The sequence below is a fragment of the Rhinolophus ferrumequinum genome, chromosome 27 (assembly GCF_004115265.2).
Source record: "Rhinolophus ferrumequinum isolate MPI-CBG mRhiFer1 chromosome 27, mRhiFer1_v1.p, whole genome shotgun sequence".
Classification (NCBI taxonomy): Eukaryota; Metazoa; Chordata; class Mammalia; order Chiroptera; family Rhinolophidae; genus Rhinolophus; species Rhinolophus ferrumequinum.
The window spans coordinates 11725136-12013493 of NC_046310.1; the positions used below are offsets into that span (position 1 = coordinate 11725136).

The window sequence follows — 288358 nt, forward strand, 5'->3', positions numbered from 1 at the left end:
CACTGGGGAGATCATGGAATGCTAGCCAATCAATCTGGCAGTGACCTGATTGATCACCAAAGCTCAAGGGCTGGTATAGAGACCCCTCGTTCTCTTAACGTGAGCTTATCTGAAGCTCCGCCTATGTAAGAGGGGTTACATATGCAGAAGACGGTGGAGCTGTGAAAACAGAGGAAGTGACAACTGGGCAGGTCGATACTGAAGCTCTTTTTTTTTCCTTGCTCATTCTCTCTTCTTCACACTGAGAACAGAGAATATTTTTCCTTCCTCATCTCTCTTCCCCTCTATAAAAAATGTGTTTATTTCCAATTATGTGACATGGACAAGTTACCAGAGGTAAGAGGTAATTGAACCCGAGTTGAGGAAAAGAGGAAAAAAGACACATCCCAAGATGAGTTTCATTTATATAATGAAAATAAATTTTTACACAATCAACAGAAACACACCCAGTTTTTTGTGTTTTTTTTTTTTGCGAAAAATATTTTTAAATAAATTTTGTCTTTTTTTTTTTTTTACATTCTGATATACATATGTAACAAGGTTTATGGCACTGTAACCAGAATCAAATCCAAAAAATTAAAATAAAAATAAACAAAGGAAAAAGGTGGGAAGGAAAGTAACTGGTTTGTTTAATTCCTTTCTATCTCCAAGCTGGCAAATTTGCACTATTTGTCTATCATTCGGCTGCCAGCTCTAATTTGTTTGCACACTCAAAACACCGTATTATTGTACAAGAAGCCGGTGAAGGCATATGGTAGAATGGTCAGTACCTTGCTATTTTTAAAAAAATCTCTTAACCCCAGAGAGGGGAAAATAATATAATAATTCAGAGTATGAAACACACAAAATCAATAGTATCCTTTGTTTCTTTCAAGAATGTGGAGGGTTCTTAGACCACTGACGCTGCCCTGATCGTCTCTTTGCACCGGTGAGCTAGAACAGGGTTCGGTTTGGTAGGGTTTCTGTTTTCTATATGGACGGCCTCCGCACATCCCAGGTCTTCATGATTCAATGTCTTTACTACTTAGTTTTGGTTCTTTTTAATTGGTTTAAAGTGTAGTATCTTCGGTCTATGAACCTGCACAGACTATTTAATCACAAACGCTACAAATAGCTTCAAAGGAAAAGGGGAAGAAACAAGTTGTATTATATGTTTATTGTTGGCTTAAAAAAAAAAAAAAGACTTCTTTAGCCTCCCTGCTTTATCAGTTCTTAGGAAATAAATCTCAATGGGCATCAAAAGTTAAATTCTTCTCACACTTGTCAAAAATAAAAAGCTTTTAAATGAGTTTGTTTTCATTCACAAACTTTAACCCCACCAAAAAAAAAAAAAAAAAAAAGAAAAAGAAAAAGAATCCATTCTGCTTCCTCTTCGTCTCCCTAATGGAGAACAGTAATCCTTTCCATCCAGACTTGTCACACCACCGTTTCCACGCCCATCAGCTTTGGTGTAAGGATTCGCGGTGTCACTCCATTGTTTAGGTCTTCCTCAAACTCTAGCAACTGCCCCATGAAGTTGAGGTTTGGGGAAATAATTGGTCGTTTGCCTTTGACAAATTTATAAGCATCAGTCATGGTCATGCGAGTGTGCTTCATCAGGTAAGCGATGACGATGGTGGCAGAGCGGGACACCCCGGCCTGGCAGTGGATGAGAAGCCCCTTTCCACACTGGTGAGCTTCCTCTGGAAAAAGGGAGAAAGACAAGAGGTGAAGAGAAGGACTTGATCATGCCATATTTCGTACAGAAAGAATACACTTAAATGGTTTTAAACCCAAGAATAATTGACTAGTGAATGGTATATGTTTGTCACAACCTCCAGACTGGCTAAAAGCAATCTTTGCATGAATAAGAAGATACATTTCTACGAGTACACTTAAAGAGAAGACTAGGTGAAGGAATCCTTCATAATAACAGTTTACTTCACAGGTGATGGCCGCTGACTGAAGCTGGAGCCACAGCACAATTGGTCACCAAGTTATCGCTAAAGTCGACCCTTCTGATTAAGAATCTTAATTCCAATTGCAAGACTCTGGAATGTACCAAAACTAGAGTCATTAACAATGTCTCTCCTACCCGTGACAGAAAAAAACCCACAAAACCCAGTTCTTTCTTTCTACTGTAGAATTGCTCTGTGTAGGAAGGAACTGGTACTGAAGGGGTAAGAATTTCAGTCTTACTAAACTCTTACCCAGGTTAAAGGAACAAAACTCAACTAGAAAGTTACTGCGTTTAGCTTCTTACCAGAAAACCCTGTTGTTGCACAGTTAGCTAAAGACTTGTGGCGCCCAGGCAGAGTGTGTCACCTACATCTGACTGTTCAGCCCTCTCTGCAGTCACGTGTGCCGTTCCCACGTGGCCGTGATGCCAAAGACGGAGGCATTCTAGCAATGACTCAGAATCCAGAGCAACTGAAAGCGGAAATACTTTATATGTTTACAGATATATTAAAAGCTTGGGAGAGCAGCTTGTGGGCACTGCCTGAATGGATGGTTGAATGACGCTTCTAGACTAAAAGGCCTCTCTAAGAAACCATCTGTGAAGGAACACTGATCTAATGAAGAGGAGGGAAGAAGAGCAGGGTCAGGACAGTCATGATTTAACCTAAATTATTTCTATTGGCTAGCCACCATGGGCCAAGAAAAGAAACATCATACAAATTTCCATTTAAAAAATCTATAGATTACGCTGACTTCTCATAGGTAACAGTATTTTTTAAAAGTATGTTCCTTTTTCAATTTCTTCTCTTTAGCACACACAAGTTATCTACCAACCGCTGCACCAAGCCTGGAAAATCATGGTGGTAAGAAGACAAGCGGCAAAGCGCTAGATTTGCCCACTGGTTCCCCTACACACTAGATGAACAACCTTGCGTGGGTCACGTAACTCCCCTGAACCTAAATCCCCCAGTCTGAATAATACCAACTAACCAGGCTCAGGGAACATGGGAATAATATCACACGATTCAGAGATAAATAAACTGGCATTCTTAAACCCTAAAACTAGACTCTGCGCAGTTTGTATTAGGCTCTTAATAAATGTTATTATGCTTATAAAACCTGCTGTGTTTTCCCTAAAGCAAAGCTATAAGATTTTAGTTTATTCAATGATATAACAACAAAAATAAAATTGTGCCCGGACAGGTTGCAATGCTGAATTGTTTTCCAGGTTAAAAGCTGTTTGTTGTTTGTTGTGTTTTCCATCTAAAAAAGCTTGTAGCCCTGAATAACCTACAAGGAATGTGGGTACTCTGATTAAAATCTGCTTAGGACGAGCATGTCATATGCTACTCACTAAATGGAAAACAATTTCTTAACTTCCCCCAACTGGAATTAAGTCAGAAAAATTGCAGCCATAACATCATGTACCAATCCGGAAGTTCCTCATCTACTTGGTGACAAATACTTCTTCCTAGTGGCTCAAGGTTTGGTTCAGATATGATTAATAAAGGACGTAAGGTACGTTTGCATCCACAATTGTTGCCACGTGGGAACTAACAGAGCATTGTAAGCACTGCTCAAGTTATTGTAGAAATGCCTCTGGCCTTGGAGTTGAGGGCCCAGGGTGCTGGTCCCTTTTCTGACACTAAAATTCCTATGACCTTGGAGAAGTCAGTTTACTTTCCTGAGTTCAGGGACCACTCAGAATTTCCTTCCAGACTGAATAGTCCTGCATTGAAGGCACAATTAGCAAGGAAATTAGCTGGGCAAAGTGACCAGAGCAAACTCCACAGCAAATAGCAGTAGATTCAATGGCTGTTAGAACCAAGGCTGGTTTTCTTACAAAAGGGCACCAAACATGAGTTCAGTCTCCCTGGGACAGAGGCCAGTAACAACCTGCTGCAATGTTTAGGAAAAGTACTGGGTCACCCCTTTGTGGCAATAAAGGCTGGAGTCACTTGAAAAACATTGGTGAGTATTTGCTAGGTACCAGGTGTTCTCCAAAGGATAACTTGAGCCTTACAACAGTTTGAGGCAACATGTTAAAGTTAGGATTAGAGTTAGGCTGGCTATTGCTTCCTTCAGGAGATTAAATCCTGCTATTGCTAGAATGTTCCTCACTGGGAACTACTGGGGCTACACAACCTGATCTTTTCTACTTCAGTGAGTCTGGCGTCAACTGTCTAAGAAAATCTAGTACCATCTCTCTAACACTCACCTTCACTTTTGCGGCCCAATGTGTAAGAACTGAGACAAAGCAGGTAGAGGGTAAAACAAGTCACCACCCCAACGCCCTACCCCCGCCTCCACTCTTCTCTCTCTCCTCTGCACTGGTGTGAGGTGTAAAGATGTTCAGTACAGCACTGTGTTTGACTGAAAAAGATGCTTTAGAAGCAACCTTTCAGCAACGCCACCTTTGCCTCAACCTCATGTAAAAAGGCTACACCAACTGCAAATTCATTGAACTCACGTTTAGGGAGGTGGGGTGAGTTTGGGGTTGCTCTTCTAGTCACTATATTTTATTTCCTGCCAGGTGCCAAGGGGCACTGGTAGACCAGAAAGTTACAGCACCAGCTCTGGTCTCCAATTCCTCCCTCTCTATCCATTCTTTTACAGAAATGACATTCTAGAACATGTCACTGCCGACCCCTACCATTGTTTTCATTGAGAACTTAAGGAACGAGGATTTCTAGTTGAATGGATCCCAACCAAACGGAATCACTGCTGTTTGCTATCCATCCCGATGGCTCCAGTATGCTTGGTAGGTTATGGCTCCGGGAGAAGACTTGGGCTGCACCAGGCAGCAGAGCCTGAAAACTGCTCCGAGCAGCTTTGTGGGAAACCCAGACATTAATCTTGAACTTGATATCAAAGCAAAAGCCAGAGGGGAAAGGAAGGTGGATGAGGCGCATTTCCCATGGGAGGTAGTTACCAATGAACTCGAAAGCCTCTTCAAAGTACTGCCGGAGGTTCTGCTTGTTGCTGTCGGTGGCCGGCAGCCTCTTGTAGTTGAACAGGCCTTTCTCGTAATGGTAGAGGGGCAGGTGCGTGGTGACGTTGATGACGTAGCCGATGTTCAGCCGCTGCATGGTGTCCAGGTCCTGAGCATCTTGCTCGTTGCCAAGGAACAGGAAGGGCAAGATGGGCGTCAGCTCCGCGTTCTCGATGTCGGGGGTGGTGGGGATGGACTGAGGTAGCAAGCTCGAGGCCGCGGACGCGCCGCCCCCCACCTCCCGGCACTCTTGGAGCTGGAGGGAGTTGTCACAGAGGTTTTCATGGTTCTGCTTAAAACTGCTAAGTCCACCTGGAACAAAAACACAGCAGCAAAATGACGATCTCTAGAACTTCTGAGCTGGCAGCAAATGCCACTTTCCCCTTAGGAATAAGTGTGCGTCATTGCTGAGATATAGATAGATAGATAGACAGATAAATAGATAGATAGATAGATATCTCTCTATCTCCATATACTTTTTAGTAACATCACAGCCAAAATGAAAGTCAGTTTAGAGACCCAGGACAAGTTGCAGAGAGTATCCCTGCATGGGGTACTTGGGAAATGTGATCTTGAAGCAAACTGGGGCATGTTCTCCTGGAAAGAATTCCACGCAGCATCAGGCAATTTCATTAGCAGCAAATTTGATCTGCCTCAAAGAGCCATGTGCTCAGTGGCCTACATAGGACCTTGCGCCTTGGGAGACAGGGAAGGCACCTATCACCTGCCTCCTCAGGCAGAGAACTTCTGCCAGCATCTTGGCACTGCAGGCGTGTGTCTTGCACCCTTACTAAGCTCAGCGCACCCAGAATGACAACTTTGCAACCAACATAGCAGAGTGGCTACGAGCAGGGCTCTTGGAAGAAGCCGATTACTTTAGCTATAATCCCAGTTCTGCCCCTCCCTGGCTCTGTGACTTGTGGAAGTTAATTTCTCTCTCTGTGCCTCAGCTGCCCCATCTGTAAAATGAGGGTCATGGCTTCTACCTCTCAGTGTGGCTGGGAGTCTAGAAGGAACGAATACGTGTGCTGTACTTAGCACGTTGCCTGGCACACAGTATCACTCTGCAAGGATTTGCTATTCTTTATTAATATTATTTATACGATTGTCCACAGGTGGAAGCAGCAGAAAAATGCTTGGAAAAGACAAAAATATATCAATGTCTGACTTCCAGAAGGACACAATCTGAGAGCAGCCCAAATCTTTGCAGCTGCTTTCCAAGGCCTGTGCGGACATTAACCCATCAGGGAACCTCTAACATCCATGAAAACACACCTTTCAGCTTAGGGCTCTGCCTCTCAGTGTTATGGGTGTCATGTAACAAGCTTAAAACTGCACCAGTTTCCCCATTTTTAAAACGTCAACTTCCCCCTGAACCAGTGCCGTATCACTTACGGGAATATATCTTAAGGAAATCATCTAGCAAAAGATACTCAGCTAGATGCGTGAAAATGTTATTAAAACAGCATAATCTGTTTTATAGGAAAGGCCGTGTTTAAAAAAAAAATTAAGGAAAAACTTAATATAGTCACCCAATGGAATATTATATAGCCATTCAAAGTTGTGGAAAAATCTGAAAACAAAATGTTTCTGTTTCATGTTACATGAAAAGGCAAAAAAACATTCACCACACACGTGATGAAAAGGTGAGGGACCACGCAAAAAAGAACACTTGTTAGGAAATGCATAGATCGCAGTTTGTTTACATTTTTCCCTTAACATTTGTTAGCTGCATCACACACGTGGATAAGCCCACAGGATTATTATGAGGGTCAAATTATATAAAAGTAAGGGCTATGAAATCGGAGTTGACATTATTACCACCAAATTACCTCTAATTCTCATCCAACAGTAATAGATACACTTTTGCCTTTCCTTTGAAAACAGGGGGACGTTGGGGATCTATAAGCTGACCACGATGTTTACCCTCCCTTCACCGGTGCTTTACATCAGTCTCGATAGTTTCAGGAGATAAGGCAGGAAATGAAAGTGTGAACCGGACATGGTTGTGTTGAAATAAGGCTCGGAAGTCTATCTGTCCACCAGATTCTGAACTTCACATATGTCCTTCTCTATTTCAAATCTCATCTTTAGCAACCACAGCAGGAAGCTCCAGACTGTAACCTAGCCCGAGTGTCAGGGTCCTTCATAGCTGAAGTACACGGAGCTGGTGGTGTAAACCACGGAACTCATGTTAGAAGGTCCGGCAATGACCCCAGTAGTCAAAGGGTAATATTATTATCACTTCACTCGCCTGTACGCAACCTACCTTTGATTTCTGAAGAGAAAACTAAGAGCTATAAATTCATTTTAATTGATGTCTAGAATTAAACCCTAATAAAATATTATGAGTTTATTCTGCTATGATACCATGATAAAAAAAAAAAGTTTGAGTCCAAAGAGATCATTTTTAGATAGAAGAAATGGAAAACTTGAAAAACTTCACTAGTGAATATTTGGAAAAAAAAAACAAAACAAACTGAAATTACCCATTGTCACCATCGCACACGCCACAAAACAGACGCTGAAGAGTTATTTTAAAATCCGCTCAGCCTGCCCTCCACAAAATCCAAATAAACAGTTCCACACTGATTCTGTGATGGGAACCTAATTCACTTTTTTTTTTCCCCTTAAGAAAAAGGCAGTTGTTACATTTTTCCATATAAGACGAGAGGAAAGAACAACAAAACAAACACAAAAGAAGTTTCTAAGGGGAGGGGGGTGGAAGAAAAACAAACTAACTTCTCTCTGTTCTTATTTAGGGCACACAAGCTGTAATTTGTCTTAAAAGCAGCTAGTAAAAAAAAAAAAAATGCACGCCAGAAAACCCCCCACACAGAAAAAAGCAGCATACAGCTTTTTAAAATTCTGTCTCCACACCTCCTTTTCCAATGACATCAGCTGGGGGCTGCCCACCTGCCTAGTTGCCATAGCAGTTCCACAATGACATCAGTTGGCATGATATCAGCTCTTTGAGTGCAAACAATACAAGAAGAACTACTTTGTTTAAGGCCTTTGGTGCAACTGTGTTCTGGGGAGGGAATGATGTAATGCAAACAGGTGGCATGGGCCTTCCATTTGCCTAATGGGGGGGAAAAACCCATGGGAGAAGGGGGGAGAGAATTTGAGATGGCCGGACACAGAACGCTCCGAAGCACACGGGGTGATCACGTGCAAAATGATGTGTGCATGGTATGGTTAAGCCACGTGGGAACTCCGCTCGTAGCATATTTGGAGACGGAGTGGGTAGAAGAGGAAATATTGTAAGTCAAACATATTAACTGGACAAGAACATTCTCATTGAACAAACAGTCTCCTGTTCAACTGCCAGTCGGCTGGTCAACTTAGGCAAGAGTTGTCGTGAGGGTGAGGAACACCTATATACTGCACTAAAAACACTCTCTCTGGGGATGGTGCTTTTAAAGCAAAAGGGACCAGGAGAATCTCACAGCAGTGGCTTTTTAGAGAGCTGTTTGTAAGGAGATGGGCCTCCTTCTCTTAGGGAATGGAATTAGAAGCTTGGGAGGAGGGAAGGAAAGGAGGCAGGCGGATATCGTTTTCTCCTCCCACAGCTTTCCCCCTACCTGACCCCATCACACACCATTAGAGGTGAATTGACGGCTCAGTTAATGAGGACCTGTGATTATTTCGTATTTGTTATTACTATATAAGAACATTATAACACGGTGACCAACGTCTCAAGTGGAGGTTGTGTGGCATCAGGCTTAGGAGTAGGAGTGAGAGGCACACAGACCCAGGCTGTAATTGTGATTCTGCCTCATAAGAGCTATGAGATCTGGTGAAAATTAGTTCCCGTCATTAAGCCTCAGTTTACTGATCTGTAAAGTGGACATAACAGTGCCTACCCAGCGAGTGGTGGTACAGGAAGCGTATGTAAATACGTTGATATGTAACCAGGCGCCTGGTCAATGAGGGCATCGTACCCCAATGTCATCATAGTCATCCTCAGCTCCAGGTGATCTGTGCGGTTAACAGTGACTCTGAGGCCCGACTGCCTGGGTCTGAATCCCAAACACTAGCTATGAGACCTCTTGCTTCCTCAGTTTCCCCATTGTCATCTAGGGTGTCATGTGGGGTCTCTAGTCCCGCTCTCCCCACAAGAATGCAGGACATGGTGAGGCCAAAAAGGAACACCCACGGAGCCATAGACAGGGGAGTCATACCACTATATTCTCGCTGGCGGCTGGGTTGGAGACACAAGAAGCAGGACCCACACGATCTGCAACCTGCCATCCACTTCTCTGCGATCAACCTCACTAGCTAGCAGCAATCCGCCGACCGCTTTTCTGCCAACCCAACCCCTTGCTAACTGCAATCCGCCGTGCTAGCTGCACTCTGCTTGCTAGCTCAGCCACGGCAGTTATATCAGTGGCTAATAGCTAACCGATAACAGCTGATGGCCAACTAGTCACAGCTGACGGCCATCTACTCCCCGAGCCAGCACCTTTCCCCGTGAGGCCGAGAGCCTGGAAACTGCTCTGTGGGACTCTGTCCCCACACCCATATATAAAACAGGGATACTAGGAGTACCTACATCACGCTACTGTTTTGAGTATTAAGCTAGTGAATAAAGTACTTTGAAACAGTATCTAGCACATATTAAAGCACATTTTTTATGACACACTTTTTCATGATTTTTCATGTTAAAAATCTAAAGAAAATCTGCTTCACACAAAGACTCTAAATGGTGTCATCTAGGGTGTCAGGGGGGGTCTCTGGTCCCGCTCCCCACACAAGAACGCAGGACATGGTGAGGCCAAAAAGGAACACCCACGGAGCCATAAACAGAGGAGTCACACCACTATAGTCTCGCTGGTGGCTGGGTTGGAGACACAGGAAGCAGGAGCCACACGATCCGCAATCCGCTGTCCACTTCTCTCTGCCAACCCACCTCACTTGCTAACTGCAATCCGTGCTTGCTAGCTCAGCCACCGTCTTCTTGCTAGCCCCCATTTTTTGCTAGCGTAGCCACGGCAGTTATATTAGTGGCCCATGGTTCACTGGTTACAGCTGACGGCCAACTAGCCACAGCTGATGGCCATCCAATCACAGTCGATGGCCATTTACTACCTGAGCCAGCACCTTTCCACGTGAGGCCGAGAGCCTGGAAACTGCACTCCTGGCTCTGTCCCCACAATGGTAAGTGAGCCAATGTTCTAGAGTTTTTCCTCTTAAAATTTTATTTAAAAGGAACTAGGAACCAAAGTGTCTGAGCAGTTTTATCATAAAGAAAGCAACAGCTCCCCACCCTTCCTAAATAAATACATTGGACTTCATTTCGTTTGTTTTCACTTTCCCAATAAAGGCTGCATGTCTTTGGATTCCTGATTTTTCCAGAGGAGGATTGACTGTTTTAAATAAAATCGGTCTTCTCCCTTCAGTGCCTTCCCCTCCCATCCTCCATCTTGGTCCCCACCAGGCTGAGTGACGTTCCTTAGACACAGCGGCTAGTAGTTATCAGTGCACATATTTTCCAGGCAGGAGAAACAATGCCGCGGGCAACACCTTTCCAACCCTTATCTCAAAGCTAGGTTCTCTGCCAAAATGAGTATGGTCAGCTCGTGGATGCTGACTGGTAACAAAGAACACCCAGCACCCCAAAGGAAAATACATAGACCGACAAGTTGCCAATGTCTCCCACCAGGTTGGTTAGGTGACAGTCCCTCAGAAGCAGAGGATTCTCGTTTTAGGGGGAAACCTCTCTTTGTGGATGCTTTTTGTCTCCTGTTGCTGTTTGGCTACTTGCTGTCTTAGAAACAGAAGAGCCCTGTGTAACTGATTCGGAAGCAGTGCTCTGGGTGGCAGATTCATGAAACCATATCCAAATGCAGAATCTATAAGCAAGAGGTTTCCATATTCTAAAGATGGACAGCACTTTTACATGTAAGCATTTGGATTTCGTGCTAAGCTGGAAAGTGAGTATTTTCCAGAATTTTAAGGAAAACCCTCACTGAAGGTCAGCAAATGGAATTAACACCCAAAGAAAGGTGGAGGGCAACTAAAATTGAACTCTTCTAGAAGCATGCTGAAAGCATATTGATCACCTCTTTTCGTTGCCTAGTTTTTCTTCCTGGGTGACTAGTCTCTCAGGGTAAAATGGTACTGAGATGATAGTGGTTAAGAATACAGATTCTGGAGCCAGACCGCTTCCGTTTAAAATCCTGGCTCCCAGCACTAATGAGCTGTGTTGCTTCAGGCATGTTATTTAATATCTCTGAACTTCAGTCTCCACGTCTGTAATATGGAAATAGCAGTAGTATCTAACCCCACAGGTCGCTTAATATGGATAAAAGGCTACTACATGGATCAGGTATTATTACTACAAATGGGAAAGATATTGGTAGAAAATGGAGCCCTAATGGATACTATTTTTTGGGTCCTCCATGGAAACGAGTACATCAAAGCAGCCGGTCAAGATTCTATTCACACAAGGATCTTTGTGGAAGAAAAACAGCTTGATTAAATTGAAGCTGATGTCAGGCTTCCAGAGCTGAAACTCTCAAAGTGGGGGTCAGAGTCACTTCACACTATTCGGGGTAGAAAAATCATCCACTTTAACAGGAGAAATAGTTGCGATACCAGCGAGATCCACAAAGATTCCTTCTACCTCTTATTTTCCATAAACTGTCTTTATAGTCCATAGACACGATTGGATATTTTACAGCAGGAATGATTTCAAGTTCAATACTAGGTGGTGTCACCTAAATTGTCTTATGGTCCTGTCCCCAGGGACAATGTATTTCTTTCCTAAGGAGAGTGAAGAAAGGCTATATTGAAAAAAGTGAATGAGTCCAGTGACAATGCTGTGTCAGTAGGTGTCAAGTAAGAAACAAAAGGATAAAGAAACATTTTTGTGGCCTTGGGAAGAGAGAAACTTAGATGGCTGTGAGTTAAGCAGTTTTGCTGCGGGGGGACCATGATTCAGAAAGGAGAAGCCCTGTGATCACGTCATTTGACTGCTTATAAGTAAAATGACCAGTATGTGAAACGACAGAAGAAAAGAGGTAACATAATACTTAAAACTCGAAACAAACAAACAAATAAACAAAATACCCAAACTCAGTGTCTTGAATCCAACTGAACACACATTGATTATTGGGCAAATACTGTTAGGTATTCCAGGACTATTTCTCTGTGGGTACGTTAGTCCCTTGCCTCTTGGGCTTTATACCGTCTGATCTCTCTGGTAGGAGATATGTTATCTACAGATGTATTTTAATAGCCAACTCTAGAAGGCAGTTCATGAAACAAGGCAGCAGGTAAAGAGGTTTGCCTTGAATTTAGAATAATGGCTCTGCCACACGCCAGCTGTGTGACTTTGTGGAAGTTGTTGGGTCTTTCAGAACTAGCTATCCTTGACTACAAAATAGGGTACAGTAAGTCCTTACTTAACATCGTAGATAGGTTCTGAGACTTTAAGGGAAGCATTTATAATGAAAATAATTTCACCACAGGCTAATGGATATAAACAAGAGTTAAGTTCCCATGAATCTCATCAACCTTATCATGAAATGACGTGACCTAAATGACCACATTTATCTGAGGACCTGCTGTACTTCTCCTCAGTTCTGTGGTAATGATTCAAAGAGACTGTGTGAACCACTTGTCCTGGTATCTTTAAGAAAGCATACAACCCCTCTGGCTATTTGGATAATAATTGTTAATGGAGTAGCAAGGATTACAACAGCCCAGATGGTCTGACGCAAGAGAATTACTGTGGACTCGATGGTCAAAGTAGGTTTTGCTAGAGGTGAGACCTTGAAGGAGGACGGTACAGTTGGTTCAGAGAAGTGAGGAAAAGGAGACCATCTGCCAGAGCCAGTCCCAAGCAAAGAAAGGATGTTAAAGAAGTGGTCCCGGGGCATCCTACTTGCAGCCCTGCTCTTGTAAAGGTCGCATTCAGTGTTGTTAGGACCCAGTTTAGACTCCACAACGCAGGAAGAATTGGCACGTAGAATAGGGATAGGGTCTCTGGTTGGTGGTCTTCATTGGAGACTTCATTGTATTTATTATTTATGTCCTAAGATTTCAACAGAATTGAAGAGAAAACAAAAGACATCTAGGCTTATCAAATAACCGTAAATGCATCCCTGGCAAATTTTCTGGAAAGCTAGAGAGATAGAGAGATAGAGATGTAGAAATTTTAGAAATAAAGATATGGAAAAAATTATATATATATAATCTGTTAACAAAATTCAGTTGAATAAACATGAAGAGCTGATTGGTTTTATTAAGCAATTTGTGAATGGGGCAGCATCCCATCTAGCAACTAGAAAGGTTTGTACAAAACCCTCTGAGGGTTTGTACAAAATGGGAAGTTTTTATAGGCAGACAGGTGTGGCAGGTTAGTCATTAGCAAAAGAATAGAAGGATTATTTTTCGGCCAGGAAATCTATTTTTGGAGAGGAGGGAATGGCCTGGGTTTTATCATACAGATTACCTCACTAGTATTGATCAAAAAATTTTCAGACTGATTGGTTTAAATTCCACTCCTGGGAGAGGCCAAAATTGCAATTAGTTTAGTTATGAAGTTTTGGTTTGGTGATGTGGATTAGCAGAAAGTGCTTCCATTTTGGCCTGCTGGGTTTTATATATTTATAATATGTACTTAATGTGAAAACTACAGAGGGTGCCAAAAAAACATATACACATTTTAAGAAAGGAAAAAAAAAACTATTAAAATTGTAATACTCAATATATACCGATAACAAAAGATGAACACAAGTCACATTTGACTTCTGCAATGACAAGAGGTGCTCAAAATGGGTCCCATCAGCGTCCAGACACTTCTGGTGACGGTGAACTACTGCTTGAGCAACGTTGACCAAAGTGTCCACTTGTATACATTTTTTTAGCACCCCCAGTGTATATATATATGTGACTTTTCTATACCTCTCATTTCTCAATTAGTTGAAGTTTTCAAAATTTTTCTCAGGGTTACTCTATAAAACCCTAGTTTCAACACATATATGTACACACACAGCTTCACTCCACAACTAAATTGCACTTTTAGCAATTTATTTTCTCCTATTTTCCTTCCTATGTACATTCAAATTAATAGCTTTAACAGAACTTAGGTTCTTAGAGAACAGAGACAGACTTATTTAAATCCCTTTGTACACAGGACTTAACCATATGTCACAGGAAGACAGATGTTTTGTTACGTTTGATCCCAACAGGCACTGTAGGGAACAGATACTGAAATAGGTGAATAATCTCTTTTTGTAAATAATTTACAAAAATTAAAAGAGAAAGTTAAAGGATCTCCCTGGTGTCTGTTTTACCTCGTGACAACTCATAGGTAGAAATTACTTTAGTTCTTCTCACAAAACTTCCTTCCCATAACTAACAAAAGGTTACTCTTGTTCTCATGTTTGAAGTTAGTTAATCTAACGAAGTTGTATTTAGTAATAGTTTGAGAGAAAACAAGAAAATTCTTGAAAAGTTTATACCAGAATTTACTTGAGTTTTGAGTTAATAATACAGTCTTTTCATTGGATTTTCTGCTGGACAAAAATCATAATTTAGACCATTGAGGCTTACCCAGAATAGACATTGCCAGTCATTGTAATTCTGGTATCTTACTTATTTTTGTTTCCCTCAGATTATCTGTCATCCCTGCCACCCCAACAATTTGGAAGATTATAAAATCTAGCATTCTGGAAATAAGCTAATGCTTGGCTATAATACATACCAAGAACTAAAAACATTCACTTTTGCTGCTTCCTAATCTTTGAATAACTTGCAATGTGGTTTTAGCTACATTTTTTGGCTCTATACATTTCTACAACTATTTTCAATCATTAACTTGTTTGGAGGCTCTTATTTCTTATGTTTTAAAAATGTATTGCTTCCTTCTTTGATCGATAAAATCTCTGTAATGCCCTCAATAGAAATATTTTTTTTTAAATAAAAAACCTGTCTAAATATTTACCTCAAAAAAGTGAGCTGAGTCAGAAAGATCCAATGAATTAGGAACTGTGATATACAAAAATCGAAAAATGAAGCTTTTATTGTATGTCTTCCAAGAAAAGCTGACCCTGGCATGCTTTTGTCCAAGTTTAAAAGACTCTCCCTCTGCCCACACCACCCCACCCTCCCAGCTTAGAAATTGCCTTGGGTGTATCAAGTGCCCTCCCTACAGAATTGGTGCAGAAAAGGGCTAGGGATTAAATTTCCGCCTGCTGAAGTAGCTCAGTTGCACACACACAAAAAGGCAGCTTCTGGTTATGACCCCATGAAGGGAGGGGCACTTCTAATGCCCCCTTCCTACCACTCCTACATGAAAGCTTTAATAAGTAACCAGTGTTTAGGATACCACAAGTTCAATGTGTGTGTATTTGAATAACGCAGGCAGATTGTTTGAGAGGCTACTTCACAAGTATGTAAATACGGCCTGTTTCTTTAAATCTGTTACCTCATTTATTTACATTAGAACAGAAAGCACTGCCAGAAGCAACAGCTGATGACAGTCCTGTAATTTTCCACAAAGACAACAATTAAACAGCTTTGTGTTATTTTAATGAGTAGATGACTTTTGTGTGAGCAGGATTCCAACTGGAAGATCTCAGAGTTCCCATAGCAAGGAACCCCCTCAGGTTGTGCAGAAGTCACTGTGACTTTAAGAGCCCTCTTTGGCTCCTCTTCACTCCCTCCTTTTTTCTCCCTCCCTCTCTCATACACCCATCGGGAGTAGATGGGAAACAAACAAGAGAGGGGGAGATTCTACCTGGAATACATTTGATGCTTGAACTTCCAAAGAATCCACAGAATATCTTTTAAACTTATTTTTAAAGAGTAGAGGGTGGTTTGGGAAGAGTGTCAAGCCACGCCCTCCACCCACCCACCCACCCACACACACACACACACACACACACACACACACACAGTGAGGTCCATTAGGGCAGAGACTCCCATCTTTACATCCACCCTCCCCATTCTGTCTCAGAAAGGTTTCATTAGGAACCACCTAGAAAGCAGGGGTGTGGGCATAATTGTCTTCTCTGCCTGGACTGGCCAGAGCAGACGTTTCTGCTGGCTCAAGTTGTCCCCTGCACCTCCACCCTTCCCCACTCCGGGTTGGAAGGCCAGCCTGTGCCGTCTCATTTTCACCGAGAATTCATCTGCCTCGACATGAAGCTTCACTCTCACTAACAAAGATGCCAACGAAAGAGTGCAATTCATTGTTTTACATTCATGACAGGGCTTCAGGAGTCAATCAAATGAATGGCTTTCCAGTGAGAAGTGTGCCTATCAAAATACAGGTTGGGTAAGTGGAGGGCAAAGAGGGCTGACCGAAGGGCAGCCAAGTTCAAGCCCTGGGATCCCGCAAACTTGCAAGTTCAGATTCCCTTCTGGTTTCTCTAACCTTTCCCGCTTAAACTTTACCTCTGGTAGCACACACCAACCAGTTCCCAGGGAGAAAGGCACGTCATCAACGCTGAGCTCAAGCATCTGGGTTTTTGTAACAGACACACCAATACTGTAACATATTTTTCACTTTCAGAATCTCTTTAAGAACAAAGCCTCCCACACATTCCGGGTCTTGAGTGACATGCTGAAGATATCCTTCCCCTGTCCCCACTGATCAGGGTCCAGTGGGAGGAGATGGATGATACACATACAACCTACAAATCAGAAGGTAATAATTAATTAGGGTGGGCCATGAGGTGCCTTCCATTTCCTGGGTACTATGGGAGGGAACTAATTAGATTGGGGTTCAAGTAAGGCCTCTGAAGGGCGAGAAGGGATTGACTGGTTTGGGGATTAGAGGTGAGGGAGACCAGGAGACTAGCCCGGCAAAGAGAACCACCTTTTGGCAAAGGCAGGACATGCACGAGGACGGCAATAATTCAGAGGCCTAATGTGATGACACCCAATGAATGGGCAGAGAAGACAATGACCTGAGGAGGTCGCAGAAGTCTGCAGAGGGCCTCCTCGGCACATTACGCAGTTGGGATTTTATTCTAAATTCAGTCGGAAGCTCGGAAATGCTCAGGAGTCCATAAAAGGTGATCCACATATGTTTGAAAGGAAACAAGGTGTTAACTTACCAGTTGGTGTAATTTACCTATACTTCAAAGCCTGGGAAAAACTCGTACCCTTTCTCTCCCAGGTACCCTTTTTTTATACGTGCTATGGACGAAATGGTGTCCCCCAACAAAATTCCCAAGTTTAAGCCCTAACCTTCAATATAATGGTATTTGGAGACGGAGATTTTGAAAGACAATTAGGGTTAGACGAGGTCATGAAGGTGGGGCCCTCATGATGAGATTAGTGCCTCTATAAGAGACACCAGAGAGCTTGGTGTCTCTCTCTCTCTCCACTATGTAAGGACACAGCAAAAAGGTGGCCGTCTGCAAGCCAGGAAGAGAGACCTCCTCAGAACCTAACCACGCTGCCACCTTGGTCCCGGACTCCAGCCTCCAGAACTGTGAGAAATAAATGTCTGTTGTTGTTTAAGCCACCCAGTCTATGGTACTTCGTTATGGCAGCCCAAGCCGACTACTACAGTACCACTTTTAATTTTAATTCCCAGTATAGCTTCCTTTTTTAGAAATATAATTCTTACTTTCAAACAACCACCCCAAAACCCGTGGACTGCCTGAAAACCTGGCCCCTGGGAGCCAACCCAAGTTGGTACCGTAGCTTAAAGTCAAGTCAAGAACGGTCCAAGGTCAGGATGGGGATTCTGCCTAAAGGACCCACGTGCCCGAAACACACAAGACCATGGGGTCTTCCAGAACCTTAGTCCTACTAGCCAGCTGCGAACACAGATGCCCACTCCTTTCCCAAAGATACATAAGCCTTTATAGTCATACCTTTCTTGTGGATCAGCGTTGGCCCATGGCCTCCCTACAGCCTCTCTCTAGGCCAAAGAATATTTCAGCTGGACGCTTTCTGTATATTTGGGAGGCTACTCTATACCATGATAGACCTCTACCTTCTCTGCTCACAAAATAGCTCGATATCCATTAATCTATCAAGCTGGATTAAGGGAGGGGGGTGAAGTCCATGAGATCACATTGGAAGGCTGCAGAGGGAAGAATGTTGACAGGAGGAGAGTGCTATAAAACTCAAAGCTATATGTTTTCCCAAGAGCTTGACCAGATACTATGCATTATTGTTTAATTCTCTGAAGAGAGGGAAAACACTCTTTGCTTTTCACTGCAGAAGTTTAAATCATGAAGCATTGCTAAACAAACAAACAGAGAAAAGCCCAGAAAAGTTATTCATTAAACAGGCCCACTGTACAAAAGGACAACTGTTGATTTTTTATCAACAGTTTAGGGTCCCTCTCCCCTGAGGACCCACATTTATCTTAGACCCCAAATTAAACACATCACAACTTCACAGCAAAAGTATGTTTCCCAATGGGATTTCAGTAGAGTCCAATTAAATAAATCTCTACAAATACCAAGCGCAAGCCTCGAGGGAGAGCATATTTCTACTGTGAAACATTCCCAGTATAAATTACATTTACAAAAGGTCATCTGGAAACATCCATGACAAGAGGAGGGGAGTAAAGGCAGGGAGCAAGACAAGGTTACACAAGTGAATCCCGGAGGTTCCACTGCGACAGTCGTGTATGAAAGCGCCTCGCCAAAGACGCTGTGTGTATCTCAGCTTGCTTTGAATGAAACCCTCCATGTCCAAAATAACAGCTTTCGTGATGATGTGTTTTAATAAAACCTGGAGGTCAAAGGGCTGTGGCTTAGGGAATTCAGGAAGTGGTAGGAGAAAGGATCAAGTGTCAACACCAAAATTTGAATTGTTTTTACTGAGCCAATGTTTTCAGTTCACAAAACACATAGCAACAACTTCCTCAAGGCACTGAGTTGAATTCTATATTTGGCAAGAAGACTAAGCAAGCCTGAGCATCACCGATCAACTGCCAGAAAGAGCAGACGTGAGTTCTCCTTGCACAGGACTCACCGAGCCGGCCATGCCCAATAGTCTGGCCACCCCAGCAGCGCTGACCTTGAAAAGGTCAGCCTGAAACCAGATGAGGCCTCCGTGCCCTGAGAGATGGACAAGGCTCCATCACGTCAAAAGCTACAGTGTCCCTACCTAGTGGACCACCTTCTGAGATTGTGGGGGAAATCACCAAAAGGCCAGTACATATCTGAGGAGCTGGGCTGGGATTATATATCGTCGACATGAACTTGAGGCCAAGTGGAGGGCCAGCCACGTCATGGTCAGGTCAACTTGGACACACGGAATAAGGAGATGACCTGGGAGTCACCGCACATCTGACACCGTCCGACTTCCCGGCCACATCCCCTTGAAGCCATGCCTCACACCGCTCAGGGCGACAGACGTCCTGAGAGCAGGGACCCACAGTGAAGCCCTTCTCTCCACACTGAAGTGCTCCTAGGTTCTAGCTCTGTGACCTCTATTGTCACCTTCTCTCAAATCCGGAGTTTGGAGAACCTGGAAGTTTCTCCCAGTTCTAGCATTCCATAACAACCACACAGCTTTGACACACTGGACACCGAGAAACAATGGCAAGAATGAGCCCAGCTGTCCTAGGGTGCGTGAGGCCCGGCCGATCTGCTTCTCACGATAAGGCTGCTGCACTTGCTGTTCCCTCTTCCTGGGACGCTTTTCCCCTCCTTCTTGCCGTGGGTGATTCAGACTTCAGATCAAATAGGATTTCCTCAAAAAGGTCTTCTTTGACATTTATTTCACAGCTGCGCTGCCATAGCTCTCCTTCATTATAGCACGAAGTTTCAAAGTTTTATAGTTCGCAAAGTACTTCTTGCTCCCTGAAATTACTTGTTTATTTCTCCACGTGTTTATTGTTATTATTAAAATATGGACTCCAAGAATGCCGAGCTGTTGTTTTGTCTTACAGTGGGGTTCAGGCTGCCTTCACACTGTATAGCAGGATGACCTTGGCAATGTTACTTGACCTTTTTGTACCCTAGTTTCCTCATTTGTAAGACGAAGCTAGTGATAGTACAATAGAATTATTAGGAGAACTTGATGAGCCAAATACTGGCAGTTAGTCATAGAAATAGGAATTGAAAGTCTTCACTGGTTAGCACCTACAGCAATACAGTAAGTCCTTACTTCACATTACTGATAGGTTCTGCAACTTTAAATAAAAGGACGCATAATAAAAGCAGTTCTACCCCCGGCTAATTGATGTAAAAGACATTAAGTTCCCACCGTATCTCATCAACATTATGATGAAACGATGTTGAATAAAACGATACCCGAGGACCCACTGTACCCGGTTTGTATAGTAGCTGCTCATTAAATAGTTCTAGATTAAATGACCTTTGGAACGAGAGGAGAAAGGGCCAGTTAGTTGTAAAGCACCTATTATGTGCTGTTCAGCACAATGCTAGGGGTTTGGGAGATTAAAAATTACACAACACACACACACTCTCTCTCTCTCTCTCTCTCTCTCTCTCTCTCTCTCTCTCTCTCTGTCTGAAGATAAATCTAATAAGAGAAAGAAAGAAGGATGAAGGAATATTAGAGGAAACTCAGCAAAGGAAACACTGAAGACCAACCTGAAATGATGTCACCTGGTTGTGACTTGTACAAGACAGGGGCAGGGCCAGCCAGGTAAATTTAGCAGGAGGACAAAGAAATCTTATCAGTCCCCTGGCTGGGAAGGACGGCTGACAAGAACCATGAAGAGGCGTCCTGCAGGAGCGCCAGGCCTTCACTGTGCCAAAGAGCCATGCCCGGGGAGGGCTGGGATTCACAATTCACGACAATACGTGCTGATCTTTAACACTTCCTCCCATTTCCATGCCTCCTCTTGGACATTCTGTGTAAGTGATGAGATAGATGGTGGAGATAGATGGAAAGCAGCCGTGGGAGACTAAAGACCGCCTACCCGAGATGTCAGGGATCAGTGGGAGGGCCCCCAGTTCAATACAACACACAGTTGTTAAGCAGCAATATGGGCTGTACCATATGTACTAATATGGGGGGGGCACAGTACCGAGTGTTCAAAACTCAGCAAGATCTGGTTGGCCCTCTCTGAGCTAGCTGGCCCGCCCACGGGGACACGGAGACTTAACAGACCCATGAGATGATTCAGGCAGAGTGTCTTCACAGCCCCAGGGGCCATTTCTTCTGCCTCCTGTCGAAGGGATACAAGACTGAATCTAAACATCAGAATTCAGGGTTTCTCTGACCCCTCTCATTAACCATGCACCTTTGGGCAAGCTATGTAACCTTCAGGCCATTTTGAAGCATGGTCATATCATAAGAGCTTTCTTTTCAAACACAGGCGTTTCCTCGTCTCTAAAGAGGGTTGTTACAGCTCTAGCTCTGTAAAAAGGGGTAACGTTATGGCTGCTATTGCAAGAGGGACAAGGGGCCTCAAAGCCTGTGGTCCTCCGGAAGGTGAGATGGTCAGAAAAGCGCGCCAACTTTCTGTGCCTCTTCATTTGGTTCCGATGAACGCGCTCTGTCTCTCGGAGAAACTGGGACTGACACACCCACAGTTGCTGAGAGTGGCAGGGAGAGATGCCAAAGGGTTAACTGTCCCCAACCTTAAACCTGAACAACTTTGAAAAGCAAGCAGTATGAAAAGTGCCCTGGGCTGACCCACGTTAGATAGAAATTGAGTCCTCTTGGGCATTTCAAGAGACCTTTTTACAACGCTAGAACACTTTGTTTTCTTCCTGGTGTTCACTGGTAAATAAATCTTCCCTTGCAATGACTACAGAGTCTAAATTCAGTTTGTCTTTTCTTAGAAATATGCCTTCCAGGGTGGGCCCAAGATGTCCTGTAGGAAGCCACTTGCTAGGAGCTGGTGGCCTGAGAGGGCCTCACAGGACAAAGGAGCGTGAACAGAAGGGTAAGGGTTAGCATGACCACACGCAGGAGACAGTGCCTATTTCAACCAGGGTAGAAGCAACCAAACCAAAAAAGAAAAATAAAACACGTAGGATCATGGTTTAAAAATCCTAACAAACCCCCCCAAGAAAAGCCAACAATTGATTTTGAGCACACTGTTGATGAGACGTAATAGGATGACTCTAGACAATGCAAACTATTTTCAAAAACAAAACACTCCTTACTCCCACCCTCACCCTCCATCAGTTTCCTACAAGGAACTCAAACCCAACATCAATATTTAAGAATCTCTGGTAGCAAAGAGGTGCCAGGACTCGTGTCACCATCACTCCTTGGTGCTGTCTGGGAGAGGAAGGAATGGAGGGGACTCTGAGAGTTGCAGGCTGGAGGGTACCAGGCGTGGCGGTGTTGGAGCTTCCCTATCTCCAGGCTGAGCCCCGTGGTCAAAAGCAGTTTCTCAAGGACTGAGTCATTTTACAAGTTTCGAATGCACAACTGGCATTTGTCCCCCAGGACACGGGTTAGAGAGACAAGCAAGTTGAGCCACGGTACTTAGCTTTCCCAATTGCTGGGCCCCTACAGTATATATCAGGATGAAAAGCGGTCTATTCTTGTAACACTGCCCTACAATTGTGATGCTAGTGACACAGAGTCAGCACAGACGGCACACGTTCAGGGCACAGTCCTCACCTCATGCCAGCCCCAAGTCCAGGGTTCTCAACCCCCCCACCCTTCTGACAGGCTAAGAATCCTGGGATTGCCATGCCCCCTCAGTTTGGATAATTTACTAAAACGACTCACAGAACTCAGGAAAGCCCTATACTTAATATTACAATTTTCTTACACAGGATACAAAGCAGAACCGGCCAAAAGAAGAGACACATAGGTTGAGGTGTGGGAGGGTGCTGAACACAGAGCTTCCCTGCCCTACAGAACGATCACCCTACCAGCACGTCACTGTGTTCATTAATTAGGAAGCTGCACTGAGCTGGGTGTCCAGAGTTTTTACTGGGGTTTCATTACATCGCTGTGATTGATCGAATCATTGGTCATGTGACTGAACGCAATCTCCAGCCCCCTTTCTTCCTAGGAGGAGGTAGGGCTAACGCAAAGCCCCGGCGCTCTAATCACATTGTTGGTCTTTCTGACAAACCACTCCCATTCTGATCATCTCATTAGCATATACTCAGGGGTGATTAGAAGTGACCGCCCAGAAACCTAGGACAAAAGCCAGACAAATTCACTATTCTACAACAATTCTGTAGTGGTGACGAACGTGGGCTCCCGAGTCAGACAGCTCTGAGTTTGACTTTCTGCTGTGTGACTTTAGGCAATTTACCTAACCTCTCTGAGCCTCGGTTTCCTCATCTAAAATGTAGGATTAATAATACTCTTATTATTACACAGAGATCAGCACCATTCAATAGAAATGTAATGCTGGTTACTACTATGTAACAAAATTTTTTTTCATGTAACTGAATTTGAAGAAGTAAAATGAAACTAGTCAAGTTAACATTAATAGTATATTTTAGCTAACTCAGCGTGTCCAAAATAGCTTCATTTCAACATGGAATCAATAGTAAAACAATTCTTAATGAAATATGTTCCATTCTTTTTCTAATACGGTCCTTGAGATCCGGTGCATATGTCAGGCATGTGGCATATCTCTCAGTTTGGAGGAGCCCTGTTTCAAGTGGTCAGGAGCGCATGTCACCTGTGGCTACCATAGTGGGCAGATAGAGATAAGGACTGTCGTTATCCCCATGAAATGAGTCACTACTCAGCGCCATCTGCATCCCCATTTTACAAGTGTGAACTAAAGTGTGTGTGTGTGCATGGGCACACACATTTGGAAGCAGTGACCGTTGCCGACCATCGAAGGGGCCGTAAGCCACCCTGTGTCCGTGAGCTCCCACCGAACACCACATAGCCACTCTCCTCTCAGGAAAAGCAACACTTCAACTTGGAAGAGAGGCTCTCGGATGGACCATCTAGAGTACGCTCTTTTATTCCCATGCTCCCACATCTCCCCACGATACATTTTAGTACGGGCAAAACCAAATGACCATGGACAAGAACTATCAATGGAAAAGATGCCCTTAACGCACTGTGTAGCCAGATGGGGACATCTCAGTGACCTCTGAATGGCTGGAGAGTGGGGAGGACAACAAAGCACAGGGAGGAGCTTTGGCTTACTGAGTCACCAAGCAGCCCCTCCTGGCCCGCTCGGGCCACCATCCAGAGTCACTGCCCAGCCACCAGCTAAGTGTACCAAGCCAAGGACCCCACTCTTCATTCTTTGCAAAAAGCTCTGCATTGCAAATCTAGAAAAAAAGTCATGTCACTAGTAGGAGACTGATTTCAAGGTAATCGTTTAGGCAGCTTTGCAGCATCTGATTCTCAGGCCCTACAGCATTCTCGGTTTTCTAAAATAATGCTGATATTAATATGAAAAGTCTGTCTCTTTTAAGGGTGGCGTCCCCTATGTTCAGCTTCTCCCAACTTTTGTAGGGAGAGCTGTCCACACCCGATCATTCACTCAGTTTATTCCTTCTCACCGCAGTGGGGATGGGCTTCACGGTCACCCTCAAGGTAGGAAAGAAGAGGTCCCCCTAATAAGGGCAGACAGATGCATTTTTACATAATATGTAAGATTAATTATAATAAATTCAATCCAATTCACATACTTTATCAAGGAAGACAAGCTAATTATCTGTCGGAGAATTAGCACCTATTTAAAGGGCATTTTACCTCAATTTAGCAAAAAGAACTAATGGGAATTGTCTTTCCACTCTGATGGACTCTTGTGACTGCATTTGCTTAAGCACTCAGAAGATTCCTGCAGGGCCCTAGAACTCCGGGGTGTTAAAAAAGGGGAAGGGTGGGAGACACAAACCCAAATGACCCAGCATCTCGCAAAGTCTTACTCTTTCTGCTGTGAGTGTAACAATGTCCCTTTCAAAGTGTCTTCTCAACACCATAAAACAGGGAGTGACTCATACTTCTGAAACGATCCCTCACTTTCACAATTGCTTTCATCTTTTAATCATGCTGATCGATGCTCCCATACTTCCTCCCTCTGCCCCCCAACTAGAAACCCAAGATGGACAAACACAGACCGTAGAGACCATGTCCCGTACACACGATCAGAATTTGTGACAAGAGCTGCGATCGAGGATAAAGGCTTGCTTAAAGACCAATCCCTTCGACAGGTAGTGGGCTCTAGTGTTCTGAAGAGAAAAGCAGGAAAGAAGAAGTGAAGGGAAATTGAGGCAGAGGAGGAAACATAAACCCCAGGAGGGTAGCCTGAGCTTCCATTCCTCACTGGTGGGTAGAGAGGACTCTAACCAAGGGACTCGCTCAAGGGCTGTCTCTTCTAATATAAAAAATGGAGAAACGAGCTTAACTTCATTAATAGACAAACAATTAAGTCAAATGGGATCCATCCATAAAAGAAGACATGTTATAACAGTTAAAGGAAATCTGTGATGACTATACAGGAAGTAAAAGTATAGGCACTGTATAGCAAAAATGAATTTCAGTTTCTATCTGAGAAACTCTGCAGAATATGCACATATATGGGTAAAGAATGAAGAGACTACGTAAAAATGAAACTAGGCCAGTCAGGGGGATTCATATGTCATCTGGTTTTTTTCTTTCTAAAATTTTTTTAATATTCCAACAATGGGTATACAATTGAGTCTTTGCTGAGATACAATTTTATAAGATTTCCTTACATAGAAATAGTATATAATTTTCCAGTATGGCACTGATTCAGAAAAAAGTACTGATGTAGTTATCTATCCACCCCCTAGAAACACTGGGTTTTTCCACACCTTTAAACAAAACAATCTAACAAGAACTGAAGACTTCCTACTTATATTGCACCAGTGGAGATGTCAATTTATTTTCCTGAATCATATCCCTCATCTATCTCTGGCGTATAAGTACATAATGATAAATTATTATTGTAGATATTTGATGTTACCATCAGAGTAAATATTTAATAAATGTTAGCTATTATGTGCCTGGCATCGTTCAAAACACTTGGACCTATATTATCTAATTGAATCCACATTTAATCCCATGAGAAAAGTGTCACTACCCTCCCCATTTCATGGATAGGAACACTGAGGCACACCAAATTTAATTTGCTCAAGTTCATGCTTCTATCAGTGGCAAAGTCAGAATTCAAACTCAGCAGTCTGGTTCTAGAATCTGTGATGTTAACCTCTGTACTACATTCCCTTTGCTAGAAAAGATGTTAAGTTCCTAATAGGACGGCTGAGGACAAATACAAAACAGCAGACTGATTCATTGAGGAGTCACTTAATAAGCTCATTACAAAGGGAAAGTGAAAGGAAACATGAAGTGACCGGGCCAAACACCGAGACCCACAAGAAATGCTTATTGAAGAACAGCTCAGATACAAACCAAAGGGTCTGAGATTTAAAAAAAAAAATGACTGAACTGAGAGTTAGGAAACATGGAGCTGGGCCAGCTCTGCTACCAGCTTCTTAGATGCTCTTGGCTGAGTAATCAGTTTCCATATCCGTAAAATGGGACAGCTGACACAAATGCTCGATAATTCTGCCTAAATGAATGCTGCTCCGAGCACAGGTTTGCAAGGGTCTACTTTGCTATGCGTGAAGGGTATCAACTATGCTTTTTCCAGGGCCTGTCCCTGCCACACTCCCAGGGTAACTGAGCTGTATTCCCAAAGGGTATTTATTGATAACCTAACTGGAGATTCTTCCTTCACACACTTGAGGGAAAAAAAAAAAATCTATAGTTAATATTATTATCCACACTAATAGGACGGATAACGAATATAAAACATAAGCCTCCAGATACCTTTGGATAGCAGTCTTTGGGATGTAGTCATATACACCCATCCGATATTTCTTCTTACTCACTCTATCTCACTTTGTCCCTGTCTTTCTTCTCACTCATCTACCGCCCATTCTAGAACGTGAGTGAGTACAGTAATGTGTGCAGAGGAAGGCAGCTTTGCCCTCATATCCGCAGGCTGCTAGGAGGATGCATTCTAAGGTTCTCCACATTGAAAAACCCACAGAGCAGAAGCATTGCGGTGCTCTGCCCAGGCTCCACCATGCCCGAGCTGAGTGACTTTGGACAAGTGTGTGGATCTCTCTGAGTCTCGGTTGCTCCAGTGTAAACGGGAGTGTTAGCATGAGAGGCAGTGCTCTGAGTAGAGTCTGGTATAGAGTCAGCATTACCTAAATGTTAGAGATCATTATTGCCGTTTTCAAACGTTTCTTCACATTGGTACTCCTTAACAGCCTCTGTCATGACTAAAATTTGAAGGTTCCAGAAGCTGGGATATAATTCAGGGCAAGGTCACCGGCAAACCACCTCTTCTCTGAGGATACAGAGTAGGCCACTCTTCTGACCACTGAATTTTCAGTTGAGGACAAAGGGAGAGAGTGAGAAGTATGATAATTTCGAGCACCTCAGAGGTAAAGCACGGGGGCAGCAAGCATTAGGAATACAGCTCACTTGTAAAAAAAACAAAAAGCATGTGCCTAGCCTGGAAAGAACTTGGGCTTTGAGATCTTAAGAACTGAGTTTCAATTCCTGTTCTCCAACTCGCGGGTTAATAACAGGGAGAAAATATTGAAGCTGTTGCTCAGATTCGCATCTGTAAAACTGGGGATCTGAAACTTGTCTCAAGAAGCGAAGCTGGACGATGAAATAAGACACATATATGACAGCCCGATGCCTACCTAGTACATAGAAAACATTCCATAGCTATGAATGGGTTTTTTTTTTCCCAAGCTACCTGGAAAATAAGTTTCTAATTTCAAGGAAGAAGCTAGGTTGGTCAGAGCCGGAGTAGCTACACATGATGAAATGGGATTCTTCTGTCATATTAAAATATCATTTCATGAGAACCATAGACCATTTTTTATAAATTCTTATCATAAAAACGTGCTATTTTAATAAGACTAGAAATGCAAGAGCCAAGAAAATGTCCCCTATCACTTCAAGGAAGACTCGCTTACAAATCTGTCTGGTCTTATTATTTTAAGAGAGAAGCAGACACTCTGTGATAATGAATGACAATGACAATACACAGTCTTGAACACTGGAATCCAGGACTCAAGTCCAGTGACACTGGGAGATACTGTCACTGTGACCCTAAGAGTACCCTCTGAGCTCACACCATTCTGTTCCCTCTACTCCCCTGCCCTTCCTCCCTCCTCTCCCACTTTGTTTTTTCTTCTCTCTTCTCAGTAGCAACAGCTGGTCACATTTAGCCCAATGGTAGTGGACCACGGGGCCAGGATTCAAAGAATGTGGGATTATTTCCCCCATCGAATAAGTATCAAGTATTAAAGAACTGGATATAATGTTCTGACGCAGAGTGGTGACTGCCTTCTTAACCTGGGGACACTAAGATCAGCTGAGCTGATATCATAGCACGAGAGATTTCTGCTCCTCAAACGGAGGGCTGGGCCAACAGGGCCCCCCACCCCCATCAGACCCTTTCATCTACTACTTACTTCACTGAGAAATGGACAACAGATGCCTGCCAGGGGACCCAGCCAGGTGCTAAGACAAAGAAAACGAAACCCATTGTTGAAACGCTCAGGAAGAGGGTGGTTTTGTTTTATTTTCCATGAAATTCAAGTCTTAGGGGGTGAAAACATGATGAATAGGCCTTCATCACAAATAAAATTAAGGGCAATACAGATAATTTGATGAATCCGCAAACCCTTTCCTTCCTGTGAGTGTCTTTCACTCTGCCAGAGGCAGAGCGTCAGGTAACAGCCTTTATCTTACATGAAAGTACCAGACGGTACAGTTCATTTCTTTATCCAAAAGCACAGGTTCATGGTTCCTTTCGTTTAAGTTACATAAAATATGGGTCTTGCTGGGGTGAGGGAGTGGAATATACACATACACACACACACACATACACACTCACACACACACAGAGGGTGACAAAAAATGTATATACAGTTTAAGAAAGGGAAAAACTGTATTAAAATTACACTGATGGGAACCACCTCTTGTCATTGCAGAAGTCAAACAAACTTGTATCTTTTGTTATCGGTATATATACTGAGTATTAAAATTTTAATACAATTTTTTCCTTTCTTAAAATGTGTATACATTATTTTGGCACCCTGTATATATATTTCCCCCCAACTTTTAAGTAATAATAGATGATACAGACATAAGCTGCAAGAAGAAAAAAAAATGCTAAGATCTTCCTCTTGGCTTATGGATGAAACATCTAAAGAGGTAAAGACTTCACGATTAGAAAAGATACTACGGGAAAACTTGCAAATAAAATGTGTATTTTTAAATGTTTTACAGTACAATTCAAGCTGTGGTTTATACTCGTCGTTCTCTCTTCCCTCCAATTTTTCTGAATTAGTAAGTTTACACGATACAAATATAGAGTATACAGTATATGGAAACATAATCAATGAAAATTTGTCCAAGAGGGACCCACATGGTTTATGGGAAATAACCCAGCTTTGAAAAGACAGACTTGTGTTTTCATCCCAGCCAGGTCCCATAGAGTGAGCGGTTTTTAATTGTACTTGCCAATTTTTTTTTTCTAAGTAGGCCGAAATCTTGTTTTGGAAATATCATTTACAATGCTTGTTTGCTTAGCATGTCCTCTTTTCATAGATAGCATGAACGAAAAAAATAAACACAGGCCTTGTTCCTATGACACCCGAAATTAGGAAGGTCTAAATTACAAAGTTCCACTCTATCACAAAGATGAGGAGACCTGCCAGCCCTGAGCTCCTGAGGGAGACAGAGAACATAGATTTCCTTTTCTATTAAAAACCAACAAATACAAAAAGTCACTTCCTTTAGACTGTGGAAAGAAATTGTGTTGGCCCATGGAGATGTGCTTAGAAAAGGCCAGACTCTATCTTGCAAGGGGAAAAGAAAGGACAAAAAGGCCCAGTGCCACATAAATATGTACTTCCCAGAAGATGACCCTCTCCCTAAACCAGATTGTGGCAGAAGACGATGAAGAATACAAACAGGTACATGGTCTTCAAGGTGGGAAGGATCTGGAATACTGGCCTGGTCTGTATGTGCTCTCATGCCAGCATATGGTTATTATGATGGCAGCTTCCCCAGCCTGAAAGCTAGTGCAACACCTAGAAGGCGTCAATAATATTTGTTGAGCAAATGCATGAATCTCCTTTACCCACAAGGCTGTATGTCGGTGGAGACCAACCTACCAAAAAGTCCCTAGAAATCTGAACCACTCGATACAGGCGTGCATCCGGAAGTATGTTTTCTAGCTCTTCCTTAAACCATTAAATTCCCCAGAAGATGGGATGAAATCGACGTTACTATTTGTCCCATATTTCTAGGACTCGGATAAATATCAGGATCATGAGCTGCTGGCTTCAAAAGATCTTAAGGACTGAGGTCCTTAGAGTTGAAATCTGAAAACTCAACAAAAAAGGTATCAATACTCAAAACGATTGATTAACTATCTTGTTTTATATTTGCATGCTATAGATACTGCTATCATGAGATAATAATACACAAGCATGTCAATCTATTGATCGAGCAAGACGTATTTTAGCACTAAGGACCAAGGCTCCAAAATTAATTATGTATGTGACCTTGAACAAGTGACCAACTTCTCTAGACTCCATTTCCGCAGCTGCGTAATGAGAAGACCACACCCGATCAATGGCTCTCAAATTTGGCTGCACGTGAGAATCACCAGAGAACCTTTAAAACCCCTGATGCTCAGGCTGTACCCCAGACCAGAATATTTGGAGGTGGGACCTGAGAGCCAAAGGTTTCCAATCACCCCAACTTATGCCCATGGGCAGCCTGCAGTGAAAACTACTAGACGAGGGGACCGCGAAGCTTCCTTCCTGTTCTCAAAACTGGGATTCTAGAGTTTGAAAAATGTGAGATGACCTCCGGTGGGATGAGAATTTCTACCCACAGTGTGGAGTGTATCCTTAACCGCCTACTTGAATTAAATTGCCTCAGCACTGCAAATCAACATACTTTCATGTCCACACTGCTCCCCAACAGAGCTGGGGAAGGGACACCTGGCTGCTGACAGATAGATAGTACTGAGTCTAAAGAAGCAGGGTGGCTTCTGGTGAAAAGCTCACACCTAGTTTCTGAGTGTGTGTGCCACCAGGCTGTGTCCCTTCCCTGACCCTGCTGTTTCCAAGCTAATATCATTACCTACCACTGCCAGGAGAAAAGTTTCTTGAACTTGTCCTTGACAAGCCAGATGGTTAACTTCACTGATCTGCATTGGTAAGGCCAAGATCATACTCAAATGCTCCCATAGTACTGTGCTTAGAACAAGTTGTCATTCCCCTCCACCCCCTCAAACCCTCTCCCCACCACACACACACCCAGTGTCTAATGTAAGAGGTTTTGAAAGGGCATGGCGGTTGGGGAGCAGGGCCCAGGGGCCTGATTTATTGAGAGCTGTCTCTGTGCCAGGCACTTTATTTATGTCATCTCAGTTCATCCTGTGATATTGAAATTATTCCCAGTTTACAATAGGGGAAAAAAAAAACGATAACAAAAACTGAGGTTCTCAGAAATAACCTGGGATGCCTAAGGACACCCACAGTTGGACAGTGCAAAAGCCTAGATTTGAACCCAGTGTTAGTGAGCTAAAGTCGGCACAGAGGGAATGAGGAGTTAGATGGTGCAAGGGCAGAGATGGGGGAGACAGTGCACTTGTCTCTTCTCACTTACATTTTAATTAAGAAGGAGGATAGTGTATCCAAAAGCTCAGAGAGAGTACAGGCAACTATGAGCCAGTTCAGAGAAAAAGGTTAGGACTCACCTGAAGAAAGGAGCAGGCCTTTCAATGACTTCCCTCCTTTTTCCTCCACACAACTCAAAGCTTCGAGAACTTTGCAACATGAAGCACACAGTCCCCTCCTTCCACTTACCCTTTTATAGTCAGACTACAATCCCTCTTCCAAAAATAAATCAGCCTGATGAAAGGCCAGAAAAAGCAAAGCTTAATAGTTTTATACTTTCATTATTTAGTTGTGGGATAGATTTATCATCACATTTTTGCAAATTCCCCTACAAATAAATAATTCTAGGATAGGCCCAAATTACTCTGGCCTCTTGACCCAACATGTTTTTGTAATTACTTGGCACTCCAACTGTATGCTACTTAAATTAGGAACCAGTCACCAAGTTATTTTTAGGCCATAGTCTCTCTCTCTCTCTCTCTTTCTCTCTCTCTCTCTCTCTCTCTCTCTCTCTCTCTCTCTCTCTCTCTCTCTCTCTCTCTCTCTCCTCATACCTAGCTTTTTATTTGTACTCCTTTAGAAAAAGAACCAAAATTGTCTGTTTATTGGCATCATTGTTTCTGTTCAACCAATAGTAATAATATATTAAACTACATTTTTACGATGTACGAGAAAGTGTTTAGATACTTTGCAAACATTAATTCACTTAGCTTAGGAGAACTAACACTATGAGATAACTACTGTTATGTCCTCTTTTCATAAATGAGGAGACTGAGGAAGTAAGGGATTAAGCAATTTGCCCAGTAATGGGGATTGCGGTGGGGTGGGGGGAACCAAGACTAGAACTCACACTACAACTGCATCCCAAGTACTACCTGAATTTCCCCCCCCCCCATTTGCTCCAAGGCTAATGTTTGGATGTTAAACAGGGGCTCAGAATAACAACAGCAAGTTTGTGAATATAGATATGTCCCTATTTCACATTTCTTAAAAAAATCCTCATAACATTCCTGAGATACAAGAGGAAGACTTTTATCCCCCCCCCACAACACAGAGCAGAAACAGAGAGAACATTTTTGCAGGGTCTCTAGTCATCTCCTTTGTCATCAGACTCAATATTGCCTACAAGTGTTTACTTCAGAATCCTTGCTGACCGGGGCACAATGTGTGTAACCTACATTTGCAATCTTCTCCTGCTCATTTCAGGAGTTACGAGGGAAAGTTTTACACTATAAAAATCAAACCCCCTGTGTTATCAAATCTTCTCTATGCATCAGCCTCCTGAAGTAGTTCTCTCTTCTCACCCTGCCCTCCAATAAAAGCCTCTGGTACAGAGGCAGGGCTGTGGGACACACTTCAGTCTTTGTTTTGTGACAGCACAGGGCAAGTACAGGCATGGGCCCTGGTATACCCGTGCGGAAGAGGGCGCCACAGATCCCCCAGTTGTCTCCTGGAGCCCTCCGACTCAGAGGGACTGCCACTCCGCCACAGACCTGACAGCCGGTGAGTTACAGTGCTACGTTTGAAAAACTCTCAAAAATGGGCACATGACACTGAAGTATTTAGGTGTGAAAATGTTGTCCATACAATACTATAAAATATCCCCAGCCTTATCAATTTTCCAACATTAAGTTTAAATGTGAAACATATTTAAATGCATTAAAATGTTGTCTGTACTATAAAATATTTCAACCAAAAAGGAAAGAGAGAGCAACAAGGGAAACCATTAATAATTGTTTAATCTGGTGGTAGGCATATGGGTACTCATTATCCTCTTTTCTACTTTTCTGTTTGAAAATTTTCCCCATAAAATTGTTAAAGGCAAACACCGTCTTTAAGGAGGAGGCAGCAATAGCTTATCTTTCTTACACAGGTAAACGACAAATTATTTCCGTTCACCCAGCCTTGCTGAAAAGGAAGGGAGTCTCGTAAACATCAGAGTGAAGATGGTAGATGTCATTATAGAAAGCCCAGAATTGGTTAGCCTTATTATTTAGTGGGGTTAGAAATCATGTTAAAAAAATCAACTTTGGATAAAACAAATTCTAATTCTGTCAAAGATTTTGCAAATCCCTAAATGTTTATTCATTTCTCCAGGGGGAGCAGAAGCACAGGTCTGATGCCATTTTTCGCCCCCCTCAGGAGTTGAGAATAAAACATAGATTCAGACATCGGTCACAATAAGGAGGTGAGTGACTGTAAATTAGGGCAGCCACTTAATCTCAGGGGCTTCTCTGCCTCTGATCACTTTCTTCCCAACCTGACACAGCATGACTAAAATGGCAACTCAGCAGCCACTCTCCTTCACAGGCCAGCACCAAAAATGGAGAACATGGCATTGAAACAGGGGGACATGAAACTTGGATGGGGACGGTAGCAACCAGTGTTTACAAACATACACCAGAGAGTCAGGTGGGCCAGCCATAAATTACCCGAGATTGTACTGAAATCCCTAAAAGTACATTAATGAGGCCTTACAAGTTTCTCTCTTACATTCTCGATACCCCCACCTGCCGCTGCTCCCCACAAAAATCACTCATTCCAAAATGGTACCACTACCACTCTTGCTAAAATAAAATCTTACTTCACCAAGGGACGGGGTTACTAAAATAAAGCTCAGCAGAGAAGTCAGACCAGGATGGTCCAGAACCTGGGAGAAGCTGCTGGCTCTGCCTTCTGAGAGGCACACATCTCATCCTTCACCTCGGTGGTGCTATGGCATTAACCTTTGGTTTGCCCGCATCAAAGGGTAGTTGGGGGCATCCTAATATTGATCTCTTTCTCTTCTTTCCCATCTTGGTCCCAATTTTAGGCCGTTCCTCCAAAAGACACCAAAATAATAATGACGATAATAGTAAATGAAGTAGATTATAAGACCCTTTTGCTCCCGAACTACATATTTTCAACCAAATTCCCCAATATTTGAAGAAAAAGCCCCCAAAGCTACAAGTAATCCAACCTCTACTACCAGCGCGCCTTCCAGGTCAACCGCCGCTCGCTGTGTGTCACCAACCCGAAAATGACGAGCCCTCTCAGAGGCCGCCCAAGGCGCCCAGTGGTGAGGTCAGCAGCATGTCTGGCTCCGCCCCCTGGAGGCAACCTCACTCACTGACACTGAGGAGCAAGCCCAGACTGCCTGGACTCGCAGCTGCATCCAAAGGAGAGGGGGAGAGGAACCCCACTTTCCTCAGTAGCACCCAGGAGACTCATTTCTCAGTGGCTGACAAGCCACCACATACACAACAATGCCCACTGCCGAACAGAAGGTAGGATCTACAACTTCTCCTAATCACCCTCACGTTCAAGGTCAGGTCATCTTAATGCCTACCGTTTGATGCTTGTCTTCAGATCATACAGACACCAAAGGTCGGCTTTTTCTCAACAACATCTACTCTGCATGAGCAAACAGAGGACCATCAAGACCGTTGGCAATCCCTCCCCGCTCTTTGCTCCCCAAGATAAACCACTACAAATGAGAAATGTGTAGGTTATAGTTTCTCATGGGCAAAAGATGACACAAGCCAGGATCCTGGTGAGAAAACAACCAGCTGGGTAAACCAACTGGGAATCACTCAAAATCAACCAAACAAGAATATAAAGAAATAAAATACAGAGCTACAGAGAGGAAATCTGAACGTATCTGTAACCCCAAGAAAATCCACGAACGACAACTACAAAATGTCTGGACACTGCTGGAGCTCTCTGGATAGGACGCCCATGTTCTCCTTCCATCAGAGCCCACCAGCCCTAAGGAAAGTTGTGTATTTGTTGAAGTTGAGTTCAATAAGAACAAGTTCAAGGGCAGTGGAGGAGGGGTATGGGGGGTTATATTAAAGGAATTCAGAACCGTATTTCCAAGAATACTACTTAACAAAGGGCAGAATGTATCATTGGGAAGACGAGAAAGAGAATGAGAGAGCTGTCTCACAAAGACAAAAGAACAAACTTGCTCACCTCAAAGGCCTGTTGCAATTTAAATATACAAGGTATTCAAAGGCGCCCTTTGATCAACACACTTCAGGAGACTGGCTGGTGACGTGGCCCAGATGGTGTCGTTGGATCCAAACACAAGAGAAGAAAGAAGATGACTACCTCTCAGTTCCATCACCACGAGACAGAAGACACCAAAAAGGAAGAGTGGGGTGCAGTGTCCCAAGGGACAGTATCTGAGGGCAAAGAGGTGCAACTGGAATGGACACAGGATGATGGCTGCCCTACTAGGTTAGGCAACACTGTGTGGAAGGAGCTCAGAGAACAGTGGGTAATTCATTCCTCCTGCCAGGGTTTAGCAACCGTGACCTCAGAGTTATTCTGCACTGAGTGTACTGGGGCAAGGGACCCACCACTCCATCTCGGGAGGAGCCATGATGCCAGTGGTTGTCGGGGGAGGCCAGAGGAACAATGGGTTGGTGAATATTTCATAACAATGACTCTGTCCCCTTGGAGCTTTGGCAGAGGAACAGACGTTTGGGTGAACTTACACTTTCTGTGGGGACTTACAATGAGGATCTCTGCCCTTCTTGAAGGTCACTTTATAAACCACATAGAATCCAACCCGGGCAGAGGGGAGAGAAAAAGGAAGCATTTCCCACAAAAAGAATCGGCACCTGTAAGTTTACCTGTAGTTCACCATAGATGGTGCTTCCTCCGTTCCATGAACTTCGGTTAAGTCTGAGACACAATAACTTTCCAACTAGCCATGGATTGGAACAGAACTACCAGACCAGGCGTGCCTTGAGCTACCATCTGGTGTTACAAAAGCCCCTCTTTAGAAAGATGAGAAACGTCTGAGATGTGAAGTGACTTGCATAATGCAAATTAGAAGGTGAATCAGGACTAGGACCCAAATCTTCCAGCTTCCAGTTCCGTGTTGCTGGGCTCCTCTCACTAACCAAAATACTTAAGAAAGGGCATGGAAGGGCAGGCAAGAAGAAGGAAGTCTATTTTGATCTTTTGTAGCCAGGGTAAAGAGGATGCTGGTACTTCTAAGAGAAAATCCCAAGTGACCCCAGGCAACTCAGGAGTGTGCTTGGGAAGGGACAAGGGGCATTACCTTTCAACACCAGAGGTTCTTTGCCTTCTCTCTTCAGGGACTCGAGGACTACGTGAAGTGGCTGGGAGGGCATCACTCGGCTCGGCTCATTGGTATTCTCATCATAAACTATAATTTCTTTGGAAAAGATCCTCTTGAAAGAGTCCTTGCCTTCCCTACAGGAAATCAAGTCTAAGACAGTGATTTTGCCCTGCTGTAGTCTCCGCCGGCTGATCTTATCGGCACAATTGATGTGGACAGCTCCTTGGATGTGACTCTTGTTGTACTCCATGAAGGGCCTGCAGTCAATGATGACAGGGCCCTGGCTTGGCAGGTGACCCTTGCTGCATTTGGTCATCTTCTTTGCCAAGTCATTGGGGTAGATTATTTTGATGCTGGCTAGCTGCTTGGGGGTCCCTGCCACAGGGCTCCCCACCCCACCTGATGGACCTAAAGAGCCTGCATTCTCATTGTTGTTGACCATCTGGGTAGCAGGGCAGGTGGTAGAGGTTCCGATGGCGGTGGTGGCGGGGCCAGCGGCAATGGCTTGGGTTGGGGCCTGATTGTCCTTGTCGTAGGTTGCCACAGTGCAGCAGCTGGCACTGCTGCATCCACAATTCAGGGAGCGGGCAGAGCCGCTGGATGAGGGCATATACGTCAGATTCGCAGCCTTTAGGGACACAACGGTGGTGGCGATGACAGAAGGGTGGCTGTTACTGCCTGGAGCGGCAGAGCCAAGGTAGCTAGAGTCTAAACAAAGGTTGAGATCTTGAGGCCGGACGGGCCTTGACAGTGCCACTACTACCCTGTCGTCTAAAGGAGACGGAGGCATGAGGAGGCTGAAAACTGGCAATTCAAGAAGAACTCAAGACAGTCTGTAAAGAAGAGGAGGGGGAAAGAAAGAATCAAGTCACGTGACACAAAAGGCAGTCAAAGCCCATCCCTAGGAGAGGCCTTTTCATCCCTCTGAGCAGTCATCCTAAGTGCCCTCTGTCATGCCGCTCTTGAAGCCTGAAACCCGTTTTGACAGATTCAAAGAGGATGTCAACCAAAGGACCCTCCTCTAGTTGGTCGCTAAGTCTAAGGCGAAATGCATACTCTACGCAAATGGTGATGAACAACCTTTCTTGGACCTACATCAAATTTCAGCCTTAGAGAAAGTAAAAGCACAAAGAATTAGAAACCCTGAAGACAGAAAGACAGGCCCTTAAGAGGCATCTATTCTGAGCCTCATCTCCTGGGCAGAAATATACTGCGCCCATCTGAGAAGAACCCATTTGTCCACCCTTGCATACTTTCCATGTAAGTCCTTACCCACTGCAAAGGCAGAGGTATGACCAAGAGCCCTGGCATGGCTCACAGAAATATACAGCAGCTAAATATACATTCGGCGTGGACGTCAACTTTCTGCAAATCAGAAGGAAGGTAACCCCCTAAGTGAATCTCCTTAACTGGGAGCTATTCTTGCTTTCCATTCGACCGAGTCCTTTGAAAAGCACAACACAGTCATATTAAAACCTCCTGTGTTTCCTCTTAGCCTCTTATAAATTAATCTGCATTTCCCCTTTCATTACAAACTGGCACCCTACAAAGAAGCCTCAAGCTAAGAAGCCCGGTCTGGAAACCCCAGCCCTGGCACATCCATCACCCACCCTTTGCTCCCTCACTGCCCCCCACCTCACAGGCCCACTCCTGCCTTTAAGGAAAGGACCACTTTGACTCTCCTCCCTCCTTCATTTCCCCAGGGGCACAGACTATGCATCCTAGACCTTCTCTCAACGGGAGGCAGGCACTGTGCATAATATTACGGTCCCCATAGATATCACCCCTCTTCAAAAGGATGCATTCCATAAAGATGACTTCCCAAATAGCCCGTGCCTGTTAAAGGGGACAGTGAAGTGTTGCCCACTAGGTCTACCTCTTGTCTCATGAGAGGGCACCTGCAAAGGGACAGTTCCATCCTCTCTGTGGGCACAGGGGACTCTACAACCCAGCCCTGCTGGCTTCTCTCCTATCAGTCATGCACATAGAAAAGAAACCAAACCCCATGCAAGAGGCACTCACCTAAACGAACTTTAAGAGATGTCTGGGAAAATGTCATCTATCGTTCATCTACACACAACCGCCACCATTCTCTGACACAGAGTCCAAATGCCCCAGGCAGAATCCACACACGCAGGCACACACGGGCAAGCACCCATCACGTTCACAGATCCCCACCGACTCAGGTTTCTCTCACCCACCTTTGGATGGGAGCGAAGGATCCAATCCCTTCCCTGCCTTCCTCCCTTCCTCCTTTCTTCCCTCCCTTGCGTAGTATTTTTTGAAGAGCAAGTACTATTCCAGAAGCTGTAACTGTTTCCCAGCTGGACCAAGCGGGGAAAGTCTCTGCTGTTGTGTTACCTGGTAGGGTACGTCCCAGAATCAACAGTCCATTTCCTTGGAGAGGGATGCGTAAGCGTGTTCACGGAGACATAAGCTGGGACCCCCACCTCCACAGGAGTGCGCGACTCACACACAGGCGCGGAGTGTATAAAGAGATCTGCATCCCTGCAGCAGAGGGTCGGGCGTTTATATATTGCCCGTGAAACCATCCACACTGGCCCAGGAAGCCTCCCAGAGAAATATTCAGCTATCCCTTCTCCCTCCTAGTTGTCCTTCCACCTCTAGACAGAGGCTGGAAAGAAAATTAAGTGGTCAGAGAATGCTCCTTCCCCACTCCTGGGGCACTCAACATCTCCTTTCGCAACATAGCGCACCAACAAACCCCAGGCATTTAAAACTGTCGCAAAGCATCCCAACAAACCTCATTTTTTCTTCGCCCCAAATCCAAATAGACTGCAGAGAGAGAGAAAGAGAGAGAGTAAACGCACAGGGCAGCGGGAGCCAACAGCCGGAACCTTGTAACCTCACCTGCTGTGGCTCCCTGTGAGCATCCAAACACACACACACACACACACACACACACACACACACACACCCCTCCTTACACTCCTTGGCTCCCACGAGTAACCGCGGTGACTTCCACTTACTTCATAAATAAGTGTAGCCCTCCACCATCTGGCGCTCCGCTTCAGTGTGGATTCACACATTCAGCCCCCATTCACTTGGCTTCATTGATCTCCAGCAGTAACATAGTTACTTTCTCTTTTGCCACACTGTAAATGTAAGGTTCTGAGGGGGCGGGCCGGCTGCCGACCGACGGCGCACTCGACCAATAGGAATCCGGAGAAAGCTGACCGCTACCTCACAGCAGTCAGCGGCCAATGAGCGACAGGAGGAGGTGGAGCCGAGGGCGTGGCCTCGTCTCTTTAAGGAGGGTTGATCCAACGCTGCTTTGGGTCCTTGGTGTTATAACACGGGCGGTGATGTCATTGGCAACCAATCAAAAACTTAAAAGGGCCAGCCGGGGCCCGCGCGGAGCAGCTGCTCTCTATTTACATGTAAACCGAACCGGCAGGATGCACTTAACCCTTTCCGGGGCTGAATTGTCAATGGGCTGGACTCGCCGCTCCGGCTACAACTGGCTCTCCCCACTAGACGGGATCCCCCTGCACCCCCTCACCTGGGGACAGACCACACTCTATCTTTATTTTTCTTTCTTATTCGGGACGGATGATCGAAAGCGTCGGAGTAACTTTCTAAGGGCAAGAGACAACGAGAACAATTACAGTCCCCAACGGGAAAACCGGGTTCTCCGAGTGGCTAGAGGTGACTTGACAAACTCTAACCCAAGACGGACGGACGTCGCCGCCGAGACGCCTGCGGTGGGACCGACGTGAGCGCGCAGCCCGGGGCATCGCTTCTCCCGCCCGCGGTCCCGGGCAGCGCGCTGGGGGACTGGGGTCCGGCGCAGCTGGCGGGCGTGCCGGCCCACCCGCGACAGTGAGGCCCGCCCAGCTCGCAGCGGCCCGCGTTCTCCCGGCCGCCCCGCTCGTCTCCACGCCGCCGGGAAGCGTCGGCCGTCCGCCCGCCCGCAGATGTCGCTGCCCCTCCGGCTGCCCTACAGCTACCCCGAGCGGCGGTGGCGCGGCGCCCTCTGGCTCGCCTACTTCTGCGCCCCGGTCACACCACGCCCCCGCCTACCCCGTCTACTGGTCGGGGATCGACCCGAAGCAGGAGGGCGGCAGCGCGGAGGGCTGCTTGGAGGCGGCGGCCTGGGCTTAGGGCGGAAGCTGAGAGAGGAGCGCCTCCGGTTGCCACCCTCCTAGGCCTGGCGTCCCTGGGCTCGCTGTACGCTCCCCCGGCGGGACCACCGCCCGCCGGGCGCGCAAGGTCTCAACGCCATGCCGTCAACCCCGCGCGCCTTAGTCGTTGCCCGCCACCCCACAGGGCCCCTGGGGAGTCGAGGGCAGCCAGCCTTGCGCTTCTGGAACGGCCGCGGCTGGCGGAAAGGAACCTGAACTCAGTGTAAATTACTAGATTGAGTGTGGTTGGCGGAGCGTCGGGGAGGCGGTGCCGCCTTTCTGGATTCTCAAAGCGTTCGCGGACGGAGGGGTCACTGGGCTAGGCGCGCGACCCGCGGAGAAGAGTGGGGGCGAGGCAAGCAGTCGTCAGCCGCGTCTGGAAAATTTCAGGGAAACTGCGGGAAAGTTGTCTAGCGGGTAGGAACAGGAATGGAGATGCCCAGTATCTGCATACAAGAACCCTTAGAAAGTAGAGCTGTTTCCTTTTTCCTTCTCCAGGCTCAGAGAGGCAGGGGCGAAAGAGTGAAATGATTATAGTGGAGTAAGACATTGGAGCACGATAGAATATTTGGCTATGATTTTTCTCTTACCAGATTGAAGGTGTTTGGAGACATACTTCAGGCTCCAGGCTTAAGTCAGCTAAGTGGCAGCGACATACTCATGTAATGGCTTTAAGTGCAGATCCGAAATCAGACGATGTCAAACCACGGCCGGCTGGCCAGCCAGCTATACTCAATGAGCTGTTAAGAGAAATCCTCTTGGGTATCTCTGGGGGGGAGGAAATTATTTATACACACACTCATACATTCATAGTTTACCTTTCACACCAGTGTTTCAAATGGAAGTAAATACATATAGTCATCTTAAACAGGAAAGGATGGATTTTTTGTAGCCACCTCTCCACACACACACACACCAACACATACGCAGTGGCAAGGGCACACCATTTGGTCCTAACACCTTTGACAATCAGCAAGTCCTGGCTAGGAAGGTTGGCTTCTGGATACTTTCCATAGAAATCAGAATAGAACTTCCCAGAGGGTCTACCCTGAATCTATTTGGAGCTTTAATAGCTTGCCTTTCCCTCAACATAGATAATTATTGAAAAAAAAATGTTCACTAACTCAGGGTTGGAGAGTTGTGGATATAGGTCCTGATTCTGACTCTCATCTGTTGTATCCGTTCATCCACAGTCACTGTGTGTATTTATCTGTGAAATGGGAATACCCCAACTCAGAAAAAAAGCGGGGTGGGGGGTGAAGTGCTCAGGGGAAAAAAGATTGCTGCCAAAAGGCATTCAGTAAAAAAAGCATTATCTTTGCTTGGGGAAAGGGGGTGCCTCTAGTTAAAGGTATTTAAATCTATAAATTATAAATTCATTGCTACCACCTCGATATCTAAGGCCAAACAAAGTAGGGATTTATACAATTGCAGAAAAGTTAACACTCTTCCTTTGAGGTCCAGAAGGGGAAAGTAACTTCAAAAAGTGTAACGAAAAGTGTAACGAGATGATTATAGATTCAAAGTAGGGGATTATTGTAATTTAGTTGACTAAGAATCTAAGCCATGCAGGCTGAAAAATTGGGAAATGATGGCATCATTTCCTGATCATTTACCAAACCTGCAACATAGAATAAACATGTCATTGACATATACAAAGATGCAATTGTTTTCAAATTAAGCCATCGCTAAGTGTGTAGTTTACATTCAAAGTATAGAGTGGTAGAGAAAAAAATCAGATTACAGATAGATATTTTTTCAGTTACTACTCTTCTAAATTTCTTTTTACAATATGAGGTGATCTTTGTTGCTGTTTTTTGAGTCATAAATGTGAAAATACTATCTGAAGTACTGCCCTTAGGTTTAACTTTGTAATACTAGCCAGCCAATAGCTGTGAACTTGATCAATATACGGATACCTGACAAAGTCTTAATGTTCAATTTTAGTCCCTAAGAAACAGTGAAGCATCTTCACTGTATTTAAATGTTGTAACATGACTATCCTGAGCCATATCTTTGTTCCTCCAAACACCATAAGTAAAATATTGTTTCTTTCAGTACATTGTTGTCAATCTAAAAGGTGAAGTTAACTTAGGCTGACATATAAGATATGAATAATGTTGAACAAATGTATTCATCAAATGATTTCCTTTATGTGCATTCACATGGTAAAGTGTGGGGGATGATGGCAGAAGGTGGGGACTGGGTGAGAATCAGGTTTTCAAAATAATCCTCAAGGTCAAGGTGGGTTTATGGAGGTACTAGGATTAAGACAGAGAAAGGCTTAGAGAAAATATAGAAATAATAAATCCTAGGATAAAGGTGATATTAAATGAGCAAGAGGTAGGGAATGAAAAAGCGCGGTGGCAAGCAGTTGAGGTCATTGAGACCAACCTGGTGGCCAACCTGGTGACACGTCCTATGACACTTTCCAGGCCTAGAGAAAGGCTGAGGGAAAGGAACCCTGAAAGAGGATGGCCACTGCAGCGTTTGGTGGGGTGATGGAAACAAGAGTGGGCCCATCTACTTTCTTACTATGCATGACTTTGGACACAGCAGGCCTGCAGGTCTTTCCCTTTGAATTCATGGGCACGGTGCCCTTGTGACTTAGGAAGAAGCTCCGGGCCATTGAAGGTTCTACGTCTGTGTTTTCCAGTGTGGTAGCCCCTTGCCCCATGCGGTGAATGAACCCTGGAAATGTGGCAAATAGGAATTGAGTTATGCTCTTTGTTTAAAATCCACGCTGCGTTTTGAGACCGTCTTTAGAAAAGGTAAAAGAGCTCCATTGTTTTTATGTAGATTACATGTTGAATTGTTTGGATATGTTGGGGTAAATAAAATGTTAATAAGAGGAATTTTACCAGTTTCTTTGTACTTCTTAGAATATGGCTAGTAGGAAATTGGACTTGTATTGTCTACAAGTTTCTATTGGCCATGCTGTTCTAGAACCTGGAATTGCTCCTTTGATTTGAGGTCACGTTGGTGCCAAAGGCATCAGAACCACAGAATGTTAGGCCTGGAACGGACTTTAGAATTTATCTAGGCCAATGGTTTTCAAACTGTGTTAGGATGAGCCAGAGGGAGCAGGGACGCGAGTGCACGTGACTGCTGTGGGAGCCGCAGTGAGCTGGGGGAGCTCTGACATCACACCCCCACCCCCACCCCCATCCTTGATAGACATATATTAGGTTGGTGCAAAAGTAATTCTGGTTTTTGCAATTACTTTTAACCTTTTAAACCACAATTACTTTTGCACCAACCTAATATTTTTATTCCTGAGACTCCAAAGTCAGATGTCATTTGAAGAAAGGATTCTGGCTGGTTTCTTGTTCTGTTTTGTTCTGTTTTTCAATCCTGGCCCATCGTTTTACCTGTAAGTCCATTTGAGGTCCAGAGAATGGAGGCAGCATGGCCTACAGCCATGTAAAGATAAATAAGGCATCTAAAGGACCTCATTGTATCCAGGAGCGGTACAGCCTTCACCTACTAGGAGATGCTGGGAAGTTTTGATTAATTCCTGTTGGACGTGAAGTCAGTCCCGAGGGGGGTTAGGAATGCAGAGAGTGTGCGTTTGCCTTTTGTCTCGACATCCCTCCACAGTGCAGTCAGACACAGCCTCCTGGGGTTGAGGGACCGTGGGCTTTACTTACCTCTACAATTAAACACTGAACTGATTCGAAAGATCTGGCATTTGGAAAATATTAACAGGTAACACTTACAGAGTGTTTTGCTCTGTGCCAAACGCTGTTCTAAGTGATCCACACTCATATAAATCTTCACATCGAGGCTACAAATAGGCACTTGTATTAGCCTTAACTTACAGATGAGGAAACAGAAACACAGACAAGTAACCTCCCTCCCCCGCCCCCCTGCCCCAGGTCACACAGCCAGAAAGTAGCAGAGGTGACATTTGAACCCAGGCAGTCCTGTGCCAGAGCACCTGCTGTTAACTAGTATGTGTTACTTAATTCATTTTCTTTGTGGGTTTTCTAAACCTCTGTCATATCCCCCTCAGCCTGCAAACTGCCAGGATACTTTTAATTCCCTGATCGTAAGCATTCACCGCTGTTGCCTCTGCTTTCTCCTGAACGGCCCAGAGTCTATTATGTTTTCATGTGGTCTCACTCTCAATACTGCATCCTCCACGTTTGGGACTGGATCAAACCTCCACTTTGTTTCCAGAATTCTCCCAAATTCAGCTCAAAACTTTGTGGTTGCTTCGATGGCTGCTGCAAGCCGGAATGACAGGCTCAAGGCAGAGCCTATGACAAGTCTATTGCCATTAGGGATCTGGAGGATTAGGGACACTTGCAGCCCCTAATTCAATCCGCTTCTGAATTATAAATGCAGGTATTAATTATGTCTATCTCTGGGGAACCCCACTGTTTACACATAACCTTTGTCTGTTTTTTGACCATATTCCCCAATTTCTTTTTTACCCTAACATCTATGGAACTATCAACATCTTTCTCACTGTAATCCATCTCATTCTGAGCCATAATACACTCGTGTTTTTGCGTCTGTCAGCACTCTTTGCATTATGAGCGTCTTTCATGCTGAGGGAATTTTTCCTCTTCTCGTTCACTGAGTTCATCAGGACCGAGGTATCTTCCCTTTCCCTTTCAACATCTTCCCTTCGATGGCACTCAAGGCATCCATTTCCACGTGTTAATCTCCCTGACAAATGGCTGGGCCAGTGTTTATTGCCTAGCACGTGACTGACACCCATAAATGGCTTTTTAAATTTTTTCATCAAGGGCCTGTGCCTGGACATCGGGAAGGTCTTCATGTTTCTGGGGGCTGGGTGACATGCTTGGGAAGGAAATGCTGCTCCGATTCTGGGCAAGACAGGGAGCTGCGGCCGAGACGTCCTGTTTCTACTGTTCTGTGAAGGCGACTTACAGCCCCCAGATGTCCCACCAGGGGGAGTGTTCAGTGTTGCCCCCCCCGATTTGCATGGTGAATACAGCAGCCACTTTAGAACTATACTTTTAGCCTGCAAGGGCCAAGAATATACAGACGTGGTGGCTGAGTCCCTCTTTAGGTGAATTTAAGTGTCCACTGAGTGCTGAGTACTGAGTCCACAGTACTGCCCCTGAGACATTCCAGGCGCTCCAATGAATTCAAATCAGTACAGGGCAAGTCAATTCAAGATATTCAACAGGTAAGAGAAAACACCCGATTGAAAGTGAGGAAACTTTCAGGTCAAGTAGGAATCTTGGAGAAAGCATTACGGATGCCATAAACATCCAGCTCACAAAAATTTAGAGTTTAAAGACGATAAATAGATTGGGTCACAAAGTGGCTAAACGGAATGCCGGAGTTGAGTTTCATTCATCTGCCAATGTCTAGAAGCTGGGCCACACCAGGGGTGGGTGACGAAGCAACATGCCGCCTTTCTTTAGGAACACATGGAGATATATAATTCACAGGGAATTCACCTGAAGCCACTGTCCTGCTTCAGTTTGTAATTCCTATTCCCAGGAACTAGGAAAACGGATGCTACTTGATATACTGCCATGCTGAACTTTAAATCGGACTAATGCCAACTACCAGTCCAGTGAAGTGCTTTCTCTCTATTCTTTGTGGAACAAAAATGCCAATAGATTCTGGTTCCCTTTTCAACACACAGTCCCAATCCTCAAGTGCTACATAAGTTCTCCAGAATATAGACTAGAGAAATTAGAAACTTACCATTTTACTCATCAGGCCATCCAGCATGTTCTCCCGATGGTTGCTTCTTGCCTTTCTAGCATTTGTGACTACTTTCCCTACAAGTAAAACTTTTTCCTTCCCACTTCCCATCCTCCAATGATCAATCAAAATTATTTGTGGAAGAAGGAAGGATGAAAAAGAAAAGAAGAAGGAAGGCACACGGAAAACAAAGATGGCTGGGAATTTTTTGTTTTATTTATAATTTTTTTTTTTTGCTTGTATTTTTGACCACAGGTTTGGGAAGGGTATGTTTGGGCAGAAAGAGGGCTAGACGTGGACAGGAGAGAACATGTTGCAAATTCCAGACATTTTTGTTTTCTACATTTTGTAGTCTACAAGCTACGTATACTAGGACAGAATCGGGCCACAGAAAGGGCTTGTTGAACGCTTTGCAGCCCCCAAATGTGATAGCACCGAAGCTCAGTCTGGTTGCCCCCAGCGGACACTGGACTGGGCCACACTTCTGGGATGTCTGAGTCAGAGCTGCCCCTCAAAGAGATGTACCAAGGCTGACAACAACCGACTGGTCCTGTGCCAGGCCAGGGGGCCTCAAAGATGAAAGAAGACAATCCCTGCCCACTAGGAAAGTTGAACGAGAGGACATTGAGAGGTATTCAAGTGCATGTCCAGAGCCACTGGATTCAAACCTAGGAGTACCCCAAAGACAAGTTTCTCTGACCCCATAGTAGGAGGAGCTGATTGTGCCTGTCTTCTGGGAGCATACAGAGCTTTTCCTTTTGTGTGTTTAAGCAACTGTGATCTCTATCTGTGATGGTTAATTTTATGTGTCAATTTGACTGGGTCACGGTGCCCAGAGAGTGGTTCAAACATGACCCCGTGTGTTTCTGTGAGGGTTGTTTATTTGGATGAGACTGATGTTTACATGGATAGACTTTGTGTAAAGCAGACTGCCCTCCATGGTGTGGGTGGGCCTCGGCCAAACAGTTGAAGGCCTCAATCGAACAAAGACTGGTCTCCCCCAAGCGAGAAAGAATGCTACCAGCACATGACCTTCAGACTTCCACTGCTTTTCCAGCCTGCCAGCCCCTTCTGCAGATTATGGACTTGCCAACCTCCATAATCGCATGAGCCAATTCCTAAAAGAAATGTCTCTGTCTCTATATACATACATCACATTGGTTCTGTTTCTCTGGGGAGCCCTAATACATCTTTCTTTCCTTCTTGGACAGAGCAGAGCAAAGCCTAGGAGATGAGCATTGTGTCAAGTGTCAACACATCTCCACTTCTGTCCTGTGTCCCCAAAGACACACTGGATTGAGTGCATCTTCATCTCTGAGAGTCTCAATTTCCAAGTTTAAAACTACTCCAGCAGGGTGATGAGGATACACTTAATAAATCTTAGAAACAAAATTTTTTTTAATTGAAAAAAATCTACGATAGGATTATTGATCTAGAAGAAAAACACTCCCCTCCCGCCCCCTACACACACACCTACAATTTACTAGGAGAAAATAGCAAATTCCAATGAGGCTCTGGCTTTGAGATTCTAAAGCAATCTAGAGATTGGAAAGATAAAAATAAGCCAGCAATATGTTTCTGAGCCTCTGATTTGTGTCCATTCAGCCTGAAGGAAAAAAGAGATGAATATTTTTGCTTTCCCGCAAATGCATATTTAATCTTTATCTAAACATCCTGAATTTGGAGCCTGTCAGGCGCTTCCATAGTAAGTACAGATTGATTTCCCAATTTTCTATCGTGTATTAAGAAAGCCATTTTAAGTCCCAGAATTCATGTGGACCTCTTGTTGCCGTTATTTATTTCTTGTTACTTTTGCTTTTCCAAGTTAATTGACATACGGTTGAATTATTATAAGATCTCAGCATAAGGGCTTAAGGAGTGGATTTCTCAAAATGAAGAGGTCACAGTCCACAAAACCACACTGGAGACAAAAATGTACTCTATTTTTGCAGCTGCCTAATGTTTTCAGTTTCCCTGGCTCTTTACCAGGAATGTGTGAAGCGTTTGGCGGTGGATATACAACTCTGCTTCCTCCTCCTTGGTTTCTCGTAGACTGGAAGCCCCTGCCTGTTATCTAGACCAGAGCTTCTCCAACTCTAAGGACACAAAGATCAAGGGTATCCTGTTAAAAATGCTGGTTCTGATTCAGCAGGTCAGGGGTGAGATGAGATTCTACATTTCCTAACATGCTTTCCCGTGATTTTTTTTTTTTCATTTTATTCTTTTTTTTTTACTTTATTAATTTATTTTTAATTTATTGGGGTGACAATTGTTAGTAAAATTACATAGATTTCAGGTGTGCAATTCTGTATCACATCATCCATAAATCACACTGTGTGTTCACCACCCAGAGTCAGCTCCCCTTCCATCACCATACATTTGATCCCCCTCACCCTCATCCCCCACCCCCCAACCCCCTTACGCTCTGGTAACCACCAAATTACGTTCCCCAGATTAATTTTCAAACCCGTGGCCATCCTGTGGTCACCGACTGCCCTCCAATCCCCTCACCCTCCCTCCCACCCCCCACCCCTCCCGCCCATCTAGCAACCGTGATTTTGATGCAGCCGGTCCACAGACTGCACTTTGCATATCTCGATCTACACCATCCAGTACAGTAGCCACATGTGGCTGTTGGAGCACTTGAACTGTGGCTAGTCTGAATTCACATCTACTCTAAGGATAAAACATATACCAGATTTTGCAGAGTCAGTAAGAAAAAAAGGACGAAATATCTCATTAATTTCATATTACAGGAAGTCCTCAATGTCGTCCATAGGTTCTGCGACTCTAAGCAAAATGACATATAATGACACCCATTTTAACCGCAGGCTATTGATGTAAGCAAGAATCAAGTTCCTACAGCATCCCATGAATGTTATAACAAAACAACTTGAACAAAACGACCTGCTGTACTTCCACTCCAGACTCTCCCAAACTAACCTAAACCCACGCATCTCACAACGAGGTCCGTGGACCGGTGTGTGATCACTCACTGTTGCTGGTCTAAATCCAGAGAAGGAGTTTGTGTCGGAATGCAAGTAAACAACATTAGCAAGCACACTGTTCAGTTCAGCTGAATCTTTTTCCTCTCTTTGAAAGGACCAGAACATGCATTTACCTTCTGGCAGTACTTTCTTTCTCATCACAGCACATAGAGCAAGTACTTTGGGTAATGCTGCTACATACAGTCTCCCACGGACAGTTCAAGATCAGCACCCAGTAGACATCTCTCCCCTCCTAAACCTCCTAAACCTACTCCTGCTCCTCCACTGTCTTCCTCCGGGAGTTGGTGCCTCCCCCGACCAAGCATCCAAGCAAGAAACAAAGGGACAACTTAGTTGACTTGCTATTGAGCAGAGATGATGGAAGTGGGGTCATGAAATGCCGCCTGACTTGGTGTCAGTGCGTGGACGGGGCTAAGCCTGTAGACAGAGTCTCTGCAGAACTCCAGAGACAGAGATGGAGGCTGCGGGGGCTGGAAGGCAGGCGCGTGATGACTGACATGCTTCCACTGGCTGTGGCTTCTCTAGCTGATTCTGATACATTCTGAAAGCTCTGCTGGATGAGAGTCCTACCACCTGGGCACTTTGTCTATTACTCTTCCCTTCTAGCTTTCCCTGGTTTCTTCCTCTTCCAACTAGAACGTCAGTATCCTTCCAGCCTGTGACAACGCCATTACCATTTTGGCTTCTGCCTTTGATTCGGACCCCATTGACTTACCATCTCATGGTTGCCTTTGCGTTCCTTTAAGGTATGACTTGCGTTCCTTTAAGATATGACTTGCAAACTCTAACACAGTAATAAGACAGACCCAGTGCCACCAATCTCCCCTGGCTGTGTTGTCGCTTTATGCCAAAACAACGACAGGTAGGATGGAGTGGGGGGTGGGCGGGAATTAGCACAATCATTTGGAGCCAAAGAATAGATTATGGCTGGAAACTCCCGTCTTGATTTGGTTCAAGGGCCACAGCTATATTTGGCTGGCCCCTGGCTGACATAATTATTATTGCCAGAAAGTAATTTTAGTAAGAACTTAAAAGGAGGACATGGGTGATTAAAGCTCTAATAATAACATTTCTGAAAAGTCTGGGTTAATGAATCTGTAACTCTGATTCAAAGAAAAGAGGCTTCAGGTGTTTGGGGATTAGTACCTGGAACTGAGCTTGGAAAAAAAAATATTCTACTGGGGAGTCAAGTAGGGCAGGGATAGAACACACGCCCCTAAGAAATGTTGGGGAAATAGAGATGTAGCTCATTTTTGCATCAAAAGTTCCTCTAAAAATTTTGTGAGCAAAATAAAGTTTCTCAAAGCAGATAATGTTTTCAATTCGCTCACGGAGCCTCCCTTGTGATGCACAGGGCACTAGACCAGTTTCTTTGGAATATTCCCCATGGTGGAAGCAGGAATACTCTGAGCACTGGCTTAGGCAATCTGGCCCTTTGTAGCCAGCGTTGGCTTTGATTAGGTCAACCTGACGGGCTGATGCCCTACCAGCGGTTAAATATTTTGAATATCACCCTTGGATATAAGGCAAACTTCCTGTCCTGAGAGAGCTTTCAGTGTAGAGGGTGAGCTATGCCCACACATAACCATAGCACAAGGCTGTGTCATAATGATGGTTACAACTGTGTTTCACGGTGTCCTTTGCAAAATGCTTTCGTACACCTTATCGCATCGGGACTTCACGACAGCTCTGTGGTGTGTGTTCCTTTCCTCATTTTGCTGATAAGAAAGCGCGAAGGTCAAGGAGGGAAGTGGTCTCTCCCATTTCATAGAGCAAGAACCCGTCCTCACTGGACAGTGTCTGATTTTCCCTGCAGTGCTTCACCCACGGTTCCCGTGGCCTCCTTATTTAAAACAGAAGGGTCAAAAGCAAACAATTGTTTATTTCACGAATTAATTCTTGCTTTCTAAATACAGATTTTCATACCCAAGTCACCACATGACAATCAGCCTTGGAACCCTGCCATCTGATAGAAAGTTTAAAAAGCCCCCTTCTGGGAAACAAGGTGTTACAAAGCTCAGGTAATGTGTTTTGGGGAAGCATGGAGTTGCCTCCAGGTCCTCAGCAGGCAGTTATGTGTAAAACAAACAAACACATGCAAAACAAAACAAAGAAGCAAGGGCAATGAGACAGTTTATTGCAGAGAGAAGGGGAGAGAGAGAGAGAGAGAGAGAGAGAGAGAGAGAGAGAGAGAGAGAGGGAGAGAGAGAGAGAGAGAGCAAACAAACAAAAGTTTAATGATAAAAAGTGCCCAGTGATCTGGGGTCAGACTCCATTCCTGAAGAAGCCACAGCTGTCACCATAGCTCAGCACAGGAGGGGTTCCTCATACTGGCCCCGAGGAAAACAGGTGAGATGCTAGTGAGAGGAGCCTTGGTATCTGCAGAAACAAGCCTGGGTGTTCTGGACATTCACTCAGGCAGAGTACCTCGTTCTCCAAGGGGCCACACACACATGGGGCTGCCCTTAAAGCACCTCAAATCTCTGTGTACCTGGTCACGGCCAACATGGCCACAGGCCACGGGGGAAACACAAACTACGTCCCGAGGGAGTGATGCCGACGGCCTCTATGACCATTTGCCCAGTGTGCCCCATGCAGACCCAGACTCTCAGACCTGGGACCTTCCGGTTGGTTTGACGCCTTTTCTTCCGCATCGGACATGCACCTCAGCCACTTTCTGTCTGTACTAATCCCCTGCCATGCCTTCCTTCAGAGAACCTTACAGAAATACTAGGTCAGGATGGGAAGGGAACTTGGAAATTGTTGGATGCACCCTCTCTCTTCCCAGGAAAGGAACACGGAATTTACAAAAGTGAAATGACTTGTTCGAAGTCACAAGAAAGGGTAGTCACACAATCAACCTGAGAGGCCATAATTTCTGGTGGCTGTTACTCGACATGTGTGAAGGTCAATGTTTGGAATCCTTACTACCATCAAACGACCTGTGCAGGTAGTAACTCCACCAGGTATTCTAGTGTCTGTGGTGGAAATGAGGTCACCTTCTTAGGACCTACTCCCTGGAACACCCAGCTCTCTATATGAGGCGAGTTTCTGATTATTTAGGTTCCGTGTTGCAGGTACTCAGGGATCTCTCTCTGATGCATCTTTGAAAGGACTCCAAGATAAACTTTTTCTGTGAAGCAGAGAAGCCGGTTACAGTTAATATTTGCTGCCTAATTAGTTCTTTGGACAGCTCTAACGGTGCTTACCTTCAAGGCTGGCATATCCATATCGCCATTGTCATCTGGTGTGTTTTGCTCACCGATTGAGTCACGTTGCCACAAGAGATGCACGAATCAAACCTCCACAGGGCAGGGGTCTCGGTCTATGTTGTTCAGTCCTGGACGACTCGGGCCTGGGACACAGGGGTGCCCAACAAACATCTCAGGACTAAACACAAGTGATCCTTGAACAATATGGGTTTAAACTGCACGGACCCACTGATACATGGTTTTCTTCCCAATAAATATTGGAAATGTATTTTCTTTTCCTTTTGATTTTCTTAATAACATTTTCTTTGCTCCAGCTTACTTTATTGTAAGAAGACAGCATATAATACATATAAACAGACAAAATATGTGTTAATTGACTGCTTATGTTGTCAGTACAGCTTCCAGTCAACTGTAGGTTATCAGTAGTTATGTTTTCAGGGGAATCAAAAGTTGTACGTGGATTTTTGACTTCACGGGGTGGGGGGTCGGTGCCCCTAACCCCCACATTGCTCAAGGGTCAACTGTAAATGAATTAGTTGATTTTCACCAAGGGAACCCCTGGCGCTGGCTCACCTGTCACAGTATCCACCTTCACAGATGCTCCTCCTGCCTGAGACGCCCCCTGTGAGGAGTGTAGCTACACAGCTGCAAACCACCCCTCACCTGCTGCCCCGGACACTGAGCAGCCATCCATCAGCCCAGAGGGTCAGATCCCTGCTTCCTATATTCCACGGTGGCTCCTGGGAATATCTTCTAGGCCTCCCGGAGTTGTTTTCTTCTTACTGTGAGCCACCGGCTTAGGCCCACCCTAAAGGATGGGGGAGTTTTCTCCTTCCCTCATCTTGGAGAAGACAGCCCCCTCCTATGCTAAGGGGTCAGAGAGCCCCTTCCACCGTGGCTGGCCCTCCGGCCCCGCCCTGCCCAGGGAACCCAGTGGCTCTTCATGAGAAGGGGCGGTTTAGTTTCCCATGGCCCCCCCTCCCCTGGAAATGCTCCCCTCCCCAACGTGAAGGTCATCAGAGGCTACAGGATGCATCACAATCACTTGGGGACAGGGTGGCATAATAGTAGGGCATGGCCTTGGGAAATCAACCGACCTGAGGTCAGGTCTGGCAACTTCTACCTCCTGTGTAACCTTGGGCAACTGACTTAATTTCCTTACAACGCAGTGTTCTTATTTGTCAAATCGAGAAAATACCAGCACCTATCTCACAAGGTAGAACGCTAATTAAATAGGAAAAGTTGCTCAATGCCGGCAGTATATGATAAATGCTCAGTGATTTTTTTTTTTACATGTATGAGAGGAAAATAAATAAATGATTATTTATTTTCAGAGGATGGCAGTGCAAATTGGAGAGGTCAAGAGAGGGTCAGACACCCCATCTGAGAAGCCAAGAGGTTCTGGGGAAAGATTCGGATGAAGCTGGACTAGAGGAGAGGTAGGCATTGGAGGACAGAGAGCGTTTGAACAGCTTTGGATGGAGGGAGAATGAAGACTTGGAGAAAGAAGAGAAGATAATGAAAGAGCAAGAGGAAAGTACATTCTAAGCTTCTCAGCAAAGGGAACTTTGGGGAAGAGTTCGCGTGCGTTAAGCAACTTTCCTGACCAGCTTTCTTCATCCCTCAGCAAGGGTAGGGCCCCAGACTATGAGAACACACAGCCTTTCTTGTATTTGGTACTTTTATAATCTTCTACCATTGGGCCATAAACCCTGTGACAGTAGCAACTCTACCAGCTTTGCTTATTGGTGTACCCCAATGTCTGGCACGATCCCCACAAGACTGGATATCTGACTGCACAGAAAGCAGCGCAGTGTCTCTTCACAAAGGGTGAGTTTCAAATTCCTGACTTAAAAATGATTATTGAAGAGATTCAAGTCATTACCTCATTTCCTTGCTGCTCTTGTTTCGAGCACACCACCAACAAAAAATAAACGTTAAATGTTTCTTCTCCGTAACTTCATTTTGGGTGTTAGCGTCTTGTTTATTTCTTCACTCAACAAGGTGCCTGGCTGGGTGAGAGAAAACAGGGCCAACACAGACTGACCTGTTCCTCAAGTTTGAGTCACTCTTTTGTCTCAGAGGTGGTGTGCGTCTCATCAGGGGACTCCCTGGGCAGACAGAGGACAGGCTGAGTGGCCCAGCTTCTTGCCCCACCCCAACTGTGCTTCTGGGCCGTCTGCTGTGTTGCTGTACGCCAAGTTTCCAGCCTAATTCTGACCGTGGGGAGGAGGTACTGTACCCCAATGCAGCACCTGTGCTGCTCAGAACACGGCTCCAGGCATCACTCTCCAGCCCTCTCCCCACTGAGGCCACGTTCCTACGACCGGACTTTGGCCTCGGCCACTTATCTGAGTCCTTGCTGTGTGACGGCAGTTCTCTCCCAGCACCACACTTTGCTTTGCTCCTGACAATAATGACAAGAGTAATTAACAGCTCATAATTTTGAGCATTTACAGCATGTGAGCCACGGTGTTAAAGAAATCCTCCCCTTGCATAGCCTCGTTTGGTCTTCACCAGAATCCTGTGAGGTATTAGAATTATTTATTTCCATTTGACGGATTAGGACACTGAGGCTCAGGGAGGTTAAATAACTCACCCAAAGCCACGTGGCCTGGAAATGGCGAAGCCAGCCCTCAGCTCAGACAACTGGTCTCCCTGCTTCCTTTATTACTTCCCCTTTCTATCTAGGCCCCTTACAAAATTCTCCTTTGAAAGAGGAAAGTCTCAATCAGTCCCTCCCTGGCCAAAAATACTTCAGTGCCATCTCTCTGCTTTTTGAAGAAAACTGACTCTTTCCCGAGTCTACAAGGAAAGCTCTGTAAGCGTCCCCACCCACTGCGCAGCCTCCATCTAATCTTTTTTCTTCTCTCACTGAACTCCAGCCCCTCACCCTCCGTTCCTGGAAGTGGCTGACCTGCTTCCAGCCTTAGCATATTTGAGCATATCATTTTCCTCTCCCAGAAAGTTCTCCCAAGCTCTCTGCATCTCTGTTTCCTTTTCTGCCAGCCTGCAGGCCTGTCTTACAGATTTCAGACTTGAGAGCTTCCACAATCGTGAGTCCATTTCTTGAAATAAACCTCTTTCTCTCTCTGTCTCTCTCTCCCTCTCTGTTTCTTTGGAGATCCCTGGTTGATACAGGGTGTGTGAAAATCTCTATTATGATGGATTTGTCTATTTCTTCCTTTCGTTCCATCAGATTTTGCTTCATATGTCCTTAAGAACTCTGCTATAAATGACACTCACATTTAGATTGTTTCATCTTCCGGGTGATTTTCCCTTTTATTATGACACAATCTTCCCTTTATCACTAATATTTTATCTGAAGTTTACCGGATTATTAATATAGATACAGTTTTTTGCATACTGTTTGTATACTCGGCATTTAGGCAGCACGTAATTGGGGATAGCTTTTTCATTCAGTATGGCAGTTACTCCTTTTTAATTGGAGTGTTCAGTCCACTTACAGTGAATGAAATTATTGATATGGTTGGGTTTACTCTACCATCTTTCTATTTTCCATTTTTCTCTTCTGTCTGTTTTTGTTGTTCCTCAGTTTTTTTCTTTCTTTCCTTTTTTTTTTTTACTTATTTTGGGTTGAGTAATTTTACTATTCCATTTTTTTTCCTATATTAACTTCTTAGTTTATGTCTCAGCTTTTGTGTATTTGAAAAGGTATATCTGGATTTTATCCTCATTTTGGAAGGATATTTTTCTTTGAGACACAGAAATCTTTGTTGACAGGCTTTTTTCCCCCCCTTGGAGCACTTTAAAGGCATTGTTCCAGTGTCTTCTCCATTGTTTCTCATGAGAAGTAGTCTAAATTCTTAAATATATTCAAGTCAGTCCACTGTCCTGTTATTCTGTTATCTCTAATTTCCTGTTAAGGCCTTCAGGTAAATTTTTCATTTCAATTATTTTACTTTTCAGTTCTAGAATATCCATCTGGTTCTATTTTATAGTTTTTTTGGTTTTTTTCTGGGCTAATATTTTCTGTTTACTCATTAAGAGCCTACTTTCCTTTAATTCTTGGGTATGTGTTAAATAAATACTTTCAAGTATTTGTCTGCTACATCCAACATCTGGGTCATCCTGAGATCTGTTTCTATTCAGCTCTTCTTTTCTTGACCATAGATCACATATTTTTTTTTTTTTTGGTTTCTTTTTATGTTTAGTATTCTTTGACATTGTTATTTATATATTGTAGGGGTTCTGGATCCTGTTATCACTCTCTCAAGTATTGAGCTTTTTTCTAACAGGTGTTCATTCACTGGTTAATCACTTTGAACTTGTTTAGGCTTGTTTTGGATTGTTAGGGAGATCTATGGGAAGATCAAGATATTTTCCACACTTTATCTTGGTGGGTTTCCAACAACTATGCCTGTTACCCATGCAGACCTTGTCAAGGCTTGGTTTTAAGAGTTGTATGATAGTGTAAGATAGGGCACCGTCTTACCGTAGGGCACGTCCCTTACCTCCAAGATGTGGTTTTCCTGGTATCTCCGTTGGCTTTACACAGTGGTCCCTTCAGAGCGGGCTCCCTAGTGCATATACCATAGAAGACGGCAAAGATGGCTTTCTAAACCTTCCTAACAAGCCATTCTTCACTCCCTGCCCTTCTTTATCCAGGGAGAATACTGATCTGTATAACACACCCATGTAATATATAACCGAAAGTCACTTGGCAATATCAAACACCACAGAAGCAATTATTAATATCTCATCACCTTGATGGTGGATTTATAGCCTACATCCATCACGTGCAGCCTGGAAAGAATAGCACATGAATATGCATGCATATTGTATAACGCACACTTGTCGCATCTTCTGGAGGTGAAAATTTATATAGCAAGCTTGGGATGGAATTAATTATGGTTGACTTAAAAAAAAAATACTTCTCAACAGCAGCCCTGCTGGAAGTGCTCACCAGCCTTTGTCAGAAAAAGTTCTGCTGGCTCAGTTATTATTTTATCAATCATGTTTAAAAGGAGTGGTTTCCCATCGAGAGTTTGTTCCATGTCTGGCTTATCACTTAAATGGGAACAACACGAATTAGGAAATCTGCATTGATTACTCGAAAAGCTCAAAAGCTGGGGCTGATAAGTGGCCCCTGCTCTCTTCAGGAAGGGTGGGGCGGGGGGTCCCTGATGTAGGTTCAGACTCCCATGGCCAGTGGGGATGAGTCAAAGGGGATGACAGAGTGGAGTTGTGATCGTGTCCCATGCTTTTTGTTTCCCAGCTAGTGTGAAATAAAGACTTAGACTCAAAAACTCAGGGAAGAAAACAACTCAACTGCAGACTTTCCTCCCTATGGAAGATAGATACAGTGCCCCAAATATGAAGCAAGTCTGCTACGGGGTGCAAATTTCTAGAACAAAGTGAGAACCTCAAAATGTAGTTAATGACTTGATTTTAGAGCTGCAGAAACAGAATGCCAGCGAATTCCCACAGGGCGTGGACGTAAGCGTCCTTCTGACTGTAGTTATAATGCATTGTCTTGAGGAAGACCCTGCATGCACTTAGTGGGTCAAGTAGCACCGAGACAGCACTGAAGCCATGGCTGGGTCACAGGGGAGCTTTAATAGATTTGGGGGGTGGGGGAGCAGAGACAGGTAAGGCCTGGAGTATGTGGGGTAAGAGAAATAGTCATTATCTCTGACATCCTGGAGTGCTTTCCAGTTCGTGAAGCCCTTCTGTACACGTTAGCTCGTTTCCTCCTGGCTTCATCCCTGTGAAGAAGTTAGTATAATCATCTTGATATTAGAGATGAAGAAAATTAAGGCCCAGCAGGTGCACCAAGCGAGGCTGTCAGACATCTAAACATTGGCAGAAATGGAATTTGAATCCGATTTTTTTTTTCCTCTTTTTTTTTTTGCACCACATCCGACGATGTTCTTTTCAGGTTCCGAACTCAGTCGTCTTTTGTTCATCAAAAGCCTGCCAGCCCTGCAGCTAAGATCTGAGCCCACCGCAAACAATGAAGACCTGCTTTCCGGCAGTGCTGCGTGAACTTAATGCGATGGGTGCCATGTCCCTTGTATTCCTTTAGCAAATCCTATGTAAATGGAAATTTTGTTCAGGTTAAGGGGAGAGCATCTAGGATTCTTAAGCTTTCCAGTAACATCAGCACAATCTAGAGGGAGGAATGAATATAAACCAATCAAACAGTGAGAGCAGGCAGAAAGCGCTCTCCTCCCCTCTCATTTCCTGCTTTCCTTGGTAAACCTGTCTCTCCCTCCCACTGGGATACATATGGCCCCTTTGGGGGCACAGTGTCTTCATCTTTATGTACCTCCCTTCCTAAGGGGAGCGCACAGTCTGTTGTATGTTGCAGCCATGTAACAGACGTTTATTCAATAAATATTACGTTGTATACATAAGTTTATCACAACCCACTGGAAAGTTCCCGATCCTCTGGCTTTTTATCTCCTTCTGAAGAGGTCTTCTGAATCTTCTTTCATGTTTTGAAGACAGAAATTAATCTTGTACTTTTAAAACATATAGTCACGATTAAAGAGGCACAGAGTTAGGGCAACTCTGGTTTTTCCCTGTGACGCGAAAACAGCTGGCCAGTTCAGTTAGTTCAAAGAAAAAAATATTCACATACGTTGTTAGGTGCTTTCCACAAAGATTAACGTGCACCAAAAGATTTCACCAAGTTGGATGGTAGCAGGGGTTCCAAAATCTTCCATTATTCGCACCTAACAATTGGAAGGAGAGGAGGGAAAAGACATTTGAAGGCATGTGTTTTCTAAAAATCTCAGTATTTGATTCAGTTGTACAGGCTGGCATTTTGGAGCCAAGGGCTGTGTCTTTATGTGGCAAAGCTATCAGCTGGAAAGTAAACATTTCCAGCTGTGTCTGTGGTCTACAACCTCGCTTCCCAAAGTACAGCTGGTGGCAGCATCACCATTGCCATCACTTGGGAGCTTGTGAGAAGTGCAGGATCTCAGGCTACATCCCAGACCAGGTGGATCAGAATCTGCAGCGAGATGGCCGGATGATCTGAACGCACATTAATGCTTGGGAAGCACAGAACTTAATTTCTAGCTTGTCTGCATTTGGGAATATGGAGGTGCCTGATTTACCCCCACAACTTGGAACAGGCCAAGGTGGAGGACTTTCTCACCCCAGGACTAGGTCAGAGCAGCCAGAATTGGGTAGCACCCACTTTCGGCACCCTAAGGGTAGCCATGGCCAGAGGAGGTTATAACAGCCACTGCCCAGTGCCAGTTTTTTTGTTTTTTAGTAACAACTTATTGACATATAGTTTATGTGCCATACAATTCACCCTTGCGAAGTGTACAGTTCAATAGGTTTTTGTACATTCAGAGAGTTGTGCAACCACCAGCACAATCAATTTTAAGACAGGAAATCTGTACCCACTAGCAGATACCTCCGAATGCCCCCTCGCAGCACCCAGCCCTACGCAAATACTAATTTGCTTCCCTTCTCTATGAATTTGCATCTTCTGAACTTTCATACAAAGGGAATCATACCATATGTGACCTTTTGTGACTGGTTTCTTTCACTTAGCACCACGTTTTCAGAGTTTATGTAATTTGCAGCATGCGTCGGTACTTTCTTCCTTTTGATGGCCAAATACTATGAAATCCCCCGGATACATCGCATTTTGTTTATCCGCTCACCTGTTGATGGACACTTGGGTTATTGTCTGTTTTTCGCTGTTATAACTAAAGATGCAATGGACACTCATTGACAGGCTTTTGTGTGGACAGATGTTTTCACTAGAGCCATTTCTGACCCTTCAACGAAGCAGCTGATGCAGCTTCCAGTAAAAGAAAGGCAGGTAGGCAGGGCACCGGGGAAGAACGGTTGCCCGACTGAGGAAGAAACCCTGCTTCCAAACCCATCTCTACCACCTACTGCCTCTGAAACCTTCAGCAAACCACTGAACATCTCCGAACTGCATCTCCAAAATGGGCTTACATGTCAACCACATGACCCTTACAGGTTTTGTGTCTTGTGTGTGAATGCCAAATGAGGTAATGAACATGAAACCATTTTTAAATGCGACCCGCCCCACACACCTAAAGTAGTCTTTACAGTCTGACTGTCCTTATTGTATCAGTGTCCCCACGTGGTTGACAACCTTGACAGTGCCAGTAGCTAGGAAGCTAGTGACCTCGTCACTCGGAGCCTGGGGAGCAGAACCGTATGCTGGGCCTCTCGGGGGCCAAAAAGAAGCCCCCGGAAAGACGATGTGAGTTCACTGCGACTCTCTGAAGCTATGCGTGTTTAAGTTTTCCAGTCAATAGACAACTTTCTTAGGTAAAACAAACAAATGAAGAAACAAACAAACAAACAAAAACCCATCTTATCCACAATGGCTTACTATAGAAAAAGAGAAAAAATAGAATACAGAGAACTGTTTCACTCATTCATTATTTTTCAGCATTTATGATGTGCTCAGCAGCGAGCAATGTGCTTACAGAGGGCAGTGGAAGTGCAGGGGCACAGAGGTACTTGAAGTATTACGATGCTCTCAGGGAAAACCAGTGGGGCCACTTCAGCTTTCTTATTGACCATTGGAAACACAGCCTAGTTCTAGGAAGGAATGTACCCTGGGATTGGCCATCAGGAGCCTGCTTGGAAAGAGTGGTCCAGGAAAGACTACAATTCTTCGAAGAAGAAGGGGAAACAACAGAGGAAAAGAAGAGAAAAGATGGGGAGAGAGGAAAGAAGGTGAGAAATTATGGCCTCTTCCACCACTAAGGAAATGATGGAGCCCACATATAGCTCAGGGGTGTTTTGAGCTAAATATGAGAGCTGTGGGTTCCCCCAGTGCCCAATTTGGGTCCCAGGGGCAGAGTCTAACTTCATAGAAGGGAAGAGAGACAGTGGCTGTGTGGGTAGGCGGGGATTTACCTGCTTCCTGCTCAAGCCCCTTTGCTAAAGTGAAATGCTGTGGTTTTACTGGTTATACTTGTTAATATAATTCCTTGCCCTGACAGGATATGTGTGTGGTAACGGCACCATCTGAGTTAGTGAAATAGATACGCCAAGGTATAAGAGACTAAACACAGCAGGATGTTCATAAAACTCTTAATTGGGACCCTTAGGGCCACCAAGAGGAGGCACGGAGGTTATATAAGCAAATTACCACGTCAGGCTGAAACCAGACATACACACATTTTCATAATTCAAAAAATTCACCCACTCAGACCTCTCCCTGAAAAACTAGACCACCCTGAGGGGCCAGAGCCATCAGCAAACATCGTCCCTTTTTCCTGCACGGCCACCGCTTTCAGGCCTGTCACTCTCCTGCCCTGGGCAGCAGGGCAACTTGGCTGGCCAAAATTTTCTTTCCAGGCCTTTCAGTTGCTACCTCATTGTACTGATTTCTACAAGGGGTAAATTATCCTTTCATCGGAAGACTTCAGATCTCCTTCCCTGAATGATAACAGGGTAGGAGAACGTGCGAAATGAGGCTTCCATTCAAAGCCCAGTTCCAGCCGCTGGTGAGCAGTGGGGTCCCAGGCAAATGACGTTGCCCCCAGGAACCAGTCTCCCCACGTGTGCTGTGGGTTGCTAAGAGTATCCACCCCACAGAAGTGTTCTGAAGGGAGCAACTGCTTTCGTGTCTGGCACTTAGTAGGCATTCCAAGAAGACTAGCTCAGTCCCCCAGGAGACCATTTCCCTTGCAACCGAGCCTGAAGGAAGCCATGAAGCCCCAAATCCTTGCATGGGGAACGGATACTAACAGAGAGTTGTCACGTTCCAGTCCTCACTGCAGGGGTGGAGGAGCCAGTCCAACCTGACAGCACTCACCTGTTCTGTCTCCTCCCAAAGCTCACATCCCACAAAGAAGGCAGGTGCTGCTCTGCAGGGACCTTGGACATGCATGCCCTCCTACCAACATACACGGCTCCAACCAGAGCTCTCACCAGAGTGGCTGACTGTGGTAATGACCTAGTTCATTCGACAGCATGGGCTGGAAAGGACCTGGGTAATAAGACATCTAGAATGCAATAAATGTCCCACTCCGCATTTGTGACTGCTAGAAAGGTCCAGTGCAAATGATAGGCGGTTAATTTGATAGTAAGGAACCATCCATTGAGGAGACTGAAAGGGAACCCACGGCAGAGACCTTTGTGCTGAGAGCCAGGGTGGAGTGAGCCTGTGTACAGGATGTGTGCTGAAGGAGATGCTGAGGTATGTTTTAAAAAATCATTAAATGTGCACACCTGGGGTTGGAAGTCCTTATGGCTGCCCTGCAAGGGTTGGGGTCCCTCCCATCGTTTGGGATCCCAGATTGGTTCTTCTTCCCAGGGGCATGTGACACTCAGCGCTTAGGTGGGGCTGCTGCGCTGACCTCAAGCTCAAGGGGTGCAGGGACCAAGGGCAGCGTGCTAGGTGTGGCCAGGTGATTCTGGGCAGGTCTCTTGTCTCTTGTCACCTCCGTTGTCTCATCTGTTTGGTGATGTTGGTTATGCCAACTCATCTTGAGCTTTGGCTTGTGGCCTGAGGGTCAGAGGAGGTACTGGGGTTAAAAGGACTTTGCAAAGTTGAGATTGGGGTAGAAATGGATGGGGAGAACTTTGGAGACTAATTCCATGTGCTGTGGCACACAGAAAGGTACCCTGGGTGGCTGGTTCAGAGCTTCCTGACATACTCTCTGGGGACTTTGCTCATCCAGTTGAAAACCAAAGCTAGTTGTGGGCAGCCCTGTGCCTCCCCAGAAAACGAGGTAGAACCCATCACCCACCCAATAATGTCCTAGGCCACTTCCCAGCCTCTGAATTCTCCATTCTCCCCGCACAGACGCCCACTCTACTTCTAGGACAGATCCTGACTCAGCGTCAGCCCTGCCCAGTGGGCTCCACCTGGAAGCACGGCCCCTCTAAGTATTTCTGGATGAGCCAGGCCCAGAGATGAACACTGGGACCCTCCATGCTGAGACCTGTCACATCGCCTCCTTTGCAAGCTCCCTATGGTGACAAGTCTCCTCTGCGTGGCTTCATACTTTGTGCTTCAGTGTGAGGAAGCTGGCTTGTGGTGTGGGCTCCAGCCCCCAAGTTCCTGTTCTGATACCCATCTGCTATCCTCCGTCCTTCCCCCACCACTCCCATTCTTAGGGCCAACTGGTCTGGACTTCCAAAAAGCCCCTCCCCCAGCTATGGCAGCCATGCCATCCCCCAGCCATCCCCCAAGATGGTCCCCCCAATCCTCCCCTCCTTGACATTCATTTTCTTGGGCAGTTTTCTCCCACACTGAGTCAGGGGCCATCTATGTGCCCACAACAGAATGCAGCTGAAGTGACAGTGGGTGTGTGACTTCTGAGGCTGGGCCATACCAGGTATCACAGCCTCTGCCTTTCACTCTTGGAGCTACCATTCTGGGTAAGCCCCCTTGTCATAAGGACCCTCAAGCACCCTCAGTAGAGGCCCATGTAGAGAGGAACTGGAGCTTCTTGGAAGCAGACCCTACGAGGTCCGGTCAAGCCTTTATATGACTGTGGTCTGGCTGACATCTGATTATGACCTTGACTTCATGAGAGACCTCAAGCGGGAACTATCAGCCAAGCTGCTCCTGAATTCTTGATTCACAGGAACCATGAGAGATAGTAAGGAGTGATTTTGCTTTAAGCCACTGAATTTGGGGGCTACTTGTTACACAGCAGTAGATAACTAACGCAGCCCGTGTTTCAGTATTTCTGAGGGAGGGCTCCACTCACCCACTGAACCTCTGTGATTTCACGGACAGTCCACAACCCCGTCCTTTTCCCCATCCCAGCTATGTGCTAGTGATCACTGCTTTGCTGTTTCTATCCCATCCCTATTACTCTGTCTTGCTGTGAGTGAAAAAGCCAGCCTTTTCATCTGCGTTCTGAAATAAGACTGTAACTTATAACTAGGCAGGATCTCCACCGGCAGGTCCAAACCGGCACTAAGAGGATACTCATGAGGATGGAATTTTCGAGATACATACATACGTATATTCCACCCCGATAGCCTGGGTTTGCTCTAATTTTTAGTCCCTTTGCAGATTCGCTCTGTAGGTGTAATAGAAAGAGTAATACGTTTTGCAGATGCGCCCATTTTAAAGATGAGGGAACAGAGGCTTATGTGGGAGCCCCCTGGTTTATGTGAAGGCTCAGCCCCTTGGCTGACTGGTCTGCTCCTGGGTCTCGGTCCTGCCCGTGGCTCAGTTTCTGCTTCAAGGGCCACAGCCTGGTATTAAGCCACACGTGGCCTTTATGCCTCAATACACTTGACCCAGTTCACTTTGGGGAAACAGTGAAGTGAAACTGCGTGATGTCATCCGGCTGAGGCCCAGCTGCAGACTGCCCGTCCATCACGGTTGCATAGTCTCAGAGGGACAGTCACCTAACACCAACTGGAGCCCCTGGGGCCAGGAGGAGGGTCCAGGAGGCGGAGCCAGGGGGAAAGGCAAGCAAGGCAGAGGCCTCCCAACCAGAGCCAAGCCCCGAGTGTGGGCCCTGACACAGGCCCAGCAACAGCTGCCAAATTGGAATCAATAAACAGGATAAATCATCCCCTCAGCCATCTTGTGAAAGGGCTTCAGAAATGCAGTGTCATCATCAATTCCCTGGCTGGTGTTCTCACAGATCCAGTATAAAATGTCAACCTAAAGTGGAAGCTCCGAAGCCCCGAACGTTACAGAAAAATGGATTTTGTATCAAGACATTTTCTCACTTGGGCTCCTTCTCTCTCCTCCTGCCAAAATGCTCTCTTGAGCTGACACTAATCTATCGTTAAATAATAGCCAGGCAAGAAGCAAATGGAAACAGAGAAAGATCTGGAGACAGCCCAACATTGCAAAAAGATGGCACGTCATAGACAGGGAATGAAGATGACCATTTGCGGGGGACAGGAGTGAGCCCCGGAGGTATCTATGTGGGAGGTAGGGCCTGTCTCTCAGGGGAAGGCGCAGGAAAATGGTGGGGTGCACAGTGAGTAGTCACCCCACCTGCCCCCACCCCTGCCACTAGCATCCTCTCCAGAACCAGATTTCCTCTCTCCATTGGGTTTGAATGAGAAACTTGGGGTGTCAAGTGCAGCCATGCCCTGAAACCCCAAGAAGAATATATGGACAACACATTTCAGTTCAAAGTCAGAAGCTGCTCTGGGTGCATCTAGACCCCCAATATGGTTCTGAGCCTGAAGACTGTCCCACTCACAGAAAAGGAGCTTTGGGGATACCTTCTCCGGAGGGGCCGGCATTAGCTGAGATCCTGCAGCCTCGCCCAGGGGTCAAGCATGCTTTGGCCACACCGGTCACGGTTGATTTACTGGCATTTTTGGAAGGTCCACATCTTGTCCACAACAGAGGGCATGTGGGTTCTCTGGTCACCAACAACATAAGAAAAAATGATAAGAAGAGCAGCTAACACTTAATTGTGCAGACTCTATTCTCAGTATGATACCTCATTTGATGCTCACAACACATTTGTGATGGAAGAATTACTGCTATCCTCGTTGACACACATGGAAACGGAGGCTCAAAGCGTATAAGTAGCATGGCGAGTCAGCGGCACAGCTGGCGTTCAGCTCGGGTCCACATCTCCTACCATCTCACTGGATTTTCAGCAGCACAAGCTCACCAGTCATGTGGAACTCCATCCCAGGAAACCTTTGAGATGCCACACAGGCCACCCCTGTGTCCCACTGCTCCTCCCGGGCACAGCGTGAACGCACAATTGTCCCTGCAAAAGGAAGGAGCCGAGTCAGGTGGCCCCAAAGCCACTGAGGACCCCATGGCATGGTCCTATTTCTGAGTCGTTTTTTTATTTTCCCAGCACTGATTTTTCCCTTTCCTCATTCATTTTGGCCCTGGTACTGTGAAAGTGAACTAGCCTGCTTTCCAGACCCACTGTGGGTAAGTGACCCAGAAACCCAGGAGGCTAACGTGAAAATACAAATTTTACTAAAAGGCCGCCTGGGGATGGGCCTTCTAGCCAGGGAAAGGGCGGAGCTAAAGATGCTGATGGGTGTGGGCGTGGCTCCCGGCTCTGCCACTTCGCAGCCACATACTCTGGGTCAAATAATAGAAAATGACCTGGGCCTAGACTTCTGGTCTGTAAAATGGGGATTAACAAATACTCTTAGAGAGTTGTGGGGACACGATGAGACCACGTGCGCACAGCTCACAGCAGGGTACTGGCTTCACAATGGGTACTTGACAAGCAGCAGCAACTGTTAGGTGGTGAATGAAGAGGACTCTTGTGCTGTGAGGCTGCGTGCATTTCCCATCCATCTATTTCATTCGGAGACCTCGTTCGGTTGTGCCCCACCATGGACTCGCCTACTGCCCATTTTATGCTGAGGCCTACAGAAGTTCCAGCTGATTGACCTGAGAGGCTATCTCTCAGTGGATAACAGAGTGTAACCACGTTGCGGCAGACGAAATGCGGAACGCTGTTTTTTGCAACCCTGTGCTGGAGTGCATGTTTGTAACAATCCACCAGCCCTGAGCAGAGACGTTGACCCCTAGTAGGCAACCGCCTGGGGACACTGGGGAGGACAGCTAGCTTGTGATCTCCCGCCCCCAGTTCTCCCAGACCTCACATCTCTACACAGCTGGGGAGGGAAATTTTGACATGAGACTCCAAAGAGGCATCTGTGCTTTTCATAGCCCATATCCTGCTTCTCTCTAATTGGGCCTCTAGAAATGTTTTTCGCAGACAGAAGATTCTCTAAAATATGCTGAATAAATGAATGAATGAATGACCCAATCTAGGATGAGAAAATGGACTGAGGATAGCTAGATGCCAGCCTTTTTAAGTCCAGATGGCTTAACCGGTCATATTTTTCCCGGGCTGGACTGGAGCCACGATCTGACTCCACCTGCACATGCTGCAGAAAGCTATTCCCAGAGGAGAGAGGTGAACAGCACAGGGCAGGAATTGAGCCCAGGTAATTTGCCTTCCAGGGTACCTAGATCATCCAGGCTCCAAGCAGGAAAACAGAATCCACTCTAAAGATTTACAACAAAGGAAATGCAAGGAATTGCTCACACGGGTTTGAGGCAGGAGAGGCAGAAGGGGGAATCTGAGAGGGAAGTGGTTTTATTTAACATTAAAAACTCATAACTACCTGTGTGGCCCCACCTGAGCCACTTTGGAAGGCCTAGGAGGCCCTGGGCTTGACCTTCATTGGAGCGGCAATGGCAAGGCCGGCATGGCTTTCCCATGGCCTGGGGTGCCCTTAGTGGAGTAGGGGCTTCCTGGTGGAGGTGGTGGGCTTGCAGTGATCAGCAGCAAGGCTCAGGATTGCAGAGGCGTCATCGTGCACTTAGGAGCCCAGACCCAGAACAGAGCCATTGGACCCTAATGACTCCAATCTCCTCAGTAAGGAATAGTGTTATTCTAAAACCCCAACATACATGGGCCGTCCAAATCGAACCACTTGTAGGCCTTGTTCAGCCATGACAAAAAGGAATGAGCTGAAACCCCATCCAACCTTGACAACTTGCATCCTGCAAGGCAGATCACTGAGCAGAAACGAGTGGAGCTATTTTGATTAAAATTGACCAGAAAAAGCAGAAGCCAAGTTTCCATTTGCAAGCAAGCTTTGATAATCCAGTGAACTGAGTATTCAGAATGTTCTTCTACTTTGAGTGTTCTCATTCAGCACTGGGTCTGCCTCTGTGGTCAATCGCAGAAGTATTGCTTATGATGCAATATTGCTTTGTCTCAGAGAAAACCCCTGGGAAGAAAGCCACCCAGACTCTCCAGCCCGTCCTCTCTTCCAGCTTCAAGTGTGGGCAGCCTCACCTCCACATGGCAGCAAAGCCTAATGAGCTCACTAATAAAACCCCAGGTGTTTTATAGATTCACAGAGGACAGCAATTTAAATGCAAATAATATAAATATCTTTGTATGTTACAGATGAAAGTGATGGGAAGCAAATATGACAAGTAGGAGCAGAAACGATCTCAGAGAGCACAACGTGATTTGGGAAGGTCAGGAAATCCTTCCCTCTGACTTCTGCCAGACACCAACCAGGGTCAACGTAGCTATTGCGTCACGTGTTCTTGAGGCTCTGCTAAGTGGACCAAATAGCTTGATCATCTGTGCCAAAGTCTAGCAGCTGACCTAGCCTTCCTGGTATCTACCAGAAATCTCCTTTTCAATAATTGGGGTAGATTTTCTTGTTCCTCATTCAGTGCATGCGACAGCGTAGACAGCTATCTTGATTTCTGAACATCTGATCTATAAAACGGAACGAAGGCAGGGCTGATATTAGAAGTGATTCTTTTGCTCAAAATGTCTCCTTTAAATCCACAATGCTCTGTCCATGAAAGAGTGGCACTGGAGCTGGCAAAGTTATGGCAGATGGAAGTGTGTTTTCTGTCTCCTTAGCCATGACCTCTAATCTTTGATTCACCCTGCGGCTCCAGTGAAATGCTCGGGAGCTTGCTCAGTCTGTGTCCACAGGAGAAAACAAGAGCTACAGGCTGGGACTTACTGTACCCCAAACGTCTGGAGAGCTATTGAGGAAACCCATCAAACGCTGGTGTTTCAAAGCATTGTGGTGTTGCGCGCCCAGGCTTGTTGCCACATCTTCCTTTGGCAGAGTGAAACTTTGGGGAAAGTTATACTGTGTACGTAGCCCTAACTCAGAGTTTCCTTTTCATTCTTTGTGAAATGAAACATCATCAATTCCACTTGGAGACATCCACAGGCCAGGACCCTCATAAAAGAATTAACATGTGGGTCTGAGCTCTTCAGTTGTTTCTCTGGAATTTAGCAAAGTTGGGGCAGTAGGTAGATGTGCACTGTTCTCATGTACCAGTCTTGAGTTACCTCAAGCATCCATGAATTGGCATTGTGGTAGAATCTTTAATGCCCATCAACAATTCCTCTGATCACGTTGCTCCTCTCATCAAGGGATGGACTATTCCCCCTCCCTTTGAATCTGGCCTGGCCTTGACTTATCTGACCAATAAAATACGGTGAGAGGAACTCAGTTTCTGCTCTCTTGGAAACCATCCTCCATGCTCTTAGGAACTCATTCTGGACTACTGAAAGAAGAGAAGCCATGTGAGGGTGAATTGAAGCACGTCAGTTAAAGGCCTGCATAAACTCAAAACAGGTGGATGAGACCATCCTAAATGTTCCAGCCCCAGCCAAGTGCTCAGCTAAGTACAGCCACATGAGTGCCCCAGCCAGCACCACGTAGGGCAGAAGAACTGCCCAGCTGAGCCCAGCCAACCCACAGCCTCATGAGAGATCATTGCCATTAGAAGCCACTAAGGATGGGGTGGTTTTTATGCAGCCATAAATAGTTGGGGAGTTCAGATGCCCATAGATGTTTCACATGCAGGGTTGGCCTTAAGCACAGGTGAAGAAGGGCCCACAACACCTGAACTGAAGAATGCTCAGAAGACAAGAATTTTCTCCAAGTTTCTCCAAACCAGGTTGTCACTGTTCATAATATACCATCGTTAGGAGCTCATTCCCTTGGGCAAACCATTGTCTTTTCCCTTTTGTGTTCTTTTAAAATACAAACATAACCCACATGAATGTAGTGAGCAGAAAAGAATTCAAGGAGTCAAAATTGCTCAAGAGCGCGTTTGTCCTAGAGCTGTCATAATTGAAATGTAGACCACAGTTTGGTATATTACGTACGACACTTACTCTGATGCAAAGAGAGAAGGAAAAATATTTAAAAGGAAAAAGCTGGAAAAGAATAAAAAGAAAGGGGCCAATTGTTTCCTAGGGAATTCCTCACGTCTCTCACCTTCTTAACCAGAACCACGACAGCATGACACAGAGTTCCTATTAGGGAACATCTGACATCGTCATAGGAACCATGACATCGTTCCTATTAGGGACCCACATCTCAGTTTCTGAGAGTGGCAATGACAGGACTCATGGAGACCCCAGTGCTCAGCTATGATGATGTGCAGTCGATGAAACCAGATTGGTCAACTGATAGCCTGAGTGGATGGTAGAAGAGGAAAATGAGACCAGTGATTGACACGAACCATCATTTATCTTTAGCCAACTGCCAGGATGGGTTCTTTTGGAGCCCTAGGAATGGAACCCATCTGACCGTGCCCAAATAGTTTTAAAATCTATTTTTAGAGAAAAGTGGTCAAGGTAAAAAGTTCAGTCTTGAGAAAAAGATGGAATGCTCAATGGGGAAAAAAAAAAGTCATTTCTATAAAACGGCATTGCTATAAAAATGTCATTTCTCAAAAACCCCCATGGAACACGAGTCCTGCAAGCAGCTCCATCCTTAATAAGGGCTGACAGTCAGGAAAGTTTGGGAAAGGCTCTGGAATGCACAGAGTTACAGCGCACATCAGCATATCAAAGCTCTGAGCTGGTCAGACTCAGGAGCCCTGCTCAGCTTCATTAAACCCAGGGTTTCTTTCATGATGAACATTATTTTCCCATTACCTGTCAGGGCACATCCAGTGGAAAGAAGAAAAACAAATTCCTTTTATTTTGGAATGAAGTGTCACATTAAATGTCTGAGTCCCGAAAAGGATCCGTCTTAGACGATAATCCTCACGTCTGTCTGACTTTCTGCAAGATGTCCACTGGTGACCTGCCCCATCCATCCCCCTCCAGAGGTTGTTCAGGCAAGACCAGAACCCTAATAAAGAAGATTGTGTACGTGTAACAGGAACTCCCGTCGTTCCTATTAGGGACCCACATCTAGATAAATAAATGTCACACTGGGATTATTTCCTCCGTACACTGAATAGTCCTGAAGATAAGGAAACATTCTTCCCAACATAATAAGCCATCAAAATACATTTATAACAAATCCCAGGTACACCAGCGTTATCAAAGTTGCTGACAATGGGCTTTCTTCCCACCTGTCTCTTTCATTATGTTCCCAACAAAGGAGCTACGCGATTACTGCGGCCCTGGCCAAAGATAGCATTTCGGCCCTTGGAGCTCTGACAATTGTACTCAGCCCATTTAATTACTTCCAGCGCAGGCACACGCTTTATTAACAGCTAGGACCAGCAGGGGCTTCCTGGAGGTCAGAAAATGGTGGCTAATTGAGACTTATTTATAAGGCGCTGTGCACACACGAAGAGGACAGCGGCAGTGGTCATTTTCCTTCCTCTCATACGAGGCCTAGAAATCAGGACCCCCCTCCACACAAGCGCCTCCAAAAGTTGACACATCAACAAACTGACAACAAATTAGAAATTGTGGTGAAATGGGCTTTCTGTGTGAATTGTTTACATGTGGAGAACATTAAAAATTCCCCCGACCTAGATGTATAGCTTCCTTTTTCTCTCAACCCCATCCATTGCCTGGGCCAACTGCTGCCTTCCCTCCAACCCGACCCATCCCTCTATACCACTTAAACAACAAACAAAAAACAAACCAACCCTGACTTGTCCATGTGAGTGTTAACTGCTGTGAAAGCTTTGCCCACGGGTCTGCGTTGGTACAGAAGTCTGTATCTTTGGGCTCCATAATTGATCATTAACTCCTAACCTTCTTGCCAGGAGGCCCCACCAGGAGCTCAAAGCATAACCACCCTTGTGGGACTCCTATGCTGCTTTGTGGCTGTCCCACCTACTGAGACACACTCGTACACGGGGAAAACCCAAAGCACCTTTAAATACTAAAGGAAGCTCCAGCTGTAAACTTAGGGTTTAAAGCTTGGCCTTCAAAGTCTCTGGAAATACCCTGTGCCCCTCAGATAAACTGCAAGGGGACTCACTTCGGGAGCATGCATCTTGGGCCTTGAAGCTCTGTCCAGGCCACCTGGATGGTAGCTGAACAAATGTGACCAGAGGGGGTGGGGAAAAGAGGGCAGAGTTCAATCTAAGCTTGATTTCCTTGTGATTCAACGAAAGACGGTTTGTTTTAAAATAGGAGCTGAGCTCAGAAACATCATGGCCATTTAATCCAAACTTATTTTTTACGTTTAAATACCTTCCTTATGCAGTCATGTATTTCTCTCTTCGTGGTCAGTTACAGTGAGAGAAGATCTGATAGTTCAGAGATCTGGATAAACATGCAGACAAGGACAGAGCTCATCCAAATTTTATCTGATGACCTAATCAAAAGACCCAACGAGGGGGCCTCATGAGAAGAGAGCATCATACGCTCGTGGCTACAAACACTATTTTTCCTCAGTGATAGCCGTTCACCTACTTCAAGTCAGGCCAGGGAATCGGAGCAAAAGGATTTCTGGCAATTCCAGGAAGCCTTTCTCCCAATTAGTAGAGCAATGGAAGAACAAATGACGATGGGTACTTGCACATTGCCCCCTCGCAGAGGCAGAGGTGACCTGGGTTCCCCTCCTCACTCTTCGGCTCCCGTCATGCAGGGTCCCCCCCTCCACCTGACCTTCAGACTCACTCAGGCTAGAGCTGCCATGTCTCAGTTTACCCCGGGCCTCGTAGGGATCCCACAGCCGGGGAAAGATTGTGTGTGGAGGTTGGAAGAGTCTAGGGAGGAATAGGTAGGAAATAAGTCAGTTCATTCAACAATAACAAAAAATACAGGAACCCCTACCCTGTACAAGGCACTATCCTGGCTATTATGAGAGACAGCGATGTTTACAAGGTCACGGCTCTCTAGGACCTTACAGTCTATATGGAGTGGCTTCACACCAACAAGAGATAACTAAGGAACTACTAAGCCACACCACAGCCATAAATAATTGCGGCTGCATGATGAGGCAGCAGAACGAAAACACTTGTTCTGTGCAGACCTGGGTTTGGGGCCTGGGGTGGCCGTATCAGTGCTCTCTCGGTAGCAAGGTCCCCAACCTGAGCTCAGCCTCAGTTTCTTGTAAGATGAAATGGAGGGAGAAAAATGCCTTTTTCCCAGGATTTTGTTCACTATGCAGTGAGAAGCGCTACGTTGCTGCTTCCACTGTGTTGATGGGTTTAATTCTTTTTTGAGTCAATTCTTGGTCTATTCTTTCACTCTGTTTCCCGGTCAGGGAATAACATTCAGTAAATGTGTTCCTTTGGCCCTGGCGGGGGAGAGCTGCGTGTGAGAAAATAGCACAGTCTCTCCTCCTAGTTGGGGAAAGAGCTCTGAACACTGTCCTGCCACCTTCACATACACAGGGAAACACCTGTAAGTCTGTATAATTCTAGTTCAGAAACGTTCCTTGGACTCAGGTCGGCAAACTATGGCCCATGGGCCAAATCTAGCCCACAGCCGCTTTTGTCAATAAAGAGCTATTGGAATAGAGCCATGCTCATTTGCGAATTGTCTCTGCTTGCCTCTATTACTTTCTCTATTAATCATTTTATTGTGTTTTAATTATTTGTGCTCCCATTTTCCTATCCTGTAAGAGTGACTATTTCTTGACAGGAAGGGATCTGTGTCAATTTATTTTTATATTCCACAGGCAGGCCCGGAATATATTCAGGTACACAGAGGATGTTTATTTGACAAATCCACGAGCCCTACATGCCTGCCTCGATGGGTGTCTCTATTAGTAAGGCACATTTTCTCCCTGGATCACCCTCCCCATGTCCTCGCTCCCATTAGTGCTACCTGCCAAGAGTCCTTTATACGTGGGGCTTAAGATGAACACGGAAGTGGATTCAAGTGCTCCAAAGCCTGCCGCTTGCTGCCCCAGTTTACCAATGCTTGCCTGTAGTTCGGTCCACTGGCCTGAGACGCAGGATAATGGCAGACGCATTGTATTCTTTCTGACAGATTGTGAGCACTGGCCCCGGTGCCAGAAGAAGAAGGTCTAGCAATGACCGACAGGCGATACTGGAATGTCTCGGGGAGAAGTGATGCCCGGGGCTGTCTGGGAGTCGCAGGCAGGTGAGAATGCAGTGTGTGCACTTGGAAAGGTCAAGGCAGCTCTGCTGACAGGGGGTGACCTCCCAGCCACGTGGCTCAGGGCAGCTGTATGCAGCAGAGCCAGAGTCAAAAACAGGGGTTGAAAGGTGGGAACGCTTCATGTCCTCTCTGCAGCTGCTGGTGTGTGTGTGTGTGTGTGTGTGTGTGTGTGTGTGTGTGTGTGTGTGAGAGAGAGAGAGAGAGAGAGAGAGAGAGAGAGAGAGAGAGACTGTGTGTGAGTGTATCACTGTAGAAGGTCAGTGTGTGTTGGGGGGAGGGGTGATGGGCACACTCTTTGGGGACATTCTTTGGCTCAGTGTTCAGAAGCCATTTTATCCCAAATCTCAAGTCATATAGATCAAGCAGAAACAGCCTGCGATTCACTGAACTGAATCCTGGGTCAAGAGGAAGAGCAGTAAAGGGCAATTGGAAAAGGGAGAACTAAGGAGGGAACAGAGCAGTCACGGAAGAGAAATACAAAGAGAAGCAAAGGCATGGGATCCAGTGAGCAGGGCTGTGGGGCTGGCTCTGTGCCTCACCCAGGTCTCAGGCATTTCTCTCCACAGTCAGCTTCTGTCTCCTCCAAACACGGGGTCAGTGTCCCCACTGGCCAATCAGACATTTTGTGCCTTCTCCCTCCTCTGCTTTCCTCCCTCTCCTTCTCTCTTTTTCCATCCCTCCTCTTGGACCCCTTAGCCTCTCTCCTCCTTTCCTTTTTTTCGTTTCTCTGTTTTCCCTTCCCTTCCCTCCCCTTCCCTTCCCTTCCCTTTCCCACTGTTCTTGTCGCCCCATTTTCTATGTCTCCTTCCCAGTGTTAATCCACAAAGGATCTTGTGCCTTGGGGATTAAGCTCAGAAGCAGTGAGAAGAGGCCACTTTCTATTGTGGATCATCATGGAACCAGGACCTGCAACCGCCAGACCGGAATTCCTGCAAGCGGCAAAAGTCACCGAGCTTTCTTTGGGGAAGATGATACACACACACACACACACACACACACACACACACACATACACACACACACGCCAGCACATGCAGAAAGCACATAAAGCATGTCCATCAGTTCCAACCCTGTTTCGGACAACACACATTCGGCTCCTGGCTCAAGGGATCAATGTCAGGGTTTAGGGTATTTCGCATGATGCGTCTGCGGGGATTTTCCAATGACCACAACCAAATTCAGAAAAATCTGATGTCTTGTGAGTGGTAGACGAATAACCCCCATGTTGTGGGCTGACCGTGCTACATCCAGTTTTTATTGCACGTGATTACACTGTGGAGCGAGAAGGGGATGACGTGACTTGAGGCCCTACAGTAATAACAGACTAGGAAGGGACTTTTGCTGTAGAAGTGAATGGCTGCCCTCGCACGGATGATGCAAACGTATCCTCTACGGAATGAATCATTGCCAAACTCTGTCGATTCACCCTCAGTGATGGCTGACGTTATCCATCGCTTTGCTTCCTTTCCATGTCATTGCTAGTGACCTGGTTCAGCTCCTGTCACCTCAACGCCAGACTGTTCCCATAGTCTTCCAAAGAGTTCCCATTCCTCCAGACCCGGAGCTTTGCTTTCCAATCCGCGTTGCCTGCTAAGGGCAGACCGATGGCCACACAGAAAAATCTCATCACCTCATCCCTTCCCTCACCTACAGAGAGTAGCTCATTCTCTGCTGCTGGCGGTCCTGGCTCTTGACAGTCTGCCCTCAGCCCACCTTTTCAGACATAGTGCTCACGGCTCCCATACACGGATCCTCTATTCTGGACACAGAGGGGCATTGGTTATTCTGTGAATGTGACTCATGTTGAATTATGATTGTGACTTTTAAAATAAACTCCAGCTGTAGTGCTTGACACTCCTGCCTACCTAATCTTCCAAAGCCCACTCATCTATTACCTTACCACTGAAGTCTCTTTCTTATTAATACTTTGAAAATGATGTCACCCACCTCTGAATCCCTAGAGCACTCAGACAGGACTCCTCCTTGTAAGGCCACTAAATGTGTACACATTGGTCTCTAAGGCTGAACTCACAGCTCACTGAAGACAGGCTTAGTCTATATTGTATTCATATTTAACCCCCCACGGTATTTTTCATAGAGTAAACACTGAACAAATAAAGAACTTTATACATTGAACAAGTAAACACAGTTGCTTCTGGAATTCATAAGTCAAAGTGGATGACAAGAAAATAAAACACAACAACAGGAAAAATGTATAAATTACAAGATACAACCCAAATCGAACAGTCTATTCAGGGAATAAAATAGCACAAGGAAGCTATTAGAAGTTTACGGATGGACCCAAAAGGGGTGAAGAGACGGTGTTGGTGAAGCTTTGAGACCAAAGTGAGATTCTGATGATGTCAAAACAGAAAGGAAACTAACTTATTCTGTGCTGAATGCTGAGCTGGTTGCCAGTATTACAAACAACAAACTTGCCTAAGGTCACCCAACTTTACACGGCAGGGTCAGGGATCAAAGTCAGGCCTCCCAGGCTCTCAAGCCCATGTGATTTGCACAGCATCCCGGCAGGGGCACGGGTGGGGCGGGGGCACGGGTGGGGCGGGGGCACAGGTGGGGCGGGGGCACAGGTGGGGCAGGGGTGCTCAGACACTGCAGCTGGATGGAAGTTTGTGGGGAGACACAATGGCCAATGGGAGAGTCATGAGGCAGAGGGAACAACCACAAAGAAAGGCCAGGAAGCAGTGAGGAGTGGAGGGGGAAGCTTAGCCAGGAAGTCCTGTGTGTGGACGGGAGGGGCTGCACAGATTCCAACCGAGGAAGGCTAAGGGGTGACATTTAGTAGGTAGCAGCTGGCCCAGTGTGGCCTGTGGTACCATTTAGAGCAGAGGCTCTGAGAGAGCCGGGACCCTGGTGAGGCTGGAGAATCTCTTGCATCATGGGGCCCTGTGCTCAGTAAGAGAGGAGAGCAGAGGAGAAAGGCAAGAGGGGAGGGATGCAGACGGAGGCCCAGAAGAAGACGGCTGTCTGACAAGAGGCCTCTTCATCAGATGGGCAGGGCTTTGTGTGGGGCTGGCGGTGCATGTTTTGGGGGCATGAAGGGGGCAGTCCCAGAAGGTCTTCTGACTCACTGCTGCCCCTGTGGCAGTTCTATTAATCTCATAGTTGGTAGCAAGGAAGCAAAGAGTCAGTGTAGCATTTGGGAATCCTCTTTTGCTCAAAGTACCCATTTGACTAAGTCAGGTATCAAATGAATCCAGTCAGGGAACCCTGTCAGTTTTTTTAAACCAATAGAAATGCTGCCTGATGACTACCGGACACACTGACTTTCAATGTTGGCATTTCTCTGCCCACATTAAGGAGACTCTTGCTTCTGCCACTTCCACACCGGCCCAAAACTGTGGTCAGGGCTCCCAGAGACCAAACTGGAGTGGAGCCAAAGCAAGAGAATTCACTAATTCAGCACTTTGATCATGAATTCCCCCAACCATTGGCTGGACCAAAGGTCATTTCACCAGTCAGCTGTTTTAATGTTCTTTCCCAAACCCCAGCCAGTTTTACAAAGCTGAGAACCTCATCGTGTCCCATTACACTCACCGTGGAACACACCGAGGTAGAAACTTGCTTGGGCTCAATTATTCAAACAGAATAAGGCAAAACAAAATCAAAACTTGCTTGACTGAATTTGATTTTTTAATGGATTATTATTTTTTTTTTTAATTACATTGGTGGGGCTGTGAGAGAACGTGGGTCCACAACACATGCTAATTAGCCCCTGCTGGCAGAGGCTGGCAAGTGGCTGTTTGGGGAAGATGTCACCCAAAGAGAAGACAGCTTCTGAAACACACAGCTGCACAGGAAGACAAAGAGACACACCCTTAGATAAGAGCCTACATTTTTATGTTGTCACCTTCTATGAAGAGGCCAGAACAACGAACAGGATAGAAAGAGCTAGGGTAGAAACAAAAGAGAAACCAGACGTGAAGAACTGAGATTTATGTCATCCGGTCGGTCCAAAACCCTGAGATTTTATTGAAGTCCCTTTATGGAGGAAAGGCTGGTGGGAGGAGTGGGAAGGACATGGCACGCGTGTCCACAGCCTGGCATTTCACCCAGGCCTCAGCCTCTTGACAGCTCTGTGACCTCAGGCCAGCCGTGTACACTCTACACCTTGCCACTTCATCATCTGTAGAACAGGCTTAGAGTTGGTCATCTTGATGTTCCTTTCCACCACTAATATCCTAAGATGGTTGTCTATCCTCTCTTAAAATATTTTTTGTGACCTTCCCAGCTGGTCAGTTTCAGAATTTAGTGACACTTGCTTCTTTATATCTAATGGGCATCTCTCCTCCTGCACTTCAGACTGATTTCCTTAGTTTGGTCCTTGGGAGAGTCACTGAACAATAGACAAACCACCATGTGCTTAAAAAAATTAACTGTCTTTTTAAATTAAAGTAACACATGTTTATTGAATAAAGACTTAGAAAGATAGGAAAATGTAGAAAATAAAATAATAACTGCTTCTAATCCCACTCTGAGAGCTAATTACTGCTTCTTTCAAACCTTTTCTTTTTTAGCATGGGATCATAAGCCAAATATACTGTTGTACACTGATTTTTTTTTGGTAAATTTATTATCTCATGGGTGTTTTGTCATTACAAATATTTAAGCTCATAAATCATGTTAAAGATTGTGTAATAGTCTATTATATGAAAATATGATTGGACTTTGGTTGTTCTTTGTGATTCCAGCTGCTTTAAACTTTTATTTTTACCAAACTGATATAAACACATATATAAAAAGTTAAAGGGCAAATACAGAACTCTTCAGAGAAGACAGCAGACCCCTGCTCAGCCTTCCTTCCTTTAGAGCCCGACTCCCAGTGACAGATTTTTTCAATCTTTTGACTGTCTCTTTATGTTACTAGTTCTATGTTTCAAAACGAGGTGCTTCTCCACTCACTCTCAATTTATCAGTTTTTTTTTTCACCGAAGCCAGTGACTGTGCTGATGGCAGATGAGGATTTAGCACTCTTATCCCAATAGCTTTCACCATGTCCTCTCTCACAATTCTCCCATTAGAATAAAATGACAACTTCTGATCAAGTCAAGAGTCATCATGGAAATTATTCTGATCATAAAAAAATTCTTCTCTGCTGAGACAAGCAGCCATGCTATGATTAAACTTAATTTTTTGCACGTGCAATCTTTTTTTTAAATATGAGTAATAATTGAATATTTTTGTTTTACTTGTTTGCTCAATTTCTACGTATATGTCATGTTTTCTTCTCAACCTTTCCTGCAACTTCCCACATGGCTTAAATACATCAAATAACCTATGAGTTCCGTTTGTTTTTTTCTAACGATATCTTGCTTGGCGTCTTCTATTATCCTGTTCTAATTTTACGGATTGCTTTCCAGGTCAGAAGCACATCTTTTGCCCAAATAATTATCACTGCAATCATCCTGGGAATTCTCTTTGCCTCTCTTGTGTTTTGGGTCTCCTGTTTTTGTTTTGTTTGTTTTCATGCCTTTCTCTTTGGTGGTTTACTCCTTCATTAATATGACGCATATCCTCCAGCAACTTTCTGAGGAAAGATGCATGAAAGGTAGAATTCTGAGCCTTGGCACATGTGAGAATGTCTTTATTTTCCCATCACCATCACAATTGATGGATAGTTTGTCCGGGTGTAGCATTTTAGGTTGAAAATCCTTCACAAGTTTAAATACGTTGCTCCACTGTTTTCTAGCTTCTATTGTTTTCTTTTAGCTAGTCCAAATGCCATTCTAATTCCAGAATTTGCGTGTTACATTTGTTCCTTTCTCTGGAAGTCTTTGGAGTCTTCTTTTTATTGATGGTGTTTTAAAATTTCATAATGATCATCCTTGGACTGCTCTATCTATCTATATATCTATCTATCTATCTATCACCTATCTGTTTATCTATCCATTCATTTATTCATTCAGCTAGTCACTTGGTAGGCCTTTTCGTTATAGAAATTCATGTTCTTTAGCTCTGGAATTTTTAAAAAATGTATTATTTCTTTGATAGTTTATTCCCTTCTGTTTTAAAAATAATCTTTGCCAATTTGAACAATGAAACATAGATAGCGTCTATTTTAATTAGTTTGTTGATAACTAAGTTTGCAGTTTTAAAATTCACTACTGCTTTGTTATTACACAAATAATGTATGCATTTCTTCATCTTGTACACAATTTGAATATAGAAATACAATGAACACGCTGTGAAAGTCTTCCTCCCCTCTGCTTACATTCCTACTCCTTCCTAAGGTAACCGTAGCTAAGATTAAGCTGTACATCCTTTTAGTCACTGTTTTTTACATATACATAGACATACATTTGTATGCACATACATACATAGTCTATATATTTTTGAGGGAGTTACTAAAAATATATGAATGGAATCATACTACACTTATAATTTTGCAGTTGGCTTTTTTCACATATTAATGAATCCCGGATAATTTTCCATATCTGTATGTATACATTTCATGTTATATAGCACCACCCAGATTTAAGCGACCATATAGCTATTGAAATATTTCCATTTTTCTTTATGACGTTTAAACACTGCTTACATATTAAAAATATTAAATTTTTGAAATGACATTTTATCATGCGTGTCATATTATTTGATTGCATCTGTTATACAGCGCTTAAGCGGACTTGTGACTCTGGACTGTAAATCAAACTGGCCCTCCTCCAGCTGAGTGAGAGACAGGAGGAAACAGCAAAGTGCGAGGCAGAAAAAAAGACAAGTGGCTCCCAGGTTTACATGAAGCACAGACTTATCTTCAAGAGACTGTACTACGCCCTGGGGGTGTGTCTCTGCTCTATTGAGAAGAGGCTTGTCATACTCTTAACCCTGCTTTATTAGGGATTGGTGATTTCTAAATATTTGGCTAGTCTATGATATGTGCAGTTTCAGCCCCAGCAAAGAGGTCATAAATATAACCGTAATAAGGGTAATAACATTTGTGCAGCACTTTACAGTTACACAGCCCTTTCAAATGCATTAGCTCATTTGCTGTGCACAATGTTATTATGATAACAACCATGCAATTTGTCTTCAGGGCTCCCATCAGCCACGTATGTGTTAATGCTGAGTCTGGGATGGTGTGTGCCAACCTTCCAGTCAGGCAGACCTGGATTAACAAATCCCTCTTTGGTCACTGACTGCTCTGACTTTGGACTACCACGTGACCTGCCCTCGCTTCCGTTTTCTGAGTTAGCATTGCATACGATGTAGTACTGTTGTTTGATTAAATAGTATTACAGAAGTAAAGCTTCTCGCACAGGACTCACATATTTTAAGCATGCAATAACTTAGAGCTCTGTTTTCTCTCTTTCCCAACCCAATATCTGGAAAAACAAATAGACATATTTCTTTTACCCTCGTTGTTTTAGGGATGTGCTTCTGTAAGAGAAAGCTAATAATGCCTTAGAAACCTACGCTCATTTTACCAGGTCAGGTGGGGAGCAGGAGCAGAAGACAGAAGACAACAGGAAGTGACAGGAAGGTGGAAATGGGGGGATGGTGCTGGCTTGGTGGAACGTGAATGGGGCTTATTTGAGTACAGAGTACAGTGTGTTCAGGCAGTAAGGCTGCTGGGTATTAAAACTGACCATAGCCTCAAAGTGAGTGCCCATTAACTCATAAGATCTTCCAGATTGGTGAGCTCCAAATTTTAATGACAAGACACCTGTAATTAGGGGTTTGGGTGACACGGGTTCCAACACAGCCTCGTTTCGTAGCTGCCAGCTATAAACAGTCTCTGAATGCCTTTTCCCAGGAGGGACTGATTCACCAGAGATGACTCACTGAGGTAATTCGTATCAAAAGCCACACACTGCCCAGATTTTTCTCCTCTCCACCCTCTAACCCTGTTCTGCTGATACTTTCCTTTTCTGTCTTCTCTGCCCTTCCTTTAAAGTATTATGAGGCTTGACTCCATGGAGAAAAAAAGCAAAGAATAATTGAGGTATCGTGTGATGCAGTGTCATGTGGGGCTCTGGTCCCGCTCCCCCCTAAGAACACAGGACATGGTGAGGCCAAAAAGGAACACCCACGGAGCCATAGATAGGGGAGTCATACGACTATAGTCTCGCTGGCGGCTGGGTTGGAGACACAGGAAGCAGGAGCCACACTATTCGCAACCTGCCGTCCATTCTCTCAGTCAACCAACCTCACTTGCTAACTGCAATCCGCCCTTGCTAGCTCAGTCCCCATCTTCTTGCTAGCCCCCATTTGCTGCTAGCGTAGCCACGGCAGTTATATTAGTGGCCAGTGGCTCACTGGTTACAGCTGATGGCCAACTAGCCACAGCTGATGGCCATCCAATCACAGTTGATGGCCATTTGCTACCTGAGTCAGCACCTTTCCACGTGAGGCCGAGAGCCTGGAAACTGCACTCCTGGCTCTGTCCCCACATATCATCTCTGAAATAACCAGCCCTCAAATGTACAATGAGTGGAATGATTGGTAAGTTCTGGCCATCTTGGGAGCCAGCTTTGTTGTTGTGAGCTAGTCTTTAATATCATTTGATTGATGATGCTGTTTTATGATTATTTCCAGCTGGAGAATCAAGTGACAAGTTCAATTACGGTCTGGCTAAAAAGCCAAGGGAAAAGAAAAAAGGTCATTTTGGTTGGCTTTATTGGTCTTCAGTGAGAATGAGACAGGCCAAGTACGCACACCAGTGGTTTTTAATGATCTACTGATAAACTCAAACGACAGAATAATGATCCCATTTAGTACTTTAGATTCAAGGAAACAGATCTGGAATGTTAGCTAAGTTTTATTGATTTATATGATATGTAAGATGGCATTAAGTGCTCAATCTCTATTTGCTGTGGAAAAATTATCATAATCGAATCAAATTTCTTTCAAATAAGAGTTTTTTTTCTATCATTAGGTGATAAACAATGATTAAATGAGTTAATATGCTTCAGTGATTAGGGGTTTGGGTTTTTCTAAGGAAAATAACATGGTTGATGAAACCTCATTAAATAAACCCATTATCAATCTGTCATTCCACAGACTTTTAAAAAATCGCTCTATTGGTACAAGACTGTAAAATGTTGCTGAAGACAGTTCTAATTGTTGCTTGCGATTGTTGCATTCAAATAATGTTTTATTAACCTGATAAATTATATTATAAAAAAACTCAGTTAACAATACTTTCTAGATACTATTTAACACAGCAGGATTCCATTTACCTTGAAAATTGTATACAAACCTACTCACCTTTGCTTATCACTCACTTCCCTCTTCCTTTACTCTTTCCTATCTCACTAAGGTAAAGAACGTGAAAATTATTTGCTTGTAATATTAAAAAACAGTCACTTTCTACATTAATAGAGATCTTTGAAAACAAACCAAAGAGAAAGGAACGGGTGATTCATAATTCTTCCAATTCCATGTATTGTCTTTGCTTTAAATATGTGTGCCACTGTGTTTTGTCATAACAGGTAAGGAGCAAAATTCTTCAGATAAAGTTGGATTGGTTATGGTGAGGGTGGGGCTCAAAATATGGGACAGGGTGAGAGAGGATAGAAAATGTTTGCTGCCTTGAGATCAATGAATGAAGAATCTCGCTCCTCAATCCCCCACTTCACCACTTCTAGACACAGATTTTCATACTCTCGGTAAGAAAGAGATCAAGTGATTTTTTTTCCTACTGCAAATTAACCACTTATTCCGTGACTATCGTGCCAAAGATGATTATGTGTAGTTCATCGAAAGGCATGTGTGTTCTTTACGTCTTGGTTCTCGGCAGGGCTTTTCAATCTCATGTAATCTGGGTAATTTTTTTTTTTGTTTTTTGTATTTTTATTTGATAATTTACTCCTGTTTGTTCTCTGTTCTTGGAACTCCCATTAATTAAATTTTCCTTTTCTCTCCTATTTTTCTTTCTCTTCCATTTTCTGGTGTATTTATTAGCATCCTCTTTCAACTACTGCATTGAATATATAGGTTTTTTTCCTTTAAGAATGTTCTGATCTTCTCTCTACCATGTCCTTTTTAAAAACGGTATCTCTCTTTTCACAAATGCTGTATCTTCTCTTATCTCTCTGAGACTATTATCAGAACTTCTTGAATTTTATTCCTTTTGCTCATTTAATTCTTTTCCTCGCAGTTTCTTTCTTTCTTTTTCTGCCTTTTTGTTTTGGTGTCTGTTTTAATTCTATATCCTTCCTCAACATGTCTAGAAATTCCTGGTTCTCCATTCCTATTTAAGAACAGAGCACTAAAAACCAGGTGAGAACCATAAACAAATTTAAAAGGAAAATTCTAAACCACCACAGAAAATATTTGTTCTATAGGACAGAATAATGGTCAATGTTTATATATCTAAACAGCATGAGTAAATCAACAAGAAAAGATAATTATTTCAATGAAAATGGATATATGTCATGGACAACCAATTTGTAAAATATAATTAGCTAACAACATTTAAAATGCTTAATTAGTACTGAGATATAAATTCAAACAACAAGTGTCATTTTTAGCGCCAAATTGTCTTTTTTAAATTGTAATTCTAAATTTTGGCAAGGGTGGGTAAAGGTTACTCTCATATGTTGCTGGTAGGACTATAAATTAGTGAGTTTTTTCAGAGTAACATTACAGATATATACATATATATATATATATATATATATATATATATATATATATATATATAAGCTTTGAAGAAGAATTTACCCTTTAATCCAGCAATTCTACTTCTACTAATCTTAAGGCAATAGTCAAGTTTGCAAAGATCTATATTCAGTCCACTGTTGTTTATTATAGCGAAGATTGTACATAATACAAATGTCAAACATTAAGGGATTAACAGGATAAATTATGGTTATACCCATCCGAGGAATCCTATTTAGCTATAAGGAATAATGTTATTGCAATTTATTTATTGACAAGGAAAGAGGCTAATGATATGTTGTTAAGTCAAAAAGGTGTGACAGAAGAGAATATTGTGTAAAAATGAAGCGCCACTGAAAATGATGTTATTTGTGATACGTACGTACACAGAAAAAGGCTTGGAGAGACATAAGCCATGATTATTTATAGGTGATGGGAATCTAGGTGAGTTTTATATTCTTCTTTGTTTCTATATGTTTCCCAGATTATGTACAACGAACATGATACTCTGTGCATAATAAAACTATTTCTTTAGGCGAGGGAGAGAAAAAAGGATTTCGAAGCTCTGTGGGTGTCACGGCTGGGCGTTGCTTATTCTTGAGTCCGCGTCACCACAGTGTGATAAAATGGGGACCGAGTCATTTCATGGGAGAAACACACATATCAGTATCTGGGTCCCCGTGCTTCTTTCTACAAAGAACAATCTTCCAGCTTCTTTCCGGGAGAGTATAAGATCAGCAGCCAGGATTCTGGAAGCCAGGCGGCTCACCAGGATTAATGTTCACTTAATCGGCCCTGTTTCCAGCCTGGCATTTTCCTCCTACCCTCTACTGATCCTGGGTACTCCAGGCAAAACTTGCCGGCCAAATGTATCCAGAGAAAAGCCTCCAGTCTCTCCCGGGTGAATGAGGGTAAGTTGACTGGTAGTTGAGCAATTGGAAGAGGACGGGGATTCACACTGGTCTTACAGATTTTTAAACTATAATTCCCTGTTTTAAGCCCCTCGTTCCTCTAGTCCTCACAATACTTGCTGCCTCCAACCCCTATGCCTTTCCAGGGTCCTGCTCATCAAATCGACTTATTTCTTGTGCTTCCCTCCTCAACATTCTTTCTGAACGCTGATAAACTAGTTATTACTATCCCATCTGTTTTCAGACTTCAAAATTTTGTTGACATTTCTCATTTGGTGAGATCATCATTCCTGTTTTTACTTCTTGTTGATTTGTTTTCTTTCTATTCTCATTTTAATAAAATTTCCAAAGGAGCAGAGATAAATATTAGCATTCAATCCAGTACATTTAACAGGAAGTCCCGTGGATATGTATACATTTGTTCCTATTCACAAATAACACTGAGCACAGATGTCTCATCAAAGAAGCTTCCAGAGCTGGGCAAGGCGAGTTAATGCTAACTTGCTGATGAGGAGACATATGATGAGAAGTGGATTCATCTGACCTAGGTAGGAGCTGGGACGTGAGGATTCTTTCCCTGATTAGTCCATCCAAAGCCAGGAATATGCAAAAAGTAAGTGGCCAACACAATATACCAATTTCTCTACAATAAAATGTTGCGCTTTGATAGGAAGGAAACTACAGCTGTTCCATACAGATGGTTAAGTAGCTGACTGCTTTTTAACAGAATATAATGAAATATCTAAAGTGAATAGACACATCAAGAAATAGATGACTGAGCTAAGTTCCTACTTCCCATTTAAAAAATCCTTGAATTGTTAGCATTTATTAGATTTTTTTTTAAATAAAAAGTTCCTCCACCCCACTGACCCAAGTAGAGAATTTCCAATAGTCAATTCACTAAATACTGTGTCCCTAAATGCACTTGAACTTCCCTAAAATGGATTGATTTTTCAGGAATTATCTTTGTACCACATGTTTGAAAGTCTTCATTACGACATAGTTGAGGTCATGAGGACAGGTATCTACCTGTGTGTAGGTGTGTGTTTGTCTACATACATGTACGTACTTGCTTCTTACCACCATTTTATGTGTGTTCACTTAGCTCCATGTCTACAAAATTACAAACTTCTTAAGGGCAGAAATAGTGACTTAGTTTTCAAAATTCTTCAGTTTCTCCTGGCACCCAAGTCTCGGCTCAACATGTGGTAGGGATTCAATAAATATTTGCTGATTTACTGGTGGACTATGTTGTTGAAAAGGGATGTCTGAACCTCCAACAACATCAAGAGTACACGTGGATCTATGTGTCATAAACAAGTTGACAGAGGAAAATGTTGGTTAAGAATTGTCAGTTAAGTAAGTCAGTCACGAAAGGACAAACATTGTATAATTCTGCTTACATGAGGTAGAATGGTGTTCGCCAGAAGCTGGGAGACAGGGGGATGGAAATTCATGTTTAAGGGGTACAGAGATTCAGTTGGGGAAGATGAAATAATTCTGGAGATGAAGGACGATGATGGTTGCGTAACAATGGGAATTTTACTTACTGCCACAGGATTGTACACTTAAAAATAATTAAAATGGTGGATTTTGTTATGCATATTCTACCACAAGAAAATAAAAGAACTGTCAGTCACATCATCACTGCCTGGGGGCCTTCTAGGACCAGGAATGTCTGGAATCCTAGAAAGATGGCCTTGTTTATCAGGGTGATTTGAAGCTCATGAATCTGTATGTAGTTCACTGATTCTGCACTGGGGTCTGGTGAAAGGAAAATTCATAACTGAAGACAACACAATGGAAACTTATTTCTTGTACATTTCATAGAGACTGCTCTCTGTCAATGTCATTCCAGCATTTAACCCCCTTTGGGAAAATGAAGTTTCCATTGGATAATGCCAGGCTTTGAGAACGGCTCACTGCTTGAGCTTTCTGGTGAGTTCCATGGGGAGTAGGGAGAGGATGAGCCTGGGTCACCTTTGTACAAATGTGTCCAGGCTGGTTTGGCAGCCATGGGTGAGATATTAGGTGGGCAGTTGAAAGAAGCAGATATGGAGCCCCTGGTGTGAAGAAACCGGGGTTCCCATGGAATTCCGTCCCCCAAGTCTGCAGACCTTTCCTTCTTTCTGTCATGACTGTGGAACATCTCAGAGCAGTGAGAGCCAATCCAGGTACAACCTTAAGGTCACTCAGATATTTACTAAGTGAGTGGCAGAAGTTTGGAAGAGTGAGCAGTAGGAGACCTGCCTAATGCCCTGAGATCCTAGACGTCATCCCAACTTGGTTTTGGGAAGTCATCCCTGGAATGGTAGGACTTGCTCAAATATCATCTGGGAGGCCCCTGGAAGCTCTGCTCCTGGGAGCCTATACTGAGATGGAATGTTCCAGGCAGAGCATCACTGCCTGGGTTGCGTACCCAGCGTGACCTAAAGAGCAATCCAAATTGTGACCAAACATGGAGGCAGGAGTTTAACGTCAGGAACAACAATGCAAAGCTGGCTGGGGCGAGGTGCTGGAGGCCGAGGCTGTGAAATACGTGAAGATGTCAGAGGCCCACAACTGGGGCAGGGGAGGCTGGCGAGGGAGACGTGATGTTTTCAAGTGGCTGGGCAGGATCAGACACCAGGAACCAAAGCCAATGACAGAGCTGCCAAGCAACGCGTCGCGTGTGGCCACAGTGTCATAACACTGATGAAAAGGACGAAGTTCACTTTGTCAGTCAGGCCTATTATTTACGTGACACGAAACCTGTGCCTATGTAAAAAGTGCAAGTCATTCATTAAAATTGTCACTTTTCTTCCAGCTGTCCACAGAGAAGTAGCCTGAGAGAGCCCATGGTAAGAAGAGAGAAAAGGAAGTCGATTTTCCCTTTTTAAGATGACGTTTGTCACTATTTCTTCCTCTGGGTCTCATCTCGGTCCTCTCATCTTCAGTGCTTGGTTAACTAAAGGTCACTTCCTGGTTTCGCGTGGCCAGAGCTCCCACTGAACTTCACTCATCTAGGCGCCTCGCCTAACTGACTTTCCTTCAACATGGTCTCCTTGCCCGTGACTTGGTTGATTTCTTTGTGCTCAGAACATCCCCCGGGGCTTCTTCACCCCTCCCCTAACTTTCCGAGAGCCCAGGCATAAGACTCCCCCAAGCAGGCTCTTCCTTCCACAGGGAGGCTTCAAGAAAAGAACGTGTATGTGCAGATAATAAAGGAGATCTGTGAAATGTGTGCTTGGGGACTGAAAATTTAGCTATCTCACAGCTGAAGTTTCAAGGGCTCAAAGACCTCATCCTTCATAACCCTTTGTTGGAAGTCAGTTTGGAGCCAGAGAAAGGAAAAAATATATATATATGAAGAATATCTAATTTTGTTAATCTCATTTTCAAATTCAAATCTCAAATGTCCCCTGAGGCAGTGAATTGTTGAAGGCAACACAGTGATGAAAACTTAATAAAAGACCCAGAAAGATCATAGATCACGCTGGCCTGTCAGCTGTCATAGGTAAGGGAACAATAATGACATTATTCTAATATTTGGAATGTTCTTGGCGGTGTTTCATTCTCGGCAATGACAGTTACCCTGGCTTCAAACTTCATCACTGTCTGCCATGAGCTCATCCGTGGTTTCTGGTCATTTCTGCCTTAAATTTTCTTCCTTCTGCCTCTGTTTAAAGAATATGTTTAACCACAAAATCTATGCATGGTGATGTCTTTATGTCATCACTTTATGTCATGACTTTAGTCACTTCCCATCCCAGGCTCGCCTGTTTTTCAGCCTATTAACTCAGTCTCCTAAGTTATCTTTTTATAGCACTAGGATAGATCCTACAAATGCCATCCTCTAGTTTCCCCACTCCTGCAGGCTAGGTTAAAGTCCTTTGAATGGGATACAAAGACTCTACAATAGAAACTTTGATTCATTCACAGCCTCACCCCCTGTCACTGTGGACCTGCCCTTCTTTGTTCCCAAGTCCCCACCTCCACCATGGTTTTTGCTGCCGCCATCCCAAACATGTAAGACTCATTTACTTCTCAGTGCTTTTCCTGGAACGTCCTTTCTCTTAGATCACTTGGACTCCACAGCTTGCAAGTGTCCTCATCTGTGAAGACTCTTAGTCATGCCCGGATCATTGCTCTACTGTCCAGTGATATGGAGTCATATTGGAACTGTTTATGCATCTGGGATCTGTTCCTACTCCTATGACTTCACTCAAAGACACAAGAGACCTGGACCCTCTCACTTTTGCACACACTTTTCTTACACAGCTCTTGGCTCCATGTGCTCAATTAATGGTAAGCAAAGGAAAGAATGAATGAAGAAGGGAAGGAGACGGTCCATTCAAGAGGAGTGGATAAGTAGTGCACCAACTTTAACGGAGCAAAGGTTGGCTTGGCCCCAGGTAGGTACTCAGGTACTGGGGCAGCACCCTCTCTGTCCTTTGCCAGGGGCTGCCAGACGGCATATTTTGAGAAATTAGCTCATCTTTGCTTTCTTTTCTGGTTGATTTTCTATGCAAAGTTCATTTCCTTATTGTCTCATAAGAGGAAAGTTGACACGTACATGGAAGGAAGTACTTTATGTTCTACATCTAGGGTGACCTCAGTTCATTTTTAGTCGGGGGTAGTGATGTCCCTAAAAAAGACTGGGTAGTCTCCCCGAACTGTCCCCTACACACCCTTTCCAGAGATCCAGGAAGAGCAGGTGTTACTCTTCCCCAAAAGCCACTCTCTCAGAAAGTCACAAGAACAAACTTATCAGCCCTAGTCTCCTGCTGCTGGGAAGGTTAATTACCACAATTCTCTAGAAATCAATTTCAGAAAATGAATCCAAAATCTTCAAGAACTTCCATCCCCTTGATCCAACCATTTCACTCCAGTGATGGAAGAAAACGTATGGACAGACAGGTTCATCCCATAATCATTTATATTAGTAAACAATTTAAAAGGCAATGGGTTAATTATGGAACACACATTAGTCAGTAAAAATTATATCTTAGAAAAATATTTAACAACAGCCCCAAAGTGGCTACGTTAATGTGTTCATGAAAAATAAACAACACCTACCAAATTTTCTGTATTTACAGCTGCTAATATAAAAGAATTGGAGACTTTTTTTTGCTTTTGACACCAGGAATAGCCTCATCCTGAGCGGGGCAGAGAAGTCACTGCTCAGCTGATTGAAGCCTAAATCTTGCGGGGTTGCTCCAAGCTCTCCTGGCACCCCCTTCCTACCTGTCTGTCTCCACACAGGGACCCTATGACTCTCTGTGGTGTTTTCTGGGGTACCTACCCTTCTGCTGGCTCTTTAAAGAAGGCTGCCACCTGCTGCCACACTTCTGAGGTTCCTGAGAGATGAAACAGGGGGTGCTCGTAGCCCCAACCCCAGGTTGCATTCTTGCTCCCAGGAGCCAAGAGAGATCCTGCCTGCCCACTGGCTCCAACCTTGAACTGGGCCGACCCCCTTTGGCCCTGCTTTGCCTTCCAGCCTCAGGAACCCCTCACCCTCTTATTTCAGGAGCACTGAGCACACTCGATACCCTAGCACCTACCTCTGATCTTACCACCAAATGCCTCTCCAGGAGGAAAATAAAAAGAAGAGCACAAAAGGAGGAGACTAAAAAGAGTGACTCCCTCAGAATGTCCACCCTACATCCCAGGACCATTCCTTGGTGGCTCTTTCCATTTGTTTGGTGCTGCCAGAAGGCAAGGACGAAGGTGGGTCCACATGGTTCTCAAGATGCTTCCCTCTCCCTGCCACTCCCCTCCCCCATGAGAAACATCTGAGGTAAATGACTGCCGGTCCCCTAAATAGAGAAAGAGAGTGCACACAACGAAATACTGATGCCCTGACCCAACCTGTGTCCTGCCAATTTTGTTTTGAATTATTGAAAGAGGTCAAGGTCACAGGATAGTCTATTGTCTCTTTATTTTCGATTTCCCAAAGCGGCACAGCTTAGAAGTCATAGGGCTACACGGCCCAGAGCCAGAACATAGGTCTGTGTTCTCTGCTTTCTCTCACTTGTCCAGCATTTTGGCAAAAGCTTCAGGTTGTTTGTATATCACCCTCTTTTATGATCCTCTTCCCTCCTCGGGCAGCACTTCTTTGGGAAGTCACTCCGTGGAGAAAAAACACTTTATGTGGACTTTTCCGTGTGTTTTCTTGTCTGGCTCAGCTGTCCCCTCTGTACCCACTTTCTCCAGCGTGACAAACATTTTGTCACTAGTTTCTTTATCTGAAACACACCTGCTCCCACTGAGGTGACCTGTGCTACCAGGTAGACAGCATATTTCGGAAGTTAAGCTAATGACACCATGGCTTCCTTGGCAGTGGCTCCTGGGTTCCAGTTGCCTCCCTGGCCTCCTGCAGTGAGTAATGGTTATAATAAAATCGCGGAGCAAACTCTCCAGTCACTGTGAGGTTCCCAGGGAGCTGGAGCTGTCCAGCCAAGATGCAGCTTAAAAAGCTGATCCTTCTCGCCAATTATCAGTCAGGGTAAAAGCAGAGACAAAAGACGGAGAAAACCTACTCAGAGTGTTCTGGGGACACTCGAGGCAAAAATGCCAAGAGGAAAAGTCTTATGAAGTGGTCAAATCCTGAGAAAGTCTCAGTGTGTGCCAGGGAAGGTGCTGATGAGACCTTGGGGGTTGGGGGAAGGGGGGCATGGGGAAACTGAGGCTGGGGACTGAACTGAATGTTGTCTTATCTTTCCAGAATTGATCCCTCACAAGGTAAGCCCTAAACTTATCAGAGTGCAGCCTTATTTCTAGGCTGATGATCTTCTCCAGATGGAGCTATTACAATTAATTGCTGGGATTGCTTCTTAGTCAACAGTAGAGAAGGAATCGCGCTGGACTGACGTTACCTTTCGAAAATTAAGGAAAGCCTTTCCCGTGTGCCCCCACAAAGAAAGTGGTGGTGCCTATTTCTCAAGTGTGTGTGTCACAAAGTACGTTTTGGGGAATTACCATTTGAGTTCTAATGTCCCTTCTTCACACTTTCTTGCCAGATGATGCCCAACTCTGGAGACACAGAAGCTAGGTTGCATCTGTCAGCAGAACTCTCTTATCTGTGTGAAGAAGCAACGTGGTTCTGCCTGGATCTCATTGTCTGAGTGAATAATTTTTGAGCCCAGGTATCCTCAGAACTCCTCCCATTTCAATTATTTCTATTTCTAAACATTTATCCAGCTCTTACTACTGTAGGTCATTCTTTCTGTAGTTGTTATAAAAACATAAAAATAAATGTATGGTTCTCAGACTCAGGTAGCTTTAGAGAACTTGCCTTAAAAACAAAAACAACCTGATCCCCATTTTTCTCCCAGTTGTACTCATGGAGCGGCTGAAGAGAGATTTAAGAATATCCAACAGCTAGAAATTTCTCATGGAGACACTGATAGTATCATGTTCGTGGTTACTACTAATGCAAACAATAGCTTGACACTGTATGGCTCCACTTACTTGGTTTCACCAAATATTCTTCCATATGAAGTGCAATGTAGAGGCCCTCTTTGGGAAAATCAACTCTACTTCCTATGCCAAATATTTTTTTAATTACAATGCTAATTTTAACATGGTAGCCAATTTGGAAATCTTTAGGAAAAAAGGGGGCTTTCTTTATGTAACGTATGGCTGAAGACACATGTTGTAGGCTTAAAAGCCATAGGAAAAAATCAAATAGAAAAGAAGTGTTCATCTATAAAAAAGAAATCATTAACAAAATTAAAAGGCAATTGACAGAATGGGACATGATGGATAACATGTTTATATTCTTAATGTAGAAAGAGCATATGCAAGTAAATAATAAATATTCTAAGATGCCAATTGATAAATGGACAAAAGACATGAATAGACACATAAAAAAGTACTAACAGTAGTGAAACTTGCCACGTTTAAGCTCACTAGCAAAAAACAAAACAAAAAAAGATTTAAAGGAAAACACACTGTGTAATATATATAAAGATTATATGTCACAGAAAGAGTTCAGGGAAGTGGATTCTCTCATACACTGCAGGTGAGCATATAGACAGGTAAACCTTTCTGGAAAGCAATTTGGCAATAGTTATCAAGAGCTTTAAAAATGTTCCTGTCTTTTAACCTAACGATTTCACTCCCAGAAATAGATTCTAAATTCTAAATAGATTCTAAATAAAATGTTTTTCTAGAAACATTTGTATCTAGGGACAAAGAAATAGTATTAGACACACCTTAATAGCTGACAATAGAAGTAGTAAAGTGAGAGTATTAATATGTGGCCATGAAAACTATGTTTTCCATGACTTGCTAATGACCTGAAATTTCCACGATAAAAGTAAAATTAACAGAATTCAACATTTTATATACACTATGGATATACTTACAGTAAATATATATACACATATAGACATAAGCACATATGATAGGAAGAAGGTTTCCAAAGTTCATATGAGTTAGCTTCAGGTTGTGAGATTATAGATGATTACTGTTTTATATTTTTATGATTTTCAAGTTTTAAAACAATTACATCAATTCTACAATTACACATCAAATTAAAAATGTTTATTAATTCATTAATTCAACAATTAATGAATCAACAGCCTGTTAAAGTTCTGACTGACAAACACTAAGCTTTTACTATAAGCCTGGCAAAGAAGCACCCTTTGTAAAAATAAGTCTACTGAGCTCATGTACTGGTTCTCAATAAAAGTTACTTAAAAGTCTCACACTCAGAAAGAAATGGAATGAAATCAAATGTATTTCACATCGCACAATTGAACCATCCTCCGAACTGAAACCCACATATTTTTGTTTTCAGTCATCTTGCTCGATGTAGGAGTAAATGGAAGTCAGAAAGTTTGTAGAAATAGCTGATGCTGGTGGGATGTCAGGTGTAATGCTTCAGCAATTTCCATATTTGGGGAGGTGTCTCAAAACATTGAGTGCACGTTTTTCGTTTCCAGAGACTTGTTTGTCTCTTCCATAGTGAAGGTAACTGGTAATGAGCTTGTAGTTAAGAGCTGATTTGAAATGGAATTTTTATGGAGCCAAGTTTTTGGTTGCTTAAAGTTAATTGCTTTGTACCTAATTTAAGTCCCAGAGGGAGCAATTCTAATTTCCCCCGGCAAACTTTATCTTAAATGAGGCTGATCTATAATCCTATTACATGTGTCTGGGTGTCTATCAGGAAATACCATGGGATGCACTAAATTTCTAAAGGATACTGTGTGGTTTTAACACCCTCTAAGCACTTTACTTTTGGCAAGGAAGTGTGTCGTTTTCCTGGAGCCAGGTCAGTTGACTATACCAAATAAAAATTATGGGAAGATGGTGAGATTTGTATTAACTTGGCTTGCACAAACAATAAATCACAGTTGCCTAGCAACTCGCAATAAGTGTGATGCTGTAAAGGGAACGAATGAAATAGAGGAATTAATGAAACACTGCATTGAGAATAAAAGAGCAGCAGGGCCGTTGGAATCAGAAAGAATCCGGCTGTTGCCATCAGGCAGTCGTTCTCAAATTGTGGCCTGTGGACCAGCAGTATCAGCCTTGCCTACGAACTTTTTAGAAATGCAGATTCTTGAGTCCCACCCCAGATCTAGATTGAGAAACTCCAGAGGTAGAACTCAACAATCCCTGTTGTCACAAGTCCTCCCTCCCCGCTCACTGGATGCACACTGAAGTCTGAGAAGTGCTGCGCTAGAGTAATAGGATTTTGCTGAAACAGAGTCATGAGGTGAGTGTGGTCAGTTACAGGCAGACTCAGAAATGTGTCAGGCTTTGTGTGAGAAGTGGACACAGAGATGGGAGCCACTGGAAAGCGGGCCGCTCACAGAAGTTCACACAAAAGGGCTCAAATAGCCATTTCCCGTTTGGAGACGGAGTGGGATTGTAAATCAAGCCAAAGTAGCAATCAGGAGGTATAACGAGGATTATAGACAAAATCCTGGGACCAGGCACCAGCTCTCTGCCTGGTTTTCACCAGCATCTCTTGCCTGGAGGAGACACATTAACGTTAGTGGAGGTCTCTGACATGGGACGTAACCCATTGAAGATGGAGTCAAATGGGAACAACTCTTTCATTCATCTAATTTCACTTGTGAGACAATGCACCCAAAGCTAACAGAACTGAGCTCACAGGGTATAAATAGGTGAGCTATGCGTAAGGGAAACAAAGAGACCTTTCAGAGAAACTCGGTGATGCTCTTTGAAACCATTCCAATCTTGGTGGACAATGGGGGTTTCATTAGCGTGAATAGAATAGATCGTTAACAAAGCACTGGGTGCGTCTCTCAATGGATCTTATTCTAGAAATAGCAGCAGAGAGCTATTTGACAAAGGGAACCACGCCAAGGATACCAAATTATTTTATAGCCTCCAGAGTACATGAAGATGATAAAACATAACTGCATTTGTGTGCAACCAGTAAGTTTCTGGAGAACTTAGGTTTAGCCATGGATTCCAGCGATCAGGGTGGCTTCCCCAAATGACGTGAATATTATTTGTGTATCGATTAAATATGAAACAAGATTGGATCAGGGTTTGGTCTCTAGACCTAAGCTTGCGGGCAATCTCTCCTTCCTGGATGTCAACAGCTTATGGGTGGCAGGAGTGAATCAGAAGGAGACATTGCCCTAGGAATGATTCTCACGATTAGCATCTCCCTAGAGAGCTCATTAACAACACAGGTTTCTGAACCCCACCTCAAAGGTCTCGCGTGGGGCCTGAGCATTTGCATTTCTAGCAAGCTAGAATACGGAGGCCACTGGTTTACGGACCATATTTTGAGGACCAGCGGAAGAGAGAAAGCACTGAACAGCAGGGATGCATTTTTCAGATTAAACCGCAGGAAAGAGGCAGAAGAAAGAAACAATTCCCTGCATAAAGCTGAAACGGACTTCCACGGGCTGTGGGGTTCTGACATCCAGGAAGGAGAGATTTCCAGCAAGCGTTGGATGATTTTAGAAGATAACTTCTGGAAAGGTTGAAATGAGTCCGGCTTCCTAAGTCCTGCCTGAGTGACTTTAAAGTTCCCATTTCACCAGGAATCAAAAGGAGGCCCCTAAAGGTGACTGTCTTTGAGGATGTGTACCCCACCTGCTGTGCCCCTGCCCTGTGAGCTCAGCCAGGCGGGCTGCTTATTTCCAGGTTAGCCAGAGTCTGTGCTAATGGGTGGGCAAGTGTCCTCTGTTGAAATGCCTTTGAACAGTCTCTGCTGTGTGGCTGCCAGGGAAAGGGTGACCTGGACATTTTCCTTCTCCCGAGGACTCTATCTCATAGAGGCTACTTGTAACCCACACTGTGATTCTCTGAACCCCAGAGCGTCCATGTCACCACTTCCTCAAAACCATGGCCCATGTTCGGTCTCACTTTGATCTCAGGATGGAGCATGATGCACCGTGCTATGCTGGAGGAAAGCTTCCTCACAGAAAAAGATTGGAGAGCAAAGAAAAGCCCTAGCTTGTCAGGCTTTTGCTAGAACTTCGTTTTCTGTGTCTGCTTGTCGCTATGTCATTTTTCTCTGGGTCTACCACCATCAGCAGTTCCTTGCCTGCCCAGCGCCCAGGGACCCGTGAGGCAGCTTTGGCCTGTGCCGGGTGGAAGTTGGAAGGGGTGTAGTCAGCAGAGGTGGTCTGTTTCCCCAGTCTATCCATCCCACGGATTTACCTGCTGAAAGTGACACACACGAGGAAGACAGAAGACCAGCAGTTTAGAGGCAGTAGGACTGTTTCTATTGTTTACATGCCATTGGACCCCGCTAAATCATCTCCTCAGCCCACAGGGGAAGGTATCCCCACCAACACATCCACCATTTTGGGGAAGCGCTGGATCGGGATATCCAGGGTTACTTCATTGCCGTACACTTCCCTCCTGATAGAAGGAGGAATAACATGTTAACGGTGACATTGATGGGAGCTTGACAATCACTGGCTGTGTTAAAAAGTTCAAGGTCACTGCTCGTGCATGCTCCCCACCATCTCCTGATTTCTCTTGGACTAGTCTATGTTCCAGAACAATGGATCCATCCCTGTGGATCAGCCCTTTGGTGAGACTATTCCAACGCAAGGAAGCCAAAGTCTTCATCTTCTCTGTTTGGAACTGGGTGGATGAGTGAGCCTTGCAGGGCAGACCTGGCTGTCTAATTCTGAGTCGGAGGCAGGAGGCCCTGCTACGTGCTCTGTTCTACCTGTTAGAGAAAGTCCTGAACAGAACAATATTGGGATCCTCAGTTAGCAATAAGTGTGTTTCACCGGCCAGAATCCTCAAGAAGACAAAAGCTGGGTGTTAGGATCTAGGTACCAGCCCTCTCCATCACCCCCATTCCCAACAAGCTCTGAGATTGACACGTTGCCATATGTGCCTCTCTTGTGGCAGGAATCCTCAGGAACTGTGGAGGACTGCTGGCAGCAAGATAGAGGAGGCAGGAAAGGGACTGAGGCTTGGCGCTGGACCAGGGTGGGGCAGCCCCAGCGAATGAGACAGGTTCAGGGAAGGCACACAGGCGTAGAGTTCAGCCTTCCACACCCTTGTTCAGCTAAATAGTTGGCCCCAGGTGCTCCAAGTGGAGTGGTAAATAATGCCAAGGGGTGAGCAAGGCCCTGGGAATAGAGGGCAGGCAATTCTTGGAAGTCAGGGCAGGCTGCCAGCCTCTGGTAGGTTGGTCCACAGGCATCCAGGCCCCAGAACCGAGCGAAGATTCAGAACTAGATGTTTCCCTGACCCAACCTCCAATAAGGAAAGAGGTATGATCAAGAGCAAGACGAGAGACACTGGGATGGGAACCAAGGTCAGTAAGTTCAACACGCTGCCTCCCTGGGAGAAGCTGGAGTCTAGATGCTCTGCAATTACAGTGGGGCTGCTACTGGATGGGGGAGATGCCCCACAGGGAGAGGGAGGAAGCCCATCGGGGGGCACGAGGACTGACAAAGACTGAGGGCGGCTCAAGGAAGATAGGGAGCCCAGTGGTCAGCCGGTACAGCCTTCCTTGGGAGAAGGATTCAACACTGATGGGCAACTGCTGGGGCGGGGGGAGGGTAAGTACTGACCCTGTTTCAGTATTTCCTGTCTCGAGCCCACACTGGTCTGGGGACCGAGGCCTGAAGTTAGGGACATCTGTGAATCTGGTTCTAGGGAGCCTGCCGAGGGCAGCCGGACGGGAGGATGGACATTTTGTAATACGTACCATGAGGGCCTGGGGAGTGGCGAATCTGACCTGGGGACCCAGACAATCATCTTAATTTAGATCACTGCTTGCCCCACACAGATATGGAAGTGCCCCTTGCCAAAGCTTGCAGGCAGTAACACTGGCATTGGCACCCATGCCAGCAGCTGGCGTCACCGTGATGGGACAGCCTCCAGCTCCCTCCAAGATGCAGTTAGGGTGTCTGGCTTCATTCTTGGAAGAGTTTTGTTGGATGAGCTCAACTGGAACCATCTTGCTTTCCTGGGAAACTATTGTTCTCTTTGTCTGCTACGCCTCTGGGCAAAATCTTCAGGCCTCACTCGCTGCTATTTTCTGCCCCTCTAATAATAGCTCCATTGTTAGGCAGACATGACACAAATGTACACCTCATGATCCTGGGGATTTGGGGTCTCATTTTCTGTAAGTTCTGTCTTTCTTTTTTTCAATTGTTCTTTTGTTTGGTTTTCTTTGTTTGCCCTCAGTCGGGTAGAGACATAGACAAGCTGTGGGTGGAGACAATCAGCAAAATATTACTATGTCTTGAGTTGCTCTGGTGAGTTGCTTTCTCCATAATTTTCTGACCTGTCCCCACACACGCTGTTAGGAGTCCTTCGTGCAATGAAAACATCTTGACTGTGCAACACAAGTGAGCTTATTAAATTCTGTGGGTACCATTAGCAATCTTTCCTGACCATATGGGGTAACCTCTTTCTATGATCTCATTTTACTTGTTAATGGGTAGGGATCAGACATACCCACCCTCTTACCCTCCACTTAGATCATTTTTCATTTATAGTTTGTTTGGTTCATCTTCTTGAACCTCCACGCTGCCTCTGGTAAACTCCAGTCACCAGCCCCACCCAGCATCTTTATTTCTAACTAAGAAGGAAGCAGAAAGGCAAGAGAGTCCGCCACTGAGGAAAAGAAACCTGACAGTCTGGGAAGTAAGGAAGACCAGAGAAACATACTCTCAACCCTTATGGTGCAGCTCCCAGGAGTAACGGTTCCAAAAACCTGGAGCCCCAAACCCAGCGACCTGTTTCATGTTAGAGTCTTAACAGCGGAATCTTTAACTTAGAATGCATGCATTTCTTAGTCTGTCTCAACTTTTCTTCAAGGCCACGTTGACAGCCACCCACCACTGTTTCATGGACACCGTCTACGGGACACTGCTTCTCAGGCTTGTGGCCCAAGCATAGTTTCCCTTTGTGTCCCTCCTTTGGTTCCTAAGGCTGCTCCTTCAGCCATCATGCAGCCAGGAGGTACCACTCCAGACAGAGATGGACATGCAAATCTGTACCCTTCCTCTACTACGTGGTTCCCGCTCATCAAATATGTATCAACTTGATTTCCAACTCACGTTGTTCACAATGTCTCAATTTCCCCTTCTCAGCCAGAAAGTTCTCCTCTCTCCATTGCTGTCCATCCTCATCCTCTCTCTGGTTCAAGGTTCAAAACAAGTTCCCATTGTGCCATAAGGCTATTCTCCTCACTCTGGCTCTCACTGGAATCTCTTTTCATTATATTCCTCAGCACTTGTGACAGTGATTCATATCCTGCGTGTTCACATGCCTCACCTGGGGACTATTTCAAAAATATCAACCTTGACCAGACAGACCTGACGAGAGCTTCCGAGGGTGAGCTACAGGCATCTGCGGTTTTACAAAGCTTTACAGGTGATTCTAATGTACAGCTCGGGCTGAAAACCACAGGTAACACATAGATGACTGATTTGATTATTCACTCATAACTTGCTGTTGCTACTTATCTGTTTTATGAGTATATGCTTTGCAAACTCCTAGAGGGCAAGTGTGACTTTCCTAGTGTACTTAACCCAGTGTCATGTACAGAGCTGAGACTTTCCTATAAATATCTTGATATTTATTTATGTAAATAATAAAGTCACCTACGAGTTGATTTTACTATTTTCATAAATACTACATATTAACAAACATGTTTTACTGGGCCAGGCACTGGAGCTCTGAGGAGGAAAGTAATATTCTACTTTTTAGACTGGTGTCACTGGCTAACAGGTAAAAGTTGTTGAGAATGTTCTTTGCTATAATTCAGATGATTGACTGTGAGAGAGGATAATGCAACATGAAAGACGGCCCTGATTTTATGAAAGGTGAGAGGTTTTTGAGATTCTTGTGCCATCAACATTCCACATCTTCCCATGCTGTGCAACAAGCAAAGAGAGGTTGACAAAGCAAACGCACCTATATCTCCCTTCCAGATTACCCCCGAGATGGCCACTCAGTTGGAAGAATCATCGATGGCTTTCCTGCTAAAGGAAGATACGGAAGTGCATAGAGTCTATAAGTGAGAGCATGCATGTTTGCTGTGGCACTAACACGGGCTGCATCCGGGGGCCCATGGACTGGGTGTGGGCACAAGGTCAGGTCTGTAGCTCTGTGCAGGCTGCAGGCATCCCTTTGCTGCTTCCCTCTGCTCCCCGGGCGGCCCCAGGTAATGTTGGGCAGATCAGGAGAGTGTTCTCTTCGGTGCCCCACTCTGTCTTTCCCACCTTCTTCCTTTTCCCTGAGACATATGCTCTTTCCACCCCCAGGTACCGGGTATCCATAGAATCTCTTCTTTTACATTTAGCAAAACGTATTCTTAAAAATGGATCTTATAAATAAATTCATAGAAAGGTGTACTTTACTGATAAAGCATTTGTATCTTAACAAATGAATAAGGAAACTGACTTTTATTAGCTCTTCATTCCAGCTCTGCTATTAACAAATTAAACGGGGAAGGTGATTAGAAGGCCGGGGTCTCCTGCACCTCAGCACCCATGACTCATTGACAGATGCTTCCTCTTCTGTCTCCTCATAAGATGAGATATACCTGTTGTTTCCTAGAGGATCACACACTTAGTCTTGATTTCAGATGCCACTCTGTGGTGTGCTATCCTCTCTGGGTGTTTTTCGATAAATGCCCAGTTGATTTTGTTCACAACTCTTCCTAGAGGCACAAGGTTACATTCTAAACTGGCCCACTGGTTTCAACTATGAGCTCCGGGAGAGGTCAGTTTCCAGCGAGAGTGGCCATCCTGGCAAATGGTCCTTTGATCAAAATGCATCCTTCTGTATGCAATCCACATGCAATAATCGCTGCAATACCACTTTCTATATGTAATATCACCCTTCTATATGTAATGTACCAGTAATTTATATGCCCCAAGAGTCATAATAGCTCCTATCCCATAGAGTTATTTGAGAATTCAATGAAATAACACATGTAAAGAAGCTAGAACAGTGCCCAGCACACAGCAAGCGCTCCCCAAAGATCTGCTCTACCATGATCACTTTCCCTTTTCAACAGACGATTGATAGTCTGGTGTTTCTCAGGCTACCTCCACAAGTACTAACTCACCCAATTTCCTCCCGGTGTCCACCTCAAGCTGTTCCTTCTTCCTTCTTCAACCGAGTTTCCATTAATGGTGGTGGTAACAGTAGTCACAGAGTTAAGAATTAATAGTAAATTCTCTCATAGTGCATACTTAGCCATCACTAATTCTAATCACTTACTCAGCATCAATAAGCATGGAAGAGTTCCGGGGGGAAAAGCATTTCCCCTCTGCTCCAGCACCCTCTTCATTTCCTGTTACTTAGGATTCTGTGAGCTTCATCTAGAAATGTAGACCTGTGTTCTCTGCACTTTGCAGTCATTAGGAATCTAATCACCTTGTCCTTTCTTTTTTTAAATTAAAGTTTATTGGGGTTAGAAAAGTTACATAGGTTTCAGGTGTACAATTCTGTAATACATCATCTATGTATCACATGATGTGTTCACCACCCAGAGTCAGCTCTCCTTCCATCACCATATAAATAGTGCCATTTGCGACAACATGGAGGGAACTTGAGATTATTATGCTAAGCGAAATAAGTTGGACAGAAAAAGTCGAGAACCATATGATTTCATTGATATGTGGGATATAAAACTGAAAACAACAAAGGAAGAAGACAAACAAATAAAGAAACAAAAACTTATAGACACAGACAACAGTCTAGTGGTTAACAGAGGGTAAGGGGGGAGGAGGGTGGTAGATGAGGATAAAGGGGATCAAATATATGATGATGGAAAGAGAACTAATCACCTTTTCAAAGAGGCAGGGACCCCTGCTTTATTGATGCTGACCCAGTCTTGATGTTAAATAGAAAAGCTGGCAAAATTTAGCTTCTAATGTCATAAACACCTACTTAGGATGCTTTGTTAAAGAGAGAAAAAGACAGTGATTGTCTTTGAGATCCTAAAAGTAGGTAATTTATCACCACATAAACAGAGTTAAAGGGAAATTGACTTTGTAGCATAAGACAGCAGTGAAATATAAACCTGCAGACTGAGAAGAAAAGACTCGCAAGTTAAAATTGTGGGTTTGGAGAGGAGAAGGGTGTCCATGGAGTGAATTTAAAATAAATGTGTAATTATGGAAAGAGCTGAGAATCTCTCAAGGCACTTTAGGCTCCAGATATCTCATATCAGGTGACGCTGTTTACTTACGCTAGAAGAAAATCAAACAGGTTGATGGAAAGACCCTAAGTGTCTGAAATAGTCACCTGCCAAGAATGTACCTGATGTGTCCAAAACAGGACAGGCTTCTGAAATGGTGAGTCCACAAGACTTCAAGATCCAGGTAGGTTTTGCATTTTTTCTGCCTGTCTGGCTGGTCCTCGCTGGTGTTTTCCCACTACCAGTTCATTCGTTTTCTGGTTTTTCTCCTTGGCTGCGTTCTTCCTTGTAAGACTGTGCAATTAACAATTGTTGGGCTAGACTAGAGACATGCATGGCTGGCTGGCATGGGCTCCATTCTTTAATTTCAGGTTTGGGCACCCGCCATCTATTACATCTCCCTATCTTATTAATTATGGTGCAATCAATATAAATAAACTTCAGGGGCCCTCAGCTACAGGTAAACCACGCCAGCAGAAATCAATGAGGTGTTGAGAAACTCGATGTCACAGAACGCTGATACGCTGATTCTATTTTTCTGGCTGCCGGAGCCCTCCCACAGATGCTAGGACTTGGTTTAGAAATCCCCCTGCCTTTCCCAACTTAGTTCATGATGATCTCATACAAAAATTTGGACTTCTCCGAAGAGGTGCTGGAACAATGGGAACTATGGGGCTGCATTTTTCTTACGATTGGACTAAATCTGGACTGTGTCCCGTTTGACAGAGTCTGGTCGAGTCTCTCTCAAAGTCATCGTGGGACCACGGGCATCAGAATCATGTGCTTGTTAAAAATGTCCCTCTGGACCTACTACTCATTCAAACACTCACGTTAGGTTAACTGTTGGAGAGTTTAGTAAAGGGACTGTTTTCAAAAGGTAGCCAGAGTGAGGGGAACCAAAAATGCAGTGCCCTCTCCTGTAAGAACGCTGGGTCAGGTCCGAAGGGTCACGGAGAGTGATTATGGGAACCTGGAGTGGAGGGGTTGTATGGGGACGGCCACCAGACAGGATGTCTTTGGGAGTCTCCTGATAGAGGGACTCAGCCAGCCCTTGGTGGCCCCACAGGGAGGGCACCAGGGGAATAGACACCCCAGATTGTCTTTGTTCCTGACCGCTCTTCTCATGCCAGGATCCCCACTGGCGGAACCTACTGGAAAGCCAGAGGCAAGGGGCACACAGGTCAGCCCCCATGGTCACAAAGCAAGGTGGAGAAGGTGGTGAGGGGATCTGCAGGGACATAAGGAGACTGGCCAGGCCCTGGCTCAAGAACACGGAACCTCGAGACACATGGAACTAAACTTTTGCCCTGCCACTATCCAATCCAGGCCAGGCTCGGTTCATAAGAAAGTGAGAAGAAGGGGAAGAGAAGACAGGACGAAACCAAACATCCAATTATGGGAAACTCAGGAAAAGCCAGTGATCCAGAAAAAGGGCAGTCGGCAGTCAGAGGCATATGAGTGAGTCTGGACGCCACCTCCGTGGCGTTCTCCAAATGCCTCCTCACACTGCTCTGCAGGTGATACCTCCCTCCCTCGTACCTCTGTCCTCTACCTCCTTGTACCTGGCACTTCTCCCCAAGCTCCCCCATCTAGTGTGCTGCCTTTCGCTGCATGCGCTGGTAGTTTGGGACAGCACTTTGTGTGTTTCGACTCTTCCTCTCATATTCAGGATCACTACAAGTGATTTCCCACGTTGATGGGGACTTTTTCAATGATTCATTTGGCTGATTCAAAGAGTCCTGGGACGAGTCACTATCTAAGGTGTGACAGAGAATAAAGAGGTGCAGTACAAGTGAGAGCAGAGGTGGGCGGTTGAGGGATCCTTCGAAAAAGCTTGTTCAGCACTTTTCTAAAGACTTTATTGTGAACCTAGGTACAATTTAAGATGACCTAATTGCCTCAAGATCATGTCTCCAAATTAGGAATCACTGCCTGCTCTAAAAGTGGTCATTTATCTCATGGGTACTGTAGCCGTTAACGTAACAAAACCTATCCCAAATCCATCTTTATTTCAGTAAGAAAAATGCAGATTTTTTTTCTGTTTGGTGACATATCTTACCCTCCAACTATATTTTCTTTGGCTAGAAAGCCCCCTCATAGCTCTATTTGATGTACTTGGCTCTATTCCAGCGTCTTTCTTGTTGTACCAGAGTTTTATAAAGCCAGGAAGTACAACTCAAGTGGTGTAGTTTGAGTCTAGCTGAGAAGAATGAAGGAAAAGCATAAAATTCATTAACTTATCTTCTCTGCTTCTCACTGAAAATGAAATCTGAATTTTTTCCGTTCCCCACATCCATCCAACTGTACAAACATTTTACCAAAAACAATCAAATTCATAGGGGAGGAAGAACAAGCAATAATAGTTACCATTTACTGAGCACATACTATATGTCTGGCAATCTTCTAGATACTTACTCTGGATTATTTTATCTAATCCTCACAGCGACCTCATGGGGTGGGTGCTATGATTCTTCCCAGTTTTCAAGTGTGGCCGTTGAGGTACAGAGTAGTCACGTACCTTGTCTAGGGTCACACTGCTACTAAATTTCAGAGCCAAGGTTAAAAACCAAGGCAGTCAGCTTTCAAAGCCTATGCCCTGGACCACAAAGCCTCTTAATGTCTGGACATTACGAGTTCCTAGATTTATATTCATCCCTCTGTTTGCATTCCTTATTCATTTTACATCCATTGACATTCACAGAGCACCAGACCCTGGCCGAGCTGAATAAGACAGGTCTCCCTCAAGCAGAAGCATCATGAGTCTACAGAGCAGAAGAGAGTGATGTATTGTTGCAACACATACGAGAGACATCATCGGCGTGTGAATAAAGTGCCATGGAAAGACACCGAGGAAGTGAGTAAGTCTTGTTAGGGAAGTTGTGGAAGGCTTCATGGAGGACGTGACATTTAAGCCTGTCAAACAGCAGGCACTTAGTAGGTGTGGGGGATGGATGGATGGATGGAGGGATGGATGGCAATAAAAGTTCATCAGGCAGTAAAGAGGATGATAAACGAAGGAAACACTAGATGGTACGTCCTGTAAGGGAAGTGGTTATGTGCTGTTTACCCCTTTCTCCATTACTTTACATTTACTCTGAGCTTTACCAGAAGCGCTGAGAAATTCAAAATCTGTAACTCTAGGAGAAATGACCTGGTGACACTGAGTTTTCTGCCTGAAAACATCTACTGTATATCTTAACATGCTACAAGGCTATTTTGTACAAATATACTCCTTTTCCATTTCAGCTTCACTCCAGGGGGCCTCTGCTGGTTTTTGGGGGACTTCTAGAAAACAAGCTACTCTACGAAAGAGTAAAGCTGCTTTAAAAAATCAGCTTTATCAAGGTATAATTTATGCATAATGAAAACCAATCATTTGGGGTGTACAGTTCAGTGAGTTTTGGCATCTGTATACAGTTATGTAACCACCCCTACAATCAAGTTATAAAACAGTTCCTTTACCTCCAATTTTCCTCATGCTCAGTTGCAGTGACTCCCTGTTCCCTAACCCTGGCCTCTGGGATCGTCTGATTTTTCTGTCACCATAGTTTGGCCTCTGTAGAATTTTATATAGATGCAGCTGAACAGTAGCCATTCGGTCTAGCTTCTTTCATTTAGCAAAATGCTTCTGAGATTCATCTATTTTGCTGCACGAGTCACTCATTCATTCATTCCTTGTTATTGCTGAGTCGTGTTCCATTGTATGAATATGCCACAATCTGTCTCCATTAAAACAAGTGGATGGGCATTGGAGTTGTTTCTAGTTTGCAGCTATGATGAACAAAGATGCTAATAACATGCACAGTTTTATGTGCACATATATTTTTAATGAGATACCATTTTGTTACTAAATATTTTATTGTATCCCTTTTCTTTATTGTAAAGTCAGTTACCTCAGTCCTTATCTATTCTAATGGTTATTTGTATATGTTAATGTTATTAATTTTTTTATGTTAACCTTCTATTTTGCTGAATTCTTTTGAGTTGTTTTACCATTAATTTTCTAGGATTTGCCAGGTATACCGTTAAGTTTTCTGCAAGGAGAGATTATTTTATTTCTTCTTGGTGTAGTCACTGGCCTATGGTTTCTTTCTCTAGTCTAATTACATTACCTAGTGATTTGAAAAGGATGTTAAATGGCCGTAAAGGTGGTTGGCATTCTGACCTTGTTCCTGATCTTATCAATAGTAGGAATATCCCTAGGATTTCTCATTTATTAAAATGCTGGCTTTATGATTGAGGTATATGTCTTTTATCATTTTAAGGCGATATCCACCCATTCATATTTTCTCAAGAGTTTTAATTAGGAAAGGATGTTGAATTTTGTCAAAGAATTTTTAGCATCTCTAGAAACAATCATATGGAATTTTTTCCCTTAGACCTATGAATATAATGAATTATATTAATATAGTTTCTAATATTTAATACTTTGAATTTCTGGCATAAACCCCAGGTGTTCATGATGTATTATTTTCATTGTTTCCTTAATGTGGTTTTAGAGTCTGTTCACTAAAATTTTATTTCAGATTTTTTTCCACCAATATTCATATCATATTGTCTGGTCAGTAATTTTCTTTTTCTGTTTTATTTTTTGTGCTATTTTTATCAGGTTTAGGTATGTTATACTCGTTCGAAAAAATAATTTGGAAGTTTCCTTCTATTTCATATGCTCTGAAACAATGTGTGTGCCATATAAAACGTAGTTTTGAACAATGTAGTTATTTTTAACTCCAATGAGATTATTTCATGGTAAATTTTCACTGTGGGTCCTCAGGCATACCCATCTCCTCCACTGCTGTGCTCAAGAGGATTTTTTAGATTTTAATGTAACGATCAAAGCAAAGGATTTGGCCAACTAACATAACATTTAATTTTAGAGATGGGCTCTGAATACTAGAGATAATAGGTGTAACTCAAAAGATTATTTCTTCCTTCCCCATAACCTGAAGTTCAAACCTTTAGTTTTTTGATGCCAATGTTTGATGAGAAGCGGCTTACGTCTACCTGGTCCACTTAGCAGTTATATAATCTTCGCCTTTGGGCCTTTTACCAAGGATTGAATAAAATACCATTCCTGAGGAAACCTTTATGAACTGGGAAATACATGCAATGTCAGTTATTAGTAAAGCTTGTGTTGAGGAAACAGAGCACTGGTCTATATCGCTTTGAGTAAGTTACTTAACCTCTGTGAACTTCAGGGTTCCGCTTATTACAAAGAAATCGTAGGTTTTATGATTTAACACAAGTAAAGCAGTAGCACAGTGTCTGACACATAGTGAACCCTCAGTAAATAATTAACTATTGCTGTTGCTGTTGTTTTCTCTCTGTTCCCTGTTTCTGGGACTACCCAGGAAACCGCTCTGACGCGTGGGCTGGTTCCCAGCAGTACGTGCAGGTGGGAGCCAATGGCTGAGTGACACCAGGGGACTAACATTTCCTCATGCCTGTAATGGAATCAGCTTGTGGGGTGATGAACACTTCGATCCATGAGCAGATCCATGAAAAGAAAGGCAACACCGAGCAGCGCTAACATAACTCACTTTGGATGCAGACTGTAATGAACAGGCATTCTGTAGAGCTTGGAAATAAACTCTGAGCTCACTCATTGTGCCTCCCCTTGGGCTCAACGGAATCCGCCAGCCCTGCCTGTTCTTCCAGGAAGACACACACACACACACACACACACACACACACACACACACACACACACCTCCCTAGGCACACGGTCTCTCTCCTCTTTTCCCACCTGAGTTGCATAGATCCTGGGCTCCACGGCACCCGGAAGCCCCCCGTCCTGTAGCTGGGAGAGACCTAGGGCCTGAGGTTCACAGAGGTCCTGATACACGAAGAAAAGGCAGCTCATGAAGGAAGGAACGTGCTTCGGATGGGTTTTTAAATCGCATGCGAACTCCTTCAGAGGAAGGAAGGGTGGAGGGAGAAGCCAGGGATTCTGGAGGGAAGAGAAAAAAGAGAAAGTCTCCCACCAGGAGCTTTGAGCCCTTTTGCCCTCTTTCTCTTTGTCTGGTTCTAGCTGCAGAATGGAGCCGAAGATCTAGTTACTCGTACATAAGACACGACCCAAATGTGGAAACCTTGCCTTCATCATAAACCAGGTAAATACAGTAACAACAAAACACACTGATTAGAGGTTACAGGGGAATGCATTTTGAAAAACAAAGCAAATCAAGTTTATTTGAAAAATAGCTTTTTTATCACACTTGTTGGTGACATGTGGATTATTACACTGTATTTCGCTTACACTAGATCACAGTCTAGTCCGAGCCAGTGGCCCCAAGTCTGTGACCATCTCCACAGTGGAGCCTTTCCACATATACCCAGCCAGTCTTTGAATTCCAGCTCCTCTCTCTCGAAGGCACCCTAGGAGATGTTTTGGACTTTTCAGCACATACGATACTGAGAACCACCCGATGGAGCACGTAAGGGTTATCTGGTTGTTACGAGTTAGTTGCATCTCTGCAACTAGCTGCTGTGTGCCCTGACGGCAGAAATCCCTTTGCATTCTTGTCTCCTCTTCCTGCCTGTTATGACACAGGTTGAGCACCTAGGGTGTAATGTACGTAATGTATAACGTGCCCAGTGTATAGTGCACGTAGTGAGCAATACACCGAGTGTATCATGCGTCCAGTGTGTAACGCACAGTGTATAATGCATGTAGTATCCAACGTGAGCAGTGTGTAATGTACCTAGTGTATGTGTCTAATGTATAACACACATAGTTTTAGTGCACCCCATGTATAATGCATGTAATGCATGTCACGTGTTGTTTGTAATGCCTGTAGCGTGTAATACACAGAGTATGTAATACACCCAGCGTGCAATGCGACTAACGTTATATGACACAATTGTACAGACTGTGACGCACGCAGCCCCACCAAGCTTTTTTATCTTCCTCTGTCAGTACGCCAATTCCAGTAGGTAAAATAGTTTTTCTATCGGTTTTTTAAAACATTGCAGCCTACACCGGCAACTCACTTTCCTTTACTCTTTTTTAAGGGCAGTTCTTTAGGAAACTTCAGATACCCAAAAGAAAACCCCAGTACTTTTTACAATAGTTTGCACCCTCGCCTGCCAGCAGAGCACTATTTGGTAAAGGCAGTTTCTCTTCCACTGTGATCACTCAGAGAGGACAGGGACGCGATCCGGTTGTCCTCCTGGGTCACCCAGCCTGGGGTGGAGATTTGGCCCCTGTGGCTTTCATCCTGGCTGGCCATCCTCAGCCTGACCCTTTTGGGCACACACGGAGAACGCGGCTCCTTCTCCAAGACCATTCTTTAAAAGCTCCCCTCTGCCCTTTTGTCTCTCCGCTGTGTTGCCTGCCAGCAGTGATGTCTAACGTCTCCACTTGGCAGCCAGGGCCCGGGAGGTCATCTTTTCACTGCGCGCTGCTTCCTTCAGCATTTAGACTCTGGCTGTGACTCAGTATTTACGATCACATCAACCTGTGAGGAGCGCGGTGTCGAAGAATGAAGGCGGCTCTTGCTGGCACCAAGGTAAGTGTGGACATGTTCTTGGGGGGAGCACGGAGCTAGGGGCAGTGAGAACTGAGGTTGGTGGGTGGGGGTACCTGCCTGTCAAGTGCTCTCTTCAGCACCTGGCAGAACATCAAGTCCCACAAGGAGGAGAATGGCCCGTTGTGTTCAGTCTAGTCCGGGCTGTGGCTTGGAAGGGAAAAGGGGCAGTCTGCTTGCCGGCCAGGGCGTGTTAAGTCCCTATGCAGCCACCCATGGTGACTTCCATGCAGGAGGAAGAACCTGTCCCCTCGCTGGGGAAGAGGGCAAAAACCATACACACCACTGATCAATCTTGCTCCTACAGTGAGAAAAGTCCTTTCTGGTATGGAGGGGAAGATATACAGCAGGAGAGGCACAAACAACAGATGGAGTCCTTCAAAGTCCACAGGACGGTCTTCAAAAAATGTGTCACAGTTTCTAAGCACAGTGACATCACAAATTTCATTCACACTGTGACTCTGGTATGTACACACGAGATGACTCCATTTTGTCCATAACGGTTTCTTTCCTGAAGGCTCACGGACCAGGTGGAGGGGAGCTAACTCAGAGCTCTATGGACTTCAAACCTAGTCCTGTCCGAGCGTTTCAACAGCCTCGTTAGTGAATGTTTAGGTCACACACTGGCTCTCAGATGCCTCCGCCTTCTGCCTCTGTCTCTCAGATATGGTGTCTGACCAGCGACTCTTGCTACCTTATAGCAGAGACAAGGACGATGGGTCCTCCGGCTTTTCTGCTGCCTGGAGGACCTGACTGTTACCCAGCCTCTGCCATTGGTGCACACGTATGAGTCTAGGATCACCTGACGCCCTGGGGACTATTTTCAGGTCCTGACCATGACACATAGGAGCCAAGGGTGGACCAGCAAGCTGAGCTTTAAGACCTCGTGCTGTGGACCATGCAGTATGGCCAAGCTGACCCTGATGGGCTGCACCTGGGCCAGCATGACTCTGCCTGTGGTCAGGGTACCCAGAGGGAGCGGGCAAGAGCTCCTTCCCGCATGCTGGCTCTCTGTCCTCTCTCTCTCTCTCTCTCTCTCTCTCTCTCTCTCTCTCTCTCTCTCTCTCATTCTCTCTCTCCCTTTCTCTTTCCCTTCTTCTCTACCTCACTCTCTCTCTCTCTCTCCAGAGCCTGCTTTCTGGGCCTCACAAACTTAAACATCCTGGAGTACAAGTTTAAGCTCCAAAGAAGGTCAGGAGAACCCAGTGACAATGGGATCACCTAATCCACTGGTATTCCAGCACAATTTAAAGACCCCCTATTTTTATAATCATCATCATCACCATCATCTAACTTGGAAGCCCAGTATGCCAGACAGGTGACAGCAGAGATGGTGACAGCAGAGATGGTGAAAGCAGAGATGGCCTGTAGAGGCAGGTGGGGGGGGGCAAACCTGTCGGGGTAGGAACCCCAGGATTTCACAGATACTAGTCTATGAACACCACTGATCTTTTTCAAACCCGTGATCTCCTAGGTGGAGAAGCTGGGGCCTAATGTATGGAAGTAAGTCGTCAACGCAAGTTGCAAAAGGCAGAGACTTAAAACCATTCTCTGAACTTTTCTCTCCATTATTTAGTTTCCCCGAAACCTTAATCAGACTATAAGAACCATACACTGCTGAGGTTCAATGGCAAACCTACGTTTGATGCCCCAGAGGCAATGGCTTTCGTTTGGCAAGAAGCAATTCAACATCAGAAACAAATAGTTGAACGGTCACGCTTAACAGCAACAAAAGTGAAAAATTCGAACATGCTTCAATATGACTAGTCTTTCCTTAACGACTTCCTTATGTCTGGCCCCAGTGAGACATCCAATCAAGTTTCCTGGAAGTAGACAGTCATACTCAAGTCACAGAGACACAAGCAGACGTTACCTACCTAACACTCAGGTCTATTCTGATTAATATACTGCTGAGAAACGACTGAGTGAACTTCAGAATGCTAGCGGACTGTTCCACGTACTTGCTGAAGTAAAGTTTACTTGAGGTCTCCAGAGCAGGGGAGCAAATAAATGAGTTTTTTAAGGCAATGGTTAGAACACCCTTCAGCATGAACACACGTAGAAGTGAATTTCAAGGAGACACTGAAGATGAATGTGTCAGGCCCTTTCAGTCCTCTCTTCAAGCAGCTGGCATTTGACTCTTCAAACCCCAAACCACCGCCGGATGGGAGCAAGGGGGCTCCGAGAGCCCTTTACTGCACAGCCAATGACTTGTAAATATACCTTGTCACTACATGTGTTCAGGCAATTACTGGGCAATTAGACCTGCCAACTACCTAGCAATTAAAAGATGGAGTCTCATGTGGGCTGTCATTTAGGAAGCAGTGGCTGGTTTTCTCACTTCACTGTCACGACCACATCCTCCTGAGAAGACCAAAGGCTTTCAGGAACCATTCGATACGCGATCCATTTATACAGCAACTGAATTACAGAAGGCAGATAGCTCTAGTTCTGAGGGGGTTCAAAGCAGTTCTTCCTGGATGAAGGAGAAAACCATAACTGGCTGAGAAACCATGTCTGCAAATACGTGTGTTCAGGGTGTACATGTAGGGTGAACACTTACGTAACAAGTGTCTACCAGGTGCAAGGTCCATGAGGAAACTTGTACCAAACAGGCAGCCTTACACAAGATCTGTCAGGCTCTGGGCTCTGCGTGGAGCACTTTCTGTCTATCTTCTCATTTCATCTTCCCAGCTCGCCTGGAAGGGAGAGGCTGTTATCTTTATTTCACGGACAAGGCTTCTGAAGCTCCTCTATATCTCCGCTGCTGGTGGATGGCTGAGCTGCAGCAGTAACCCACACACCTTCTAACGGCACTTCCCATGTTTATTATCCCTTTTCTTTGTCTTGGGATAAAGGCAGATGGAACCGAATGGAGAGATGTAATTCTAGCTTTCCAAGAGATTGCTGAGCGTGAGATGACTTGAGAACAGTTTAAAAGTAGCCTGTGAGCCAGGGTGCAGGACTGCAACGTGGATTTAGGATGGCATGTCAAGAGTAGAAAAAGTTAAAGGCGTGTCCTGTATACGCACAGTTAATCTAGAAGGATGTCCTAAATGGATGTGATTTTTCATCCAGGGTCTAAAACATATGAATATTTTAACCTCATCTACCGCAAGTAATTATGTTTCCATAGTTGCATCAGCCTACCTCTGTGACTAATTGGACTGAGGGCTGGAAATGTGTTTTTCTTACCTTTGAAAATACAATATGCTAGAGATTACTGGCAGGTGTGATCTTGTTTTGACCGAAAACCAGCTGGTCAAGAAAAACCTCGGTTTGGGGAGTGATTTTAGGTGTTTGATAAATAGAGTCCCAATGTGCTTTCTTTTCCTTATTATTTCAGAGAATACTGCAAAGCTGGGAGGTAGTGTTATGAACAGTTATCAAGTTTTGCTAGTTTGAAGGCAAGCAGACTGGGCATAAATGGTAGAAATCTGGGTCAACCCGAACAACTGAAACGTGAACTCATTTTTGGCTTTAGAACAAGTGCTAAAAACAGGAGTTCAGTTTCTACTAATGTGAAGAACCGTCAAGAGGTTTGTTGGGTAAAAACTTGGTTGTCAATGTCAGGTACTAGAGTGGGTGATGGGAGTAGAGAAGAAGAAGGGATAAGGAAAGAGACCTGGTTTGTTTGTAACCAGTAGGATGGCTTTGTCACTCTATACTAGTCTCATTTATATAACTGAAATAATACAAGGTAATCGTATGTGAAATGTATGCAAAAGTACTTGGTCAGTTGCAGAAATCCTGTAGTCATAAGGTATTACTGATACCCTGGGTCCTTGCTATATTATTCAAGGTCAGTGAAATTCACATATTCTTATAGAAACTCAAATACGGTCTCACTTATTTATAATTACTAATAACTATAATCCAGCAATAGCATATTATTTAAAGTAACGGATTAGTGTTTATAATAAAAAATATTTTAAAATCCCTATCAAAATTCTAAGTGGTTATCACTGTTCTAGAAAATAACTGTTTTTCACAACTTAAAGATCCAACTCAAGCCTGAAAGCATGGTACTCAGAGTTGAAATCACGGCAGTGTAAATATGTTCAGATTTTCTTTATTTCTACATTTCCATCAGTTGAATAAAGGTATTAGCCTGACGTGGCTAGGTGGCATTGGTAAGTCGTTTAGCTATCTATTCCTGTGCTATTGGCAGCATACCTATATAATACCCTAATCAGAATGTCCTTTGCCTCCCTTGGAAAAGAATGACAAAAGATGAGGTCAGCTCTGTCATGACTGACCCTAGAGCGTCACAAACCAAAAAACGAGAAAAGCCCACGGTCCTGACATCTTCAAGGGTAGTGATGACATTTAACGATATATCTGTTCTCTTTATTTTCTTCCAACAAAGTTACGTTCGCGTTTCTGATGATAAGCCATGTTGCCATTGACGGTTAGAGAACGGGGAAGTTGTACTGACACCAACCTATTCTGTGTTGAGGCGTCAGTGTTGGTCCATCAACTGACTGCCGTCCGTCACTCTGTCCTGACTGCAGCCCCCATCCCTGCTGTTCTGTGAATCACATTCAATCCTAATGAAGCAGAGTCTGATCAATGCATCCTCAGTAGCCAGACAGTGAGGCCAGGGACGTGGCCTCCAACATGAGGTCCAGCCCTGCGGGATGGTACTCCAGAAGGAAGGCTGGATTCCGACTTCCTAACTACGATCAACCAGGTAGAAAAGTGACAAGAAGGCTACATAGGGTGAGAGCCAGGGGTTGCCCAAACATGGTTATCAGACTTTGCTGCAGCCTTAGGAAGACAGGAGAAAACCAACGGAGTCAAAATGCAAACCGACTGAAGGAAAGGTTATCCATTGCTGCTGGGGAAGCCTGGGGTTGTTGCATAGGGGAAGTTATTAAATCAAAGGTTACCTCAAATTTGAGGTAACCTTCTTGGGGATTTTGGAACAGAAAATTTGGGTAATTTGCTGTTGCTATTTTTTAAGTCTGAATTTTTGGTTGTTGTCATCACTGGTTTATTTTATAGCATAACTCATGTAGGAAATATCCAAGTTAAGAACAGAACTGAAAGCCCCAGCAGGAATGTGGAGAGAGGAAGACCTAGGAAAGCCAAGCGCCTACATGCTTCTGTCTAGCGAGTTCATGGCTCCAAGGACCCACTTCCCAAGCCCGGAGCCTTGCCACTGGAGGAGGGACCCTCCAAGCTCGGGGGGTTCCACAACTTTAGTAGAAGCTCTGGGTATTCATCTCTTTATGGATAAAGAGCAAGAAACTGCCAGCCTTATCTTGTGAACAGTTTTGTCCTGTGAATAAAAAATGTCACATATATGACAGGGACAGTCTCTTAGAGAATTGCTGCTGTACCAAGAATCCACCTTTCCTTCCTTCCCCAGCCCACCCAGTCAGGTATGCGACAGGCACACTGGTGAGATAGTGACTTCTTCCTGTCCTACCCTAGCCCTTCCGCTACTTCTATAATCACTTGTTTCCACTTCCTGAAACCCTTGCTTCCCTGTATCACACCTTCCTGTCGGAGGAGAAGCAATGGTAAAGGTAAAAATCTCGGTGGTAACAAAGGTCATTTATAGCTCTGAGTCTCCATGGAACCCATGGATTGATTTAATGGCATCCAGTGACTTTAAACTTTCAACCTTCTTGTGCCTGCCAGATTCCAGGTATCTCGCAATGTCTTGCTGAAGATTTGTTTTAGTTTGGGTCCCTCTTCACCTATGGAAGGAGATGCTGAGACAAAAAAAAAAAAAAAAAAAAAGTGGGGTGCAAGTAATTTATTTGGGAGAAGGTTGAAGGAAACACTGGTGGGAGAGTGATGTCAGATGGGGAAGAGAAGGCAGCCAATAAAAAGTTAGGAAGTAAGTTACCACGTTGGGCAACTAAAGTTTAATCCTGTTGGAGAACCTCAGGAGAATGCCAGGGAACAGGTGTTCCAGAGGACATGGCCAGAGGGGCAGGGGAGGTGGGGTACTGCCACACTAACTCCATCAGTAAGGACTGAGGACTTTAATTTCCTATTCTGGTCTGCTGCACAGGTGGGAAAAACAGCCTCTGGTGGCAGTTGGAAGGTGGCCCCTGTTTACTGAAGTGGGAAGGACAGGGGAAGTAGGTCAGGGCACTGACAGCTTCTGTCACACCGTGGAAAGTTCCTCACTGCTGCTACCCAGGCTGTTCTCTGCTCCACTGTCTGTCTGTGACATCTGCTTGAGTACCTCTCCGGTAAAATCATGGCTGACAGGAAAGGGCTCTTCCCCGCCAGGGTTACAGTTCAGGTAGAAAGATCCCCAAAGTGTTGCGACATCCTTAGAACACCTGTCGCCAGAAGCTAGAGGCACGATTCCTAGCCTGGGTTAACTGGGTTCAATCGGCATGGCACCCACCAGGGTCCCACACAAATTCATGTCTGTCTGCTGAAAACCCCCGAGGGCCCTGGACACAGAGGCCTCGAGGTGAGTTGTTGACTCACCCAGTGACACTCGAAAGTAAATTGGCATCTTCTACCCTTTTCTTTTCAAGGATCCAAATCTCAGTTTCACAGGCCTGGCCCTTGGTCTTAAAGCCCACAGAGCTGTGCACCTTGGAGTCCATCACACACTCTGCCAAGTGTCTGGAGATGGACTACTGTTCAGACCTCCATGGGTGCCACATCCCCTCACTGCCTTGGATCCCTTTCCCCCTGGGCTGTGGGCTCCTGCTTCTCATACATCTCTCCACGTACCAAGTGCAACCTTTGACCCGTGAGAATGGTCATTCAATTTTAGTTAAATGGACATGCCCAGAAAAGACAGAAGCATGAAAACCCAAGGTCCCACCCCAGAGCTCCACTCCTGCACTGTCTCTCTCAACACTACCATATTTTTGAGGAGACAAGGTGGCTTTGGAGCTTTTGTTTAAGACATGGAAAGAACAGAGGTCGGCCAAATGAGGCATGAGAGCAGAGAGTGGCACTGTAGTCTCTTCTTTGCAGAGAGAAGGCAGACACGAGGGGACATAGGAGCCTGGAACAGGTTTGTCACTCCACTGCGTCCCTGCACTTCAGAGGAGAACTTGGTGGGCCACCAGGGCGTGGGCATGTTGCTGCGTTTCTGAAGAACGATGGAGATAATAGCAGCAATGACCTGATGCTCAGGACCCAGGATTGGAAGCAAACGTGGATGTCACTGCACTCACCTGTTTCACTTTTCAGATGGACACATGGAGGCCACAGATGGACAGTAACATGCCTGAGGTTACACAGTAGTTGGTGGCAAACCACAGGTGGCTCCTGCTTTGGGGGATGCTTTCGGGTCGTCAGGCCTCCCCTTGAAGGGAAGACCCGTGAAAGGTCTGCATTGAGAGTCTCTTCATAATATCCTTCTGAGGAGCTTGAGTACAGCTCTGATGCCCCTCTAGCCTGGCTGTATTAGAAACATCCCAGAGATAGTGGACTGTATCTGGGACTAGTGAAGGTCAAAGTTGATCCTGTTCTTTTTCCCCCCATTTGTTTACCTACCCTACATTCAGGTGTTTGGGGGAGCATCTGTCTCTGCCTACTGCTGTAAAACATGCTGAGCCAATGCCCGACTAATCCCTGATACAATTAGGACATTCTCTCTATCTTTGGGAAATTTGATGGCTTCACAGTCAACAGCGGACCCAACATTCAGGAAGCAGGACAACGCAGGATGACTAAGTGCTGGGGACAGGTAGTCAGTGGTAGAGGAGCTCAGAGGTCGGTGACCTTCCAGGTGGCTGAAGTGGGTAAAGAGGGAGTGATGGGAAGGGTGACGGAGCCAGCCCAGAAAGCTTCTGCTCACACAGAGGCAGGGGGAAGAATGGGTTCTGTGCGATACCACGGGCACAGGGCAGGAGGAGGGCAAACCTCCAACCTCAGGTATCTACTGCTCCTATTTCCAGGTCAGACAAAGTCAGGGCTCCCAGGCAAGCCATGGGGTTGCAAGGAAGACGCTGCTTATCCCGACTCTGTTAACCAGTGGGGAAGAATTGGGCTGTGTCACTGCAAGTTAAGAAAGTAGCATATTAGGCAGAGTATTAATGAACACAAACTATAAAATGTAACACTCAGTTCCTCAAAGGATAATGTCAGAGAGTAGTTCTCAACTTGTATGGCACTGGGTTTAGAAACGTCATAAAGATTTTTAGAAAGATTTTTAGAATAGTGCTACAACTATTAAATGAGAAAATCTAGAACTTGACAATGAGTGGCAGGGGAGAATGGAGAAATTATAAACCTGCCGAATGTCTGAGTCAACACCATACTGGGAAAGAAATTGAAAACATCTGACTGAAAAATCCGTGGTTGCAGAGTATATTTTACCAGCTCTCGGTTAAGAAGGTAGAGTATAAAAATTTGAGAATCACTGCATTTGATGGTTCTGTCTTTTGCCAAACTCCCCCAGCCCGGAAAGGATTGCTTTTCTTACTAAAGTATTGGGGTTAGTGAAAAAAGGGCTATCCATAAATTAAACATAAAGATCAAGTAATAAAACGTAAAAACCACATAAAAAAAGATCTGGACAAAAAGTTTAAAAAAACATGAATTCTAATATATATATATATATATATATATATATATATATATATATGTATATATGTATTTCCAAATATGTAGTCATTTAGTTGATGGATAGAATTCTCATTTATTTCTTAGTATTGGGTATTTTCTAGAAGCAACTTTCATTATAACACGTATTCCTGTATATTCGCCCTACGTGATTCTCATCCCGGTAACACGTCTCCATTTTGAAACAGCAATCTAAGGTGTCAGTGGAAATGTTCTCTTGGAAAATGTGTGTTGTCTTTCACAGGACAGACATGATTAAGTGAACGGGCATGGAGAGGTTTGTGCAGGTGAGGCCTGGGAGAGAGGACCCGTGAACTCTCTCTTCTACTCTGGACTAATTGTCCCTCATGTCACCCCCTCCCAACTTCGCTCAGTTATTAGCCGTCCTTAAGAACACTTTACCAGCACAGAGAGGTGTTGGTTTGCAGTCCAGGCCATTAAACCCTAAAGCGTAGTAGAGACCGTGACATGTAGAGAGACATGAAAGACAGCAGGGTATTGCTTTCTTCTTTTCCTGGGTAAAATGTTAAGTGACAAATACGCAAACAGAAGGAGAGGACCTCTGGGGGGTAAACGCTGTGTAGCCATCTCAAGGGAGCTGACTTGTATTAGAATAAGGCAGAAGTAATATCCTATTGAAATAACTTTGGAAATTTTGAGATGAAAATACCAAAGGAGGAAATGATGGATATATCCATCATACAGGATCATACAACTCACCTTAGGACTCAAGTAATCCGCCTTAGTCCTCAAGACACACACACACACACACACACACACACACACACACACACACACACCCCTACACAGATGAGACTATGAAGGATCAGTGACATGAAGTGACTCGTCCCAACGCAGAATGAATCAGCAGCAAAGCCAAGGCTAGAACTTAGACTTCTGAATTTTTAATGCATTTCTTCACGGTGCTGCTTTTTGATTAGCTGGAATGAAGCCATCCAAACTTCAAAATGATTCAAACTATTTGAAATGCGACATTCTCTCCCCCATCACAGCCCCGGTCCCTGTCTCTGCCCCATCGAAACTGTCCTAAAGCGCAGACCTGCTCACCCCGTTTCCTGGTACAAAAACCTACAAAGAAATAAGCAGCTCCTTAATTTCAACCCAGAGAGGCTGCAAAACTCCACAGGCTGGTTCCTCACTCGCTCACCGCACTCTTTCCATGACTTTTCGTTCGGAGTGTCTTCCAGCCAAACAAGACCACCCGGTGCTACACTTCCTCCTCCACCCTCTGCACCTCTGCTCACCTTGTCCCCTCCCAGAAGACCCCACACCGGTCCTCCCTGTGAAAACCTCAGTCATTCTTTAGGGCCAGATCTCACCGAAGTCCCAGATGTCTGCCATTGCTCCTCTTCTGCCTTGCTTGTTTCTCTGCATCAGCTTTTGTCACTATCTACCTACCCCCTGCTCCTTTGTAAGTTCTTTAAGGAAAAAAAAAAAAAATCCCTCTATTACTCTTCTCTGCCATGGCAGAGTTTGTACAGTGCTAGACACATAGCAGGTGCTCAGTTGAAAAAAACTGTTGACAAAACAAATGTGTAGTTTAATTAACAACATAACGATTCCACCCTCGTCCACCCCAGAATCGGTGAACCCACATGCAAAGATTTCAAATACAGGATTTGGGTGAATAGATAAAATAATTATGCAATCATCCATTTTTTGACTACAAACTTCTTTGACATGATGTCTGCATAATCCTAGTCTCTCAGTAAAATCCTCAGTAACTGGAAATTTAAAATCAATTTTAAACTCAAAAGCAACCCACATTGTCTTCAGTAAAAAAACAAACAATCCCCTACTAAGTTCCCCAGTTATATACAGGGTTGCAGTTTGTTACCAGTCATTCATTTCAATGATGCCCCAGTGCTACAGAAATGTCCTCGTCCAGAACTTCTCAAATGGCATCAAATAGAGTATCTGCTTCTGAAATTTCCTAAATGTTTAGTATCGACACATGTGCTGTGACTATTACCAAAGAATAGTTTTTGAAAGAAAATACCAGGTAGGTAAGTGGCCTGTGGGGGGACAGAGGGGTGTGTGTCACACTGCCAACTTCAGATGTAGTTACGACGCTACCAAGTTCAGCGCTTGCGTATCTGGGGACGCAAAATGATGTATCCATTTTGCACTTAATAATAAATACAGATGGTGAATAATCATTCTCCCTTCCCATGCTGTACATTAGCACCCCCAAATCAGGGACTGGTCCCTTACATTGTACACGTTCAAGGAGGAAGGCAAGCCAGGTTCTTTCTCCTTCTTTCTCCTTCATGATTATCTTGCCACTCCCGATATCGAGGAACCTGACGCAGCCTCACACGTGTTCTCCCCTGGGTGCCCATATTCACAGACGCTCTAACAAAGTCTTGGGGCGTCATCTTTCGGTGTAGTACATTTAACTACACCGCCTCCTGAAGTATTCTGAATGTGAGGTACTCTTTGAAGCAGCCAAGACGAAAAAGAAAGAAAACAAACTCCCGAGCCCCAGCAAGACGAATTTATAATAGTGCACCGTCAGGTGTCTGGGGATAGTACATTAAATCAGGAGATATTCACTCCATCTTTCCCGAAGGCCTACTTTGAACATGGAACCTGGGGCTGAGATAGCCCCGGGGGGAGGGCTTGTGGCACAGGGGACTACTAGCAGTCTGTTGCTCCACGCCGTTGGATGCGAGGGGTGAGTAAATGAAGACTTGCCTTACCACTTCTGAAAGGCTGCCAAGGTCTGTGTCATCCCTGGAGTTCTAGATTTGTTGTTCTGTCTTGTTTAAATGAACACTCCCTCCACAGGGTTGTAATACCAGGGCTTCTTTCATGCACACTTTCCCCCCAAGTTGGGCAGGCCCGCTCTGCTGCATTAAATCAGTCGTGATCCAAGCTGAGTCTTGCTTAAAAGTGACTTCCAATTAGTATGTAGCAACATGGTCTAAGGGTTCCAAATAGATCAATTAAATAGCTGTGTTGTGCAGACCTCATTTCCCATGGGTCTCATCTTTTTGTCCTTCATGTGTTGGAAAAAAAGTATATATATACACTCCTCCGAACAAATATGAAATGATCTGATTAAAATATTGCTTTTGAATGCTATATCTGGGGTTTATGGAAATTTTTTTTAAAATTAGTTTCTGTCTGACAGTCATTATCCACCAGACTTTGAATCATAAAGCTCACCTTGTCACCCTGCCCTCTTCCTCCCAGGAGAATGTACAATCACAGGTTATTATGACCTAAGTGTGCATATATGTAGGATTAAAAAAAGGATTAAAAAAAGAGGCTCAATCCAGTGTTTAAGATCCTGACAGTACCACAGAATAGAAACAGCGAACATTTATGTATTACTCTGAATGTATTATATCTTTCTCCAAAATAGCTCAAAATATTTCTACAGTGGTTTTTTTATTTGTTATCAAAAGCAAAACACTAACACGTTGTGATGATTTAAATAAAACCCCTGCTTTAGGATTATTGGCATACATATTCTGATTTTAATTAATTGTCATCCTGTCTTTTCAGCATTATACTTAAGAATTACTACATAGGACAGAATAACAATGTATATACATATATATATATATATATATATATATATATATATATATATATATTTTTTTTTTTTTTTTTTTTTTTTAACTTTCGCTTCTTTCTTTCAGTTCTCCTTCATAGATGATACTTAACTTTCTTTGGGATAAATAACTACCTCTCTGAAACCCCAATCTTTTCCAAAAATTCTTTCACAGTTTGTCTCAGACCTAAGTGCACCTGGGCTATGATTGGTCACGCTCCCTCCGTGCTGTGGAAAAGGTGAATAGTCCTTGCGTCCCAGCAGGAAGAAACTCACATGGGGCTCTGCGACTGATTAAAGGCGGAAATGTACACGAAGTCCAGCCCATGCGCCCTGAGTCCCCCGAATCTGGCTCCAACTATGCAGTGAATTCTCTCCTCCCTGCAGTGAGTTCCTTTGCTACAATGTGCCAGTTTTCTTATCTGTAAAATGGGGGGATCCCACTCCTTCTCCAAGGGTTTGACTGGGCAATTGCTATAAGCTACCTAGATGAATAAAGATATTAACCTTTGCCAGTCCAGATCACTGCAGTTGTTTTTCTGAATCAGTTGGGGGAAAAAATCTTTTCATTTAGGCTATATTTCCATGAAGATTTTAAGTATTACGCATAGAGCTTCGAAATGTTAAAGGACCCAAATCTGTAATTTACCAGATTTCCTTGACATGTCTTCTATTATTTCTATACTTAAGTTCTGACCTCTTGGGGGTGACTTATTTCTATTGTCTTCTCATTTTTTGTGGTTTTCTTTTTAAACACTTAATTCATTTTTTCCAGTTCTAATTTATTTCTGTATGTCCGAAAAGGAAGGCCTGGGCTGATCTTTGTTTCTAAACGCTCATAGTTTTTACAGCACCATAAATGGAGTTTGGATAATGCCATGCTTCTCCATTGCATTCTGATGTCTCCTTATTAATTGCATATTTAATTCTTACATGTAAGAATCAGTCTTCTGAGAGAATGTTACTTCTTTCTCCTTTGAAAGCACACAGCATCATATCTTTTGTCTTTATTCTTTTCCTCTAAAGACCTGTCTTAGGCCACACTCTATGAGATGGTAATCTTTTCCAGGGCCTCTCTCCCTTCATTCTGATATTTAGGTGTTAACTCACAGTATGTTGTTTGAGTTGAATTCTGAGAGCATATACCAAACATACACACAAGGACAGAGAAAGGAAAAGGCAGATGCCGTCAAAATGCTTTAACTGGAAGCAGAGTCAAGGCTGCTGGTCAGGACCCTTGAATCCTGGTCCCCAGGAGTGTCTAGAGCACTGTGATGCTGGCTTGTGCAGAGGGCCGCCCTGAATGGGGACCCACGGAAACCTAACGCCAGGCCATCCCCCATTAGACTTGACTTGGTCGTCCAACCCTAGCTGTCCCCTGGGAATCAGAATAGCAGGATATTCGGCAGAAAGGCAGGAAGGAAATGGGCATACACTGATGCCCTCGGTGCCACGACAATCACTCTCTCCCCACACTCTGTGTAACTAGATTAGAGATCACGGAGAACCCACTAAAATTCATTCTGGAGCAACGGAGGTGTAGCGACAAGCTGCCGTCCACGTCTGGGACTGACCATCAGGTTTCCCATTCCTGGGGCAGTTTTCCTGAACCCTTACCTATTGTATCTCTTGGTAGGAGCTTTTCCTTCCATAAACTTATAAGCTGAGGCTATGTGCTCTCCCAGGAAGGATATTTGTCACCCTTTCTGGCAAGAGACACCTCAAGCCGTTAATAGTAGAACCAAAGTCCTTCAGCCTTTGTAAACTCTGCTATAAAATGATATTACACAGCCGTAATTCCCCTTTTAAGAAGGTTGCTTGATGTCCTAAGTCCCCCAAAAGCTAATCCCCACCAGGGTAGCTCAAGTAACATTTTGGTCCTTCTCAGTTTCGGAAGGGATGGCTGCAAATCTATGGCCTGCTCTCCAAGGTCACTTAGAGCGAGCCTGGGGCAAATAAATGTAGCACATCCTTGACCCCACTCCTCTGCCCTTGGAAGATGGGAAGTTATTGAATTGTCTGGAAAATACTTGCAAACAGTACACTGGAATTTGAAGAAAGTGAAATGTTTAGGAGAATGGGGTAGTGGGTCTGTGTTTGAATGCAGACTCTACTATATAACGTGCCTGGCGAGTTATTGAACCTCTCTGAGTCTTGGCCTCTGCACCTGTGAAACAGAGCAATAGCCACCTTACAGGGGTGTTGTGAAGCTTAGTCATCTGTGTGTGAAGGGCCTGGCCCATAGTAAGCTCTCAATGCGTTGTGACTATTATTAGGATTGGAGTAAGCAGGGTTTATTTAGAGGTTCTTGGATGCTATGGACAGAGATCAGTGAGGATGAGTATCGAGTTCTACTCCGTGTGTTCCTTGGGTCACAGCCAGAATGAGGACACGGGACTGTATGGGCCCAGGACTGATTGTTCCAGCATTGGCTCCTTCCTGATATTAGTATTGTGACTGAAGGTGAGCATCAGAAATGGTAGGTGAGCGGGGGTCTTACTGCTCACCCACCTGGCTTAGTCCGCCCTTCAGGGATTCTTCTCTAGGGTGCAAAGTTGGTGGTCAAGGCTGATTGTAATGTGACAAAGAAAAGCAAGCACATGTGGTCCCCACAGCTAGTGCCACCTGCCAGTCTCGTGGGCTGTTTCCCAGAGAAAAGCAAAGGGGCAGATCATATCTGCATACCCCAAGCCCTGGCACCCCCACAGAGGACTCCTCTGTTGGAGCCACGTTTGGCCACTTGGCCTTATCTTTATTAATAGAAATCTTGGTCATGCCAGCTGGGCAAAAAAGGAAAACCCTGGCCGAAGAGGGCATGTATTTTAAGATGACACAGTTTATATTTGGAGACTGGGATTATGCCCTTTGGGAGACAAGAAAGAAGAGGAAGCCAGATTAGAGCTGAGCACCTGGCCTGGGCAAATGTCATCTCCCAAAGTGGCCACGCTCGTCACATGTGCACACCACGGCTGAAGAAGGTAGGAAACCCAGAGCGTGCCCACATCCAGATGTCCCCACTGCCTGCGGTTCTGAGGAGACAGTCACCAAAGTCAGGGTTGGACCAGCAAGGGAAGGGGGACAGGCCATGATGCATATTCACAGGGCAAAATACTTCTCTGCTCATCCAGGAGTGATTTGGGACAATGCAACATAACCTAATGGACGTCAGGGGCTCGAGACAGGCACGCTTCACCTCTGAGGTACAGATTAGTATTCTCCCTTGAGGTGTTTCAAGGACTGACATCATCATTTGAAGCAGAACTGAAAGGGTGATGTGTTAATTTGGCATACAGTTATCACCTATCTATGGAATGGTACAATCTGTTCTTGGATAATTTCTGAATTAAAATTTTATTACCGCTTCCCCTAGAGTTGGGTAATCACCGTTGAAAACAACAGTGTTCACCCACATTTTTTTTCAGCTGCCTTCCGTTATTTATCTCACTTTATTCTAATATCCATGTAAAATGTGCTAAATAGCCTTTGATCCGTTAATACAAAAGTTAGTAATAGAATCATCGTAGAAAAATTTTTTTTAATCTAGAAAAATGGAAATAAAAATATAAAAAAATTCCTCTACCCATAGAAAACAACTGTTAATATTGCAGTGAATCTATTTCCATTATGTCTCCATGTGTTTTTTCAGTATTTGAAATACTATGTATAAAATGTTGTGCACTGGGTTTTTTCAGCTAATAGTATATTAGGTTGGTGCAAAGGTAATTGCGGTTTAAAAGGTTAAAAATAATTGCAAAAACTGCGATTACTTTTGCACCAACCTAATACCATAGGATTGACTGTGCAAAGAGTTTTTCTATGCAGAATTCTTTGCAAACAGAATTTTAAAACGTCAATGAGGGATGTACCGTAAAATCTTTAATAAATTCTCAACGTTTGGAATTTATTGATTTCTAAAATTTTCTGGCACATTGCTTCAGTGAACACTTCTGTGGATAAATCACGGTCTGGTGAAGAGTAGGAACTTGCTTTTACAAATGAGGATAGACAAGTACAGACATCTGGTCACCTCATCCACCAAGCCTCAGCCTGTGAGTGGAACAGCCATCACACCACAACTTTCCTTCATACCTAACTCATCAAGAGACAAAAAGAAAGAAGATTTCCGACCCAGCCCAAGGAATAAAACAATCAGAGAACTACAGACCCAAGTTTCTACCTGCCCTCATGTTCACATACCCGTAGACTCACACAATGAGATTAAAACTAAGAAAATCATTGTAGACCAGTGGTTACAAACCTGGCTGGCACAAGAGAATCACCTCAAGAGTTTATTAAACTAAATCAATAGGTCTAAGGCAGAACGTGAAAATCTGTATGAAACAACAGCAAAAAGAAAAAAAAAAAAGGAAAGGAAAGAAGTGGCTGGCCCTTCTGCTTTGAAGCAGACTTGTTGGCCTTGCTTTGAAGTGATTTGGTAACTTCCCTATGGTAACTGCCGACTTTTACGTTGAAGCGATGGTTGCCAAGTTGCTATTCGTGCACACCCCTGGGATGGTCAATATTGCAGGGCAATGTCACAAGGGCAGATGGGCCAGTGCGTCCCCCGTGGAGAGTGCTGGTTTTCTAGCCTCCTACCAAAAGGAAGAGCCAGCTGACGAATGGAACACACAGTGACCTGAGCTCAGGTTTGGGCACATGCTTTGTAGCTCCTGACCCCATGTAGAAGGTCCCAGATGACCACATGCCAGTGGCCTCTTTGGATGCCCATAGTAGCACCCACTTTGTGTCAGGGACATGGAAAAGGAGCTGGCCTTTTAACCCTGGCTTACATAGAAATAAGCTGGGAGAGTCTAGCTGGAGGCTGCAATAAATAGATGAGTATAGCTGGAGTTAAGCTCAGCAGCATCTCATTAGCATGTTTAGGTGCCCAAAAAACTACCCCAAACATGGCAACGGTGAAGAGATTAGTGCATCTGTTGGAAATGTTGGGCCAACCATAGCGTGTCGTTTGGGAGAGTCGTGTGAGGGTCAGCTTTATGCTCTGGGATCAGGTCACCTTTGAAAGATGACATCAGGTTGTTCTGGGCTTACGATCTCCTAATGACTTCCAGACTGCGTGTGCTCCATGTGCAGTCCAGAAGAGGAAGCGGCCAGATGCTGCTGCCTGAAGAACCCACCTGGGACTGACTCATCCAGCTGGATTTCCCTCCTTCTAACCTCATGGTTCATCATGAAAGCAGGTCAGGTCTGCCTCTGCGGGGTGCAGACAGCTGGCGGATGATTCAGGGAGCAGATCCCAGCTCATTCTCACTTCCCCCATGAGCTGGCCAGCTTGGGCCCTGAGATGGAATGATTGCCTTGCTTTGGGGTGGCCATGAAGGGAAACAGATGCAATCCCATCTTCCTCAGTGAGGCTCTGCTCAGTGCTCAACACATTGAAAGGTGAAATACCACCGAGCAAAGTGGGAGAGGCACTTATCTTGCCTGGAAATGCATCGCCATGGAACGTGAAGTCACCCAACACCAATGGCACCACTCCAGAGTGCGCCCGGGAAGCAGTGTCGAGAGGTGTAGTTCAACAGAAAAGGGGGCTTTCCCTTATTCAGCACACTGACGAAATGTCTCCAACACTATGTCCCCAAAAGAGCCTCTCTCCTTGGGTGACGGGGAAGGAACAATGGGAGCCAGAGAAGGAGAACGAGATGTGTCTTTGGGGACCAAGGCCAAGTTGGGGCAGGATCATTGAGAAACATGGTCACACTATTCCAGCCTGCCCCCCACTTCCTTCAAAACACAGCATGGTACCTAGCTGGCAACTCTGATGAAAAATTCTTTCCCCATTGGTTTCAACAGCAGATTTCCACTTAAACACAATGGGCATTAAGAGGCCCTGGGCTGACCATTCTGTTGGCAGGGTGAGTTTTCTCTTTATCCTCCTCTAGACATTGGACACTGTCTGTAGTTTCTGTCAAGCCCACCCCACAATCACGTCACAGGCCCTGGCGTTTGCTGTGTGTTTAGGGTCTGACCTGTTGTGTTTCTTGGACCTGGGTTTGGTTTTATCATACTTTCCTTGGATTCTAGGGCTATCCAAGTTGGTCTCTTCCTTCCTCTCTCTCTCTCTCTCTCTGTACCTTTGCCACCTCTAACTTCATTTTTGAATCTCCTTCGTCACTCTCCCTGCTCATTTTTTATGCCAGGGATTTGTCCTCTCTAGAATTCTGCTCTCCTTCCCCCTGTACTATCATGCTTTGGTGTCACAACCGTGCCCACCAACAGGCATGTTTTCACTCCGGAAGCCCATCATCTGCGACAAAATAGATATGATAACAACAAAGGTCAGAAATATATCTACATCTATGTATCATAGATATCAATACATAGATATATCTAGCTATATATGTTCTATCTATCTATCTATCTATCTATCTATCTATCTATCATCTATCTCTAGGCTATAGAAATATCTTGTAGCAACAAAATGCTCCCCTTGATATGAAACAGACTTGAGGGCCCTAGAGGCAGCAGCAAATATTTCGCACCCACACAACAATGCCAACGCCTGTCCTGGGCTGACACTCTGTCCCCCACTCTAGCTGACCTGGGCTCATCACTGCGGCAGGTCCTGGTCAGTGAGGCTGATGGAACATCTGTGAAGCTGACCAGAGGCCCCCGAGGGGGTCGTCTCCTCTGAGTCCAAGGAGATGCTTCATTCTTGCTATATTCAACATAAAATCTGAGAATTGTGTGAGATATTCGTAAGACAAGGGGTTGTTGACACAAAAAGGCAAAGCATGTACTAAAAGTGCCCTAAAACAACACACTGTGAGTTCCTTAAATATATACTCGTCTAAGCCCCGGTGGTTCTTCTGTTATTATTCCTGGGAATAGCTTGTCGCTGTGTACTCATGTGCTGGGTAACATAGGATCAAATCTTAACGTCTCTGTGCTTCTGCTTCTTCATGAAAACAGGAAGAAAACAGCAACTAACCCATAGGTGTCCTGCGATGACTGATTAAAACATAAGTCATAGCATAGGGACTGGCAGGTAATAAGCCATCATAGACTTTAGCTGTTTTTGTTATTGAAGACAATTGGATGTATTTATGGACCTTGCTATTACAACAATGGGGTATGAAGAGGCAAAGAAACAATGTCACACAAATGAGCTTTTGTCTCTATTTTGTGAATGGGGTGGGGGAGGGGTCTGCCGAATGCTAAGCAGAAACACTTCCTGACTGCACAACACGAGGGCACAGCATGTACCACGGGGATAATAACAGCAGAATAAGGACCTCTCCAAACCGGACAGATTTGAAATCGTTTCAGGAACTGAGGTTGCTTAGCCTAGAGTAAAAACAACCGGAAGGAAGACACAACCACTGTCCTCAAATATTGAAACGCTGACATGGGGAAGAACAGTTACATGTATTGTCGTTGTTGTTGTTTGGACACAGAGGGCAGTACCATGGCCAGCTGGGTGGGAGTTACAGGCAGATTTGGAGTCCATACAGAAAGAACTTTCTAAGCCTCAGAGTTCTGCAACGAGAAATGGTCACTTCATCAAGTATTCTCCACCAATGGGAGCGCTATGTGACCTTGAGCACGTAATGTCAAATCTCTGTGCCTCAAGTTTCCTGACCTGCCAAATGGGGATAATAGTACCTATTTTTGAGATAAGATGTGAAGACTGAATGAGTTAATACTGGGGGTGCCAAAAACAGCTATACACAGGACTTGTACGCATCACTTGTTATCAGTATATACTGAATATTACAATTTTAATGCATTTTTTTTTCCTTTCTTAAAATGTGTATACTTTTTTTTTGGCACCCTCTGTACGTGTACAGCATTTCAAGTAGTCCTGGAATATACTTAGTGTTCAGTAGACATTAGTCATTGTAGAGCTGCCCGTAAAGGTGGAGAGGGGCAGGTGTTATTGTCCCTGATATGAGAGAGAAGAAAATCAGATCAATTCTCCAGCAACCTGGCCTACTCGGAGACAACTGATCAATATGACATTGGGAATTACCTAAATTGTCACTTGGCATTCCATGCGTGTGTCTCACATCAGCAGCTGGACACACTAACTCTCAGTGCAGCTGACCCTTGAACAACATGGGTTTGAACTGAGTGGGTCCACTTCTACGTGGATTTTTTTCAATAAATACACACGGTACTATGAATGCATTTTCTCTTCCTCATGATTTTCCTAATAGAATTTACTTTTCCCTCGCTTACCTTGTTGTAAGAATACGGTATATAATACATATAACATACAAATACATATAATATACAAATATGTGTTGATCAACTCTTCATGTTTTTGGTAAGGCTTCGGGTCAGCAGTAGACCATGAGTAGTTCATTTTTTTTGGAGAGTCCAAAGTTATACATGATTTTTTGATTGCATGGTGGGCGGGGGTCAATACTCTTAACCCCTGCGTTGTTCAAGGGTCATCGGTGGTCTCAATTCTTGGATTCATAAACTGTATTGTATATATTTTTGGAGATCTCCACAATGCCCAGGCAAACAGCAAGTCTTCAATAAATACTTGTTGTCTAGACACATATAGCGGTACTGTCTCGTAGAAAGAGTATTGACTTTTCTGCTTTATAATTCCAAGTACCTCCACCTCCTTTTCTAGTCAGAATCAGTGCAAGCCACAGTCTAACTGAGTCCCGGAAAGAGTCATTTTACATTTTTTCCTAACTCAACAGTCACTGCAATTTAACTTGACTAAATAAAAACACAGGCTTAATGGGAACTTAGCTGCAAATGAAGAGCAAAGGATCCATAGAATTGACTGCTCTTTAAATACAGTTTAGTGCAGCACGCTAATGGCTCTTCTATGGAGATGCCATACGGGGTAGACATGAAATTGTGGTGCAAATAGCAAAACAAGCAAATAGTGTGTGGGCCTCCGAGTACTTGTTGTGATTATGCTATATGAGTAATCAGTAATATTTGAGGATATTAGTCATTATTGGCTGTGCGTACTTCCTCACCAGTCAATCCTAGAGCCAGGATAAACAAGCCCCAGGATGCCCTCCTTTTGTTTTTCGCATGTGCTCATACATAAGAGGTGGAGGAGAGTCATTCAATCCCTAGACATTTCGTATGGCTCACTTACATGTATTTGCTGTATTTGTTATCCAGAAATCTAGGGTGTTGATGGGGTCTGAAATTCAGTGTGGCCCAGTGCCCACAAGAGGGGCTAGGAGAAAATGACACATTTATATAACTATCAGACTTAATACACTGGGAGACAGTTTGTCTTTTTCCTTGGCAAAGACATAAAGATATGTATGGTCACATAGCACCTCTGATAGCTTGATGGGTTGAAAGGAAAGGAAAGAAACAGGAGCTGTTCCCCTAACACTACCCCCACCCCCACCCCTACCGTTTGCTTTGGAGCGTGCTTTGTTCATGTTTTCCTTTGACATTTTTGTATAGGTAATGAGGACCCCAGAGGAAGGGGTCTGCAGAGAAAGGAAGGCATGATCAGATTTGTTTTTCTAGAAAGTGAATGTTGGTAACACAGCGAAGATTGGGCTAGAAGGGAGGAAAAACTAATGAAGAGAAATGAGTTAGGAGTCTAATGAAATAATTACGTATAAGATGAAGAAGCCATAATGAAAAACTAGCAATAGTTGAAAGACCAAGTTCTAGATACAGCCTCAAGGCAGAAACAACAGGCTTTATTGGTCCACTGCTGTATTGGTTGAAAGAAAAAGAGGCCCTAAGATTGATTTCAGTGTTTAGAGGGCAGAGTAAATGGTGGCACCATTGACCAGGATTTGGGAATGGAGGAAGAGAATAGGCAATGAGTCATTCTGTTTTGGGCCTGCTGTGGTGGAGGTGTACGTGTGGCTCTTTAAATACAGGTTAGCTCAGCCAGATGACAGTCAATGAAGATGTTTGGAAATATGGGTCTTGCACGTAGGCCGCGTATCACGACTGGGATATACATTTGGGGACCCTCTAGGCACAATGTTGTAAAGACCTCACCGGTTCTCAACTTCCACGGAAGTTTCTAAACATCTATATATAATAGAGAAATATTTCACTTCCAAGTATAAGGTACCTTAGATCCTGGAGAAAGTGACATCATTTTGTCCTTTATCTTCACCATGTTTTATGAACTACAGTTTATAAAACTAAAGTTTAGGGGACGTTTCTTGAGTAGGCAGAATAATGGCTCCCAAAGATGTCCATATCCTAATTCTTAGAGGCTGTGAATATGTTACCTTACGTGGAAAAAGGGACTTTGCAGGTGTGATGGAGTTAAGGACCTCAAGGTGCCAAGAGTATACTGGGTTACCCAGGTGGGTCTCATCAAACCACCTAATGGCTCCTAATATCAGAGAACCTGTCTCAGTTGTGGTCAGAGCGAGCTATGACTATGGAAGAACAGTAGAAAGATTCGACATCGTTGGCTTTGAAGACAGAGGAAGGAGCCATGAGCCAAGGAATGTGAGTGACCTCTAGAAGATAGGAAAGACAAGGAAACGGACCCCCCCTAGAACCTCCAGAAAGGAATGCAGTCCTGCTGACAGCTTGATTTTAGCCAGTGCGTCCCATGTTGGGCTGCTAACTGTTAAATAATACAATTGTGTTGTTTTAAGCCACCAGTGTATGAATTTGTTACAGCCATGATAGCAAATAAATACATCCTCTCAGCTAAAAAGTTTTAGCACTTGCTGCTAAAGAGAAATAGCATCATCAATATTCATTAAACTCTTAACCATTGAATGATGTATGCCCTGTCTGAACTTGGTTTCCTCAAATGCAAAGTGAGCTGATGTTAATTCTGACCTGCTGGAGATGGGGTGAGAATGAGAAGAGAATGCATGTGTAAACGCCTCATATATTGTCACGTGTTGGTCAGGCACTAACTGCTGCAGTGGCATTTTCTTGACCTGGTCACTAGAGGTGTAAAGCTAAATTCCTTTATAGCAACGACTGTCCCATCTACTTGGAAGGCTGGACCACCATTGATGACGAAGGTCCTGGTTGTTCTTTGCCTAATGGCCATTTCTGACAAGAGTCACCGAAGTCCTGAGGGGGAGAAATCACAGTCACAGCCACGGGTGACTTCAATGAGGAGCTAATCCTTAAGTAGGCTTTGAATGAACTTCGAAGCTTGATCAGAAGTGGGGATGGTGAATAAAGACTCCAGGAGTCAGGCTGCACTGCAGAGACCAGGATAAGGAAGGGCTGGGGAATACTTTGGGGCGCTCAGAGATGACCCTGAATGATGTCCTAAGAACTCTGAAAATGACAGGAGCAGAAGGCAGGAAAAATTCTGCCTTCATTTCATGTGATTCCTCAGTTTTATGAATCTTCATGACCTAATCACCTCCCAACGGCCCCAGCTGCAAATACCATCACCTTGCGGGCATGAATTTTGGGGAACAAAAACATTCTGTCCATTACGCAGGCACTTCTTCCATTTCTCTGTAAACTTTTGGGGTGCAAAGACTCAATTTTGCTCATTAGAACTGGAGTTTTAAAACTCCAGTGGATTCTCTGACATGGCACAGAGTTTGGGAATCTGTCAGTAAGAAAGAGAAAAAAAATAAAGGCAAGATGGAAGGATATATGCAAAGTAGGAAGGCAGGCAGGAAAGATGTCTGTGGCAGCATTCCTGGAAGTGACAGGGAGCTGGAAAGTAGGGAGACCTATTAGGAGGTCCACCTGGAAGTGGGGTATAGGGCCATGGGGACTGGACCAGTTTCCTGGCAGGGGGAGTGGACAGAAAGCATAGGAAGTGTGAGAGACGAGAAAGAAAAAAAAGACCAGAATTTGGGGCCCAGAGTCAAGTGCTGTCAGCCCGTAAGCCCCAGAGTGGTGATCTTCAAGCACAGAAGAGCTCTGTCTGAAAATCATACCATGAACTCAGATTCCCCCATTCCCATGTGGTCTCTCCACTAGAACAACACATAGATTTTCCAAGCCATCAAAAGGTAATTAAAAACAGCAGAACCCATGCATTATTGCTTAGTGAGTCACTGTGTCCTTCATTACAATGAGTTTTTCACACATCTGGTCAATGTTTAGACACAATGCCTTTTGCATTTAGTTTTCTTTAGGATCGAGATAACAGTTTCATGTCAGCTTGAGTAGTAGTTTGGATCTGTTTGTTCTTGGACAATCAACCAAATTGCAGTGTCAGAGGAACACAGAGAGCGTTGCTTTCTGCTTCATTTATTGCCTGAAGGTACCCCCATCCTAGCCCACAGCCTTGGGGTGCACTCACAGAGCTCCATCCTGGCAGACAGCCCCGCCATGGCACCTCACTGTCAGCCCCAAACACCACACAAACCCAGGTCAGCTCCAGAGCCACGCGCTCACCCGCCCAGGTACTGGTGAGCTGAGGACCCCTCTGCTCAGCAGGAACCAGACTCCTGAGGCACCGCCCACCCTGCCCACCTGCCCCGAGTGCCGCCTCCTCCTTCTCCCGCAGGAAGACGCACACTGTCAACTCCCCGGAAGTGTGTCTTCAGAGGAAATCCACGTTCTCATTAGGAATTCGAGCACCTCTGCATTGTAACTGAAATACCAGATGACTCTGGAATGAACCTTTGATGAACAATCTTGAGTCTGACCCAGATCTTCTACAGGATGGACAAACAAGTAAGGGGCTTGAGGTCCCAAAATGGCCACTGCTGCCCTGTGGGCCACAGAGGGTAGGTTAACCTCTCAGCAATGACTCCACCAATGCGCCGTGGCAATGGGAAGACGAAGCTCATGACTTCGGAAACAGTGAATTTCCTCTCTCGCCTCTGGATGCACAGTCTCCCTCTCGTGACCCCTTTGCCCCCCTGGCACTCTCACGGCCCCTCTCCTGCAGCCCTTGTCATTTCTAGCTCAGTTTCCAGTTTGCTAGCTGGGGGACTCTGAGCAGGTTGCTTACTCTCTGATCAGAAGATGAGGAGAAAAGTATCAACCTACTGGATGACTGTAAGAAATAAATAATGTTTTCCCGAAGTGTCTAGTTAAGTCAGTACCTGGCAAGGACCAGGATTCAATAAATGCTATTTTTCCTCCGTTCTTGATGAGTGTGTAGCGCTATGGTGTCAAGCATGGACCATGACGCCAGACAGCCTAGGTTACAATCTGGCCCCGCCAAATTAGCTGTGTGACCCGAGGCATGTTTCTTAACTTCTCTTCACCTCAGCTTTCTCATCTGTTAAGTGGGGCTAAGACTCTATACCTATTCCAATAGGTTGTTGTAAGGATTAAAGAAATCACTATATGCAACATACGTCGAACAAAACTGAGCATATGCGTAACAAGCATTACAAACCTCTGCCACTATGATTATTATCTTCCTGGTGTAGGTACGATCTATTTATGGATTTCCGTGGAACCAATAGGACATTACTAATCCATGGTGGGTGCTCTATACTTCTCTGTGAATTGAGTGAATGGATGGATGGATGAATAAATGGAGTGACCTTTTTTAAAAACATTGGAGGTACTTAATAATGCATTTCATAAAATTGTCATTCAGACCAGAAATGTTTTATGGAGGGTTTTGTACATGCCAGGCGCTGTGCTAGGTTGCAGGAATACTGCGGCTCATAAAGCAGAAAAAGGTTCTGCTCCACGACTTGTGGTCCAGATCCAGAGGTCCTTATGATCCTCTAGGCCTGGTGTCTCGGTGAGTAAATGAGGACACTGAGGCCCAGAGAGGACATGGAATTTCTAAGAGGTGGTCACTTGTGGACATGTTGCATTTTTTAGGGTCCACATGTCAAGACCCCATTTCGTTAGTTGAAACTCTTTTGTTTCAAGGTCCTTCTTGGTAAGGGAAGCAATGTGACCTTGTGGAAAGAGCTTGGCTCTGGAGTTAGACAAAACCCAGCTGTTCTATGTGCCAGTTGTGTCACCGGGCTATGGACTTCCACCATCTTGGCTTCAGCTCTTCTGAACAATGGAATACTAGCTTATGCCTCACAGGTAAGAGTCCTCTCCTCTTTGTATGGCAGAGGTTGCAAAATGAGAACTGGGAGGCACACATGTCCCATAAACATCTTATTTTGTTTGTTTTTAAAGAAATTAGTTGCAGACATTTACCAATAGGGAAATTGTCTATAAAACCTAGATTTCTGGCTGCTTTTGACAAGTCAGAAGGTCTGGCAGCAACATTTAGCTGGAGTGAACAGGTGACCCTGTGGATGGGACATGAGCCTTACACTGTGGCACAGTCCCCACCCTTCTCCATTCATTGCTTATACCTGGCCTACTTCACTCATTGACTCACCTGTCTGACCTCTGTCAGCATGTAAGTTTCCAATGCCTGTTGTTTGGGTGAGGTCTTGACAGGGGAATATTATGGTAAACAATCAAGATGTTTTCCTTACTGTTTACTTTTCACTAGACTATTTGCTCCTTTCGTGGAGACACAGAGTGTGTCTTCACCAAACAGGTGCCTCTTTCCTTTTGGCTCCGTAAGAGATGTAGGAGGCCTAAGACGGTACAACGAAAATGGAGCTTGCATTTTTGCATTGTGCAACTACCCTCCTCACCTCTACTCCAGCACCGATTCAGAAAGAGGAGAAGAGGGAGATGTAAATAAAAGTACTACTAACCTGAGAAACCTGAGAAGTGGTGGACTGGTTGGGGCCTCGCGAAGAACGGCCATTCGGCAGAATACTTTATCTCCTTCTTTCCTGGGGTCAAGAAGAGAGAAAGACAGCATAAGTCTTATGTATAACTCAGCTCTCAGAGCCCCTTCATGTTAAATCAGTGGCCTGCAGGGCTGTAAGTGAGAAGGGCCTTTATGGACATCTGCATTAGAAAGCTGTGTGGTTCAAGTGAAAGAACCCTGGACAGGGGGCGGGAAACCTGGAGTTCTCATTCTGGTTCTTGATCTGTCACTGGTGGGTTGTGTCTTCTCCATAAGCCATGTAGCCCGAGTGAGGGTGTTTTCATCAATCTACTTTAGAAGGGGCTGTTATGAGCAACCAGTGACACAATTGACAATGATAGGTAGGTAGGTAAATAGGTAGATGACAGATAGATAGATGATTGATAGATAGATAGACAGACAGATAGATATAGATAGATGTCAGTTATAAACATAACGCACTCTGAATAGTATAAAAGAGAATTCAGATGTGTCGCTTGTATTGGACATATATTCTTCTATGAGGAGTACCATGCTGATGGGATAAGACTCGGCCCAGAATCTTGAAGTGAGGGAGACTGAATCGGGGTTCGTCACTGCAGTATCCTCAGAGAAGCTCGTGGTGGGGATGTACTGGGGCTGAATCGATTACCCAATATTTCCAGGTAGTACAACAGGACATAGGGGCTACTACGTGGGCAGTGAGGAGGTGGAAGTTGGCTGTGCCATGCAAGCAGTACCCCACCCCGCTAAGGACATCCCTGGGAAGAGCCTTGGCCCTTCAAAAGAACCCATCAGGAAGACACCCACTAAGTGGGAGGCAGGGCAATAGTTCCAAAATTTGACCCGTTACAAGGTGCAATGTTAATAGCCAAGAAATAATTTCTCAACAATTCATTAGTTGAGTCCACATAAGAAAACTGGAGGATAAAGGAGCTTGAAACTATCCATGTGAGGAACATGTAAATAATGAGGTGCGTCCTGAAAAGGGGAAGAAGTGGGAAAGACAGCTTGAGGCTGTCTTCAAACATGACTCATGTCAGATGGAAGAGCCACAGAGGGAGCCTGATGGCTAATGGCAGAAGTTCCAGGTCTACTGATTTTGTTCTCATCTATTTTTCTCACGTACCCAAACCGGAAGTGGAAGTGTAAGCTCAGAGCTGCACACTTGCATGAAATCCCAACGTTGTCATTAACTAGCCATGTGACCTCAGGCAATTCACTTTGCCTTTCTGAGTCTCATGTCTTTATTCCGTAAAAACAGAGATAAAAAGAATATTTATCAGAAAGGGCTATTATGAGGATGGAATGAGTCAGGGCAGCAAATGTCATCAGCGTAGGATCTGGCACATACCAAGCACTCAATAACTGTTACTGTTGTTGTTATTATTATTCAACAAGCACTTACTATGTGCCAGATGCTATACTAGGTCCTGTGATTATAAAGATCCATGGGGCACAGTCACTCCTCAAAGACTTTCCAATCTAAAAGTGGATCAATATTTGCAAAAATCATCCTGAGAGAAAAGTCTGCATCTGGCAAAGTATGAATTTCCCCTCAGCAGCTGTTCTTACACAACAACTGATCAACTATTTGGGATGATGGAGCAGAAGGGACTCAAGGTTCAGAAAGGCTCTTGGATTGGATGATCGTTAAGGTCCCCTCAACCCCCAAGAGTCTCTGATTCTAAATTTCTCCCTGGAGATAACGTTGACTCCCTACCTCCTAATCCAGAGCCAGATACTAGGGAGGGGTGGTGGAGGGCAGATGCAGCCTTGTTGAAAAGTTCAATTTCAAAGCCGGACAGGGGACGGGCTTGTACACCTGACCGTGCAGCAGTCCCTAGGTCTTGTCCTTCGGTCTCAGTCCCCAAGGCAGTGATGTCCCCATCCAGTAGGGGCCTGCCAGGACTCCTCTCACCCTGGTGAGCACATGAGAGTCCCGCCAGAGGCTAAATGGCCTTGACATTGTCTGCAATATTTTATACCTGCCACTCATTGAGGTTTGTTTACTCCGAAATTATGGGGAGGGTGACATGTTCTTGGAACAACATTTGATGAATGTGTTCCCTGAACCGTCACCCAACAAAAACCCACTTAGAAAAGAGAGTCTGAAACTCGGAATATGTGGACAATTATGGGCTGCGGTCTGGTTTGCACTTTTGCCTTTTTGTCTACAACCCATTCTTGGGAGCTGTGACCAACAGCATAACATTACCTTCAGGCTCACAAGAAAATTGCAAAAAACTACTTCTAATTCATCAACCTGGACATGCCCTCAACATGGAACCAGCACGTGCGCCACATTACACAGGAAAGAACAATCTTTCCTTTTGTCAGGTGTCAGAATATTTGGAAATACTTGAATGGGAATAAAAAATACATTCGCTATTTTGGCATTTAATTTGTAATTTGTACTAAACGTAATTTAATTTATAGTCAGTGTAGTTCATTTAATTTTGTATGTTGTATCCACAAAAGCTGACGTACTGCACCTCAGCTTTGGTATGCATAAAGACACAAATCTCACGGACAAAACCCATAATCCATACAAACTCAATCAAGTAATTTAGCATTTGTTTCAATACTGTCTTTCAGTGTTCATCATGTTTGGGGAAAGTTGGTTTTGACCCTGAACTAGACGAGAGGTGTCTGAAAGGCGGGAAGCATGTTTCGTTACTCCTGAGCCTCATTCCGTCTTCACCATAATAACAGCTGACAATTATCGACTACTTTCTATGTGCCAGGCAGTGGGCTGAAGCTTCACATACATATATTCACGTACTGAATTGAATTCTTACCACGAGTGATGAAACAGTTATCATTATATCCATTTCACAAAAGAAGAAACTTAAGCTCAGAGAAGGAAAACACATTGGCCCACGTTAGACTGCTAGTAAATTGCACAGCTGGGATCCAAACCCAGATCTGTGGGGTTCAAAACCTCATCCACCTACTCTGTGATGTTATCTCTAGCTCCTGCTGGACACAAAACGAGTTTTCTATAAATAATTGAAATGATGATTATTCAGGCAGTTTCACTGCAAGAAAGCCTACAGTGGCCCACTCCACTGTATCTGATTATTGAGCAGCTTACAACAGGCAAGAGGAATCCTTGCAATTTCATTTCTTGGCAGTCCAGGACTTAGAAAAAAAATTTTTTTTTTGTTATTATAATGTATAAAGTCTTCTCATTTAGGACAGTTTATAAGGTGACTAAAGTAAAATATATATACATACAGAGGGTGCTAAAAAAATGTATACACATTTTAAGATAGAAAAACTCTATTAAAATTGTAACACTTGATATATACCGACAACAAAAGATGAATAAAGTCACGTTTGACTTCTGCAATGACAAGAGGTGCTCAAAGTGGTTACCATCAGCATCCAGACACTTCTGATGACGGCGAACTACTGCTTGAGCAACGTTGACCAAAGTGTCTACTTGTATGTATTTTTTTTGGCACCCCTGGTACATTTACTCAAATAGAAATGCTCTATGCAGTGTTTGTTTAGAAAGGTCAAGATTCAAATGCAATGTGTTGGAATATGTTTGGGGTGAGGTGAGGTGGTGATGGTAAAAAAAAAATGTATTTACAGAATATCCTCCTTAAGTTATATGAATTCTGTTCTTCCTCTTTTTTTTTTCCCCCTTCAGAAAAGCAAACCAAATGATACCACGGATTGTTCTAGTCTGCCCTGAACTTTAAGGGCAAATTGTAAGCATACTTTGAATATATTGTAGTTGGTACTTATGAAATAGGGTCAAGTTCATGACACTCTCCTTCTCTAAATATGTTGCCTCATCCTCCTCTCCTACCAACTGAACAGAAAAGAAACTTGCTACTTTGTTTATATTTTGGATTCATATTTAGTTGACTAGATTTCAAATCTTGCAAGTAATACTTTTTAAATGATTTTTGAAGCCCCTTTTAAAAAGATCTCACCACTTTAAAAAGAAATTTTCAGGGAGAGGCAGGAAAAATCTAAAGTGTTCTTGGCCTCTAGGTTTTCTGGCGCTGGTTTCTGGCCCACTCCCAAGGTCTGTGGGGGTCCCCTATATTACAGCCCCTTTGCAGGGGGCAGTAGCCACATCTAGCACGATGTCATAAATGCCAAGAGTGAGGGGCATCTATGGGTTCCCCGTAACAAAGATAGTCAGGGAGGAAACAGGAGAAAGAAATTTTAGAAAAACAATCAAATTTTTAAAAAGCCCAAATCAAAAGAAATCAGAAAGGAAGTGGGAAGAAGGTAACAAAAGGTGCTGGTATCACCTGTCCTCTGAAAGGAAGACAAAATGTAGGAGAAATGGGGTCCCTGAGGGACTGAGTTTGAATGGGGGGACTCCTGAACCTCGCATGGACCTATCATGGCTGGGGATGTGAAAGGTGGTTGAGACTAAACCTTCTAGAGCTCATGCTATAGGAAGCGCTTGCATTTTTCCTGCCAATTTTAAAATGCCTCGGAATAGGTTCTTATCATAATAACACTGTAGAACTTAGAGATTTTATATGTAATATTCATACTTTTGACCACTGAAATACAAAGATCTATATACGCAGAACAGGTTTTGCTGTGGAAAGAATCTTAATTGAGGGTTTGAAGCTGATAGACAAAAATATTATTCATTCAGTCATCTACTCATTCATTTGAAAAATACTTATTGGCCCCGGGCTAGGTCCTCCTCTGTCAAGCACCGAGGTTCCATCTATGAACAAGACATAATCTGGGTACTGAAGGTGCTCACCTTCTAGAAAGGGAGAACCACCCATCAATGAGCTTGTCTTATGCAAACCAGTGAGATGTGACATAGGAGAAGTATAAAGTTCCAAAAACACACCTGGGAGGGGTAGCAAACCAGCCATGAGTGTCCCCTGGTGAGCGAGGTGCCATGTTTGATGCCAGCAACCCATCTCCAGGAAGCTTCGTCATTCTCTATGGCTAACAGGTACACAATGAAATAATTCAAAAAGTTGTGTGTGGGGGCTTATGGATGTAAAAAATGATCCTGAACGGAAAGAGTGCTAGTGATATGGCGGTATTTAAATATTTGGGGATTCTAGCAGTTCTCACTTTATGTCTTTATAAATGTCATGTGTTATATTAGCAACTATGAAGAAAGAATGAACACTGCAGGTCTGGTTGCTCAGTCAGTGCCTGTCTCTAAGGAAGCCTGGAACCAGACTGACCCTTGGGCAACTCCTGGGGTTGTTTATGTTACTGACTGATGAAGTTGTGTATGCCTGGACAAAGCGGGCATGCTGTACCAGCTGGTAAAGACTTGTCAGGGTCATTTACTGAGGGTCATGATGTGTCTGGTTCCACTGGGGTCCTGAGTTTTGCCTACCATGGCTCATGGCATAGGAGTATGTACGATGTGACCAGTACTTCATAAAAACTTCAGGCCCCGACACTGAAATGGATTTCCCTGGGCAAAGACATTCTACACGTGTCCCTGTAGTTTATTTCTAGAAAAAAGATGATAAACTGTGTGGCCACAGATAAAGACTCAGAAGCCTACACCTGACATGTCTGGACTCCACCCAACACATATCCTTTTCCTGCTACTTTTGCTGTGAAATCTTTGCTATAATAAAACTTAGCTATAAGTATAAGTGACTCCTGATAGCAAATCATCAAGCTTGAGTTGGTTGCAGGATGAGGAGACGGTAACCCCTAAAGATATACTGAGCAGCTAATGAACCAGAGAAGCACTGTGACAGTTAAGGTATGGTGAGGAAAGATGAAGGTATCAGGTATGGCATTTTGCTTTATTATTTTCATCTAGGATAAATGCAAAATTCTTTTATTTGTTTTAAATCAACTTCAACCTGCTCTAAACCCTCACTGGTCAAGGTAAGTGCAAAATCTAACCTCTATCATGACATGTTTTGAGGAGGCTTTTTTTTTCTTTCTTTTTTTTTTAAATCTCAGGGTCATATAAGAGTCTGGGGGGTCTAATCAGCCCAGCGTTCTGGGAAGGACCTTTGACATCTAGTCCACATGAATTACTGGTGGTCTGCTCATCATCCTTTGAAGGTAGACAGCTCCGCTGTCCTCTGCCAAACCAGGGCACTGGGATATCTGCTCAACTTACAGCCAACATCTCTAAGTAACCGAGCAACCACTCCCATCAGCAGCCTGCCCTCTCCTTAGGGTCTCTCCTGGAAGCCAGGAGGTCGGCTTTCCTACTTAGGGAACCTGCAGAATCTGCCTCCTCTCAAGAAAACCCCGCCCCACCACCCCTCTCCAGCAGATTCAATCCACCGCAACCCTGGGATCTCCTCTATTCTGGAACACTTACCTCCAACTTGTACAGTCTTTCACAAGGCTGCAGTCACAAAAGCCTCCTTCGAGATTGTCTTCTGGGGGTCTGGTAATGTCTGCGTTGAGCCCTGTAACACAATTGCCAATGATGACTTCAATAGAAAGCTTTGGGTACCGTCTTAGGATATAAATGGGGAGAACTTTAACCAGCAAGGACAACACAGAAATTAATCTTACTGCGAATTATCTTGCTACATTAGGAATACTCAGTCTCTACCTAATAGAGGCAATTGGTCTAGTAGATAAATGACTGTAGCACAAAGTAAAGTAATGCCAGTGTCAAAATAAAGGTGCATACAGACACACTACACAGTCTGGGGACAGAAGGGATTGGGGGACAAAGAAAGAGGGGCTGCTATGGTGCATCTCAATGGGTAGGCTGGACTTGGACCAACAGAGGCCACTCACTGTCACTGTCCAAACCCACCCAAGAACCCACAGTTCAAATCACAGCGCCAGAAACATAACAACCATCCACCAAAGTCCAAAGTTCATTTCCCCAAAACCAAGACCCAGACGTATATCTTTATAAAGAGGCAGCAAAGAAAGAATACTAATCAGTCGGGCGTTATCGTCGGCGAGGACACACTAAACGAAACGAGACTTGGACTGGCTGTAGAGGAGCCTTTTTTCCAATGCAAGCATCTTCCTTGGTATCAGTATCATTGGCTGTCTGCAGAGTCCGTGAAAACTGTTATTCAGCACTCTTCCTTGGAGATCTGTAGGACTGGCATGGAGAGACCTTATGGTAGTAGAGTGGAAAAGACATCAACCCTGGGGGTAGAGAAACCTAAGCTCTACTAGGTGGCCTTGGACAAATTAACCCCTCTGAGCCACAGGGGCTCTCACAGAATGGAGACCATTATATTTCTTTTTCGGGGTTGTTGTGAGGTTTAGAAATAATATCTGGCACATGCTGGGCACTAAATAAATGGCAGATAATAAAACTTCCTCTTGTAGGTGACACAGGTAACTTCTTGTTTGGGACCAGGGCACAGAGCTAAGTAATCTGCAGGCATCTCCTCCCGGCCCAGATTTGAACGCAGACTCCTACAGCCATCCTGAGCACAGTGATACAGTAAATTATCAGAAACGCCTCCTTACTCCTTACTGGCCATACACCCTTTAGAGACCCCCACTGTCACTGGTTGCTTCTCTGAATCTCCCTAGTCACGACCTCTAGCCTTGTTCCTCTCTACCCCACTATTGGAGTCTCATTTTTCTCTCAGGAATTATCCACTTAAGTAGGTGGCATAGGGCTAATTTGAATCACTCATCTGTGCCGATGTACTAATAAGTGTGAAGACCCTCCCAGATAGGTGAACATCAGACTAAACATGTGACTAAACATCCCAGATCATGAAAAAATCAAGCTCAGGGGAGCCTGTGCATCTTCTGCGTCCTGTGTTGGGCTGTCACTCCAAGCACCCCAAGCCCTGGACCTGAGCCGCTGAACAGACACTGAAGGGGAAACAGACAGAGAGAGGAAGACCCAGGTGACCACCCCAAATAATGGCCCTAATGAAATGGGGTGCCTGAGAGGGGACAGATGTCAATCTGGAAACAGGGAGAAGGAGAGACAGAAAGAGAGAAAGAAGGAGGAAGAGGAGCAGGAAAGAGGAAGAAAGAGAATATGAGAATTTAGGGGATTCACGAACACAGTGGAGACCCAAATGAATGACACGGAAGATGAAAAAGGACTTTCTAAAGCCCAGAGCAAATATCCAAACCTCACCATTACTAATGCAAAAGGCCTGAAACCAAATCCCCTTGGGGTGAGACTGTGCAAAGCGCTGTGCCAAGTCTACTGGGCAGCCCTTAAGAACTCTACCCTCTGTGGCCACGTCCCGGGGGAAGAGTTTTGGTCACCCAACTTCCTGACTCAGATTCTGATGGTGGCTTTTAGCCTTTACATCCTCCTCAGCTTGGAGATTCTTTCCACCCCTCTCTTCCCCAGGTGAGCAAGCTGCTGGGATTTCTGTGTCAGCCCCAGGAGCTGTGTTCAGGGGCTCAAGGAAATGTGTGGGAAGGGTCAAGTCATTCCCAGAGATCTCCACCAGGAGATTCCCAAGCAACATTTCTCCAGGAACTTTCTTCTCCAGGAATGCTCTTATCCTGTCAGCTTCAGTTGCCTGCCCACTGCCAAGTTCAACTGTTAATTCTACAAGACCCCCAGAGAGACCTCCAGTCGCCTCAAGGGGACGGTCAGGGCCGGGGTGTGTTGTGAACTGCCTTACTCATGGCAGGGGCCTGGCACACACAGGAGCCAGCTCCATTCCAGGATCACGTGACCCCAGCAGGGTTACTCACTTGGTTGCCCTCCAGCAGGGGCAGCTGGGGACACCTCCCTAGAGTGACTACGGCGTTTATCACTGAGTCGACTCCGCCCAAGCCTCCCTCTTCCTGAAAAGGGAATCTGAGGCCAGGCCTGGGGGTGGGAGTGTCGATTAGACCCATCTATGGCTGTGAGGGCACAGAAACTGCCCCCACCTGGGAAGCAAGAAGGAGGGAGTGAGTAAAGCTCAGGACAGTGGCTCATAAACTCGAAGGGAAACATGAGTTTCTCCCGGAAGCTCGTGTGACAGGTGGGGCTTTGTGTCCAGCACCCCAGGAAAGATCCTACTCAGCCACCTAATAATATTTTCATTTCAGATTTCCATTCATTCCCTCTGACTGATTGCGCTCCCACCTTCATTTTGTTTTTGTCAAGTCTAGGGCTTGTCAATTCCTTAACTCGGACTAGAGGAGGGACACAGCACGTTCTTAGGGTGGGCTCGGCCTGGCTTCCCGGTCAAGACCAGACTCTATCCCCTGTGCCTGAGCAGGTGATGCTTTGTCTCTCCACATTGTACAGTTGCACCCGTCTGGTCCTGTTCACTGATATTTCTCCCGATTATGAGCGCAGGGCGCCTCTTGCCACTGTGCCCCTAAGAGCACCAGCTTCCTCCTGTGGCTCTGAGTCCCCGTGGCACCTAGCACGTGGCAAATACTTCTTCTACACTTGTTGCTCGTTTGTTCTCCACCTTAAATACCCTGGAGAAAAGGATGTCACAACCTCACCGGTTGCCAAATCCAAGATCTCCACCAATTCAGAAAGAGCTTTTGATAGCAAACCTAAAGCCTTTGCTTCGCATATCATCTCTTCTTCCATTTTAGAAACATCTCTGGTTTAATTGGTGTATTTTCATCAGCTGGCCTCCTTGTTAACTCTGAGATGGTCTGACGTTATCGTCATTCCAGGAGGTTTACGATAAAAACAACTGTTGATGGTGCAGGGCTTATTCACGTACCAAGTGCTTTCACGAGTATTTGTACCTGGTTCCTCACACGCTGCGGCCGCGGTGAGTGCACGTCTCAGGTCTGCAATGGCAGAGAGCATGACGGGCCCAGAGGCTGCTCTGAAATCCAGGCGTGTTTTTGGTGTGGTCTGATGGCGCTTTCAGCCTCTCTGGGTTTCCCCCTAGTCTCTCTCAGGGGCACTGGCCCTAATAAATGTCCTTGCTCACGTTATCCTGCCTTCACATCTGCTTCTCAGAGGACCCACTCTCTCCAGCCTGGCTAGGGCGGCCCCTCCTCTGGGTGTTCAGAGCACCCTGGATCTCTCTCCATGAGAGGACTGACCATCCTGTATTGCGCTGCCTCTGCTCATCGCCCCTTTGGACCAGAATCACTGACCATAATCTAATGAGATTGGCCAGTGAAGTGCTGGGAGGAGTGAATCATTTCACTTGGGGTTTGGGAGTGAGCAGTGGAAAGTCAGAGGGCTTTACAGTCCAGGTCCATCCAGCTGGGTCTTGAAGGATGGATAGAATCCAGGTAAAGGGAACGTTGGCCAACATTCGATAAGGAGGCAAGATCATAAGAAAAATGGTGTCTTCTGGGGCCCGCTGAACATGTTGGTATGGCTGGAATGTACGTGTAGAGACACAGCAGCTGGATGGCAAATGCCAGGCTGGATACTTCTGACTTTATGCTGGAAATATGGTTCTCAAGCAATTTTTAAAAATCCGCCTTCACACTCTAGACACAGCGTCACCAAATACCTCTTTCCTGTTACACAGTGATTTTCAGGGTGGGTGAGGTGTCCTCTAAGAATCCCTCTGACCTGCACTGTCCAATACAATACTGTACACATAGGTGGCTATATAAATTTTAATCCAAAGTAACTTAGATTGATATCAAAATAAAAATTCAGTGCCTCAGTCATGCTATACGCATTTCAAGGGCTCTATTCAGAGTGGCTACCCAATATAGAACAGGTAAGGGGGGGGTTGAGCAGGTGGGGATGAGGAAAGTGAGGAAAGCTGGAGGTCAGACAGAAAAGGAGATTGTCACACAGCTGAGAGCGGAAGAGCAAGACATGAAGCCTAAATTTTGTCACTCTTGACCAGTTCTCTCCCCTGGACTTCTCTCTTTTCCCAATTTCTGGCAGCCAGTTAGCAAGAAGTCTCATTCATGGCAAGATCCTAGCTCAGCGATGCTGGCAGTGAAATGAATTGCAGAGTCTGGGACCTAAGCTAAGGTGACACAGGTTTGAATCCAGTGCTGCCACTTAGGTGAAGAGCTTGGTAAAGTTACTCCTCCTCTCTGTGCCTTAATTTCCTCATTGATTAATGGAGATGATGCGTTAATTTTCAAAATAAATAATTTGACAAACAAGTACTGAAAAGATTTAGGGACAAAAGCATTTAGAAAATAAGAAACATTTACAAAGATTTTTGTCATTTGCAAAAGGAGTTACACAAGTGAGTCTAAATTTTAGAACAGTGGTCCCCCCCCTTGGTTGTGCCTTAGAGTTTCTTGGGAAATTTTTGAAAATCTTGATGCCCTATCTACACCCCAGACCAATTAAATCAAGATCGCTGGGGGTAGGATGCACACATGAATGGTTTTTAAAACTCCCCATATGATTTCAATGTGTAACCATGATGGAGAACTACAGTTCTAGAAGGATGGCTCACCAAATTAAAGAATAATAATGATACATAGATATGTAAAGAAAAGACACAGATTACAGGTTGTCCGTTCATACTGAAGAAAGAGCAGTCTTCACAAATGACTAGCACATGTGCCAAGTTATGTAGCGACCAGCTCTTATGAAGGTCAGGATAAAGCTGTTTTGTAAGAAATTAGGAACCTACAGCAAGTGGCTTAAAATCTCATTTATTTGGGGGACGAGATGGGGACAGGGTGACCCTGATAGTAGTTGACGTTTGCTTTACTCCTGCCTGTAGGGGGTGACATGTCCACTTACAAAGCAGGACAAGAGGTCAATTTCACTTTTGTGTAAGGCAATATATACATATTTAGTGTCCGTTTGAATGTCAAACCCTCTCCCAGGAGGTGACCGGTGATATTGTAGATGTAATGCATATGCTTGTACAAATCACACACACACACACACATGCATACGTGCGCACGCACACGCATGGGTCTTTTACTAAGCACTTTACCGTGGACATCCTTTCATATCAAGCCATGAGATTTATCTCATTTTTAATAGATGTATGGTAGTTCATAGTTTCAGTATACAATGAATTATTTGGACATTCCCCGATTGGTAGTAAGGTTTTCCCTCACTTTTTCCTGTTTCAAATAACACTTCAACAAAGTCACTCTGATGTTTATCTTTAGCTTTTGCGCAAACACGGTTTTCTATGTTTTTTCAGTCCGAGAAGTGTGATTGTTAGACACTGAAAAAACTGCCCTCCGAAAAGGCTATAATAGTTTACATTTTCTCCCAATAATGCAAAGAAATGCCCATTTCCCCCACACCCTCCTCAATCCTGTTAAAAAAAAAAAAAAAAAAAAAACAGCTCCCTTAATGGATATTTAAAAAGTACTTTGCAGATGATTACATGCTGTGCAAATGCAAGGTATTATGACCAGTAACCTTTTCTGAAAGGCCCTACATCCAAGCAGCTGTCTAAGCCCTGAGGAGATAGTACCTTCCAGAGGGTTCTGCTATATGTCCTGTCATTTTTCTGGAAATAATATTTTTGGGCTTGGATCCTAATTTCTTAGGTCAAAGCATCAGTCTCCTGGGGTGACAGGGCTGTAAATAATGAGAGAAGCCCTCTGGCAGAGGCAGCCATCACTCCCCTCAGAGCTCTTCTGGCAAAGTAACTGCATAGCAACAGCACACAGACAGGGCCGCTGGGGCCACCCAAAATTGTAGTGATCCACCCTAGCGGTGAATGATTTGTCAGGGACTCTCCTATGCTGGGTTTTCAAAGTCTGTATTCCATCTCCTTTCCTTCTTTCAAGACTTTTCATTGTTACCGTTCTCTTGGGATGCTCAAATGGAGATCCCCACATCACGAACTCCCGTTTTTGGAAAAGCACAAGCCTAACCCGATGGACTAAAGAAGCGTCCTCCATTGACTTTGGCTCAAAAAGAAAGGGAATCTGACCCTAAGGTCCTTCCTGTTCCTCTGCTGTGGGAGCCACTCATCCCAACACCACCACCTACTGACGTCCTAATCCTCCTTCAAGGCACCATCTTTCAAATCTGTTCCTACTACCGTGTCTCCCCGAAACTAAGACCGAGCCGGACCATCAGCGCTAATGCGTCTTTTGGAGCAAAAATTAATGTAAGACCCGGTATTATATTATATTATATTATATTATATTATATTATATTATATTATATTATATTATATTATATTATACCCGGTCTTTATTATATTAAAATATTATATTACCTGACCATCCTATTATAGAGTTGATCACTCCCGCCTCTGTCTTCCACACGCTTCATTTACACCCCCAAGCTATTAGGCAGAGCCCAGTGATTTACTTGTTGGTACCTTTCCCCATCCCCATCTCCCAACTATGAATTCCTCAGGCTGGACCTGGGCCTGATTTATCTTTATATCTCTAGTCGGTAGTACCTGGCAAGTTTGTTGAATGATTTTTTTCCACCTCATTTTGAATCCCTGACTGGTTGGGACATAATAAAACAAATAACAACACTTGTGGGATGTATAACGTAAACACTCGTGCTCCTCAAATATTCCATGAGCTCCGCCATATTTCCCAGCCTCCCTTGCATTTATGGTGGGGTCATGTGACTAATTCTGCTTCATGGGCAAGACTGTGAGTGAAGGAATGCATCGCATGTGCTGCCTGAGGCAGTCAAAAGGGAGTGTGAGCTCCAGGCATGCTCGCTCTGCTGCCACTATGGCTGGAAGCAAATACTTCTGACATAGCAAAGCTGCAAGATGGGAGCAACTCAAATTCTCACTACTGTTGAATGGTGGCCCCCAAGGAAAGCAGACTGACCTGTATCAGACTATTATGAAAGTGAGAAAGGAGCCTTTGGAGTATGGAGATATATTACCACAGCACAACTTAGCTTCCCCTGACTAATACAGCCTGTGAGTTTACCAGTTGAAAATGTAGGTAGAAGATGATAGTATCCTGTGAATTTGATGACTTCAAATCGAAATCCATTTCTGAGAGAACACAACCATCCCTATTATATCTCTGGAGAAGACAAGGCCCAGGGAACTAAAGGGGTTGGCTTCTGGATATATGAGTGAGATTAGCACGAGAACGCAGACCTCCATTTCCTCTGAGCTATTTCTGGTTACTCTTCCTCGATGGAATTTCCCCTTCCCCAACATCTTGTCCGCTGAGGTTAGTATTCTAGGAATAAGACTGACCTCTATAGAAATGGGACAGACTTTGCATCACTAAAGCTCACTCCACTGAAAAAATATGTGATTGGAAGCAACATGGTGGTAAAAAGGTTAACACAGAATTTGAATTTTATTCCAGGCAGACAACCTGAGCCCTAAGGGAAAGACGGCAGCTGCCCTGTGGCCCAGATAATTCAATATCAGGGTGAGCAAGGACATCTCAGAACATTCTGTTCTCCTCCCCTGAGACCAATTAGAATCTGTAGGCATCTTTCTTGTTGACCAGGCTGACTTACTAACTGAAACAGAATTGTGATATTTTCATCAGCTTTCTCTTATCCCTCTCTGCCTTGCCAGCAAAGAGAAAGCTTGATGATCACAGGGCTCCAAGCATGTGAGGCCCAGGGAGCAGATCTACTCCCACCTTAAACCACGGTACCCCCATTACACACTGAGCAAGATCCCAAAAAGGACGGTGCCAGATTCAGAGTATGCTGATATCCCCACGTCTCAGTCTCAGTTTATCAGCTAAACAGAAGCTAAATACCAAGACACCACCTTCAAGATGTCTGATGAACAATACATCTGTCATTTAGCAGCTGCTGTTTCAATAAACTAGCTCCTGCCTTCATAATTAACCACAAGAACTGAATGTTTTCCCTTAAATTTGGGAATAAGCCAAACATGTCTGCTCTCTTCATCTCTACTCAACTTTGTGCTGGAGTTCCTAGCCGGCTTAACAAGGGAAAAAAATAAATAAAAGCATATACTTGAAAATAAAGAAGACAGTCTGATTGTATTGTATCTATATAGATAATCACAAAGAACGTATATATATATATATATATATATGATCAGTGATTTTCATCAAAGGTGCAAATAAATGATGTTTAAACAAATGATGCTGGAACAGTTGAAAATTCACATATGAAAGCAATAAAGCTTGAACTTTACCTCAATAATATACAAAAAAATAACTCAAAGTGGATCATAGATCTAAATATAAAGTTTAAGCTATAAAACTTCTAGAAGAAAATAAAGGAGAAAAATCTTTGTGTATTTGGATTAGTCAAAGATTTTTTTAAAAGAGGACATATAAGGCGTATACTATAAAACATTGATAAATTAACTATCAAAATCAAACACTTTTGCTTTTTAAAAACACTGCTAATAAACTGAAAAGGCAAGCCACAGACTGAGAAAATATTTGCAAGACACACATCTAATTTAAATCTGGTATTCAGAATATATAAAGAACTCTTGCAATTCTATAATAAAATGACACACATCCCAATTTAAAAAATTGGCAAAATATTTGAACAGACACTTCACCAAAAAAAAAAAAAAGAAGAAAACGCACAAATGGCAAAACACATGAAAAGATCCGCATCTTTTCCATCCAAAGATCTGCATTATTGTTTACTAAGGAAATGCAAATTAAATCTACAATGAGATATATTTTATCACTATATTCCCATTAGAAAGGCTAAACTTCAGTGTTGGTGAGGATGTTGAAAAACTGGATCTCTCTGTCTGGTGGGAATGCAAAATGGTACAGCCACTTTAGGAAATAACTTGCTTCTTACAAAAGAATTTGTTTCTACTAAAATACACATACCATATGACCCACAATTCTACTCCTAGACATTTATCCAAGAATAAGAAAATATATTGTCACAAAGAGATTCTTAAATGAATGTACACAGTGTCTTCATTTAAAATACCCAGCACTGTGAAGAATCCAAGTCTATCAAGTGGTGAATATTTGTATAAGCTGATATGTCCATACAATGGAATATTTCTTAGCATTAGAATGTAACAAGCTATGAATGGCTACAACAACATGGAGGGATCTTTAAAGAATTATGCTAAGTGAAAGAAGCCAAATACAAAAGATTACGTACTATATGATTCCATGTATGTGAAATTCTAAAGAAAGCAAAACTGTAGTGACAGGAAGAAAGTATTTCAGTGATTGCCAAGAATATGGGGAATTGTGTTGACTGCAGAGGGGCCCAACAGATCTCTGGGATGGCGGAAATGTTTGGGAAATGACGGAAATCGATTCTCATGGTGCTTATATAATTGTATACATTTGTTAAATCTTATTGAATCGTGTCCTGAAAATTGGTGAATTGTATGTAGATTATGCTGCAAAGCTGATTATGGATATACTGGGGGTGCCCAAAAAATGTATACGCATGACTTGTATTCACCTTTTATTATTGGTATATATTGAGTATTACAATTCTAATACAGTTTTTTCCTTTCTTAAAATGTGTATACATTTTTGGCACCCTGTGTGTGTGCGCGCGTGGGTGTGTGGGTGTGTAATTTAAAATGACCATATTCATTGTGAACTAGATTATAGAACCACACACAACTTGGTCCTCTCCATCTCACCAAGGAGATAAAATCCCTCGGTGAGAGACTTCGGATTCCAGTCTCTCCTTGCATCCCTAGAATTCTTCCTGCTGCCTCTCTGGGATGGCAAGAGGGTGAAAGGACAGTCCGTTTGCGGAAGACCCTACCCTTCCAAAAGAGGTCCTGTTTAATACAAGCTGGCATGAGTGCACAGATCTGCAGATAGACCTAAACCTTGTGCCCTTGAGCAAGAGCTTGGGAAGCACTGGTGCCAACTTAGTTTATCAAAATATTCTTCTGTTGAAAAACCAAGCCGTCAATCTTCTGGACTCTTGGCTGGTGAGGGAATCATTTTGGCTAAAGCACACCAGTGTTTGTACTGAAGCAAAAGCCCATGGGTGTCCTGATAAATATGGTGCAACAAAACTTGCATTGCAGGGTGGAAGGGCAAGGAAAGGGAACATTTTCTTCTGCCATGGATCTGTTTACTATGTAGCTGTTGAATCAAATAATAGTTAAGAATATAGTGCAGTATGTGCCTAGTACGTGAAAGGTGCTATGGGAAACACTAAGGAGAACGAGAAGGGAACAGACACTTGGTCTGTATAACATGTTATGCCTTCAAAGCACGTACATTTATTCACGTGTATTTTCATAAATTGGTAACTTCAATACATATACCAGAAAGCAAGCAAGGATGAAAATAAATGACTTAAGTGTCCAGCTGAACAAGTTAGAAAAAGAACCAAAAAAATATCCTGAAAGGAAACAGAAGAGAGGAATGAATAAAGATAAAAGCAGAAATTAATGAGTTAGGGAGAAATCAGAAAAACAGTAGAACCAACAAATAGATTGAAAAGCTGGATCTGGATCTTAGAAAAAATAAACCAAAAAACGAAAACTAGATAAATTGCTAGATGGCCTAATCAAGAAAAAAATTGGAGAGCTCAAACCATATAAAAGTGGTATACAGGAAATGATTACAGGAACTGAAGAGAATAAAAGAATCGCAAAAGGCTTTTTTGTTCAGTTCCATGTGAATAAATTTGAAATCTTCTAAATTCATTATAAAAATTGAACAAAACTGATAACAAAAACCAACAGCACACACAAAAAGATAACCATACACCAGTGATACTTATTATTTTAAATGCAAAAATCCTAAATAAAATATTAGCAAGAATAAAAAATTAGTGGCACAAGAAAGGATCACATACCATAACCAAGTGGGATTTATTCCAGGGTTAAACTATCCCAGGATAGTTTAATATTAGGAAATCGATTTTTTAAATTCATCGCAATCATAGATTTAAAGAGGAAAGGCAAATGATCATCTCAGATATTGAAAAGAAATTTGACATTACTAAATTATTGAACTGATAAAAGTCACTCAGGACAGAAATAGAAAAAGACGTATACTATAAATAACCGTGTGTGCAGATATCAGAAAAAAATGCATATATATAAACTGGGTTTATACCATTGTCTCCCCTGGTTCTCAAGCCTTCACATGTAGGCTGAATTTCACCCTTGGCTTTCCTAGGTCTCCAGCTTGCAGATGGCAGACTGTGAAATTTAGCCTCCAAAATTGCATAAGCCAATTCCTCATAATAAATATTTTAGAAACACAACCAGTAGGTTGTATATCCTTGTATTACCTACTGGTTTTGTTCCTATAGAGAACCCTAACTAATACAGATTTATAAAATAAGCCCAATAGCCAGCAACACCATGCTTAATGGGAAAACACTCCATGTATTCCCTCTCATGCCAGGAATAAAAGGGCTATCATTTCACCACTTCATCACTATTGTTTCACACTGTACCCAACGGGAGTAGACAAAAGAAGGGTAAAAAATGGAAAGATACAAGCAAAATGATCACTTTCTGCAGTTATAATTGTGTCTCTAGAAAACTCCTAGAGAATCAACTGAAAAGGCATTCTATAGATGAGAGAAGTCAGTGAAGTGATGGAGGATGAAATTAATATGTGTAAATCACTGACTTTCATATATTCAAACACCAACAAATTAGAGAAGACAATGGAAGATCCCATTTATACTAGCCACAAAAAGTGATTAACATTTCTAGAAATAATGCGCAAAGCTATAAAGCACTTAAAAACATTCTGTAATGACAAAAACAACGACTAAAACAAGTGACTATTCCAAACCATATTTTAAAGAAAACTCATCCTCAAAAACATATCAATTTTCCTAAGTCAATTTAAAATTTTAATGTAATTGTCCTTGCGCTGGTGGCGCTTTGGGGAACTAATCACTCTTATACTCTCATACACCGCTGGCAGGAGTTTAAATTAGTACAGTCTTATAGAAGGTAATTTGGTTAATGGTATCTATCCACATTGGAAGTAAACATATTCTCTGAATAATGACACCTATTCAATTTGTCTTACACATATACTCATTCAAAATGACAAGTGCAAAATCATTCATCCCACCATAGTTTGTAGAAGCAAAAGGCTAGAAATAGCCTTCCTGTCCATCGGAGGGTACACACCTATAATGGAACACAATGCAATTGTAAAATTCAATAAAAGGAAAAAAAATACATGAGAAAGTATTATGGATGTGGATAGGGAAGTAAGTAACTTCAAGATTAGTATTAAGACAGAAAATAAAGACAGAACAACTTGTAGAGTAAGTTACTATTTGTGTAAAAATGTGTGAGTCAGAGGAATAAATATTCATACTTCCCTGTATAGGCAAAGAAAACCCCTGGGCAGATACACAAAAAGAAATGAGTAATAGCTGCTGCTGCTTTGAGAACAGAAGTGGACACTGCCAAGGCTAGAAAACAGGAATGCAAGGGAAAATTTTAAGAATATATATTTTGGTAATTTGGATTTTTGATCTACGTGAGACCATTACAATTCAAAATACCAAAATCAAATTCTAATAGAGATAAAAATAAAATATAATAAATATAAATATAAAAAATCTAATAAAATATAATAAAATTAAAATAAAAATTTTAAAATAAAAACAATTCAAATAGGAGGAAAGGTTGATTAATTGAAGACTAAAACACTAGTAATTAATTAATAAGTGCTTACTATGTGCTATGATCTGTTTCAGGCATTTTTACATGTGCGAGATAGGCACTATTATTATCCTGATGTATAGAAGTGCTACCATTATCCTCATTTACAGATGAGGAAACTGAGGCAGAGAGAGATACATTACATGCCCAAAGTCACAACTGGGCAGCCTCCCATAGCCTGTTTGGCTATGCCACCTCCTGATAGATAACATGACGTCATATGGAGCAGTTAAACCACACAGCACCACCCCCGCTACCACCCCAAAACACGTGAGGTTCAATTTCTCACTTCACTTACTAGCTGTATAACTCTGAAAAAGTCACTCAGCATATAAAGATCCGGCTCCCTCGTTCGTAAAATCATAATGATTAAACCTGTCCTGTCTCTAAAACTTGCCATGAGCTCATATGTGTTTGTGTATGATGGGAAAGCATGTGGAAAGATCCAGAATTTAAATATCTGTTATAGAAATAGATTAGAAAAGACGCAAGAATCCATCTTCTGGAGGGTAGGAGGAAGAAAAAAAAAAAAACAGTTGAGAAGCAAATCTTGTATTTTCCCACTGACTTCCTTTGTGACTCTTAGGGAGAAGTTAATACTGGGAAAAGTTCCGGACTCTGGTTGGAAGGAATGACATTTAAGGAAAGAAATGATATATACTGCCAAAAAAAAAAAAAAAAAAGGTAACTTTCTAAGAAAACAGCAACAGTCATATCCAAAATAGTAACAACTTTAAAAATAGTGTGACACAGGAGGAGCCAGAAACTCCAGTTCACAGGGACAAGAGAACAGCTAGGAGCAGAAAGGTGCCCAAGCTGTGTGAGGAGCGCCATTTCTGGGAGTCCGTAGTGATCATTCAGAAATTGGTCACCTTGGGTGTCTGTTCAATGGATTTCTACTAAGTGGTAGCTCTGTGGCTCACGGGAAAGCAGGCAGCACAAGAAGAACATTCTCTTTGGGGATCTACAGAGGGACATCAGGCTGACTGCAGTCACTGCTGGGCCTCCACCCCACCTTCCCTCGGAGCCTAGATCTTGTCAGGCCTTAGGTCTTTGTGATGGGAGCATCTCCACCAAAAGAGAGTTGTTCAGAAGGAATGGATACAGCAGGGGGAGGACCTGACAATGCCGTGGCAGGAGCAGTGACTTCATTCTGTGTCGGACGGTTCATCACAGCATCACCTTGGGCTCTGGTTTCCTTTCCAGTCAGAGTTCACCTCGCTTCTCCTCTGCTTGAGTCTCCCTCTAACATCATTCTCTGCAGCCACTCGTGTTCTCTCTCCCTCTTTCCAAGCTTTTGGCTTCCTGGCTCAGCCCCTCTGAGGTCATTCTTTCTCTACACACCAGCTCTTTCCTGCCACCACCCAGCATATCCACATACAACCAACAGGCATGTCCTTCAGGTATCCCCACATACAGGTAAGAAAATAGAGACGCGATGAGATGAAGGAACATCCTTAGGGTTATAGAAGAGACTGGAGACAGGGAGGGGCTAAAATTCAGGTCTCGAGGCCTGAGCTCTTTATTCTTTGGGCTCGTCCCCATTCCTAAGACTTGTAGAAACTTACTGGTGACCTTACCTCCTTATTTCAGAGTTCTCAACAAAAATGGCAAAATCTCTTCTCAATCCTTTCCTCTTTATCCCCTATTACCAGGCTCACTCTCTCTCTCTCTCACACGCACACACACACACACACACACACACACAGAATCCCTTAACTTGATTTTGGGATGCAGAGATGGAGAGGGATGACATATATACACTTGACCCTTGAACAACGTGAATTTGAATTGCACAGATCCACTTATACACAGGCTTTTTTCAATAAATACGATAAATGTATTTTCTCTTCCTTATGATTTTCTTAATAACATTTTCTTTTCTCTAGCTTACTTTATTGTGAGAATACAGTATATAATACATAGAACACAAAACAGGTGTTATTCGACTATTTATGTTATCAGTAAGGCTTCTGGTCAACAGTAGGCTATTAGTAGTTAAGTTTGGGGGGAGTCAAAAGTTATGTACAAATTTTCAACTGCACGGGGGTCAGCACCCCTAACCCCCACCTTGTTCAAGGTCAACGGTATATGGCAGTGGATGCATCATATATGGCTCTCCATCTCCGCATGAGGCTGCAGGAGGAATACAAACACTTGCTGGTTAGGGTAATAATTGACGTTTTTGTGCCCTCTCCAAAACCTGGGTGTGAGCATCAATTTAGATAATGTCTACTAGGCCTGCTGAGCTAGTCAACAGTCAGCATGACACAGCACTGTTATTACTCAAATAAGGAGACCAGCGACAGTTTCCGCTTTATCAGCCGAGGAATTTCTAATCCTGGGCTGTCATCAGAAAAGGAGGAGAATGGAAGTCAAAAATCACTGTGATGTCTGCCTCCCTCTGATCATCCATACTGATGTCAAATTAGTAAGAATTAGGAAGATGGGTTTAGACAGCAGCTTCCGTGTTAAATTTATGAAAGTGATTGCCTCCATGGAGATTCGCAAGCCTCCAAGAGCAGGCTACAGTGAAGTGAGCTGTCCTGAACCCAACTAAATTATCAATTGCTGAATTTTCAGGAACAATTCACCTTTGGAGCCCAAGGTTATTACACGAATTTCCTATACAGCAGCTGGAGGAAATCACCCAAGCAAATGAGCAGGGCCCATGGAAAAAAAAAAAAAAAAAAAAAAAGCCCTGCAAAAGGACAGCTTAGTAAAATGCAGGCATTCAGTTGATCCTGGGGAGAAATTATTTTGCTCTGGCAAATGACATTTGTATCTAAACATCATATTTTCAAAGAGGATTGTGTTTTCAGCCTGGCACCACTGGGATAGGAAGACGGTGTACGGATTGTTCAACAATGTACCAAACGGATTCCTTTTATTAAAATCTCATTTCACTGGGATTGCTCCTTTGAGAGAGATACACAGAAGAATGCTGGGAAACCAGTGAACCAACACCACACAATTGTATCACGCATATTAAGTACTCCTGCTTACGCATTCACTACGCACATGGCCTGCGTGTAATGTGCGGCGAGAGCAAGGACGTCAGTAGCTCAGGACCTTGGGAGAGGCTTTTTTTTTTTTCTTTTCTTTTTCTTGCTTCCTCCCTTCCTGCTTTTTAAATGAAATAAGGGGAGAAAATCAAAGTTCTTGTGTCCTCGCGCCCTCTCCGCAATGCTGCCACTTCAAAAGTGTCTTTGTTTGATTCCTTTCATCACCAGAGCCCAGAGTGATCAATGGGAAATAACCGCGAGCCGCCGAGCACAGACTTTGATCATCACCGAGCTCCCTGTCCAGCCCCGGTCCCAGCACCAGGAATGTCTTAGGCATGAACTGGGCTCCTTTGGGACCGGCTCCGATTACCCTGGAAACAGGAAAACAGCTCCAGTTCAAAAATCAGACAATCTTAGGATTTTATTTTTAAGTATAAGATGAAAGGGAAAATAGTAACCCATTATGGTTGGATGGCCACATATCGTTTATCTAAAGATGGGTGGTTGTGGAGAAGAGAAGCCCGTCTGAGCACCAAGATTTCACACAATTCTGCCAAGGTTGAGTATAAATCAATGACCCTGAATTCCGATAGCTGATTAGACCTTCATTCTTTCATTCATTTCCATATGTTAAATGAACAGCTACTTGGTACTGTGTTCTGTGCCAGGTACTACTGGAGATTCAATGGAGAATCAGAAGGAGCTCCTTCCCACGAGGGGCTTGTAGGTCTATTACCAGAGAAGGACAATGTACAGGTCACTCTAATACCAGAGAGCCACCAGCAGAGACTAGCAAAGGTGAGCAAATGGGGACATGGGGGTTCAGGAGAGGGAGAAGTCCCCTCGGCCCGATGATTCGAGGAAGGCTTCTTGGAGAAGATGCTACTCGATCTGGGTCTGGAAGCATTAGTAGAATCGCACACGTGGAAGATGCTAAGAAGAAACAAAGAATTCAGGCAGAAGGAGTTACATATGCCAAGACCAAGTGAGGGAGCATGTGGACTGTGTCAGGAGTGGCATGCATACCTCGGGGGAAGCAGGGGTGCCCCGAGTAAAGTGGCAGATGAGCTGGATATCGGGAGGTTTCAAAGTGCCTGACAATTCCGTCAATTCTCATTCATGGTATTAAAAAAAAAAAAAAGACCTATGGGCAGTCCTTATCCAGAAGCTGTTCTGCTCTGTGTCACGTGACCGTGTTGTTACCCTGCCTGGAGGTGGCCTCTCTGTCTGGGCCCAGCCCCCGTCTGCATACCTGTCCCTCTGGTCTCTGTTCACCCATCACTTTAGCATGTGGTGGCATTTTCTGGCCTTGAAAGGACTGACACACCACCCAACCTGCTGCTCTTCGTCTATCCCTTTCAGTGTCTTTCTGTCCCAAATCTAAATTTGCACAATAAAGACCCGTTGGAGTAGACTGAGTGAGGTGCACGTTCCTAGTTCCATCATCATTTGTGACTGGAGAGGATCGCATCCTTCAGACAAATATGGCAGCCTGGATCCACCCCTTCGGCTGCTGCTATGACTACAGGTAATTCCTGGAGACACGTGGTAGCAGACATTTACCTCAACTAAGTATAATATGCTTTGTAAATATCACAAATGCCTCCCAATATGTAAGAACATAAGGAGGTGTGCAAGGCACTCTAGAAATAATTATCAACTATTAGAAGAGATGTGAAACTTTTGGTATTTACAAAGGCGACCTTCAGTGATATGGGAGATTACTCTGTGGAAAAAGCTTAAAACTCAACCCTGCTGAGTAAATGGGATGTCTCACCCTTTTGACGTGACACGACCTGCCTAAGGATCACCAGTACAATAACTGAAGTCATTTCTTTTTACCCTAGGATCCCCAATAGTGTGTTAACTAGGAAAACAGAATCTTTCTCTGCCTCATCCTACATGCATTTAAATCACTTACAGCATGCAGAACATATATTATGCAGCCACTTACATAAACTTATCAGGATTATTCACAGAATATATTTTCACCAGCCAAGGCCAGAGTTTTATTTTTATAGGGTATATAGTCTGATAAACAGTGACAGCGAAGAAAGGAATTTTACCAGGTAGTGGTTAAAAGGGGTGGTGGAGGTGGGGGAGCTGTAACTAAATACTTTTAAAACCTTTTTAGTGCTGGCCGTCTTTCCTTTATAATGCGACCACGGAGTCCTCTGTTCATATAAACAGCGTCTGATTATTTTAATGTACCAGTATTATTGGCTGCAAGTTCCTTTCCCTGGGCAAGAATACCCAGACCCAAATTGCCACTGCTACTTTCAGCTTACCATCCTTTTAATATAACTAGCTTGGCCCAGCAGTTAATTGATTAAGAAGATCTACTGAGTGTAACACACACACACACACACACACACACACACACACACACACACACACACAATGGCAGAGAGTCAAGCTTATCATGCCCGTGAAAGATATATTCCCAAATGTTATGGCCATAAGTTCACCTCTGTAATTGACTCCCCTAACAGCCCCAAACTTAAATATGATTCATGCTTTCCCATCAATAATTTGATGGGCTGTTAAGTTAGCCTTTGTGATTCTTGAGGTACTTTAGAGATGTTCTCTCTCCTTTGGTTATAATCTTGCACATGTCAGCTTTCCTAAAAGTGCCCTGCTTAGGCGCTGTAGGCATCCTGGGCTCAGCTAAGACGTCCTGCTTCTAGTTAAAGGGAAGAACTTGAAATTGTAGGGACACTGTTAGTACTGCCCACTGAATGCCAATAGCTGCAGTTTTCTACTAGTACATATGATAGAATTCATTGGCTATTGGAACCTCATCTGTTTCCACAATACTTGAAATGTTCACAATGTGTGTAAGTCAGGATAGTTAATAATAAGTCAGACCAGAAACGGAAGGAAACAGAGGAAGCAGCTGTATCTGAGAGGGGCTGATGTCTGCAAATAGTCACTGAATTTGACTCTGCCTTGCTTGGTGGCCAAGAGCAAAGAGCCATCAAGCTTTGTTACCAAGACAGTATGTTTTAAGGCTGCAGACCAATGACGCTCGAAACTGGTGGTCCCAAAGTCTACTGCTTGGGGCCAAAGACCAAGAGATTATCCTCTCTATTTAGAATACACGGACTTTATGGTGAATATGTCAATAGTCTTGAAATGTGTAATAAGATAATCAAATTATTACCTATTTTTTCATTCGGTCCAAGTTCTATAGAGTCCTGAATATGGATAATTCCCCACTCAGTTGACCACACAGATAGTTGGCCTCAATATAAAGTAAATGAATGAAGAGATGCAATATGTACACGTGTGAACTTGCTCAATCTCAGCAAGCTAGAACATAAAATAAGCACACTTTTCCAGGCTACACAGGTAATTCTAAGCGTCCCTCTGGGTCCCCAGGGTACTTCTGCACCAGTCTTCTCATTAAGTTGCCACACTGTACCTCCACCACCGAAGTCCCCTGTAGAACTGCCACTGCTCTGGCTACCATCTCTGCTCCCACAGAGGCTGTCCTCTTCCTTGCCACTCCATTTCAGTCATTGAACAAGTATTTCCCATAATGCTCTCCACAGCACAAAGCTGAGATGAGGTCGACTTTGTGTGAAAGGTTTTACTCATAGTTCAGGAATAAGGAAATGAAAATAGCCTGGCAAACTAATTTTTGCAAGGATTCGCATATCTCACTTTCCTCAGAGCCCACAGGCCCAGATCCTGCTTAGTCTTAACTTCCTTGGACATGCACGGAATTCCTCAAGGGCTGGGAGCTGGCTGTCGGAGCCTCTGTTCGCTCCCCTGAGACACCTGGAATCCTGTCCCTCCCTCAATATCTGCCTCCACGCAACATGCATGGTGGTGAACAGCCCTCGACTTCGACCCTGACTCCTACAGGGGACCCCCAGGAAGTGTGGCCTCATTCCCTGGACCCAGAAGGACAACCTTATCAGAATATGACATCACGACATCCGTACATTTCCCCAAATCTTAGTCATTCTGTCTGAGATAACCCCACCGTTAGCACAGAAAATTCCAGCAGGGAGAGCTGTGAGAAACTTCCCTGTGCTAGTGAGGGGTGGAGAGTGTGTTGGGAAGTCATTTCTGCAGTGTTCTGTGACAACACACATCTCCATCAGCAACTGCTCACCCCCAAACACCTATGACTCCATAGAACATGCAACGGCTTTCACAACAGAGTACGCTCAACTCACAGAGCCAAAAAGGATTTATGCTCCCCACATCCTCCCGAAAAAATTGTAGAACATGAGAAAAAAATAAACAGAGCTCTGGCCCAGTCATATATCACAATTTACATTTCCAAGCAAGATACCTGTTTTCTTAGTCTTCAGCTGTTTTATTCAGAAATTATAACACTTCTGAACTTTGCCTCAAAACTTGCTTACAAATTGGTAACTAAGTGGCACCTTCCAACTGGTCCTCTTAGGACAAAGGGACCGTCTTCCCTAAAGTACTACTGAAGTCTCTCATTTTAATTAGACAGCAAATAGATTGCAAGTTTAAATGGTAGGTTTTATAGTTCTTACCTATCATGGTTGTAAAATCGTTTGGGTTTGATTTTTAACCAGGATACTCATTAACTTATACATATACCCAGTAAGGGTTGATACTCCGTTTCTTATCAAATCTCTACTCTTTTATATCCATTCAGTTCTTGTAGAAAGCATCAGCTCTGTATTAGTTACTTTATTAATGGTATTATATCTTTATTAAATATGTTTCTTTAATATCTCTCCAATATTTAGTAATACCACCTCCAAACCTGAATTTTTATAGCAAAAAGATCCAGCCATGGAGAACAGGAAATTGTCAACCTCATGGTAGAGTTTATGGTGAATTTTTGAAAACCTGTATCTTGAATCTATAAACCTGGAAGTTTTCTGATTTCAGTTCCTCCTCCAAATGAAGTACACTCATTGCCTCATCGTAGACATAAAACCAGAGGAGACAAACCCATCTCCTTTCTACTCCACAAGGCTTTCCACTCCAAGTTCCTTCTGAATCACACTCGGAGGCCACTTCCAATAAGTGTGACATAAAGCAAACTTTGTCCACCTCACATCACCACACATTGAGACCAAGATTGCAGGAAGGAATTTTATCGTGGGCGCTTAGGAGCCACTGGAATGTAAAACTAAATATTCTGCTGCTTTTGAAAAAACTTCCAGGTAGAGGGCATGGCCTGACAGTAAATGCCTGTTTCCCAGACAGTGGCTTGTACGTGGAAGGGACAGAGCCAGCACGCCTGTATGCTTCGGGACTGCAAAAAAAAAAAAAAGCAGAGCTGTTCTTTTAAGGCAGGCTCCCCAAGAACTCAGAGAACCATTAGAGAGGTGGTAGTACATGGAGGTGAAGTGTGCAGGCTCTGGAACCAGCCAGAATCCTTCCCAGCTACACCACCTACTAAATACATGACCTTGAGCAAGATACTTAGTATCTTTCTGCCTCAGTTTCCTCATCTATGAGGATAGTTGTCCCCACCTCAGAGAACAAAATGAATAATACATGGGAAATGCTCACGATATTATCCGCACACACTAAGCACCCAATAAATGTTAGTTCATAACATGATTTACTTCTTCCTATAATTGCTATCTAGCTCCCACAGTTTTCAAGGACCTTGGCTCGAACCTTATCCTTTAAATTACACCTCACCACCGCCTCTTCTCCTCAGTCACCACTGGGAAAGAAAATGCCCCATTCCTTATTCACCTGGTTCATTCGGGGATCTAACAGGAAACCAGATACGGAGAGAATTTGAAAAGAAAAAGCCAGGCGAGGTATCTCTCATGAGTGGGAAAGTCATTCTCTCGCTGGTTTGCTCCGTTTGAGAAAAAAAAAAAAATGGACCTGAAACATTTTCTCTGAAAAATGAAGGGAGGGGGGAAGAATCTTATTGGTTATGTGGGGGTTTTGTTTCACTTGGTGAGGATCGAGATTCCTTTAACTGTGGCTTCTCTTCAAAGCAGGTGAATTGTGTGCATATGTGTGACCCAGAGCCCACTCGTGGCTAATAAATTGATCCACTAATAGTTTACCCAGAGAGCTTTCAATGACGAAAAGACTTTGGGCTATTTCTTTCTACCTAACACAACTCTGTCACTTACTTTTATTTGGGGTTCCTGGTGTGGTGCACACAGGGGAAGCAGAAGTGGGACCTGTCGAAGCTTACCTCTTTGCCATTGAACTACGGAGGAACTGAAAGCTAAATATGTCTATCAGCGTCACCAGATTAGAGACTATGTGAAAATCACCAGCAGCTTTACGAATGGCAGTGGAGCTCAAAATCATGATCGATGGCGGAGTGGTGGACGGGAGCCGGAAGGGAGTTTCCTGGGAACTCCGGGCCATTCCCCACATGGAAAGGGGAGCCCCGATCCCAGAGAAACAGAACAAACAAGGATGAATAGGAGCCATCGTGGCCCTGTCAGTCAGGCCACACACCTGGGGATGACAATATGATAAACCAGATGGCTGGACTGAAACGCAGCAGCTGGCTGTGGTGTACACACTCAGCCCCCTGGTGAGTACCATCGCAGGAAGTAGAGTGATAAAATGCAAGAAGGAGAAAGAGGGAAGCATCACAGATGCACATGTATTTTTAAATTTTCAATTTACTCTTTCAATCTCCCCATACTACAAGCCAGGCTCCATGAAGACGGGGCCTTTTCCTGTCTTATTTAATAATGACTTATTAAATAAGTGAAAAAATGAGGTAATGATTAAGCATCTCTCATGTGATAGCATGGAGGAGTGTTCCTACCCCCATGAGCTCCATACCCAGAAGAGGCAATAAGTTAAGCCCCAAACTACCACACAATGTATTCTGTTAGAATATAACTGTGAAACGATCCCCAAGGAAGGCGGGCTTTGGGCAAGTTAGGCGGTTTTAAGAAATGCGTCAGGCAGGGGTTGATGATTCATCCTAGGAGTGTAAGAAAAGTAGAAGTGAATCAGAAATAGAAGATGGGGAACTGAGGGAACAGCATATGCTAACATCCAGAAGCAAGAAGGGGCGGGAGGAACCCCCAGCACCTCTACATCACTTAGAAATAATGTAGGCTTTCAAATTAAAACAGACCTAGGTTGCAACCCTACCTCTGCTTCTTACTACCTGAGTACTCTTGGACAAATGACCCCAACAGTCTGATATTTGGTTTTCAACATTTATAATGCAGGGGAAATATTGCCAGTATTTCAGGTTCAGGCAAGGATTCCATGAGATTGTGCTTTCTGTGGAGGGCCTGGTGCACAGCCGACCTCGGGATTTGCTTTCTGCCATTACAGTGTAGGGGATGAGGGAGCCAAGAATCCAATCAGGACGGGGCAAGTCCAGAGCCTGAGCTCTTATCCACAGAAGCTCATGTGACTTGCTTTTTTATCCGCATGCAACATTGACACTGAAGTCATGTCTCTTTTCAGGTTAGGTGGTGACTTGTCAACACCTATGGCCCTCCAAGTCAAGTTTGTCTTACTTCAGCAAGACTTACTTCCTAAATCACCTGCTTCATCACACAGCCTGCTGGGGATTAGTGTTTGACATGAAAGGCTGGGAGCTGGCAAGCTCACCTCTGCTTTACAAAACCTGGACAATCCTGGAAGGCTCTAGTCATTCTACCAAATAGGAGGTCTCTGAAGACCCTCAGAAGTTTTCTGTGACTCTCCCTCCACCTGACTCAACCCAGATGAAAATGGGTGGGGTAGCGAGAGATGTTTTAGAGCAAACTATAAGAGACATAGGAAGACGGGACAAACGGAGTGGCCAACTTTAAGGGCATTTCATTCTCCAGAGATCATTGAGTATAAAATGAAAAAGAAACTATAAAGGCCTAGATACAAAAAAAATAGAATAAATCAAGAAACATACCAAATGCTTAGATGAGGCAGAGGATACAGAAAGAGACACCTGTCCTACCAGATAAGAAGCTGTGCTATAATAAAGCTATCCAATAATTGAAATGTATGGTTCTGGGGCAGAACTAGACTGACAGATCAATGGGACAGAAAATAGTCCCAAGAAAGATGGAAGCATATAGAAGAATTTAGCATAGTATTAAGCTGTCGTTTCAGATCAGTAGAGGAATGAAAAATTTTCCAATAAATGGTTTTGGGACAGCCAGCTAGCAGTTTGAATAAAATTTAATTTGGATCCTTACCATGTGTCTTATTCCAAAATAAATTCAGGATGGATTCAATATTGAAGTGTAAATCAAACACATAAAAACACTAGAAGAAAATTTAGGTGGTTATTTTTATAATTTTGATGTGAAGGATTTTCTAATCATCCCATCAAAATGAGAAACCATGAAGGATAAATTTGAACACATAAGAATTCAAAACATTTATCTGACGAAGCCCACTGTCACCCAACACTAAAAGAGAAAAAAATTAAAGCATATGGCACAGCCTCTTTTGACAGGTTACTGAGGAAAAGAAGATATTCATGCTTCTACATAATAAAGCGTGGTTTCCAGAACTCAAGACACACTTGCTGCGGTTACTCTGGGTCATGTGCATTTCTAGGCGCCCAGGACACAGCTAAGCAGGAGACCAGCTTCCTGCTCTCACGGAGCTTACGATCCAATGATGAGTGAGAGGGAGTTACCAATTCCCCGAAAATAAGACCTAACCCGAAAAGAAGCCCTACCATGATTTTTCAGGATGACATCCCCTGAACAGAAGCCCTAAATCGTCTTTTGGAGCACAACTAAATATGAGACTCGGTCTTGTTTTCAGGGAAACACGGTAGGAAAAAAGGCTTCAATGTCACGCGGGGGTGAGTACTATGGTGGAAATGAAGCAGAGTGCTACCTGAGAGAGTAGTGGGAGGCTATAAGGAGCAGGGGTCAGGGGAGGTCACTTTGAGGAAGTGATAGTTCACCTGAGGTCCAAAGGACCACAAGGAGCAGCTCAGCGGGAACTGGGGCACAGGCGTTCCCCGTGGGGGAAGCAGCCAGGGCAAGGCATGCAGTAGGAAGAAACTGGCCTGACTGAGAGAGAAAGCATGCTTGACGGAAGGGAGTGTGGTGCGGGAAGAGGCTCAAGCACCTGCACGCTGCAAACCGTACACAGCATTCTCAGCCATGGTGACCTTTTCTTCCGAATGTGAGGGAAGCCATTGGACCTTTTAAGTAATCAACTGACATCTGGCTCCCCGAAGAAAGAAGCTGCTGCTCTACTTGCTATGCGATTTCCACCAGAGCCTACCATAGCCACCGGCATGGAGCGAGGCTCCAGGTCTGTTCCCCCCAAAAGCAAATCACAACATAAGACAAATCCATTCAGAGCACAGCGGAGACGCCAGCACCCGGAAGATACCGTGTACAAAGAACCATAGGACTCGTACGTGAAATCTGAGGCGTACTCACTGTAAGCTCTGTTTTTCCACTCCTTTTTTTATTTTTGCTTTGCCAGCCCAGATCAGTTGAAAGCCAATTTTACATGTGCTTTCCATTTCAGAATCTGAGCTCCTTTTGAAAGCTCAGTGTTTCATAAGCACATAGATGGGCTTTCTTTGAAAAGAAATTGAAGTTGTCAGGGATATAAGAGAATTAACCAGAAGCTGAGTTTTCTTATTTCCTGGATTAACCATGTGCCTCTTGGAAAGGGCTGACATGTGAGTAGGAAGGAGATTGATGAAAACACAGACATGGGTATACGAGTATGTGTTTGTGTGTGCACATGTGGGTACAGTGGGGATGGGCAGATACGACACACACCACGGGTGACAGACACCTACAGGCAGTCCAAACTCAAATACAATTCCCCATGCACTGGCCGTGACTCCATCCCTTTCTCCTCTACTCAAGACAACAGTTCTGTGAATTAACAGAAATTAAAAGGGCAGTTGAGTGTGTTGTGTTGAAGATGCAATGGAAGAAATGATCCCACGCTACCATTTGCAAAACCCTTAATACCATGGCAGAATTCAATTTGAAATTCAAAAGGTGCGCAAAATTCAAAAGGTACCCCAGCAGGCATCACCCTAAAGAACAGGAAAACCTGAAATATACTGTGTGACGGGAAAACAAAATACTACAAACTCTAATTAAGAGGAACACAATCAGTAACTCAGCGAACAATAATTTGATAAATTAATCATTCGATGAATTGATTGTAGGTAAATAGATCTGCTCTGTTCAAGCGTGCACACTGTTATTTCAAATCCCGTCAGAAGCATTTACTGAGCCTTTTCTCTAGTACTGAGAGCTGAGAGAACACAAGGCCTTCTAAGACCTACTCTCTGCAATCAAAGGAGCACAGAGCACATTTCTTTCTAAATTTCTGGAACCCACAAAGGAAGTATTGCCACCAGAGCACGGACCCTGAGCAGCTCCTGCTCCAGGGGAGCTCAGACATTTGTTTTGCTTAAAGTGTAAAGAAACGCCATTTTGCTAAATTATGTTTTTATTTATGACATAATGATATCATGGCAAAGCTATTTTATTGTCACAGACGCTTGGAATACATAAAGAGAAGAGAGTGTTAGAAAAAAAATAACAAAAAACACATTTTTATTTTAACATCTTCATTTTTGTTAAATGAAACACTGGCTCTGGAAGCGTATTTTTTCCATATTATTTATACAACTTCTTTTCAAAGGAGCCCCCTCTGTTCCACTCCACCACATTCATCAGCAAATATTTCCTAAGAGTCTACCATGTGCCAGCTAAGCTAGGCCCAGTCAATGGTCCAGAGTTCCTCTTTCCTTGGGGATTGGTCAGCACTGAGACACATAATTACAAATGCAGGTATTGTTACGGCCGCGATGGATGTTCACCAACATCAGACAGGGTATGGGGAAGGGCTAGTGAGTGCTGTCCCCTGTTGTGAGATCTTTACCTCTCTTTCCCTCTCAAAGCAAAAAAGGGAAAGGAATCTTCAGTTAAACTTGACTGCCATGATTACGTTGATTCCCATGTAAGTGACTTAAACCACAGGAATAGTGCTAATGACTAGAAACACGAAGGAGTCTGAACCCGCGGGGGCCGATGTGTAATCCAGTAAACTCATAAGCATCAAAGTTCCATAATCAAACCTATTAAATAACCCATAAAGCATGAAGCAAGGGAGCAAAAGAGGAAGGCGCATATGCTTTACTACCAGGCCTGAATCTCTGAGTAAACACACAAACACATACACACACACAGAACGACAGACACAGAGACACACTCACACTCTCAATCAACATGCACAAACATTCACACCATACACTCAGACACACTTCTGTATATATGAAAGATCGGACAATTAAATTCTGCCTGGGTGCCCCAGGCATTCTAAAACCCCTTCTTACTTCTGCAGGGCCCGGTATGGTGAGGAGCTGATGGCAGAGTGTTTTGCCTCCTGATGTCTTTCCGAACAGCAGAGCCAGCCCTCCAGGGCTCACCATGGCCCTGAAATACTTATTCTGAGAAGGGAGGCAGATCCATGAGCTAACAGTCTTGAGATCACCATGATCAATACCAATTGCCCCCAGCCAAGGCTGTCTTTGCCGTGCTCCGGACATTTCGTGCTCAGTCAGCTGGCTCGCGCCCCAGAGTGATAACGTTATTGATTTTCATCCTGTCCTATTAAGGCCACCTCTCACCTCCCGAGGGGTAGTGATGGCCGTGCCCATGGTTTGCTCACCCCCAGACTCCTTAGTGGAAGAGACTATGAGATGACCTTCATAATTTCACACCCTCAGAGATTGCGCCCATAGCCTAAAACATGCACTTTCACACAAATCAGACTGCCTGATTTTCCTAAATGCCCTTTTCCATCCTTGCCTGTATGTTGGCTTTTTAAAAATGCAGATGAAAAATTCCCAGCCTCTTCCCTGTGCTCTGATGACACTGGGCTTCCACCACGTGCTGAAGGTAAGCAGCCTGGCCAGCTCTCTCCTCTGTGCAGTGGGGGACGTCAGGAAGACAATGGGCTTTAGAGTCAGACAGAGCTGGGTTCTAACCACCACTGCACCGCTGTCCAACGATCTGACCTTGGACAGGTTACCACACCCCTCTCTGGGCCTTCATTACCTCAACTTTGAGAAAGCAGATAATAATCCCTGCCCCATCTCCGTGCTGAGCTCTTTAAATGAGACCACGTGGAGGAAGGCCGAAACTTGGTGCCCAGTAAAGAGTAAGCATCTCTTCCTTCTCTTTCCTCCTGCTCTGCCATGAGAGACTGTGACCTCCCCCAGGCACGGTCAGGCCCTCCTCGTCCTGGGGTTTCCCTAGCACCACAAGTGGCAGGGGGAAGCCACAGTGAATGTTTGTGGAATTGAGGACAGAAAGGCGGCTACACTTTTATAGATGATGAAACTGCCTCTCGGAGAAATTAAGTAGCCTGTCCAAGCTCCTGCCGATGACAGAAACGAGTCTACTGTGTTCCAACATTTTGACACTTTGTCTAATCTTTCTCTAAGTCTCCGTGCCTCATGTGGGTTTCAAAATAATCTGAACACGACAGCCACGCAGACCTGGTGTGGTGGATGCTGTTGCACTTTCCTTCAGTTAACTCCGTTTAGTGTTGGCACGGGTTTCCACCATCGTCTGTTCCAAGCCCCTCTCCTTTCCCCCGCAGCTGCCCTCCTCAGCCTTCCAACAGAACAGTCCTTTTCATTTACCAAACAGCTGCTGCTCCGAAAGCAGGACGTGCTCAAACAACCCCAGCCCACCTCCAAGTCACGTGGGCCTGGGAGGCAGGACCTCTCTGCTTCCAGCTGCAGCTCAGCTTCTTTGCAAAGAGCACTCTCTGGAGCCAAAATGCTCCCCTGTGCTCCAGGTTTAGAGAGTAATCCTCTCCTCTAAGTTCTTGTTCTGAACCTCAGCCTGGGGGCCAGGCCTGGCTACCCAAGGGCAGGTCCAGCACTGCCAGCCTGGCGTCTGAATTTCTGTCTCCCACCTGCGTTCTCATTATTAGCTCCACTCACCTGCTGGGGTCCCTCGTGCTGCGCCATCTGCGTTAATGTTGACGTAAACTGCTCACTTAGCTAGTTTGTCCTCCCCTACTCATCACCTCTGCTGTCACCCAGGACGGTCCCTTCCCTCCTGCCCAGGTCAAGCCCACCTCCACCTGTGCGTTCTGCCTGCCAGCACACTGCAAGGACTTTCTTCCCCAAATACTACTTGGACTTACGGATTTACTTTTAGTTTATAAATCTCCTTCACCACATCAATTGCCCCTTCATCTTCATTTAGTAACAACGACATTTCTTTGTGGCCTCCTTGGATAGTACGTATTTGATAAATAAGCACTGCATCATCAAAGTGAAAAATACAGAAGAGAATAAAAAAAAACAAAAGTCCTCCCTCAAGCGCCACAAAATCCCACCAGCCTTCTTACAGATCATGGATACCAGCAATGCCACACTCATGAAACTGTTAAAGAACATTTTCTGTTTTTTCTCCAGACTTGTGAAGTCGCTTGCCATTGGCTGTGGCTAGACCAAGGATACACACACGGGTAAGAGCGCGTGTGGAACTGCTTAACGTGAGAAAGGCCAGGCAGTATGACCAGGGTCACTGGACTTTCTAATTCTGCTTCCCTTGGTTTACCCTCTCTTGGCACCGTAACATTTGGTGCTAATATTTCTTCTGTATTTTTGAAAGTGGCGTTCTGATAGTTAGATGCAGGATGCAAGAGGATACGGGGTTCCCCAGAGCAGGAACACACCCCAAGTTAGTTGAACAGCATCCTTGAGCACAGGACCTAAAGCACGACCTCATATGTATTTCAGCACATAGTTTAATTGGGAGCAACAGTCTTAGCGTCAACACGTCACCTGAACACTCCCCTTTATAAAATAGAAATGTTTTGATTAGAGAGGAAGTGGGACTAAGTCTTTCCAACCAGGGGAGAAACCCCCAACAAGAACAAGTCAGGGCCTGGCGGCAGAGCCGGGAGCAAACACCCCTGCCTGGCCCAGAGCAGACTTTGGCAGCTCTCACCCAGGCTTAAATTACTCATGTCTAAGAGCTCCCAATGTTCCCACCTGCCATGTTCTCTTTACACCCAGAGACGGTTTCAGTGGCTGGAGTCAGCCAGTTAGTGTAAGTTGCCTAATGAAACCAAAGGACCAAAAAGCCTCACCTCTTCATCAAATCCAAGGGCCTTTTGGTCCTCTGACCACCCATTTGGGCTCCTCTTGGCAGTTTGCTCAGGCTTACTATGGATTTGCACTGTCCAGATCCTGTACTTGGAATGACAGCAATTACACCAGGCCAGGCACTGTCCTAAGCACCTTTCATGCAGTAAAGTCACTTAATCCACACAAGGTCCTGTGATGTAGGAGCTAAGATCTGCCTCTTAAAGGGGAAGCGTGCGGCCAGGATGGTGGGACAGTTCACCCAGGCTCGCATAGCAGGTAGAGTCATGTTTCAACTCAGACAGTCTGACGCCGGCACCCACGTGCTTGACCAGTTATGCCAGACGGACTGTCAGAGGCCACAATCTGGGGAGCCATCTTGATTCTCCCGGCCACGTGTCTCCTTGCCTGTGGCAGGCACATACTAATGAATGAAGGGAACTTTTTACTCCTAAGTCAATTTGCTGACATACCAACTAGGACCATGGCACCCTCTGACGAAAAAACAGAGAATAGATGTCTGTGGCCTGAACCTGAAGTTTAAGCCATTTGAGATACCTCGTAATCTAGAAAGAATGCTCCTGAGAACAAAAACGAAGGAAAACAGCCTCCACCAAATCGGAGAACGTGCGATGACTATGTGAACGTCACAAAAGTCACATGTGGCGAGAATCAGTTAGGCGGTCTCCAGTCAACAGGTCCTCTCCCACTCAGATCCTGCCTCCCCTGTCTGTGTGGCGGCTTCTTACGGGAGGTTCCCAGGAAACGCATGGCAAATAAGGGGAAGGTCGTGATGCAGAGTCAAGTTGGTGTCCTTGGGATTTATAACCATCCTCCTCTTCCTGGTACAGAGAGGAGGAGGGCACCCGGACAAACGGAGACTTCCTGTGTGAATATACATTTCTCTTACAAAAGGGTAACTTCTGTTCTGTTGTTAGACTTCTCCTGGGTCCGCAGTTCCTCAAAATAATCAGCTCAAAATAATCACTGTGACAAAGAGGCATATTTCTGCTGGCATATTCCGCTATCCTTCCAAAACATTCCTTGTTCTTTAGTCTTACAGTTTAATAAGACCGCCTAAGGACATGTGGTACATCACGGTGTGTCTGTGTGTGTGTGTGTCTGTGTATGTGTGTGTGTGTGTGTGTGTGTGTGTGTGTGTGTTGATGAGGGGAGGTGTGGAATCCAACTTGCATACATTCATTTTTTCTAGGGTAATGCATCACATAATTAAATGAAAACAGAGTTTAGAAGTAAGTGATACCTATCCTGTTTTCAGTGGGATCAAACAATATAATAACGAATTAAGTAGACAGTGGCACAGAGTGACTCCAAAAGAGCAAACATAATGGCAACAGAATGAAAGCAAATGAGGCTCATTTAGCTTCCTTTTCTCAACAAAACTGGAGTAATCAAGCACAAAGGTAGTATTACCAGCAATCACACAAAAATAGGCAGATACACTGATGGGCCATTCATTGCCTCCCTGGAATTTTCCCTTGAACTCCCACAATACTGTACTTTTCTGATCTCAGCGTCTCTCCCTCTCTAACCTCCCTGCTGCTGAATCCTTTGTGACTTCGCTCTTCCCTCCTGGACCTATTTGTGGTTCTCCCTGAGCTCAGATTTCAGCCCTCTTCCTCCTTCCGCAGAGATGACATGGCACTTGGAACATCACGTCATGTAAAAGCCTAAAGCCTGGTGTCACCGCTGGCCAGCCGGGGGCCTGGCCAAGTTGTTTAATCCCAGAACCTCATTTGTCTCATCTTCAGAAATGGGGTAAAAATAACATCTTTTATAAAAATAACTTGACAAGGTTTTCATGATGATTAAACAGAGAGATTGCTTCTGAAATTCCTGCCTCTGTGAGTGTGATTCACAAAATAGAGCCGTAAGGATCAGTGTTCTATGACTTCATGTACAACGCGCTGATCATTTCAAATATCCTTTTGTGTCCTCCCCACTTCTCACTTTGCCACAGTAGTGTGTGAGAGATCTAATTGGCTTTATTGAATGATTCATGAATCGGGCAGCATCCTATCTAGTAAACAGAGACGTGTTCCGAGAAGTTGTACAAAATGGAAGTTTTGTACAGGCAGAAACTGGGCAGGACCAAAAAGTTAGTAGAAAAGAAAAGAAAGGATTGTTTCAGGCCAGGGCACCTTCTTTAGGGGAAAGGGCGGCAGCAGGGGTCTCATCAAGCAGATTATCTCACAAGTGTCAATCAGGAAATTCTGGACTGATTGGTTTAAGGTCCCCTTCCTGGGGAGGGGCAGACACAGCCATTAAATCTTGGTTGGTTGTCCTGGGGGGGTCACGACTCCATCTTGGGCCTGTTGTTTCCTTTTTTAACAGTACCTTATTTTTATTATTTTTATTGAGGTCAAATACATATACCATAAAACTTACCATCCTAACCATTTGTAGGGGTACAGTTTGGTAATCTTAAGTATACTCACGTTGTTGAACAACCAATGTCCAGCTCTCTTTTCATCTTGCAAAACTGAAACTCTATACTCAGTAAGCAAGCCCTCATCTCTCAGCTCCTCTCCCCGTAATCCCTACCAACCAGCATTCCATTCTCTGTTTCTATGCGTCTGACCACTCTAGGGACCTCATGTAAGTTGAATCATACTGTATTTGTCTTTTGTGACTGGCTTAGCTCACTTAGCATAATGTCCTCCAGGTTCATCCATGTTGTATCCTGTGTCATGATTCCTTCCTTTTTAAGGCTGAATAATATTCCACTGTGTGCATATACCACATGTTCTTTATCCATTCACCCATCGACGGGAATCTGAGTTGCTTCCAATTTTTATGACTTTGCTAAATTACATTTGTCAATGCCAGATGGTGAGTTGTGGTCCAACAACAGATCACAAAAGAAATCGAGGTAGGAAAGTTTATTACTCACAGGTCCTGAAGGAAGTACACAGCATGCCTCCAGGGGCCACATGGGGAGGTCAAGGCAGGGAGAGAGAGAGGGAGAGATAGGACCAGGGGTACGTGCCCTTATCGGAGTCTAGGTGGAGTGCTTTGGGGTTCCTAAGGCCGGATTGGTCAATGCAAATCAAAGAGAGTGGTTGTGGTGAGCTCTGTGCAGGTCTTATCTAAGGGGTGCACAGGGAAAAAGCCCTGGGAGGCACGGGAGACTTGATCACAGGACTGTTGGGAAATCATATCAGGAACTTACGTTGGCTTGTGACTCTGCGGGCTGCTATCTGGGGCATGTGCTGGCATGAGGGGGCTGGTGTCAGTGTAAGGTCCCTGCAGGCACTTGGCCAAACAAAATGGATGCTGAGGCAGCACGACCATGAAGTCGCTTAGCTAAACACTTCACACACCTCTTGTCTATCGTGAATAATGCTGCTATGAACATTGGTGTACAAATATCTCTTTGAAACCCTGTTTTCAAGTCTTTGGGGTAGATCCCCAGAAGTGGTAGTTTTGAATCATATGGTAATTCTGTTTTTAATTGTTTGAGGATCCTCCATACTGTTTTACAACGCGGCTGCCCATTTTACAGTAAACCAATAATTCATTCTGGACATCACAACTTGTAAAGTGACTCCCCTCTAAAGAGATATACTGAAGACGTTTATGATTATCTCCCTCTGGGAGGAAGAAGAAAAGAGAAAGCAAGTGTTACTCATGTCAGGAAAGGATTTTCCATAGAATTCTCTTGTGAGTATCTCCCCTTGGGAAAGAAAAAGAAGTCACAGGCATTATGTTCAGGGTTAGATACTGAGTATGATTTTCTAAAAGATGTGCAAAGAATCACAGGAGATTTTGTACTGGCCATCAAGACCCTAGGAGAAGTTTGTTTTGATATAGTTTGTATCTCGAATAAGATAAAGTGATTGAAACAATAGTTCTTACACCTATCCCTCATTCATCTGCTGATCACCGGGTAAATTAGGCAACTGTTGACCCCACTCTCCCATTGCCACAACCTACAAAGAGGTGGGTCCATCTAGAGTCAGCTCTGGATGGGTGCATGGGATGAGATACAATGCCCATTAGGTAAGGGGTGGCCCTGGTCACTGCTCTGGATGGCTTTATAGTCACACTGTTTGCATGAAGACCTTAACCAATCTACTCCTTTGACTTTCTTCCTGAATAAAGACCTTTGTAAGAGGGTCTAGGGCATTTATATTTTGATCCAGGTGGAGCTATAATCACAGTCTCTGCCTCTGACCATATCTACTGGAAAAACCCAGGAGAGCATTCCTTTCCTGAGATTTTCCGATGTGAAAAAGCGATGGGAGAATGATGGGTAAAGTAGAGGTAGTTCTATGGTTTTCTTTCCCTTTTGTGTGTGTAGAAAAGAATGCAAAGTGTAGGTAAAATATGTGAGTGGTTAGGGCAGGTTTGTGTGGTTCAGATCATAAAACATTCTGCAACACCCGCCAAGGTCCACACTTGCCCCCATATACAGGCTGATTTTCACTGTTCGCAACAAAGGTCCTTCTCTACTCCAGCTAAATCAGTTTTCTCTTTGTCCCTCAAACAAATGATAATACAGAGCATTTGACCACACTGCTTTCCATACCAGGGCGTCTGTTCCAGCCCTGCTTATCTCCCTTCTGTATCTTCAGGTCCCACATATCTTTCAATAAACAGTTTTTACTTCCCCCAAGAAAACTTCTTGGATTATTCCAGTCCATATACACCTCACTCTTTCCCAAAATTCCTCTCTATCCAGGACTATTCCATTCTTGTTTAACACAGCAGTATTTCATATTAATTAATTCATTAATTGACTGACATTTACTGGATGCCTGCCATTTTCAAATTATTCTCCTAAACCATCAGTTTATATGGGACTCAGGCGGGTAATTACACAAATAGGGATGACATAAAGTAGAAAGTGAACGTACACATATCAAAGAGTCATAAAGTTCTGTGGCCGTTTAGAAAAGAAGTCAATCAATTCTGACTGGAAGAATCAGAGAAGACTTTGTGGGGGCAACTCTGGCATTGGGACTTCAAGAATTTGATTTCTGAAAGGAAAAGAATAGGGAATTCTAGACATGGGAAGTTGTTCCTAGGGAAGTACCTCGCTGGTGGTACTTCACTGAAAGCTGCCTGAGGAGGTACCAGGGAAAGCTGCTGGCTGCTAAGTACTCCTGGCCCCCATGTGCAAGGGAAGGTGCTAGAAAACATGCCTGTGCTTCAGGAGCTAAGTGCTGGAGAAGCTCCTGGGCTGTAGAAAGTGGGTGCTAGAGAAAACATGAATGCTGAAGGAGGCTAAGGAAACTATCGCACTGAAAGCAGAAAGAGAAATCCCTGCATCATGTAGTTATCCGCCAATGCTTTCTACTGACAAAGCTTAAGGTCGTATCAGCCAACACAGGACAAATAGTTACAGGGTTCATCGCTAGCACAGAGCAGGGGATGAAAGATGCACTTGGTGCCACAATAACAAAATACCTGAGCTGCCCCGAAGTAGATGTGGTTTATGATTTCTGAGCTTTTCTATTTCATTTAATTGTATATTTTAAAAATATTTTCTTCTAGAGGCAATATAGTTTTAGTTTTAAAGTCTATATTGGAGAGTTTTAAGTGGAGACGTGACATGATCTGATTTACATTTTGAAAGGATTGCTCAACAAGTTATTTACATGCCGGAAGGAGCAAGGATAGAAACAGTGTGATCAGTTACGAGGCTACGGCTACCATCTAGATGAGAAATTTGTCAGCTGTAACAACAAATCTGGTGGGATCTGGAGAAGTGGTTGGGTTTTGTATATGTTGTAAAAGGTAAATTCCCCAACAGATAGGATGAGGGTGTGAGAGAAAGAGAAGGGTGAAGATGATGACAATTTTTTGGTCACTGCAACCGAATGGATGAAATTGTTCTCTTTACTGCACTGAGAAAGGTTGGTGGGAAGAGGAAGAGAGGAATCAAGAGTGAGATTCTGGACATAGTACGTCAGAGATGTTTATTAGACATCCAATTGGAAATATGAAGCAGGCAGTGGGAAAGAGTCTGGAATTAGGGATTAGATCCAGGCTAAAGCTAGACACGAGAATTCTCAGACTATCGATGGCAAATTAAAGCCATCAGATTGGAAGCTTTTACTTAGGGAGTGGGGACAGATAACAATGAGAAAAGGGACCAGCTCTGAGCTCTAGGACACTCCCAGGGATAAGACGGCAGAAGAAGAAAAGAAATCCAGTACAGGAGCCTAAAAACTGAGGAAGTAATAATAAGAAAGTCAAGAAGGGGTGATGTCTTAGAAGTGAAATACAGAGAGTGTCTCCAGAAGGAGAGACTGATCAATGGTGATACATGATGAAAGGTCAAGTGAGGTCACGACTGAGAATTGACCATTGGATTTGGTTAGGTGGATGTCAGAGCCGCCGTAACAAGAGCATTTCCAGGGGAATAATGAGGCACAGTATCTAACATGAAGGGGAAAAACAGGAACGGGATGGGAGATTGTCAGAAAGGGCAGATCTTAATACGATCAAAGAATAATTGTAGGGAACACGGGAGTGCCCGAGCTGTATGGACAGAATACCATCGGAGGCATTAGCTTCCAGAAGGAGTCATTCTGGGTCACGGCAGCTTTTACAGTGCGGCCGCAGGTTTGCTCGTCAGGCTTACGTGGAGCTGGAGGACTTGGGAGCTGAGGCAGTTACAACACTGTGCAGACCAGTCATGGATAGATTCTGCGCCCCGACATTGATGCTGCCCAGAGAAAGGCAGGAATTGTGGAGGAACAAGCACTAAACCCAGCAAAGTAAGACACGTTCTTAGCTGGACTAGGAGCGAAGTGTGAGGACCACTGTCTGCCACGAAGGCGACTACAATGGAGTACTTCCGAGCACCGAAAATACGCACCAGCCACTTTTCTGCCCCCATCATCAGGATGGAACATAGAAGGAACAAAACAGCTGCTTGGAATTTAGGGATTTACCAAAAAGAACAAATGCGTCCAGCAGTGTGGGCTGTGTCATGACACTCCTCAATGAGCGATGTGATTCATGGGTATGAATCACCCGTGACATCTGTCACACTGGTCTCAAAAGCTGGTGTGGATGCGCTTTTAGGGTCTTGTGGGTTGTAGGGGTATGTGTCTGTGTGTGTGTGTGGGGGGGTGTGTGTGTGTTTCCATGCATGCGTGCATGTGTTTTGTCATATGATTGTACATTAAGGAACTTGATACTTTTAATCTGAAATATTTGGAGAGGGAAAAAAAAATACCTAATAAGGCTGAATGCTTAGATTTGGCTTCTTTTCTGTCTTTGTAGAAAAGAGACATTGATAAAATCTGACTCCTGAGCCATCCTCTGGACATTAGTGATGCTTGCGGCAGTGTTTCACGTGGATGTGGGGCAAGAGCCTCACAATTTAAAACAAGAATAAAATATCCTTCATCCACTTTGCCTCGGGCATGCATTTCAGTTCCCTGGGCCGTGGATGCCTGTCACGGAGAAGCTCACAGAAGCAGCTGGGTCATCTGAGACCCCAGGAGATGTGACATCAAAGCCAGCCGCTCACGTAAAAATCACAGTACACAAGCCACTTTGGAGAGGCTGTGTGAACTGCTGGGGCGTTGGGATAGGACACGTCAGACTTTCAGTGTCACTTGAGCCACAGATCTGCCTTGAAAATTCAGGCTAAGTTTGCCTCCCCTGAGATTCTACGTCGTCCTTCGTAAATCTCTACGTGATCGAGAGGACTGGTATGATAAGTAAATGAGTGAACATAAGTGAAATCCTCCAACGCAGGGCTCGGTAAGTACTGGCTTCTTTCCCTCCTTTCCATCTTCTCTTTATCAGTAGGAGCAAAGCCTATTCCTTCTACCACAAAACCCCAAACACAGTGCGTTAGTAAATGCTCTGAAAATTGTAAACTACGTCATTGCATCATCCTAATCCAAAGCATCTAAACTGTCATGAGGCCCAGCTTGGGTTCAAGTCTCTGCTCCACGACTGACTGACGTGTGACTTTTGGCCACTGATGTCCATAGCCTTGGTTTCCCCTTTTGTACAATGGGAAAATGCCAGCCCCTATCTCCGATGGTTGTCACTGAAAAGTTTCAATGAAAGAACGCATAGGAAGTGCTCTGCACACTTCCTGTCATGGAGTTGGGAGCATTCCAAAGCTGTTAGCTTTTAAATTTGCCTTTGAATAACATTCACCATAATCCTAATTGTACCCAATAGCACAGGAGAGAGAGAGAGAGAGAGAGAGAGAGAGAGAGAGACCAAAACATTTCTGGGGGCCTTGCTCTTATCTTGGCAACAGAGCAGCTGTCCCAGTCCTTGATCCCATTCTAAGCACCCGTAGCCTCTGTGGTACCCACCACCAGCTCCCATCTGACCTGAAGGATGTTTAGACCCTGTACACAACACCAGCCCGGAGAGCGCAAGTAGCACCATCTCTGGGACAGTAAGGGGTGGGTAGGGAAGGAAGGAAGTCTCTGACAGATGTCACTCACACACACACACACACACACACACACACACACACACACATACACCCCAGCTCACCAACCTAGGGCAGAAGGCCCAGAAGCCATTCAAAGATGAAAACATTCTTTCTAACTTTGGCCCAGCCAATTTTAATGAAAATTTCTGTGTTCTGGACAATGGCACAGAAAGGTCTGGGTGCCTACAGAGCCCCCGGTGGCACCTTCAGACCAAGGCGGGAAGACAGAGCCCTGCGCGTGTCATGGAGAACCGCATCTGCAGGCGTTCAGCACCAGGGTGGCAGGTGTCACCCCTACGTCGCGGAGATTCTAGAGAAGTGTAATGTGAAGTGTCACGGGTCTTGTTTTTTGTTGTTGTTGTTGTTTGTGGCTTTTTTGGTGGGAGGGCTTCTAGTTGTGTTTTGTTTAAAGATAAAATAGTAGGTACGTATGTCTATGTTTGTGGGTGTGCGTGTGTGTTTGTGGGGCGTCGTAGTGAAAGATGGTGTCAAAATCACTTTGAAAAACAAACACAGCTAACTTTTCCTCTACCAGTTCCTCCAATGCCAAGATTCCGTCTTACTCATTCTGTTGTCAAGCCTAGACATACGATTTTTAATCAAAAGTCCCAGGTAATTCTGACACTCCTCTTTCACTGGCGGGAACCAGTAATAAAACATCAGTAAGGCAATATCTACTTACTCCCAGCTTGTTTCAAGTAGAAAGTTAAAGGAATCGAGACTCTTCCATGCAGGGCAGGACATTCCATCCACCCGGGGCATCCACGGGACCTCTTACTAGTTTTCTCCCAAAGCTTACTGGACACCTCTTGTTCTCTCCCCTTCTTTCCATGCCTGGTTTGAATCGTCACTCAGCTTTGTATTCTTTTCCTTTCTTCCCTTCTCAACGTCCTATTGGCCCCTGTGCCTTGCAGTGCCCATCAGTGTGACCATAAGGAAGTCTGCCTCTGCCACCAGCTGATTTTAGTGCCCTCCCCACCACATGCTCCTCTGAACCCCACGTTAGCCCCTTCACTGGATGCTCTTTAGCTGCCGGTGTTTCCTACAGGGAGGCAGGGAGAGGCTCACCTGAGCCTGCCGACTCCTTGCTGGTGACACACCGTCCTGCCTGGCAGCTCCCTGCCACCTTCCTGCCTCATCTGCTTGCTGGGGCCCCTGCTTCCCAAGGCACCACTGTGGAGAGTGGTGTTCCACAAACTTGAACTTCATCAGAATCCCCTGAAGGGCATGTTAGACCAGACTGCTGCCCCCCACTGCCACCCCGAGACTTGCTGATGTGTCAGTTTGGGTTGGAGTTCAAGAATTTGCTTTCCTAACCATTTCCCAGTTGATGCAAATGCTGCTGGCCCAGGGACCACAATTTTAGAACCACTGATAGAGAGAAAAAGAAAGGACAAACTGGGGGACTAAGTTCACTTGACTTGTGTTATGAATTTGGCCACTGACTGCGGAGGGACCCAGACAACTTACCTGCCCTCTGAGAGGCTCTGTTTTCTCAGCGGTAAAAATATGTTGGTGATAACCTCACAGAACTGTTTTAAGGGTTAAACAAGATAGTGTCTTCCTGGCTTTCTCTGTGAGAAGCCAACTTTATTAGATGGGATCAGGAAGACTGAATTCCCCTCGCTGGACTGTCCACCAAGGCCAAGGTCACATGGTGATTATGGCTGTGTGGCCTTGGCTCAGGTGGGTCGCCATTTAATGCACAGTCTCAGAACTACGCCTCCTTCCCCTGACACTTCAGCTCCCTACGAACCTACCGTCTATAAATAGAGAAGGTGGGCAACTTATTTTCATCTTCGTGGTCCTCAATCTCCCCTCCCTTACCCATGCTGCTCAATCTGGAATCTTGCAGCTAATTCTAAGGGGTACATTTTGTCCTCGGAAGGAATGTGCAGGGCTTGCATTCCGCGCTCAGAAGAGTGTGGTCTAATGGGTAGGACGTGGGAGTGGTAGGGTGAGCTTCTATTTAAAGCCTCCCTACTGACTCGGTGACACATCCTAGGGGAATGGCTTCACTTCCGGACCTTCAGTTTTCTCTTAAAGGGAGGAAAGCAAGCCCCTTCCTAGTAGGGTGCTTCTGAGGACAGAAAAGTTCGTGTTTCAGAAGAACTTGCAGGTAGGGAGGCACGTGATCACATCCAACATGGAATCTAGAGAAGCACATCCTTTCTCTACCTTCTCATAAGCATTACAGAATGCGTAGATCCAGCCAGTCAGGCAGGTCAAGACTCTATCCCGACCCATCTCAAGGCCTGCAGGAAATATCTGAGACAATGAGAATTTTGTAAGCACTCGTCCTGCGTCAGCATGCCCCCTCCTCCTTGCGGTGAGGAGCAACAGAATGGGGGAACAGGGAAGGTGAGACCACTGGGCCTGGCTCTGTCTGTCTCCACCTTGGGACCTTGGGCCAGAGCCTACCCCACTCCCAGTTTAAAACTTTGATGATCTCTGACACCCTTTCCCGATCTTCGACACCCCCAAGGTTCTGGAATTCTGAGCTATGAGGTCTTTTCCAGTGTGGCCAAGAATTCAAGGAAGCACCTAGAGAACACTGGAGGTTCCCAGTAAGAGACATCACGGCCTGTGCTCAGTCTTGTCCACCTTCCCCTGTATCATCCACTCACTAGTCGGTTGGGGTTTTCGGAGTCCTTACTTGTTCGGGCTAAGGGCTGAGCTAGAGCTGGGAATAAGGATACAACAAGGTCCTGCCTTCAAAGCGCCTACACCTGCAAGAGCGACACGTCCTGGAGAATGGCTGCACAAGAGCCAGTTAACCCCCCTGAGGGTTTGGAAAGGCTTTCAAAGGAGAGAGGGGAAGTAAAAGGAAACTGGCTAAGAAGCCATGGGAAAGGCACAGGGGTGAAGGGCTTATTGACTCATCTTGCCCGGTACCATTCTGGTTGCTTTACCTGCATTTATTCACCCTTTCATCAATCTTAAGATGCAGATTTCCCCCCTACAATTTAAAATTAAGCAAAGTTGGGCATCACACATATCCTCATGTTCCCAGAGCTAGTACATGTGAGGGCCAGTGCCAGAGACAACATGTGTTGGACTCTACAGCACTCCCTCCCAAAGACCTGACACTTGACCTGGATTTAACCTCACTAAGATTTCCCACAGCAGAGAAGGGGCAGCTCCCCAGGTGGAGGGAGCTAAATGAACCAAATCAAGTCTATCAGACTGGATTAGAGGCTACAACTTAAGGACGGACTCAGGCAGTGTCAGGAGATAAGGTGGGAAGGTGGAGGGTGCGGGGGGTGGAGAGAAACCTGGGATACTATGTACGTCACTCCAGGCAGTGAGGAGCCATGGAAATGGGGAACCACTTGGTCTGATTTTTTCCCTTGAAAGCTACTGCTCTGACAGCATTGTGAAGGATGGGTTGGAAAAGGGTGAGCTTTCCTGGCAGTGATGAAATGATTTTGGAGATGGGGGACAATAAGAGATGGAGGCAGTAGCCCAGAGGAGAGATGACAAAGGCTTGATGGCGCCAAGTTCTTGCTCCCCTGTCTACAACATTTTAATAACTAGAGGAAATCCAGAAAAGTCCATGGGGAGTATACTTAAAATCCTAAGAGTTGTCAGGAGACCTGCCCTACCCCTTTGGCCAAGATCCATGGCTGCCACGTAATAGGTATGAATTTAAACCAGAGGTTTGCAAATAAGTGCCTGGGAGGATGTTTCAGAAACAGACCTGGTCCCAAAGCTCCAAGGCCCATGAGGATTCTGATCTCCTTTGGGAGAGACCTAAGGAAGCTTGATTCGAATTTCTCTGGACTCTCCCAAATACACATCCTCTGAATAGAAGGAAGAGCTGTTCCTGCCCAACCAGGCCTCTAAAGCTGGCATTGTCGAGAAAAAGAGCAGGGTTCCCAGACACCGTCCGTGCTTGCCTGACACGGGAAGAGAACCAGGTGCCATACAGATTCCAGTCCTTTTGGACTATAAGGTCTGAGTCATGGGGCTCAAGAGAGTTTGGGTCACAGCCGTCCTCTGAGAAGTCGGGGCTTAAGTCCAGGCAGCCCAGTGGAGCCAGAGGAGAGCTGGAGGGTGATGGGAGGATGGCAGCAGAGAAGTGATTCCACTGAGCTCCCACATCATAGATAAACACGGGGCCATCCTGAGGCCCCAAGGCACCCAGACAGAGGCCACGACAACGTGGAGGAAAGGATATGCGTGCACCCACTTATAAGCAGCTGCACGGACTCGAAAAGTGATCGGAAAAGGACATTTCCGGTTCATTTTGAGAATCACTTGACTGCCATCATCGTTACCTCCATCAAAACATTCACTTCTCTCCTTCGACTCTCCTGGGAGTTGCCCTTCTTTCCCTCCCATTGAAGGGCCATACGGACCCTGCACAGCTCACTAAGAGTCAGAGGCCACGAATGAGTGCTGGTCCCATCTCTGCCACTTACTGGCTCTCTGACCTGGCACAATTTGCTTTGTCTCTTTATTACAAACACAAGGAAACCATGAAATAATGGGGTTGGAATTACAGACTGCCCGTTACGGTCCCGTCCACCGACAACAAACTCTCATTTGTTTCTTTCTCTCGGCCTCCCATTCCTCACTCCATTTATTTTCATCTTTTTCCCCCCTTTCTCTGTTTGCTCTTGCTTATAAAATCTAGCTGGTGTGACTAATGTGCATATGGTTATGAATACAGTTGTTTCTTTGTCATCTGTGATAATGAGACGGATCATGTGGATAACCCCAAACTGCAAACACTATTCATATATGTGACGGAGGAACATTCCAGTCTGACTAACAGTCTAATATTTGGTTTGGGCCGCACTCGCTGAGTATCCATTAGCCGGTCAGCAGGATCGGCACAGAGAAGGTAACTGGGGGAGCCTGGGGAAGGAAGCGCTTGAGGCTAGGATACAAATCTCTTCCATCAGTCAACGGCCTGTTTGTACATTAGACTTGGTTGGTTTGTGTGATTAACACCACAATGGCCTGTGTGGAATACATCATCCGTATACTGCATTGTGTGTTCACCACCCAGAGTCAGTTCCCCTTCCATCACCAAGTATTTAACCCCCTTTACCCGCTTCATCCTCCTTCCATTCCCCTTCTCCTCTGGTAACAACTAAACTGTCATCTGTGTCTATGAGTTTTTGCTTGTTTGTTTGTCTGGTGTGTTTGTTGCTTTCAGTTTTATATCCCACATATGAATGGAATCATATGGTTCTCAACTTTTTCTGTCTGACTTATTTTTGCATATTTATTTGTATTTGCTAGTTTTTTTTGTTTTTTTAATTTCACTTATAATTCATCTTGGCTTATTTTGCAAAGAGTATGAGATGAGGATTTTACTGGAGGTCACTCTTGAAACTGTTGACTAATCCATGCATTTGCGACGTTTCCCTTATCAGCAATTAGATTCCCACACATGCACTAAGTAGATGCTTTGATTCACCACACAGACACCCCTTCAGGGATAAAGGAGCGACTCCTCCAGCTGCAGGAAGATAGCCCTCAGCTGCCAGCCCTCACGGAGATCGCTTCAGCAGAATAAAACTGCCTTGCCCTGGGTCATATCTCCTTCCATAGACTGAATATTTGTGTCTCTCCCTAAATTCACATGTTGAAACTTAACCCCAAGGTGATGGTATTTGGAAGTGGGACCTTTGGGAGGCAGAGCCGTCATGAATCAGATTAGAGCCCTTATAAAAGAGATCCCCGAGAGCTCTCCTACCCCTTTTAACCTGTGAGGTCCTAAGGAGAAGCCGTCTTTGAACCAGGAAGCAGGTCCTCGTCAGACCCTGAGTCAGTCCATGATCTCAGACTTCCAGCCTCCAGAACTGTGACAAACAAATGTTTGTTGTTTAAGCCACTCAGTGTATGGTATTTTGCTATCGCAGCCCGAATGGACTAAGACATTCCCTTTCTGAAATTACATCAATTCAAAGAGATTTTCAGTTGTATTTCATTGAATTTCTCTGTATTTACTTATGTCATCTGCAAATAAAGATAATCTTGCTCTCTCATCAGATATTCATGCACCTTCTTTTCATTTTCTACTACATTGTGCTGGGCAGTATGTTTGTCCCAATGCGAAATAATAATGGCAGCTGTAGGAATTCTGGTCAGGTTCCCAATTTTAATTGGAATTGTCCCTAGTGCTTCACCATTAAGCATTATGCTGGCTGATATTTTATGATACTTACCGTGTTTCCCCGAAAATAAGACCTAGCCGGACCATCAGCTCTAATGCGTCTTTTGGAGCAAAAATTAATATAAGACCCGGTCATAATTTACTATAATATAAAACCGGGTCTATAATATAATATAATATAATATAATATAATATAATATAATATAATATAATATAATACTGGGTCTTATATTAATTTTTGCTCCAAAAGACGCATTAGAGCTGATGGTCCGGCTAGGTCTTATTTTCGGGGAAACACAGTAATCATCTATAGAAATACTATGTCCTTGGTTTTCTAAGAGTTTCTTTTTCATCTGTAAGAAATACGTTGCATTGTATCATATATTTTTACATCTGTTGAAGTTACCATATGTTTGTCCATTTTGAAATATTGCTATGATGTAATATATGAATAGAATTCCTAACATTAAACCATTCTTGAATTTTAGGATAGACTCGATTTCATTGTAGTGAGTGAGTTTGCACTGACTCTTTACAGAAATATGGATTGTCAGGGACATATTTATAATTGAGATCGGTAAAGGTTCTCAAATGTGAAAGAGCAGAAATGTCACCTGGGAAACAATTTAACAATGAGGATTACACAATCCAGAAAGAAGCCATGACAGAAAAGCAAGATAAATTTGATTATCGAATAATTTTAAGTCTCTAATAGAACAAAATGCTCCATAGCCAAAAGACAAATACAAATTGGTTAAAAATAGCAAATTGACCGATCAATTCCATGTTTTAGAAAGTGCTCAAGCAATCAATTACAAAAAGAAATCAAATTGGGATCAATGGATAAAAACAGGTAGTTTACAGGGAAAAAAATTATAAACAGACATTATAATTTGAAACAATGCCCAATCTCTTTGATAATTAAAAAATACACTTCAAAACCTGCAGTAGATATTATTTTAAGCCTATTAAAATAGTAAAACTGCAAACATCTGATGATGACATTCAGTCCTGGCAAGGATATGAGAAAATAGGAGAAGAGTTGGGCAATAGTTATCAAATTGAAAATCCATGTACATTAAATCCAGTAAGTCTGCTGCTAAGAATTTACCATATGGAGGTATTCACAAAAGACACGCAGAAAGAGAAAAACTAAGCCAAAACAACCAATATATTCACCAACAGAAGACTGATTGAATAAATTAAGACACATCCTTTTGATGGAATCGTATGCTGCCATTAAAAAAACAGATCTGTGTGTTCCGATATGGAAAATCCAGTAAAAATTATGATATGAAGAAAAGCAAATTGCACGGAAGAGTGTATATATTCTGGCCCCTCTTCTAGATATGATGAAAGATGGATAGAGAGATACTGGTATGTGCACCTCTTTCGTTTGTCCTACCAGAATGTTCCCTTAGGGGACGAGACTTGGATAAGATGGTGGAGAGGGAAAGGGATAAGGACACTTTTCATTGTGTACTCTCTGCATTATTTGAAATTTTCATGCTACTTCTATTAAAATGTAATATTAGCAAAGATTTCCTAAGAGTTTTCAATTTTGTTTTCTGCTATATACTTTTCTATATTAAATGGACAATAAGAAATTAAAACCATATTCCTGGATGTCATCCCTAAGTGGTGAGCAGTGAGCCCGAGGAATCTGAAACTTTTACAAATACTCCCAATACATTTAATGTAGGTCACTGAGACACACACTTGAAATCTCAGTTCTGCAGCTATGCTATTTTGTTTTACTCCATTAGCAAGGTTAGGTTAGCATAATAAATGATTTGTATAGCTGTCCATGATTTTCTACGGTCTCATAAAAGTTACATAGTATATCAGAATTATCAGTCTTGACAATTTAGGAAAAAATTAGAGTTTTGTGGAAATGAAACAAGAGTCTTGTGGTAATAATTCTCCAATACCTTCTTTATTTTCTTCCAAAGCTATTTTTCTGTTTAGTCTTCTATTTACATTTCTTTTTGAGTCACATTGAGTCAATTATATTTTCAGTCCTAATTATCCAGAGTTTCAAACTTATTGCAACAGAATTGTAACAATAATCTTTAATCATCTATAATAAAGCTCTAATAATTTTCTTCTCTACCATGTCTATTTTATAGCCTCTTTTTTATTTCCCAATTTTATGTATGAGTGCTCTCTCATTTTCCCTTTATTATCCTTAATTTTGTAAGTATTTTTAAAGAAGCTGAGCCTTTAATTTACAGGAATGAGAATTGAATAGGGTATATGACTCAAATATATTTATTGCTAATGATTTCAGAAAATATGCTATAGATTGGATTTAACAAACAACATCCCGTACAGCTTTCCATACTAGTGTAATATGATACCCTGTTAATATGAATCATTTCCAATATAAAATATATAATTATGCATTTAATCTTTCTGATGTTCTCTTCAAAATGTGGCTAATACCGTTTTGCATACATTTCAGGTAGTTGTATGTCCAATTTCAGATAGTTTACAGTCAATGTAATTTAGATTTCCTTTGGCCCAGGAATGCCTCATTAAAATTGCATTAACGTAATAAATAATTTAAATAATAAATATTTAACACAGATTAACATTAATATAAGGTATGGACCAACACCTTTGCTACTATGGGATGCTTTTAACCTATATCTTTACCTAGACTAGAGCGGGTAAATCAGGTTTATCTCCTGTGCCAATTCCAGCTGGTGGTGAGTGGTTGCCTAGAACACTATTTTAAAAGGGGAGCTGAAGTTTTATCCCTGTTTCTGACGTGGATGCAAAAGGGAAATTTGCAACAAATAAAGGTATATTTTCCAACATGAAAAAAAAAAAAAAAGAAGCTGAGCCTTGAACTTTTTAATCAATACTAATTATGCTGTTTCTGTTCTCTTATTCATTAATATCTGCTTTTATCTTTATTTCTTTTCCTCTATTTTCTATTTTACTTAAATTTGTTTTGCTGTTTTTGATGCATAAAACAGCCACTTTTATCATTTCCTTCTTAATCATGAAAGCATATAAAGTACTAAATTTAACTATGAATATAATCTTAGCCTCACATCACAATTTTCTAAATAACTTTTTTAGTATTATTTTATGGTCTGTAGGGATAATTTTATTTTTCCTTTAGCTCAGCAGTTATTTTTAAAATCTTAAAGAGATTAACATGTGGTTGATGTTTTTGTTTAAGTTTTAATTATTTACATCTGAGGAAAAGCCAAAGTTGTCAGAAAATGTAATTATGCTGTATCTGTAGTTTGAAATCTACTGAGGTTTTCTTTGTATTATTAAATTGTATGTTTTGTGAACATTTAAAATGTATATTCTATTTTAATAGATATGTATTAATTTGTTTTTGTTAAATAATATTTATCATTTAATCCTGTTAAATTATATTGTCTATCTATCTTTTTCTTGATTTTTCATTCCCTAATCTTTCAAAACTTGAGAGGGGCATAGTAAATTTTCCCAAAACAATTTTATTCCTGTTAATTTCAGTGTCCTCTCCATGTCCTTTTACTTTAGGTGTATTTTTTGTTTTCACCTCAACCTTGCAGTATTTAACTTATTAAAATACATTTTCTAACAACTGTGGTATTTTCTGACTCCTTTGGCTTTTCATGAGACACAAATAATTAAAACTTAAACAAAAACATTCACCCACATGCTAATTTCTTTAAATTGTCTTAAATAACTACTGCACTTGGCCTAACGTTAGCTACTTTGCTTTATTCTTATAGTCAGTCAGCAAATATTTATTTACCACTCATTCTGTTTCAATAACAGTGGACAGAGCCCATTTGATAGAATTCGGGCTAGTGAGATGTAGCAAAAGACTGCTAGAGTCACAGATTCTCCACTTTCCCCTTCCTCCTGGATGTAGTCAGCTGGCTTGGAGCCACAGCAGTCACTTTGTGATCAAAGGTTTTATTTACTAAAACAACACCAACGACTGTGTACCTCTGGAATTCTTGTTATAGGAGAAAGAGAAATCCCTATCTGGTTAGGCTACTGTTAGTTGGCTATTGCGTGCTTACAACCAAATACATTCCTAATTGATATATGTCCTTATATCTACTGCAAGTTTTTCAAAAACATATTTGAAACTATAATTTTTTAATTATGAAAGTAAGTACCCTGCAATAACTCTCTGTGTAGTAAAATAATTTGGAATACTTTTAATTCTTCTCATTTGTCAACCCTTGTAAGTAAACTTTGTGAAATCAAAATTTTATTTGGATTAAATTTTTACATTAAAGACTTGTCATGTTGCTTTTGCATTTAATTTTGTAATCATAATTATAACAAGTATTTAGAATTATTATTTTGTGCTCAATATTATCAGTTTATACTACAGTTCTTAGATGGCTGAATTTGTCCATTCTTGGGTAAAAAGCATTTGACTCATCTTTTGAGTAGCTGTCAGATGTCTTCAGAGATATTTTCCTAAAGGTTACAAAAGTGCTCTTTTTCTTTTAAATCCTTCCATAATTAAAATGCCTTTCTTTTGCCCTTAAGCATGAATACCATATAGACAACAACCCCTTTCTAACTGTAGAACTCTTGTGCTAAAATTGTTCACTAAAACTCTACATTTTTAAAACTGCCTTATGAAGTTTTTATGAAGAATTATGAAAAATAGTCTAAGGGCAGCACAATTATTTCTTTCCTTGTTAAACTATATTTTTTAGTTCTTAAAAAAAATGTTGTAAGAATGTGACAGTCTATCAGTAATTTACCCTGGAAGATGTTAAGACCCTTGGATCACGTGACTGTGATGATGGCGATGATGATGTTTTTAGCTCAGGAAAGTTTTGTTCTGTGTGTCTTTCTTTATTCCTTCTTTTGTTTTGGTCACTTTCTTCTGAATGTTGCTTGTCTGAAACTGGCTTCTGTTTTCTCTCTCATGTTTTAAAATCTATTTCTTCAGCATTCATAGAGAAGCATAGATTTTCCCCTACATCATTGACTTCAGTTTTTGCAGTATTTATTCTATTTCTTGTCTTCAAGGTATATTTTAATTCTGCTATTGCATTTTTAGGTTCCCAGAATTCTCTTCTCACCTCTGTCAGATTCTTTCTAATGATGTCTGCTGGCTGCCAAAGAGCCATTTTTATCTCATTTCCCAACTCTTGATTCACCAGCCCATGCTTTCTTGTAATTACTAAGAACACAAACAGAACATTATCTAGTTTATTGTTATTCTTTTCTCCCTACACATTTTCTCATATGGGATCGCCCTAGGACAATACAGACTTATGAGCTACCAGACTACTTTTCACCGGCTTAGTCATGTTATCTTTGTGTTTGATCATCCTTGAATAATAGAAGTTGAGTATTTCTTTTGCCACTGTGCATTTTTTAATGCGTCATTCTTTCCAGAGATCAGCAAATAGTTGACTGACAGCTTTAGCTTCTGGTTGTTGTAACTGGCATCAGAATTAGCATAGCTGCTTTGATGGAAAAGTCGAATAAGGTAAATTAGGTACAGGTTTCTGCTGCTATCCCACCAGAAACTCTGCCTTTCACCAAAATGGGAAACCTCATTTTTCATGGGCTGCAAATAACAGACCACAAAACAATTTTTCTTTCATTTGAAAGTGATTTAAAAGTTAAGCTAGTAAGCTGGATTACTGGTATATTATACTCAGCAAGCAATAGGGAAGTGATATAGGACAGTGCTTAGAAGTTTAGGTTTGGAGCCGACTTGGGTTTCTAACTCTTCCTCACAGTGTGACCTCAGAAGACCCACATGTGTGAGTCTTAGTTTTCTCATGTGTAAAACGGTGCTAATAATATCTATCTCAGAGGGCTATTGGGAAAATTAAGTAGTGCATCATGTTATTAAAGTGTTTTGGGCACTGTCAATACAGAAATACATAACAAGTATTCAACAAAGTGTAGCAACTATAATATTTTGCTAGTTGCACAATATTTTGTGAGACCCAATATTTCCCGTCATTTTTTTAAGTGAATCATTTGTACTAATTAATTTCAAGTACCTAGTAATCAAATTCCTAAATGAATACTATAGCACTTTTTAAAAACAATTAATTAGCTTTATTTAAATAAAAACGCATGACTGCAGGCCCACTGCCAGACACTGGTCAATTTGATCAAGACGACAAGAACGTGGAACAATTTCAAAAAATCTAGAATGTATTCAGCCAGGATACAATTCAATTTTGACTCAGTTTTACATACGGATAATATGTAGCTTAAGAGTTTCATGATAAGTCTGTCCAAAGACTAAGAAAGACTAAAATATCATCCAGAATTTCATTTCGTATTTTATCAGATGAAAATGTTTTTACTATTGATCATTTTTTTTTTACCAACTTCAGCTCACAGAAAGAATGTTTTCAGTTGGTTTGTCTTCAATATGGATTGTCTTCTGGGAGGGAGAAAAATGGAGAACCAGAGACCTGGGGGTGGGGGGAGGACGAAGAAGAAATTCAGAAAACACCGTTTCCTTTTATCTGAGTAGCCCTCAACAAGAACTTGATCCGAGATACAACCAAAGTTTGAATATGCTTCTTCACATAGAAAAAACAGGAATCATTTTACAGCCTGCTTTATAATTAAACTGATTCCTTTAAAATTTTGTGGGAAGTTTTTTATAATGAAAATCCCCATACATGGATTTTCCCGTCACTGAGCTCTGAATTACTGAACTCCAGTCCTATTTCCCTTCGGTTAAGCAGCCCCCAGAAACAGCGAGTGAGCCCCCCCGGTTCCCACAGACACAAGTGTCATCCTGAACCCAGGAGCTGCAGAAACAGTGAATCCGTGTTTTCACTTCTTTCTGCTCAAGGGAGCCACCTACTGTGTCACTTTTACACTGTCCACATCCAAGCTAGTTAAAAACAGGGCATTTGTCCGGAAGAATTATACTTTTAATAATTCAAAATTATTTTAATGCCTTTTTTTCATTCTCAGAATATAAACTATATCCATGACTTTAAGAAAGGGATTCTTTTTATCTGAAGTGCAACCATTCTCAAAGAGAAGTATTTGACTAGACATGCAAAATGCCAGAAGGCAATAGTAATTAAAACATCGAGCTAAGAGAAAGAAAGAAATCGCTTTCCAATGATGGTGTAAATTAACGACTGGGGAGAAAGAAGGAGATGAAGAATATCTAAAATGGGCCACATCCTTCCATTTCACCTTCTGCTGGGTCTATCTGTAAGGCCCCCCTGTGTAACATTTACCGTGATCTTTGGGAGACAATGTAGAGTACCTGAAGATCACCCTCTGGGCAGTCTGGAACCCCAGGTTGGAGGTTCATCTCAAACCACCCACTGCAAACCACGTGACTTTGTACAAATCCATTTATCACTGGACAGTTGAGGTTAAACTGAACCTCAGCTTAAACATTTAAAATGTGAAGGCAATAATTAAATCAGAGGCTTAGAACCATAGGCTTAAATAAATATGGCCAGGACACGGTATCTGAAAAGAGATACAATTCAGGTGGCCCCAGAGTACTCCTGAGGAACCCGAGGGCTCTGTGGGACTCATTTTGCAAACCAGTGGACCAAATGATTTCTGAGACATTCTCCAGCATTAATGTCCTAGATCCTAAATAAAATACGTTAAAAACAAACAAACAAAAAAACAGGGCCTATGTCTCCATCTATACACAATGTGTTCATGAGGTTCAGCACCGTGCAAGCTAATCCAAGTTGTGTCATTCTAACAGTGAGAAAAAGAAAATAACAACAAAGAAAAATTGGCTTTGCTTTAACTAACTCAGAGTCCAACAGAAGGTGGTTAGTATTTCTGGAGTTTTGCCAGCGCTCCATCCTCCCCTCTGAAGAACTGCACGTGCGGGACGTCGAGTCCCTTCTAAGGAATTGAAATGGAATGCACGAGAGGGCTTGCAAATATAAATGTTCTTTGACTTGAACTGTGCAGGATCAACTTGTACTACGAGACATTTCTGATGCTGGAGAGAAAATATGCTTAGTCTGAACCCTCTGGCCCCATAATAGGTTTGTCTTGTTTGTTGTTTTCTGAACTAATGTAAATTGAGTTGAGCAATGCACTCAAACCATACAGGACTTAAGAGTAAGAATGAGAAATAGATGCAGAGTTCAAGATGCAGCTTCATTCCTGTTTCATGAAGCCAGCAGAGCATATGAGCACTGTGTTCGTGTAGCAAGTGTGTCTATACCACACCTCATATTTCCTTTCCTAAATGTGGCTTCCCACCCTCCTTTCCTTCTCACTATTCATCTCCTGGGAAATGCAGGAAATTGTATACTAGTTAATGGCTGGTGATCATTAAGGAGCTTGAGACGTTTTATTGAAGCTTGGTCTTCAACCAATCAGGTTCTATTCCTTTGCTTTATTTAATCTTGACATATTGTTGTGTCTATATTTATACCTGACATACACAGTTTCCCTAACTATTCAGGGCTACTACCAACCCCTAGTAGATGCCTCTTTGATAACTAGACATAGTTCCTATATCAGTTATCTACTGTTGCATAACAAATCACTTAGCAGCTTAAACAATAAACATATATTATCCCAAAGTCTATGGGTCAGCAACTCGGAGGCTGGGTGATTATGGCTTAAGGTGTCTCCTGAAGTTTCAGTCAAGGTCTTGGTTAGGGGCTGCAGTCATCCGCAGGCTCGTCTGGGGCTAGAGGATCTGCTTACAAAATGCTCACTCTCATGGCTGTTGGCCAGAGGCCTAGATTCCTCACTGCTGTTGACAGGAAGTCTTAGTTCTTCACCATGTGAACCTTTTAATAGCACTGCTTCTGTGTCGTCACAGAATGGCAGCTGGTTTCCTCTACAGTGAGTGATCCAAGAGACCGAGATCAAGAAGGAGGACATAAGGCCTTTTATGGTCTGGTCTCAGAAGTCACACACCATTACTTCTAAAATAGTCTATTCATTAGAAATGAGTCACAGAAGCTGAACCCATGCCCACGGGGTGAGGGTAAGGGAGGGAATCCGTCTCCACCTGTTTAAGGAAGGAATATCAAGGAATGTGTGGACATATTTTAAAACCTCCAACCTCTCTTTAGGATAGCCCAGACTATGAAAATGGAAACTTTGAAACCAAATTACTGCAAGGGTAGCAACTCAAACGACAAAAGAACTCTCCGCAGGATTTGTTAGTTGGCAGTGACATACTGCACGCAAGTATTGGTTTACAGATTGTTAAGTACTTGACAACGGGAAGCAGACGGTCTTGAATCTAAATGTTAGGAACTAAAAGGAGCTACAGGTATCTCTTGTAAACTAACGGGGGGAATTATTTAATTCATAGAGCTTTTCAAGGAACACACCTGAAGTCTTCAGGAAATACACCTTAGAATTTTTCTGCTGTGACGATACAGGCAAGTCAAACCAAAGGTGTTAATGATAAATTAAGATGCTAATAAGATGGTAATGCTTCTAACAAAGCTAGTAATAAAGTTAAGGTGAAGAAATCAAAGTGAATGCATAAACGACTGCAGTAATCTCTTCTTTGAAATTATTTTCATGATTGTGCCAAATCTTACAATAACTCCTGGAAGAAAGGAAGTGGCAAACACAGTGCCATTTTTCTTGTGTGTGTTGGGGGTCGCAGGGGGAGAGCAGAGGTCCAGGTTAGCACACCAAAAAAAGTTAATTCTTGCCCAAAGTAGATAAATAAAAATCAGTCAAATAAGGTTTTTTTTGACATTGAGGCAAACAGTCTACTTGTTTGTGTTGTTTTGTTTTTTTTCATTTTCCAACTGGATGTTTCAGCAACACACAGATATAGCACCTCCTCTCATTCCCCCCACCCAAAATAAAAAAATTTTTTTAAGTTTTTTTGGCAGAGTCACAGATATTTACACTTAAGAGGCAAACTATTTTTAAGTTCCACTGATAACAAAAGAGAGATTTATGCACAAACTTCCCAAACAAATATTGTTCATTCTTAGCAAGTGACTGGGTAGGGTGGATTAAATAACACACTACAAAAGGTAAGGAGCCCTGGCTGACGTTCTCCATGCTTCTGGGCATTTTTGTGAGATGAGCACCCTTCATCAACCCCTGTGGAGCTGTCTAGCTAAGAGCTCTGGATTTCGGCAGTGAATGACACGTGTACCATCTGTACCTATTTGCCTCCAATTTCAAGTGCACCAGATGTGTTCCAGACACCAGTGTCTCTTTTGCCTTGGACAAGTTTTGCTTAACACCCATCAGCTGAGAGGAGGGCTGCAGTGTCTAGAGTTGTGTGATGGCAGAGATTTTTGTAAATGGAAGAGGCTCTTTCAGACAGTCGGTTCTCTGCTGTTATCTCATCTGGAAGCCTTTGGTCTGCCAAGTGGGGTCCACGACTAGAGACTGTTCGTAATGCAGAAATCTCAGGCACCACCGCAGACCTACAGAATCAGAATCCAGGCTTTTTAAGGTTACTCCGATGTGCATTAAGTTTGAGCAGCAATGCGTGGTAGAACGTCAACCATTTCAATCTCAAAAACACTTACATTCTGGATAAATGAGACAGCTTTACACAGGGGCTAGGCCATCAGCTATTTACCTCTTGTCTGATCACACTGAGAATCTCACCCGAGCCTCAGACTGCAGGAAAACATCCAGACTGCTGGATATAAATGTTCACATCTTGGGGCTCACCGCCACGTGCGTTGGGGACTTGGGCTGTCTGACCAGGCTACCACGACCAGCCGGGCCAGTGTTCCCACGGAGAACTCCTAGCAGAGGTTTACAAATAAAACCATTCAGGCAGAGTAACCCTGGCTGGAGGGAAAGGCACAAGACCACAACGTATATACCCGGTTTATGGAAAAGGAGATCCCGTTCAGACATGTTTAGCTCTGTTAGCTTTCCTGGGCTCCCCCAGCTTCCTATCTCTCCACTGACTTATACACAAACAGGATGACAAGGTAGAAACGAATGTACAAAGGGCCAGTACTTTGCTCCTGAAAGGGAGAGAAGGCATAGATGCTGCCACGCCCAAAACAAAAAGCTGTATTTAAAACTGAATCAGAGGCTGAGCTATATTATATGCTCACATCTGAAAAGAGCAAATACTCATAGACTCGACTATTCGAAAAGCCACTATAAGTACTTGTTAACAAGTAAAACATAATACAGATTTCAGAGACTTCTCAGTAGACCCCGAGGCTCTCACTGTCTTTTCAATAATTCATGACACCACGTGGCCTGAGAGGGTATCAGCACCCTCTCCATTTTGCAGGTCAGGAAGAGCGCCCCGAGCAGCTGTCACGTGACACAACTCTAACTACATCTGGGCTCTATGATTCCAACACAATGTGTTCTTTTCCGCTGTGCACACTGCTAGGCTGTGAAAAGTCCTCACCTTGAACGCTGAAGGACTGTTGGAGGCTTATACTTGCTAATCATAGGAGACTAGTCACCTCGTCCATGTGGAGAAACGGCGTAGCCCCCAGTCACTACTCAGAGGTGGCTTCCACTCTTGAGTAAATTACAAAGAGGCAACCCTGAGCTAACTGGAATGTAGCCACTACTCTCCCGAAAATCATCAAGAAACAAGGCCTAATGCAATGCGTCCTAGCTAAGCTGTCTTTTCCTCAGGTCTTTGGAGCTGGGTTTCACTATCCCAATGTCCTTTTTCATTCAGTTTTACAAGTGTGGCTCACAGGGTTGTGTGTATTTCTTTATAGCCAGTGGAGAGAACCCACCCAAACTCTAGTTTGCTTGAGATTCTCCCCAGCACAGCCTGCTTCGTTGCAGGAAATACAGGAAGGGCTGATGTCCACGGCCCTGCCAGAGCTGTCTCCACAACACCCTGGCCAAACGGAATTATGCAAAGTTTATGGAATAAGGCCCAGGTAAATTCTACACAGGGGTATTGTGTTCTCAGCTGTGCCAGGCACACTGCTAGACAGTGGGGATACCAAACTGAGTAGGGACATACACAAAAACTGCGTACGGTGAGTGGGGTGGTATAGCACATTGAAGTACCTGGATATTAGGCGGGGAAAGGATGAATGGCGATCAGCAAAGGTTACATTACGGGAGTAGGTAAATGGTTGAACTAAGCTTTGAAACATTAGTAACAGGCCAAGGTGGGGAAGGGTGTTCGATGCTCTATGCCAAGGCTGACAAATAGGGGCCATTCTGACACCACTGCCATCACTGTGCCCAGGGCAGATGCTATTAAATTGCCTTGGCCCTCTTTCCTCTTCACCCAAGACATGGTGTCAAAGTCCTCTCAGTGGTATTTCCGAGAGCACCCTCTGTCCATCCAAAATGGCACCCAAGGTCTCTGCCATCTGACCTTCACCCACATCATCGTCCTCAGGTAGGCTTGCCTTCAGCAAGCCAATCATATCGACTTAATTCAATACTATTCCAGGGCAGCTTAAATGGGCCAAAGTTTGGAGGAACACTTCTCTATGTTAAATGTCTCCTTCCAAGGGCAAGGAACTACACTCATGGGAAACGTCTAGTCCTTCTCTGTCCATTTTATTTATTCTGTCCCAGTGAAGGAGGACTAAATTATGTGATTGCTAAATTTTCAAAGAATAAACTAGACATGCACGCTCATCTCCTCCCATTTTCCTGTTGGGAGAAGGTGTCGCCTTCTCAGCGTCGCCACTCCATATGTTTGTTTTCCTGCACAAGTTTGTGTCTTGGTGAAACCTGCCCCATCCAGGCTGAATGCCAATCAATGGGGCCATTTGGCCTTTACCCTAACCTATACCCCTCAGGAAAATGAGAAAGGGAAATAAAGTTATATCTCAGAAGATTATACGTAATATAAAAATAAAAGTCACTGGAGAAAGAAGACAGAGCCCCTTTCTGCATTCTTTCTGCTGTCCTTTCACGCCAAAAAGCATCATGAAACTACAGAGGGTGCTAAAAAAATATATACACATTTTAAGAAAGGAAAAAACTGTATTAAAATTACCCGGATGGTAACCACTTTGAGTACCTCTCATAATTGCAGAAGTCAAACGTGACTTGTATTCATCTTTTGTTATCGGTACATATTGAGTATTACAATTTTAATACCGTTCTTTTCCTTTCTGAAAATGTGTATACATTTTTTAGGCACCCTCATTATTTGTTTACTCTAAAGAATGTTAGTGAAACTAGGAGTCAGTGTGAAAGAACTGAAATCATAAGGAGGAGGCTATCACTCAGTTCAGCGCTTTAGTGTTTGCAGCAGGAACAGAGATACCTTGAAGGTCAGTTTCGGCCTATGGCCAAGTCTAACCCTCTCGGCTGGGCACTTGTCCAGAAGTGTCCACCCACTCCCTTGGGACTGCTATACCTGGCACACAATCTCCCCCAGCTTCATCCATCAGAGTAAAAGTACGCAGACGGTTTTGGGAATGGCCCCCCATAAATCATGTGTCCTTGTGTTTGCACCTCTTCGCATGATGACTTTGTTACTCCTTCCATCAAGAGATGGAATCATTTCCTCCCCCTGTAAATCTGACTTTGTGACTTGCTTTGTGACCAACGCTGCCGAAGTGACACTGTATGACATTTGTGGATAAGACTTCTGAGGACTTGCACCTTCCATCGGCACCCTCTCAGAATTCCCACCGCCAAGATGGACGACTGCATGAGGAAAAACCACCTAGAAAGAGAGGGAAGCTGACGACCACTATCAAGGCTCTAGACAGGTGAGTGAGGCCATCCCAAACCCGTCAGGCCCAGTTAACCTGCTAGGTGATTACAGTCACATGAGTGATCCCAGGTAAGACTAGCAGAATAACCACCCAGCGGAGCTCAACAACCCAAAGAATCACGAGAAATCATAAATCATTGCTAAAAGCCATTGTATGGGGGAAGTTTGTGACATGCAAAGACTAACTGGCAGAAGGAGTGTGTTCCTTTGTGGATATAAAGGCTTCCTTTCTCCAGAATCTAAGTTCAATGATAATCAACATGAAAGTCCTATATCTTTGTCTGTAACCCCTTAAAAAGCGCCACAGGCTTCCACTTTTATTAGACAATGCTCTTCCTTCCCTCACTCCCTTAGGCTCCTTTACTGGGAACCTACTTAATTTTGCATCAAGAATTTTTAAGAAAAGGTACAGTTGACTAAACCCATTTCCTTTTTTTATTGTCCTCTTAATTAAAGGTATAGCCCCTCTCTCAGATTTACATTCCACCACCTAAAATATCTTCTTTTCTTCCGATAGTCTCCTAAGTAATTGAACTGCAACGGGGGAGGACACACATTTCTTGCAAGAAACCGTACATTTTTTTCTAGACAAATCCTTATCTTGCCAATGGCACAGCCTACTCTGGCTGTTCTTACCTAGGTACAGGGGCTAAAAACTGCTAATTAGAGATAGATCCCTCTCCAAGGGATTTATCTGACTCAGCTTTCAATTTGCAAATGGGGCTTGTGTGTTTAAACTTGGATTTGGATTTGGATGAGACTAAAACTTTCCTTTGCACTTTAATTTAAGGCTCTTCATCTTAAACCAGCCAGAATATTGTACTCCCTCTGATGGATGGGAACACACACACCAGAAAAATGACAAATTCTTTTCAAGTGTAGATAGAGGGTTTGAGTTGGTATATCCCAGCGAAAAGGAAATTGAAGATTCATAGTTTGCACTCTTCTCCTTCCTTGAGACTTAGTAGCACCAAACGCACATATTTTTTTGCTTTGCGGGGAGGTTTCATTGTTTGGGTTTCGGCGAATAACAGCTTGGTGGAATGTCAAAGAGTTAGTCACAAAACCTGTTCTTTGACCTATATAATGGCTAATAGTCCAGCTATGTTTTTATAGACTCGGGGAATTATTTTGGAAGTCTTATAAAGTGGTAATGAACTGGCTGTTTAAGGTGTGCATGTGCTCATTTAACCCTTAAAAGAATCAGGAGGTAGAGCTATTATGCTTATTTTGCAAGTGAGATACATGAGGAGAGAGAGGTTAAGAAATTAACCACATCATGCTGACACCCTCTGCTTGTTCTCAGTCCCTCAATGAGAAAACAGTGACAAGACAGAATCATCCACGAAAAGTTCTTTTACCATAAATACTTACTTATTAACTATGTTATTCTGAAATAAACTGTAAATCACTAGCCCTACATTGTATAAATCACAACTGAGTCATGGATCTTAGAATCTTAAAGTTTGGAGATCATCTAGTCCAATCCCTTCATTTTACATATAATGAGAATCAGGGGGAAAATGTGAATTGTTCAAGGTCACGTCAAGGTCACCAGGAAATCTGGTTTAGAACCAGTTGCAGTTTGCACATTAAGGCACATTGTGCATAGCAGTAAAGGTTGGGGGAGGGTATCCCTTGGAGAGGGTTGGCGTGTTCCCCATGAGGTTCACACTCAGAAGGGCATTCACCTGGCTAAATTCACCATCACCCAGGGCATGGCCCTGGCCTTTCAGACTCTGAAACTTATATTGACTTTTCAGCATAGGATAGAAGCTCTATCTCTACGGGGAGCAATCACATTAATCACACTCACAGATTGCAATAATATGAACCAGAGTGAAGATTCATTTACACAGAGGAACATCATCACCCCTCTGCCAAACACACGGTGTGACAGTTAAAATAGTGAAATACTTTCTGAAAGGCATAGCCACGCTCAGAGCAAGGCAAGCATATCCATGGACCAAAAGTAGAAGAGAAAAGCCCGGAGGTGCGTGGAAGAAGGAGCCACCTACAGCTCTGCGGGACCACAACCAGGAAGAGGCAGCTGGGAGTTCACGGCTTCCAGTGAAACAGTCTCCAACGTCAGCACCACAAGCACCTCGATAAATTTGGCCACAGAAAAATAAACTTATTTTTATAACTTGTTCTGTACCATTGATTTCAAACTGATCCACTTTCAAAAACTCTCGGCCTAATGAAAGAAAAAGAGGATATATTTACTGAGGTCCGAGAATGTGTGGGTGAGAAAAGTCGACCTCGTCGGCTCAATGCTTGAGCTCTACAAGTGAGCTCTTGGCGTGGTCTCTGAGCCAGATCCTCAGCAGCTCAGGCAAGTTTACGTCATCACGTAGATGAGACACACCCCGGGGGTCTGGAACCTAAGCAGCCAAGCTCTGGAGCTGGGCTTACAGATGGTCCCCCTAAGAGTGATGCTTAAAATTGTGACAGAGCCCGGGCCTCCCCGATGCTGTCCGATTCACCTGTGGCCACACACAGACAATGGCATCCAGGAAGCCATTGCGGAAATCATATCCAAAACTGGAACCAAAAGACCCTCCACTGTCGACGTCCAAGTTCACTTAGTGAGGCTGATAGATAAATAAACCCTTTTCACCCCTCTCTTGCTAGTAGCCATCCACATCAAAGAAGACAAAAAAACCACATCAGAAATTTGGTGCTGAGGGGTCAAAAATCAGAAACCGGTCTTTAAGGAACTCAAGTGGGTAATTTGAAGATGACGGTTGACTGGAGAAATATTATCACTTTCTGACATTTTAATTAAAACTTCTCTAGAGAAAATGTTGAGTTTCACGTTTCTCATTAGCAAAAGTCTGCTAACTCCCTGTATTGTATTATCAGCAATTTGAGGACAGGAATCAAATCTCCTCACTTACTTTAAACCCCGGAGGGAGTGCTGACATACAGGGTAGCTGGTCAATAAAAATTTCTTGAATGTTCTTCTTTCCTCCAAACTCAATTTGCATTGTGTGTACTTCAGCACCTGCTTTCCTCCTGGCCTCTCATCTCATCCTTCCTTGCCCATCTACTTCCTCCTTTCACTTCATGATGTCTCAGGCACCCTTCCGAGACCTGGCTGAATGTCAGGTCCAGCAGAAAGCCATCTTAGATTGGCTTGGCCACGCCCTCTACGGTCCCCTTCCCCAACATTTGGTATTCCTTCAGCCCTTCAGCATTTGGAGTGTTTATGGGTGGCTTTACACATCTCCTCAAATTGCCTTACGTATAATATCTGTTCCTTTCCAATTAAAGAGGGAGAGATGTCTGGAACTAGCTAGATATTTTATCATTTGCTCAACAAATATGCATTAAAAAGGAAACGCAGAAAGAAAAGAGCAAAGAGCATTAGAAAAATAGAGTAAGGAGTATTCTATGCTTAATACACACAAATACCTGTAGGTGCAGGGTCACAGCCAGATTAAATGAATGATTCCCCTTGGATCGTTCTCCTTCAATAGGATGCAGAGGGAAATGCAGGGAACTCAGAGAAACCACAAACCGCAGAAAAAGAAGTGTGTGCTGTTTGTTTCATCTTTCAATCCAGCTCCTAGATGGATACAGGGAGTTCACAAAGGTGACCACCTTCTAGATTTTTTTATATCTGACAAGCCACTTTTCCTGTAAAGAAGATCTACTTTGTTATCCCTCTGATATGCTTCTGGGAGTATACACTGAGTCAACAAGAGAGGTGGTGTTAAATGTCGGCGTCACAGTTGTGTCTTAGCTTGGGCTGCTCTAAGAAAATGCCATAGACTAGGTGGCTAAAACAACAGACGATTCTTATCATTCTGGGAGCTGGAAGTTCAAGATCAAGGTGCCAGCATATTTGGTTTTTGGTGAGGGCCTTCTTCCTAGCTTGCAGACAGCTGTCTTCTCACTATATCCTCATAGGATGCAGTGGGGGGCGGGGATTAGAGGAGAGAGAGAGAGAGAGAGAGAGAGAGAGAGAGAGAGAGAGAGAGAACGAGTACTCTGATCTATTTCTCTTCCTACAAGGACACTAATCCCACCATGGGGGCTCTACCTTCTTAACCTCACTGGAACCAAATTATCTCCCAAAGGTAATTACCTTTTAATTACCATCACAATGGGGATTAGAGCTTCAACATATGTTCCTTTTTTTTGGAGGGGTGGGGGTGGATACAGACATTCCACAGGCTCTTCTTCCCTCACTATGCTGGATTTTTCCTCAAACTGGACACTCCATGGAAGAGAGAATCTTCCTAAGAATTGTTCAATTCTTCCATTGAACCATTATTTATTGAAGACCTACTATGTACCAAGAACTCGTCTCGGTACTGAGGATATATTGATGTATATTCACAGCGTGACCCTTCCCTCCAGGAGCTTAAGTTTTGGTGGGAAAAGATAGGCAACAAGGGAGTAAACAAATGGGCAAGATCGTTTCACAATGATACATACGTACTATGAAGAGTAGTAGTGAAATCGGCCACTATTCAACCCACCATATGACTGTCCGCTCCCTTCGCTGAAGTCTTCGAATTGGCTCTCCAAGATAGTTTGCGCTCCAATAACTGCACTTTTGTAAGTAGCAGGAGGCTCTCATTTTTCATCTGCCATCCCCATCCTTTTCCTTACAGCTCACATTCGCTGCAGCCCTGGGTGAATGAAAGTACTTGACAACGCACCATTTCATTTAACCTTGACAACAGACCCGTGAGTTTAACATCATGAGTATAACAATTCTGTTGATGCAAAATCTGAGGCAGGGGATGGGTTTAGTAACGTGGAAAAGGTCCTCCAGCAAAAGAGAGTTGAAGCCGGGATAGGAATGCATATCCTCCGATTCCAGAGCCCCAAGCGAAGCTAATCTGTTATCATTTTCCCCATGGCAGTTAGTCCTACCAATAAAAGGACACACCAAACAGATGTCCTCTGTCTCCCCAGAGGACAGAAGGGTTTGTATTACAGCCAAGGGATACGAACTAGATACAGTAAAGAATATCCAGCCATGAAAGCTACAAATGTCCTAGAGAAGTTTAGGAAATCTCCCTTCTAGAGATTTAGAACAGAAGTCTGCAAACTCCTGCCCATGCGTGAAATCGAGCTCACGCGTGAATAGAACCTGTTTTCATAAATAAAGTTTCACTGGAACACAGCCATGCTCTTTAATTTGCATACTGTCTAAGGCTGCGTTCATACTACAAGGACAGGGGTGAGGAGCTGTGACAGAGACCAGATGGCCCACAAAGCTTGAACTATTGACTATCTGGTCCTTTATAGACAATATTACTGACCTTCGATCTAGAATATCAGGATGGACTTTGCTGCGTTGGCTTGAATATTGTTCTTTCCAAAACTAAGGCATGATCTAACCGAAACTTTGTCCCTTTCAACTCTAGGAAGTAAGATGTATGTTTCTGTGGTCAAAACAGGCCCCTTCCCAATTGGTGGGCTTCTCCCCCACACTTCTTCCAGCTGTCTCCCAGCTCTGATTTGGCTCTGTCATTACATTCTATTTAAAATGTGTCTAGCTGACAGAGTTTTCCCAAATTACCCTGCAGACTACCACTAGGCACAGCATAACTCTGGTGGGGGTTGGGAGAGTGGCAGGAATAAAATCCACCCACCTAAGAATTTAGGATGGCACTTCCATTGATGTCAGCTCTGCTTCAGTTGCCGTATATGATTGGGTATAAAAGGGATGACAGATTTCTGCTGCCCCATCATAATGGGGATTAACATTATCGCTCTGGTCTCTGTCATTACTAATAAGGATATGTCTTGTTTAATTTTACTTTGGGTAAAAGAAAAACTGGTTGTTAGGAACATACAGTGTTAGTTGCACTAGAAAAGAAAAATACTTTTTGATCAAACCAGAGAAGCAAAACATTTATGAATTCCTTTGGGAAAATACTACACACACACACACACACACACACACACATACACACACGACAAATATTTACTAACTGTAAAATATTGTCTATCCCTAAAAATTTCATGAGTATTTTTCCAATTAAGTTCAATGTAAAATGACATTTTTTCCCCTCTTGGACACCAACCCCGAGAAACTGGACTGTGAGCCTGCCTCTCTCGAGCTGTGTGATCTTGAACAAGTGACTGCATCTCTCTGAGCCCCCCTTCCTTCAGTGGCTGTCAGAATTGACACTTTTCCTACCCAAACAAGAGCCAGCATGACTGTGAGCGTTGGAAGGCCTCCATCCTACCAGCTGCCTCCCTCCGCTTGGTTTTAACACCACATCGCAACGTGGTGGAGTGGAAAAGACCTGAACTTGGGAGTCAGCCAGACTTAGGTCCAACCTTGAAAAGCACATTTTTATTTAGCGCATCGAGCTCACGCCGCTCTATGAGATGGCCGGCTCGCATGCATTACACAGGTCCTTCCCGCTGCCTAGCAGGTCCTTTATCTCTCCCTCTATACGCCTCTCATTTTCTATTCACCCCTCCACAATCAGGTCAGAAAACTAAAGTGTCTGGTCCCTCTCCTCGCCCTCAAAGAAGAGGTATGTGCTCGCCCAGCCACCAGAGAATGTGCACTGTTAAGTGTGTGTTTGTATGGACTCCCCTCGTAGCCAATGCCTGTCTTGAGGCCAAGTGCCATGCTTTAGGTGAAGCCCTGTGGGGCCCTCCCCATTAAAAGGACTCCCTGCTTCAAGTGTGTCTACTGCTCCATCTTACCAGGGCTCAAACCCAAAGTTCCACTCATGGCTTCAAGGTTTGCACAAGCTGACCTCTGCCAACTTTTGTCACCTCATTTCGGTCCATTTGTCTCCCCCTTGTTAGGTTCTCTGCACCAAGTTCCATCCCTTCATTTTTCTTATATTTATAGTTCTCTCTGCTGAGAAAGTTCTCTCCCCCTAGCACTCTAACTGGCCCGTTTGAGGTCTCAGCTTCAATCCATTCATTCACTTATTTAATAAATATTTTTTGAGCAGTATTCTAGGCACTAGACAAAATCCTTGCCACCTGGAGCCTTCATTCTAGTTGGGAGAAAGAAACAAATAAATCAGTAAATACAGACTGTGTCAGATGGTGATAAGTGCTAGGGAGGAAAACAAAAAAAGCTGAGAGAAGGTGTCATTTGATATGTGGAGGTCAGATCGGCCCCCCTGACAGGATACCGTGTCTCCCCGAAAATAAGACCTAGTCGGACCATCAGCTCTAATGCGTTTTTTGGAGCAAAAATTAATATAAGACCCGGTCTTATTCTACTATAAGACCGGTAATATACTACAGGGTCTTATTTTACTATAAGGCCAGGTATAATATAATATAATACCGGGTCTTATATTAATTTTTTGCTCCGAAAGACACATTAAAGCTGATGGTCCGGCTAGATCTTATTTTCAGGGAAACGTGGGATGCACAATATCTATGGTAAGAATTTTGTGAGCCACGGGAAGGGTTGGAGTTGATGACCTTACCCCAAATCTGTATTTGGTGGCAATTGGGTTTATCTAAGGAAAAAAACAAAATAGATAAGCAAGCCAGCAGAAAACACTGACGACCACGAAAGAGAACGAAGCCAACTGGATCATCAACAGAATCCAGCCTGTAACTTCAGCTTCCTTAGCACAGGCCCAAGGACAGGAGAAATGATGTTTTTGGATGACAAGGGTGAGAGATACACTTGATAACGACCACCTGCTGTTGATGTCAGGTCCACCTTAAGTAAGGAAGTAGAAGCCCTGGCAACGGGCACACACGTGGCTGTGTTTAGGGTGGGTAGTATGGGCGTGAGCATGCATACGTGTGTTCCAAACATGTGTGGGCAGGACACTTAATACAGTGCTTTCCTGTCCAGGAAAGCTCTACCCGCTCCAAAGCCCTGAATTATTAAAATCTTGACGTTTCTCACATCTGTTACGAGGCTCGTATCACAATTTCCTCAAGCTATTGGGTGCCACATTCTGTGCCTGCGGTTCCAGGCATGCAAACCGTCGCCAGGCCAGGAGATCATCTGTGACGGCCACAGCCAAAGCTCGGGGAGCAGGAATCTGAGACAAGCCGGCAGGCTGCAGAGCAGGGAGCTGGCGGCGCTGTGGGGTGGTCTCAACACTCAATATCCAAGCCTCTCACCTGAGTGCAGCCAGAACCCCTTGGAGAAAACCGGCCTGGAGAGCTTCAGCAGCTATAAAATCCCCTCACGGCCTATTTTCTGTTCTTGTCACTCAGACCACCGCCGTTTAGATGGAAACTGAGTTAGGTCCAAATAGGAGGAACCGAACTTCTGTTCAGGCTGAAACCTTGGCCCCGGGCTGCATAGCTTGAAATGGACCATGAACCACAGTTTGTTGCCTCAGCACCGAGAGAACTCAGCCCCCCTACACTTAGCCTCACCTTTCACAGTGTTATTTTGAGAGAGGTCATTACACCCCAGCTTAAACTAAAAATACATTTCCCAGGAATAGCAGAACGTCGTTTTCATTGTGCAGTGACACAAATGCTCGTGTACTCTGATTACATATGATGTTTCATGTATTTGATATCTGCAAAGGGAGGATTGCTAAACTTTGTTTCTCAAGCGGCGACGTGTCTGGCTTTGGGGGGCTCTTGGGCTCAGTCAGCTTTTTCTGGGCTGGAGTGGTTTCCACCAGCTGGTGCGTTGGTTTCATGTCATTTGGTGTCACACAGAGTCACCAATCCCACACCCTCCCCTCCCCATTATGCCAGAGTTCTGGGGTCTGACAAATCAGCAGCTGGATCTTTACCCGGCCCCGCTACCTCTGGGACCTTGGGCAGGTTACTAATCTTCCCGAGTCTGGTTCCTCAATGAAAACTGAGAAAAATAAATGTTCTGTGGATAAAATAATTTATGTACACAGGAGATGCCCAATAAATTATCACGTTCTTATTTTTTTTTTTTAATTTAACTTGCTCTTACACTGGTCAAACCAGGAGGGACATTTGTTGAGCACTAAGGCCACGGGAGATACGCGATGTGGCAATGTCAGAACCTGACAGAGTGCACGCAGGGCCACAAACGGGGCTGGCTCAGGGCCACGTGGAATTGGATTTGAGCGTCACATTGGACTTGAGGCACCAGCCTGGTCTCTGGGGCCACGAGCAAGGGAGCACTTTATCCTGGGAGAAGAAGGTCTCATGAACTCAAGCAGGTCCTTGCAGGATTTCTAGGACAGTAGTGCGCTCTCTAGTGGCCCACTTAGGGGTTAAGGACACAGGCCACCTAAGATGGAACCCAGCTCTGCCTCTTACTGTTACCAGTGCAACTTAGGACATGTTCCTTCAGAGTCTACAGCTCAGTTTGGCAGCTTTCCGATGAAGGTAGTACTAACACTTGCCCCGGAATGTGCTATAAGGATTAAATGAGATGGTTAACAGGAGGCACATGTCTTTAGCACATTGTCACAAAGTAATTGCTCAAGAAATGTTGGCTGTTAACAGGATTGTGAGAAGTCTGTTCCAGGAAGAGTGAACTGTTTGAGCAAAGAGAGGAATGTGCAGGGTAATGAAAGGAAAAACATATGTCCTAGTTTGACTGAATCATAGAGTGTATCATGAGAGGAAAGGCAGGCTCGCATGTCCCCTCTCTGAGTTAGTCTTTGCATTCACGTGTGACATGTTCTAGATTTTCACCAATACACATTCAATCTCTCCACTGAGTTCATAGGTTCTCTAATGACAGGAAGTTCCACGGGGACCACTCAGAATCCCCCCACAGCCTTCTCTTCCCAAGGGGTATCATTTTTCATTCCTGTTTTCAAAGTACTCTGGTTTCGTCCGGTTTTCAGGATCACCAGACAGTTCTTGACCTTGGGACGAACCCCACAGTTTCATGGTGACAACGGAATCACTCAGTCCGCTTCGGAGGAAACGTATGTTTGTAAAATTTCTGAGGAGAAGTCCGGAGGCCCCCAGCACTACTGTCCTCTCGGATTCCAATGTCCTGTGTAGAAGGGGGCTTGTGCACACTGGACCTGACAGCCATGCTGACAGCCACATTCTACACCACGGTGCTAAAGGCAGGACTGAGGGATGCCGAGTCAGGCAGGCCACAGCGACACGGGGACTCTGAAAGGGTCAGCACGTATTTAAAGAGAGATCACCGCGAGCAGTATTTGTAAGTGACCTGCCACTGAAAGGTGCTTACTGTTTCTGTCATCACCTGGGTTCTTTTCAGAGCACACACTGGTCTCCAATACCAGGAACCTTTTACAGGAAAATTCCTCTTTTTTCCCCCCCAGAGAGATTTTGACATATTTGCACAAAGACATGTAAGTCCCCATCTGATTGACTTTTGGAGGAAAACAATTATTTTGCACAGCACTGTGAATAAAGAGCAGGAAGAAGTAGGAAAAGGAGAAGGAAAGGAGACACACTTCCCTCCCTCGCCCCAGAGTCTGAGTATTGTCTCCTCGTGTATACCTCAGAAACCATGGCTGTTACTTTCAGATCCTATTTTTACTCGTTCTCCCAATATCTAGAACTACATAACCTGACCCCAAGCACAGCCAGCAATGCTCGCGGGTGTTGTTTGTCACTGGCAGGTCTCACCACGGTCTGCCCCTCGCACGCTGGTGTCCAGCCCCAGGGCTCTGCGCCCAGCCACTCACTGAGAGGGGACAGTGAACCAGGCCACAGGGAAAGGCTCTGTCCAAGCACCATGACACAAGCCTCCTTTCAGGCTCTTCCAGGGGATCAGGAGGCATTTGGGGATGGCTCAGGAGTATCTGAGAGTGGACGGAGATGGCCCCGAGTAGCAGCCGGGCAGTTGAAGAAGAGAATGCCCACCTGCCCCCCGGCTCCACCAGGAGCAGCCTGGCTGGACAGCTGATCCTTGCTAATCCCCCCCTGTCAAGCCAAACTGGGTGATTTTCATATATCTATGACTTGCGTGTTGTTCTTTACATCGTCTGCTTTATTTTCAAACCTGTCAACAGGCCTCTGAAAAGGTTGCACACATGAGCACAGGACTGGGCAGCTCCAGGAAGGGCGCAAGTGGCTGCAGGAGGGGCGGGGGGGGGGCGGTCAGAACGGCACCCACCGCAGATCTGGGAGACCGAGTCAGGAAACCCCGGGCTTCCATGTTGGGGGGTTTCTCTAATCAAAGCAAAATTGAGACATACGTTTTTATACCGTGACCCCTGCTGGCAAGGTTAGAAAGCTGGCTATAAATCTGAGATGGACCACACACTTACTGAGCTATATTTATCAAGTTTCTTAATAAAGCGAAAAGCTCAGAAGCCTTTGGGAGTACACTTTTTTTTTTTTTTTTTTTGACAGAGACAGAAGCCAGCAACAAGCAGTTTACTGTTATTGTCCAGTTGCCAAGTGGGTGATTCAGTTAAAATTGGAGCTGCCTCACACTTGTTTATAGGAACCCACAGAGTTGCTATTTGTAAAGGGGCCTGCTTGTCTGAGCTACGTGGAGGCTAAACTTTTCCTTTCTAAGATTGTCGCACGGTATCCAGCGGAAGGCTCAGCCCCATCACCGGGGTGACACTCGGTCACATTCTTGCCCCTCCTGACACCAGCACATGACAAGCACTGGACAGGCAGACTGAAGATGGCTGTTGCGTCCACTGTTTTCTCCCAAACCAACCAACTGATTCAGGCTAACGACTGAGTTCAAGATCATTAACATCAGAATATTAGAGTTCAAGGGGACCTTGGAGATTGCTTAGGACAACTTTCTCATTTTTAGTTGAGGGCACTGAGCACTAAGGAGTTGGTTGCAGGATGAGCTAGGACTCGAAGGCAGAATTACCGGGCTCGTACCCGTCGACGTCACACTCCGCAACAAGCTATCTGGCATTTTAAGATACAGACCGGCTTGGTGACTTCACATCCAACCAGATAAATTTGTAACACAGGATGGGAGAGGAGAGCCGGGGTGTCACCAGTGGTTAGAGCCGTATTCTGGGTCCTCGTATCGCCGGGGGTCCTTTTGAAGCTGGGAAGGAGCATCCAGCATTTCTTTCACCCATAAACCACGTGAATTCAAAGTCTCTGATGGGCCGCATAGGAACACTGCAGAAGTAGAATACCAGGATGGTCCAGAATAACATCCCGGGAAAGATCCCTTTCTGGTAAACTCTAGAGCACTCTTCAAATATTTCAGTGTAATAACAGGATGCTAAAGTGGAAGTTTTCATTGAATACCAAGATATAAATATCAGATATAAGAATATCAATAAGGCTCCTCTGTGACAATTTCACATTCCCATAACCCTCTCTCTGAAGCAGGCTGTGCTGTGAGTACCACCCAACCCCAAAGGATCTTAAGAGAAGTCTCAGAGAGTTTGCCATGTGTCCCACCACACACACACACACACACACACACACACACACACACCCTTGCAAAAGACCCAACTGTAACAGGGCCTTACTAGAGTTGGGGGAGAAGTCCAAAGTTTAAGTGAAATTGAAAGTTTTGGTTACCACACAGGACTGAACGTTTTTCCATGTTTCAATACAGTATGACATACATATACAAAAAGGACACCTGTCATAAGCCTGTAGCTCAATGAGCTGTCACAGAACACACCTGTGTCACAATCCCTAAGAAACAAAATGACCAGCTCCCCAGAGGTCTCCTCAGGCTCCCTTCCAGTCACTTCCCTCTGACCTTTCCTGCAAAGGTAACACTACAGCGATTTTCCAACAGCAGGGATTCAGTCAGCTGTCCTGAGGACACCTGGGATTTTGACCTGTCTGGAGCCTGAGTTTATAACCAAGGTTGTCACTCTCAAACTGATCTTGAAAATCTGACTTCGATTCTATTATCATGAGGCCAAGGAGAGTAGTTTTCATCATAAAAATAGACAAGAACCAAATTTTTATCTCCATGCTTGTTATAGGGAAAGAGGGGGGAAAAAAAAAAAAGATATTCGTCAGGCTTCTTCCCACCCACCCCCACCTGCCCTCCAGTTCCTCAAGGGAACACACACAAAATCTCATTCCAGAAGCTCTACTCCAGAAACCAGCCTGGGAGGAAGGGGTTTATTCAGGATGCACGTATGTCCTTGTTCGTAAGAAGGGGGCATACAGGCCATTACCGGATAACGTGGGCCTTAGAAATCTTCGGTCCCTGGATGGGCCTCTGGAAAGCAAACCAAGCCTTTTGGTGTTTTTTCCCACATTTTCATCCAGTCAGTTGTTTTCCTGAGAGACTAAGGAGTGTTAGGAAGTCAAGTCACTGCGGAAGGCCTTTGTTTGGGGGAATTTTCACCCAACATGTCATTTTCTAATTGGGGCTGTTTGCTGTGGTCCTTCTGCCGGACTGTCTGCTTTGAGTGAACGTTACAATTATAAACAGAGTAGCAGCGTTTCCACGGAAAACTCATCATGTGGCTTCCTTGACTCATCCTAACAAACTAAGGCCCCTTCAAAGTGAAGTGATTTTTTTTTCCCCTGAAAAAAGTCATACAGCGATGACCTTGTTGACATTGCTAAGTGACGAAATGCGCTTGTGACTCAATTTTTTTAAAGAAAATGATATGAAAAGGCAGGAGAAGCGTTCCTGTGAAGCCAAATGGTAGTGTCTGTCTGCTGTGAATATGCTTGCCTATTTTACTTTAAAACTGTCAGTACTGGATGGCCATACGGTCCTACCCAAAATTACCCAATGTTTTCTTCAAAGGCAACTGATTTTCATCTACATGTAATGTTACTGCTGGCCAGGCTGAGAAGAATGAAGAAGAAACTACTGTTTAAACACAGGAGAATGGAGTACCATGGGGAATGGAGGCACAAAGCGTCCCCAGACCTGGGCCACTCAAAGGATTCTAAACAACGACGACACTCTCCAAACAGAACTGGCAACGGAGACTCCGTGCGTGAGGGTTCGCTGTACAACTGTGAGCCGTTTGCATAAACCTCCTCGTAAATTACAATGTTTAGGAAAGGATAACGAATGAGCTGGGCTATTTTTAAGTTTATATATTATGCCAACTCAGCAGCAGCCCCAGCAATTGTTCAGACGTTAGACCAACAGCAATGTTTTGCTTTGGTTTTTTTGGTGGAGCAATTTTTTATCACTAACTGGTAAAAAGAAGCAGGTAGATTTTTCGTTGGTTTTAGTAGCGTTTCACATTTTCTACAAACAACGAATCCCCTTATTGCCTGACTGGAAGGTGGAAGGCTCCCACCGCTTGCTGAGCCCTGGGCATGCCACCCATGCCAAGTAAGGTTGGACTGGCACTTTCCTGGGCATGAAGAGTCAGAAAAACTCCATCGAGCCCAGTCCTTTCCTTGTCCAGCTGAGGAACCTGGGTCAGGTGGGGGGTGGAACCTTGGTGGGAGGAAATGAGAGCAAAGCCTTCTAGGCCTCTCTGAAGGGCCTATATGCTGGGGAGGCACGTGATGTCACAGCTTGGGGTGCAGCGTGTTCTGCTCATGTGGTCAGGGCACCCTCAAAAGGTCACCTGGACCAGGTCATAATAGAAAGAGGAGGCTGAGTGGGAGGCTATGGAGAAGTGGGCAGTACAGGTCCCACCTCAAGTCAGAACCACTGCTCAGATGGGACCAGGAGCTGTCATACAGGAATGCAGGCAAGGATGTCACATCTGCTGCCGTTCCCAGAAAAGCCAGGGAAAAAGGCCCGCCCCTACTTCTGGCATGAAATCTCACTTTTTACATTTTGACAACTAATTCAAATTATTTGAAGGAAAGCGAAAAAAGAAGGGACGGAGGGAGGAAATGAGGGAGGGAAGAAGAAAAACAGGGAGAGAGGGAGGGAAGGAGAGACGGAGATAAGAAATTAGGGCGAAGCGTAGAGAGAGAAGGAAAACCTCTAAGGACCACCATGTGTACACACTGGGCGGGACCTGGCACTGCCAGCTGCCGGCCTCCGTGCGGATGGTCAGCTACCAGGCAAACAGAGACTTAGTCCTCAGCACCATCAGAAAGCCCCAGCTCTGCCCTTGCTGCAAAGGCAGTTTAATTTCTCTTCACTTGTAGTGAAGTTCCCTTGGGTAGTGGAGAGGTGGAGACTCCGTAGTCCACCACTGCTAATATTTGAGCCCCTTCAGGCCAGTGCTGGGCTTTGGCTCCATGCTGGGGGAACAAGACGGATTCTCTTCCTGTCCAGGGAAAAGCTGGCGCTGACCCCTCTGCCAGTCTTGCCATTGGGGGCAGCACCCGACGATGGCGTCTCTCATCCTGATCTCACCATCAGCTGTAGGCGGAGCTAACAGGGAGGCACAGCCATGGAGCTAACAGGCCAAGTTCAAGGGGCCGCTCTGAGCTGCCAGGGGCAATTTCCCCTGTAACCTGTCAGGAACAGGCAAGCTGCATGAAGCTCAAGTAACATTTTCACCATATGCCATTTGGAAATAACCCTGTTCCCCAGGGAAAACCTTCAAAAGACTTTTCTTTGTAAACAGACCTGATGATAAAGACACACTAAACCTAGAGCCCAAAAGCTGTCAAGGGTTTTGCGTACGACCGATTTCGTCTTATCTCCTGGGCACTGTGGAGCTGAACGTAAGCTGCAGCTAAGTGCTAAATTTATTAGACATATGTCAGCATCTGTCTGTCACAAATGGGAGGGCCTCCCTGCCAATTGGGCCACTCTCTGGTTTAGGGAAAGACTGACAATTGTCTAGAATGTTGTCTGAGGATATTAACGAGGCCTGGGCTACCCAGGTTTTAATTGCTCTGCTTTTACTGAGTCAGAAGGAAAGTGCAGAAGCATGGATGTTGATCATTTGAAATTTGTTTTAAAAAAAACACAGAAAAGAAAAACACGTGAATAAACACCAAATTGTTTACAATAGTTATCTTCAAGTGGTGGAGAAAGGGTGACTTGTTTTTCTTTTTGTATACCTCTATTCTAAACATGATAATATTAGACAAATAGTATCTAAGATAAATACACAGGGTGCCAAAAAAACATATAGACATTTTAAGAAAGGAAAAAACTGTATTAAAATTATGCTGATGGTAACCGCTTTGAGCACCTCTTGGAATTGCAGAAGTCAAACGTGACTTGTATTCATCTTTTGTTATCAGTATATATTGAGTATTACAATTTTAATATAGTTTTTTCCTTTCTTAAAATGTGTATACATTTTTTTTTTTTGGCACCCTCTGTATTTATTACTTGGGCCCTAAGGAAAAAAATCAATCAATAAAAACTCTGGGGGAAAAAAATGAGCATACATGATGCATTAGTTTGCTAAAGTTGCTGTAACAAAGGACAACAAATTGGATGGCTTAAAGCAGCAGAAATTTATTTCTTGCAGTTCTGGAGGCCATAAGTTCGAAATCGAGGTGTTAGCAAGGTTGGTTCCTTCTGGAGACTGTGAGGGAGAATGTGCTCTGTGCCTCTCTCGGGGCTTCTGTGGTGGCTGGCAGTCCTTGGTAGCTTGTAAACACATCACTTCCATCTCTGCCCCCACCTTCACAGGCCTTCTCCCCATGCGTGTCTATGTGTCCACGTGGACTCTTTTCTTTTTAGTTTCAAGTGTACAAAGCAATGTCATAGTTAGACATTTAAACCCCTCATTAAGTGATAACCCCCCTGCCCCAAGCTACTACCCCTCTGACATCGTATACGGCTGTTACAATACCATTGATGATCTCCCCTATGTTGTACTCCATGTCCTGTGACTATATACACCTATACATTTAATTATAGTTGACATTCAATATTATTCCACTTCCGTTCCAGGTGTACAGCGCATTGGTCAGGCATCTACACAGTCTATGACGTGATCCCCCAGATAAGTCCAGTGCCCATCTGGCACCTTACATGATCTTTACAACATTGTTGATTATATTCCCCATACTGTATTAACTATCAATTTGTATTTCTTAATGCCTTCACCTTTTTCACCCTGACCCCACCACATTCCCATTTATCACGCTGATAGATCTAGTACCTATCTGGCACCATACCTACTTATTACAATATTGTCCCTTTCACCCGTCCTTAACTCCCTCCGATCTTAAAGAAGTCCCTCTAACAGTCCTTGTAATACTGGTTTGGTGGTGATGAAGTCCTTCAGCTTTTTCTTGTCTGGGAAGCTCCTTATCTGTCCTTCAATTCTAAATGACAGTCTTGCTGGGTAGAGCAATCTTGGTTGTATGTTGTTGCTTTTCATCACTTGGAATATGTCCTGCCACTGTCTTCTTGTCTGCAAAGTTTCTGTTGAGAAATCAGCTCCCTTGTAAGTAACTAATTGTTTTTCTCTTGCTGCTTTTAAGATTCTCTCTTTGTCTTTAACCTTTGGCATTTTAATTATCATGTGGCTTGGGGTTGGCTTCTTTGGGTTTATCTTGTTTGGGATACTCTGTGCTTCCTGGGCTTGTATGTGCCCAGGTTCACCAGGTTAGGGAAGTTTTCTGTCATTATTTCTTCAAATAGGTTTTCAATTCCTTGCTCTCTCTCTTCTCCTTCTGGTACCCCTATAGTGTGAATATTGGTACACTTGATATTGTCCTGGAGGCCCCTTAAACTCTCCTCAATGTTTTGGATTTTTTTTTTCTTTTTGCTGTTCTGGTTGAGTGTTTTCTGCTACCTTATCTTCTATATCACTGGTTGGATCCTCTGCTTCATCTAATATACTGTTGATTACCTGTAATATATTCTTCATATCCATTATTGTATCCTTTATTTCTAACTGGTTCTTTTTTATCATTTCCATCTCCATTTTTATGGATGAAAAGCCATGTTTTTATGAGATGATCAAGCAATCTTATAACCAGTGTTTGGAACTCTGTGTCTGATAGATTGCTTATCCCTGTTTTGCTTAATTCTTTTTCTGGAGCTTTGTTCTGTTCTTTCATTTAGGACATGTTTCTTTGTCTCCCCGTTTTGGCTGCCTCCCTGTGCTTGTTTCTATGCATTAGGTAGGGCTGTTATGTCTTCCAGTCTTAGTAGAGTGGTCTTATAGAGTAGGTGTGCTGTGGGTTTCAGTGGCACAGTCTTTTTGGTCACCCGAGCCACGTGCTCCAGGTGCGTCCCTTGTGTGGGTTGTGTGTGCCCTCCTCTCGTAGTTGAGGCTTGGTTGATAACTGCACATCAGTGGGAGGGACTGACCCTTGGGCTCACTGAGTGTGAGGACTGGCCTTGACTACAGTGGAAAAGTTGTTGTGCAGGGGCGGATCTACAGAGCAGCATCTGCCTCAGCCGGACTCTGGTCCCTGCCCAATCCACCCCTTGGGTGTGTCGTACTTGGAGATGGCTAGGTGATGCTCCAGCTTATTTTGAAGCTGGCCACTGGGTGCACCTGTCCCAGGACCACCTTGGAGGGAATCCGCTGTAGGTCTACTTCAGACACAGCCCATGCCCGACACAGGGCCACCTAGCAGGAGCCAGAGAGAAATCCGCAGATGTCTGCTGCCCATGCTGTGCTTGGAAGCGCCTTGAGAGGCCAAGCTGCAAACCAAGGCCAGCTGCCACTAGTGCCAGCTTAGGGATGCTCAGCCAGAGGTACAGGACATGCTCCAGCTAGATGCTGCTTGTCTGGGTTCCACAAACCTTTGAGAGACCCTAGGAAAGTGCAGCTTGAGCCAAGGCAAGCAGTCTGCATGAAAATGCCACTGAAAGCAGCCTGGGTGTGCCCAACAGTTGGGTGGGGCCAAGTCGCAAATCACCAGGGCAGGGAAAATGAACGACGGAGACTCCGAAATGGCAGCCACCTGTGTTCACATGCTAGGAAGGGCGAGGGTTCAACAAAGAAACAATGGCCACCCCCAAATTCCTACATCCAGGAGAAAGCTGCCTCTCTAGCCCCCAACCCAAGCCAGACAACTCAATTCCCCAGCCCTTGTCCCTGCCACCTTTCCAGCTGCGGCTCCAGTGCTGGAGCTCAGAGCAAGCGATTCCACTGCTGGGTAAGTCCGCATGCGGTCCCTTTAAGAGGAGCGCCTGTGAGTGCAGCTGCATTCAGTCAGTTAGTCACAGTCTCTGCTGGTTTTCACAGCCAGAAAATTATGGGGACTTCTCTCCCCGGTACTGGAACCCTGGGCTGGGGTGGAGCTGGGATCTCTCACTCTCACTCCTCTAGGGGATGGAGGGGACCCCCACAGCTGAAATTGCCCTCCTGATCTTTAATGGCCACACATGGGTGTGGGACCAGCCGGTGCCACGTCTCTGCCCTTCCTGCCAGTCTGGAGGGGGCTTCTTCTGCACGTCCTTCACTGACAGGCTTCAGTTCAGCTTGATTTTAGGCGATTCTCAATAACGGTTGTTTTGTAGATTAGTTGTAATTTTAATGTGGTCGTGAGAGAAGGTAAACACGGCGTTTACTTACTGTGCCATCTTGGTTGTCCCCACGTGGCCGTCTTATAAGGACACTGGTCATTGGGAGTGCAGGGCTCTCCATTCTCCCTAGTCACAGCTGCTAAGACCCTATTCCCCCATAAGGTCATAGTCTCAGGTTCTGGGGGGACGTGAGTTTGGGGGAGACACTTCTCAACCCAGTGTCCATGGCCATGAAGTGGGTGAACGCCCCTGAGAAGGTTCAGGCCATCAATGACCCAAGTCAGCCTTAATTCCTGAGATTTGGGCTTTGGCTGCCAGAACGACGTGGTCTGCCTCCAGCTCAGTCTCGGTTTGGGCCAAGGAGAGGGGCTGGAGCAGGAGTAAGAGGTGTGGACCCAACATGGTCCATCAGGACAATGCCTGGGACCTGTCAGACCCCTGGGTCACAGAGCCCTGAGACTCCCATATGTGTCAGCCCTGTCAGTGGAGGGCTGCGCCTCACGCAGATATAGATTATGCCTTTGCAAATGTGTGGACGCTATTAGGACTAGAAAAGTACAAATTCATTTCAAAGTATTACTATCATGACATATTTTCTCCATCAGTAGTTACTTAAAGAACTGTTGTCCTGTGTGACTGAACTATTTGATGATAAAAAGATTGCTTGTGCTCAAAATTTCTTGTGTGCTATATACTGAGGGTGCCAAAAAATGTATACAAGTGGACATTTTGGTCAACATTGCTCAAGCAGTAGTTTGCCGTAATCAGAAATGTCTGGACGCTGATGGTAACGTAACCACTTTGAGTACCTCTTGTAATTGCAGAAGTCAAATGTGACTTGTATTCATCTTCTGTTATCGGTATATATTGAGTATTACAATTTTAATACAGTTTTTTTACTTTCTGAAAATGTGTATACAGTTTTTGGCACCCTCTGTATACTACATATTTTCCTGGAACAGGCTGTCTGTGGGATGAGAGGCTTGGCCATCACGTCTTGTGTTAGGCCACAGGTACTATACACAATGCTTAATAATCATTTTTCTCATCATCTTCAAAACAATCCCATGAGGCAATCATCCCATTTATCAGATGGGGAAACTGAGGCTCAGAGACTAAACAATCACATAGCTAGGAAATGTGAGAGATGGGATTTGAACTTGGAGTTTTGCAAGTGCGTAGGACTCTTGCAATGATTTAACCAAAAGTTCTAAACCCCTGATATTACATACATGTATCTACGTGCTATGTTATGGATGAAAAGCCATGTTTTTCTTCAGTATCTGAAAGGCATTTACCATTGACCCAGTGCTCCATGCCCTTAGTTTATGGATGAAAACGTAAGCCCTGAAAAGTAAATCCACAATAGAACACTGGTAGAGTTGTGACTCTGGTCGCTTACTTTCCACTACAGGCTTTCAACAGCATTACTATGTTCAGGGAGAGTTTGGGACCTTTGTGAAAGGTTGGCCATACCTCCCTACCTGACACCGTCCAGTAAGAATCCAGATAAACCTGCCATCAGCTTGGGCCATGAGGGACATGGGAAAGCAGGCCTGCTTGACAGAAATGGGCAGAACCTTGCAGCCAAATGAGTCATTATATAAGCCATTAAGTCTAATTTCTCAGTCTCTTAATACTTGGGGAATTCTTCAAAGAGGTTAGAAAATTGGCAGTACCTCATTTGTCCCCATGGGCATTTTTATTAAATTATAAGCAGATGCATCTTCCTACATTAAAACCAGTACGAGAAAGTTGCTCTATGCTGCCTGGCTCTCTGTGCAAAACTCTCTGTCAATTATCTTGATCTGTATTGAATTGTCCCATGTTCATTTAGCATCACAGCTTCTAGGAAATATCAGGAAGAAAACGTAAGAGCCATTCCTACACCATCACCCAAAACATAAATCAATAGTCAAAGCAAATGGTCCTGCCCTCTAATACAGTTTATCCTGACCCTTCTCTACACTGCCAGAGATGAGCTTGCTTTTCTTCCTTGGTTTAATACAATTCCTGCAAATAAACCATCTTTGTAATTAAGTCAGGAGCTTAGGTCTTCATTCACACCTGTTAGCCGGGACCATTCCCAAATTCTCAGGGTGCTAAGGTCTCCCTAGGTCCTCTTTCCAGCACTGTCCTCTCAGCCAGGCTGACCTCTGAAATATGATGGCTTTTCCATGTGCAGATCACCACCCAGACTTAAAAACCCATGACAATAATGGTAACAACAACCACTCACATATCTTGTACTGAGCTATCTATCACGAAATGTGCAGAGCACTTCCATAAAAATCTCAGTTAATCCTAACAGTTTATGAGGCAGGCGATGGTATTTATTTTCATTTTACACAGGAGGAAACAGAAATTTAGAAACCCAGAGACCGTAAGCTCATAATAGCAGCAGCACTGGCATTTCAGCTGAATTTCAGAGGCCCATCTCCTTACCACCTTACCATTATCCAATTCAAGCAACACGAACTTCTAGCCTCGTAGTTTAACTCAGGTATGATCCTGGGCACATAAAACCCTGTTGGTAATGGGTTTTCTAACTGGAAGAACAAACAGATGTATTCTAAAGTACCAGGATATGTAAGAAGTTAACCAACCGCTTCAGGAGAATTTAGTTTGCTACAAGTCTACACGTAAAGGTCACCGCTTATTGAGCGTTTACTATGTGCCTAATAAAACCACTGTGCTAGGCAGTTTTGATTCATATTGTAGCTCCAGTCCTTTATTTCGAGGATGACTTCCTATTTCAGATGAAAGAAAACTGAAGCATAAACGGTTAAGTGACTTTCCCGAGGCCACATAACTAGTGATTGTGTCCACACTTTCCATACTGTCTCTCTGCCTCCTGTACAGCTCCTTGTTCCATTGTTCTCTAAATGTGACGTGAGCAGTCCTAACTGCCCACCAGCCTCCATCAGTGACACACGAGGCAGGGGTGTGTCCACACTCCCCAATTCCCACAGTGGCAGCCTGTGTGTATGGAGCCAAAGACGTGGATGTGGAAGGGCGTCTACACCAAGATGCTTCTCTCTGGGGTTGTGGCACCACACGCAGCCTCCTAGCCCACTCTGGGGCAAACCCGTCGTATTATAAATACAAATACTACGTGCACAAATGAGCCAACCTGTAGAAACCCAACTCTGTCAAGACCACATATGAAGAATATGGAACAAGGAGAAGAAGATGGACTGTGAAGTGCCAGCAACCCAGTGGTGTTCTGGGAAATGTTAAATAACCAGCTCTCTAAGTAGGGGGGAGGGAGACTCCGATTTGTAGCATTTGTCCATTTCCATGATATAAATACTCCCATCGTGGGTCATTTCAAAACATCAAGATGATGCCGCTGAACACCGAGTTGGTAAGAGATGACGATGATTTGCTCTCTGGAGCGGGTTCACCCAGCTCCAGCGCAGCACGGCCAGCAGACACTGTTCTAATCCCAGCTTGTAAGCTCCCTTTGTAAGAACTGGAACAAGCCACTTAGCCTTTCTGAGTATCAATGCCCACTTCTATAAAGTGGGGCAGATAATACCATTAGAAATGATGGCGTGACTAGTCGGCAATCAACAGAGAACAAGATCCTCTCCCCACGTTTTCGGGGAGCTGCATAGGAACACTTTATTGTAAGCACAACCTATGCCTCTAAACTCAGGAAGAATCTGATAAGGTGCAGTGTATCTTGTTGGCATCCTACCTACCCTACCTACCCTACCTGCCCTACTTTGTCCTGTCCTGTCCTGTCCTACCCCACCTACCCTACCGTGCCGTACCCTACCCCGCCCTACCATACCCTGCCCTATCTACCTACCCTACCCTGTCCTACCCTGTCCTGTCCTACCCTATCTAAGCTCAAAGCCACATCCCAGGAACTTCTCACCCACTGCCAGCCCCTTACAGGAGGGAGACTGAAGGGAAGAGAATAACTACAAGAGGTCTGCCCAGAACTGCCCTGGGGTAGCAAGACATAGGCTGGTCCAATGACACGAATACAAGAGAGAGGCAAGAGAAGTGCAAGGTACCCAGGCTTCCTCACTTGGCAAAAAGGTACCAGGCCCTCTTATCCTTCGTGTCATCTAGAAGGGGACACAAAGGAACACTTACCACACTTGGTAACTTTTAACCGTCAGTGGCTCATCTACTGGCACCAGGGCCAATCGGTCCTCAGCTCACTCAGATGAGCCCCTGGGAGAGGGGATATTCTGCTCTGCCTTTGCACATGTGGTGTGTGTTGCTGGGAAGATTAAATGACATTAAGGAAAGCACCAGGTGTAGGCCAAAGTCGTGCCGCCCAGTTTTATCGTCCAGCGTTTCTTCACCAAAGTGACTCTGAATGAATGCTAGCTATTCAAAAATAAAAAGGAAGAAAAGAAGTGAAAGCTACTAATCCCTATCACCGCCCACTACTCCACAGCCAAACCACCATCAAATCCTGAGGTTGATTCACTATCTTGAAGAATGTTTAAAGGCTGTGTTTACTACGCGCTCAGAAGATAGATAGTAAAAGGGCGTTGAGCTAGGGCGGTATAATTCAAACAAGCAGTTCCCTTCCCAAGTGGTCCCTTTTGAAGGGGAAAGCGCATTTCGATGTTTAAGTTCCTACAGGGCTGTATAAAAGTCAGTCACGTGACTTCATAGTGATGACTTTTATTTTTAAATAGGAGTCACATTAGTTCAAAATAAATGAACCATATTAAGTGACACACAAAGTTGAATTACATTCATTGTGTTGAGAAGCCAGTGGGGGAGCTGGATGTTTCTAACTCAGATTTTGTCTTTAACTTTATCCTCCCAGCACCTACGTACAGTTCCATAAGCCTTTGGTCTCCCTCTCATGACTTCAATGATGCAAATCTGCCCTGAAATCCATCAACTGGAAAGGAGTTTTCTGGATTTGCATGTGTTCAGCTCTAACTCACTGGGGACTGGAGAGCATCAAGACCCAGTTTTGTTAAGTGGAGTTGTGATGACAGAATGTACTGAAGAGCGGGTGTAGAATCTGACTGACCTCCTTCCATGTTTCCTACGAGTCTCGATTTTCTGTCCCTTTCATTTCTACCAAGTGTGACAAGGAGTGAAAAGACACTCTTCCTGCCTAAAATACATCCAAAATGTCTAGGCAAGAGACCTAAATAGAACATATCTCCCTTGGCACAAAGAACTAACGTCACAGCCAAAGGAAATGGGATTGTGGCCTGGCTAAGAAGGACTGAGAAAGTGGGGAGGGCCTGAGGAGGAGACCACCCTCCTGAGGTCTTAGGGTCTCTGGCAGGGATCCCTATGCTGTCTGACACGGGCCCATACTGAGGTCCCAGAGTCCAGCGAATTTTAGGAGTGCAAAGAATTCTAAGTGAATTGCATGGAATTAGCTAATCTACATAACTTTAAAAAGCCGGCCCCACCTTTTCTGGACTTCGGATCCTGTGTGTGTGCAGACACAAGGGAGGTAAAGCAGGGTGGGGTGAAGTCCACACAGCACAGAGGCAGATTTCCCATAGCCAGGCCAGGAAGCAAGATTCCTGGCCATCCGGTCACCCAGGCTCTGAGTCAAGTTTCTAAAGATGCACAGTCCAGTGTGGTAGTCGCTAGCCACACATGGCCATTTACATTTAAGCAAATTAAAAGGGAGTGAAATGAAATATTCAGTTTCTGTTTCACACCTGCACATGTCAGGAGCTCAAGAGCCACAGGAAGCTAGTGGCGACCATCTTGGAGAACACAGAGGTGGACACCTCCACCATCACACAAGTTCTACTGGCCAGCACTGGGCTAAAGTACAAAAATAGACATAAAAGTCCGGGAACCCTCTGATTCTTTATGGAATGCTATTCCCAGAATAAAACTCCTTGTTGAGTTTTCAAACAATCAATCAAAACAATTAAAGATAAACAGGACTTGTTCTTCCTCTGGTCAGCCTAGAAATGTTCCAGGAAACAAGGAAAATTGTCTTAATTTCTTTGACACATGCAATTTGCTTTTTTTATGGAAAAAGGTAAGGAAACCTACACGTCATATAACACTTGAGCATGCAACCCCACAAAATTTGGCCAGTAAATCCTCTCTTTATAAGTAATTCAAATCTGTACATAAACGAGCTTAAGGAGGCAAATTTTAAAAATCTAATTTCAACCACTCTAAAAGGACAATTAAGAAAAATACAAATGCTGTCCTAATTGTCACTGACATGAGTCTCTCTGGGGCCTTGTTCAGCTACCTAGGCCAGTTTGAGTTCAGCATGTACTCAAAGTAGTATTTTAGGATGGCTTCAGACACACGTGCGTGTAATGCACGTGTGCATATGTGTGTGCCTCCAAACTCTGCTTTTCACCAAGAGGCTGCTCTGTCTCCTTAATCAAACCTGATTTTCAGTGGGCATCATGTTACATTACTCATCCTATTTTCATTCTGCTTCTTCACCAGGGGACATCTACAGCCAGGACAGATTCTCCCTTCAAGGGTCTGTGGCGCAGGCCAGCCCTCCTTCTCCAGGGATTCCAGATGCTTCCTGAATCTCTGGCCTGGACTTCTGGCTGGAGTCAGAAACTATGTCTGTGACGGGAGGAACTCCAATGAGGGGGCTCTTGGTGCCAGTGCCACAGAAGGCTCGCCACACCACACCCTGTGTGAGGGCACAGTGCCATAGTCATGTGTGGTCAGCAGATGTTGTCAGCTCTGTCTTTCAGGCACCTGGATTGTACCGAGGGCCCTCTATGATTTGGTGGGACCATGAGACTACTTCCAACTAATGACCTGTGAAGAGGGAGGGGTGTCATGTGACCACTCTCAGCCAGAACATGTAATCGATGAAGTGAGACCCTGCAGAGGTCTCGTTTCCTCTGCCACAGAGGCCAGCGATATTTTGAATGGTGACTTTCCTTCAGCCTGGGTACTAGAAGAGAAGAAAACAGAGCAAAATGCCTAGCTCAACTGCAGTAGATGCATGAGTCAGAAATAAATCCTTGTCGCTTTAAGACACTGAGTGTTTGGGTTGTTACCACTGCACAGTCCAGCCCAAGCAGACTGACACATGAGATAAGTAAGAAGAAGGGTGGGAGGTGCAAAGGGAACCTGTGTCTAATCCAGCATTGTTGCAAAGGTGTCCCTGTTCAGCCAACAACAGGCATATCCATCGCTGAGCAAATGACACTAGGCCAGTCCACACAAGGCATACCCTTGTGCCTGCGGGGAGCTGCTCTTCTAGTGCAGAGGCAGAAGTCTAAAATAAACTCTGTCTTCATGGGATGACTCCTATGCTACCCTCACGAACAAATGTTATAGCCACTCAGAGCAGACCTCAGTAGTTCATCTTAGAAAACTCAGGCAAGGCTGCTATTACAGACTGGGTTCCCTGAGAAGTAGACTGTGTGGCAAAGGTCTACCTGCGGGAACTTCACTGGGCAGTGCTCTTGGGGTGACCACCTGAGGGGCAGTGGAAGGGCATCTGGTGAAACAAGTGGTTCTAGAAAAGAAGAGGGAGACAAGGAGCCATCTAATACGGAATCACAGCCCCAAGGGCAGGGCAAAAAGAAAGAACATGGATGTGGCAAACGATGAAGACAGTTCATGGAGGGTGAAGTCTGAACCAGTCCCTTGGATTCTGCCATAAGGATGTCATCCCAGAGGGCTTTCAGTAGGGTAGCGAATGGCATTACGAGTCAAGTGAGCAGCGAGGAAAGGTCCTTTGGGCTCCTGAAACATTTCCACATCGTGGCACACCTAGGAAACGTTCATTTTTGCACAGCACGTGGGGTACATAGAAAGGCGTGATGAACCCAGGACCCTCTGGCCACCTTGAGGGCTGATGCATCATTATCTTGGGGCTCCTGAAACCCTGCCTGGTACAACACCAGCATGCCAAAGCACACCAGGCGGAGAGCTCCATGCTGATCCATGCAGACCTGTCACATGCGATGAGCGGCAATGGAAGAAAGACCAAAAGGACCAGGGATGGAGGGGCAGCGGGCTGAACCAGGTGATGTTTGTTTTCACCGAGATTAAGGAGACTGTGTGTCTATGTGGCCAAAGAAGAAGCCAACAGAGAGTGCTTTCCCTCTATAAGTGCTTTTCCTTGGGAGAGCAAAGAAATAACTGAAAAAAACAGAACCTATCCAAATTGAAAAAAAGGACAAGGCCTTCCTTGGTGGACTGGACATCCTGAAGATGAAGTCTGGTGGCTATTTCTGTGAAACTGGACGCAAACATGAGAGAATTGATGATTTAGGGAGAAAAAAGCTTTAACGTGGGAATGAAAGAAGATCTGGTAATCACAGTACCTCATTGTGAGTGGGGAGTATTGGGAAGTTATACTTAAGGGACAGGTAGCAATCTGTTCACGAAGGACCTTGAAGACAGGGCTGAAATATCTGGATCCTGTGAGCAGAAGAGGAGACCCAGAAAAGTTGCAGGGAGGACTTGCGATGAAATAAGTATCTTAGTTCACGTTGCAAGAACAAAGTACCCTCAACTGGGTGGCTTAAACAGCAGCAATTTGCTTCTTACGGTTCTGGAGGCTGGAAGTCCAGAATCACGGTGCCAGCATGACTCTGGACTTCCTCTCCTGGCTGCAGACTGCTGACTTCTTGTAATTCCACAGGGCAGAAAGAGGGTAAGGGAGCTCCCTGGCATCCCTTTTATAAGGGCACTAATCCCATTCCTGAAGACTCCATCCTCATGACCTAATCACCCCCAAAATACTAACACATTGGGGGTCAGTTTTCAACATACGAATTGTGGGGGACACAAACATTTAGTCCACAGCATTAAGTCTGGTGTGAAGAGAGGATTCAAGGCAAAGCAAGATCGTCAAGCAGGAAGAGCAGTGATGAGGCTGCAATCATTCTCCAAGCGAGAAATGCGTGGCAGCAACGGACACGAATGGATTCAGAAGCTGTCTGACATAGAACAGCGAGCAGAGAGCACGTCGAACTGGGTCATGAACTCCACAAAGTAAACATACTGACCCAGACAGCATGCATACTATCTAAACGTAATGATATTCCAACAAAGGACAGACATTACGATCAAGGTTCGAATATAGTTACCAACAGATCTGAGAGACTTGGGTGAGACAAAGAAAGAAGGTCAGACCCTGTGGCTTACGGTGCAGTCGCTATTTCTTGCATCCAAACTAGTCCTTCCTTTTCATACCTACATGGAGCTTCTCGTTCTTTAAATGTGACTCTTACAATTGGTGCCTCTCCTATGCATTCTCTTTCATCACTAGAAGAAAGCATGTGCAACGTGGTTTGGGTTTGTTTCCTACCAAGGGATGTTTTCCCACCAGCAGTTACTTTATATTAAAAGGTGTGTGGGGGGGAGTGGGGGGTGGTGAGTAACGAAGTTAAAATCCCATTGGTTTTTCTTTAAAGCAACTGGAAGTAATCAATGTGCATTTGCAACCTGTTCTAAATGCTCTTGGAGAATCCTGTTTGGAAATGTCCTGCTGTGACCCCTGCAGTCCTCATAGAAGTGATTTTGGAGTGATGCCTAATAGGAACTTATGGCAGACCGAATGAGCAAATGAATAGGCAGTTCTCTGTGGCTCCTTTGAGTCAGCCAGCTGTGATCCTCAAGGAATAACCGAGCCCCCCAATTTCTAGGCTGCTCTGATCTTTCGATTTAAGTGGAAGCCGATTTGCAAGCTCAGCTCTGCAGGCTGTGACGGTGCTTGGCCCGGCTATTCAAGCTAATTCTGCATTGATCTTTAGACTAAAGCAAAGGCCAGGCTTTCTGTTGCCTTTTCTCTGTGGGATTGAGGAAACTTCAATCACAATACTTTGTCTCCTCTTCCAAGTTTTTAACAGAATTCCTTGATTAAGCGGCATGTTGCTCCCAGGGAGGAGAGGTATTTAAGCCACCTTGCAAGGTGGCAGGCATACCAGCTCACTTGGAGGTGTGAGAAGGCAGCCTGAGGAACAGCAGCTGCTGTCACTCCACAGAACCGCCAGCTATGCTCAGAAAGACAGAGCCCCTCTTCCAGCCAGCCTCCTTCCACCCTCTGAGACCAGCCAAGCATGTGTCCAGTGACCTGGAAGCTCGTGGCAGCCACATGAATGCTTGAAAATTAACCACCACCATTCCCAGCACAGAGAAGTCCCATAAAATATGTTTATTTCCTTGCCTTGCTGTTTCATGAAAGAAGGATTCAGCATCAAGAGCCGGCGTCTGTCCCCTACGAAATCCCGTTACCCAGAGCTCCTTATCACCTGGAGTCTGAGAGACCAGGTTCTAATGATACTCCAGCAGGTTAGCAAAAGCAGAACCTTGAACCAGGTCCTCTGTCAAAAGTCCATCATAATTGTTACCTGTGTCATCATTAGCAATGTCACCATCCAAAGGATTTTTATTCTTTTATTTCCATAGCTCTGGGGTTTTTCGTTTGTTCATTTGTTTTTGTTTGTTTGTTTAATGATTTCAGATCCCACCCCTTGTGATTTGGAGAGATACAATTTTTAAAAGCTCACACTGAACATGATACGAAGCCAGGTTCCGGAATTCTTCTTCTGTGCCAGGTAGGATATTTTTGTAAACGTCTTAAATTTTGCAAAGCATTTTCACATGTGGTGTCTCTTTGATCTGCACCAAAAACCTTGGAGATACGCAGAGCATGGAATACTAATCCCATTTTGCAGACAAGGGAATGGCGACTCAAGAGTTCCAACTCTTTGCCCAGATTCACAGAACCCCGAGAACTTGGATCTGTAGCCACGCCGGACTTTTTTCTGGGGTATCAGGCTGGACCGGACAGAAAGAGAGAGGGAGGGGTGCCCGCTCCTTCGGATAAATCTAGTTCTGCACCCTCGCTTCTGTACAGGTGTCAAGGTCCCTGGAACGTTCTCCGTCCCCTCCACCCCTCTGCTGCCTCCCAGAACCCACATTTACAGATGGCCTCGGGAGGAGAAAGACTCCAGTTGCTTCGTTGCCAGCCTCCTAATTCAACCTTCCCATTCTCCATTTCCAGGGGTCCTTTGCAATAAGATCTTTGGAGTCTTTTTATTGGTCTGCTCTAAGGCTTCTCTTTTCATCTTTTCTCTTTCATACTTTCTTAAAGGAGAAATTCACTAAGGTGTGAGTTCTGAGTCACCCGAAGGCCAGGAGAAAGAGGGAGTGGGTATGATCACAATCACACTGGTCACGGTACACACTGATACAACACACTGACACAACACACTCATCAGGTCACACTTCTACTCAGAGGGCCCCCCCCGCCGCCTCCATTGAGTTAGAGATTGGCTGTGGCGTGCCCAAGTGCCCATAGGAACACAGCCCCGTGCTACTGTTGAAAGGTAAAAACAATTATTTGGAAGCACAAATGAATTTCCTACATCTTTCTGAAGCCCTGTTGATTTATAACCATAAGGTAATTTGCTTTAGCTAACTTAATTCCTGTTCCATGTTCAATTCCCTTGCACCTTTCAACTAATGTTTTAATTCTCTTTGGTGCTCTCTGTGCCACAAAATCAAAGCAAAATTTTTCTTTCTTTCATTTGCCAAAGCCGAGCAAATTTGGAAGGGGGAAAAAATCACTAGTAAAGGACAAAGGATGTTAAAGAAAACGCATTGTTTCATTTCAGTGAATCAGAGCAGGGTACAAAGAAGCTTAATCATGATATTAAATCAAAGGAATGCAAATCACTTTATTCATATTCATAAACTGCCGATAACATGTGGGTTTTGAAAAGCTTGAGGTGGGAAAGCCTCTTGGAAGGAGAAGGAGGGACATACACTCCGGGAGCAAGTGCTTTCCCTCTATGGGTCCTTTTCCGCACACGGCAGCCATTCCACAAGCAAATCTCAGACCGGCTCTCCTCCTCTCGCGAGTCGAGCTCTAAGAGGTGATCTGAGTCACAAGCATCCAGCTGGAGCGGATGACCTGTCACTGCGACGACTGTCCCTGTATCCATCGTCTCTATGACCAAACTGGAGAGACTGTCACAGACACTCGCCACGGCTCAAAGATTTTCCTAACGCCAGTTAATATGAGATGAGCTGACCATCTCTGAATTAATAGCGATGACGATAAATCGTGTTTAATAGAACGTAATCCATTTCGAAAGGCTCCCGTAGACATCCTTGGCCACATGGGCCCCGCACAAGATCACCGGTGTGGGGACTCAGGCTGCAGGCTCGGGAGCCAAACTGCCTGTGCTCCAGCCCTGGCTCGTCCCTCCCCGCTCTGTGACATTAGGCTTTTTAACCTCTTTCTACTTCAGTTTTCTCACCTGTAAAATGGGACCTACCTCACTGCATTGTTTTTAACAGTTAAATAAGAAAATGCATGTAAAGCACAGTGCTAACTAAGATTGTATATACACAGTCGGTGCTTGTTATTGATAGTAGTTACATTCTAGAAAGTTGCCACAAAAAATGACTTAGAAATACTGAACCACTGCCCCCGGTAGGATCCTGCCTCTAATAACATTTTCATCAATCAATACATAACCATATTTTATCGGCGCTTCTGTTTAAAGACACCTTAATTTATATATATAGTTGATTGGCTAGCAGTGAACTCACGACCTCCAGACACAGCCTTCTTGCACTTAGGATCACTGAGGAGCCCTCCAACACTGCATCTGGGGGGCATTTTCACAGTAAAATCACCAACAGGAAGCACAAAAATGAGAAAAACGTGGCACTCCACAGATGGCAGAAAGGACACTTACGGTGTGGGAGCTGCAACATGCAGGCAGAGCAAAGCCTCGGTGGACCCTGTCTGGGAACGCAGACGTCAGGGGCTCAAATGTGTCATGCTCCGCGCGTGATCTGGAAGTGATCAAGAAAACACAGTGAGTGTCGATCGGGGGCCACAGATACCTTTTAGCGAACAGGCGATTTTACAAACCTGGACTCATACGTTAGGGGTGGAGACTGACTGCGTAATGATTAATCCCCCGACAATAAAGTCCTTACGATCAGCCCCAGTTTACCGATGAGAAATAAGTCCCATAAGGAGTTAGGTGGTAAAGCCCTGAGCTGCGCACAGCGGCAGGCAGCTTTCTCATTTCTCACCGCTGTCTACGTACATGGGACCCCCAGGGCTGATGCACAACCCTCTCTCTAGAAGTCACATCCTCTGACTATTTATTTCTGAGTGTTGTTTCTGCAAACCATAGAGCCTCAATATGTCGAAAAAGTTCAGCCGGTCGTTATCTAGGATGTTCTTTCCCACTCCAGCCCACCAAAGTGACCACACTTCCAGGCACCTGTGTCATAACACAGAACTGGTCTCTGCCCTTGGAATGAATAATCACAGTTTCTATGAGGCACGTGGTTCCCTTGGCATTCAAAAAAAAAAAATTAAAATTAACTGGTCAGAAAGAAAAAACATCCTTTTTACATCCTGGAAAGAAAAAGGACCATTTACCTAAAGCCTAAATACATCTCGCTCTTGGCTGAAGGAAAAGGTACGTAGTGCGATGATGAAATGTGCTCACGAGCCACACTGCATTGAAGTAGATACTATACACATATTATCTCATTTATTCCTCACACTAACCTTCTAAATGAAGTATTATTTTTAGTCCACGTAGAAGAAAACAGATGCACGGGGAGGTTAAGTGATTTGCTACAAGGGTAACAGAGCTATGAAGTGGCAGAGTCGGAATTTCATCAAAAATACATTCCACTCTAAAATCCTATTCTTTCTGAGCTATGGTGAAGCTGAAATTCCCTTGGACTCTATCTGATCGAGCACCAAACCTCCAGAAAAGCCCCTTCTCCTATCAGCATCCATCCCCTGCGTGAGTTTGGCCAAGTCCAGACCTCTCTACCTCATGCAGTGCTCTCCACTTTTCCTCCCTTCGCTGTGGCTCTTGCTCCAGTCAGGGGTGTGTGTGTGTGTGTGTGTGTGTGTGTACATTTTCTCTCCCCGACTAGACCATCAGCACCTAGAAGACAGGGTTTCTGTCTGCTTAACTTTGTAAGCTATGGAGGATGGTAGTATAACATGTCTCCCAATTATTTACTCCCTGCCCTTCACTCGAAGACGATGTTGTACTCCAACTATCACCATAGGCCTTGCAAAGCCCCCTGCAAGAAGGGGCAATGTATTTTCCCATCCAAATGATATGCTCTAGCAAACAGAATATAAGCAAACATGACATATGCCACGTCCAAGCAGAAGCTTTAAAAGGTACTGTGAATTTTTGCCAGCTCTCTTGCTCATTCCTTTTGCCAAAAGAATGGCAAATACGACATGCTCCTTTGACCTGGATCCTGGAATGTGCAGGAATATGGATACGGGCACAGCAACCAACCTGCTGATGCTTACCTGCAGCCCAGATGAGAAGTGAATGTTTGCTGTAAGCCACTGAGACCTGGGGGCTGTAATTTCACTAAAGCGGACCATTCAGTCACCCCCATAGCACCTGGCCCTGGGACTGTCACAAGGAAGAATTTCAAGAACTATGTGTTTCACAAAATGATTATAATCTGTGACAGCCATTTATGAAAGGTCCCTGCAAACCACTATCATTGCAACACTTTGGTAGTAGCCTAGAGAAGAGAACTGGAAGTGAGGTAAACCGTTCAGTCCACTGAAGTCCAGGTTAAGACAAAAGGTTCGAAGACTCAGGTTTCAAAACAAGTTGGCGGCAAAGTTAGGACTGCAATTTTGGTCAAGAACCAAAACTTCTATTACACTGTGTTATTTTCTGTTTCTGTTTTAGCAATTATTTGCATAGTCTCTCTTATCAAAAACAAATTGTTTTGGAAATATCCCTCATGTGACATTGTGTTTACATCTTTCATGTAACAGGAAGAGAAGGGAACAGTAACTAAGCGAGAATGGTAACACGAAGGTACCTATAAATATCAGGCCCCAGGCACCAGGGATTTGTGCAGTCAGATACTGTATAGCCTGCTTCACATTTCATTCCATAGAGATGGAATATGTGAGTGTGAAAGGAACTTCTATTTTGAAGGCAAATTTAGGAAGAAGAATGAACCTGTAATGGATAATATTAGCTATCAGGAACTATTCCTAAAAAAAGTAGAATTTAATCCTAAAAACCAGTGGATGGAGAGATGAAAGTGTACAGGAGTATCCACATCCAAAGGGTCAGAAACATTTGGCAATATTCAATTTTAAAAACACGTAGCTAACCCAATGGATCTCAAGAAAAATGCTTTCATCAAAAGATTATCTTCACACAGTGTGAGGACAGGAAGCCCAAGAGCTCTGACTGGAAAAGGGAAGCTGACTGGAGTTCCTTGGAGTTCAGACAGCGATTCAGAGGGGCCTCGGAGCTGCTTGAGGGAGGAAGGTTCTAGGTCCCAACCCCAGTCATCCAGAGTGACTCCATCTTTCTCTGCTCATATTCAACGGTTCAAAGTTCTTGAGAACCAGTTCCCTTACATGTCTCTACAGATATGGGCTTGCCAAGCTACCAGAAAATGTTGACACCAGTCCAGAAAGAAATCCAACTCAGACTCTCTGCTTAATAAACAATCTTGTAAATCAGATTAGTACAAATCCCTAAGTGAAATCCCTAAATCAGTATTTTACTAGTCATATCGGTCGATGACTAAGCCCACAAACTAACTTACAAACACAACTGCTCAAATAGAATGGACCCAAGAAATTAGTTAGCCCAGGGACTGGCCTATGCTGCTCCAGGACCACAGGACAAAGAACGATTGGTCAGGCCTGGCCTCTTTTCTGCACCACTTTCAACAAGCAAATACACTCACACACACACACATTTCTGCTTACATCTGTTTTAGTTGTTGGAGTTCTGAAGAAGGTTAATTTGAACAAAGGATTCCTTGGCCAGAACATATCTGAGAAAGCAGAGCCCAAGAGTGTTGAAAATTATCCAATTTCATACCAAGTAGATGAGAACCACAGCTAGAACCCAACACCAACCCAACCTGATGTCTCTCTATGACTGATGGTCAGAGACAGGGGAGAGAGAAGAGAGGAGAGAGACAGAGAGAGAGAGACCAAAGGTAAGCCAGTTTGCATATCCATATAATGTTTCTGGCCCTGGAATTATTTGGGTTTTGTTTACTCTTTTCAATTTCTGTTGAAGCTGGTCCTCGTAAGACCCTCCCAGGAAGGAAAAAACATGACAGCAAGTCAGTGAGTAAGCATGAAAAGCTCCATGCTGCACACAAACTTTTCATTTCAGAAGACTAACAAATCATGAGCTGGAAAACTACTTGTTCAAGTCAACATGGTTCCTGGGAAATGGAATATGATTTTTGTTGTGATTCAAATGCTCTGGTGTGGACCACAAATAAACGGCATCTCTAATAAGATACACAAAAGCCATGGGGAAACCTTGGCTTTTTTATCACCCAAAAAGAAAGTACGGGTGGGTCAAGAAGGATTTTTTCCATCCTACATATGTAGAAAATGAAAAGCCTGTGAAAATAGATAATATTTAAAAAGCAAAAAGAAATGCTTACCACTATTTTTAGTCTCCATTTTGATAACATATTTTAAAAGGTCAACTGTGATATGGAGTATGCATCATTTATGATGTGAAGGCAAAAAATGAAATTGGTCTGGGGAAAGAAGTAGTTCAAGATTGCTTTTTAAATTGGCGTGTTCAAATCTGCAAAGGGCAATCACATGCATTTGGGGGAGGGGAATTGTTGTTTCAAAACTGACAGTAAAAGGCACTTCTTTAAAGGAGCAGGATATGCAACTGAGAAATAAAATCAGTTAATGATATTTTTTGATACACAGAAAGATGAAAAGAAACAGTGACAAAATACTAATTGGTGAAAAAAATCAGAAGACATTTAACATGGCTTTGTCCAGAATAATTGTGAAGACAAATGTACTTTCCTTCCAGAAAGAATAGCAGGAATTATATATGGGGATGGAGTGTTAGATGGAGTACATGCAGATTACTTTAGAAACCTTTCCTTGAAAATAGGACCCAGAAGCAGGAAACCACATTAAACAATTGCAGCGCTCCAGGAATTACTGGAAGGTGGACATTATTGTCTCCACCATCTAGGTCAAGCACAGAAATTTTCAGCCTCTGCATAAGACCTCCATGTGTTCATTCTAATCCCAGCCTCCTTCCTGCACAAGGAACTAATTCTGATTTGCATGGTAATCACCTCCTTGTACTTCTTGATACACCCATGTGTATCTGTGCCCTAGGGCTGCCATAACAAATTACCATGAAGTGGGTACCTTAAAACAGCAGAAGTTTGTTCTATCACAGTGTGGAATCCAGAAGTCCAAAATCAAGATGTTGACAGAGTTGATGCCTTCTGAAGGATCCAAGGAGGAATCCACTCTAGGACTCTCTCCTCGCCTCTGGTGTCTGCTAGCAATCCTAGGCGTCCATTGGCTGTGTACACTCCCATCTCTGCCTCTGTCTTCACATGGCCTTTTCCTCTGTGTCTGTGAATCTAAAATCTGCCTCTCGTTTCTCTTATAAAGATACCAGTCATTGATTTGGGGTCCATCCTAAATCCAGGATGATCGCATCTTAAGATCTTTAACTTAATTACATTTGCAAAGATCCTATTTTCAAGTAATGTCATATCCACAGGTACTAGGGTGTGAGGACTTGAATATATATATTTTGGGGGGGATACTAGTCAACCACTACACTATGTGCATATCCCCAGTCTCAATCATTTAGTATGGACTATTTATTATTTTTAAATTGTTGCCTTTTAATCTACAGGACCCCTCCTTTCCTTTCTTTTCCTTACATTTATATATTGACGAACCAACGCCATTCAATCTGTAGTTTCCCACAATCTAGATGCAGCCAACTGCATACTCTGAAAAAGACCCTCTTCTTGACCAAGCTTTAGACAGGCTTCTCCAGGTCCTCTTTTCAACTACACCTCATCCTCAAGCTCTGTCTTTGGCCTGCCCAGTCCAGTTGCAGCAAGAACCCTGCGAGGTCAGTTTAGCTAGAATCCCCGCCACTTTGATGTCTCCTCTTAGTAATTTTCCATCCTCTGACCCCCACCCTGTTCTTTGGTTATAAATCCCCACTTGTCATTGTATTCAGAAATGGTCTCAGTTCCACATGCAAGTCTCTTTAATAGTTTCTGAATAAAACTGTTTTCACTGCTTTAACTAGTGTCCAGCTCTAGGTGTCTTTGATAACTTGAGTGACATTTCCTAAAATGGGAAGCTGGATTTAGACACTGGATCAAACTCAGGTTCAATTCATTTGACAAAAATAGAGGTGGTGGTATGTTCTTTTATCAGGAGGCCCATTATGTCTGGTGGTTTCTTTTTTCTTCTCGTATTAGCAGCCATGGCTACTCAATGACTACGTGTATGTTCCTCAATGGTGATATTCTAATTCTATCATTAATTATTTTCATTTATTAGTTGGAATGCTTCTATAATAAAACATTTCTTCTCACATACTATTTGGTTACCCAATGTTATATTTCATATAGGAAAAGAATGAAAAATGCTTCATCCTTCTCCTTGTCAGTTTTAAAGACAATATATATGTCCATTATCATCCTCTAAAAATGGCAAATTAATTTTTTATCATTATGAATTCATGGATTTAAACGTAACTGATGAGTTTTAATCAATCAAAATCATTATTCTTAATGAGGCTCCAATTTTCCCTTTTTGGCTAATGGAAGTCTCATAAAGTTGCCTGGTAAGAGTCTTTAATACAAATTTCATAGTCTTTAACAGCTTTCTGAGATATGGTGTGACAAGATGTTTTGGGCTCCTCTTGTACATTTCTTGCCCCAGAACTGGAATCAGAGATTTCCCCAAGAATCCCTGGTTTCTACTAAGGGAATATTTCAACTTCATAGTATTTCATTAAAGTGCTGATTGCTACTGGATTAGTTATTATTTCTTGGCTTTTTCAGTGGACAGAAATATATCGTTATATTTATATTTTTAGAGATAAGGTATTTCATGAGCCCATACTGATATTTCTAATATACCGGGAGTGCCAAAAAATGTATATACATGACTTGTATTCATCTTTTGTTATCTGGATATATTGAGCATTACAATTTTAATACAGATTTTCCTTTCTTAAAACCTGTATATATTTTAGGGCACCCTCTGTATATTCAAGTCTACAGGGTTTTTTCTGAACTCTTTCTGTATCACATCTGTGTCTTTCTTCCATATCAAGACTCCTGGTTTTCAAGGACATCACGAGTGATAGAAATAGAATAGCCCACAAGTACTTACGTGCTTCATCATATATTAAATACTCAATAATCTCAACAAAACAATTCAAATTCTAAAACAGTGAAAACATCTTTTGCATTTGTTTTCTCCAGTATTTCCCCATTTTATTTATATTTTACTATACCTACAGTATAGGAACATAGCCATTACACATTATACTCTATTTTTACTCTTGTTTAAGTCTAAGTTCTATAAGTAAATATATATATATATATATTTAAAGTTTACCACCAGCAATTACGTTAATACCTCTCTAATCATTTCAGTTGTCTGAAGTTGGTTCTCTAGCTGACTCCCCAGGAATGACAGACAAAAACATATCCCTTGAGTTCTTGCATGTTGAGAACTTTGTTTTTCCTATGCCCTTTGTACTCAAAATACGTTTTGGTTGATAGAAATTCTTTGGCTCATATGTTCTTTTTTTTTCATTTTATTAAATATATCACTCAATTTTCTTCTGGCAAAAGGTGTTGCTGTTGAAAATATGATAATCTAATTTTGTTTCTCATAAATCACTTTGTTTTTTTGTCAAAATGACCAAAGATTTTTAGTCCATCTATTAATAGCCTAAAATTTTTTGGTTTATTTGTTTTATTTGAACCTCAAGTAATTTTAGTAGAGCGTGTCTTGCTTTGTCATTCTGAGTTGATAGTCTCAGTTATTACGCAATTGCTTTTTCAATATATCTGTAAAGTTCAAAACTTTTTTTCTAATTTCAAGAGTCTTCACTTACAGTTTAATATTTGTTCTGTTCTCTTATTTTGATTTTCTTTTTCAAGGACTCTCATTATCTGTATGTTGGACCTTTTGCCTATCTTTAATATTTGTCATTTTCATAGAATCCTTTTTATCTCAGTAGCTATTTCTTTCTTATTTTAATTTTTTTTTCTCTTTTTCAGGTTCCATTTATTTTAAGGCATAATCTTTTGTGTTTCTTCTCTTGTGTTTCTCCCGTTTTAATCTTCATTTCTGAAATCACTAGTTTTTAATATTTTTTTTCTGAGATCTGTCAACACATTTCTGAATTCTCTAATTCTGATTTGTGGGGGGTTTTTTTCATGTCTTGTATCAGTTTCTTAATGCTTTTCAGCCGGGTTTGAAATAGTTAAGTTACAGTTAAGATCTGTTTTGTAAACATTTGTTTCAGCTATACTTTCATTGTATTTAAGGACATTCCTCCACTTTTGTCTCCTTTGGTTTATAATAACTTTGTATGAGCATTGATCTCGATCTTTTCCTGTTGTTCGCGATACTAGCTTCTTGAACTTTAAAAGGAGGCATGGTTCAAGGTTTCACAGAACTTCCTTTTCTGCTGTTTGGGGAAAATGTTAAACTATGACCCCTTGTTTTTTGAGACTTCCTTGCTCTCTCTGTTTCCCCCACCCACCTCAGCCACCTGCCCCATGTTAATCTGTACATTCTCTGTCAGTTGTTTCTACTGTCCCGGTCTTGGTATATTTTGACTTCCATGCCCAGCAGTTTCTCCTCCACACGAGGCACTGTCCTGAAACAGATGACACATTTCAAGCATCCACAGAGCTTAGATTGCACCACACCTCAGAGACCTGACAATGAGCCCACAGCAGTGGAATGACTAAAACTGTCCACATTTTATTTGCTGCCCTCCAATTGAACCCTATGCTTTCCAGTGAAGACCTGTTCGCTATTTTGGGTTCTTCTCTTCTCAGATTCACTAAATACTCCCTTTCTTTCCTTTGCTTCCTCCTGAACAGATATCGACCCCATGTAAATTTGGGGCTTTTTGCTGGTTTCTCTCTACCCAGCTGAATTTATACGTTCAAGAGTACACTCTGTTAGTTTTATCGTAAATGTTATACATGGGATTTCCAATGTGCTATCTATTTTCTTCGCCTGTGTTAAAATGGAAATTCAAGACTTACGCTGCTGCCTCCATCTTCCGAGAATGCCTCTGCCCCTGAATGTGTATTTTGATCTATGCAAAGAATCTAGGCCGTGACCACAAAGATTCAGGGAATGTAAATTTTGGTTCCAGATGATGTTTACCATCTCCTACACAGACAGCACTACATATGTAGGTTCAGGAGAGCAACCGTATGAGTTGTCTACTCTCTTATTCACACAAGACACAAAAACCCCCAATAGTCCCACCATCTTACAGAACAAAAGCTCAGCCTCTTAAAATTCAGAAAAGTCTATGGCCAATATCGGCACAGGTTTCGTAAATACAGACATGCATACATGCATATACATCTGAGCTCCTGACTGCTGGTCTACCTGCTAGAAGTCATCCACCAGAAAACATGAGAAAACAGCTCCTGATCATGAGAAAAACATGATCAGTTTGGTTCTGGTGCATGTTAACAGATACTTTTTTAACATTCTGAGTAGTGACAAAAGGAAATCAAGGCACTCAATGAAGTGGCAGCATCTCACCTAAATCTGAATGGGTTTTATTATTATGCTTTGCTATTAAAATGTTCAATCTGGTTCAGTCAGGAGAAACTATTATAGAATAGCAAACTCCAAGATTCATTTAAAAACTGCTACAACAAAGCAATAAGGTATCCCCACAAACCCTTAAGTAAAATTGATGTGGAGACAAACCACTGATAGTTCTAAAACCCTCAAAGTGTTAGCGCTTATGCAAGAGGAAGTGGAGGAACGGGAATGGGGCTTGATACAGCCCTGGAAACGGAACTCAAAAGCACCCACAGCACTCACTGGAAAGCAGAAAGTATGGAGAGCCAATCTGAGAACACCTGTCAAACTAGAAGTGATTTCTGCAGAATCTAATCCATTATGGAAGCTCTAGAACAAAAACAGCCAGTTTCTTTAATACTGACCACAAGAAAAAAAATGAGGAGGGAAAAAAAAATCTATGAAGTAAAAGACTTTTAAAAAGATACATCCACCACTGACAGAGTTGGAACCTTTTTGGAATCTAACTCAGATAAACAAACTAAAACAACTTAAAAGATGTCCAGTAAAGTAAACAACGAATGGATATGTAATTATATAAAAGAATGACTACTGATTTACTTATGGGTGGTACTAATATTGTGGTTAAGCTCTTTAAAATGACCATTTTCTAGAGATGCACACAAAGTATTCACGGATGAAATGATAAGGTGTTTAGGATTTACTTCAAAACCATCCTGTTGGTGGGGAACGGGTGGGAGTAGAAGTAAAGGAAGACCGTGCATGTAAGGATCAGTTTTTGTAGCTGGGTATATTGGCTACATTGTGGTATTCTGCCTACTTTTGCATATGTCTGAAATTTTCCATAATGAAAAAATATAAAGAAGAGATTGAATAGAGAACAATCTTTTAAAATAATACCCTATGATGAAGCCAGCAAAGTGCTATACAAATTGAGGGAGATAAAGGTCTTCAATGGAGTAGAAGATAAGACAGGTCCCAAAACAGGCAGCGCCCAGCAAGTCAGTCTCCCTTGAGATGTTAAGTAGTTTCTTGATGACCATTTTAGAGACTAAGCCTAAAAGGGAAAGAAAACTGGATGAAGACTATACTCAGGCAGGCACTTAATTAAATAGATTTGAGCAATGTGAGAGCCTATAGAGAGATTGACAGAGAAATAGAAAAGCACAGTCCGGGCAGTCTAATTGGACAGTGCTTTTTAAGAAAAAAATAAAGTCTGTGTTCATTAGCAACAAAGTTGGGCAGTTCAGACCAACCCTATTTATACTGAGGAACTCAATTCGAAAGAGCTATCAGAAAGCACTAGGAAAAATAAATGTAAGTTTTCTGTGGGTGAAGATGGAATGGGCAAAGAGGTAGGAGTGAACTCTGTGCATCCTTCATGAAGGAGCAAGAAGAAATAGCGTTAGACCTCAGACAGGAGCAGACGATCTCATTTGAGTCCTTTCCTTCCCTCTTTGTAAGTCTGGATCATAGTTTTCTGAGCCCAGCCTCCTACTCTTCTGCTTAACGCTGAGTTGGATCCAGGGTTCAGCGTGGGGATTTATGTTTAGCAAGTATGCTTTGTCAACTGTAAAGCTAGCACTTCCCATCAAGGAAAGGGACTGCAGTACCTGGCACACAATGGGTGATTAATAAATCTGAGCTCTGGGCCATTATACGAGAAAAGCAAACAGGAGGAGACAACGCCTGGCATCAAGATTTTCTCCTGTATTGCACTTCAAATGCGCTTCCCACACTGAAGAGTCAGCACTTTCTCTCAGCATTACAAGGCCAAGAAGAAATCTGGTTATAAATCGGCCTTTAGATTTGACTGGTTTTATTTATTACTGGTTTAAAACAGAAAAACTGTTCCCTATAGTTTTAATCTCAAAGCAAATTAAAATCCGAATTCCATCGTTTCCAAGCTCGATGACCTTGGGCAAATTGTCTTACATCTCTAACCTTTGGTCTCCACACCTAAATAAATGTATCCGTGATTTGAACTGTTGTGGGACTGAATTAAATAAAATTTTGTATAGAAAGTGTTTATTTTGATATAAAATAATTTTGGTATAAAATGTTTATATTAACAAAGACCATTAGAAAATGCTAGTAATTATCAGTAGTGTATCGTATCTAATAGAGCCGACACACAGAAAAAGGCAATGCCTTTTTTAATAACGGTGAAGATAAAATGACACAGGGAGGGTCAAACACTTAAAAATCATGAATTACAACTGATATTCTGTCAACTGATGTGGAGTTCATGCTTTTATTTACATTTCAAGTTAATAAGTATTAATTTTGATGTTTTAAGGACTGTTCTTCCTATCCGACTTTTTTTAATTACCAAGTTATTGATTTACTTGCATTGTTTGCTACCCAAATACTGTCAAAATAAAATTTTCACAAACCTCAAAAAAAAAAAAAAAAAGAAAGAAAGAAAGAAAGAAAGAAAGCACTTAGCCAGTCTTGGAGCAGAATAAATGGTTCCAATAGTAGTAATAAAATAGTAATAATAAAATAGCTACCACTGGTACTATTATTATTAAGAATCACGACGCGCAATTGCTCTGAGGTCTCCTGAGAGAGCGCACACTGTAGGTTGAGCACAGGAAATACACAGTATATGAGGCAGAAGCCTTATCATCAGTAACCCTGTTGGGACAATCTCTTAGAATGCTATAGCCTCCTCCCCTCCCACTCTTTCCCTCATCAGGATGGCCTTAGGTGGTCGTCTTAAAGAATAACGTGGACAGAATGGGACTAGAAATACTGCCTGAAATTCTATAGCCACTGAGAAATCATGAGGACCGTAGCAAATATCAGAAGCCACAGTTTGTAAATGTTTACAATGGACTTTCACGTACATTATTCACTTGACCATTTGTAACATGCCTCGACCCAGCGGTCGTCGCGTTTCATTGGGCCACAGTTTGAGAAGTACATCTTTAAGTGTTACACAGATAAGACCCTCTATATGTATAACCAGCAATGTAGACATATCTGCCTCCCCTTTCTCAGGTTTGAAATGGAGAAACAAGATACTGCTCACACACTTACCACTGAGGAGAACAGTTTGTTTCAATATTGAATATCACGTCCTTCTTAAGGTTTCACTGATTCTTCTATGAGATTTCATTTTTCTCTGTCACTTTTCTTATTACAGCCAAAAAAACACATGTCCACTCAGACTACGGTTCTCCCAGGCTAAACTCCATCCAGGCCTGCGCTGCCCTCATGTTTTTAGGTTTCCACCCACACGTCATGGAAAAATCAGGGCCAGCTTTCAGGTGAGACCCATAAAACCAAGACATTGCTGCAATGTCAGCCTCAGATTCCCAAACAATAGGGTCAGAGTTGGAGTGTGAAGAAAAGAGAGGTGGGTGCCCCTGGCTCTCCAGAGAACACAGCTCAATTGTGAGGAGGCTGAGGGAGAGGTCACGGCAGAGGACTTGGTTTCTCATGTCTGCAGGGCCCTGATGACCTGTATTGTCCCCTCGGCACAGCCTCCGCCAGTCTGCAGCCTCGTGTCTCCCACACCCATCTGGAGGGACCCTACAGAGGGAACAACTATAAAATAATGGATACCATGGAAATCCACTATGCTTGCTTCATTTGTTACTACAAAACAGAGTCGGACAAAAGATAGCTCCATTTATGCTTTCTCTTCCGATTAGTATTTTCTTTGTTGTCCTTGACAAGCAAACCAGCAGTGCTCAACAGAAAGCGTGTCCGAACAAATGTTCTTTTTCTGAAATCAACTTCTGATGCGTGCTCCTCACGCTGTTAAGTGCAGTGGCCTGAATGAGGCGTGTGGACCAGCCCTGCCACTTGCTTAGATCAGGGTTAGTTAAATCTGCATGGCACTCACTTCATCCCGGATTAAATCACCCACTCCCGCGGCACTGGATCCTCAGAAAGAAAGTTCTATTGGAGAGGACTGTGGAAGAAATCGCAACTGTCTGGCCTCTACTCCTGTGGCTGGCCAGCTCAGGTTTGTTTTCACATGCCAGGCTCTTCACACCCTGGAACCGCATTGCTTTATGCACAGACTTGATGCACAGGCCCTCGACCACAGGGGTGAGCTGTCAGACGTCGGGAGGTAGGAACGGATGCGTGTCTATGAACCCTTGGATTCTCCATCTCCCCCACCCAATCCATCTGTCCCCCACAACACCCCCCAGCACAGAGAAGATAATTCACGGTACTTGCCCTGGTCACAGCTGGGAGGCGAAAGCAGATTCCACAATCCTCTCTCACATGCCTTAGAGACATAACATAACTGGCAAACTATTTACCCCTTCTAGACAGACGAGGCTGTGGGTGAGGACAGCTGTCTTTTTATATGGAAGTGGGCACTTCATCATAACCCCCGCAGACCATGATGGACTAACAGGGTTGAGAGATGACTTTATACTGCAGACCAGATCCTGACCACAAGCAAATTCCTCGCCAGGAGAGCGAACGCCTCCTTCCCTACCCTTGCAACTTGAGAGCAAACCAAACCCCCAACAGCATAGGGACTTGCTACCAAGCCTGCTCACTTGCTAGCAGGAGATGGACCAGCTCTTACTGCAAACACCTTAGCTGTATGTAGTAGCCATTTTCTCTGAGACAGCCACTACTCACTCGGTGGGACCTTTCGTTTTCTCAAAATGAAATAAATCTGTTTTCACCATAATGAGGCTATTCCTGAATTTCATTTTCTCAAGTGTACAATTCTGAGGGTGTCAGGGAAGTTAATGGAAAATAGAGTTGTAATAATGTCATTTTAAAACAGTATATTAAAAAGGGAACATCTCCACGCGGAGGTCAGTAGAAGCTCTTTACGCGTCTTCAGTGCTTCGTGAAATACATCACACACACATTCTGCTCTGCTCACTACACTGACTGAGACCATGGCACCTAAAGGCACAGGGGGTAGCTCTAAATTGTTCATGGATTTCTGCTTCTACGAGTTGAAAAGCGAGCATGCCAAAACTCAGGTGTGTTTGCTCTCAGACCTGGTTATGATAGTTGTTCTTATTCCTTTAATCATGTAATTAATACCATATTAAGTGCGTTCCTATGAGTCAAAAAGGAAGGAATAGTGCTTCTATGAAAGTGACATTATGAGTTTTCATAGAATCGATACACATGAGGCTCTAAAGAAATGCTATCCAATCGAAATACGATGCAAACCACATACGGAATTTTACATTTTCTAGTAGTCACACTGCAAAAGTAAACAACCATTTTCATAGATTTTATTCAACCCAATCATTTTAATATATATTGCTTAACTCAATCATTTCACCTGTAATCATATAAAATTATTGCGATATTTTAAGTACTTTGTTGGTACTAGGTCTTGGAAATCTGATGTGCCTTTCCTACTTTAGCACATCTTACTTCTGATGAGTCACATTTCAAGTGTTCAGTAACCACCATGGCAAGTGACTGCTGTACTGGACAATGCACTTCAATTATTAATGACAACTATTATCGACTGGGGACATTTTTAAAAGATAGTTACTAAACTCAGATTGTGCTACCAGGGGAAGTTCTCCTTCCACATTGGAAAAAAATGAAATTGGAAAATTTACATTTTTTCATTACAGGCATGATTAATGCAAGAAAGAAAAGCAGGGACTCAAATCAGTAAAAACATATTCGAAGAAGAGCCCTTGGCTTGACATGCAAAAACCTGGCAAATGAATGTGGGGATTAAGTAAAATGGTTTATGATGTACATATAGCTTCGGGGTTTTTTTTTTTTTATGATTGTCTGTGTTAATCTGTTTTTTTAAAAAAAAAATATTTAAGACCTTTATTAACAGGTGCATGCAGTTTGCAGGTTTAAAACAAATCAAGCTGTAAACTTCTATTACAACTTAAAAACGAGGTTCTTAAAAAAATCTCAACTTGACCAGATATGAAACAATTTTGAAACCTTTAAAGATATATTGAGAAAAACCAGGCTTTAAACACACACACACACACACACACACACACACACACACACTTCACATTACCAAAAAGAGACATCTTCAGGTTAAAAAAAAAAAAAGAAAGTTAAAACCCCACAATGCATAGATAACACAGCAAGTCTAGCTACGCAAAAGGTAAGCACTTAAGGTCTTCAGCTCCACTCTCTTGTTCATTTTTCACTGGAGGAATTTCATGTCCATTTCTCCTTGTTGGATAACTAGGCTGGATGGCAGCAGAGGTGGTGAGCTGGTCTTTACTCAGCGCCACCCTGCGCACGGGATGGATGCGCTGTTTCTGTCTCTTTGCCGCCTTGTGGGTTTGGGTTTTCTGGGCGTCTGCACCAGTAATTGAAGTTGGGGTGGTACAAACACTCAGGCAGATGCGGACCTTGGGAGTCCTCTCCTTCATTTCCTTATCTTCTTCATGGCAGTCATTTCTAGGCTGTCTTCGAGGAGTTGAGCCCCTGCGGAACCTGGTCTGTAACCCCGACCACATTCTGTCTCACCATGTCCCTTGTCTTCTGCACCCTGGCTGTCAGCACCTCCATCCCTCCTTCCTGCACAGCAAGGCTGGAATACGTGCCACAGCAAGGTGGCACACACAGTATCTCCGCATGCAGAAAGGTGGCACAGGGGCCTGGGCACGGCTGGGTCTGGTCTTTGGGAGCCCTCTTCGATCCCTCATTCTTTTCCCCACTCTCGCACGTCTGGTCATTCTGCTGGTGGCCCAGTTCTGCTGGTGGTCAGTCTCTATGGAGGACCCCCGCGTTGTGGATAGCGTCTGTCTCTAAGGGTCACATCTGCTGTATATGTATTTCCTGCCTTGCCCTGGGACTCTACCAGGGCCGGTAACATTTGCTGCCTTCACACCCTTTTCTCCTTCAACACCAAACTCCACCTTCTCTCCACCACCTGCACTGAGAAGATACTTCCAGGATTATTCTCCTGTATGGCAGTCTGGTACACAAATGCATTTGCATTTGTGTCGTTCCTGTTGATGAAACCGTATCTATTCCTTACACCGAACCATTTTACTGCTCTTAAAATCGTTGTGTGGTGACGTTCTTGTCTTGCGGTGACTTTCTCGCTCCCATTGGCGGGTGCCACAGATGTGAGGCTGCCCTGGACCCCGCCCCGAGCTGCTGTCCACGGTGCCGGGCTGGTGTCTGCCCACTGCCAGGGTTGCAGTGATTGATGGTGAATGATAGTAATTAGGCCAGCAGTGGCAGTGGGTCCTCTCAGGGGTCTCTGGGGCCTGCTCCTACCTTTTTTCATTAAACAAAAATTCTGATAGAAATTGCACTGACATTTAAAGGGGCTTTTATGGTACTTGGGGTGCCTTCAAACTAATTAATTTCAATTGAATTCAACACACGTTGACTGAGCATTGCTTGTTTGTGATACTCTTTGTTGTTACTGACCCCGAGGATTACACGGGTTCGTAGGTGGCATGAGGCAAATAATAAAAATAATTGCTACAGAACAAATAATAAAAAGTCAAAAGGTGGAGATTGTGTTTGATGAGAGAATCAGAAAAATAGCCCATGGGAAAAAAAGGGCATTTCATATAAGCTATGAAGGATGAGTAGATTTTTATCACAAAGATAGAAGAAGGAAGGATGTTCAGAAGGAGAGATTACAGCCATTTTTCTGATAGGTAATTTTCTTCTCCATATCGTCAGTACCTACTGTCACATGACCAAGGAATCTATAAGTTCTCATGAAAAAGGTGCAGGGATTTTCATTGGTCCTACATTTAACAGGGCGAGAGGAGTGTGGCATCTAGTGTAGGAGGAAACCGTGGCTAAGGGTTATTTAGAGCACACCTGAGTGGTCAGGGGATTCTGGGGAAAGAGGCAAAGGCGGTTAGGCTGGATCTGCTAGGAAAGGTTCTTACAGGAAGTGGAAGTAAGAGTCTATAGACATTTGCCCCAGCAACTGTGTGTAAGTCAGATAAGAACAAGGAGAGGCTAAGAGAATCAGCATGGTCTGGAAGAGTCTTGGTGGGGGACAATGCTCCTAACGTAAAAGTTCACCACCGTTTGCTAATGCTGTAAGTCTGGGCTCATCACTTAGCCCTTCGAGCCTCAGTTTCCCTTCTTGCAGGAGTGCTACAGAGATGAAATGAGACAAGTGAGTGAAAGTCCTGAGCCAACTGTGAAACACTACCCGGACATTGCTCGGCGTTGCTGCTGTGGTCATTACCATTTGGAGGGTGCTGTGTTTATGCCTGGGTGAGATCATAAAATCCTGGAATAGAGCGGAGGCGGGTAAAACATTGACAAGACGAAACAAGCAAAAGACCCTGATGAGAAAATGCCAAAGTGTGTCACTAATTGGATTGGAGGAAGCTGGGGCCACAGAGCTCAGGATAAAAAAAAAAAAAAGTTTTCCATTCATGACAACAAAAGGAAACAAACTTCCATGTAGGAGTTTGCAGCCATCAAAACAGCAACCTCGGTCCCAATATTCCCCAACTTCCCACCAGAGATTAGAAGTTTTCTTTTTCTCCCCCTAAAATGAAGCTGAACTATGGGATGGAGATACATACGCATGTGACTTGGTGGGCTGAAAGTGATTGTCATTTATCACCTCCTACTTTCAAGGGCAGAAATGACAAATGGAACGCTGAGGCCACTAACACTGGGACAGATAAAATATGCTCTAAAAATTGATAGGATGCACACCCGCCATTCTCCTCATTGCCGGCCACCAATATATCAACTGTCACCAAGTGATAACAGCCCACAACCGCCAGTGGCTAGATATCGATTTCTTCTGTAGTCAGCAGTAGTTGAAGTACCGTACAGTACCCTTTAAAGCTTATGGCCAAATGCATTAAATATGTTTTTCTCAGAAAAAAAGTATTTTCATTTTCCAGGACAAGAGTGTTTTCATCCTTTAATTAGAAGTCACTGTTAAATAAAACTTTATTAAATTGCTTAAAAGGAGGTATAACTACCCCAATGTTACACATATACAAAAACATATCCAGATTGCTAGTAATCATGTGTCTTTGCTCAGTTCTCTATTATATGACTTGTCACGAGTAGGATAAGCTCCGGAGGGAGAATAGGTAAATCAATTACAAGATGGTAAAGATATTAAGAAACAAAGGATATTATAAGAAACAGAGGATATTATATCCTCTGTAAATCCAATTATATATACCTTTCAAGGTTATCTGTTGCTGTGAATTATGTTGTCCAACTTTCCTCCATTAGAATGGATAATGGACCATGAACTATATTTGGCAAGATCTATGGTCTAAGAGCAAGCCAGGCCCTAAGCAAAATTATGAAGTACCGTGTTTCCCCAGAAATAAGACCTAGCCAGACAATCAGCTCTAATGCATCTTTTGGAGCAAAAAGTAATATAAGACCTGGTCTTATTTCCTTATAAGACCAGGTCTTATATTATATTATATATAAGACCAGATCTTATATTAATAATAAAAATTATATTAATTTTTGCTCCAAAAGATGCATTAGAGCTGATTGTCCAGCTAGGTCTTATTTTCAGGGAAACACAGTAGGAAAAATTATATCTTTAATATCCTTAGAGTCTCTTTTGAACGTTTTCCTTACCTGGCTAACCAACCCTCCTTCTCTGTAGCCTCTTTCAGATCTCCTCTCTCCAGGGATACTCAACAATCAAGATCTTTCTCGTCTTCTCCTGCATTACCAACATGTATATACCCTGTATTCTTTTCCTTCAAAGACATGGTCTCTGTTCATGAATGTTAAACCAAAGAGAGTGTCCTTGGTGGTAATTTAAGGTCTTTGGCTAGCCAAAGAGATTTTCCATACTCTTCAAATCACATCCTCTAACATCACACTCAAGGTAAAGAAAAATATATGAAAGTTCCCGATGAACTTTCACAAACAGCTCCATAAATAAATAAATGCATTATTATTATTATTATTATTAATTATTATTATTATTATTATTATTATTTCTCTGCCTGCATAAAGGTCAGTGGTGTGTTTTGGAGCTGGGTCGTACTGGCTTACAAGGGCTGACCGTGCACAGCCACTCCTCCAACTCCACATTCAATGATATGTTGGTAGTTTGAAATCAACCATGGTGAGAGTATTTACACCATGGTAATTGGCACATGCTACATATCAGGGCTTCCTCCTGCAACTGCAGAGAACGAATTTACCAGCACATCCCTGCATAAGATAATCCTTAAGTAGGAACAGATGGTGTCTGAAACTTTCGATCTCATGGTCCATTCCGTTACTCCATTTTCCCGATTCGCTCTCTTCCCTTACCAGGACAACACAAAAGAATCTGGCGGCACACATACAGATTTCTCTGTATCAACTAGCTCCACCGGGTCTTTCCTGCTCATTGGTATACAGTAGCACCTACCCTGCCTGAGATATAGAATATCAAAATAAATGAGTTGATTAAATGAGCATACATTCCATCTCTACATATGTGCATGCATGAGTATATGCATACACACACACACACCTGAGTAAGTTAACAGAAGATGAATATTTATTTAAAAAAAAAAAACCAACCACAAAGGACAATTTTATTTTCTATGTTAGAATATTTACTTGGCGTATTGACGAAGGCCTAAAATTCCTGGAGAAGCAAGTGTTAACAACCGACAGGATAAGAAGCTATTTAGAATAAGTAATAAAAAGAAATAAAAACTAAATAAGAATAAAATAAAAAAACAAATTTAAAGAATATTAAAAAAAGAAACTAAATATTGTAGAACCGCATGTTATAATACTTTTATGTTTTAAGAAACTCTTAGCAAAAAGACTACTTTTTGAAATACAAGTTGTCCGAAAGAAATCTTTTGAAGTCCTCAATTTGTACCATTAAGCTTAGTGGGCAAAACCACCTAATCTTACCTTGTCCCCACTCCCAACTCCAGAATCACGACCTCTCTCGTTCCTTTTTCACATGCCATTCACTCTTCAGTTGGGCGCCAGTGAGAACACCCTGTGAAAGGTCACTGGTGACCTTCCAAATGTCAATCTCCAGGCCACTTCGCAGGCTTTTTAATCCCTCCGTGGCATTTGGCATGGTGTCCTCTCCCATTAGTCTCCTGCTGTTCACTTTCACCCGGCCTGCCAATGCAGAGCAGCGCCGCCCCCACCCCCACCCCACTCTGGGATTCCTCCGGGTCACTGCCTTCCCCGCAGTTCCTGGCTCTCACTTTCCCCTGCTCTTTGACTCTTGACCCCTGGGTGTTCTCTACACTGTGGTTGCCATTCCTCTACCTTGCTCATGGGATTGGCAGATGCCTGGCACGTAGAAGGCTCCTGTTTGATGTGCATTGCATAAATGAACACGTATTTCATAGCCATACATAGACCCAGGTGCACATGTACACACACACACACACACACACACACACACACACACACACACACACGTCAACACCCCCATTATGTTACACACCCAATTAGCACTCACCCAGGTGTGGACTTAACCCCTTGACTTACAGCACATCTGGTTCGCTTTACTGCAATGTCCCTCTTTGCCTCTAGGGGGCAAACTGTGCCTCCGTCCCAGCCTGATACTGAGAAAGCCCTTGATAACATTTTCCCCTCTCCTTAATGTTGGCCTCCACTCACCTGCTTTTACAGGCTTGGTGGTAGGCCTCGCCCTTCTGCCTGTCTTCAAAAGGCACTGTCTTTGGCCTCCTCTGGTGTCTCTTCCAGTGTGATCTCACGGAACCCCACAGTTCCGACTATCATCTCAACATACTTAACGATTCCCCAATGCAGATCCAGACACCTCATTAAATCTATTTGTGGACTCCACAAACACCAAATCGCAGTAAGTCCCACACCAAACTTTTTACCTTCGCCCTCAAATGCAGTTTACTTTCTGTGAAGGGCACCATCAGATCCTAATTGCCCCTGTGAGAACTCCTGGAGGCACCTGTGATTCCTCCCTCTCCCCAATTTCCATTCATTTCCTACATCCTGTCACTTCCCTGCATGACCTCCGCTGCTGCCATAGTTCAGGCGTTGGGAATTTCTCAGGTGAACCATCACAATGAAACGCTAACGGACCACCCAACACAGAGCCTTTCTTCCTTAGTTCACCCGCCATACTTCGTTAGACTTGTCTGTCTAAAGCCCCAATATGGTGATGTTGTCATTTCCCATTGCCATGTGTGACACAGCAAGGTTGCCAAGGTGATCAGCAGACTGTCTACCTAGGAAACTGGCTTATAATATAGACTTTTGAACCCCACTTCCCCCCAGAATCAAATCAGTGGGCCCCAGACATCTATGTATTCAGCCAGCTCCCCGGATAAGGCTTCAACTCAGTAAAATTTGAGAGCCCCTGGCCTACAGCCTCCTCTGTCGGACATTTCATTATCTGGCCCCTGCCCACATTTTTAATCTTATTTTCACCAGTCCCTTCACCCCGTACTCCCATCCCCATGTCTTTGTGCAAGCTGTTCCTTCTGCCTGGAATGTCCTCTGTCCTTTTGCTGCCAAAATTTAATAGGGCATAGCCCTAAATTCACTTCCTCTGTGGCATTTTCCATGGTGCCCCCTGGTTATAACCAATTCCTAGTCCCTCCGGACCTTTTATTACACTTTTATGAGAGGGTATCTCACCGCATTACAGTACTGTTTTAGTACCAATTTCCTTGCTAGGCCAAGGAGTTCTTAAGGCCAAAAACCAGGTTTTACTTATCTTTTTACCCCTCATTTCTGACACATAGTAAGTGCTCAATAAAATGATTTTTGTATGCATGAATTGATTAAAGAAATCTTGCCTTCTATCACCACAACACAAACACCAGACCGTGCAGACAGCAGCATTTAGAGTAACACTTCAATCTGACCATAACAGTGCTGACAACTTCCTGATGAATCTGCAAGTTATGCATTCCATCAACCAAGAAGACCCAAATTTCATTCCTGAAATCCAGAGGACATTACAGGGAGACGGAGCTCTCTAAATCACTCTTCCCAATTAAGGGCATAGACGCAGATTCAGCCAGTATGTGTCAATAGAACTAATCACAGAAAAACCAACAGCTAAGATCTAATTCTCAGACCAATGCATAACTAAAGCTCTGCTTTAAAAAGCTGAGTGGTAGAAACATGGCAGAGACACCAAAAAGACAAGGTTCTGGATGGGACATGCCATCTGTCATCTGTCTGACAGTTGATGGCATTGTTTGATAACCCCTGAGTCCATGGATTTGTGCTGTGGCCCTAGGATAGGAGTGGAGGGGACAAGAGAAGGAAGTCATATGGTCTCTCCTTTCTAAGAGCTTATAGTCTAGATAGAACCACCTAAATGTTGCACCTGGCAAAAATTGAAGAATGAAAACAAAGCAGCATGGTAGAAACTGCAGATCAACCTAATATGAAAAAACGTCCACAGTAGCTGAGGGAATACAGGGAAAAGAAAGAGATCAGATTTATTGTAATCACAGAATGTCAGCACTAGAAGGGACTAGGGGCCTACTGAATGCGGCACGCTCCGTTTTACAAATGAAAATGAAACACAGAGTGAAATGACTTTTCCAAAACCCACTCAAATAATTTCTTTAACCAGGAAAGCTCCCAGGTGAAAGTGAAATAAGTCTGGAAAAAAGACAGATGAGTTTTGCCTAGGGACATTTTGGAGGAGGGAAAAAAAACAGGTAGGTGGAGGAAAAGAAAGAGGCTTTTGAGAAAGGGTAAGATGCAAATAAGCACGTCATGGGAGACAAAAGCAAAACTTTCTGGGACAAAGAAAAGAGGAATGATGGGAAATTAGGATGAGATATAAAGTGGGAGGTAGGAACCAGCCTTTATGAATGGAAAGTCTTGGTCAGAAGAAGGACAAGGATTCAATGTGATCTCAATTGAATTACTGTGCTATGTACTGAACTCCTGTGCTGTCAGAATTTAACTGATCATAGATTGTTGGAGCTGGGAGCACCTTGGAGGATAACCAATGAACTCATTTTACAGAGTAATTAGCCCAGGCTAAGAAGAAGGCGGTGCACAGGTGTGGTCTTTGGAGACACACTGATCCTGAGTCCCAAACCAGCTCCACCATTGATCAGTCACGTGTCTTTGAGTCACCTACGGAAGTTCTCTGAGCCTACATTTCCTTTCCTGTAAGGTGGAGAAATATTCATTTGCCCTAAGGATTAGGTTATTGTGCATTGTCCCATGAAAGACACTAAGGGAATGCTTTGTCCTTCTAATTGACCAAGGTCACAGAGCTGATGGGTAGCAGCGCTGGAGCAGAAACCTACGTTCAGACTTGAAACCCAAAGCTCCACTCCTAAAGCAAGCTACCCCGTGGGGGGACTCCCCAGCCAGGCTTCTACCCAAAGTGGAAGAGGGTAGTTCTGGAATTGCCATAGAGACTATGGGAATTCACAACCAGAATTTCATTTACTCTTCTTCCTAGAGTTTGTCCCTAGTGGGCTTTCAGCCTTGATGAAGGAACAAACCCGTCCCAAAGAAACTGAAAATAATAAAGACAGCTTATCAGAGACACGTACTCCATGACAGTGTATCAGCTGGAGACAGAGGATAACAGTTTTTTGGGGGTGAGGGGGCAGGGGCAGCTAAATGCAAAACTATTTCCGCTCCATGATTTCCTAGGGATGATAATAATAACGGTCCAGATTACCAATAAAATTCCCATTTGAATATGCTTAATTATTTTTCCCAACTTGAGGAGTGGGAAGGAAACTGTTGAGAGCCCATCAGTCCTGGCCAGGCAGAGGAGCAAAGCAGACAGAGTCTCCTGAGCGGTAGGATAATTTGTAAAATGTATCAATATAACAGAAAGAGTGGGCTTTTATCAGGTACTTTTTGGGGAATGAGCTATATAAATGTGGGCACTTAAGTCCTGGACAGCATGTATGCACACTGAGATGGCAAAATAAAAATTTTCCTGTAATACGTACAACTAATGCTTTTGCCAATGACATGGGACAGTGCCATGTTTTTTCTTGTTTATTTTTTAATACTGAAGTCTGTTCAAATTTAGGAAGCATTTCCCACGTTCCTCTGGTGGGGTGGCATTCACAGTCCATCCATCTCAATGAAATGACTCAAGTGGAGACACAGGAAGACTTAGACCGCGCCACGTCACCAACCCAATCATTGGAGATAAAGCCAATCCAGGCATCTCAATGACTGAGAGCAGGGATTAAGACAGCCCGTGACATCGCCTAGTCTTGACTGGTGGCATCTGTGTGCCAGGTGGGGAAGGTTCTGGCCCTAACACCTGACCCGTACGCAGGAAAAGGCAACAAATGTTAACACAGTCAAGCAGTGGGATTGTGCTCAGTTCTCCAGATGCATGTTCACCACAGCTTCTTCCTGCAGTCAGATTTTCTGCCTCGATTGCGAGGTTGTTCTCTGATGGAAACGATTAATTTGCGGAGAGCTGGACCAGGAGGTGGGGCTGCGATTTGCTGTGTGCAGGTCACCCTTCCCCTCCCCATCTGCCTGCTTTGTTCATCCAGAGGATTCGCTGGTAGTCAGTGAGTGATAAGCAGCTGGAAGAGGAGAAGAAGGGCTTGATCCTGCTGTAATGGCAGGTGGCCTTAGTTACAGGCTGGTTCTGAGTCAAACGATGACATCACTGCTGCCGTAAGAGTGAAGGAAAGCACCACTTCCTCCCCCACCTCGAAACACACATGCCCAGAGTCCCACTGTGCTCAGCTTTGGTGATTTTTCCCTCACAAGGATGGAGGGCCATCCCCAACCCTTCTCTTCCACCCTCCCAAGCCCACATCTCCAAGCAGGAGGTGTGGAGTCCAGAGAGGAGCTCAGGCAGGGGATGGACGGCAGACCCACACTTTCCTTGCAAGAAGGGTAACAGCAGGAGGTGAACAAAGACAGCAATAGATCCAGAAAGGTGCCAGCACTGGGAGGCTGGAATCACCAGCTATAGCACTCGACAAAATGCCTGACTGTGTTTGGTAAGGGGTCCAGCCCTGCCGAAGGGGTACCCGCCTCCATCTCTCAGCAGGTCTTGCTGCTTAGGGTTCGGTGGGCCACAATTTGAAAACCACTTAGGTAGTTTGATCCTTCACTTTCCATACAAAAAACTGGGGCCCAGAAACATTGTAAGTCTTATGCCAGTGTCCTGCTTGTCACTGGCAGAACAGGGAATGGCACCAGGTACTCTGGTTCAATGTGCTGCTCCCCACAGACAACAAAATCCCAAATCCTATGGCTTCATGCCTAAGGGCATCATTCTCCCTCCTCAAAGTCCTTATCCCGGGTATCTCCTGGCTGTCCCTGGTCGCCACACTTTCCTTCTTCCAGCCCCAAAACTCTGCAAATACCTCCAGCCCACCGGCAATTACAGAGAACCACTGGGCCAAGGAACCAGGGCCAAGAAGAGCAGACGAGGTGAGGACAGTCAATTGGCATGAGGGTGGGTTTCAAAGCAAAGGGTCGAAGTCTCGGTTCTAATCAGAACATGGATGAAACATGGATCACAAAGTCAAGAACAGAAGAGATAACTTCAGTGGCTACAGGAAATTAGAGCTTAGAGGGAATCACTGCAATCGTGCAGTGATTTACCAAGCAACTTTTTAGAAGTCGAACTTTTCTTTCAAAGGTAATCTTCCTGGGAACCCCAATATATAGATGAGATAAAAGTGAAACTCTGGTTGGAGAGGAGCCTGCCCACTCATTTCCCCTTGTCCTCTTCCCTCCCTCCCTCCCAACATTCCTGTGCCATCCCCAGGGGACCAAAGGGCTCTGCAATGAACTGAAAACCTCTGCCACAGTGACAACAAGAAGTGCAATAATCAGGATAAGCTAGGCTATGCTGTGTAACAAATAGCACCAAAAATTTCAGTTTCAAAACACAATAAAGGTTTTTCTTCTCATCCACACAAAGTCTGCTGTGGGTCTGGGTAGCTCTCCAGGGCAGCTGCCCTCCATGTGGTGCCTCCATCTCATACATGTCTCCATGATGACCACAGTAGGAGACTCCTGTCCCTGCTCCTAAGTGCTTCAGTCCAGAAATGCCACATACCACTGCCTATTCCAGCTCGTGCAGGGGAGCTGAGAAACGTAGCCTTCCATGTGTCCAGGAAGGGGTGGAGAGCAGAAATACCGATGTACTGACGAGTTTGGGGATATTTACCACAATGAGTAAGGCTTATTAGACAAATAAGTCTTGCATTACACGTACTGAGTGCATGACAACCTGTAAAATGCCACTATACATATTTTCCAGATGAAAAGACCCGGTTTCAAAAAAAATAATCTGAGATTGACTGGAGATCACACAGTTAAGATTTTGTTAACGCTGTATATTCCAATTCCACACCTAGAACCCTGGTCACTACCATGGAGCTCCAGAGGAAAGGAAGAAAGGGCAATTGAGGGAGAAGTGAGCCGGATTGGTCAAATGAATGCGGACGCAAAAAGGAATTTTAAAAATCACCCCCAAGTTTTCTCACTCATAGGAAGGGATGAGAAGACAAAATGTGACCAAAGAGCAGGGCTGGGGGAGAGCAGGGGGAGAGTGAGCAGCGAGGGAGGGGAACTCAGTGTCCCCATCCTGCTCAGGCTACGGCATTCAGAACATTTTGCAGTGAGTCATATCCCACTTGAGATATCAGGTTGATGGATTTCAAAGCAGGGCTGGACTGAGGCGGAAAGTTCACAGTGAACAAGGAAATGTGTGCCATCGGTACCAGCGGTTTGTGTGCCTAGGGCACTATGCTTTTACTGCATCCTTTCATGGTTTCATTTGCATTCGGAGGCTCACTGGGCCTAGTGGCCCGGGCAGGAATGACGTGACCCTGGAGTCATGTCATACTTAGACTGTGAAAGATGCAGGGCACATCCTCGGCAACTCTACAGAGCAAGGAATCTGGTCCAGACAGGGTGGGCTTGGGGACACTCACCTGGCTGCAGGGTCCAGCAGCCAGGAGCGGGGATGCAGTGAGTATGTCCCCCTATTGCCAACCCTCATTCTCACAGCCCCAGACCTCTCCAGGAGGCCCGTTTCAAACCTTTGTTTTCTGGGCGTCAGGCAACAGTGAGCTCAGATCCTTTTATAATCGGAGTTCAAAGGAGTTGTCATCCTGAGGGAGGCAGGTAGGTGTAGCTACTGGACCAGGGGGACGAGTGTCAGGGCTGAGACAAAGTGGTCATCCCCCACGCTCCCTGACAGTGTCAGAGCCAAGTTCAGAGCAGGGCTCCGTCCCCAGCAGGGAACTGGAGGCAAAAAGTCATCAAGGTAGACACCTGGGTCTATAACCTGAGTTCACAGGGAGCAGAAGGAGAAGGGCCAGGTAGAGCGTACAGGTGAGCTGCCATCATGGTGCTTCCTGGACTCATCCTGCTGCTCTCCTTGCTGCTGTGCACAGGTAGGCTGGGGACAGAGCCAGGGGAAGCATCAGAGGGGGAGGGCAGCAGTGTCTCTGTCTGGAGAGGGCAGGAGCAGCGGGCAGGGCCAGCAGCCAGCGCCAGGACAGGGATCACTGAGACACGCCTTCAGGCTCTATCTGCCACGGTTCTCCGACTCCCGTGTCCAAGGGAGAGACAGCTCTGCTGGCCAGATCTGCAGTCTCCTTCGAACGTTCCCAGTGCCAGTTTCAAGGCCTCCGGCTCTGCTTCTGGAGCACAGCTCCACCACTTCATCCCCCCCAGGACACCTCTTCCCTTCCTGCTGCTGATTAAGTCTGATCGTTTTCCAACCTTGGCAACGGAGCTGCTGTGAGGATCGCTCTGAAGCGCTCCATCTGTCCTGGGCGTGTGGTGAGTAACAGGCTGGCGCTTCGGACAGTCTCATCACTCCCAACCTCAAGGACCTGCCTTTTCATTCAAATGTGGAGTGGAAATCCCCACTTCTCGCAGGGACATGGGGCCCCGGAGTCAAGGACAGACATGCAAGGCCAGGTAACACAGGAACAGGTGAGCGCCCTTTGCTTAAACCTGACGCCACTCTTCAGGAGCAAAATCTCTTCCCCCTTCAGGGGGCAAATCATAAGCAACGTGGGTCTCGATCCTGGACGCTCACGACACTCATCTCGTGTGGTTTTGTGAAAACCAGCGTCCGGGCCCCACACACCCCCAGACCAATTCAGTCAGAATGTCCGGGATTCAGGTCCATGCATTCCTGTTTTCTTTCGGTAATTCTCCAGATCATTTGAATGGATTTTTAAGTAATAATTTTGTCTACTGACAAATCAACTCTCCAATGCTTTCCGGAGGGTTTTCTGGGGGATTTTTATTCCACTGATTCCAGCCTGTACATTGCTTCCTCCCCTTCCCTTCATTGATTACTGTACCTTGCCATTACACAGCGCAATACACAGCACGTTCCTACACATATCTCACTCCCTCCGTTAAGCCAAGTGGTCCTCCATCACGCTTGGGAAGGCAAGGAATGGGTCTTATTCACTGATTTAGTTTCACCACCTTGCATATCTAGCATGAGACGGAAAGTCAGTGTCTATCGAACGATCCTGTAAGATATTTACCTTGTAACTTTACCATCACAATTTTATTATTTATTTTCACGATTTTACAGTTGAGAAAACTGAGGCCAAGAGAGGTGACATGTCCTTGCCAAGATCATAGAGCCAGTGAGCGAAAAGGCCAGGAGTAGAACCCAGGTCTTCTCAGTCTGGCATGATTTCCATAGTTCTCCCCTCTTCTTTCTCTCATCGATCTTTGACCAGGTCTGGCCAGGACCTTCCCTTAGTCTTAACACTGTCCCTCAGAGATATGAAGATGGCTGCGCTCTGGGCCACAGCTTCACTTTGTCCCAGCAAGTCTCTTCCCACGTTCTCCACGCTGCGCTCACAGCTACCTAAGCGAGCATCAGCTCTCGTCCAGTCACGCCCTCTAGTCCTATTTCTCTCAGTCACTACGTGAAGCACAAGACCAGAGGTCCCCTCTCATTCCTGGTCTCGATCCCCACAGGACCCTATACGTCACCAAACCTCACCCCAGCCCCCTCCCCTCCGTGACCCCCAAATCTTTCCACTAGGCCCTCTGGAACTCCTGGTCCCTCCTTAGCAAAATCTCCGACATACTGACATCTATTCCTGCCCTCAGAGAAACCCAGCCGTCCCCACTGGGGACACGAATCCCCACAGCCCTCTCTCCCACATCCCTTTGAACTTGGCTTCTGGACATGGGGCAGGTGTCCTTGTTCCCCACCGTTGCTTCAGGCAACAGTTCTCTCTCCTTCCTGAAAGTCTCAGCTGCTTTGAAGCTCAGGCATCGGGCCTGCTGTACTTCTCGTGGCTGGAGTCCTGTACAGCCGTGCTTCTCAAACTTGAACGTGCACACGAATCCCTGGGGAGCTTGTTAACGCTGGATTCTGCTTCGCTCCACGTGGGATAAGGACGGTGAGGTCAGACACCCTGCATTTCTAGCCAGGTCCCTGGTGGTGCTGCTGGTCCAGTAATGTACTTGCAGCAAAAATCTACAGGTCTCTCAACCCCCCTCCCTTTTTCTTGATAACTTTATTTTGAACACCAACCCTGCTCCTGTCTTCGTTCTTTTGTTATTTTAACGTGTATAGAAATGATCCTTCCAGAACCCTGGCCTCTCACTGCTTTGCTTGTTTCTTCTTTTAATTAGTTTATCTCCCACCTCATCCCACTTATCACCTACCTTGGTTACACCATAAACCTTGTCCTTAGCAGCATTTCCAGCTTCTCTGTGATCTTAATTTCATGTAGCCTACACTGAATGTATCCATCCGATCTCAGCAAACCCCTGCTTCCAACAGGGTTGGGACCCCGCTGAGAACTCTCGTCCTAGAGCAGCACCTACGTGTTTCCTGCCCCACAACCCCCACCACTCCACACCCACATGGGTTCCGTTCCTCCTTAACGTGTGGTTCTTGGGTTATAACCAGTCCGTTGGATCTCCCATCAATTCCACAGTGCTTCCCTCACCTGGCAAAGCCTCCAATCGTATTAATCCAACTCTCCGCTTCTTTTGCGTACTGCAAGCACGTGGTTAGTGAGCAATACAGGCCCACTGAGCGGTCTTGCTTTCGTTCATGACAACTAATCTCACTCTGGCTCGTGTGTGGTCCTACTCCATGTATTTCCCTAGTTTCCTAAAGGACTGTTTCATACCTTCTACTCTCCTCTCACGTCTGTCTCCTACCCGCTCTTCACAGTCAGCCGGTACCTTCGCTTTTTATTTCACTGAGACAACCGAAGCAATCAGCATAGAATTTCTGGAAATTTCCCCATCGTAGCAACTTGTCTACCTACACTGGTGCCCACATACGTCCTGTGCCTTTCCCCTTCTTGCTGCGCAGTACCTTTCCCCGAGTTCCTGGCAAGGCCCCCCTCCTGCACGTGTGTACTAGCACCTCATCTTTCTTGCCTACCCAAAGACATCATTCCAGAAACTTGCCCCCCTTGCTTCTGCAGCACCAATCTTTCCCTGTCTGCTCAGTAATTCCCAACAGTACACAAACATACTCTCTATCTCTAAAAACAAAACAAACTTCCTTTGACACCCACACGCCCTTCCACCTAACCACCCATTTTTCTGCTCCGTTTTAGCGCAAAACTCTTGAAAGCTTTATCTACAATCATCTCCACTTCTGCACCTCTCATTCTGAGGTTTTGCTTGTTTTACCAAAAGTATCTTGTAGATAGAGGACAGTGAAGATGACATATAAGTGCAGTGCAAAGAATAAATATGAAGCAAACACCGTTTGATATATCCACTTGCAAGTCTAACAGGCATAACGGATCTTGCGTGCCCAAAGCAAAACTCTTGACTTTTTAATTTTTTTTTGTAACACTTTCTTCTTAATTTTGAAAGTTATGAAAACATATGTACACTTGATTGTTATGAGGCACACAAAACAACTCTGGAGGCTGGCTTTCCTGGCTGTGGGACCCCCGGAAATATTCTCTTGCCTTTAGGTTCCTAATCTTTGTTGCCTGGCACTATCCTTTCACCCTCACAGATTTTAGAGTCTGGTGATATCATTCTCCCACATGAAAGCCTTCGTTGTCTCTCCATCACCTGCAGGAAAAAGCTCAGCTCCTTAGCGTGACATACTGGACTGCTATCCCATCCTCCACTGCTCACCCACACATACTCTACAGAACTCGACTTTAACCCCCAACTCTGATCCTCTTACTGTCTTGTCCATCTGGGGAAACAGTAATTCCAACCTTCCGGTTTGCTCCTATTAACAAGTCAGATGGAAAAAGACAAGAACCATACGATTTTACTCATACACGGGACATAAAACACAGCGACAAACAAAAAAAAAAACCTCACAGGCAATAGTGTGGTAGTTACCAGAGGGAAAGAGGGTGCGGGGTGGTAGAAGAGGGTAAAGGGGGTCAAATATATGGTGATGGAAGGAGACTAGACTTTGGGTGGTGAACACACAATGTGAGATATAGATGAAGTATGAGTATTATAGAAACGTACACTGGAAACCTAGGTAATTTTACTAACCATGTCACCCCAATACATTTAATTAAAGAAAAAAAAAAGAAAGCCTGAGTCATCAATTAAACTTTAAGTAAATTGCAAAGAAATTTTGACTCTGTGAAGCCACCGGGATATCGATTTAAGCTATTTAGAGATAATGACCATATCCTGGGAAGAAATGGATATTTTCACCCCAGCTAGTTCTCAGATGGAGTGACATGTAATACGTATTTGCACTGCATGCGTCACAGAGTCTTTGTGAATAAAAGCTGTGGAAAATGTAAAGTTCTACACCTATGGGAAAAGGTGTTATCAATACTTCACGGAATGCTAGGGTAGAATAGCAGTCTTTGAACGGAAAGACAGAGGTTGAAATGCCACTTGTGACATTGTCTAGAATGCTGTCTCGAAAGGTTGAGTGACCATCCTCGTCTGTAACTGGGTCAGTGTTATCTGGTCTACCACCCACCCCCAAGTCACGGCACACAGCATGCTAGCTAGCATTCGCTCTGTGAACTCACCACAGCTACCTGGCTCTCCAAGGAAGCTTGCAAGCCTACCAGCAAAGCAGTCTCCCCAGACTTCTTTGGGAGTATCACCTCACCCATCCCCCAACCCGGAAGGAACCCAGGTGGTGGGAGACACAGGACAGAACTTGGCTGTCACATCTGACTGAGCAAATGTGCAGAGAAGGACGCCCTGGGACAGCAATGCGGGGAGGGCCCAGACAGTGTTTTCTCTTTGTAAATCTCTGTTCTCCAAAGCTGTCAAGACAGCCCTCGGGAGAGTACAGGAAAAGTGACAGGAGACATGTGTAAGCAATGTGAAGTCACAGGAATTCCCTGAAGAAGCATTAGAGACAGCAGTAGCAATATGCAACCCTGTCAAACCCTCCTAGAAAATTTTGTACTTTTGCAAGCCTCTGAATTTATAGAAAGGGGAGTTGGGAGATTGGGGGAGCGGGGAGAGAGGAGGTGACGGCTGGACTGAGCAGAATTCTGTGTATGTAATAGTTCCACTGCCTTTCACTCTGTTTACAATGGATTGCTGCCTTGGAAGAGCTCTGAACTGGCCGTCCCCAAGAAGGCACCCCCTTCATCGATGCCAGGAGAGAAACGGCATCAAGATGGGGTGATCTTCAGCGTATGGAATGGGGACATGTGCCTAGTCACTCTGAAGTTCATGGGACAGAGACTCTTGAGGGTGATCAGCCTCTGCCCCAATTTCACTCCTTTATTACTTCAGCCCTCATGGGCCCCCCCTCACCCCCCCCACACACACACACCAACACCAACATATAGAGGAAAAGCAGGAGATCAGGGCTGAATATCAACCTCCTGTAAAGCTTGCTGACTCTGAGCAAACCCTTCGGCTGAATATAAGGAAGAACTTTCTACGAAGCTGAGCTTTCAAAGATGAATTTGTGTCTTTGGAAGGGACTGACTGTCCCAGCACAGGAAGTGTTGAAGACGGTCAGTCAGCCTCATGGTCTCTCGTCAATGAGGGATGTTCAAGAATTGGATAAGCAGTGGGACTGGGTGACCTTGAAGGCCGTTCTCCTTCCCCTTGGAGTAAATGAGCTCGTAGGAGGTTATCAGAGAGCCTCCTGAGTGTGGCATGCATTGGATATGGTGACTTCCCAAAAGAAGAGGACGGGAACTCTGACATCAAGGTCAGAACCTAACTGAGGAACCCAGGACCAGGATACACTCAGTGGGTCTGGGACATCAGACACAAAGGGACAGTGACGGGAAGAGAAGCCCAAATTTACAAAATAGGAAATTAAGGCTCGAAGAGGGAAAGTAATTTGCCTTAGGCCACGATGAAAGGCGTGAGAAGGCATCGTCTAAGAATTCCTGGTAAAGAAAAGAGAATTTGGTGGAAAAGATGGTATCAGACCCTTTGGGTCCATAGGGACTATTTATTACATCACACAACAATGCGGAAGTCTCTCTAAAACATACTAAGTGAAATAGAGCAAACACAAAAAGTTATATAATCTATGATTCCATTTATATGCATTTCTAGAAAAGGTGAAAACTGTAGTAACAGAAAGGAGATCAGTGATTTCTTGGGGCCAGACATGGGGAGAGGGATTAACTCCAAAGAGACCCAAAAGATCTTTTTAGAGTCAAGGAAATAGTGTATATATTCACTGTAGTGGCATTTACAAATTGGTATGCAATTCCAAAATGCATCAAATGGACACTTACCTGGGGGGATTTTACTGTATGTAAATGAAACATAATAACATAATAAACATAATGACACAAAAAACATAACCAAAAAAAAAAACTGGTTAAATCAACAGCAGATAGCAACCTTGATACTGAAGAAACTGGTGGGGACAGGCTGTCCCGGCCAGGACAACCGCTAAGGAGGAGCCAAATTCCTAAGCCTGGGTTATATGTCCTGCTGCTCCCACCCCAGTGCTGGAAATTACTTTCAACATGAACAACAAGAATAAAATACTTCAAATTCCAAATTGTGCCAAAGCAATGAATCTTTTGAGTTCTGGTGTAGTGTGTGTGTGTGTGTGTGTGTGTGTGTGTGAGAGAGAGAGAGAGAATTCTGGCTATTCTTCTTTTCTGAATGATCTGTAGGTGGGGATGGCTTCAACTCAGAAAACATGGGTAAATGCTGTTGTGCTTTATGTTCAAAGGAGTTTTTGATGGAAATGTTAGTTAGGTATCAACAAAAGACATTATCAAAAGGGATACATCACCTGGAGATGTTTGCTCATGCTGAGTAAACATTTGGTAGAAAGGATATTTTGAGAACTGGATCCTAGAACCAGCTCCACTACAGGCAATGGCAAGCAGAGAAGAGAGACTCTCCCATTCAGGATGAGTCAATGAGTCCAAAGTACATAAGGAAAACTAACTCTATGAAAGACCGTCAATACACTTAGCAATTGGAAAATAAAACTGTGCCCAATTAAACAGAAAATAATAAATCCCGAAAAAAATCTCAAAATAACTTTAGAATAAATATATTTGGGCAGAAAGGTATGACTCAAGGACAGATGAATATGAAAAAGAACCAATTTTAAATACTGAAATTGAAAACGACAGCCATTGGAATTAAGGTATGATGGAGGGCACACACTCTAGGTTGAATATAATCAAAGAGAGAATTAGTGAATCGAAAGGTAAGATTGAGGAATTCACCCAGCACATCACACACAGAGATAAAAGGGGGGAAATGTGTGTGGGGGGGTGGGGGCAGTGCGACTGAACTTAATAAGCATTGGTACTAGAATGAGAGTCTCCAAAATACACTTAATGTGATTAATATGATCAGATGGAACATAGCAGGAAAGGGGAGAAGCACTATTCAAAGAGATACAGGCTAAGAATTTTTTTTAAAGACGTAGCTGTCTGATTGAAAGAACATTTTATTCAACTATGATAGCAAGCATCCCAAAGTGCTGAGAGGAAATAACTGGAAACCCTGAATTCTATATCCAGCTACAATTATTTGAGATTTAAAGAGCAAAAATTAAAGGCATTGGCTTAATATTTGTAAAAATATTATCTCCAATATAATTTATTGTGTACTCACTCACCAACTAAGAAAACCACGAACATATGAACTAAATAAACAACAAATTCATTACGAGAGTTGCTGTGAGAGGGAGAAAAACTGGACAGAGGAGACTGGACTCACAGGCTACTTCAATATCGTATGTAATATTTTACTTGTCAGAAAACTAAAGCAAATAGGACCCCATGTTACCAAGGTAACATGGATTTTCATATTACTTTGAAGTCTTAATTTTTTTTTTTTTAATCACAAATCTTTTAGGGGAAAACACTAACGATCTAGAATAGTCTTGGAGAAAGCAGGAAAATTCTCACACAAGCTCCTCCGAGGCAGGGATCTTCCCTTCTTCACCTTTGCTCCCTCTGCATTTGAAGTGTTTATCACTCTGGAGATGCTCAATGAATGTTTAATAAATGAATAAAGACCTACCTAAACACCTAATGACACAGGAAAGGCAAATAGGTCTAAAAACCAGTGATTGGGCCTATTTCCAACACAATCATTTACTCATTCTTTCAACAAGCCTTCACAGTGACTAGAAGAGGTGCTGAGGATATACAGACAAAGGCAAGACCCCCCCATTCTTATTGAACCCACACTTAGCATGGGTTCCCACGTGGGTTGAGTGTCGATAAAAACATCCAAAGACAGTGATTCTACACTGAGTATTGAGGAGTCCGCCTCAGTAGCTACGTACTGTCACTTCCTTCCAGGAGGAGCTTTTCAAGCATATTCCTTTTTCTCTCTCAATTCTCAGTTCCCTTCTGATGCCCTCATAAAGCCAATGACCCTAGTAAAACTGCAAAAGAAAAAAAAAATGCAAGCAGGAAAGAACAGGGAAAGAGAAGCTGTCCAAATCAATAAGTTTTTCCCCTAGGAGCATCAAAATGCTTCCCCAAAATACTGCAAGGAAACTGCAGGCAAAGGAAAAATAGATTCCATATCTCGGTCTAAAAAATGTCACTCTGGAATCCGCTGCCTTTGGGAGATAAGGTCTGCATTGGTGAGGGACGGGAAATTGAAGACGGGAGGGAATTTTCCCAAATGGTAATAACACTTCTTCTCACGCTTTGCAGAGATTAGAACTTTTATCACTGTCTCACACACCTGAAAAATTGTATTAAGCTGTAGCCTTTTCTTAGGGCAGAAGGGACCCAAGTTGTTCCCCCTCTCTGGACGCTGTGAGATGATGAGCTCAACACGGACAGGAAATCCAAACCCCACCTGAACCAACGCTGTCCCACATGACGATGTGACACCTTCTCACCAGGGGCAGGACTGGATGAGGATGGACTTATGGAAACATCTAGTTTAGCGAATGGAATGAAGGAGTCACATCTGCCCCTCAAGACAGGTCCCTGGACAGAAGAGAAACAGGGGTCACCAAGTTAATGGCAACTGAAAACGGTCAGGAAGTTAGGACAAGAGCATGCAGTTACAGGAGGAAAGAACGAGCTCGAGAATCTTAGCAGGCAGGACACAGGAGCAGGTGGGAGTCCGAGATGGTGGCAATGAGTACAAAAGGCCAGGCCACGACTCTGGGAAGTAACAGTGATTCCGACACAGCCACTCACTGAAAGCTTCCCATAGACCAGATTTCAATTCATTTATACCTCAAAACCTCATAAGGAGCACTATTATAATTCTTGTTTTACAGACGAGAAAAGTGAATCAGAGAGATTAAGCAGCTGGTAAGGAGGATGATTGTGATGCAAACTCTGATCCCGAGCACTACAGGCCTGGCTCACAGCCATTCTCAGCTCCAGGCCCCACCCCCGTCCATCTACCACCACCACCAGACAAGAAGCATCCATGCTCACGCCCCAACCAGAGATCGTCCCATGGGTGATCCGCCGGAATCTGCAGGTTCTACCTGACAACACAGCAACGCCCTCCAGGGCAGGAACAACGTCTGAGTGTTTTCTATTTCCCTAGCTGGCCTGCTGGCAAGGAGGGATCCATCTGCCGTTTCAAGTGCACCCACAGCCCCCGTGCTGGTGGGGAGACAGGTAAGGAAGTCTAGCCACAGAGCTACCCGCTGGCCCAGGCGATGGCGGGAAGCTACACTGCCTGTTATCCAGTCTCCTGCCTGATTGAATTCCTATAAATCAGAGCTCTTGTTTAGTGCTGAAACAAATTAGGCAGGCTTTAACTACCCGTGAAGAACAATTAGGCATCCCAGAGCAGCATCGAGGTTCCAGATCTGACTAGAAATAGAGGCTGCCATCTGTCTCTATGATTAGCAGTTTTCCAAGCAAGTAACAACCAAACCATTGCCAGGGTTCACTCAATACACAGAAGGCACACCTACTAAGTGTGGCTCATGGTGCCAGGTAAGGGGGATACAAAGGACAGGAATGGTTCTTTCTGCCAGAGTTCATTCTATCTGGAATGAGAAGGGCATGGACAACAAGGGACCGTGACAATGCCAACTGGATTTGTACAGTCTCTGAATTAGTCCAGAGCAGGAGAGGTTAGCACAGCGGGTGGAGTGGGGGTCGTCAGGAGTCTCCCTGGGAAAAATGAGATTTGGAATGGGCTTTTAAGGATGAGCAGAGTAGAGTAAGGCGAGTAGAGAGGGAAGAAGAGGCAGTGTGGATTGGGGGAGCCATGTGACCTAAGGCACACACAGTGGGGCTACAGAGAGCAGCTTGGAAAGCTGGAAGAATGGCTGGAGCCCAAACATGGCAGCCTTGATTGTCCGTCTGAAGAATTAGGACAGAGAGATATGTGTCAGCTAAGACCAAACGAGGGCCAGATAAGTCCAAACACTGTTACCATCTGCATTTTTACAAACATTTCTGTCCCTGCATTGATAATGCGACAACATTTCCCCGGAACTACATGGTTTCAGAGACCTATTAAGAGTTCTTGGTTCTCCAGGGACTAAAAACTACACCTTCACAGTCCAAGGTAACCAAGCGCCTTTCTTAAGGGTTTTGTGAGAGACATCAGACACTGTGTAAAGCTTCCAGGGCAAAGGTACGTTTCTAGAAATAGGCTGGTATAAGCATCTCTTTGGACAAAATGGAACAGAGAAGAAAATGCTAAGAAAGGAGCAGGAAAAAAAAAATTCTGTAAGAAGGAAAACTATTTTAAAAATTCAAATTGCATATGAAAATATATCTACTTCTGAAGACAAAAAAAAAAAAAAAAAGTATGACCACCATTGTATAAAGATTGAAATAGCCCAGGAGTGAAGGTACCGCAAGTGTCAAGAGATTAACATTGAAGAATGTGTAGGAAAATGTTATTAGTTTCCTGTGACTTCCGTAATAAATTACCACACACTCGGTAGCCTAAAACAACAGAAATTTATTCTCTCTCAGTTTTAGAGGCCAGAAATGCAAGATGAAGGTATTATCAGGGCGACCTCCCTCTGAAGGCTCTGGAGGAGAATCTTTTCTTGTCTCTTCCAACTTCTGGTGGCCCCAGGCATTCCTTGGCTCTGGCTGCAGAACTCCAATCTCTACCTCCATCTTCACCCAGCCTGAGTCTGTGTCTTCTCTTCTGTATCTTATATGAACATCTGTCATTGGATTTAGGACCCACCGAGAAAATCCAGGACACTCTCATCTCGAGATCCTGGACTGAATCACATTTGCAAAGACCCTGTTTCCAAATAAGGTCACCTTCACAAATTCCAGGGGTTAAGACATGAGCATATCTTTCTGGGGGACAACCATTCAACTCCCCACAGAAAAGATACCAGTTCCTCCGTACTGTACATGACTTTATTTCTATCTATGGATGAGATATTAATGGCAAACACAATATTTCATTGCTGGCAGTCTCCTTGGAGCCATGGCGCCTCCTGAAGTCCCTGAGTAATATGTCGAAGGTGGTTACCCTTCTAGCTCATAGAAACTGGTGACACTTTGTTGCACTCCTGACGTTCAGGGGCATCATGGGAATAGCTATTCCACCGTAAGCTTGGCTCAAAGGTTTACAACCAGAATTGTCAGCGTCTAGCCCCACTTTACAACATCTTCTCCAGGGCTCTTCCATTTCATACACTCTTCCCCCATCCCAACCCCCACCCCATAATAAACCATCAGAGTCATGATCCGAAAGGGCAGAAAGTGGACAGGTTTGTAGTTCCTGCCAGGGGTTCTAGCTCATGCTGATATCCTCAAAAGGTCATTTTTAAATGTTCATCACCTGCTGTGGCCTCCAGTTGACAGAGCAGTGCTGGTGGGGCGTCAGAAACAGCACCCGAGAAGCTTGTTTAAAAATGCAGATTATCCAGTCTTCCGGAGATCTTCATTACAACGTGGAATGGAGCCCATGATTTTGTGTTTTTAATAAGCTCCCTAGGTGATTCCGATGGGTGCAATGAGGTTGAAAGGTTCTGGCAGTATACAGATGTTTCTGTCATTTATATGTCAGAGTTATGTAAATCCTGTGAAACAAACAAGGCGAGGTCTCATGGGCCTCCAGACGCCATGAAATCTGATCCCCTGCTCCCTCTCTCATCTGTTCCTACCAAACTCCCCCCTGCTTGACACATCATAGCCACACTGGCCTCTTGTTGTCTCCAAGCACTTCCTCCGAGACCCTTCATCTTTGCTCTTCCCCCTGCCTGGGACAATCTGCCCTAGGCATGTCTTAGAAGACATCTGCATGTCTTACTTCCTCACCTGTTTCAGATCTCCATTCCTATGTCACCTTATAAGGGACCCCTTCTCTCACTACCCCATATGCCAAAAGGCACACACACAAATGCATACTCATCACTCCCTAGCCAATACCCTGCTTTATTCTTCAGAGCAATAATTAGTACCTGTCAGTTTACATGTGCATTTCATTATTTTTGTCTCACAAGAACGTAATTTCCCTGAGATCAAGGACATTGTTTGTTAGCTTGCTTTTCATTACTATTTTTCTGCTTGTCTCGGTGTCTAGAACACTCCCTAGAAAGTACTGTGTATTCAATAAGTATGTGATGGATTAATGAACAGAAGAAAGCATCTCTGTCACAAAGACTCAAGAAGAAGCCCAACTTTTGAAATTATCTTCATAAATTTAGATAAGAAGAGAAAATGTCTTAGAAAGCTTCTACCTTAAGAAAGGGGAGGGAGGGAAGATGACAAGTAATCCTCTGTTTATTTAAAGGAGTAGGGTCATCCAATTCTGGTTGGGTTGTTACACCCTCATCAGCAGAGTGAAACTGAAGGAACTCAGCTCTGAGATTTTGGAATCCCTTAGCCCATCCCTGGGGAAGTTGCTGCTCGCGGAAGAAGGGCCAGAATGAGAACAAGAGAAGTGGAAAAAACAAATGTGTTCATCCTCCCAAACAGTCCTATCTGCCTTCCTGAATCACCCAGTAATAAATAAAGTCTTCAAAGTCCTAAAATAATAATAATAGTAACTGCTAACCTAGATGCATATACACAGAAAATTGATCTTTGAAGAATTAGCACAAAATTAAGCCATTTCAGCAGAGAAAAACTGAGATAATTTATAATCAGTAGACCATTGCTAAAATAAAAGCTAAAGGATATATTTCAGATAGAAGGAAAACTAGGTGAAAGCTATGTGATACAAGAAGGAACAGTTAATAAAAATACTGGTAAATAAGTGGGAAATCTAAACAAGCATCAACTATATGAAGCAAAATAATAATGTCTAACTTGAAGAATTAACCAAATAGGGGCAGCACTGAAATAGTGAGCTAACAAAGCAAGTATGTAGATAGGAAGTGATCATGAAAATGTCTTATTTATCACAAGGGAAGTAAAGATATTAAGTTTAGACTTTGTTAAATATGCATGTTAAAATAGCTAGCATAACAATTAAAATAACAGGACACATAGCTTCTACACTAGAAAACAGGCAAATCAGAATGAAAAAAATTCAAATTGATCTAAAGACAAATTTCTAAAGATAAGCAAGAAGGAAGACTGAAGGTGAGGGACAGAGAAAGTAAGATAAATAGAAAGCACATAATTAAAATCAGGCATACAAATCCATACATGCCAGTACTACTTTAATTGTAAAGGGACTAAATTCTCAAAAGAAATACTGTTAGATTGTATAAAAGATAAAAACAACTCAGCTACATGCTCTTTATGAGACCCACCAAAAACACAAGGACAGAAAATTTGAAAGTAAAGGATAGAAAAAGATATTTTAGGATTATTGTAACCTAAAGAAAGTTGGGGAACTATTGTCTTTAAGACATAAAGTGTCATCAGTAGTAAAGTAGGTAACTTCAAAATGGATTAAAAAACAAGTTCTGTTCATAAAAAAGATATAACAATACTCCTTCCCTTCCCCAAAACAGGCTACTCCCAAAAAAAGATCGCAAGACTAAGGATTATTGAATTTACCCAAAATTAACTGAAATAATTATTTGGGTTTATGTTGGCAAAGACTATATTACTTTTTAAACAAATTGACTGCTTGACTGATTTCATCAGAAATTTTTATGTAATCTCACTATAAACAGAAAATGCTCTTGTGGTGCATAAAATAAGCTTGACCTAAGCTTCCTCCACTAACTTCTATCTTTGAGAAGTCAAAAACTGCTTTAAGACCAAAAATAATTTTCTATTCCAGCTACTGAGTAGTTGTGATACAACAGAATTAGCATTTGTCTTCAGTCAGACAAAAAAAAAATACATTGTGTAGATCTGAAATGTTATTAACAATTCTATGGATTTTTATAAGCATATTTGAGAGAAACAGACCCCATCAAATTCACCACTTCCCAAGAGAACAATTAGATCCAGAGATATCAATACAGTACAGTTTTCTTTTGTATCGTGTTTTATACGCACTGCATCAAGAGAGAGTCTTACCATATTAAAATTTCCAAAATAGATGACGGAGTGTGGTACAAATGACCAAAACCCACTGGTGTGATGGAAAGACATTTTATGATAACTAAATTAAACCACTCAATCATGAGGCTGATAATAAAGACAGAAAGGCAGAGGCACAAGACAAAAGGATGATCAAAAGTCTCCCAGTCTGGTGAGATTTGAAATGAGAAGCAGCTCTGGCTGGAGAAGGTTTCAGAGGAGCAGGCTGATTTAGCAGTGTTCCAAGAGCTTCCAAAGGATCTCCAACACTCACGCACAGCCGAATTGCCACAACAGCGTGGATGTGTGGAGTAGGCTTACTTAACAGTGAGATTCCTTAGACATATAACTAAACATGATTTCACTTTTACAGCTTGCTGAGACTTGTTTTTAAACAATTCACCAATCAGAAAATAAATAAATAAATAAATAAAACAATAAATCAAACTTTGGCTAACCACAGCATCTATACTTTATTTCAGAAAATATTATCATTTGAAATCATAGTAAATAGTATTGATGGTACCTCTGAAAATTTAGATCTTTGGGTCAACTTTCAATTCCTGCAAATGCAAACCATTCCACAGCTACGGATTCGCCAAACGTGAAAGTTGCAAAATTCTCTTGTGTTTACCCTGATCCTCACCTGGATGGTTCCTCCCAGGCAACCAAGAGCCAATCCCTTTTTAAATAGGCTTTTCCTACTGATAAATATTACCTTGAATATTTTGGTAGTATATTAGAATTCTTAAACTCTCACTAATGGGAGCATCTTCCTTGGGTCTACCACAAATTTTTTAACTCTCTCTACATAATCATCGAAAGCCTAGGTCTGCCAATCTCTAGCCATGAGTCAGTCCTTGGGCAACTTCCCCATGCCTCAATTTCCTCAGCTGTAAAAGAAAAGGGTAATAATAGCACCACAACTCCAGGGTGAGAACTGAAAGAGATCATCCACTAAAATGTCACCATCGTCATCAGCCATCACCATCATCACCACCTCCTCACTGCAGAAAGGGGGCCCAAATGGTACCATCCCTCTGCCTCAGGCCCTCACTGCCTCACATCTCACTGAGGTTCCTTCGGTCTTTCCTTCTGCAAACAGAATCACAACACCTTCTCCCAAATGTTTTCAAATATCTCAGCTTCTCCACTTCTTGAGTGGTGTGTGTTTGTTGCACATGTGTCTTAGAGATAATAAATAACAATACGGGCTTATTCTTATCATCTAGGCAGAAACAAGTTTGCACTTTCCCTAACGTTTTATTTCAGGGCCATCCTTGATCTATAATTCTAACTGAGTCATAAATAAAACATTTATTTAGGTTACACCTCGTGTTAGATGATTTCAGATAATTTCCTGAAAATCTACATGTAAATTATTTACTTTCCAAATAGTAGTCATATTTTAAATATGCCAAGAGTGGTGGTATTTAATGTACCTTAGGGTGAATTATTTTACAAGGCAAAGCATTCATCTTCAATATGGTCATTCATTCCCTAATCTGTCTGTTTTATGACTGCATTTTTATTCATCATGTTTGTTTAAAGCATGACCTCTCTGTAGATTTTATCAGTTATTTGTATTATTATACCCAGCGGGTAAAGCATATCAATAAAGCATATTAACTTTTAAATCTTTACCTTAATGCGCTCTCTCCCTACAGCTATGTTAGATGTCTGTGCCTCCATCTTTGACCAGTAGGGTTACTAGAAAGACAATTAAGTACATCACCAATTCAGATACTAAACCTACAATAGAAATCAATTGAACAGATGATTCAAAACGTTTAAGCTATGTCTCTGTTGACAAAAGCCAAATTTTCCGAGACTTCTAGTTCAGTCTTTAAAAACACATTTTTTGGGTGAGAGCCCGTAGTGTAATTGTGTTTAAGAGAATGATGATTATGCTATTTCCATCTATTTTGCATAAATTTGAATAATACTTCCAAGTGACCCTAACCTCACATATGCAACAATTAGTGCAATTAATTAGTACAAATGTATTCCAACCCCATATTCTGGGCGTGACACAGAATGTAAATGTGTAAAACGGTATGAAATCAGCCAGTTTACTTCCCAGATAATATCCCACAAAGACATATGATGGGAGACAGTCATCTCTTCCTGGACACTGAAGTATCAAAATAAATATCTGGAACTCAAGGGAAGACTACTGTGACCGGGGGGGTTGAGAACTGGAGGGCATGCCGAATGCAGCATCAGATCAGGGGTACATGCGTTTGGGGTCAGGGGAGAAAGAATTGCTGGCTTAAGTCATGGCGAGGGGATGGTTCAGAGCGGGTGTGGAAGCCAGTATTTCCACAAGCTCCAAAACGAAGCCCTTTGCAAGCACTGGGCAGGTCCAGGGCCCCCCTCAAGCCTCACAGCACCACCTCTGAGATAAGCACCATGTCTCCATTGCACAGGGGAGGAAACTGAGGCTCAGAAAGGTTAGTTTGCCCACTGCTATGCCCCTTTACCTCACCACTATGTATCCCAAGGGCAACAGCTCCAACTCCAGCTGTGGCACGTGCAGGGGAGATGAACCGCCCCGCTGAGGGGCGAGGGACTGGAAAGTTCCTTCATGTGTCCCCTCTTTTCTGTGTCTTCATCTGTTCTTTTCCAGAGGAGCAGACTCTGCAAGGGCAGAGACCTTGGGTTGTCACACTTGTCACTGTGGTCCCATCCCAGGCTAGTGCCCTGCACACGTGAGCTTAAAGAATGAGTGATGATGTGTGTGCCGGTGATGGTCCATGATGGAGACGAGGGGCTTAACTAAGTGTTGGTCGGGGGAGATTTCAGCTCTTGGAAATGTCTGAGGAAGAGGCAGCAGCCTGAGGTAGATGTAACTGAATACTGAGGACCGGTCCAATGCCACCGCATCCCGAGAAGCTAGAGCTCCAGACAGTGATGGGGCTGGAGCTGGTCATTGTGACGCTGGGGTCACAGTAACCTGACAAGATGGCATGGCGATGCTGTGACTCGGGTAAGCTTGTAGGAAGCTGGTATCTATCGTGTCACTCCCTGTTTCCCTGTGGTGGGACTTTCCCTGACACCTAAGTACGTGTAAATTCCACATTCTTAATTCCTGGTCTTCTCAAACTTCACAGTGTGAGATAACTGAGGCGCTAGACCTAAAGGCTATAGTGATGTGCAATTTCAAATGGTTTTCCGTTTCTTCTTTTGGTCTCTTTGTGGAGCTGGGGGTAAAAGTGAAAACAAGAAGACTTGTTAGGACTCTGACTCGACAGCAGCTAATCATGGATCTCACTGGTGAGCAAGTTCACCGGGCACGTGTTTGCCTGTCGATGCAGCCATGCCTGGTTCATGGGGTTTCATCCGTCTGGAATGCTTTTACCCCCTTTCTTCATCTGATAGCTCATCAACTGGTCCACACACAGTCTCTGCTCCTCCACGACCTCCCTTTCTGGGCCAGGTGGCCTCCCCTGTGTTCTGGCAGCATCCTTGGCCATCTTCAGCCATAGCCTGACTCATACAGCATCACCATCTTTCCTTGCCTGTCTCCTCTACTCATCAGTGAGATGCTAGAAGCAGTACAGCGCCTTACTTGTCTCTGTCTCCACAGGTGCCAGCCCAGTACCTCCATATAATTACACTCAGTAATGCTGAACTGACCTGAGCAAGGAAAGTATTGATGGAACGACTAACTGTAAGCCTGAGAAAGTGTGGCATGATTCATGCAATCAGAGAGACAGCAAATAACACTGTCTGCTCCTTCTCTTCCCCAAAACAAACCACTCCCAAATCAAAGTTTCCAGACTAAGGATTTGCCTTCCTTCTCAGCAGGCAAATCCCATCACATGTCTTCAGTGAACCAGCTGGATACAATGGAGAGTTTTGAAAAGACCAAAGGGGTGGAAAATGGATTGTAGAGACAGAGAGGAAACTGCAAAGCTGACAGAGATCGTTTGGTCCGCAGAGGAAAAGTCTAAAAGGAGATCTGGATATATGCAGAAATCTGTAGCATGCTGGTTGGTACTAAAAGTTCCCCAGAGGAGAAGCCATAAGACATGAACGCTTTTAAAGTGGGAAAGTAGGTAGGAAACTAACGTCTTCGGATTGGGTTGCTCAACTTAGCAAATAAGAACACAGGGTGCTCGGTTAAATTTGAATGTCAAATTCACAAGATATAATTTAATGTAAGTACGTCCCATAGGGAAAAACTAGGCGTCCTGTATTTTATCTGGCAACCTTATTTGGGGGAGAACTTCTGGGACTGAAGCATTTATCCAGAGTAACTTAATACCAGGGTTTCACCATCAATTCCAGGTTTCTTGTGGAAAAGGATACTAAGCACATCTCTCTGCATCCAAAATGGAAGTATGAACAAAAAGAAATGGGATCAAATCAAAGTCTGAAAGAGTCCATTTGGGCACTTATTAAACACCTACTATGTCCTAGCACCTTTACAAAAATCATCTCCAATACCCACAAAAAATTTGCAATGTACAAACTGCTACATCATTTAATGGCAAGGCAACCAGTGCTCAAAAAAATCAAGTGATCTGCCAAGGACTCCACAGCCAATAGGTGACAGAGGCAGGACTCACGGCAAATCTGTGTGACTTCCCTTTCCTCCTTTCCTGCTATACACACTCTGGCTAACCTTATGCATTCCCCTGGCTTCAAATTAGTTCCTCTACGTTGATAATTCCCTATCTGTATTTCTTGGCCTTCTTCTCTCCTGAACTCCATCCAGACCTATGTGGCCAACTACCTACTAGATATCTCCCTTCAGCAGCCACCTTACATTCAGCAGGTCAAAACCAGAACATTCCATGGTCCCTCCACAGGCTCATTTCTCTTCCTGTAACTGTATGTCAATCAATAATCCCCCATGTTATTCTTTTCAGCTTGGAGAATCTTTCCACATTTATCCCTGCCCCTCCCATTACTGTTCCATTAGTTAAGATCTTGGAAGCTTTATCAGACTCTGTCTTCCTCTTTGGACGGCTGTCCATCATCTGTGTTCCCACACAGACTGGACATACCTCTATCACAGCTCGTACACCCTGCATTGCCACTGAGGGATGTTTGTCTGTCTCAACCATGAGACAGAAAGCACCTTGAGATTGAGGACAATATTGTGTGTTTCTCTGTAACTCCAGGGTTTAGCAGAGTGCCTGGTTCAGAGTCATTGCTCATCAATCATTTTTTTTAATGATAGAAAGATGATTGATAGAGAGCAGATAGATAGATAGATAGATAGATAGATAGATAGATAGATAGATAGATAGATAGATAGATAGATAGAAAGAAGAGTGAACTTTTCATCAGTAGCATTTCTTCACACACATCTGATTTTGTCTCCCATCCCAGTGGAGTAGGACGTAGCATTAGGAAGCACCCTCACGCTGTATGGCGCAGACACTCAGTTCTTTTCCTGGCATGTTTGCACATGTGACTCTGGGAAAAATAAAACCCAACATGTGGTGCAGATGTGTGTCTATACATATGTGTGTGTGTGTGTGTGTGTGTGTGTGTGTGTGTGTGTGTGTGTGTGGTGATGTTGGAATGGAAGTGAACAGAGGAAACTTAGGGAGGTGGACGTTAAAAGCAGATTGTAAAATTGTTGCTAAGGGAAAATGTTAACCAGCTAAGCAAATTGCTTTCTCAGATCAAAATGCACCGTAGAATCCATTTGCTTGGCACCTTTGTTACTGGGCCTCTCCTTCTAGTTGGCTAGTCCACGTGCTAGCACTTTCCACCTCAAAAGGTCACACCTGACTCTGGGTGGTGAACACACAATGTGATGTGTAGATGACGTATTACAGAATCGTACACCTGAAACCTATGTAACTTTACTAACCATTGTCACCCCGATAAACTTTAATTTAAAAAAAAAAGGTCACACCAATATCCTCCCTTATGCAGACTCCATCTACTGGGTGTTCTGCCAGAAACATAGGCATCACTGAAGAAAAAAAAGAAAAGGATCAAAAAGAGAGAGGCAATGAGCTTTGAGTTTCACTTAGACTGTATGCCTTGTTTTCTTTGGATCCACTATCTAACTTCTTTAGGCTCGGGCTCAGACTCTAATTAATGCCTATACTCACAGATAATGTAAATAAGACATTAGAAAATCAGATTGGATCCATGTGCTGGAACTAGAAATCCCCAATATAACAGAACCGTGGCTTCCAAACATATTTTTACTAACACACACATACACACACACACACACTCACACACACACAGAAACGGTTTCACAAAACAGTACAGGGTGTCTCAAATATTCAATTGCAGTTTTACTCTGTGATAATTTCAGAAGAGTAAGTGCTACAAACTTAGAACAGCATTATTTGAATGTTCATTTAAATGTATTCAACATTTATTTAGTTTTGTGAACTTTGAAAGATACATTTTTAATTTTTTTCAATGTCTAGGAGCTTCAATCAGAGGTACTGAAATGAAAACTTAAAATTAAAAATGCATTTTTGAGAATACATCTAAAACCTGAAATAAGACTTTTGGGACCTTCTATATACTTTCAATACTCTTGTATTCTCTGATGCTTTTTGGTCTATTCAATTATATTCTCCTGTGTTTTATTTAATTCTGTGCCATTGTATTACACTTGTCTTTTTGAAATGCTGATCTCACCCCTGTAAATTAATTTCATGACCCACTAATGAAAACCATGAGTCTAGAAGACAGGAGCGCTGTGCCTGGGTGAAGAAAAAAATCAGTCCTTTCTCGGTTCACAAGCTCAGTTATCAGGGCTCGGGGGAGATGCAGATCCATTCGTTTTCCAGGTAACCTGGAGAGTGGAAACCATTACAGCAACGGTGGGATGAAGTGTGGAGGGGGCTCCTTGGTGAAGAAAACAATCCTTCACTACCCAGCGGTGCTGACAGCCCCACGGCTGTGCGTGTCACTGCGGAAGCCATCATTTTAACAAGGTCTGAAGGCAATGGATTCTTGGGATGTAATGATTCTCTGACATAATGGAACATTTTCTGCACCCAGGGAACATCTGAAAATATTTTACTTGTTAACAGTGACTCTTGTCCCCTGCCAGCGCTCTCCGCTCCCCATTTCCCATCCTTGTAACAGGATAATGGTCTTAATGAAAAACCAAACCCAGAGTGGAAATGACAGGCTTTTAGACAGCAGTCACCGAGTTGAGAAGCGTAGGACAAAGAAATAAAATCACATCCTCTGTGACGTAGTCTCAGGCTAAAGATGCCTGGCTCTGATCACTGCAGTTATGCCAACTATCCCAGCATATGATATTTAAGGCTATAAATATCCCACTTGTACTCGGCTATTTCCAACTTTTATTTTCTTAGCTCCGGTCACATGTGCTTTACTTCTCACTTACATTAAATTACACCTATGTCAAGAGCTCTCTCTACTGCCTCTTGTGTGTTTCACTGTATTTTAGAGTGTTTTCAGCTGCAAGTAAGCAGATGATAACTAATAAATGTTGACACATTAAGAACATTGTTATGATCTGAAATAAGAGAGACAATGTTCCCAGGAGCCATTAACTCACTGGCACAATGAGCTCATCAAGGATCCAGGTGTTTCCCTTCGTCTGCTCCACCATCCTCAGCACAGAGCCTTCATCCTCAGTCTTTGCCTCATGGGCTCAAGATGGCTGCCAACGACCACTGCTCCATCCATCCCATCCTCACCCTGGCACCATTCTGAGTCAAAAGACAGGGAGGAGATTTTCTCCTCACACTACCTGTTCTCAGAAGCTCCCCATCAGTCATCTGCTCAGGAGCCACTGGCCAACATTAGGTTCCATGCATACACACCCATCGTAAGGGAAGCTGGGCAAAGTGAGCCCTGGCATTTTCAATTCCTACAAGGGAGGCAGTCGCTACCAGTAAAGGAGACATACAGCACCTAGTGTTCTCCGCTCAGGATTGCCCCCTGCATTTCTGAACTCACTCCTCTGCGATTGCTCTCTAAGAGACAGTAAAACACAGATTGGGTTTCAACACTATGTAAATCGGTTAGCTTAGCTTTATCAAAGGGAAATCCACTTCTCTGCCCAGAGAGAAGCCACCTCACATAATGCGAATTACTGTTCATAGTGATGCTGGATGGGACTATGCAGAAGGATCGCTATAAAGCTATTCCCCAAGCAGTAAAGCCAATTATACAACAGCTCCCTGGTGCTGGGTCAGGAGGGCAACAACTGTTTTTCAGCTAATAATGCAGATGTCCCCACTTCTGTGACTGTCTTTATTTCACACGTGAGGACACTGGCAGGACAGAAATGTCTCTAGACCCCTGATACCACATCTCCAATCTATCCTGCATCTGAGAACCAGAATAACTTTTCATAAAGAGCATTTTCATCATGAGATCCAATCAGCAAAGATGTATTGGAAACTCACTATGCAAACAGCTCAGTGGTAGGTGGGAAGGAGTAGAAAGCATCTTTAAATGGTATGTACGTGTGCACGCATGTGTACACACTTGCACACTAAACTTCTACCTCACTGTTTGCTCATATCTTTGAATTTAGATTCAGAATCTGATTTGATGAAATTACCCGTTTTTGTCTATTACCCATTGTCAGTCTACGTGTGTTGGCCTTGTATCTTAGGATAGGAGCCATCCGTATTTCTAGCTTTATACCCCTGTCACCCAGCCCAACACTGGCAGATAACAGGTGCTTAAATATATAAATGAGTAAGTTCCTTGAAGACACAGCACTTTATTGGTGTCTATTCTGCACTAGAAATAAAGTTTAAAAAGATAAATGGATAAGAGGAAGCTCTTACCTTCTTGGAGGCAATCCCAAAAAAGGACCGTTGACCCTTGAACAACATGGGTTTGAACTGCCTGGGTTACTTGTACACAGATTTTTTTCAATTGACCTGCTCAGATCAATTGACTGGCTCTGGTCAGTTGACCACCGAGTTCAAACCCACATTGTTCATGGGTCAACTGACAGTTGGAATCAATTTTCAACGATATCGGCAGTTGGTACCACTCACCCCGACATTGTTCAAGGGTCAACTGTATTTCCAAAACAAGTTTTAGGCAACTATTTCAAAAAGTTCAACTTTTGTCCACGTTTTGCAAACCTCAACAAGCCCACTGATAAAATTTCTAATTGCCCTTGGACCTAGGAATGTCCAGAATAGTGTTCAAAACAAATAGTTAATATTACCTTCACAGAGGACCTACCTTTTGTCAAGTAAGATTATCAGTCAAGGTCCAAAGGGAAAACGGCAAATGAGGGAGCATTTCTATCTTCTAGGAGCTCTGTGTGGAGGACCACAGCCAGGCTTGCCACGGGCAGTGGGAAAGGGGACAGGAAATGGGATGGAATCTGGGGGTGGGGGACAACGTAGTAGGTAGATCTTTGCACGATTTGTGGTACAAACGGCATCCAGCCCGTAGCTCTAGGCTCCTCTGATCCGGCAGAGTCCTCACCCCACGCAGGATGCATTGACCACCTGACATCAGGCTGCACCAGAAGGAACCAAGGAGATGCTGAAATGACATGCCTTCCTCATGGTATCAGCACATGGTGTGTACATCATTGGCACTAGCTGCTTGCCGATCTGGCAATCAAGTGAAATGAAAGCCACTCTGCATTGAGTCTGAGTCATGCAATGCAGCCCAGCTGTTACATCTGAGGTTGCTCAAAGAAACGTGTGTGCATACACACACAGACACACGGAGTCCTCAGATCGCTTCCGTTTTCTAAGACGTGTTCTGTCAGGGCCCCAAAGACCAAGTGTGAAAATCACTCTCTGCTAATCAAAGGTCCCTACAGACCTAAAGTTTGCCTACAGTTGCCCCCTGAGAACTGAAAACCACCTCTGAGTTCAGTGTTTGAGGAATTAATATGCCAGCCCCCACCACAGAGCTGAGAGAGCAAAGAAAGCACTCTGGTCTATCCTGACTTTTTCCATTAACACTGCCTTCCTAACGGGCCAGCTGGCACTCTAAGACAATCAGAGATGTATATATTAAGAATGAGAAGAAGCACATCATTAGTCACTTACACTAAGAGTGTAAAAATGGCCTGCCCCAAATGTTTCTGCTGCCACAAATATTGGAAACAGAAGAAAAGACCAAGTTTTCATCCTCTAGTCAAATACACTGCCCAGCGTGTGTGTGTGTGTGTGTGTGTGAGAGAGAGAGAGAGAGAGAGAGAGAATCATGTGTATCCAGATAAATAGATGGTAGATATATATAAATAGATGACTGATACATAGTTGATAGATGATTGATAGATAGATAGATAGATAGATAGATAGATAGATAGATAGATAGATAGATGCTACATAGAAAAAGAATCCTCCCAAAATAGAAATACAATTCTCTTAAAGATATTGTTTTCCTAACCTAATTGTCCTGCACCGGCTACATATACATTTTAAAATCTTTCAAATTCTCTTCAGAGACCCTCCTAACAGCTGTCATCCTCTGTGATCCTTCAGCCTGTAACTGATTTTAAACTTCTGGGGTCTTTCCATTTATGTCAATCTTCTCTTTAGGCTACTGAGCTGTGACAATGGTCTCTATGTTCTGAGATCGGTGATAAGACAATTGGTGTCAACACTGCTATTCAATTGAGATCAAAAAAAATTTGTCTGTATCCGCTATGACGTCAGCACTGTGCTGGTTGCTGTGTTGGGGGGAGATGGGGAAGGGGGAGGGTTGGATGAGTACTTTCTAGGACTATCAGATACGGTTCCTCCAGTTTGAACACGGAGTTAGTGGGAAGAACTCCGAGTTGGTCCGAAGGCCAATTCTAACCCAACTATCAGTGAATGACAGATCTCTGCCGCTTCTTCCTCAGGATGGGCAGCAGCCATGTCCCTAGGATGTATGAACTCCTCTAAGAGTGTTTGTCAAAGTACGCTCTCCAGACCACCTGCATTAAAATGTCTTAGGGAGCATGCGGAAGGCTGATTCTCAGGCCCTGTCTCAAACCGACTAGATTAGAATCTCTGGAGTATGACACCTGAGAATATAAATTCTATCAAGTTTTCTAGAGGAGCTTTTTTGCACACGATAGTTTGTGAGTCACATCACTAGGGGTTTAAGAGAAAGACTCCTCTTCATTCATGCACCTCTCCTCTTCCCCAGAAAGAGACGGAAACTAGTGTCAGCTCCAGTGTTTTTCGCTCTGCGTCTGCCACTTGCAGATTCTCCACTTGCAGATTCATTCTTCACCAGGTCCAGAGCCTACTGGGAGCAAAGCCAACTCACAAACATCATCTTGGAATTTAGTCTCATGCCCCAGACCTACACATTGGGGGCCTAACGCTGACGGCTGAGTTCTCTGTCCCAAGTCAAGCTGTCTAGTATGTGCAGCACTGGGCGGTGAGTCCTTGGGGTCCGCGACGCCTGTGGGTCTGGCCTTCCCTGCCCACTGCATTGGCCCAGCCCAGGAAAGTGGTTTGCCTCCCCTCACCCCGCCCTGGCCCAGGCTTCCTCTACTCTGCTATCTAACATTCAACATAAACACTATCACTGGGGCTCTGTCCTGCATTCAAGCCGTTTGTTCCACAAAGATTTCTTGCATGCCACTGTGTGTCACATACTTTGCGAAGCACTGGGGCGCAAATGTGAATACGATCGTGGCTTCCCTCAATCTTCTATCACCAAACAATTGCAATATGATATCCTCATTGAGAGAAAACTGGAGAATGGAATGTTGATACCAAGAAGAAAATGTTCTCTGCTTAGAAGAGCCCAAGAAAACCTCCAGGTTACTTGAATTGGGTCCTTGAGAACAGTTTGTCAGATGAACAAAGCAGAGAATGCTCCAGGCATAAGGATTCCATGAGAGCCAGGGAAGAGCGTGACACAATCAAGGGTCTGCGAGTCTGGCCCGGCTGGATGGCTGGACTTTGAGCTGGGAGCATGGGAAGGACACTCCTTACCCTTTCTTTCCGGATGCTTCCTTAGCCTGAATGCTGCTGGGCCTGCATGCACCTCCATGCATAGTATGGGCAGAACTCCCCTCACTGGCCAGCCCCCTCTCCAATTCCAATGACATTGCTTCTCTTCAACTAAACCAGATTTCCAGAAGTACCCTCTGGACCCTACAGGATGAAGGAAGGGAAATTACTTCAGTACCTGGGTGTTATGAGCTGAAGAGTGTCCCCCAAATTCATATAAAATATGAAAATATAAAAGCTTTTGGGATGGGTCACTGAGAACGTGAGCTGAAAGCCAGACTAACAGGACATTGGGCTCTCGTGACTAGGGCAGAGCTCTACATTATCTTAACACGCAGAAGGCAATAGAAAGACCAGCTCTTCTAGGGTTTGTGAGAACGTGAAGTTCAAACCACAGGATGGACGCTCAGAG

The 288358-nt window shown here is 43.9% G+C and overlaps 1 protein-coding gene, 2 long non-coding RNA genes and 1 pseudogene across 4 annotated transcripts; all 4 read right to left on the bottom strand.

The window, feature by feature from the left end:
- Positions 1-394: 394 nt before the first annotated feature.
- Positions 395-43598, bottom strand: DUSP10 (dual specificity phosphatase 10). Of its 2 annotated transcripts, XM_033099737.1 has the most exons (5): positions 39598-43598; positions 38969-39115; positions 36587-37440; positions 4871-5242; positions 459-1682 (listed from the first exon to the last, which is right to left on the bottom strand). In XM_033099737.1, exons 3-5 carry the CDS (start codon positions 37395-37397, stop codon positions 1417-1419), a joined length of 1449 nt encoding a protein of 482 aa, XP_032955628.1. In that variant the 5' UTR covers positions 37398-37440; positions 38969-39115; positions 39598-43598; the 3' UTR covers positions 459-1416. The 2 variants fall into 2 exon arrangements, with proteins under 2 accessions (XP_032955627.1, XP_032955628.1); XM_033099736.1 differs by lacking the exon at positions 38969-39115 and having other exon boundaries at positions 395-1682.
- A 9069-nt stretch (positions 43599-52667) lies between these two features.
- LOC117018643 (uncharacterized) lies at positions 52668-54973 on the bottom strand. Its single transcript, XR_004422274.1, has 3 exons — positions 54552-54973; positions 53240-53474; positions 52668-52809 (listed from the first exon to the last, which is right to left on the bottom strand). It is a non-coding gene; the product is annotated as an uncharacterized LOC117018643 (long non-coding RNA).
- Positions 54974-76015: 21042 nt separating this feature from the next.
- Positions 76016-234475, bottom strand: LOC117018445 (uncharacterized). The gene is made up of 4 exons (XR_004422232.1): positions 234397-234475; positions 144165-144255; positions 137820-137900; positions 76016-76207 (listed from the first exon to the last, which is right to left on the bottom strand). It is a non-coding gene; the product is annotated as an uncharacterized LOC117018445 (long non-coding RNA).
- Positions 234476-249521: 15046 nt separating this feature from the next.
- Positions 249522-251961, bottom strand: LOC117018433 (Y-box-binding protein 1-like; annotated as a pseudogene).
- Between the last annotated feature and the right edge of the window lie 36397 nt (positions 251962-288358).

Coding starts and splice junctions, on each gene's coding strand:
- DUSP10 (XM_033099736.1), bottom strand. CDS start 37,397: ATGCCTCCGTCTCCTTTAGACGACAGGGTAGTAGTGGCACTGTCAAGG. Junction 5,243..36,586: donor AGAACCTCTGGTGTTGAAAG/GTAATGCCCCTT, acceptor TTTTTGTTCCAG/GTGGACTTAGCAGTTTTAAG. Junction 1,683..4,870: donor AGAGGCTTTCGAGTTCATTG/GTAACTACCTCC, acceptor CCCTTTTTCCAG/AGGAAGCTCACCAGTGTGGA.